This window comes from Homalodisca vitripennis, chromosome 2 (genome assembly GCF_021130785.1).
Source record: "Homalodisca vitripennis isolate AUS2020 chromosome 2, UT_GWSS_2.1, whole genome shotgun sequence".
NCBI classification, from domain to species: domain Eukaryota; kingdom Metazoa; phylum Arthropoda; class Insecta; order Hemiptera; family Cicadellidae; genus Homalodisca; species Homalodisca vitripennis.
This window is the reverse complement of record NC_060208.1, coordinates 109,381,204-109,624,996: the sequence shown is the minus strand read 5'-3', so window position 1 is coordinate 109,624,996 and position 243,793 is coordinate 109,381,204. Positions and strand designations below refer to the sequence as shown.

At 33.2% G+C, this 243,793-nt stretch overlaps 3 protein-coding genes across 4 annotated transcripts; 1 reads left to right on the top strand and 2 right to left on the bottom strand.

Annotated features, from left to right (window-relative positions):
• Positions 1 to 1,825: 1,825 nt before the first annotated feature.
• On the bottom strand, positions 1,826 to 11,520 carry LOC124354570 (peptide chain release factor 1). The gene is made up of 7 exons (XM_046805125.1): positions 10,946 to 11,520; positions 8,378 to 8,460; positions 6,944 to 7,130; positions 4,836 to 4,999; positions 3,809 to 3,926; positions 2,637 to 2,773; positions 1,826 to 2,064 (listed from the first exon to the last, which is right to left on the bottom strand). The coding sequence occupies exons 1-7, from the start codon at positions 11,328 to 11,330 to the stop codon at positions 1,861 to 1,863; spliced, it is 1,278 nt and encodes a 425-aa protein (XP_046661081.1). The 5' UTR covers positions 11,331 to 11,520; the 3' UTR covers positions 1,826 to 1,860.
• A 1,302-nt stretch (positions 11,521 to 12,822) lies between these two features.
• Positions 12,823 to 156,408, top strand: LOC124354569 (vacuolar protein sorting-associated protein 13B). 2 transcript variants are annotated; one of them, XM_046805123.1, is made up of 60 exons: positions 12,823 to 12,909; positions 18,224 to 18,322; positions 19,954 to 20,131; positions 24,256 to 24,313; positions 25,577 to 25,776; positions 25,870 to 25,973; positions 29,683 to 29,941; positions 31,512 to 31,687; positions 35,695 to 35,883; positions 36,548 to 36,674; positions 36,761 to 36,863; positions 39,014 to 39,174; positions 39,283 to 39,455; positions 40,990 to 41,190; positions 41,988 to 42,135; positions 51,600 to 51,752; positions 52,608 to 52,805; positions 58,925 to 59,093; positions 59,889 to 60,054; positions 61,234 to 61,522; positions 64,641 to 64,852; positions 65,848 to 66,004; positions 69,561 to 69,774; positions 72,507 to 72,711; positions 74,590 to 74,880; positions 77,493 to 77,661; positions 79,344 to 79,561; positions 80,550 to 80,781; positions 81,202 to 81,325; positions 85,518 to 85,683; positions 88,764 to 88,949; positions 89,914 to 90,026; positions 90,206 to 90,354; positions 93,330 to 93,451; positions 101,685 to 101,931; positions 103,443 to 103,654; positions 104,401 to 104,697; positions 107,610 to 107,757; positions 108,868 to 109,150; positions 109,306 to 109,422; positions 112,048 to 112,174; positions 115,267 to 115,519; positions 116,770 to 116,852; positions 117,235 to 117,413; positions 119,306 to 119,519; positions 122,899 to 123,063; positions 123,945 to 124,097; positions 124,317 to 124,519; positions 126,858 to 127,171; positions 129,632 to 129,793; positions 130,539 to 130,730; positions 132,523 to 132,633; positions 135,249 to 135,397; positions 138,524 to 138,767; positions 143,339 to 144,052; positions 145,079 to 145,255; positions 146,561 to 146,731; positions 148,529 to 148,719; positions 150,173 to 150,454; positions 155,379 to 156,408. In XM_046805123.1, exons 2-60 carry the CDS (start codon positions 18,236 to 18,238, stop codon positions 155,604 to 155,606), a joined length of 11,313 nt encoding a protein of 3,770 aa, XP_046661079.1. In that variant the 5' UTR covers positions 12,823 to 12,909; positions 18,224 to 18,235; the 3' UTR covers positions 155,607 to 156,408. The 2 variants fall into 2 exon arrangements, with proteins under 2 accessions (XP_046661079.1, XP_046661080.1); XM_046805124.1 differs by having other exon boundaries at positions 12,876 to 13,001.
• A 19,457-nt stretch (positions 156,409 to 175,865) lies between these two features.
• Positions 175,866 to 177,854, bottom strand: LOC124354568 (RING finger protein 37). The gene has a single exon (XM_046805122.1). It carries the CDS (start codon positions 177,713 to 177,715, stop codon positions 176,159 to 176,161), a length of 1,557 nt encoding a protein of 518 aa, XP_046661078.1. The 5' UTR covers positions 177,716 to 177,854; the 3' UTR covers positions 175,866 to 176,158.
• Between the last annotated feature and the right edge of the window lie 65,939 nt (positions 177,855 to 243,793).

Here is a 243,793-nt window from a genome sequence, read left to right as displayed (position 1 = left end):
GATGGCGACTTGAACTCTTATGTTACAGCTATGACATCATTTATAGGTTAGACGGAGAAAATGTTGCTGCTGACACCTTAACATGTGCCAAAATTTATACCGTAGTTCTATTAATGAAAAACTTAGAAATTTCCAAAATTTACTATGCCATCCAGGTGAAACTTGAATGTACCACTGGGTCAGGAGTAAGACTTTACCGTACCCCCGAGATGAAATCAGGAAATTAACATCTTCTTTGTAGAATTTGTGCAGAATACCTAGATTTTACAGAAATGAAGGAAAACTCATCAAATCACAACTTCATTTGAACAACTTAATGTTGATTTTAAAGGATCCTTGCCAACATCTTCAAGAAACCGCTACATTCTTGCTATTGTAGGCAAGAATTCAACATTCCCATTTGCTTTTCCTTACCCAGATCTTTGATCAGAAACTGTAATATCAAAATTAAAACAACTATTTACTATATTCGTCACACCTGCATTCATTCATTCTGATCAAGGAACCTCATTTATGTCGCAAGAAATAAAGGAGTACTTATTTAGCAAACGGGTTGCCACCAGTTGCACCACTACTTACAACCCTCAAGCCAATGGGCAGGTAGACCTATAAAGGGATTGTGTGGGAAACTGTACAGTTGGTATCTGACGTCTTGCCTATCTCTCAGATTATAACTTAAACTAAAAATGGGGAGAATGTTAGAGACCACATATTATTTTGTAATCGTATGTCTATTCTCTAAATGAACAGTTTTCTTTTTTTTAATACTTTTATGAAATTGTAACTATATGTTTGTTTTATATTAGGGCCTAGCTTAACTGTGTTTAATTATACCTAATATCAGACAACTATCAAAACGTCTCGGCTATGACGTCACTGCAGACCAGCCAACTTCATCATAAACTTTCATCTTTGTTACTGATTGATCCACATATTTAAAAGAAAGTATGTTTATTTTTATACATTTTCTTAAAAACGTCCGGTTATCTGGATGTTGGCACTGAAAGTGTTAAACACACATATCTTCAGAACTCTACCCCATTCTTAAAAAATCAAGTTCTCTGGTTCTATATAAAAATGACCAACATCCTTCAAACCTAAAGAATTATTTTCATTATAATGTTAATATGTACTTTTTATATACCTCCTATGAGCTGCATTAACTGCTAATACACTGACATCCAATTTCATCTCTGCTCTCTGAAATTGGAATTCTTAGTGCCGAAAACATGCGGATGTCACACGGCGATGGGCTGTAGGACTCATGTTTAAATGTTTCTAAATGAATGAGTCCAATTTTTATTGAGATTTGGCTTTGTTTAGTCAAGCGTTGACATGGAACATAAATGCTCTTTGCAAAGGCATATCTTGCCAGTTTTACAGATAGTCCAATTTTACGGCATTAAGCAGTTGGCAGTAATACGCTGCATATATTGTGCAGCGAAAATAGAGAAAATCATTAAGTAGTAGTACATATTACTTTGGTCTTGGCTCCGAGGTTGGTATGCTTGGCTCTTATTTTGCATTAACTCTCGGCTATTGAAAAATTGTTTATGCCAGTAACTTGGATCTCATGTACCTCTTGCTTAGGCATAATGTTACTAATAACCCATTGGGTCTGGTGAGTCGCACTACTCCCTTCTCTTGACATCCTCAACCAACATTGATAAAACGTAATACCACCATCTTCATCTATGGAGTCTTGATAAGAAAAGTATGTTTAATATTTTACTCACCCTTGTACATATTACTTAACATTTACCCAGCACAGTACTGTTCCACAAACTTCAGGATATCATAGAGTATAATTTTATAACAAATAAAATAACAAGAGATTCTAATATATTTATTAGAACATTACTATGGTGGTAAACTACTGATAAACTGTTGGATTCTAAGATTGTGCCTCCATGTCCTAAGTTCACAGAGAAGACCATCGAGAGCCTCTCCTCCCTGCAGAAACTGTCTCAGGTTGTGGAGATTAGTAGTAATTCTATGATCCGATATCCTATCGTCTCTGAAATTGTAGGTTCTTATCTTTTCTGATCTTGCACTAGTGCCGATCTGTAACACAGGTCATATTAATTTTTTTATCTAGTAACACTGACAAAATTTATTGTGAGCCTAAAAATAAATGTCAATAGTTAAATTTTATTTTTTTAAATTAGAATAGTGATATTATAACTGTGCAATAAAAAACTTGAATATTGTTTATGGTCTGATACACTTGTAAAAGAAGACAGTAATAATGGACCCAAACAACCAATGTTATCTTCATGTCCGTTACATAAGACATTCTAACCTTACCACAGATCGAGGAAATATATAAATATGCACCAGACCTACAAAACCCAACAATCACGAATAACACCAGAAACAATTTATTTTTAATTCCAACAAAAAATAAATTTCTTGATCTATATCCCTAACTTTTTTCGTTTACACTGCATAAAAAAATTGTTGACTCAATTATAATCTTCAGATATTTTTTTTGTCTCACAATGGAGAGCCATCTTCAATCAAGTTATTTTAAGCTGAAACAACTCTCACAGTGAGGCAAAAATATTATTACAATGGTAAGAATGTGATGCAATATGAAGTGGAAAACTTAAAAATAGATAAAACAGCAGCCTCACCTGTATTTTTCTTTTTTTACGAATATCTGAATCCATTTGATTGAGTTCTCTTTCATAGATTTTAGCCTGAAGCCGCTTTAGAGCTGTAGTTTTGTTCTGGATCTGGGACCGACACGACTGGCACTCAACTACAATCCCTGATGAATTCATTAACAAATCAGTAACGAGAGGTATAAAAACCTTAATCTTTATGTCTACTTCCATACACTCTGAAAATGTAAAATCAATCTTACCAAGAAAAATTTGTGAAAGTTTTAATGTTTAGCAAACAACTATTTAAATTACTTCCACAGAACCATATTTTGTAAAAATTATAATTATTTTAGAACTTTGTATTATTAAACTTAGAATTATTAAAAAAGTTTGTACATACATTTTTTAATAGTCACTATATAAGAAAGATACAGATTTTAAATTAGTTGCAAATTATAAAACAAAATTTAAATGGTTTTAAATAATTCAGTATTTTTATCTTATGAAAATAAAAAAATAAATTGTGTAAAATATTATAATACTTGTAATAATATAAATATGTAAAAGTAAAACTAAAATAACTATTAAAAATTTAGTGCTGAATTTTTTTTATTATTACAGAGTTATGTAATTATGTTCAAATACAGAAAAAAATCTTTGGAAATGATATGGGAACATCTATTTCCATTGTAAATCACACACATGAATACGTATGTATATAAACACTTTATAGGCCAAATTTTTCTATTAGTATCCAGAGATTTCCTCTTTTCTTAAATACTTTAGATAATTTCATCAGACAAATTTAACAATGGGAAGAGTGATTTGGAGGATTTACTTAGAAAACTTGAAAATTTTGGAAACTATTCATGTTGAAAAGCCTTTCTTGTAATATACTGTGGGTGTATCTATTAAGAATTATTTTATAATTTCATATAAAACTTTGAACATTGCCTCCGCACCACCCACAATACTAGGGACCCAATATGGCTTAGATTCAATGTCTGAGAATTCATTCCAATCATGTCAGTACTTCTGAATTGCTAGACAGGACGCAGAGCTGAATCTGATTAAACTAAACTAGATAGTTTTTCTTTCTCTAGTAATACTCAGGATATTACACATCAAATAATAAGATTGGAAAACCTGAATATATGAGATCGGATGTAAGTAAAGTTAGTGCATGTATTAACATTTACCTGTTGGTATGTGAGTAATTCGAACTGCACTGTCAGTTGTATTTACATGTTGCCCACCAGCTCCACTTGCTCGTTTGGTCTCAATTTTCAAATCAGTTTCTTTCAAATTCACTTCTATCTAAAGAAAATTTCAAAAAATAAATAACAGACAAATGTTTTCTTTTGGAATGTATTAGTTTAATTGAATTTTACAGACTGTATCCACAATTATATTTGGTTATATTATAATTATAAACAAATAACCAAAACATTCTAATACCGAAACACAATTGACTGACAACAATGAAAACAAAGCGTCTCAGCTTTGATGTCATTAACAATGGGCCAACTTGATTGTACACTTTCGTCATTGTTACTGATTGATCAGCTGTGTTTGTGAATGTAACATGCTTAACAGAAAGTAGGTTTATTTTTAATGCAAATTGATATGTAAAAATGTAATGTATTATATTTTTAATATATTTTCTTAAAAACGCCAGGCAAACTGAACGGTGGCAATTTATACATATTTTTAAAACTTCCGGTTACCCGGACGTTGACACTGAAAGGGTTAAAAAAGCTATTGTTTTATAAAATATTAAAAGCTGGATTTTTTCACAAGTTACTGCATCGTAAAACCACATAATGTAAATAATTTAAAGTACAGGAAATATTACTAATATGGAAAATTAAATTTTAAGAAATTATTAACTGGAAAATAACTAACCTTGAAGCCAGAAACAGAGAAAGTGATAAAGAAGTAAACAAGAAGACAACAGAGCTTACTGGCAAATACAGATTTGGGCCACAAATACATAGCTCATACGTTGGTTTTGCTTACGATGTTATTGTGTTTCAAATCCAATAGATTATCATTTTTCTTCAATATAACCATCACTTTTGAAAATTAAAAATTCTTATTTTAAGTTTTAATTATATTTCTTTACATAAAAGGTAAAACAGACATGTATTTTCTCGCATATTTTATGGATATTTGTGAAAGAGAATGTTGTTAATAAAGAGATTAAAGAACTGTATGCTGACTGACATCGGAGGGTTGTGGTAGCACTGCCACACTGACGGTGCTGGTGTGTACTCTGCCTCCGCGCTCTGTCACAGGAACTCTCTGTACTCTGTGTACACCCGCTTCATGCTGCAACACATTGTATGCTTCTGGCCCAGATACTAGCAGGCTGCAGTGTCTCACTCCTCCTACACAGGTGTGCCAAACTCTGTTAAATATCCAACAGATATAGAAAAGAATAGAAACAATTCTTTATTGAGGTGAAATTAGGACCAGATGATCCTTTCTTACATTTAACCTCTAAAAAAAATATAGTGACATAGGAAATGGAATAAGTTCTACACAATTAATGAATTTCAAAACAAGGTAGGAATATGTCATGTCATGTGTCATGTAACAGACTTTGCTAAGGCTACAAGAAACATTTCAAATCTATCTACACATGTTACTATATCATGTATTAAAATGTTGTATGATTGTAGTTAGTTTATCATTGTAAAAGTCTTCCATAATACCCATCCAAATCCCACAGAATGACATGCACTCTCATTGAACTCAATATTGCCAAAACTTGTTGCTTCATGCAAAATTTCAAGTCTAAAAGTAAGTTTTTCAAGGTATTGTGTACACATACAGACAGAAATTAAATTTTGCCAGCCCCTTGAGTGATAGATAGACTTTGCTGACACTCGGCCAACAAGAATAATGAATAATGATAAACAATATTAGTTTAATTAAGTATTACATCAAGCAATATTGAAATATACTTCTTTTAATAAATAGGGTTCTCTCCATTTCTGGCAGTGTGAACATTTGCTCTAGTACGCTTCTCGGTCTAGATCAGTCTTCTTTAATAGGATGACACCTTAGGGAAATTATGAAACACAATCCCGGTATTTCACACCATCTGTTATACACCATCTCGGTGAACACAGATTGATGGCGATCAGGATGTGGACTCAATTTATTAACTGCATTCTGACATGACAATCAGGAGATTCTGGCGCCAGTTTGGTAAATGAAGATCTTGCTTAAGTTGATCATAGTGGGCAAGAAATATGCTACATGTATGCTGACTATAGAGCAGCTCTGTGCGTGGTAAATAAACCTGGCAGTACCACGTGACAGCACCATTGAAAGCTCAGCATTTAAAGGGTTAAAATGATAGCGTCTTATTTCTTTCCTTTCATTGTGTTATGGACAACAGTTTATTCAATATTTGTGCTCTTCTTTAAGTAGAACATTGGAAAGATTCTTCTATGCACTTACAAAACTTGAAATACTAATTAAGAAAATTGTGAGGAATAAAAGTCACCAGATTCAGTTGGTGCACTTTATTTTGTTGGATCTGCGTTGGTACTGGTATATACCAAGTTTATTGGTATACATATCTATTTATATTGTGTTATTGTTTTTTACATTTCATCTAACATTTTGGTTTTAAGTGCTCCCATGTATAAACAATGTCACTGTTTATACTGAAGAAATATCCATTGTATAAGTACTTATTAAGTAGCTAACATTATTTGTGAATTTTGATCAATACAACATGATTATTGTCTTTATAATTGTTCTATATAATGTTTTCTAAATGCTTTAGTGGAACACTTATCTCATTTAGAAGAAAATTTGTAACAATATGTATATTTCTAAATTTGTTTTATATTTCGAACAACATTTATACCTCACCAATTAAAGCACATTTGTTTTACTTTGCCAGTTAAGGCCATCTTTCTAAATGCAAAATGGTAAGTAATTGGCTTTTTTACCTTATAGAGCATGTTTTTCTGAAAAAAAAAAAAAATTATATGCAATATACATAATAAGTGAATGCGTTCTTTCTATTTAAAACATAATTTCATAAAAAAAACCATATCATATGCTTTAAAATGGCCCAGCTCTTTTGACATGATATAGTTAACACATGGAGGGTTAATTCAATATGTGATTGGTATTGATCAAAATTCAATAAACAAGTCTAGATTTAATAAATTAAGCCAGCTGGTTGGGTGTGTTTAATCATTGATTGTTGAAACAAATTTAGCATTAAACTTTCATAAAAGATTATTGTGTATCTAATGTAAACACAAAATAGTTTATCTAAAGTAAATTTATAATTATTTTACAAGTACCTAGATCTGATTCATCATTCTCTGCTATGAAGTATTGCCATCCTTTGTAATCTAAGAAGCCACAGTACATGTCACGCAGCTCACTCGCAAACAGCATCGCTTCTGAGCCTCCGACCCCAGGTGATATTTCCATCACTATGTCATTGCAGTCTTCAAAGTTCTCTTTTGGCATGAGACAGTCAAGTATCTGTCAAACAAATAAAATATTCCAATTCTCAGGTGGCTGCAGAAAAAGTCAACAACTACTTATTTACACATAAACTATCATTATATTATTTCAGTTTGACATTGAAGAGAACATGTTGAGTAATTTTTGACATTCTAGATGTTTAAGACATTGAATTTTATAAACCATTTTTCCAATCCATTACAGCAATATCAAATACAAAGGCTTTCCAGAAAGTAGATTACGTTTCACTCTGAAGCCACTACGCAGAAATTGGGTAACCATACATTTTGTGCAAGATGGGTACGGTAAATCTTAATAAAAACCCATAAAAATCAGTGTATGACTGCTTCATTAACATTTTAGACACTTACGAAAAAGATGGTGACTCACTGCTCAATTGAATCATTACAGGAGACAAGACGAGTAAAACATGTGAATTCCCCAAAAAACCAGGAAAATGCATGCAAAAATTGTCAATATGAAAGATTATTGCAACTGTTTCTGGGACAGGAAAGGAGTTCTTCTTATTGATTTCTTAGAACGTGGCATAACCATAAATTCTGTGAAGTATTGTGAAACCTTACAAAAGTTAAGAAGAAAAATACAAAACAAGCGCAGAGGAAAGTTAAGATAGAAATTTTGTTTTTGCATGACAACGCTCTACCACACACGGTAAATCGGACTATAGAAGTCCAGGGTTCTTTAAAGTGGGAGGTGTTTCCACATCCGCCTTACAGACCGGACCTTGTACCTGTTTCCAGCTTTTGATGTAGCGCTTTAATGATGACATGGAACTGCAGGAGGGTATGATTACCTGGTTGAAGTCTTAGTGGCAGAATGTTATAATGCTGGCATTTCAAAACTGGTTCAAAGCTATGACAAGTACCTAAATTTGTAGTGTGACTATGTTGAAAAATAGTATTTTAGTGTCACTTTCAAATGTATATAATACAATTTTTTTCTTGTACATTGTTTTTTTTGTATATATCAAACTGTAATCTATTTTCTGGATAGCCCTCATATATTAGAACTTACAATCCTACTTTTTAAATAAACAGTTGCGTTACTAGAAACTACTTCAAATTCCTTAGTACTCAAGGAACCTGCCTTGAAAATTTGATAAAGATTGAGTGTCAAATGAAATGAAAAATTATTTTCTGTTCTGTCATGTTTTGTTTGGCGCTATCCAGAGTACGGGAGTTGAAAAACATAAAAGCTTTAAAGTGCCATAACTGGAAAACTGGAAAAAATAATATTCAACTTACTTGTTTGTAAACTTGGTTTAATTCATTTTTATATTGTATTAAATCGTCTTCAATTAAATCCAACATCTCCTTTTCATCTTTTCCTGAAAAGCATTTTAGTTATTGATACCAACTTCTTCCATGTAATCTTAGCAGTATTGTATAGATCTCTTATTTCTAAAAGATAATAAAGAACTTAAACTAAAAAAACTTCATTTACTCAAAAGTTTTGTTAATTGTATGATTTAATCACCAGAAATACTTCAATAATTCTTTTAGTTTATTTGGTGGATAAGAATGATCTACATTCAAAATTAAACACTGATAATACTAGATCTGACAGTAAACACAGGCCAATTATTCTAAAATTAAATGTTATGTAAAACTCATGTAAAGTTTAAAACAATGTTGTACACTTAATTGTACACCTGATAAGACAATGAGAATACCCAGTGAAGAACCCAGATTACACTATACTTTGTAGTCTGGGCGTCTCTGATGTCGAAGCGATGTTAAGCGTTAATTTTGAGCTTCTTCGTTGCCGAATTTTTAAGGATCTCTTCAGATAAACAAGACACAAGATTCCACGAGTAAAGTCAGTGACAGTCTGATTTCAGATACTGCATTACGAAGAAGGCAAACTGGAGCTAGCCTATACTCAACATTCACGTTGAATCAACTGTTCCCACTAGATTATTTGTAAGTTTATGAGTTTTAGTGGGTATAATCATCCAAAGCTTGTTAGTTTCAATTTTAAGTAAAGGATATGTCTGTATGCTGCTCGCTATGGAAATATTGTTCAAGGATTTATTGGGATGACACTTGGGAAGGGCTAAATTACTTAAAACAAAAATCAACTAAGAGCGTGTTATTTTTTATTGCGGGTAGGGTACGATAGGCGGACCCGGTTTTTTATATCGAAGAATGTAATCATCGATACCTAATATTCACATCTCAGATCCTAGACTATCAATTGGTATAAAAGTATCTATAGTTCTCAATTTAACAATCATATGTTTTCAATTAAAATATGAATTTAATATTTACAGTGATCTAACAAATTATTATAACCAAAATTAGGAAAACTGAAGACAACCATATTTGCTGCTCTCATAGTTACAGTTGTTTCTTTCAAAGCAATGTCGTGTAGTTCTCTAAAATTGACTGCAATTTTTCATAATCAAATGTTACTTATGTGTAATTGAAATATTACCTTACGTGTATTATTTGAAAGTGTTTCCAGCTGTTGATATAAATGATTTAAGTTAATTATTCAAAATAATTAATCAGTGTCAATTGATTATATTGATGGTTATGATTAAGTAATATCAATTGCCAATTTCGATATAAAAACCGGGTCCGCTTATCGTACCCTACCCTTTATTGCCATAAGGACATCTTCACAAGTACATAATTTGTAGGTAAATGTAAAATTAATGGCAGGAGTGGCAACATACAGGTCTCGGATTATTAGACTATTGCTATCATCCTCCTACACAAAACAATATAAGATTTCATGGGGTGCAAATAAAAAAATATTAAGATGTAGAATATTAAAAGTGAACTAATTTTTTCATGCAAAGCAATATTTCCATGCTGTAAATTTGTATGGGGCGAGACGTGATCTTGTAATTGTGAGTCAACCTCGTATTGGTTCACAATATCAGCCATTGTGCCATTTTTGGATATGTCGAATAACAATAATATTAATATCAGGTACATTTTTACTCAAACGACATTTTTATTAATTTAAACATTTTGAGAATAACAGTTAATATCATGCCTCCATCCATTAATTTGAGCTAGAAAACATAACTTGACAGAGCAAAGAAATATTGTATATTCACCTAGCCATAAATTCCTACTATCTTAGAAAATAGTACTTATCATACGTTAACAACACGGATCTTGTTACAGGTGTATACAAAAAAATGTAACCAAAACTTCTGCAAATGAATAAATAATGTAAAAAAACATGAATTTCATAATTGGCAAAACTAATACAACCATAATTATTTAGTTTGTATGTGTACAATCTAATTACAAAACAACCTTGTAACTTCTGGCTATCAGTTTCCTGAAATTTAATAACATGTTGACACAGCGAACATACACTTTCACTCTGAAAAAACACGATGACCAATTAAAAAATACTTTTAAAAAAAAATATATTTTAACTCTACACACAAATATGTGTTAAAACCAAATGACAGTATGTAAATGTAGTTAATGGTAGTTGGGTAATGGATGCCATGGTTATACAAAAGGCCGTGAAGGCTATTACATGGGACGGTTTTTTGTGCTCTACTAAACTGTTCTGGCCACAGAACACTGAAATAGGTTATTGGGTAGTGATAACGCTAATAAACATAGATAACAAGAGAAGCACAGTACATAAATATAACCACAAAATTACATTTTCATGTTTAATATTAAAAAGCATAGTTATTTGTGACTTCCATCCCCTAAAACCATATATATGTTTTTGTTCAGGAAGTCAAGCATAATAAATTGATAATATCAAAATTATGAATGATTGGCAACTCCAACCCTTAATTTCACAGATACCATTTTGTACTACAATATTACCTCCACTTTCCTTCATTGACTCAAGCTGTTTCAATGTATCTTCAAGTTTATCCTTTTCTGCCATTAAATTAAAAATCGATGAATTTTTATTAACACTAAATTTTGAATTTAAGACATCAGCATTTATGTTTTTTAGGAATTGGTAAAGTTTATCGTTATCCAAACGAGAAGCAGTTGATTGAAACCTTATTCTAAATGGACATTGACACAAACTTTTTGGTGTTTCTAAATAAAATTTATAATAGCTGTTTGTTCTGTCTGTTTTGGTGTTCATGGCATGAACATTTCTAACAAATCTAATGTTATATAAATCATAATTGTAAAGTTTTAATTCCTTAACACCAGCTAAAACCAATCCGCTGTAAATACGAATGGATTTAAACATTGTGATATTTTAATTATAAATTGATTCCTATAGCCAGTTCTCTATGCAGATTTATGGAAAAATTTCTTCAAGCACTTCACCATACTAATTACTTTTTAGAATAATAGTCCCACAGCCTGCACTAAGCCTATTACAGCCTATGTATGCCATCTGTGTTTACTGTTTATGTCAAACAGAGGTTATGTTTGATTTTTTCTAGTTTCTCACTATATATAGACTAGTAAGATTTCATATTCATTCAGCAGCTGATTAAACTAAAAAGCATCTGAAATACACTAAAAAAATAAATATGCTCAGCTAATTAAAGATTATATATGTTGATTATATATGGTGGAAAATGTAAAAAATTATTATAATAATCAACATAAGTTCTAATCCAATGTATTGGCATTAAAACTACAATTTAATTGTTTCGACATACAAAATATAGGTAGCAACATGTAGAATCGTTCTACTAAGAAGAATACATAAATAAATAAAATATAATATAACTACTATACATTCAAAAGTTAGTAAGTTTCTATTAAATGTTTAGACATGTCAAGCTGGTAACACAAGCATAACTAAGAAATGTTTTGTCAAGTGCATGCAATAATGGAATCTCTGTAGTGTTAACTTTTTATAATACTTAATTGGTAATAATACATTTCCTATTCTCACGATTACTTATTTAATCCACAAAGTGTAATGGTTAATGTCATAAAATTTAGCAACCTGGATTGGGAGGTGATTAGGGAGGTCAATCGTAGTGCTGTATGTTACATGAAACGATAGGGTAGAATAGTGGGTTGATATGTAGATCAGTTTTCCCGTCACCCTCTCATCAATATGGGTGTTCCAAAAGTTCATCAGTCTTTATTGTGTGTTCATTTAACGCATTCTACTTAACATGGTGGTTTTCAGACCCACTGCTGACCAATGGCAATTGTGATCGCCATTGCTTGAATCGTTATTTCTTTCGCGTGCTTAACAGATCTCTTTAATATGTTATGAGATTGCACATCTGACGTATAGGGTAGATATCAGTTCTCGATGTCAAAGACTCATGATATTTTGGCAATAGCTTGTGTTCGTAATGAAGACTTCCTTCGTAAATCCCTGTAACTTAATTGCACATTATTAATAATTAACTCCAGATAAGTGTTTGTGAAAATTGAGGGAGTACAACAATCCATAGTTACAAAAAATCAGCCTCAGGGTAGTCGCCTTTAGGTTGTTTGTGACCTGAAAAGATTGTTCTCTATATTTTTTTACCTTAAAACAGTTTATGTTTGAGATCAAATCATAATTTTAATTGTCTTGTAAATTCAATTGTATACTAATTAATTGGTGTTTTTTTTTAGTTCTAGATTTTTGGACTCCAATTATATATCACGACACTGCTCATTTATTTAAATATGCGTAAAAAATCTCATGTTTAAATATAAAGAAAATACAATTTGAATGTGTACTGTCTCTAGTTCATTGACTTAGTCATCGTGACATGTCATCTGCAATCATATGCTCTCTTCCGTCTGTTCATGAATGGAGTAGTGAATGTGTAAACGTAAACTCAAACTGCAAACGTCAAAATTACCGGGTGAGGTTATGTGTACATTAGCAACTAATAAAAATAAAAATAATTTCTTATCTTATTAATTAAGCTTGTGAATTACATCACATTTTATATAGGTAAGGGTACATTTACAATCTTATTTATTGCAGTTCTTACTGCACCAATTATATTTAACATACAACTGTTGCTATTGTTTGAAGTATATGGTCTTTTAAAGATTTTTGTATAAATACTTATTTTTGGAGTATCTCGTTTTTATTTACACCTATTTGCATTAATAATATCTTTTGTAGATTAATGTTATAAATTAACCTTAATTGTGATATCTTTCCTCTTCCAATAATTGACTTTTTTGAACTGCAACTATGAAACTGCTTTATGACCTTGGATGTGTGGCTGCAGTATAATAAGCGGCCACCAACACATTCGGATTATGATTATCAAATGATTTGAATAATCAATATTCATGACCATCCAAAAGACTGAAAGCAAAATGTCAGAACAAATAACGTACCCGTAATAGATATTTCAAAGAACAATATGGTTTTGCTAGTTTTCAATCTTAGAAATTAATGTATAAATATTAATACAATTTACAAATTATAATATAATATAATATATAACTACAACAAAATATAACATTTACTTACTTTATGTATTTTCAAGGATAAACGTGACTGCTTGTGAAACAAAGAAGACACGTACATCATTGTTCTTGCCGCCATTAGTCAATAACTAAACAAATGATTTTAATTTTTAATTTATTTCCAAACACAATTTTACTTTGAACTAATTTTGAGTGATAATGTCGAACTGAATTAAGTTTTAGGCTTTACAATCGTATTATAGTGAAGCTATACTTTTATATGTACAATAAATGTATATTCCATGTTAGCCTTTTATCTAGGACTTCTCATAGATATCTGACTACATTGCAATGTTTTATTCTAATACCTTCCAGAATATGTTGTGCAAGCTGGAATTTTCTTTTTCTGGTAAAGTTCATCATACTTGTTTTTAATGGGTTAACCTGTAGACTTTCCCCATCTTCTCAAGTGAGTCAAGTGTGTGTTTATTTTTTTCCCCTTGACTTTGAGCACTAATCAACATAGCATTATAGACTTATTCGCCTTCTGTTTTGATTAAGAGGTCGTCAACCGATATCGTCCACAAAAGGGGAGACAGAACCCCTCCCTGGGGTTATCCATTCCGCGCCGTGATTTTAGCCGATTCATCTGCACATTTTGCTGTTACTCGTCTGCTTTTAGGAGGCCTACTATCCACGACAGTGTCTGGAGGAACATCAAACCAGTGCTCCAGTGCTGCCTCCGTGGATTGATATGCTACTCAATCAAAAGACTATGTGCTCTTGGTGATTTAAGAAGCTTGAAGGATGTTATTGCCCATTTCATCCTTTCTGCTGTAAAGATTCTTTTTGATTGTTGTTTGGATTTTTAAACCTCACAACTGGATCTTATTTCCCGCTAAAGAATAGAAATCCTCATTTGAAAACGAGAGTCCGCCTGGAAAATGTGTCTGCAACAACAGTTCTAAAGTGTGTTCTATGGTCTTGTGACCAAAGACAAGTACTACCAAAAGCCTAACTTGGTGGACTATGATGCAAGCTTTGAACAATTTCTACAAGATTTCAAATAAAAAAATCTCAAATATCTCATTTGCTCACCAATGGGTTGTGTGCAGGACAATGTCCCAATTGAACATTTTGTTAAAAGACTTGTAGATTTTGAACACCGTACTGGAGCAACATTTAAGGTCATATCTGTTGACGAAGAAGTATCAAGAGATTTAAGAAATCGTATACTATATCCTGAGTTTTTAAAACAGTTAGAACTGTCAATCTCTCTACAATATCGGAATCTGCAAGGGTCATTAGAAAGCCAGGTTAAGGGCTCATCCACACGGGGGACACCAGTGAGGGCACTGACTGACCTTTCCTCACAGTCTCCATTAACATTGACACCTATGCCAGGAACAAGTTTTCCACCTCAAAATGGAAACGAAAATGACAGGATGGCTGAAAATATAAGAGCTGGTTTGTCTTGCACAGTTCTTGATGAGGTTGGTGGTGGTGTACGAGTAGTTCATGATAAAGTGAGTGCAGGCTGCTGTGAATTACATTAACATTAGTAAAGCTGATTCATGTCTGACTCTTGGTCCAACACAGGAATGTATTGGACCAATGTATTGTGAATTGTTTCAATATACAGATGTGTCAGGCTCTGTAAACCAATTGTACGATAGCTTTAATGTGATGTTTTTGAATATTCAGGGGCTAAAAAATAAGGTTTTTGTTTTGAAAAGTTTCCTGGCAAATTTAAATCTGTCAGTGGTCTGCCTAACTGAACATTGTTTTTGGGAGATGAGATCAGTTGTTCATATCCCAATGGGTTTTACTGTGCTGCTGATTTTTCTAAAGTGAACCGAATAAGAGGTGGAACCTGTATATTCATTAACAATAAATAAAAATCTAGAGATTGCGATATATCAAAACTTTACAAAGAAATGAACTTTGAAGCAGCAACTATAATTTCGGATGAATGTAGAACTGTTGTGGTTTCATTTTATCATTCTCCTAATGGTAATCCACAGCAATTTTTGTGTGTGCTGGAAAACTTTTTGGCATTCATTATGAATTGGAAATTTCACAATATTATCATTGGGGGGAATTTTAATAGTAAATTTGATATTACAAAGAATATTAAAACAGCAAAAGATTTTTTAAATATTTTAAGAGAGTTAATATTTTCCCCTGAACAAAAATGCAACTAGAGGTAAAAATGGTTTGGATAATGTGTATATTTTGAATCATTGTTTGAATGTTTCTTTGGTAACAACTTTCCCCTACTCGGATCATGATGGGACGTTGGTCAAGACATTCTTAAAAAGTACCTGTGTTGACTTCAAGATATGAGTCTTGGTGTAATTAGAACAAACTGATATTGCCTAAAAAAATTTTTTAACCTCTTTCCTTATTGTTGGCTTCGTACGATTGGTCATCCTTGTTAAGCGAGTGTAGCAATAAAAGTTCTGTAACACTGTTTGCTAAGATTTTTATGTCATATTAAATAGTTTAAATCATTTCAAGGTTGTTGCAAATTAAAATAAAAAAAAAGAGCAGGAAATAAAAACAGATGCAACCAGAATTAGTATACTGCGGAACTAGCCATGAAGAAAGAAAGACAGCTGTTCTTGGATGGAGTAATTAAATGTACAAGTAGTAAAAATAATACAGATTTAAAAATTATGTTTAGTACATTGAAATGTGAATACAAAAATGCTGTAACTCAGGCTAAATGTGCTAAAAAATATGATTATATAAAAAATAGTAAAAATAAATGTAAAGCTGCCTGGGATTTGATAAAACATAACGTATCAAATAACAAACAAGAGATTTGTAGTATTGAACCTGATATATTTAAAACATGTTTTCTCGAATCTGTCAAAGATATAAAAAAAGAAGGTTGATAATCCCAGCTCAGGTTTGAATTTTCTTGACTTTATGGATAAAACTACTATTATTAATGCAGTTAATTTTAAATGGACAATAGTAACACCAAATGATATTATAAATGCTGTCAAGGGAATAAGTAATTCTGATAGTCTTGATGTATATAGTATGTCCAACAATTTACTGAAAAGTATTATTGTTGGTGTGGCTGAACCTTTGGCAGTGTCCATAAATTATCTGCTTCAGGATTGTATTTTACTCGAACAACTAAACATTTCAAGGGTATGTCCAATTTTTAAAAGTGGTCCTAAGGACCAACCTCAAAGTTACAGGCCAGTTTCTGTAATTCCTGTTTTAGGTAAACTAATTGAAATATTGGTTTACAAACAAATTACATCTTTTTTGGAAAATTTTAACCTTTTAAATCCCTTACATATGGTTTTAGAAAGGACAAATGAACTTTTAATGCTTTAGATCAGCTTGTTAGACAGGTACACTCATCTTTTGAAGCTACATTCTGTGACTTGAGCAAGGCCTTTGAGTGTGTCGATGGTAAAATTGTCATCACTAAATTAAAATTTTATGGATTTTCTGGGTCGAATCAAAATTGTTTTGAATTATATCTCATTAATCGTAGACAATTGGTAAATGTCAATTGGTAAGTGGTCAGAGGAAACTACCGTGCAGTGAAGTTTTCCACAAGGCTCCATTTTAGGTCCCCCACTTTTCTTAATCTATATAAGTGATTTGCCTTTGTCTGTTAATTCGAAAACCATTTTATATGCACATGACACAACCTTCTTTAACGTCAGTAAAAATTTTAATGATCTTGGATTGTTGACAAATGATACATTAAAAAATGCCTCAATACTGTGAATATCGTTCACCATGATAAAACCTTCATTAAGCTGTGAACTATTTATTGGTGTAAGCCATTGATAAATAAATAATCATGTGTACGAGTTCTTTTGCAATGTTTGATGTTTCCTGTTCTTCTGCTATTCCTCATCTGAGAGAGTCGGTGTGATCTGTTGACTTGTGATATTGACAATATCTGAATACATCTGTAGTTAAAAACTAATGAACATAATATTTAGTTTTGAAAAATGTAATTTAAAAATCTGGAAACGATGAACCACGAGTTAGAAGGTATTTGACGGATATCAAACATTTCAAAAAAGATTTTGTGCTCTCTTAGTTCCTAATTGAAGACATTGTCTATGTGGTCTGCTAACTTGTGGATGAAATACAACAAAAATATTTATGTATGTAAAGCTACCCCAGGGTAATATCGTCTGTATTATTACAAAGAAAAACAAGCCTACATAATAAATGATATACTACAATATATTTTGTAAGCCAGAAAAAAAAACACAATGTTAAAGTTTTCATAAAATCCATTGATGATGTAATCAAATCGGAGTGGTAGTTCAATGTTTACCTTTATTTGTCATCTAGGATATGTTTACCTTTATAAACTTTGGAGATCACATTAAAACATACTTATTGTCCTCAGGTTGCATTTATTTATTTTTAGTTGTTTTGTACCTTTTTTACTATAAAACAATTACATATTTTAAATCATTAATAAAACAAGAGCGACAAACTCTTGTCAATTTCATATTCTTAGAAAATACTTCATAGTTGACAGTCCTAAAGGACTAAAAAGGTTATTAAGAACTCTTCTCTCCAAAAGGGAGGTTCCACGGGCTTTGACATAGCATTTATGCAAGGGTAAAGGAATATTCTCCTAACATTAAAAAAAGTCTTAGTTCTATGAAATGTTTAGAACTCCACAGCTTAGAGTCACCATGTGTTTTATTGATAATACTGAGATTACAAAACACGTACTAAATTCAAATGTTTTAGGTGTGATGAAGAATGTTTAGAATTGAATCTTACATCACTTCGATAATCCTGAGCTATGCTGATCGATATATCAAGAATTTTAGGCAGCAAGATGCACAGGTTAGTAGAATATACATACATACAGCCCAATAACAATATACATACAGGACTATCCTACTTTTACCAAGATGAAATCAATAAATTTAGGTGGTAGTCTTTCATAATCTGTGCCTTTAACTATATTGACTTTAGCAATTAATTGATAATGTATAACACTTTATTATCGTAGCTCAAACTAGGATGTAATCTGTACATACTGTATAGAAATTTATAGTTTTTAACTAAATTTTGAATCTTAATTAATGAGGCTTAGACAGCTGGCATTGTAATTAATGTCTTAAGTTTCTCGTTTCACACTGCATCAAAAAATTGCTACTAATTTAAATTAAATTCTGGAAATATTTAGCTTTAGTTTTTTTAGTCTACAGATTTTAAACTGAGAGTTTCACCAAATTTTAAAAATATACTGTGTTTAGTAAAAGTTTAATTGATGTTAGCAAACACAAAATAGTTACATTCTTTGGATGTTAAACAATACATATTTTATTTCATCATAACATAATAGTGTGTTGCTCATTTCTTGATTAAATATTGGACTGCATTAAACATTTTTTTTAACTCGATTTATTTGTGTTGCTTCTATCAATTATTAGAATTGACCCAGTTTTGTATATTCTGGTGTACATAACATACTTAGGCCTGACATCCAATAGTCTACACACCTGCATGAATGACCACTGGCAGATTGTAACAAACAAATACAAAAATTAACCTGTCGTCCAACGCTTACCCAATCACAGTGCCACCACTTCCTTCAATAACTGTTCCACAAGTAACATAATAATAACAAATCAATAAAAGTAATATTGTTTCACAGTAATAAAAGCCCTTCCAAATAAAACAAATCAATCACATCTGAGGAGACGGGAGAAGGTAACAAAATGTAAAGTCATGTAACCTAATATAATAAAATTTATATTTTTAATATGTTCACTGTGGCAGACACCTTACAGGTCAGAGGCAGAGTAAGTATACCTAAGGTCACTTGCTGGTAAGAGTTGCATTAAAGATATTAACCCCTCCTTCCCTTGCAGGTGTACTAAGGAATTGGTAACATGGATTATGTAGATTGTTAAGATATAGGCCTTGTACTTTTATTACTGAACTTTATTGTAAAAACTCGCTAAGTTTGATACTTCTATAAAATAGTATAAATTCCAGTTCTAAATAAATATGGTGAAACACCAATGTTTTGTAATGGTTACACATGATTTCCTATAGAAATTGTGAACAAATGTAAATTATGTTTCCTGTGAAATAACTTCTTTTTAGATAACATAACATTTAATGAATTTACTGTTAGGTATTTAAATATTAATGTATGAATATAATATACATGTAATTTATTTCCTGGTTGATGTATAGGTAATTCAAATGAGAGATGTTACACTCTGCATGTAAATAAAATAGACCACTGCGTTTGTACTATTAATTTCTTGGACTTACAGTACAATTTGAAAACGAACAAATTCTAAATAATCTTTCTAAATAACTGCAGAACATTGATACAGGAGAGAATTAGAGGAAGATAGAAATCTCCCACTAAACTTTGAGTCCACTAGAAACCTGCATGAACTGTGAGATGGAGCAAACTCATTTGCAGTGATTTGTTCTGTTTGTGTTGTTTCTAGGTTTCCCTGTGGGAAGGGGATGGCTCGTTTCAAAACCTAAACTTGGATCTGGATGTGTTGGAACAAGAACTGAACCTTCCATTTAGTTTTGTCTCTGGACACATCCACGAACTGCTGATCCACGTGCCATGGACTCGTCTCACCTCCGAACCTGTCCAGATCACCATCAACACTATAGGTACATGTGGGTCTGTTCAAGACGCTTTCATTATTACCTCAAGACATTAAAACAGAACATTAAAAAGAGACAAAATGAGGTGTTGTATCCATTGTTCATTTTTGGGTAGTAAACATTTCAGTTAAGACTTTTTTTAAATCATGAGTCCTATTCAAACAATTGGAAAAGGGTGAATTATGAGTAAAATCTATTGATCATTATAAGTACTTTAAGTTAATGTAGGATTAAGTGCCATTAAAAATATTTAATTCTCTTAAAAAATCATTGCTTATACCTCTTTTAGAATTAATTGACAATTCATTAGGTCTCCAAAAACAAACGGTGAGGTATTGTCATTTTTTACATGTTTTGCAAATAACACTCCCTCAGAATGGCTTTGTTTTTATAGTTAAAATAATGTAAAACGCAACAAACAATCAAACTCTCAGTTCACAAAGTTGCATTAAATCTTTTTAGGCCTACATCTGCACAGCACAACAGTAAAACGTGACATAAATAGTTGGACGCTAAACGACAGCTTACGTAATTCTCACCCATGCACCCTATTTAGCGTTATCAGTGGTGACAATAAGAACAGTTGAGCCAGATTTATTTTGGCTGAGGATGGCATTAAAAATTTTATTTTGGAATGGAAGATTAACTTTTCCTTTAAAATTATGTCACCTTTCCTATAGTGTACTACTGTCTTAGTGAATGAGTGTTTATTGTGTTGGATTTGTTATGTGATTTTAACTTAAAAAAGAAGCTATTTGGCAAATTCAATTTTGTGCTGTAGTCTGTTGATGTAGTATTATCTACAAAATATGTAACTTGTGACAACACCTCACTGGTAGTTTTGTAGATTTGACAGAAGTAAGGATACCTAATTAATTGTCCCTTAACCCTTTGAGTGCCACGGGGTTTTGCTATATGGTATGCATAAAATGCCTAATGAATATGCCTGATTTTGCAAGGGCCTGGTTAAAAATTCATAAAAAATTATTTATTGGTATAATGTCCTAGGTTTTGTTTTTTTTTTTTGTAGATAAATATATTTTCTTTATAAATATAATACATTGATTACTTATTTAACGTTTTTATACCAATAAAAAAATTAACAAAAACTTTATGAGCAAAAACATTTTGATTTTTATTTTGACACAACTTAGTGTTATTGAAATATTTTATTTTTTCACTTTTAGTGATTCTATCTTATACTCCATTTAATTCTTTACAAAAAGACTTATACAAACTTTTTTTATACTTATAAATAAAGTTTGGAAAATAGATATGAAAATATGAACCGCTACAAAACTAGAAATGTTCCAACGTAACCTAACACTCTGTGTATTGTCTACACTGCTAATGCTTATATCAAATGCCTGCAATACTAGGTCTTCATTGTAAGTAATGTTTTTACGACTCATTGCTTATAAATATCACTGAACAAACACAAAAAACATAAAAACTATACAAATATATTTAGTAAAGTACATCGTAGCTGTTTACGATCACTGTAACTCACGATCAAGTCATTGTTCTACTTACACACAGACTAGAACAACATACACAAACGAAATAATATAAAGATACTAACACTACAAACCCATTTACACTTAAAAACTTTCAATATTTACAATCATTTGTGAAATAAACACTAGCGCAAACAAAACATGTGATGGCTCGTCCGTGTAGCTGTCCATTTTAAACTCCACTAACACGCTTTCTTTACAACTGCCATAAAAATCAGAATCTAACCAGATGAAACAAAACCTTCATCAAAAGTTAAGTTGAGCGATGCTCCGGCACTCAAAGGGTTAAGAAATATTACAATTTTTAGTGCCAAAGTGGCTCTTAGACTGTAGGCAAAACTGGATGGTATCAAGTTGTTGCCTTTATTAGGTTTAAAAATAATAATAATTTTATTCTGTTTTTCTTACTATAACAATTTTATGACTTGGATTTTTAGATCTTCCATGCTACAAAACCATCTAAGTTTTTATCAAAATTGTTATAGTTTATGAGAAAAGTTGTATCTTCTAAACTAATTAAAATATTCTTTGCTTCAAAAAGTTATTTTTTTGTTTACATTAATTTTGAAAATATTAAAAACATTAACAGTTTGTGTTTGAAAGCAAAACATATTAGTTACTAAAATATTTGCAAGGTATTTGAACAACTTAAAAAATTCACTGAAATGTTATGGAATAATATCAATGATAAAAATCAGATATTGCAAATTGACAGCAAATTGTCAAATAATCATAGATTTTATTTATTATGATTGACTTATATTATTAATTTGCCTTTGTTCAAATTTCTTTTAGAAATTTGGAATCATGTAAATATACTAAAAAAATATAACTTAAACTGAATTTACTGTGTTCGAATATACATAATTTCGGACAACTGACTCTCTTGTCTCACTTGCGACAAACAGCCTTACTAACTGTCAAATCTCAGTGTTTATGTAACTTACATGTGTAGCTTTTCCAACTGTCTTCATCTAGAAAAAAATAAAACAAGGTATAATATTAAGAAATTGAAAAACCTTACATTTTTATTTTTGTTACAAACTCTTGATATTTATTGAGTAACTTTATATTGAATGAAAATCATTTTAGCACCAGTCAAGCTGTGCTAAAACCAAAGAATTGTTTGAAATATTCCAAAGTAAGCTGACCTAACAATATCATTGTGTAATTTCTCCACACAGGTCACAGGCATTTAAAAATATTAGTTCTCTTAGATAGCTTTCTAAAAATTCTATTTCCATTTGCTATTCTATTTCAAATTCTTTTTTGCCACAATTTACATAGTATACATTCTTCTAATCCAGCATAGCTCGGAGAACACGTGACATTGTCAAGGTATAAAATAGAAAGTAATATTAGAGTTAGTTATGAAACATCATCAAAGTAAAATGTATGCATTAAATATGTTAAATTATATTATTATGTTATTAAATTATTAAAAATGTCATAAAAATAAAGTACTTATGCATTTATATTAGTAATGTTATTAAATTATTTTATCACATAGATATTTTTCAGTAGAGTAGTAATTTTTTCTTTTAACATAACTGAAACTTTGGTTTTAAATTCACCGTCTTTCTGGAGTGATTTAAATCTAGTAGGCAACTTATGGTACACTTTTCTTCCAAGATGCTGTGGTGAATGTCAAACAAACAAAGTCTATGAATTGGAGAATTGGATAATGCAACATACTATCTCTATTTCTTGTATTATAATCATGGCTATAGCAATTTGCAATGAAGAGCTCGAGATTCTGCCTTATAAACAATAAACATATCAGCTGTCTTCTGTTATTTAAATAAGATCAATTATTTTCATAGAATCATCTTGAATTCCATAAAATTCTAATGTCTTAAATAAAATATCAAACGGAATATTAATATTTATAAACAAATTAATTTTTATCATTTAAATTCCTTATAGATTTTTCTAGACAGAATAGCCCTGCTATATTCTTTGAATGTTAATGGAAATTACAATTTTTGTCTCATTTGTAGTTAGTCTTGCATAATACTTTTGTAGTAAAATAAACGCACATTTGTCCAATAATTTAAAAATTAATCTACCTCAAAGATGCCATTGTCTGGTATGCATAAAACCATTTCGCTTCAAAGAAATGATAATAATATTGTCCACATTGTTGCTATTTTTATATAATTAACTAAATTAACAAGGTTAAAAGCATGCCAGACTTAGGATCAGTGTGGGAGGTTTTGCGTTCGTCCCTAGGACAACATCGTGGCACTGAGAGGGAATCCCAATGAATTGATATTTACCATTTTCAGTTTGGATTTAGAGATAGTAGAGGTGGAGTTTGACAGTGCCCCAAACGGCAAAAAGTGAGCTGATATTTACAGTGTGTAGTGTTAACTAGTATTACTGATGAAAAAATTTGAAATTATGAATTTTAATAGATATAAACAATATAGATATTATAATAAAAATTAATTCAGACTTTTATACATGTTTTTAAAAATAATACTGCACTATATCTTAAAATATTCAAAATTCAAACTCTAAAAAACGTTTTAAATCCTCATCACTTTTGTAGATCAGTTTTTGTAATTTTCAATTGACTTTTGGGAAGTTGAGATTATTTGTTTGTTTCAGAATGTGTTATGAAACTGAAACCTGCTGGGAGTCACCAGACCACAGCAAAATCTACAAGGTTAGATATTTGAAATACTGGTTTAAATATTGAAGAGTATTGCATCGTTGAAGCTTATATTGTTTACTTACTTATTGTATTGTACACCACTAAATTGAAATCACTTAAATTAATATTTATACAATACCAGTAGTTGCCAGCGGCTTCGCACGCAATTTCTTGTTGAAAAACAGTACACTATATTCATGTATTTTTTTTCTATCACATTCAAAACATTCCTGAGATAATTAATAGCCGTTCCTTCGTGAGCCTTTTGGGCACATTATAAAAGTATATACCATATTTCCTGCCTCTATCTTTTGTTGTTTTTGCTTGGTGTTGATAAGTGATTCAGTACAATTAATGTATATGGATGAATCTCAATAAACTAATTAGATTATAAAGAATCAAATTCGGTCTGTTAAAATCAATTTTTTGTTTATTATTGTGGAGTTTGCCTTGTGCTCCGATCAAGAAAATGTATCAACGAAAACCAATTTCGATCATAAAGCATCTTCTTTTGGCTCTTTTCATTTACCTTCGATCTAACCAAATTTGATTACCTTATGTGCAAACATTCACGGCTTTGTACAATGAGATGGTTTTTATAACAGCGTTTAATAGTATTAATAGTATTTTCATTGCATTAGATAGTTTATTGATCATTCGTGCAATCTAAATTTAAAATTAGGCAATAACTTCTTCTATGCAATCTGCATTACACTACTAATCAAGCACTTAACAATAACAATTTTTCAAATTTTAAATGTAAGCAAATGCTGCCTCTTTGATGAACTTCAGCTGAAAGTATTAACTGCTGTTAAGTATCAGTTCACTTTGCATTACGTGTCATAGCAAAGTCTGCCGGATCAAAGGTAAAACATTCCAAAATAAAAAAAAAATTTAAAAATAAAACATTAATTAAATAAACAATTTAAATTGGACAGAGTTGTAAATCTAAACCATTCTCGAATCCCCTTCAACACACATAAAAAAATTCGTCAAAATCGGTCCACTCGTTTAGGAAGAATTCAGTGACATACACATGCACACAAAATATATTTATATATCAAGATTTTATTTTTAAGGCTTATTTACATCAGGACTGATTAATGAAAACAGGCCTTACAAAATTAAAAAGTTCACTATGTAGTTTTTGTGACATTTTAAATGTTTCAATGTACTGTTTTACTCTTCAAGTTTGTTCATTTAGTTGTCTGTTTTGGTACCTTACATCAATGAGGTAAAAAATTTTATTTTTATAGCTCATATTTTATTTTCTAGGAAAAGTCCCCGAGCCTTGGACGACCCCCAGAGTCAGTCCTCACTTATGTCTTCACTAGTCAACAAGATCATCTGTAACTTGTCTGTCACTTGTAACAATCTTATACTCAAATACGTTGAGGAAGATATTGTCCTATCAATGAACATCAAGACCCTCAGTTTCGGCACAGTCAACCATAACTGGAATCCTGCATTCATAGGTAATTTTATTCAAAGTAAATTGTAATTTGGTTAATATTCATAAAGTTTGTGGTTGTGTTAGAGATTTATATGGAATTTATTTTGTTCTGCAGAACTTAGCCCAACACAGTTGGAGCTGCGGAAATTGATCTCACTCTCAGATGTAACGATTTGTCTTGACAAAAGGAATGCTTCAGGACGGATTGAATCATATTTGGTAATGTATTTTTGTAACTTATATGATTACAACTTAAATGTAGTACAAATTTTATGATATTTTAATACGTCGCTTACTGCTCAGGCTTGTTTATTTTTTATTTATTTTTTTTATTTTTATTTTTATTATTTCAATGGCATAACCATTTCAACAAGTAAGTTTCAATTTTATCTACATGCATAACAATTGACCAAATAAACTAATTAGTAGACAAAAACAAAAACAATAGAATATGCAACCAGTAAACAAAACAATAGATACATAATGAAACAAATAGATATGAATTGTAAGATGCATAACAAGAAAGTATAAATAGATTACAAGTAATGTGTAACAATAAATAGATAAATATATAACAATAACAAAGAAAGATGCTTAACAAGAACGATGCAAAACAAGAAATGAACTATGACGTAGGTAACAGTTTTGACAAACAAGTTAACTGTGATAATAAAATAAAAGACTGAGACACAACACAGGCAGGGTAGGTGTAGAGACGAGCCAATAATAATAATAGCTACAGTGATGCAAGCCGGCTTTTGATTGCAGATTTGGATGCGATAAAGATGTCGAGGGTGGATGGAATGTTGTTCCCTAGCCGCTGAATCCTCAGCATTGGGCCATTTGCTGCATAAGAGGAGGAAGCTGCGACCTTGGTGAAAGAATTCATGGCTCTGGTTCCAAACGATGCCTTGAAGTTGATTTTTTCTAGAAGGTCAGGGCAGTCCAACTCAGCATTGATTAAACGGTAGAGAAACATCACATCCTGAATACAGCGTCTAGAACTGAGTGATGGTATGTTCAGAAAAGTAGCAATATCTTGTATGGGGACCTCTGTGTATCTATAACCAAGACGAACCCTAACAAGTTGCAAGAAACGTCTCTGTATCTTCTCAATATCATCCACAAGGTAGTGCTGGTGCGGTGACCAAACGACGCTGCAGTACTTGAGATGGGGTCTGACATGTGCATAGTACAAAATCTTTAATGAGTGAATGTCGTTAAAGGGCTTGGTGAGTCTCAGTATCAAGCCCAAGTTGCGAGCAGCCTTATTGCATATATTCCTGATGTGAAGTTCCCAAGATAGATTAGATGATAAAGTCACACCAAGATCCTTGACAGATAAGCTTCTATGAAGTGCATGACCTCTGATTGAGTAGGTGTGGAAGACTGGAGACTTATTGCGGTTGAAAGTGATGCAGCTGGACTTGTCAAGGTTGAGAGTCATTGAGTTAGCTTGAGACCATATATCTACTTGTGTGAGACCGTTCTGAAGGAGTACTTGTTTGTGGAACACTCTCCTAATGACAGGAGTATTAGAAAGGTTAGGGACTTGCTACTATGGGACCTTGGGGGTGATGTATGTGGTGTGCATGTTGTCAAGCAATGTGTTAGAGTGGTTGATTGTTTTTTTCTTTATGCATTATTGACATACTATTAAATAAGTATATATTGCATACAGTAACAAATCTATAAAAAGATCAGTTCATAAATGTTTGACATCAACCTGCTTATCAAGAACTCATTTATTTCATAAAATAGATTTTAACTGGCCAATCATATATTTCAATGTTAAAATTCCTGAAACTAATTAGTCTAGCACCCTCTGGCAGTTTGTAAAAAAATTATCGAAGCACCGACTATAATATACTAATGGCTTTGGAAGAAAACAATCATTCCCGTTCATCTCCAAGCTACTCTCGCACGTTATTAACTCATCATTGATTCAGGATTTCCCTGGTGTGTAATTTAAAAACAGGCTAAGGTAATTCCTCCTTATAAAAAAGAAATAAAAATGGCCCTTCAAGCTTCAGACTATTATCTGTATTCTCAAATATGTTTGAAAAGTAGTGTATAATAATGACTACTAGTAAATAATAATTAATCATTTGTTTGGTAACAAATCAGTTACTTGATAGCAAAATGGCTTTCAAACATGCACATCCACTGTTGCAGCATGTGTAAAATTTATTGAATTGATAATAGACTCAATCGACAGAAATGAAAGAGGTATTGAAAGTTTAGTAGACCTTATCAAACCATTTGACGGCATGTCACATAATGGGTTGGTTGGTGAGCTAATTGGTTAGAATATAAAGGTGTGACAGGTCAAATTACGACATTTGAATATTCACGAGGAATTGGCAGACTGTGACGTCAGTGAATCGGCAGACTGTGACGTCAGTGAATCGGCAGACTGTGACGTCAGTGAATCACATGTTGTCGGAATTGAGATTTATTTAATTAATAACGGAGAAATATATTAAACTTTATACGGGAACAAATTTAATTAATTAAAATGAGTTATACATAACCAAAATTCGTGTTTTACAAAAGTACTAAATAAAATTACGCAGAAAAGCCAATTGTGGGATAAAATGACTTGCTTATTGATGACGTCAGAAAGCACATGTTGCTAAAAATTTAAATAAAAAAGCTTTAGAAAAATAATAAAAGAAAATAGAAAGACTTAAATTGATCAATTATAGTGACCGTGATAAATTTCGACAATTATAAGAAAAGAATCAAATTATATTTAATCATGAAGACGCTGATTTGAACGGGAGAGGGGATGAACATTGTGTGAACCGGTATGCGTAGTTTTTATACGGAGAATCCTTCTTCTTTGTCTGGACTTGAAGCAGTAAGGACGTCTACTCGTATAGATGAAATTTGAAACTGTACATTAGTGCATTGAAGTTGTAATTAGGGATGGGATGTTGTGTTAGTGAACAAAAATCAAAGCAAAGTGAGTAGAATTAGACAGTATAATATAAAATAAATTGACGTCAAAGTAATTTGCTTTGTCTTTCATTGAGTATCCCATCTACAAAGAAATGTGGTAAGTAAGATAATAAGCTTTAAATTAAAGAATATTACTTTCAAAACTTATTTGATTCAAAGTGATTGGTAAGAACAGTGAATATTTTGTGAACTTTATTATGATATAAACAATCATATTGATCAGAACTTTCAAAAGAGTAGTATTAAGTTTGAACCATTATTCAACCTACTTAAAAAACCTGAGATAATATAGACCCAGTGCTAGTGATATATAACGTGTAGCCTACTTTCATTAATACAAACTACACCTTCAACAACACCACAGACATTGAAGTTTGATCGTTATTTAAATATCAACTTGGAACAATATGAGTTAGCCAACACGAAGCAAGTCGCACAACCAATGAGGGGCAGCACACTTTGAATACCGGTTGTGAGAAAATTGGGACAACAAACGGGGGCCTGGAACGTAGCAAAATCGTACAGCCAATGGCACACAAACGTGGGGACCGTAGCAAAGGGAAAGGAATGCAAGTGGTTTATGTCATGCTTGAAGAATAATAGAAAATAGTGTACTCCAATTCATGATACTATATATTATATACTATATACAATACAATATATTATTCAGGAAGTAAATATAATTATCAAAGACTTTTTATCAACATCCGTCTTTCATTGTTAGTCGTTTTTAGCAAAGACTTCTCAACTCCTACCTATTCTAATATATCACCTTCAGATAGTTTTTTTCTCTTTTCGATATACTTTTACTATAAGTATTCTAGGGTTTCTTCTCCTTCCTCCCATTCTCGTCACTGGCATCCTATGGTCTTTCACCTTCTAACTTCTTATTATATCCTTCGTTTCCTGCTGTTACTCCCAACACAGAGGTAGTTTGGGAATATTGAAGCCTTTCCTTTTCTAGGAGCCACTGCTATACCGGTGCTTCATGACTGTCCGGCTGTGGCAGCGCTATCCTGCAGTGAGTGCAAAGCGGGCAGCCTCCACTCGTATGGACATTCTCTGCGAGCGCATGGCCTTTACTGTGAGTGAGCCTCAGGTACCAATGTTGCTACGCTTGATGGCGCTGTGTCTGGCACTACATAGGAAGGAACTGTCCCAGACCAATCTTCCGATTTCTTCTGATGATTCATCTACTGAAAAGAGTGAGGAAGATATCGTAGGTCAGTTTAAGTATATTTGTATACCTCTTTTTGTCCTAGATTTATGTTATATGGTGAAAGTGATTGGTTTGGCAACAGTTTTATTGTGAATTTCTATTTTATTTGTTTTTCATGATTATCTAGCTAAGGAATCCAATAAAATGATTTTGTTGTCTTTGATAATAGAAGTGCTTTTTATGATGCATCTGAAAATTAATGTGTTTGTAACATTAACAGAGGTTTACAATAACTTATGAGGTAAAGTATAAAAGGTTCCAGAATTGACAGCTACATTTTAGCAATGGTTTGTGAAGGAATAATTCTTCTTCCTAGAGTGGAGATGAGACATCACCTGAAAAGTTCACTGCTTATTGTAGTAGTCCCTCCTAAATCCTAGTAAAGGACAGGCAGAGGTAGCACAGACCTCTGCCTAAAATATAGTGCAGTGACGGCCATGACGTTCGATATGTCAGTCCCTGGACTGACTACACCCAAATCTGAATTGTCATTCATGACAGAGCCATGAGTGTACCAAACCAGTTGATGGCGCTTATCTTTTGTATTTATTCCACACAGTTCACTAAGTATTTATTAAAATATTAATTAATTAATTTTATCTTATCACATATTCTACTAACGATATGTTAGAATTACATGTTGGGATATACTAACACACTAATTGTTTAACACACTTGTTTTTATTTTCACTATTTGTCTGTATCGTTCAGTAACACTTAATAATTTAGTAATGTTTTAATGTTTTACTCATACATACCTCCATCCTACAACGTACTTCACTACATGTGTGTTGTCAGTTTAATAAAGATAAAAATTGGAATCATCTAATAAAATAAAACGCCTCTCTTCAATCAGTGACCGGGCTTGAGTGTTCTAAAGAGAAATTTTGCATACAAAAGTACCTTTGCTGCATGTATGGACATGTGGACAGTAAAATACAGTGTAAAACTTCAGCTCTTTCTAAAATGTACTGTTGTCACCACATTAATAAAAGTTATTTCTGTTCAATTTCAATTGGACTAATCACAAAACCACAAAAAGCTAGAGAGAGCTAGAGAGATATATATATTTTTCCCCTTGTCTCTGAAAACTTCTATGGTGCCAGTTCCCATGAGAAACTACCACTTAGTCTTTGCATATATGGAGGCGATTGTGTCATGATGACTCACTTGTGTACGCAAAATGTTGAAAAGATCATTCAATTATGAGCAACAGGGTGTTGCCACCCCATTTCCTTACTGCGTTTTATTGTATAGGCAGTTCTGATTTTACAATATAATACTGCTTTCAAAATCATTTCTTTTTTATAAATTTAATTTATTTTTACTAACTTAAGATTTGACACATAACTAATTGCTTTTTAAATGTAGGTAACGGTTTCAAAATCTTTTTGAGTATATGTTGTATATTACACATCACAGGTTAAAAACTAAAAGAAAAATGTATTACGTTCATTATTGAATGGCATTGTTGAGCAATAAATATTTTATAAAATGTAAATTGTAAATTGTAAATTTTCATCAAAATGTATTCTCATGTTAAAAAGATTTTTATTTTATTTCATGAATTTCAGCTGGCCAAGCTGGAGACCCCAACGAGTCCTGGTCTAGCTGGGCTTTCAGTTGGATGCCAACTTTGATTCCGCTGACTGAAGATCCAGACTACGATATGTATCTGAACCCACCATCAATGTCCAATACCATCATCAATCTAGGATTCTACATTGACACATTTACTCTGGCTCTCAAAGTATGTTTGCTAATCTTCCAGGAAGATTTTGCTTTATGGTGTGATTCTCATGCTTATTAGTTGACCAATCTTTCATTTATTCTAAAGCATTTTCACTGGTAATACAGCGATGTAATCACATTATTAGTGTTAATACTTATACTAGACTACAATGTCAAATGATGTCCTAGTAAACACTCAAACTTTATCCTACTTATGTCCTACTTATCAATATCCATGTTGACAATATAAGGCTCAATAGCTTACTCAGAGAATAACATATTTTCACAAACATTTTAATGAATGCTGTGCATCAATGAGTAATTTTATTAAGACAAGAAATGAGTTGATGTACTGTTTATATTACTAATTACAACAATTTTACTGTATTACATGTTGTGTTACGTTATTATACTATTTATTTTGGGTTAGAAAATATTTTACTGTATTATGCATTTCATTTACCCTTTAATGAGTTGTGGTGTACCCAATATCCACAACTTTCTGCTTTGTGTGCATTTTTAAGTACTCAGTAATTTTCATAACAATCAATAGCAACAAGTACATTTTCTAAGTAATTTGAATCTTATACAAATTATTCCAGCTTGTAGATGGCTATGTTGTTGCTTTTGAGTCAGCTGGCCCGGTTATTGAATTATGCCGGTTGTGTTTGCAGTATCATTGCATTGATTTTAGTTTATTTTGAACACTTTAAGTTATTACAATTGTAATTATTTCAGTTACATGGCAATTATCATTAAATTATATGGTAATTATTTTTAGATGTCTAATGCAGAGTTTGGAGTGTGTGTACAGAATTCAGTGTGTTTACACAGGCATTCAAATTATGTTTGTTTGTTTATTGTTTCTCTGAAATAAGCTAAACATAATTATTGTACTTTGTTCCACAATTATGGCTGGAACAAGTAATATTAGAGGCAGTAAAGTTGACAGGATTACAGACTATAACAGTTCAGAAGACTCAGACATTGAATTTGAAATAGACTTTGCACAAAAAGAGTTCCAAAATCTAGGCTATAGGTTTTTAGTTACAGTATAGATGAAATTGTTTATAAAATTGAAGGTGATGTTCCTGTAGTAAGAAGTTGGGATTCAATGAATATAATGATGATCTTGTTCCAGAGATTATTTTGTAGAAATTTTATTCAAATTGTACTTACTTTGACAAAGAAAAATGTAACATGTGTATATTTTTTATGTATGTCAGTGTTTGGCACTGGCCTGAAGCTGATTAAACTACTTGTAATACTATCAGATTTATACCCCTGGGTTTATAAACTGTATATTGTATGAACTGGAAGGAATCAATCATTTATATATTATGTGTTTATTTATGGTGTTGAGATAAAAGCATATTTATTGTATGACACTTTTTTACTCTTTGCAAATCAGTTAAAATGAGCTTGACAATTATACAATACACAAAATCTCTTAAAAATATGGGAATTAAATTTTTCTTAAAGAATCTTTACTTAAAGAATCACCAAATTTGTCTTCTTTAAGTTTATCTCCCTTACTTATGCCAGTGCTTTTTCCAATCTTTAAAGTACGAGGGTCGTCCGTAAAGTAACCGCCGTTTGGGCGTGGCGCGATAAGTAGTGGGGGTAGCGCCGCCATTCACACATCTGCGTGTGCAGCAGTTCAGTACGCTTCTAGCTGTTGAAGGGAGAGCATCGTGCGATCGCGCGTTCTTTTGTTACGACGTAAAAACATGAGCGCCGTGATAGAAAATCCCGCCAAATGTGAAGTTCGTGGTGTAATAAGATTTCTGTGGTTGAAAAGTTACACAGCAGCTGAAATTCATCGTGAATTGAGTGAGGTGTATGACCCAAACATTATGAGCGAAGGTGTAGTCGTCAATGGGTTCGTTTTTAAAAAATGGAAGAACGAACGTTCACGATGAAGACCAGAGTGGTAGGCCATCTCTCGTCAGTGATGACTTGGTGAAAAGGCATTGGTGCTAAGGGCATCTTGCTCGTTGAATTTATGGAGCGTGGTACGACCATTACAGCTGCAGCTTACTGTGAAACCTTAAAACGGCTACGACGAGCGATTCAAAACAAGCGTCGTGGTCTTCTGACATCTGGTGTTGTGTTTGTCCATGACAACGCCCGTCCTCATACAGCTCAAAGAACAACAGAACTTTTGGAAAAGTTCAAATGGGACGTTTTTGACCACCCCCCCCCCTACAGCCCGGACTTGGCTCCCAGTGATTTCCATCTTTTCCCGTACATGAAGCGGTGCTTGCATCTCAGAGGTTTGCGAGTGATGAAGAGCTTCAAAACGCTGTGACAGGTTGGCTACGTTCTCAGGCGGCAGATTTTTTTAAAGATGGAATTTCAAAAACTGTTAAAAGATATGATAAGTGCTCGAATTTGTATGGTGAATATGTAAAAAAGTAGAGAAAAGCTGTAGTTTTAACATTTATATAATAAACTTTTTGTATCTCAACTGGTTTACTATTAATTTAAAAAACGGAGGTTACTTTGTGGACGACCCTCGTATTTCTGGAATTCAATTTCCAATATAGCTTTCCGAACCTTCAGTATTTCTGATTTTATCTCATCATTAATGGCAAAGCATCTTATTATGGCTCTTCAGCTTTAGAAATATAAAGAATTATCAGGAGACCATAACCAACACACATGGTGGCTGAGTAACATAACAGTGTTGTTGGTTGCACAAAAGTTACAATCAAGCAATAAAGAGTGGTTGAAAGTATTATTGTGATGTAATCTGTACAGATGGATTAGTCACAATTCTGGTTGTTTTCATTAGATTGCTTCATGAAAATGGTACATAAATTCCTGTAGTTTTCCTTATTGATTGTTTAAGCATATTGCAGAAATTCATGATGAAAGAAATACATGCTAGAAAAGTCAGAAGAACCTTAATATCTGCTTAATTATAAATTGGTTTATCCTTGCTCATCAGGCAGCTTTCATTTTCATGATTGGTGCTTAGTTTTCATGTCATTCCCATATAATCATGTTTTGCTATCTATCATGACCTTTTAATATTTCTGTATCACTGCTGATCTTATTCAGCAATTCCTGGACAATATCTATGCTATGTTATTCTCTCTTGAAATTCAATTGTTTGGAATGAACATTGCTGTTGCCCAAAGCATCTGAATAAATAATTTGCATAATCAACCAAACTCTTTGAAAGTAACAATTAACCAAGCACACCAAAACAAGTGTAGTATTTTTAACTGTAACCAAAGAAGTAATATTCAAAACTGCTGCAAATCTTAACATATATCAGAAACATGTGTACCAACAAGGTAAAGAATTACATTGGATTGACAAAACCCACAAAATTTAACACGTTCACAACAACAGCTTATTTCCAAATTTTTGATTTGCAATTGAATTTTTCAATAATAATGTCAAAAAAGTTAATCTGTTTTACATTAAACATCCAATTGTAATGAGAAAAGTATGTTGGCTTCACAATTTTGCACAAAAAAATATTTCAATGAGTTTTTCTTCAATGTTTCTCTGTGTACTCCAAGAATACCTAACTAATTTTGTCAATTTTACAAATTTTACAATTTTTTTTACCTAAAAGGTTTATTTACCATATATATTTAGCAGTTGTGCGGCCGACGAAGTACACAATAGGCTGAGGTATTTTATTTAACTGCGGCATCAAATTTAACAAACCACCAAGACAGGCTGCAATAAGGAAATATATAGCAATGTGTATCCCAACAGGCGTACAATGCGTTTTACAAAAGTCTGGTATGTACCTGATCGGGTACATGATGGCAGTTGTGAAAGATCACGTGTACCTAAGAGACCGAGTGTGAGTCATTGTCTTGGCTATACCAGAGTGGGTTTATTTTTTAAAACAATATTGTGCTGGTTTAACAGTAACTCTGCTCTATTATGAGGAGAGCCTCTCATTCAGTTTTATTCTACTAAAAATAATGAAAACATTAATTGTAAATCTATGGAAGCCTGTTGAATAGTTCAACAAAGTGAGGAGTGTATTCTGTCCAGCTATGTGAGCCTGACGGCAGTGGAGGAGTCAAGACCCAGCCCGAAGCATTCCTGCAAGTCCTGTTGAAGGGCTGCAGAATGGATCTTCTCTCTCACAACTCCATCTGGACCAACGTGCAGATGGGCATTAGCCAGGCCTCTGTCAAACCAGACGGAGACTGTTGTTGTGGTCTCTCTGAACCCACTCAGGTAATGATAACAGGCTCTCTGTGTGATATTGTAATCCGAGTCTTCTCTCCTTTAAAATATACTACTAAAATTCATACTATTTTTAGTGTATATTAACTCTTTATCAAGTCCAGGACAGCTCACATCAGGCTGGTTTATTACCTTACAGTTGAATCTACACTGGGTACAGCACAAAACTAATGTGTCACGTACATCTGGAGAATCCTATAGATGCCAGGAGTGGCACACCACCAACCACAAATGTTGAGATATTGGGGTGTAATGGTATTCCATAGGTCTAGTCTACCGCAGAGGATGTCTGTTGAATTTGGTGGGGTTCCATAAGTGTTAAAGGCAGTTGCTAGTCTAGGCATAAGGGCATGCTACTCTTGCCTGCTATGACTGGAGAGATTGATACAGAGCTTGGCATGCTCTTTGTAAGGATTAAAGCTTTTTTATGTTTAGTACAGTAGTTGATAATGTTATACACATGTTGTATCAAACAACTATTATAAAGTTTAGTTATAGTTGATTTAGCCAATCGACTTAGAAAAAGTATAGACTGAATTGAAAAATACAAGAATGCTGGTGCCTTGTTAAATCTACTCAGTTGCCAGTATGAGAGGAAAAAAGACTGTAATCATCTTTTGTTATACATTCCTGCAGTTCCTGTTTAATGTTCCAGTTGGTGTACCTGTCGAGTGGTTCAATGCAAGAGGAGTTTCTATCTGGTTCACTTTTTGACACAGTTCCTTCCCAATTGGAAGATCGTATTGGACACTCATGGAAATACCATCTTGAAGCAGTTTCAGGTAAATAAAAATAGAGCGATCAATACTTAGTTTTTAAAATTCGTAAACATATATTTCGCATATTTCACTATTTTATTTGTTTTTAGAGACAATAATGTTGGAGAGGACTCCAGCACTTGCTGTGGACTACTTGTCTTGTGTCCAAGACAAAATGGATGAAGAAGATTCTGATGATGAAGATAATGAAAGGTTAAAATTTCTATTAGTTCTTAGTTTTCCCCCATATGTAGTACAGTATAGGAAAAAGTATTGTGATGTATAAAAAAGTTGTTTTTTTGAGTATTGCACATCTGCATGTGTACAAGGTCTGTTCAAAAAATTATCGTAACTTTTGTTTTTTGTTTTTTTTTCCAAAAATGATTGATTTATTCATCAATCTCAATTATTGTGTCCCCTTCAAAGTAATCCATATTAGATATTATATATTTGTGCCAATGATTCTTCCAATCCTCGAAGCACTTCAAAAAGTCGTTTTTATTGTGATCTTGTTCCTTCTATGCCGTCTTTAGTCCGTCAGTTGCAGTGTAACGTCATCCTTTATGGGCCTTTTCAGTTTAAGGAACAAGAAAAAGTTACAGCGGACCAGATCTTGGGAATACAGTGGCTGCGGTATCATTAGTGTGTTTGTTTTGACCAAAAAATAGCGCACAAGTAACAATGTGTGAGCAGCAGTATTATCATGGTGCAATAACCAATTTTTGTTCTTCCATAAATCTGTGCATTTCTGGTTGATTGCTCCACACAAACTGCGCATAACTTTCAGATAATATTCTTTACTGACAGTTCTACCCTTTGGCAAGAATTTTTTTCTTTACTTCATCAATGTTTTTGTCTGTTCTTGATGTGCTCAGGCATCTGGCGCGCTGTTCGACGTTTCCATCTTCTCGGCACTCTGAGAACGTTATGTAACACTGATAAACATTGCTTCAGTACAAGGTAGCTTCTTCATAAGCCACAGTCAACATTCGGATTGGGTCTGCGCATTTAATTTAGTGTTTAACACAAAATTTGATACAGATTCTTTGATCCATTTTTTAGAATAGGCACAAATCGTAGATGAACCACTACACGTGCAAGCAAATCACCTGTCAACATTTAACTGAACATTCAAAATAACCAAGATTGTTGGCATACGCCAGACATATGTACAACATAACGCTACACCCGTGGAAACAGATCTTGTATATTAGAATCAGCTGTGGTCAAAGGAATAGACCAATTTGGCATACTGGTTTAGTTGTTCAATATTCAGATATCTTTTTGCATTTTGAAATCTAATCTCAGTTTTTGTTTTTTAATAAAAAACATGTTTAGGTAAAAATACTAAAATTGTTTTAAAAAAAGGTGATAACTACTAATACTTACAGCTTATTAACCAATTGGCCTACTAGTTTATATAGCCTCTGAACTGCACAGTAAATCCAATAAATTAGTATTAGCTGTTAAAAAATGCCTATCGGAGTGGGCATTCTCATTGACTGATCCTTTATCACTAAATTCTAAATCACAGTCACATTCAAACTCTTCCTTGACATCATTAAAACCCTCAAATGCAGTGTTGCTTGTCTATAAAATAAAATTATTCCATTTCCCTTATTCTATAGAACACAGAAACGAAATTAAGATTGATTATCTTGTGAGAAAACGGCGAACTACTTGGTGATGAGATGGTCTCATCAAAGTATTTCATAGTGTATAATGCTAACAGCGAGATGGTCTTGTCAAGTTAGGCCAATGGGTTGATTAATGCTTAACAGAATATGGTATAAACTATAGTCCTGTGAATATCATTCAAAACTTATGAACGTTAAAATTTTAATTCTGGGTAAAATTCAGTGGAAACTGTGGTAAAGTAACATGAATGATCTGATTTTTAAGAAAATGCCTATTATGTAAGGATAATTAATTTAACAATATTAAAATAATTATCAAGCTCTTTTTATTTTTGAAATTGTCAAAATCTAATAAATCATTATTTTTTGTTTAGAAGTAGAAGTTATGCTTTTGGTTGGAAATTCATTATTTTTAAATATGCTCTTATTATTATAAAAAATATATTCTCCATTTATAGATAATTAAATTGTAAAAATGTTATATAGTACATCTAGTTATAAAAATCACCTAAAATATTTAATTTTGACTTTGCAGAAAAGTATAATTTAAACCATGGACTCCAGACAATTTCCCATAGTTAGTGTTTCTAGACTCTCCAATAATGGAAAATTGAGAAAATGCGATGTCTAGCTAGGTAGTTTATTCCACGTATTTAATTAATTTTTTTGAATTTATAACAATAAACTTGTTGATGTTGGTTTAAAAAGTTCTGTTGATTGTTCCAGATTGCCAGCCAAAGAAAAAGTGGTAATAAGGTATGTTGCTGGGCCTGTAGTGATAAGGGTCTGCTCAGGACTTATCCACAGGATACAGATGATGATGAAAGCGTGTTCTAGCTACGATTACGTCCCATACAGTTCTAACATTATTTCGCCTGTTGTTCAAGGTAGGGCTCAAAAGTCGTCAACATTATATTTAAGTTTGTATTATATTAGCAGGATATAAATTAAATTTATAAGACATACATGTATCAATTATTATGTTTGTCAAACAGATAACCAAGTTCTTGATCTGGTTCACCGGCTGTCAGAGAAAAGTATAGAAATGAATGAAGATCTGTACAGCCGCTACTTGCCAGTACACACAGCACAGTTTACTGCATTCAACACTGTCGTCGAGCTCTACCCAGCTAATCATATGCCCGTTCACTTTTCTAGCCTAGGCAGAGTGAGTCAATGATAATTTATTGAAGAGCACATTTTGGTTATATCAATTTTGTTTGACCTTATAGCTGTTATTTGTAGGTAGTTAAAACTTCCAAGACCCGTTTTGATTAAGATTATTTAATTTGTTTAGTATGAAGAATCTCAAGCATAATATTCAGGTGCACAATAATTTAAAGTAAATGTTATACACATGCTTAAGACATTTGAAGTAGTTTTGTTCTTAACCAATTATATTTTACTATCTTATTTTAATAACATTAATTTAGGTTAATAATTATAATTTTTGGTAGAGTTAATTGTATGCTTATAAAACGTAGAGAATATGATTAAAAATATTAAGGGTAATGGTACTGATTCACTTTACACATTTAGAATATAGGTCTGTTTATTGTTAAATTGATATGTCAAACAAAATTTCAAGGTTTATGTCCAAAACTATTAACTTAAGGTGTAAAGTGCAGTCATATAAGAACCTGGAAAACATTGAAACGTTCTACTACTATTGGAATTAGCACTGAGGGTTAAAGTTGAGCAAATTAGGTCAGGATATTTGACATTTTCGTTATATGTATATATATATATATATATACATATAACGTGTATAATCTGTGGTGTAATGGTAGCACATTCACCCGGCAAGTGAGAGATCCGGGTTCGACTCCCGGCGGAGCAAGTACTTTTTGTGATTCAATGTTTATTGAAATTAAATAAGGCTATTGCCATTTATACAATTTAACGTAAATAAAAGTCGTTTGACAGGTGTTTGGTCTTCCGATCATATGTTAGTTTGCTTATTTAAACGCATATGTGACAGATACGGCGAAATACAAAATAATTGAATCGGAAAAAGTAAGCGCTCTGTGGTGTAATGGTAGCACATTCACCCGGCAAGTGAGAGATCCGGGTTCGACTCCCGGCGGAGCAAGTACTTTTTGTGATTCAATGTTTATTGAAATTATATATATATATATATATATATATATATATATATATATTATTTATTTAATGAATGACATAAATCCTACTATCCTCTATCCATTATCAATAACAAATATCATGTGCTGAATACATTCACCCAGTGTATGAATGCAGTCCATGTAAACTTAGTAAGATGTTTAGAATCTATTCAAATTAGGCAAATATGAGATTTGTCTAGTAAATTTTGCAAAATTTAGTGTACATTGGTTATTTTACTTTCAAAGTACTTTTCATTTGTTGCAATGCACTTATTCCATCATCATTTCCACTGTATAAAGCACTCCAGCAAAAATCCTGTAGTCCTTCTATCAAGTCCTTTTTACTTGTAAACAATCCATTTTAAAATAAAATTATTGTACATGTCACATAGATTAATGGGATATAAAAATTAACAAAAACCTTTCTACTGATAAGATATACAGTTGGAACTGAAATTTCAATTTCTGAATGAGTATAACTATTATCTTTATTAAGGTTTTTTTCATAAAGTTATATTGTCAAAATTACTCCATATCTGTAACCTCCAGATAGTTATAATCTGTTTCCTGTTGTCACAGAAGCTGTCACGGACTCAGCGCAGGATCCTGGGGACTCCCGGATCACCACCTCCCTGTGTCACAGTAGAGTGGAAGTGTGTGTATGCAACTCTCACACGACCCCTTTACCCTGACAAGATACTGCTCATGGCATCAAAGTTCCACCGGGACAAATTGCCACTGGAGATCATCAACACTTCACTTACCAGGCTAGCATTCAAGGTACATTGAGTAATAATTTCTAAATACTGTCATAAAAATAAATACTTTAACATGAAATGTTTATTCTTAGGCTTAAATCTTTTAGTGCTGATGTGTAGAATTAGAAATATAACTTAGATGGCTCAGTGTTTTTGTACTTACTGGGTTCAAGGAAAGTATTTTTATGCTTTATCATAGATCCGAAGTTGTTTTAAAGAATAGTTTGGGTAAATTCTATTAAATTATTTTATGCTCATCATTTGTAACTATAAAATACTAATTTATATTTTAAATTGTTTATGCATCATAAATGTTTTAGAAACATTTCCTAAAATTTGCTTTTAGTTTGAAATAAACATATAAACATTCCATCTTAGTTTTGAATTTACTAAAAAAATTTAAAGATTTGTTACTTTGAAACCCCTAATATTTACATATTCAATGTTCTTATATTTTTGTATGGTTTCAAAACGTTGTAGATAATTTTCTGTACGAAATCATATAAAATGGTTTTTGTGATGTATTCAAATTTATGGATTAATCAAAAATAAGCTGAAATTATAACAAAAATACAATGCATATAGAAATAAGTATAATACTGGTTGTAGAGTTTACAGTTTAACTAAAAAATAAATTGTTGTATGAGTGTGTCAGAAATACCATCAAGTAAAAGGTTTGTTTAGAAATTTCAAAATTAAACACTCATGTAGGTGAGTATCAGTGATGTATGAAAAAATCTAAAGTATTGGAGAATCTTTATTTGTTTTCCAATGGAAATTCTGATAATTGTATCAGTACATTTGATGGTGAATCTCTAGGCTGTTGGTGTGTCAAGCAGTGTGAGGCTACCGTTTCTCCAGGCCATGAAGGTGGTGGAGATGTCAAGTGTATCTAGTGAGCAAACATGGCATGCTCTCCTCACACCCTTAGAGGACAGTGTGAGCTCGGACATCACTGTGAACATTGGCAAGTAAAAGTCCACAATGTACTGTTGTAGGCTAGTAGAGTGAGTGTTCAGTGTTAACTCTTTTAGTACCAGTGGTGAAAAAAATCCATGTTGAAAAATGCTGATTTATTTTTTGTGTGACTATGCGAAAAATGCCAGAGGGTTTTGGACAAAAACGCAGGGTTTTAGAAAAAAATTTACTTGAATTTTATTTTAAATTTCTTAGATAAATGAACTATAAAAAACTATGTCACATTCAGATTTTTATATAATTTTTAAATAAAAAAACTTACTTCAGACAGCATCATTTCCACAGAAACAAAATAAAAATCCAGTTTGAGGACAAAACGCAAGGTTTTAGTAAAAAATGTACCTAAAATTTATTTTTGATTTATTTTAAAGGTAAATGAATGATATATAAGAAATATATAAAATTCAGGTTTGTATATAATTTAAAAATAAAAAACACTTCAGACAGCAACATTTCCACCTAAATAAAATAAAAATACAGTTTGAGGTGAAATGACTATTATAAAAAAATTTATTTTGAAATGTCAATACTTTCATAATAAAGAGCATTTAAAAGCAATCTAAAATCATGTTTAATAACCTAATATTTAACAACAAACTAAATTTTAAAAGAGTTAAAATTAAATTGTTAGTTAAATTAAAGTGTAGTTAAATTGCTAGAGATTATTTTTACTGAAACAAATTTTGGAAAGAAATTAACTTAAGTTTTTTTTTTTTAACAATAACAAGCTCCTTTTTAATTCTTTTGAAAAATAAGTGAATTGTGCATAACAAAATAAGTAACAATCAGTAACAACACCTTTGACATAAAAAAACCTTGAAGCACAACTTTGATTTTCAGTAGGCTTTTCATTGATTTTTTCTAGGTTAATCTTTTGCTTTCCACTCCTTGCTTTACGATTTTAGTTCAATGTCATACTCGCAAAACCACGATTCGTCACTAGTGAGAAATCAAGCATCATTTACAGCTGAATTTTTCCAGTCGGTAACACATTCAACTCTTTTCAACTCTTGATCTGGGATCAACAGCTTGGGCAGATTTTGTCACACATTTATTTTTAACAAAAATGTTCAGTTAAAATAGTGTGCACTGTTGATTTTTTTTAGATTCATTTCATCAAGTATTATTCGGACAGATTTTCGACGATCAGTAAGGTCAAGTGACTGCACATGATCAATGTTGTCTTCAATACAGGTGGTTGAAGGTTGTTCTGGCATTGCATCATCCCTGACGTCTTGTTTATCATCTTTAAAATGCTTAATCCACTTGAAAATGAATGTTTTGTTCAGAGCATTATTACCGTAAACAGCTGTCAACATTTCAATAACTTCTTGATAACTTTTACTGAACTTCATCAAAAACTTAATATTCATTGCTCTGTGATTTCATCAAATTCCATTTTTGACAAACTGTAGTAACCAGGACAATATAAACTAACATAACTAACACAATATGCACAGTTCGATGATCCGTCAAGCATTGATGGCTCATTGGGCCACAGGCAACTAGCGCCGCCAGTGGGCAGAACTATAGTCGGCGTCATGGTCGCTAGCTTGCACAAGTTATTAGGCAAACCTCATACAGTGATTTAATGGAAATGCATCTTGTGATGTTTAGTAGCTGATTGGAATACAGAGAGCTTGCAAGCCCTGAGGATAAAATGTGAATTCAGTATTACACGCCTGTAGCTAAAGAAATGTTAATAGTAAAAAAAAGATTGAGTTGGTTGAGAATAGTGTGCAAAAAAGTCAAAACTGATATGGAGAAGGTTATAGAGAGTGCTTTTAGGAGTATTCAACTGTGTAAATAAGTCCCATCTTTGTACCAATATTCTTTAATTGATTGGATAGGGTAAAATAGTAACAGTTCTTGTCTTACACTGTATGCTATGTATGCTTTATTGTTGAATTAATAATGCAATATTAAAAAAAAAATGTTCACAACTGGTCCAGAATCTTGTATTTTCCATTACAAAAATGTACCAGCTCATTTTTCTGTAAATTCATGGCCACAGTATTGATCGCAGCAGAGTTCTAACTGGATTCACATTTCCTATACTCCACAGAGTTTGCTACCTTGTATTAATGTAATAATTTGACCCCACTTCTCCAATATAGCAATTTAGTCGATCAGTAAGAGATTTTGTCCAAAAGTTATTGAAATTGTAGAAGCCTATTTCGTGAGCTTTAATAAATGTCATTGCTTCATACAGGGTGTCCAGCAGCCTTGAAAATCGGGAAGAGCGGGAATTATGCTTGAATTTTACCTGCCTTGAAAAGGGCGGGAATTATGCTTGAATTTGTAGAAAATCGGGAGTTTTGATTTTTTTTATACCGCTGCCGTTTCTAATGCAAGACGCCCACTATGACCGTCCCGGCCTTTTTGTCAAAATACACGCAATCAAATGGACACCAGCCCACTGCGGGCGGCCCGGCCTTTTTGTGAAGTCGAAATACACGCAATTTTTACAGATTACACCCACGCCTCAGCCTACAGGGTATTACAATAATGTCTCTAAACTTAGTGTCTCACATTTAAACTAAAGGTTAACGACAAAGAAGCGATATCTGCTTGTAAAATATGACGTTGATACAAATTTAGGCAACTGTATATAGTAGTAAAGGTGATGATAACTCCATATGTCAGACTGCTACTTCCAACAATTTGACTGATGATATACAAATCATCCATCTCAATGCTCAAAGTGTTAATAAACAAAGTTGACATCATTAATGTATTTTTAAACCAACATCAACCTGATTTCTTTTGCATATCTGAAAACTTGGCAAAATGAACTCAATAGTCATTGTGTTTATTTTAATGGCTATTCTCAATCATCTGCAAACTACTCGGAAGTCCCATATACATGGTGGTGTTGCGATATTTTCTAAGAATTTTTACGACACAAAAACACTACAAAAATAAATGAGCTCTCATCTGAAATGGACATTGAGTGTACAGGAATCTCCATTTCGAAAATTAAAAATGAATTTAATAGTAATTTACAGGCCACCTAATGGAAATTTTTTGATGTCTTCTTAACCATTCTAAATGATATTTTTTCTTTCGCTCATAAGGGACATCGTACCACACCACAATATGTGGGGACTTCAATATAAATTTTTTAGATAAGACTTGTAACAAAAGACAAAACTTAGTTGACTTACTAGATTTAAACTATTATAACACTGTTTATAAAGGAAACCCACTAGAATAACTTCTCATAGTGCTACACTAATTGACAATTATAATTACCGACTTGCCAGTACAAAATATTATTAAGTCACATGTTATAAGGACAGTTTTTTCTGACCATGATGCTCAAGTTATACATTTTTGTTTAACTCCAGTAAAAAATTAGTACCCGAAACCGCAACAATAAGTAAGCGATATTTTTCTGACAACAACTGGAAATATTTTGAAACACTTTTAAACTCAGAAACTTGGAATGATGTATATTAACTGTAGTTTAACGAACGAAAAAATTTGAAATGTTTACTAATACATTTAATTATTTCTATAACTTAGCCTTTCCAGTGGTTAGTAAAAAGGTTAATCTTAGGAAAAAACTAGCTTGAACTGGATAACTAGAGAAGTAAGAGAGGCTAATCTTAATCTTAACTATCTTAAGTCACTTCCTAGGAATTTAGTACCTGAGAATGTTGTTTGAGGATGCTAGGAGTAAGTATAATGGTCTTGTAAAGAATTACAAAAGCTAAGTTTTACGATGAACAAATTATGACCTCAGACAAACAAGTCTAAAAGCTATGTGGAATGTTGTTAATGACACAGTACCTATGAGATGTAAAGCAAAAAATAAATTTAAATATGAACTTTTTGTAAATGGATCGAAAATAATTGATGGCAGCTTGTTAGCGAGCACTTTTAATAGTTATTTTTCAGTAGTAAGCCGCGGGACATGGTGACCAGCATTCCACACCCATCCGAGCCTGCGGTGCTTTGTACCCCCAGCCCGGTTGGCAGGCATGTTCATCAGTGAGGTGTCAGTCTCTGAGGTGTGGGATGTTGTGAGGCGGCTGAGGAGCACGCGTTCAACTGGGATGGATGGTATCCGTGTTGGTATTATAAAAAGGTGTTTTCCGTTCATTTCTATTGTTTTCACTCATTTGGTAAACTCCAGCTTAACCCATGGCATTTTTTCCATCTGTATATAAAATAAGCAAACTCATACCGATATTTAAATCAGGCTCTAAATATCAGATAGAAAATTACAGACCAATCAGTATCCTATCGGCATTTTCAAAAATCATTGAAAACTATTATGTGTAATAAACTTATCCAATTCTTTCAGCAACAAAATATGTTTAGTCCGCACCAACACGGTTTCCTCAAAGGTAAATCTACGTCTTCTGCAATTTTTAATTTCATTAATTCCATTACAACTTCTCTTGACCACAAGCTGTACTCGATAGGCATCTTCTGCGATCTCAGCAGGGCGTTTGACTGTGTCAGGCATGACGTTCTGCTGAGTAAACTTGAGGCATATGGCATTCGAGGTGTTGCGCTTCAATTATTTGCACTCCTATTTAAAAGACAGAAAACAAGTCGTAGAAATATCCACAAATACAGGTATTCACCATTCAAATGAGGGAGTCATTAAGTGCGGCGTACCACAGGGCTCTATTTTGGGACCAATACTGTTTGTCATCTACATAAATGATCTTCCCAAAAAACATCAACCATAGTAAGATTATCATGTACGCCGACGACTGCACTTTACAAACATCAGAGTCTACTGCGTCAGCAGCAGTTGATGCTGCCAACAATAGCCTCGCTCAAGCTTCTGAATGGTTTTTCAAAAAATGGGCTTGTTCTCAATCCAATCAAGACAGGCTTTATACGTTTCACAATACTTAAAGCACCCAATAGTCACATATTCCCAGGCAGTGGACTCACCTACAACAACAACTCATTGCAACATTTTTTTCTGTCACAAAATTTCTTGGGTTGCATTTGGACGCCCATCTCAACTGGGAATCTCATGTAGATGCCATCTGCAAAAGGCTCCGCCCAGTCTGCTATGCTCTCGGCCGCCTTGCTCAGGTATGCAGCATCCGAGTCCTTCTCGCTGTATATTTCTCCTATGTTGAATCTATTTTTAAGGTATGGAATTATTTTTTGGGGTATGTCAAGTAACAAAAATTTTCAAAGAGTTTTCAAAATTCAAAAATGGTGTATAAGAGCAATGTTGAAAATGACCAGAAGGGAGTCTTGTCAGTTGGTGTTTAGAGAATTAAACATAATGACGTTGGCTGGTCTGGTGGGGTATGAGTGCTGCATGTTTGTTAGAAATAATCCCACTCTGTTTACTGCTGGCACGGCTTGCACTACTCGTATTCAACGAGGGGCGCAGCAGCGACTGACAGTGCGGCAACATTCGACTGCATTTTTCAAAAAAGGGCCACAGTACATATGTACTGTAGTATATAACAGGCTGCCATCAAACATAAAAAAAGAAACAGGTGCTTATACTTTTAAAAGACTTTTAAGAGAGTACTTTGTAACAAAAGGCTTTTATAAGAAGGACTTTATACAAGACATGTAAACTGTATTTTCCTTGTTATATATTTATTCTTACTTTGATGTGTTCAATTGTATTGCAATTTGAACGAATAAAACATTATTATTATTATTATTATTATTATTATTAATCAAATGGACACGCGCCAACTGCGGGGCGCCCGGCCCGACCTTTTTTGTGAAGTTGAAATACACGCAATCGAATGGACACCCGCCCAACTGCGGGCGGCCCGGCCCGGCCTTTTTGTGAAGTCGGAATACACGCAATCAAATGGACACCCGCCCACTGCGGCCGGCCCGGCACAGCCCGGGAAAGACGGCCCACACGGCACCCGAAGAGCCAACCGAGGCTGGATAGGCCGGGCCAGTCGCAGTGGGCGGTGCTAGGCTGGAGTGAACCCGGCCCGGCCTTTTTGTGAAGTCGAAATACACGCAATCAAATGGACACCCACCAACTGCAACCGGCCCGGCACAGCCCGGAAAGACTCGGCCCACACGGCACCCGAAGAGCAAAACCGAGGCTGGATAGGCCGAGCCGGCCGCAGTGGGCGGTGCTAGGCTGGAGGTGAAACCCGGCCCGGCCTTTTTGTGAAGTCGAAATACACGCAATGAAATGGACATCCGCACACTGCGGGCGGCCCGGCCCGACCTTTTTGTGAAGTCGAAATACACGCAATCAAATGGACACCCGCCCAACTGCGGGCGGCCCGGCCCGGCCTTTTTGTGAAGTCGAAATACACGCAATCAAATGGACACCGCCCACTGCGGCCGGCCGGCACAGCCCGGAAAGACTCGGCCCAAAACGGCACCCGAAGAGCCAACCGAGGCTGGATAGGCCGGGCCAGTCGCAGTTGGTGGGTGTCCATTTGATTGCGTGTATTTCGACTTCACAAAAAGGCCGGGCCGGCCGCAGTGGGGCGGTGCTAGGCTGGAGTGAACGCGGCCCGGCCTTTTTGTGAAGTCGAAATACACGCAATGAAATGGGACACCCGCACACTGCGGGCGGGGCCCGGCCCGACATTTTTGTGAAGTAGAAATACACGCAATCAAATGGACACCCGCCCACTGCGGCCGGCCCGGCACAGCCCGGAAAGACTCGGCCCACACGGCACCCGAAGAGCCAACCGAGGCTGGATAGGCCGGGCCAGTCGCAGTTGGTGGGTTGTCCATTTGATTGCGTGTATTTCGACTTCACAAAAAGGCCGGGCCGGCCGCAGTGGGCGGTACTAGGTGGAGTGAACGCGGGCCCGGCCTTTTTGTGAAGTCGAAATACACGCAATCAAATGGACACCTGCACACTGCGGGCGGCCCGGCCCGACATTTTTGTGAAGTAGAAATACACGCAATCAAATGGACACCCGCCCAACTGCGGGCGGCCCGGCCCGACCTTTTTGTGAAATCGAAATACACGCAATCAAATGGACAGCCGCCCAACTGCGGGCGGCCCGGCCCGGCCTTTTTGTGAAAGTCGGAATACACGCAATCAAATGGACACCCGCACACTGCGGGCGGCCCGGCCCGGCCTTTTTGTGAAGTTCGAAAATACACGCAATCAAATGGACACCCACCAACTGCGACCGGCCCGGCACAGCCCGGAAAGACTCGGCCCACACGGCACCCGAAGAGCCAACCGAGGCTGCATAGGCCGAGCCGGCCGCAGTGGGTGCGGTGCTAGGCTGGAATGAACCCGGCCCGGCCTTTTTGTGAAGTCGAAATACACGCAATCAAATGGACACCCACCACCTGCGACCGGCCCGGTCCAGCCCAGCCCGGACCGGTCGCAGTGGGCGGGTTTTCATTTGATCGTATGCATTTTGACAGAGTATAAAAGTCCGGGCTGGGCTGGACCGGGCCGGTCGCAGTGGACGCCGTGCTCAACACAAAATGAAGATATTGAAGCAACAGTTTCATTATGTTCACATCGATGTGAAAATTGACAGGATACAAAGGAAATTTGGAAGTAACTCGCTCTCGTTGCAGTCGCCAAAAATGGTGTTGTAGTAGGTTTGACGAGAGATGGCATTTATATATGCTTGATGTTAAAGTAATTTGAAGAGTGGCTAAATAACCTACGCGACTATACATTGTATTTATAATATTCGCATGTTGAAGAGGTTACCAATTCTTTGAAACATAGTGATGAATATTAAATGTTTCAATTTAAGGTAATCGAAAAAAACGTGATCATGTGATCAATTATGGTGTACAATTGGGATGCCTATAGGATTTATTTTAAATTTATTTTGAGGATATATAATTAATACAAACACTTTTTTAGTAATCTAGGTGTTTATTTACCTTTGCTGTACTATTAATGGTTGTTATCATTTAACTTATTGTCAATAGCCTTATTTGTTTAAATTAATTTGTGCAATGAGTAAAGGTGCAATTACATCATTAGTAATTCAATTGTTTAAAAAAGTTTTATAACTTTCACACATGTTTTTCTAAAGAGAGTAACACTTTTTCTGTGACAAATTTATTTTTTAACACAAAATAAATTGTAAAAAGGGTTCAACATTTTAATAACCCATGTTTTGGACTTTTTGAGTTTAATCCTTTTTTACAAAATGAATATTAATATATTTTTATGTATTTTAACAGTTATTTTCTTTTTATGAAACTAAATTCACCTAAAACTAACCTAACCCTCACTGGTTTAGAATAGTATTGGGTTTGATGTTGAAAGTGTAAGTAAAACTTCTTTAACTTAAAAGTAAAACTGTTTCTTTACTATCCTGTGTTTTTGAGGGTTTGTTTTCAGATTTCAAATAAAAAAATCGAAATCATTTACCTATTTGGATATTAAAATGTATTTGTAACAAACTGTTACAATATAAACATTAAATTAGGCTTTGGTACTTTATCATAATTTTGTATAGGCCTATAACGTTTTTTTACTATTTTTTGTAATAGTAACATTACACTGAAATTCATTTTAAACTAAATTAAATGCCACATTAAGCATAGTATTGTTTAAATAATTAAATTTTTAACATATTTTATAGGTACGATTACAGTTCAAAGTTTTTGAACACAAGGAAGTTCAATTATGAGTTATAGGTTCTGAAAAAAACCTCATTTAATGTAAATTTTTCAACAACAATTATAAAATGTTGTTAATAATGTATAAGGACATTAGTAATTTAAACAGAGGCCTTAAAATATTTGAGAAATCTTTATTGTTACATGGAAAGTAAAACACTATTTCGTGACTTGATTTTGGCTTGTAAAATTGTTAGTTACCGATAAAGAGCCAAAAGTAAACCGCGACTATAGCCTTGAATTTTATAATTTTGAGCCTTGAAAACCTTGAAATGTGCTTGAATTTTTAGATTTGGTCATTACTGGACACCCTGTTCATAGGGGTAACAAAATGGAAGTAGCATTGAATTAAGCATGTAGGAAAGAAGCAACTATATTGAAAAATAAATACAGTTTATTTGAAATATTAAGTACTTTTTATTCTTCCATCCCCTTTTTAGACTACCGTTGCACATGGTTGTCTCATCTGCTCTACAGAAGGTGAGAGATTAGTGATGTAATGTGTGTGTTGATCTTACAGAGTCATTAATGATCTGTTTAGATGATATTTTCTGATTTCATATCCTAGATCTGTAAGTTGTTTTCAAATTGAATTTGAAATTTGTTTCAACTGTTATGGTTTATTTTGTTTTACCTAAATATTGCTTGTATCTATTTAAGTGGTATAAATATTACATGTCAATAATATAGGCCATTATTACATTAGGTTAGTACATTTCATCAAAATAAAATGAAATTTATGTATATTTTGTAATATACCATTTTAAAACTAATTTATGAAAACATGTATTGAATGCTTACAGGTAAAGCAATCAAACATTGGTAATAGTTTATATCATGAGTAACATAATGTATGTTTCTGTCCAGAGAATGTAACGATAACTTCTTCCAAGGCCAAACTGGTGCTGCTATACGAGATTTTGGGTTCACTGATTGCAACTAACAATCGACAGAGGTACATGGCGGCTCACAAGACTATCTACAACACCTCTCTCCTTCATGACGCAGCTTCCACCACTGGTAATTAATGTTATACTTTGTACTTTCAGTAATTACTTCAATTTAATTTAATATTTGAATTATTCTTAGTTTTATTTACTGTTTCATGCAATTAAATTAAACTAATTATTTAAACTGGAGTATGTAATTTAAACTAATACATTGAAATTCAATAGTAATTAATCAAGCCACTTCTGTAAATGGACTTAAAATAATTTAGCCAAACCACATCAACTTTAACCAGCTGTATTTTTTATAATTTGTCTCGATTTCGTGAATAATTTTTTTTCAATAGTGTTAACAGCCTTTAAAGTGCAGCATACTTATAATGTCGATACTGTAATCATTGTATGTAGAATGTGAGTGCTATTCCAAAAAAATATGATTTTGTTTATTATTTATTTTTTCAAGAAATATTAAATAAATCAAACTGACAAAAACAATGTTTTAAAATCTCTAAATCCAGCCCAAATTTTCTTCAGTGATTTTAAGGATAAATATTTTATGTAATGTGAATTACAACATTAAATAGTATTGTAAGTTATGTAATTATTTTTAGTCAAATCCAGGAATAATCTGAAAAAATTAATTGAAGATTAAAGTTTTACCTTCAATGAAATGCAGAATTAGTTAATAAACAAAATATTCAAATTTAACCAAAAAATGTCTATTTTGTATATTCCTGTGACTCTACTATACGATGTTGTAATTGCGTAATTGAACAATTTTGTAGGCTTTGGATGCCTGAAGCTCTGAGAGAAGGCACTTGGAAACTCATGTTGATGGTCTTACTCTCCAGGTTGAGGTAGAAGACTTCACAGTTCTTGCTAACATATCATAGAGAACAATATTCTTACTTAACTATAACTGTGACAGATACTATATACCTAAAGCTGAGCGTGGAACAGCTGGCAGCACGACGTGTGCTGACAGGTGTGAGTGAGACAACAAATGTGAGTGTGTCAGCATGTCAGCTGTTCGTGGTACGGCTGCTGGACAGAGGGGATGAGTGTGAGACTATGATAGTAGCAGCTCCTGACACTGACACACCTCTAGACTCTCCACTCCTAGAAGGTAATGTATTGTTTGGAATTTCCTGTCAATTTGGAATAGTTTTACTTTGGAGTTAGTTCCGTAATTCAAAGTGTTAAAATAGTTTGTTATTTATACTGAGGTAGTGGCATACCCAGGACTTGAGTTGGAAGTAAAAATTCAAAATATATTATTAATATATAAGAAATTATTTATATTAATATTATTTATATATATAGAAATATATATATAAATTCATATTTCTAGGAAGCCTGTAGAACAATTTAATATTTGAAAAGTGTGGACTAAAATCTCAAGACATGGGTAATAGGATTTGATTAATCAGAAACTGTATTAAACAAAACAGATTATCTACCATCATATGTCCTCATCATCTACTTAATAAAGTGTTTGTTTCTATATACTTAACTGCCATGTCACAGTATGTAATATGAACTGGAAAAACTTATTCACTTTCTCTAGACGATACACAAATCAAATCAAACACATTTATTCTCCATTGAAATTTACATTATGAATTACACAATGACTTAAGGAATTACTCACTGCATAAACCTGTGTACGTACAGACAGGAGTTCATATACAAAATTATTTTAGCTAACTTATTTTAAGCTTCGCTGAAGTATTGTTTTTTTATAATTAAAAATATATCATTAGATGAAATGATATTATATACAGATAAACTGTAAACTAACTATTAAATATTGGTTAACAACTGCAAAAGAAGTTAACACTATGAGCAAATCAATGTTAACAGTTTTGTTAAAAAATTACAAACAAAAAAATAATAATAATAAACATGTTAATTAGTTGGAATGGATAAACTATAAAGGTGTACAGCTATACAGGTGTAACCTTTATATAAATATAAGGTTTGTATTTATATAAAGATATAAATTGTTTAACCCAAAAAACAAAAGAAAAAAAAACAGAAAAATTATAATAAAAGAAAAAAATTTATTGAGAAATGTTTAAAAAATAAATAAAAAATTTAATATTGATTGTATAGATTGTGTTAGCATCTCTGCAGCAGCAGCACAGATACACAACATCCACTCACGGACCCTCTGTCTGTACATAGCAACGCTGTCATTCACCACTTCAATTATTGCTACAGGCAATCTGTGGTACACCTGATGCGTAATGTAAAATGAACTTAAGCTTTCTAAATTGCAACTTAGTCTAGGTAAATGAATATTAAAATGTTCTCTGGCTCGCATGTGATATTGATGAGGAATATTAGAGAATATGAAATGAAATGAAAATGATGAAATGAAAATATCGAAATGAAATGAAATGAAAATATCTTTATTCCTTCTGCAATATTACACTTCATGCATCTTATAATGGTAGGAATATACTCAACCATCCTACACAGTTTTGATGGCCGGCAATCAAACAATATACACTATTATCAGTTACTACTTTTATGACACTGAGAATTGGCATTCGGCCTCTGTAGTGTTATCACTGTATTTGTTTACAAACTAATGTGGACAATCTTAAACCTTACCTATAATATAAAATTAAGCAACCAAAACATAATTACTGGAACAATTATACACACCTATCAAATTACTGCTACTTTCGTAGTTTATTTATTTTATTTTAACCCATGAAATCTAAATTTTCCCTATACTCCATATACAACCTTTTCAGCACTCGCATATACATTCAGAAATGTTTTATTCAATTATATCTGTTAATTGTTTGGTTTCCTCAGAGTTCATCAGCCATTTTTTTAGGTGAACTTTAAATGTTTTATTAGATTTACACTTCTTTATATCAATTGGTAACATATTAAAACAGTTTGGGCCTAAAAAAACAAACGATTTAAAAAAAAAAAGATTTTTTAACTTTTGGTCTTAAAACTGCTTTGCTTTTTACGTTCCGCGTCATGTACATATGCTTATATAAATGTTCTGTTCTATTGTTTCCGCTTCTTTTGAAAAAAATGTGTAATACTTTATAAATAAATAAATGTTGGAGTGGTAAAATATTCAGCCTTTGATAAAGAGGAAAAGATGATTCTCTCTTGTTTTTATATAAAATTATACACAAAGAATGGTTTTGGGTTGCTCTAAGTTTTCCTATTGAATTTTTAAAAGCTCCTCCCCAGCAGTGAATACCATATTGCAACCTAGAATGTATAAGAGCAAAATACAAAGTCCGTAATAGATCTGCGTTACATTTATTCCTTATATAATAAAATTTCCTAATTTCACGCTTTAAAGAATTTTGTATATATTCAATATGTTTTTCCCATAACAATTTACTATCTAGAAATACTCCTAGATATATAAAATGCTTAACTATCTCAATTTTCTCGCATTTACATATGTTTGTTTGCTTACAATCAAATTCATGAAAAGTTATATCATTAATAAACTTAAAATCTCTTAAATTAAAATTAACTACTTTAGTTTTAGATACATTTACAATCATTTTATTTTGAACACACCACAACTTCAAAATGTTTAAGTCTTGTATTATACATTGCCATATCTCCTCTTCACTTTCATTAACATATAATAGAACCAAATCATCGGCAAACGCATAAATTTGCCCTTTGAATGTTTTTTTCAGCAAATCATTAATATAAATCAAGAATAATGTACTCGAGAGCACAGAGCCCTGGCACACCTTTTTCAACTATTTCTGGATTACTATAACAGTCTTTAAATTTTACAATTTGTTCTCTGTTTGAAAGGTATGTATTAAACCAGCTGAGCGCCACTCCTCTTATTCCTGCATGTTCTAATTTAGAAAGTAAAATAGTTTGGTCCACCAGGTCAAATGCCTTTTTATAATCGATAAATAATGCAGATGCCTTTTTGCCAAAATTGATGTTATTATATAAACATTCAACGAAAACTGAAAGTGCATCTTCCGTTGATTTTCCCTTCGTGAACCCAAACTGATTTTCGCTAAAAAAGTGTTTACTGTTTAGGAAGCTAAGAAGCCGTTTTTTCATAATTTTCTCTATTATTTTAAAAGTTATCGGTAGAAGACTAATAGGTCTCAAGTTGTCTAATTTTATTGAATTAGGTTTCTTCAGTAAAGGAACCACAATACTCTTTTTAAAATAAGTTGGAAAATGGCCTGACTTAAAACTTAAATTAAAAATATGCTCAAGTGCCTGTGCAATACTATGACTGATTTGCTTTAGTATATCAACAGAAATGTTATCCACACCTCGTGATTTTTTGTTTTTAAAATGTTTAATTATATCCAGGATTTCTTCCTGGTCAGTTCTATAGATAAAAGAAGATTCAAGAGTTGAGGTTGTATCGCTGCTGTCCCAAGCGCCGGCACTGGGAAGGTTAGCTGTCAGCTGATTAGCCGTACTGGCGAAATATTTGTTTACTTCTATACTGATAAGAGTTGGATTATCAATTACAATGTTCTCTCTAGTTCTATTTGACTCAACTCGCCTTTACTCCTATTTCCTGTAATTTGATTTATAATTTTCCATTGCTCTTTACTATTACCACTGTATTTATTTAACAAGTTAGTATAATACGAATTCTTAGTTAAATCTATTTTTTGTTTTAATCTTTCAAGGTAATTTTCATAATATATCTTAAGATTAATATCATAAGGCCTATTCAATGTGGCTTTATATAAAGTATTCCTTTACTTAACTGGATCTAAAATGTGTTTGTTTATCCACAGACTTTTCACTTTGGCTCTAGCTAAATTATTCGGTACTTCCATTACATACGTGTTATTTTCTATACATGTCTTTAAAATCACATAAAAACTTTCAACACTTAAATCAACATTAATACTATTATATACATCCGCCCAGTTACTCCTAAGTATATCATTACATATGTTGTTATAATTAACAAAAGTTTTATTTATTAGTACATCCCTATTTACGTGTGACGTATTTTTACCATATTCGAAACTTAGAGCTAATAAAAAATGATCTGATATTCCTAACTGAAAAATAGCTATATCAAATATATTTACAGATTTGTGTCTAATAAATATGTGATCAAGACATGACTGCGAGTTATGTCCTATTCTCGTAATTTGTTTTATCATGGGTACAAAACAGTTGTTGCTCATAATAGATATGTATTTTTGCACGTCTGGCTTATCTGATAATATATTTATATTAAAATCTCCTATTACTACCGAGTTTGCTTTTAAGAGTTTTAATTTATCTTCTAATTCAACTAAAAAATCTTTTTGTGTGTATTCGTGCAGTCGATAAATAGCGGCTATTGAAAATGGAATGTTACTTATTTTAACGTCCACAATGACACAGTCAGCAGTGGTCATATTGCAGTCAATAAACTTAGCACTTAACTTATTATCTATGTAAACGATCACACCTCCTGCCGCACACTCGTCATTACATTTACTATACATTTTATAGCCTGGTAGGTGATAAAAAGGAGTCTCTTCACTCTTTATCCAAACTTCGGTAAATATAATACTGTTAATTTCTTTTTTAATTTTGCCTCTAACATATTAAATTTATTCCTAATACTTCTTACATTCCAATGAATTAAGCTAAAGCTTTTTTTATCATTAGGTGCAAAAAATGGGCATTCAAAATCGTGATATATTGGCCATGTTTTACCTGGTTCAAAAGCTGGTAACATAAACTAACGTAAAAATATATTTTGAAATAATTCAATAATCGGCTTATTACATGTCACGCAACATTGATCACTCATTTATTTACATTGAAACAATATGTATACTCGTTCACACCCTTTAAACGATTTTGGCCAAATCGTCTTCATCAACAATTCTGATGCAACTATTACCATTAGCCTTTCTTACCAAAATTTTCCCTTCTTTACACCATGTGTACTTATAGTTTACATTTTTCCTTTGCTTTTTACAGCAACATTTTATTTTCTGGGGTTAAATGCTCATTTATGTATAGGTTAGTACTAGGAAATATATTGTTTACATGTTTTGCGGTAAGTCCATTGTTGTTCTTCCTCGCTGCCCTGTATTTCTCCAACCACGTAGTCTTCAGCACCCTTGAATGGAACTGCACCACAATCTGCGGGGGCCGCTCCTTCCTGAAGGATGGGACGCGGTGAACCGCCGCGATGTCTCCACGCTTCACCTCCACGTCGATTGCCTTGCCCACGTCCTCTACTACTGACTGGATATTTTCTCCTGGAGTCTGTGGGATCCCAGATATTTCAATGTTCGATTTTCTGGAATATTGTTCCATATTTCTCATTCTTATTTGGAGGTCCTTTACTTGTTTTGTCAGAATACCATTCGTTTCCTGAAGTTTCTCATTTTCTTTTTTTATTTCCACGTATATGAAGTGGCGTATATGAAATATTTCATGACTGTTGCCACAAATAAAAATTAAGAGGCTTTGGATGTACTGTTGGCGAATATTCATGACTGGAAATTCTGAAAAGAGTAAATATGTAGGGTATCTGTTGTCCCTTTTTAATATGGCTTTAATTATACTTCTTTGCGCAACACATAGTGGCTCTAATACATTTGCAGAGGCTCCACCCCAGGCAAGGATCCCATACTGCAGCAAGGACTGCACGTATGCGAAGTACACAATCTTAAAATGATTCACAGTCAGCACCCGACTGAGCTGTGAAAAAGTATATATAAGTTTTCTTAAGTGATATTTAATGTATTGAACATATGTATGGAACCCATGTAAATTTTTTATCGATAACAACACCTAAATATTTATACTGGTCCACGCACTCAACAATGGCACAGTAAAATGGGCAAACAACACAGTTTCTTTATTTACTAAATCTTGGAGATTGGTAATGCATCATATTGTAATAATATGATTTTATATGAGGGGCATTCATCTCTGAGAAGAACTATGAATCGAGCTTTAATGAAAATTTCTAAGCTGAACACAAGAAAGGTAAATTAACAAAGTGGTAAACGCATGTTCCTTGATTTTCCAGTGTATGATCGGAATAGGAATGAAAAATTTAGAGCCATACTCATTGAATGAGACCTCTCCCACCTTACTACAAAACTCCACAGTCTGAATTGTTTACATTTCCAAAAAGAAAGTTAAATTGCCACACACTTTATATAATTGAATACATTATAAGAATAATATATCCATGTGTTTGTATTTTATATGTTTAGTACTTTTCTATTTTTGCAGTTCTTTACCAACAGCCCATCTCACCGAATGTGTTCCCTCCACTGCTGATATTCAGAGTGCGAGAGATCCGGTTCAGCGCAGACCCGTTGCTGTACTCCTGGCTACTCTACACTCCCACTTCTGCCTTCCCCTCTCACCCCACTGTGCTCATGTCCCACAAGTCTACAGAGTAAGTTACAGCATTCTTTTATGTAATACAATTCAACAATTTTTGTCTAGAATTATACAAGTAGAGTGTATGCTAGTTGAATATTTCCAGAAATAAGTTCCTACCTCTTGCAAAAATTGATGAATTCAAAGTTATTCTCGTGCTACCAAAAAGTCACACATGAATTTTGACTTCACTTTTAATTTTTATTACAATGAAAATTTGTCCAGGAAAATGTTAAAAGATAGAATTATCAAGACATAACAATTTATTAGGCCTATTAGATTGTTTTTGTCAAAAAATCTATACTAAAAATAAGGCTGATCATAATAAGTAATGACATACTTAGTTATTTAAATATTTATTATTTAAATTGTATGGTATCTATAGCATATCTTTTAGTATTTAGGAAGTGTTGAAGATGGCACTTATATTGGCTATTCTTAATTCTGTCACTAAATTGATAAACACGCTGACCAATACTGAAAAATTTTATTTTTTGAGGCCTTTCAACAGCTATAGAAAATTATTAGTTATTGAAAGGACTCATAGAATAAAAAGTTATCAGTATTGGTTGGTGAGCTTTTCAATTTAGTGACTAATTTCAAGATGTGTGTTAAATTAGTTTAAACATCTTTAGATTAATTTATCTGAGATGTAACATTTCATAAAAATGCTTCTTTTCTTAAAACATTTGCTAAATACTTTTCACTTTTAATATTTGTTCATATCTCATAAGATATTGATATAAGAGGTGCGTCTGAACCTCACAACCAATGAAAGTGACACAATAATCAATCACACATGATGTTCCAGCTCCCTGAAGTCTCGCAAGGTATCGGAGAGCAGCCTTAGCAGTTACGTGCGCCTGAACCCCACAACCCATGAGAGTGGCCACAGCTCGTCTGAGAGGGAGACCACCCCCTCAGGCCATCCCTCCTCTCAGCCTCTGCTTGATGGTGTGCAGACTGTGCCTGTTGTGGTGAGCATCTGGGCGTTGAATTGTTAATGAAGGAATGTAATATAATGTCATTGCTTTTTTTCCAGAAGAAAATACAAATACAGAGATTAATCTATTCTATTCTATTCCAAATTTTTGTTCCAAAAAACCAATATTTTGGTCCTTCAAAATGTATTACTCTTTATTGACAACCCAATAGTGATTTATCAGTTTTTAAATTCTTGATTCTCAGTTTCATCACTTTTTTTGGATAAAAGGACTTGGAAAATGTTGGTACTATTAAGTTGGCAATTGTCAAAGGGAGGTTGTGTTATTAAGAGTCAGTTGTTTGTTTAATATCAAATCTAACCTACAATAGTTTTTATCTGCCAATTGTTGGTCTATATACTGTGATTGATTGTGGTATATCAATTGGAGAACCTTGTAAACTTGGTCTATATTGTGTGATCGTTTATGCCGTATCAAGTTATTAATAAATTGTGTGGCAAAGCAAAATCCTAGAATGTGTCTATGACAGCTCAATATAAATGTGTTTTGTGCCACAATTTATGTATCTCAACATACTGGAAAACTTCTGTTGATTCATTGGTTTTATAAATATGAACAACAAAGTGTGTCTTTCTAATATCAGAAAGATGACACACCACCACAACACCACAGTTACATGGCCATCTCGCCTCTGACCTGGTACCTATGAATTACTTCCATTGAGGTTTCATTAACACTGAAGTGAATGTTCCACTTCTACCAAACACGCAGGACCTTAGAATAGAATCTATGCTGCCATTGAAGAAATTACTTCTGATTTGCTAAGATGAATGCAGTGAAAAAGTGACTTCTGAGATATTTCTTATCGCCTCACCAATGGCAGTTCCACTGAACCAAAATTTTAAGTGTTTTACTACAAAACCTTTAATTCTTTAAATTTTATAAATAATTTGTGTATGCTTTCAAAGCTGTTAAAGTCATGTACAAATATAAATTGACACTATGTGTATTATGCACAATTTATGAACTGCTCTACTGTATTATATACATGAGAAATTTTACTTTAACTTTACATGGAAAGGTTCCTGCTGAAAATGTGTATATATCAAATGTTTACATTTTGGTTTTTTTTTACTTCCCTCAGCAGTTTGGGAGGCTCTGTTCATTACTGTTAGTAGTAAGGTATCTTATTCAATGTTCTGTGGTTGGCAGCCCTTGGCAGACCGGGTTGCCAATTACTATCCTGTTTGGCGCACTATGATTGTATGGGGTGAAGTGAATCAAGTGGCAGTTTATCTGCCGCACAGTAGCCTGGCAGCCTCTACTCCACATAGCATGGAGGAAGGGCTTCGGGCAGGACTACGCCAATTGTCACCCCCTCTTCAGGTGGCTGTGGTCCGTCTGCCTTCTGTCATCCTCAGGTGTGATAACCACAAGCAGGCTGGTCAATTATTTAATGAACCATTGCCAATCCGACTGCCTCCTGCCATGTGGAACACAGGTCAGTACCTCTGTTTCTCTCACAATTTCTCAAGAGATCCTAATGATTAGGGTGTATCACTTGTAATATCCTACTACTATTATTACTTTATATAAATGGTTAAACTTAATTTGTATTCTGATGATTATAGTTAGAAATAACAAATAACTCAGTATGATATAAATGTGAACTTCAATGATGATAAATTAATTGACATACAAGTTTGAATTTTGAAACAAGATGGAGGATACAATAATGGTAAATTTTTAAATACAGTTCTTAAATTTTAGGGCAGGGTGGTCGTGCTGGCTTAATGAAATAGAAATATTGGGGTTTTTTTTTTAATAGAAGATATTGTAATTTTGAAAAATAATTGTTGTTAAATTTTAATCATATTAATTTTGAATTATTAGCCAAATCGAATGTTCTTGGGTTTTATGTTCTTCCAATGAATCACTATTAAACTTAAAAGGAATTTTCTCACCCAATGTCTGTCTTCTGCTTCTTTGTACTTCAGTGATAATAAGAATTTAATAAAGTAACCTTTCAAATACTGCTGAATAAATGTAACCAGTTTCTTTATAATAATAATCTATTTTCACTTCTTCCAGATCCCTCTCTCCTCTCCACCTTTCAAATTTCTGCTCTCTTCACTCTTCAACAATCATCCCTGCACACTGTATCACTGACTTTAGTTCACTTTATAACTTTTGAATTTTACATGTAATAAGGTGAATTTTGATTAATTTTGATATATTTAATTTTGTATTTATTATTGTTTGTATTAAAATTTGAGACAATTTATAAATAATTATTCCTTAATTATTATTACTAACAAATTTCCAAATTAAATTAGGCCTAAGTATTGAAATGAATGTGAGATGGGCGTATGAAATGAGTCATTACACACTTGTGAATGATTATGAGTAAATAATGTATGAAACGAGTGAAAATGTCCTGTGTGTCGAATTGTTTCTTCAGTAACTGACACACTGAACCCTAGTCACGTATACAAGTGCTGCTTGTATAGTGATTTTTGTTGTACCTGGATGTCACCAAATTGGAAATAAACCATGTTAATATAGCATATAGAAAAAACTGGAAAAAATTTGAAAATTTTATTGTAGAACCAGGAAAGTTACAAACATAATTATAAAGGGAAGAAGAACTAACTTAACAAGAAAATAATTTGAATAGCTGTTTGAATCAGGAACTGATCAACCTAATCCCATTGTAATTTTCAACCTGTGTTCCTTTAAACTTAAAATGAAGATCAGTGACATTTGGATGATGTCATCATTGAATTGTTAACTGACTGCATCAGTAATGCATGATTACAGCTATGTATTTGGTGCTATGAATGCTTTTCAAGTTGTTTCTGATACCGGTTAGTCTAAGGTTGACTAGTGAATATTGAAGTTGATCACTGGTATGTCACTTTATGTCACATGACATCATGGTGTTTCAGACTGACTACAAACTTTCAAACAATTTGTGACCTGAATCACATCATTCCTCATGTTTATTTACTTTGTAGTCATATAATGTAATATTTTTTGCAATGTACCATCTGAAGGGAACATTTGAAATGAAATCAAATAAAGGCCCAAATTACACAATGCAAATGTATAACATAAAATTACAATATCGCAAAAAAGTTTCTTCTCAGTCCTTGCATAGTACATTATTTTTTTTTAATTGTGCCACAAAATAAATTGCAATACTATAAAAAACTATTATGAAATTTCAGAAATAGGTTTGCTTGACCATCAAACAATCATACGTGGTGATTGTTACGAACAGACATTTTTAGAAAAAAAGTAAATCATTGTTTCCCAATGTGTTATTGCAAAAATTGTTCATTTTGCTAATGGTTGAATATCTTTTTAATTTGTCAGATTCCAATTTGATATATTCAAAGAATTAAAAAGGTCTACTTGAACAATAACGTTTACAGTCAAACCAACAGCACACTTTGTAAATTTATGGCAAATCACACATTTACCATTTTTAACCCCTCACACTGATATGATACTGTGTCTATTGGATATTAAGATTACTTGGCACACTAAGTATTCTTTACCGGTAGTTTATATACAAGACTTTTGAATTTGTTTAATGTATCAAATTAATCTTGAATATCTATAAAACTAAAAATGGTGGTAGATGCTGCTCCCATAAGATATTTTCATGCAAAAAATTAGCTTCAATGATCTAGATATATATTTGTGGTCTCCATTTTTTATCTGTTAAGTTTGTGTAGAAGGCATTGCAGCAGAGTGGGTAGAATGTAACACAGATTAGTTAATGAAACCTTTAAAAACAGATTACGAGAGTTCTGAAATTCCATGTTGTTTGTGATTTTATCTACATTGGGGAAAAGAATATTTAATATCTACACAATTTAGTGAGCATACTATGCACATGAAATATCGGTTATATTGGAACACAGTTACCAAACTAAACATGAAATAAAATTCAACAAAACAAAAGTACTTGCAAAAATGCTCTATTGTAATACAAATATAATATGAGAAACCTTAGAGACAATAAAGATAGAAACTTACTTCAACAAATAAGTTATAGTGTGAACTGTGTAAGTAATGTTTAGATGCAATGTGAACTTGAACACAGATGTTAACTATAAATATTTTCAAGTTTTGTTATGTAAAATGATGTGAATGTTTAATCACATTTCAAATTTGGAAATATAAAACACAAATTAGGTATTTTAATTGCTAAATATTATGATTTACTTTTTTTACCTAAGTTCTCCAGAACCTACTCTTTTTCTAGTACAAAAGTACTCCCAGGTTTGTTTAAATTAAGATGTAAATTTAAAGAATATATATTAGTTTATTGTTGGAAATTAACTTTTGCTCAAAAATTTAATTACACACAAGGTTATTTGTACATATTTGCATATTTATCTAATTAGAAAAATGACTAGTTTTTTTTTAAATTTAAAAATATCAGCTTGTGTGATAGAACATTATGATTTATGATTTAAATGTAGATATTCAACTGAAAACAACTACTAGTTTGAATTGTAATCTATTGAGAGTTTATACAATAACAATATTTCCAAGGTTTTTTTTGTAAACATTATTTTCTGTTATAATTTACTTTATATTTTCAGAAAAAGACAATTTCCCATGGACTCTGACAGTGTCAGACCTCCATTGCTACACTCTGCACGGTTCAAATCGGTTGCCTCTCCTGAAACCAGTTTCATTCAACTGCACTATGGGTACAGCACCCAAGATGTCTGACCGTCAGGTTTTGTCTTCGTTGGCTCTTTGTGTGCACTTGGATACAACACCTGTCAGTATCAAAATATCTGGCGATCAGGTACAACCATTTCTATTTATAAAGATGTATTTTACATTAAATAATACAAGGTTGCCTTCATGATGCTCAGCATTTGGTTTAGGAATATTGTCACTTTTTCACATGACATGTAAGCTATTTGTGTTTAAAAACAACATTCTTTCTTTTTAGTGAAATTGTTTTACAAGAATTTTCAGTTTTAACTATATCATACACAAGAGCTTAAATTAATATCAGCAACCACAAGAAATCTTCCGAGCACACCCTTGTGTACTACCCTTTTTTACTAACTTATGTATGCAAATGATGCTGTCATTACACTTTCCGGTGTTATCATGGAAGCTGCATGTTGGTTAATTGTACAGGACACTTTATTCTGGATTCTTTATCAAACATAGACTCAAGCAAATACATCTCAGATCCAAGACAAGTACAAGAAGTACATACTTTACATTAACTTAGATCTAATTAAAAATTTGATATCTTTTACAGACGGAAAAAGTTCATTCATGCAAAAAAGCTGTTACATGCCTCACAGGTACTAAGGAGTATGCTATACAGAAATTGTTACCATCATTCACACAGTCCATACTTAACAACCAAAATATGAAGAAATTCACTACCATAACACAAGATATTCTTCATAATTTGTCGTACAACCTAAACCACCTTAGCTGTACAGTAAAAAGCTAACTTCTGCTGGAGAAATATTGTTCAATCTGGCATCAGAATTGAACATTCCAGAACAACAGCTTTCCCTTCTTTTTAGTGAAAAAGTACATATTTAGAAGAAATACTAAAATTATATAAAGACTTTTTTAAAGAAATTCTTTGCTAAGTCCTGAATCAGGATCTGAAACTAAATACTCATATATAGACATATTTTACTCTACAGGATTTCAAATATGAGTGCTCAGACATCTTTTCACTATAACACTATTTCATAAATGGTTTTAACTGTCAAGTTATAACTCAAAGTGATATAATGAAATTCAAAACTTGTCTGCATTTTTAAGGTGTCCTTAATTGTAAACCTTCTGGTGGCTCAACTGAGAGTACTCAATGTGCTGATACCAGCTGCTGATGCCACCTCAAATGCTGATTCCTCATCTCTCAAGTTGCTCAGCAGTGACGAGTCATCCAACTTCTCACAATCCACTGACATTGCTAGAAGTATGTCATACTTTGTTATCTGTCTGGATAAGTTTAGGAATGTTAATTAATAGTGTATATAAGTGTGAACAAAGTCACAAGTATTGATGTAACCAGTAAGTTAATTGTGTGGAAGATTAAGTTTGAAAATACTCAATTAAATATGCAACAAAACTTGAATGAGTGTCAATAGAAGAATTATAGACTACAAATGCAGATAATAAAATTGTATATATACTTACTTTTTATTGGAACCAGTTTTTTCTTTTAACCCATTGACTACCAATCAAACTCAAAATATTTTTGCTCTCAGTACCATGTTAATTTTAAATTTTCAATGGAAATTGTTGTGGGTGCTTAGGGTTAATTAAAAGTATTAAACCACTATATAACATACTAAAATTGTATTTTACTACCTTATATTTTATGTTCACTCACACACTTTAATTTATTTACAATATGTGTATTTTGTTGACTATACATGTCAGTTAGTTGTTAGTTTTTGTGTGGTAAGATTAAAAAATAGTTCCAGATACAAAGGCACTTTCCATTTTTGCACTTCAAAACTGTCTGTGATATTTTTCCATTAGCTGTGCACACTTTGCAGCATTGGAAAGGCTTCTCTTTAGTTGCAGGAGGTATTTTATTAATAAAATGGCCCCAGTTTCTACTCTGTAGTCTCAGAGGAGCATCACTACAGCCTGATGGTCGACCTCTGCTTGATTTTTCTGGCAACACAACAGTTGTCAAAATTTTCTCTACAATATTCAATCTGAATTCTGTGTGTTGTTTGTTATTAGTGACTAGCTTGTAAACTATAATAGCGCCAAGTAAAGCAACACCAAAGAAATAAAAAAAAACCATTTTGTAGACCTCTTTATACTGCGCTGCATTACAGGTAAAGATGACAGTTTTTTCCTGTCTGTGTACACCTCCATTGAGTTATTTTACTGTATACAACATAAGGTTTCAATGTACTCTTTGGATTTTTCTTCTTTCTCTTTGTGAAACTATTTTTCAGAATCTGACCCTTCATGATAGGTTGAAAGCATTGATACATTTGTTCTATTTTTTCCATTTCACACAAAGAATTTTATACTAGACTAAAAGGTTAATTCAAATTTTTTCACCTTAGAAGATTTCAATTTGTCAGGGACATTTTTCCTGTTGATTCCTAGTGTACCGATGGCATAAGTTGTTCTATGTGTAAGCTCAAGAAAAAGTTTGGGAGAGCTATACCAATTATCCATGAACAAAATTCACCCCATCAACTTTCACACAAATTTAGTACTACCTGTTCACTTACTGAAAGCATATCTGTCTTAATTGTCTCTTTGCCAGTATAAATCTTGAATGTGTGACAATACCCAGTTGCTGAATCACAAACTTTATAAGCCTTGGCTCTGAATCCAGCTCTCTTGAAAGACTTGAATTTGATATAGGCTAGCCTACCTCTTAAAGCCATTAGGCTTTTTTAATGCATATGAACTGTCCTGGTGTAAATATTCATTTTAATGATTCCAAAAACGAACAATCTGATAGTTTCGGTTTTGGGTTTTGTGCCATCAATATTATAAGAGCAAATAACATTTTCATTTCATCCATAAAGACAAACAGCCAAGTCACATCATGGTTATCTCCAGCAGCTAGGTCTATGTCCAAACTATCATTAGCATAATTATTTGTTTCATTGGTAACTTGTGTCCAAAAAGTATTATCCAGAAATTAACACAGAACATGCAATTTTGTGGAATCAGTATTTAGCTGTCTAGCAACAAGTGGATTTATACCAGATCTACCACTATAAATAAAATTATTTGGATAACTTGCAAGTCCACTCTCAAGTTTGAAGGTCAGGTCTTGTCATATAATTTTCTTGAATTTTTTCTTGAATCATCAAAGCTATCATCACTCACTTTATTTTCACTTTTATTGAGTGTATTTTCCACAAAGTTTCTAAAATTCTCAGAAGACGGAATGTAACCTTGCTGCAATGCAAGTTCAAACAGCAACTGATGAAAACAAACAATCAACATATGAAACGGTAATCAACAATTTATTTCAAGAGAGTCGACCAGCTCCAAAACCAAACATGTTATGTTTTATCAGATTGACCATCGGTATGATAGTAAAGACGGATGCCAAAATAATCTAATTCATGAATATTTTAGACTACAAAATTATAAAATTACCGTGACGAGCAGCGCCTATTATTCGTATTACCATTGATAAATAACTGATGATGGGCAATATATGTCATAGGTAGGATATCTCAATGTTACAGCATTATCATAGGAATTACCTTGTTGTGAATGGGACCAAAACTAAGCAACTAATCTTAGGCTGTAAGGAAGCTAGCTTGCATTGAAGAAGCTATTGTTGCCAAATACCTGGACATAACAACTGAGAGAACCTCACTTGGACCACCCAACTCGATCTCCTCTGCAACAAGCTAAGTACCTGCCTATATGTAATTTGCAGGATTAAGAATCTCTATGACTTGGATACAGCCAGTATCACCTATTATAACCTGTTGGAGTCCCATTTATACCATGGCATTACAGTATAGGGGGGTAACTACAAATGTGATTTGAAACAAGTGCTTCTGTTCCAAAAAATTGCTGTAAGAATACTTGGAAATCTCCAATGAAGATAAACTTTCAGAAGCAAATAGAAAGACCTTAAAATCCTATGATTAATCTTTACGTCATGGAAGTTATCACATTTCTACATATGAAGTCATCAAGTACCATAAGAACCGCACAATGACAGAGAAAAATCCAGCTTTGCAGGTGCCATAATGTGGAATGTTCTTCCTTTGGATTTTAAGATGGCAAGCATGCAAAGGTTTCATCATATGCTAAAGAACTGGCTTCTTGATAACTCATTTTACTTCTTAACTTTAAGTTTTATTGATGAAGACAATTATAAGAATTTTAAAATTTTAGAAGAGACATTGTTTACCAGTTTATTACAGTTGTTGTTAACAGCATAAATTGTTTTGTCATTAATTAATTACCCAAATGCTGTACTTATTGTTCATGAATAAAACACGCTGACCTCTGACTTCTGGACATCAAGACAATGCTTTTTTTATGTAAAGGAGTAGTCCATTTTGAGTTTGTTCCACCAGGCCATGCCATTAATCATGCTTTTCATTCAAAAGTTCTATGAAGATTATGCTATGGTTTTTATTATAAAAAACCCCAATCTATGGTAGATAATAAACTAGTTATTTTTGTTTTTGGTAGTAAAAATATATTTCATAATATTGTTTAAAACCTTTCTGTATGCACACATTTTCTAACCGGTTTTTGGCAAAGAATGGCATGGTACCACCGCCTCACACACCTCACTCAATGACCTAGTTGTGTTTTGGAATTCTACTAAAATATTATTTGTTTGGATTCATATTACCTATTGAATTTTAATAATTTCATGTTATTTATGACATAAGAAAAGAACTCTAATTATAAAATGAAAATTGATAGTGTGATTGTCCATTTATATGTTAATATCTCTTATTACATATAATCCATGTAACATATTTGTATTCCTATGTTTAAAACTCGTCAAGGTGGTGGGCCAGTCAAGGTGAAGTTGACAGGCTGGCTGCAGTGGACCCTAGCTCGTACCACCCTCTCCATGTACAACCGGCCATCTCGAACCTCTCCAAACGAGCTCAAGCTAACCCTTGATGTGGAGGATGTAATCCTGTCCCTGGATGCTGAGAGGGTGTACCACAAAGTCAAGTTCAAAGTTGCCACTGCCTCAGTCTGCCATTACATCAGGTGGGTATTTTATAACTATCTGGCGTCCTTCTTGAAAATAAAAATGTAATGCGAGTGTTATGTTCATCACACATATTCTAAAAATAGTAGAGTGAGACCACTAAACAGTAAATCCTCTTGTCGGGATAAGGTTTCTATAAGTGACATTTACTGTCCAGTATCTATTCTAAAGTAGTTTTAAAATGTATGTAATGTATGTTTTGGATTAAAGATAAATAAGACTGAAGAGTCGTTACTTCAATTATGTTTTACCTAGAGCCTTGGATGTATCATAATTTTTGCTGGTATGTTTGTGATACATCCTACTTTATTACTTTGTTCATGGTAATTTGCTCAGTATAATTAAATGTGTTTTCTATAATTTTTATATTATATTAATTAAATATTATACATCATATAATATTATATTACAACTAATTAAATGTTATAAAATTCAGTAGGAAAATAAAATCTTTTTATTTTTATTTTTTAACCATTAGAAAACATACACAACTTAATATGGATTCCATATGCAACACTACAATACAACTATGCCTCCACTCATGCATGTTCCTTTTCTTAACAAATAATTGTGCTTTAAGTATCTTTTATACTTTTAATACTGTCTTTCATATACATGAAATAAATGGTAAGAGCACACAATGTTTTTTATCGTGAAAACTTGACTGCCAAGTCAGCAGTGCAGAGTCATCTGTGTTAAAAAAATTCTTCACTTTACACTTCAGTCCTTTACTTACATTATCCCTGTCACCATTTTCTTAATCAGATAAAACACATCTATGTGGATTTTTTTTTTCTCAGTGATAGTTTATAGTAACTGTTAAGGTATTAAAAGATGCATTATTTTGTCGATTACAGTTGATATTGCATACAAATTAGGCTGACAATTGATTAATTTGGCCAATACTTTTAAAGCTTATTGTCATAGTTATAGGCTTTTGCCTTCTAATAAGGTGATTGTGTTAAATCACTTTGTATCATTACAATTAATTAAAGCCTGGACTACAATATGTAAAATATGGTGTGCACTCTTGTTTACTGTAAAGTGTATAATCACTTGAAACATGACACTGGCCAAAATGTTCTGAACTGACACAAAAGTCAGACTGAACCTATGACTGAGAAAACATGAGCAAAGCTGACCTGGCCTAAAGTTTAGATTCCTTAGCTGCTGTGAATTGTTTGGCTTATATTACACAGTGTTTTCTATTGGTGGGGAAAGATATTGAAAGTGAGTGGGTTGGGCTTTCTAATTAATTCATATCCCATTCACAAATTTCAGGCAGTAATTTTAGGATATTAGGCTATTCAAGTTCTTAATTATTTGACTTTGAAATAGTTTTCAAAATCTTACTAAAATTAAAAATAGGAAACTCTGAACTACTGAACTCTGTTTAATTGCAATGCTCCACATAGTTCCGAAACAGAGTTTTTTTAATCTTAAAGTTAACATTTTTGTTAGGAACAGCAGTGACAATGTACAACAGTGCTTTCCATTGTAGTAGAATGAGAACTGGAATGGTAAAACAATTGTGACAATGACACATATGTCATAAAAAAGCTACCCCCACCTATGTTTCAGTTGCAACCAAGTGACAATAAGTTTCAAGATTCGTAATGAACACATGGTCATAAATTGACCATAGTATTACAATATTAAACATTAATACATTTATAACATTCCAATGTGTCTAGAACAACTTGTATACCTATAATTTAGTAAAATGGTCATAATTTTAAAAGTCCCATATAATAATTAACCTGTAATTATTCAAGGTTAGTAGTGAAACAACTTTGTGTTTTACCCAATACACTTTTGAAGTTAAACTTTGTGTTTTACAAAGTTTAACTTCAAACACTCTTACACGCTAGTCCCCATTATCTAGAAATAGGGAAATGTCTAATATATGGTTAATACATATCCAAATGCTTATCAATTTTGCCTATTAAATGTATTCTTTTGTATACTCAAATAATAAAGTACAAAAGGCTTAAGATTGTTTTTCTGAATAACTAATAAACATATAAACAAAAAATATGATTAGATGTGTATTAATTATACCTTAAAAATAAATCTCCCTCCCCATTTATTCTTCTTTTAAAAATTAAGCTGTTGTTGTGATTAATAAAGTTTAACATTGTTATTATGAAACTAAAATCAAGATCGCTGTCAGTATAGCCAGCTCTTATAGCACACAGAATTAATTATCTGTACTGTCTTTTTTTGTTTATTATGTACATTGTAATCCACGAAGTGCTGTGTATGTGTGGGAATTAGTAAATTTATTGATTTACGACCACCTAGAAGTAAACTGAAATGTGTGTCACACTGAAAATAAATCAATAACCAGTGCTATTCTCTGTCATTTCATCTGGTGATGCATGGTGTAGCATGCAGATATTGGCCACATAGTCAATCTATTATAATGTTCTTTGCCGTGCAGTTGAGTTTACTTTTCTTTTTCTCACTATTGACAAATTTCTTTTTTTCTTTGATTAAAATGGATTAGCTCTTTTGTTATTTAGTAAATTCTCTGAATACAATAGCATTCACTTCTTAAAAGAATATAAGTTGAAATTGCCTTGTTTGGAGGGTTTGTTTTAATCCTATGATAACTGATACCAGGTTTGGCTTTTTTATTTTTAGTATAGGTAAGATTTATTTTTTATATATATTTTTGGAGAAGCGAGCTACATCTTCTATAACTCAATTAGGATATGTTTTTTTGAAGGATGTCAGCCAAAGAGGAGTGGAAGAAAGGGGAATTTCAAGGATTGGTGATGCGTGGCTATGATCCTGATGGGTTTACGATGAAACATTCCGCTGAGGACAGTCAGGCCCCTGCTGGGTTCCTCATCGCCACAGTCACCAGGGCAAAATGCAACAACTACCATTCCAGGCTCGGTAGTCCATCCAAGCATTCCGCTCTGATCAAAGTAAGGATGGGTAGATAAGCCCAGATGACAGCCTCTCGAGCTGGTAGCAAAAAAAGCATTTCCAACAACGATGCAATACCAAAATTGTGGTCTCGATTCCAAATTAATTACAGATTCCTGTGTTATTTCTAACTTAAAATATAACACACTAAGTGGTTTCATTTTGTTATCACTAAAGCAAATCTGGCCTCTGATAGCGGCCAGCCATTCAAACCCGCCTTTAACCCTAGAGGTGGCATTGTAAATTCTCTGTAGTGGCACGGTGTTTTAGGCCAATTGTTCATGTATTTTTCTAATATATATTACTACGGGTACCTCAACTAATGCTCCAAACTTAACATATTATACACAATTTTTTTTTTATAAGAGAACACAGAAAAACATGTTCTACAGAAAAACAATTTTTTTTCTTGTCATAAATTTTTGTTGGGTAAAACAATTTAAAAAAGTAAAAAAAAATAAGTTTTATCCTTGGATTCTGTTTTGTACTTGACTTCAAGCATATAAAAAAAACAATTCTGATATATACATTTTATCTAGAATTTATTGGTGATATCAGAAATATATAGTTTATATGACTTTTAAAATCCATATTTACACTTTTTATGTTTTATTACGGAAATTTACTAACCCACTTATTTTTTATGCACAGGGGTAAGACATTAAGCCGATATATACATGTTGACATATAATGTATTCAATACCCTAAAACCATTTTTATAAATCATTTTGGTTATAAATCAACTAAAAAATAAATATAAACGCATTGATGTTATATACCTATATTTACAATATATACAAGTGTAGAATTCAGCTCCTCAAGCAGTTCAGAATAGCAGTTCTCTCAAGTCACTTAATCTATCTCTAAAGATTTCACTCATTTTATCACAAATTATTTTCAAAAACATGTATAATATACTATTATTTAGCTCATGAGTAATAACTAGCTGAAATAAACTCCAAACTATGGACTTGGAACAACACAAGAAAGTAAACAAATGTGCGAGCGGGCCAGATGTCTGTTGCACAACTGTTTATATATATATATATATATATCCATAGAGGATATTTATAAATAGTATAATAATAAAATATGTTATTATTGTAAAGTATAATTCTTCATCTTTCCAAATATATGATTTTTATCACAATCAGATTATATTTACTCCTTCAAAAATAACGTAATGAGACGCAATGTAATCGGGCCGGAATTCTGGAGCTGCCACTTAGATGACGGCCGACCGTGCCGTATATCCGGCGCCTGCCACTTCTAGGGTTAACCATGATATAAAAATTTTAAGATATGATATATTCTTATAGAGGGCGTATTTATGCAAGAAAGCAAATTATAAGGTAAAAAAAATTAGGAAAAATGTGTTTGTTTTCCGCTGAGTAATGGACGCTGTGTATCAAGCTAGAAAAAATTATAATTTGAGAAAAAATTGACATTTCATATTTTGAACCCTTTCAGTAACCTCCCATTTCGACCTCTATCTGACTTAGTGCGGTTGACGATAAGTTTCTATATTTAAAGAAATTCCTCTATAAATTTCAAGGAAAACCAGGTTGTGTGCTTATACAGTGCAAATCGGCTCTGAGCTTCGAGACTATAAGTTAGTTTTCTCATCTTTGTAAGTTACATTTCGTAAAATTGAACAAATGTTGTTAATAAATAATTATTGTTGATTAGTCACATCCATTTACTACAAGCAAGAAAAATTGAAAACACCTTTTGATATGTATAAATATTATTTCTTTATAATGAAATATATTCCATAACTCCTGGCTAAACATAATAATTTAAAATGGTTTAGGTTTTTTTGTTTTCTGAGTGTCTTTTCTCTATAGTCAGTTCTTAAATGAGTTATTGTGTTGCAGAAGGCACTGAAGAGCGACAAGTTCATAACAGAGGTGGAGGTGAAAATGCAGCCCTTAGACTTTGTATTGTCCCCGACAACACTTGTCATGTTTGTACAAGTCCTGGAGCCCCTGACGAGCCTGCGTCAGGTGGGGGTTGGTGGGGGAGTACAGAAGCATCCACCACCTCCCAGCCATGGGTACAGCGGTGTGCTACCCTTACTGTATCTGGACCTCATGACTATACGAGTGGTACTGCCCACCTCTCATAAAAAAGTGGGAGATCATCATCCTGATGTCCTCATCATTCAGGTAGCGTTGCACACTTGATTACACATTTATATTTTATTGTGAAACATCTTTGTTTTATATTATTAAATTATTTACTTTCAGCTAATATTTCAAAATATTGGATATTTGGTCCGTTATCATACAGAATGCTAATATAGAATTGACAGAAACTGTTCTGGTGGAAAACGAGAGAAATTTAAGTAGTAATGTGTCAGTTCCAGGTTCTTGACCATAACTTGTTTATCCATTTTAACATAATACGATTTGTCTAAAATGTGCGAGAAACCTAAGACAATAATATTATTTTGTTTTTAACCCTTTGAATGCCACAAGGCAAAAAATTTAGTACAAAAGAAATGCACTAGCAACTATATTGCAAGTCATATGCGAAAAATGCCAGGGAATAATAAGAAGTATTACCGGGCTTCCGGAAAAAACAATATATTTTTTTTATTTTTCATACTATTTTTATGAAACAGGTATTAAAATGTTTGTAGAAAATTGTATTACAATAAAATGTTACAAAACAAATGAAACAACATAAAATAATATTAGTTTTGGCATGTCAAAACCAAAAAATGTATAAAGCAATTTTTATTTTTTAGTTTTTATTTTTTTTTACAAATTAATAAGAAACAATTTTACTATGGGAAGAATTTTTTAAATATTCTTTATAACATTGTTAATGTGAAAAAAAATAATGGTTAACTTTTTTATATAATTACTATAGTTACATAACAATGCTTGAAATTATGTACATAATGAAAAAATCATTTTTCAGTACCGGTAACACAACACTAAAACAAAAATAATTAATGCATTACTTACATTTATCCTTTGGTTCTAAAGTATATCTAATATATGTTCTTCATATTTTCCCAAAAAATATGTACACACACACACACACACACACACAAGCGCGCGCACGCAATCACGCACACACGCACGCGCACGCAAGCACGCACGCACGGGAGATACCAATTTAACAAAATCATTTTAGAGATCCTAACCTCAAAACGATGTAAACACAACCATGTGACCGAACGTATTATTTTAGATATTACGCATACTATACGTAGCGAGTTGTTTACGCGCCAACGATGTTACGCGCCCGGTTGATCACCGCCAGCTGTTGTTGCTTCTATTATTCTGTGATTTTTTTTAACTTCACTAATATAAAGTACCATGTGAACTATTATTTATCTATTGCAGGATAGTTAACAAATAAAACAATATTGGTTGTGAAAAGAATTCATGAAAAATAAAGCGTTAAAAATTACGATAACAGACGGCGACGACGGATCGTCGCCTGGCACTTTTCGCACAGTAAGTCGGCGACGATCCATCGTCGCCGTGGCACTTTTCGCAAGGGTTTTTGGCGACGATGTATCGTCGCCGTGGCACGCAAAGGGTTAAAAACAATGTCTTTTACAAATAAAATTATTTAGAAAACTGTGATTTTAATTAATAAACATGCAATATAACATATTAATTTTTAATCTGTAACTCTAACACTAGTAATACATCCATATCAGTATCACTCTCAATGTTATCATTGTAGTATTAAATAGTGATATTTTCATTGAAATTGGTTTTTAAATATTTGTTATTGTAGTAATGTTATATAACATAAAGTAATAAAAGTATGTATTTTATTTGTAAAGAAATTTATTATTTATCATTGCATGTTCTACAGCCAACTTTTACTATCATATGCTATTTTGACCGCCCATATTTGTAAGCTAATTAAAGAAAATTAATTCTGCTAGGAGTATTAGTCCACAAAAAGTTATTTGTGGTTTTTTTCCTCTAAGACTACATTTGGTCCACTGTCAGGTTGGACTTAAAGTTGAATAAAGTACCATATTGTCCTAGATAAGTAAAGTTCATTAATCCATTTAGTTTTAGTTTTTTTCCCAGAGGTCAACCCCTGCTGAAGAACTGAAGAAGAAACGAGTTGTGATTTAGTAAAGATTATTATATGTGATGTAGCAAAGCCGTGTTCCAATGACAAATGTCAAATCACTACTGTATATAGTAGTTGTGTAAAATGAAAAAAAAAATCATTTATGCAATGTAATTAAAAGAATTATTGGTCATGGACGGTTTCCGATATCCGAAGGGTTCTGTGATCTCGTAGCAGAGATATGGATATTTGCGGAAATGTAGCAGAAGTTCATCCACAGTCAATTTGAAATTGTTATAGAGCATATTTTAAATTTTTTCAAGAATTTCCTCAGTCAAAATTGAAGGTATTATCATGCACAGACGTATGACCATTGTTAGACTGGTGATATTGCTTCAACACACTCGTACGATTGATAGCTTTATCACCATATGCAGTTTTCACCTTAATATAAACCTCAACCAAATCTTTTTCTCACAAAACTTATTGTAGCATTGACAATTCTCAATGAACTGACCTTGAACCGGTCTTATTGCGGAGAAGATGAATCAGGCTACACGGCAGTGTGGCCAGCATGTCAAAACAAAAATCTTCAGCTGTGAGAGCCTTAGTACAATTACTGAGTATACCTCATACATAAGCTTTCTAAGGTTCCATTAACATTTTATCATATTGTATAAAGTATATTTTTTCTTATTCAATGTTCTATTAGTAATATTTATTCTAGTTTGATGGAATGACAGCCAATCCTCATCCTGAGAACCCAATATGCCGTACTCCACTGAGGCCTGATATCTACCACAAAGGAGAGAAACAGAGGATCTTGAATGTTCCTGGATCTGAACTAGAGGATCGCCAGTACCAGTTTAATTTGAACAACTTGAAAGTTCAAACAGGTTATCATAAAATTTTGTTTGAATGTGTCATCATGTTTTAACTAACATAAGTCACATTTCTGATCATTTGCATTGCTGTAATGGGAAAAGTGGTTTTAGGGAGAAGTAGAATTTATTATGGGAAGGACATTGCTATCCTAGTGGTTCTACCTACTGGAGTCATTAAAAGTTCTTCTGATAATCCTAGTTATGACTGTCCTAAATCAGTAAATGATTATTCTGTTACAGCATTCTACTACACAAACTGAAAGCTTAAATTTTTTGAGAATACTTTTGTGCATAATTTTTGTTAAAACATCTGTCTTTAGGTGTTTTTGTCGAAATGACATTGTCCAAATATCATCCAATTTAGGTACTGATGAAAGACTTATATATGGAAATGTTCAAGGCAGATTATCTCTTTATGTTATCTCTTGGTGTTAGAAAGATGTAGCAGAGTGATCTGATAGCTGAATGGGTGGATGCAATCTAAGTGGTGCTGTGTTGCTACTGGCTGTGCAATAGTGAAGGATGCTATGCCATTACAAGCACTCTGTACTAGTGTTCAAAAGGACCACCACAATCAACTTTCCCACAATTGTGAAGTATGCAGTGTCATTTTATTTTTTTCCCCTAAGAAACTGCAACCAGTGGAAATTGATTGTAAATTGTGTTTAAGGTATGTAGAAATTAATTGTGTATCAAATGAACGAAACATATGTGGTGGAGATCTCTGTGGTTGTAGTAATAAATATTTAATATCCCAAAGTTTAATTGTGGTAAATAAATTTACAAACACCACTCCTAGATGTTAAATAAAAAAATATGACTTTGCCACGTTGCTGCCAAAATAGAGTAATAATGAACTAAATGAATTGGGAAAGTGTGGGGATGGGTCTAGTGGTTTGAACATTTTTTGTAATTTTGCATATGGACTTAATCATTTTAAAAAACTTTAAAATTTATGTTGACCCACATGCACAATGTCAGCATTTTGGCTTTACATTGGAGCTATAGTTGCAAAAAGGAAGATTAGAAGATTAATGTTCTATGATAAAAGAACATAAAGAGGTTAAAGTAGGACTCAAACTCGCCTAAAACAAAATTGCAATTTGATTAGCCATTTATCAAGACAACTTACATGTATGTGGTTTCATCAGAAGAATGATACCACAACTTATATCCATTTCAATGTGGAAAATAAAACTCATGAGAGATAATTTACTTGACTATTTACATATTTATTTTATATTACATTCAAAATAGATGTCTTGCATGAAAGCGCTAATTTATAATAGGAAAAATGTCAATTTTTGCAAACGAACAAGGTGCGTGAGATCATAACTAGTGAGTTGGTGATCGGCTACAAAGTTCAAGGGAGAAAAAATTACTACATGTGCCAATTGGATTATTATCCTACCAAGAATTTAGTTCCAAAAATATCAGAGTTAAATAATACTAACCAGTAATGAGTAAAAGGGTTGTGGAAATATGTTTATTTGCATTTTTTATGTACACCTTCGTAAACTTTTACTTTCATGTGCTCATTCATTACAAAGTAATCATTTATCTCATAATTTTGTCCACCATAATTTGATTCCAAGATTCAGTTCCTTGATTCTAATGATAATATTTCTGGTATAGTATTGTCTAAGAAAAGAAAGATGAAGTCTGTTGTAAGTAAAGAACAAAGATGTATACAGGCTTGTGGCATCAGCTGGAGGAGATATTCGTGCGAGAAGTAACAGTGTCATCACAACAGAACCCAGCCTTGGACTGGAACGAGGGGCGGAACCCCATGTTTCAAGTGCCGGCCCATCAACTGATGCACTCTCTAGTGAACGCTTTCAACCTCAGCATTGTCGTTGCACCAGCCATGTTCTACCTTAACAAAGATGTGGTCTGCGGTCATGCATGTGAGGTGGGATGTACATTATTAAATACTACTTTATGTACTCAGTTATAAGTACCCATAACATAAATTATAATGTTGAAGCAAGTTGCCTATATCAAAATTTACAATATACTGTAGCAATACCGAGGTTACAATAGCAAAATTGTTTATTTTATCAAAGAATTCCATTAAGCTTATTTACTTTAACAAATATTTACATAGCAATTGGAACAAATGCATATGGAACATAATGCTACCATGTAGTTTTTAATGCTACTTTCAATGACTATTAATTTTATGTGTAGCAGAAATATTGTCATTCGTTTGGAGTCTATAGAGATCAAAGGTAATTCAACTGTATAATATTTATTACATATCAGTTTTATACATGATTATTGTTTCTAGCATATGCTACATTTTCTGTCATTAGAACGCTGTCTTATATTTGCTACAATTAGCATTTTCTTTATGTATCTGTAAAATTTTTTTAAATTTTCTCTAACTTTATTTTTGTTATTGTGAAGGAATTGTTGTATTTAGAAATATGTAGATAATGTTAGTCACCAAATATTTTGAAACTCACTTTGATAATAATTCAGTGTTGCATTTGTAAATAATCGCATTTATGTATTGAATTAAAAAAAATAAGTTCAGCCTACTCACCTGGTACTCATGTGCTTAGTTTTTATTGTATTTAACTTATTGTGGAGAAGTATAGTATTATTGAAAGGTGTATTTTTGTTTCTTAGTTCTCTGGCCAACTGTACATGTTAAAATAATTAAATTCTCTATGTGGCCTCTGTAAAACACTCAAAAGTAATACTACATCATATTTTGTTACATCAATGATTCTATGACATAATATGTTGCTGAAAATAACATAGGTACTATTTTATTACATCTTAGAAATTTAGCTCCACATAGATAAGTGATATAGCAACATGGATTTGGTTTCAATCTGTTATAATTTCTCTACTAAATTACCAAGAGATACCAATGTAATCTGGTGCTACAGATAAACGCAGTGTCAGACTTAGTGGTGAGTGTGACCCTTGACCAGTTGACTTTGTGTGGGGTGTTGGCTGCGGAATTGCTGCGTGTGCTGCAGTCTACATCTCGCAGGCAGGGCTCTGGCTGTGGAAACGGCACTTCTCCCTCCCTCCTTCATCCCTTGCCCCCTCATACTCTGCTCGAGCATGACAGTGGCATCGAGTCTACAGACAGCGTGTCCTCACATGTCAAACAAGGTAGGAGAGTTCTTAGACTGATCTAGAATACTTTAAATGTTGTGTGAGGTATTATTGTGCTTTATTAATGCTAGTGCTGATAGTTAATTTACAATATTGAGTTACAAACAAATTAAATAAAAAGACAATCAAAATAACTGTTCAGAGTAGTCAAGTTAATGACTGATAAGACTGATTACATTTTTGATTTTTTAATGCCATTTATAACACTATCTGTAATACTTTTTTAACCATGAAAAATAGTCTTTCTGGCTCAGTTGGATGAAATAAGTATGTTTGGTGACAACTGACATATTATTAATTTACTTGTTATGGGATTGTTTACTTTATCTTTACTGATTTTTACCACTGTGAGTAGGGAATTTGAAACCAGTAGTGGTTGGAGATGTGTTAAATTAATATGTATTTTGTTTTTTCAAGTGGATCCCAACATTCCTGCAGTTCATGCTGTGTCTTCGTCTGGTTTCTCTCAGATCAGCGGGTTTGTCCACTCTTCCTTGCCCTCCACTATTTACCCCACACCTTTAGTTTGGCCCAGTAAAAGGTAAATGCATTATTACAGTAGTTGTGAAAAATACATAGTAAATACTGAGCAGGGAAGTGACTACTCTTGAGACTCTTGTAACAGACTGTGAGCTGTGTTACTGTAAGAAATAATAAATTAGTTAGGCCTAAACTGAATATTATTTTGTTAAGTAGTTAAAATTGCTTTTTAGTAGATTTGATTGACAGTAGTATCTCATTATTGTTATAATTCCCTTAAAAGTCTGGTTAAATAAGAAATGTTGTAGTAGGTATGAGATATATGTAAAACAAATCTAAAATCTGTTGTAATTTTCGGCTAACACATTATAGTTAAAAAAAGGATTTGATATAAAACACAAATAATTAAGCAAATCCGACAACAATTTAGCAAAAAAGTATAAATATGGACTAGATGGGAAAAAATACATAGGTGGAAAAGACCAGAGGGGGAAAATGTATTGGCTCAATTGCTTGTTAGGTAACAAATAGCACAATTAGAATGAAGCTATAATTTTATTTGGACACAAAAATGATTGAATTGTATTCGTATTCGAGTATGAAAAAAGTTTGAGTAATTTTGTAGGAAAACAAAGAATTTGTATTAAACAGGTCTTACTTTAAGTTTCCAGTGATTTACTATAGAACTGATCATAGTTCAGTCACTTTTGTAAGCTTTGCAACATTATTTCAAAAGAAACAACATCAATGAACATTGGAATGTTAAACAAAGGAATATACACATACTTAAAATATGTTGTACATAACAACTGTTAACAGTGTGGCACTTGTCACTCAGCAAAATTATTCCCGGTTCACTCTTGCTTATATGGCACTAATTCAACAATCAACAGCACCACTACAGTTTACTAGTTTATATATTTCTTGCATTTACAGTAGCTGAGCGAACTAAAATGAAATTGCTAGCTGAAAGTATATAGAAAATAAAACAACGGTGTAAAAATAATGCAGATTCTAGCAATAAATTGTGTTTCTAAAATCTATTCAGGCGTCATAGCGTGAGCAAACTCCATCAATATGTTGCTTCTTTGTTTGAAGTTTATATTTCAATCTGTTGCTAATGTGATATGATTATGTTGAAAACATCAACAATATTTTAAAATGTGACAAATATAATTTCATAGTTTTTCAGTGATTAAAATGTAGTATGGACACAGTGTTACAAATGAGCACATTAAATATTTTTCAGAATTTCAATAGACTTTATGATTATTTCTATTTCAAACTGACATGCCACCACATTATCCTCAAAGATAATGAAGGAAACAAGTCAGGTCGATACTCATTTAGTAATGCAAGCCAACCTGTTATCTTTATTACGTCACACATCACACATATCAACATACATCACAATTACTCAGTTGAGACAAGCGTGGAACTAGGCTGTACGTTGCTCTATTGGAGAAAAACAATCAGTATTCTTGTGTTACGTTTCAAGCAACTCCACTCTGACAAACAGAGCCTGAATGTTACCTGTAAAGTTCAAACTGGCCAAAAAGTTGAACCAGAGGAGAATGGAGTGGAGAGAGTTGCGATCTCTACTAAAACAACTGAATGTTTCTTTTTTCCCCTGTAACTGTAGTAATAAATTGCTCCATGTTTCATGACAAACAATTGTCTCATCATTTCATCAGCTGAAATAGTACAGTTTGGGTTTCTACTATCTTACTAATAATTTAGTGCTCATCGTTAGTACGTCAGGGTGTGTCGCATACAAGTATCAAGGCCTTATAAATATATACTAGCCACAATAACTTATGGCTTACATACGGTAGGTTAGCGGAGACTAATCAGTTTAAACAGTTTTAATTTCAATAAAAATGCAATGGATCAATACAATACCCCAATGTATATTTTGCAGAACTCACTAACAGTGTGAAAATATCCTAATAATATTATAAATGCGAAAGTGCCTTTTTAAGTGTGTTTTGCTTTCAACCGATTAGTAAACTACTCAACCGATTGTACTGAAATTTTATGTGGAAATTCATACAGTCCCTATAGGGCTTATTCTTATTTCGAATATCCCTCCAAGCTACGCCCCACTGGTCTTTAAAGTACGAAAAATCCCATCTTGGTGTCTAAAGTTATGACATTTAGCTTGTTCAATGTAATCAACTGTTCTGTGCAAACATTGTTTTATGACAGCAGAACTATTTGTTTAACACGTTCACAACAACAGCTTATTTCCACATCTTTTTATTTCCCGTCAAATTTTTTAATAATAATAGCAAAAACCGTAATAGATTTTTACATTAAATATTTAAGTATAATCAAAAAAGTATATAAACTTCATAATTTTGTACAAAAAGCATTATTTTAGTATTTTTTAATGTTTCTTCATGTATCCCAAGTGGTACCTAAAAAATTAATTTACCCTAAAAATGACTCAATCGGGCGCACAAAGCGTTTTTCAAAAATCTGGTATGTACCTGATTGGGTGCACAATGACAGTAGTTGTGAGAGATCGCATGTACCTGATGGAATACACGTCATCATGAACATGTTAATTAACTTAATCACTATTTATTTACATTTATAGTGTGTAAATTCTCTAAGGATTTACCATTACTTTTCATGCTGTTTTTAGATTTCATTTATTTTAGTTTGAAGTCTATTAGTAGGGGCAACAAGTGTATTCTTCTTAAATTTCGATTTGCTGGCATACGGTTTGCCATTGTCACTTGATAAAATACCGCTAATACCTTCAGTCTGGCTGCTCACAGCTGAGTTCAAATTCACAATGTTCCCCCGCAAAACACCTAATTGCTTACTTAGATCCTTATAGTTTTTTGACAAAGTAATTATTTGTTCAGTCAAAATTCTCATTTTTCCGAACAACTTAATTCATCACGATCGATTTCACTTCCAGTTTGAACAGCTACACTTATCATAACTGGTTTTGAGGTTACCCTGCACTTGTTGCACTTCAACAACGCTTGTCCTTCTAATTCACGGAAAAGATCGTAATGATCATTACTGATTCCCACACATATACTATGATGCCATAAATTACACTCTCTGTCACAGCGAAGAGCTGAACTATTTTTAGAAACATTCTTTCCGCATGTACCACACTTATGCATTTTACCACTAGCCACCATTTTCATTTTATCTCATCCCACTATCCACTCATTGAATAAGTAAGTATTCATCTACTTTATAGAATGTTTAGAGTTTGACTCTGAAGAGTCCCTTTGAAGCAGTCAGCAGTAACTATGCTGGATGAAAGTTAACTGGATTGTTCTTTTGAACTAAAGTACAAATTCCAACTCTAAATTATATAAAATAATAAAAATATTGTTCAGTTTATAAAGAAACAAACACAAATAGTGTCACTGTTAATGTAATTTTAACTGCACATATTTAGCAAATATGAATTATTAGGTATATAAATCTTAGTACTTCATATTTTTAGTAAAAGTTACTATCTAACTTTTACTAAAATATAAAAACTGTTATAAAACATATCTTAGTTGTCTTTTGACAAAAGTAGGCTTTTCTGATCTCGATATATATTTTCTTGATCGGGAAACAAGACACAATCAACTATGGAACAAAAAATACAAAGAATGAAGTAAATTACAATAGGGCCATATACATTTACTTTATGATGTATTTTCTTGATCGTAGCAAGAAGGCATCTCAACATTGGCATTGGAAATACAATTCACACAAACCAGCAGTGCTCATACATGTGCAATGCCTACTAAATTGCATGCAAAGCAGTGGGTAAGTGCTAGCAGAGCAGATATAAAACACAAAGTAGTCTTACTTTTACTATAAATTTAAAGACTCGTATGAATCATACCTTAGTTGTCTTTTGACAAAAGTAGGTTACTCAAAGCTGTATACATACATATTTATATACATGTGTGTGTGTGTGTGTTTTCTTGATCAGAAAAATGGCAAAATCAACTATGAAAAAAAAAATACCAAGACCCCAGAGTAAATTAGAATGGCCATAAATATACACTTTTTAACATATTTTCTTCATCATGACAAGAAGGTATACTCAACATTGGTGTCGGAAATATAATTCACTCAAACCAGAAGTGCTTATACAGGTGCAAAATCTACAAAATTGTGTACAAAACTACAGATAAATGTTAGTTTACTATATAAAAGGAGGAAGTTAGCATCATTATGTTGTTAAATATTGTAGATATTGAAAACTATTCAAATATTTCTAGGTCTGTAGTTCCATATGAGTTGCTGATCACAGGCAGTGCTCTGTCGTTCTCAATATTTGGAGTGGAGTATGGGGAGCCGCCAACTTATGAGCCATTACTACACACTCATGTTTCCCAACCTCACGCCTTCCTCTGTCGTAACACTGACAACATCGTGTCTTGCCAGGTACTGTACTTTTGTTTATTTAAGTAACTATCATTCTCAGTATTTGTAATGGCTTATCCTACTAATTTTCAGCATATCACTATCTAATTTTATTCCAAAAAAGTCCTCAACAAATGGAATAGAATAAAATAACATTTAAATTCTAAAATTGTTAATAAAATAAAAGTGGAAATTCATTTTAATGATCTTGCAAATGCTATCATAGTATTAGAACTCAGTAGTTACATTTTGTTCGGAACATTTTTCACTGGTGCTACAGACAGCGTCGTCTAAATAAATATGATCTGACAAAACTTGTTTAAACTTTATAATGACGTATTGATTAAACATTTTTAACACTTGTAAGGGACATGTAATTTTTAGTATACAAAAATCATGACTCAAGAACAGATCATTATAGGAAAGGAAGTCTCGCATTACAAATTGAAACAAATATCCTCCAGATAGAAGTGGATATCCACATCTGCCCAGATACCGCTACTAAACAAACAGGAAATGCTCCCACATCGTTTTCAACAATTATACAGAAACCATTGACACAGACAGTAACGCCAGAAATAACAAGTTCAAAAAGTTCAAGGACAGGCAGCCATGGTGATGATGTCAAAAATATTGGTACTCACCAATTACCATCGAAAGATTTGGCAGGCGAGCTGGCGGAGGCTACATCGAAAGATCTTAGAGAACAAGGGTATTATCGGGATTCTTCTGGAAGATTCAATGGCGAAAGGAAGAAATCGGGAGTATGAGTGAGAGTGTTTAAATGCGGAATTAAATTATTTTAGGTGATATAGTGTCAAGTGAAAATAAAATGTAAGTTAAAAAATGTTGTATTTAGTTTTAGGAATATAACATTGGTATTAGAGTTCCATTAATTGTCTTAATATGTTTTATTTCATTTTCCAAGGTACCTGTCCGTAAAGTGATTAATTAAATGATCATATGTAGAGATCAAATTAATAGTTTGCTATTGAAATACGTATTTATTAATTTTGTATATTTTATGTAAATGTTCTTAATTTTGAGAAGTAATTCATTCATTTTACTTACGTAAAATTTATGTAAATGTTTAAATATTTTAAAAGAAAGATTTCCCCATGCCTTGCTCATTGTAATGACTCATTTCATACACCCATCTCACATTCATATGAATACTTAATTTAATTTAGAAATTTATTAGTAATAATAATTAAGGAATAATTATTTATAAATTGTCTCAAATTTTAATACAAACAATAATAAATACAAAATTAAATATATCAAAATTCACCTTATTACATATAAAACTCAAAAGTTATAAAGTAAACTAAAGTCAGTGATACAGTGTGCAGGGATGATTGTTGAAGAGTGAAGAGAGCAGAGGTTTAAAAGTTGAGAGGAGAGAGGGATATAGAAGAAGTGAAGCAAGATTATTATATTAAATAAATAAACTGGTTACATTTTATTCAGCAGTATTTGATTCAAAAGAAAGGTTAATTTATTAAATTCATATTATCACTGAAGTACAGAGAAGCAGAAGACAGACATTGGGTGAGAAAATTCCTTTTAAGTTTAACAGTGATCCATTGGAAGAACATAAAACCCAGGAACATTCGATTTGGCTAACAATTCAAAATTAATATAATTAAAATTTAACAAAATTATTTTTCAAATTACAATATCTTTTATTAAAAACAATACCTAATATTTCTATTTCATTAAGCCAGCACGACCACCCTGCCAGGAACTGTATTTAAAAGAAATTTACCATTATTGTATCCTCCATCTTGTTTCAAAATTCAAACTTGTATGTGAATTAATTTATCATCATTAAAGTTCACATTTGTATCATACTGAGTTATTTATTATTTCTAGCTATAATCATCAGAATACAAATTAAGTTTAACCATTTATTTAAAGTGTATAGTAGTAGTATATTACATCGTGAATGAAAATAAAGTGATGAAAATAATTTTGGGTGTGATGTTTAACTATAAAATTTGCTATTAAATCAACGAAATATAACTTGTAATATAGAATCAAATTTTATTCATGTTTAGTATTAAAAATGTTATGTGCTAAATCTGTATTACTGATCTTTGTTGTTATTTAAAATCAACTCAAAATAATTGGATTTTGCTAGAAATAAAATATGAGCTGGTTCATTTGAATGTGTTGTATTGTCGATCAAACCTACTATAATTAAATCCTCTCACAATGGCCCTAGCTTGAAATATATTTTAATTCACAGCCAAATCTTACTTGGTGAACCCCCAATCAAACTATGCATAGTAGAATCAAGCCACAACCTTACACCCTTTAGAAACCACCTACAAATTAGATATAATAGTAAAAAAACTGGGCTCATTTTAGGCATTTTTATTGGCATAGCTTTACTGATATGCTTTTAACTCCATATGCTTTTAGCTATAATTATAATCTTTTGTTTATTTATTCCTTATGACATCATCTTTCATGTCATGTAAGTACAAAATGTTTATAAAGTTTTCTACATTTTATTTTACTGTAGAAAAAACTATGAAAATTTATAAAAAATAAACAATTCTGACTGTTAGGAAAATATTAAGTTATAGTTAACTTCATTTGTTGTCTTGTTTTGTATCCTATAACTATTTTGCTGTATTATTTCCAAAGTTCAGTATATTTTAGTGAATTTTGACAGGTTTTAAAAACTGTTTTGAAACATTTATTTAGGAAGTAAAACCACAATCTAATGCTATAAAAAAACTATCTACTTTACCAAAATTATTATTTTTTCTTAATTATAGCTTGTTATTATGCTTTAAAATTTTGTTTTTGTTAAAAGATTGTATTACTTGTGGCTACAGAATATTTAGCCTCACATAGGAACACATTGTCAGCATTAAATCTAGATAACTAACATTTTAATTTACTTATTATTTATCAATATATTTTGTTTTCTGTAAAAACACCCATTCCAGTTTTTAACACTACAATAAAATACAACAAAATATTAAAATACCACCAATTCCAAATCCTTGCAATCATGTTAATAATTGTTATTGTTACCAAACAGTTTAGCATTGTCATGTTTTCATTCATGTGGTGTTGATTATCAGGTGTCTGTGTTTGATCTGGGAGTAAGCTGTGGCGTTCAGGGACACACGACTGCCAAGCAGGTGACTGTCAGGGGGTTCCCTCAACCTGTGGTGGAGACCAGGACTGGGGACCCTCACCCCACCACTGGCATACCTCCAGCAGTATTCACTGCCAAGGCAGTCTGGGATAACGACAAGCCTCCCAAGGTGACACAACATTCGAAAACTGGATTTGGTATAAATACTTTTCCAGGATATGAGAACATTTTGATGTTTATTTATTGAGTGACCACACGCACAATGAACAATTTGAAACTTAGACCCCTGCATTAGTTTAGAAAAACGTGTCTTTTTATACATTAATATAATTGTATTGTAATTGTAATATTACTAAAATAATAGACTTTATATGGAATTTTAAAAGATACAATATTATTTTATTGTTGTATACAACTCACTTGTATGTTAAAATGTTGTCCGATAAAAAATATAACCTGAACATATAAATGTTAAAAATATTTAACATTTTTGCATATGCGGTGCAGCAATAAAATAAAAAAAATATTTAGTTTGTTGAAAACTTGTTTGTTAAAGATAGTTGCTAGCCTAGACTTAAGGACATGCCACACTGCCTGCTTTGACTGGAGAGGTTGGTACAGAGCTAGCCCCACCTTCTTCCAAGGAAACATGACTGAGATTATTGCCCAAAATACTTCTTCGTGGATCTAGACAGGAGGCGAACTCTACCCCCAACCCTAACCTCCAGAATATTCTGTCAGTCCAGAAGCAGTGCAAAGGTCCTTTTAGGACTAAGTGTAATTTCTCAGCTTCCTGTCCAAAGAGAACAGAAAAAAACAAGAGTTATATGTAATATGAAAGAAGTGAGTACTTGCAGAATTTTTTGTCACTGGTTCAATCATAATTTTTTGTTTCGAGATTGAAGTGGTGATGGTCTAACGGTCTAAGACATCAGACATTGAAACTGAGCTAGAAATACCAGTTGTCCATGAGGATGGACAGAATCAGGCTTAAAAGATTATAGACCTCTCCTTTTTTAAAAGAAGAAAAAAGTCAATATGGGTTGACCAAGAAGGGTTATTTGTAATGTAAGAGAAATTGAGTAATTGTAAAATTTGTGGTTACTGTTTTAATCATAATTCTTCGTTTCCAGATTGATATAGACATGGGTCGACCAATAAGGATTATTTGTAATCTAGAAGAAGTTCAGTACTTGCAGAGGTTGCGATCACTGGTTTATTCATCATTCTTTGTTCCGTTTAACAGGTAAAATGAGTTGTAAATATAAAACTTTATTGTATAATAATATAATTTTTTTGGAAAGTAGATACTTTCATTGTAAATTTGAAAAGTTACAGTTCTCCATCCATCATTTTCATGTTCTTATGTTTGTGAGAGTAAAGTTTATACTAAATATGAACATTCAATATACATTTTCATTGCAGACATTCAGAAGAGAAGTTTGTAAAGGTGAAAGAATCTTCTTTGGATGAAGAAGAAAAAGATCATCATTTGCGCAAGATGCTGAAAAAATTCAGTAAATTTACACTGAGCACTCAACAGTTGGTCCTGGTAGTCAGTGCATCTGTTCAGAGTAAGTTCTTGTTCATTGTAATATGTTCTTAACATTACATTTTTTTATATTGAATGGCACAAAGAGAATTCTTTTGAGCAAGCATTTTCATACAGATGAAATGAAATAAAAAATATGCTTATTAAAGCAGTAAAGTTAAAAAAGGTTTAAATGTCTTCTCTGCCATTTACCTCTTAACAGGGACATAAGTCTAAGCAGTATTGGCAAGCCTGAGGAAGACACCTAAGACTGTTAACATTTTTCATTTCACTTAAAACATTAAAAAAAATTTATTTTGCTAATCTGAAATTGTTCGTGAATGAAGCACATGTCATGGCTACAATACGCAGGACATGGCAGGAGACAGTGTTTATAAGTAGATGTGTATAAGGAGGAAATAATTGTAGTAAAATATATGTATAAAAGATGGATTACCTTTGCAAACAAGTTGTAAATCCTAATCCTAAGTGCATTACAGCATTTATTGTCACTTTTTATTTGTTATATTGTTATCTATTTATTGTTATTCATTTACTATTTAATTTATATTGTTTATAATGTTTTAGATATGTTATATAAATTTAACTAAATGCTGCTAACACTATACAGGGTGTCAATTAAGTCTGGAACCTCTTTTTTAATTTTTAAACCACAATATAAAAAAATACCAAAGTTCACACGTGCTTACTGGTGATAGTAACGCATACATCTGCCCAATTACCAACCGGATAATCCCTTTGGGGGACGGTCCACAAGGAGTCAGACAAAATTCTTAAATAGCAGCATAGGTCAAGTTTGGTATCAAATTAAAGGTCTTACTTAGCAGAGTACAATGCTGCAAATCGGACTTCAAAAGGTGGATTCATTCAGTAGTTATAGCTATTTGAATTTTAAAACAATTGAACAATGTAAATTATTAAGTATTACAAGTAAACACCAATTTTTAAGTACCTGTGATCAAAGTAAGTGTTTAAAATGTTCGCCTCCCATCGTCTGGCAATGTCCTAGGCGGTTGTAAAAGCCATCCACTGCATTTTGAAGGTAGTCACGAGGAATATCTTGAGCTTCTTGGACTATGAGATTTCTTAGGTGCGCCAAATCTCGAGGCTTAGTACGATAAACTTTATCTTTAAGGTATCCCCAAAGAAAAAAAAATCCAGCGGAGATAAATCAGGGGAACGAGCAGGCCACTCTACTGCACCATGCCTTCCAATCCATCTGTGACGAAATATTGTAGACAAGTATTCTCTAACAAGGAGAGCAAAGTGTGGTGGCGCGTCATCTTGTTGGAAATAAATTCTTTGAAACTGTCGACCAAGAGCAGCTTGTAGTGTAGGAATTATCTCATTTTGAAGCATTGCTAGATACGAGTCACCATTTATATTACCATTGATAAATAATGGGCCCATAATTTGATTTCCTGTAATACCTGCCCAAACGTTAAGTTTCTGTGGATACTGTGTATGACTCTATCTGCCACTTTCACATTCTAACAGTAGTTGTGTTATTGGTAATAATTATTGATTCCTGGCTTCAATTACTACATTGTCCGATGATGGGAGGGGAACATTTTGAACACTTACTTTGATCACAGGTACTTAAAAATTGGTGTTTACTTGTAATACTTAATAATTTACATTGTTCAATTGTTTTAAAATTCAAATAGCTATAACTACTGAATGAATCCACCTTTTGAAGTCCGGTTTGCGGCATTGTACTCTGCTAAGTAAGACTTTTGATACCAAACTTGACCTATGCTGCTATTTAAGAATTTTGTCTGACTCCTTGTGGACCGTCCCCCAAAGGGATTATCCGGTCGGTAATTGGGCAGATGTGTGCGTTACTATCACCAGTAAGCATGTGTAAACTTTGGTATTTCTTTCTATTGTGGTTCAAAAATTAAAAAAGAGGTTCCAGACTTAATTGACACCCTGTATTTACTTTTTAATGAGCAAATTGTGGCATTATTCACATTTACCATGTATATATACAATTTACTTTTACTTATTTGGTATATTTCTAATCATTACACTGATAGGAGTAGGCCATTTAGTTAAAAGAAAAAGTAACGTTGTCCATTGCATTGTCGTAAGTGCTTAAAGACAATAAAAATTTCTTGATTAGTCAATAAGTGAATCAGATTAACATAGAGGTAGAAAAAGTAGTAAACAGAGGTTTGATTAACTCTGTTCCAATACCACATCTGCTATATAACTTTTCAAAAGTATTCTGAGATCTATTGTCACCCATATCACTTTCCAAAAATGAATTATTACATTTATTTTAGTGCTACTATAGTTTTTATTTCATTCTAAGAAAGAAAATAAGATATATGATATATATTCATGTAGAATTATATTAGTAAAACTATCAAACCAAATTCATACAAATTCACACTATTTTAATTATTTATGTTTGTAATCTATTTTGTTTTGTAACTTTGGTACAAATTCATGTATATATATATATATATATATATATATATATATATATATATATATATATATATATGAAGTATTTTCCTAAAACTAGTTCACCCTAAATGGCTATATCACATTTATATTTCACAATAACTTTATTTCAAAACATGATGGAATTATAAACAAATTTTTAATAATACAATATATATATAATGGGAGTGCCAATGGCCAAGTGTTGATCTATTATGGCCGAATTTGGATCTGAGTTAGAGAAAGCACATAACTCTGTTTTACCAGTACTAATAGGTAATAAGAATGAACATATTCATAAAACTAAAGTTAATGCTTATGTATATGTACAGAATTTTCAAAGAAATACTTTTATCATGAGGGGACACTGACCTATATTATCACTAAAATAAAATTCACTTTTTTAAATCACTACAGTACTTTCTCATGCATGCTGCATGTCTGAAGGAAAAAGTAAAATTAATCAGAAAAGAATGTTGGACCAAGAACTGGGACCAACCTTTTATTGTAACTGGCTACTTGTGTTTAAGTGAAGCTATGCTTCAGGTGATGCTGAGCTATGCTTGAGTATTGGCAGTTGTACTGGTCAAGTTTCCAGTACTCTCTCCTTGCAGCAAGCTTTCACTGGGGTTCTCACTCTGGACACAATAACTGTCTCCACACGCAAGGTACCTTTGTAGTCATGGTTCTCAATTAGCTAATAGAGATTAGCATCCTGTGTATAATTCGATATGATAACTAATGACTTAACCTTTCCAGCGTTATTGACGCGGATCCACGGTGGGCCACTACAAGCTCAAAACGTTATTGCCGTGGATCCGCGTTTTTGCATTCTTTATTTTCTTACTGCTATGTTAGTTGAATATTTTGCTGCTAGATGGTTCTAGTAGTCATGCGACATACAGACGGGTTGCCCTGCCTCGAATTCTATTACAATGGGAGTGGCAGTGGCTTCTAATTGGCCAAACACTGTCTAGCGGGCGTGGCCCGCGCCTTTCACAAAGTCATTGACAGGAGCTCCCGTCAAGGCAAATAGCCAGTTAGTTAGTGAGAAGCGTCGGTACACGCACATGTATTTCGGTTATCGCTAATTTTCTGTTGTGTCCTATTCTTTTTAAAGTAAATTATTCATATTATATACAGCAGTGTCCAGTGTTCATTTAATGTTTTTTTTACCATTATTCGTGTGAATGGCGAGTCCAGACGATTCGGAATTTGAAGATTTGGTAATTCTGAGCAATTACTTGGTCAACCCCAAACTTTTTCATATTTTACTATGGTCATAAGGATGTTATCAGAAAGCAAGAAACATAATTCAAGCCCCGCAAGGCCGTCCTACAGGTTGCCGAGCGATAAGAAGGTTCAAAGTCCACGCGATAACAGTGGCTTGCGGGAGACGCGCGGAATGCCAGTTGTGACAGCCCGCCACCAAATAAACACTCTTTGTCTACTTTTGTATTTTTCTAATTTTATTAGTTTGTAATATAGTATATGTTTATCTGTAAAACTGTGTTTCATTCCCCTATTTACTGAATAAATGATAAAAAAATTAGTGACAACTACAATGCTATTCTATGATATTCTCAAAAGTTAAAAATTAGCCTAGGAAATCCAAAAAGGGCTAAACAAATTTTATTTACCGTTAAATAACTCTATTTTGACATACAGAAACGAAAATAAATTTAACTTTACACATTGGAAATTTAAAAAAATTGTAACTTAATCAAGGATCAGGTCCAATTTTTCAAGACGCTTAAAGGGTTAATATTTAATTTATTTGAGTAAAAATTTATAAATTTTACAATACTGTGTGTTACATTGCACAACATTTTGCTTTTTAATGTTTTATTCATAAATATTACATTAGAATAAATAATCATGGTCAGTAGTATCAGGATTGATTCAGAGACAGAATAGGAAACTTGCTCCTATTTTACAAAACAATTGGTAAATTTAGTCTGTGATGAAACATGTTTTTTAGATTTTACTCTTCCTTATTTTTGTAGAAGATAATTCAAACTTTGAAAAGTTGTAAGTAATGTTACATAAGGATATAATTCACCATGTTCAGTTGTTCGTAGAGGTAAGTAATAATTCAATCTTAGATGCAGAACAATATGGATTTAGAATAAACAAATCAGCAGTCAATGCAGTCTCAATCCTAGTGGAACTTGTGGTCGATGGGTTGGATAAGAGAGAACACGTGCTTAGCATATTTCGTGACCTCTCTAAAGCCTTTGACTGCGTGCCCAGCAACATTATTGCACCAGTTAGAGAAATTTAACATTTGCGGTCTGTTGCACAAATGAATCTCTTCATGTCTTAAAAACAGGGTTCAGTGTGTACAAATCGAGAATGTCTTGTCTGGCAAAATATATGTATCCCAAGGTGTCCCCCAGGGATAGATTCTTGGCTCAACGGACTGTAGTTATCTATCCAGCATGGTAAAGTAATTCATTACGCTGATGACATGACTATTTGTGTAAAGAACAAATCAGCAAACTGAATTAGAAATCAAATCATTTGTTGATTTAAATGAATGCATCCAACATTTCAATACAACAAGGTTGCAAGCAAACAATTCAAAATCAGACTTAATCAAATTTTACCTTCTGCAATGTAATGAACAAAAAAAGTAAATGTGATTATGGGTGATAAACTCATAGAGGAAAAAAATTTCACAAAGTTTCTTGGAATACACCTCGATGGAGGGTTGTCTTGGAACGATCACATTGACAGCGTTTGCTCTAGAGTTTAACTCAGGCATTTATGCTTTGCGTAACCAAGCACAATTATTCTGCTCCATGGAAGTCTTAAAAATAGCCTATTTTGTCTAGGTTTATACTCATCTGGAGTTTGGCATAAGACTTTGAGGTAGCTGTTCTAAATACAAGCTGGAAAGGGTATTTAGACTTAAAAAAAGAACTGTCTGAACTATATTGAAATTGAAATTGAAAATCGTGTAGAAAAACATTCAGGGAGCTTATGTTATTGGCTTTACCTTGCTTCTATATTTTTGAGGTTGCTCTGTACTGCAGGTCAAAGTGTGCTTTGACTCAAGGCAGGGATGTTCAGTCTTATGAAATTAGAGGCAGGGACAACTATAGAACTCAACATAGAAGTGCAGTCTTCAAAAGACTCCCTTTACAAGTTAGTGTCAAAGTAATGAATTGTCCTCCCGGATTGCATAAAAAACTAAAATTAGAACCTTTTCAAAACTTGTTTAGCCCTACAGCTGGCATGAAGAGAATTTTTGTTGCCAAAGGTCCGTCTGAATTAGCAACGATGAATATTCGTCACCAAAGTAGACATGTACAGTTATTTAAATTTTATTTATTAAAGGTCATATAAATGATTTTTATTTTATATGTTCTGGCAGAGCATTAACTATGTAAGCTTTTAAGTAAGTATAGTAAAGATTTATTGTCCTTATTTCAATTATTGTACAACATTGGAAATCCTTCTCAACGAATGTTGTTGCACCATCTATTTTTTTGTTTTAAAACTGTAAAGTACCGGATTTTGTGTTTGGAGTTACGGATCCAGTAGTATTTGTGGAAAAATATATTTTATAGTGTTTTAGTTTTGTTATTTCTATCGTTTAGCTTTCTTAGGTTATGGTTTCAGTTGTTTTGTTATGGGTGAAAGCTTCAGAGACCAATCATGTGATCTTAGAGAGCTTGTTTTGGATCATCCTACTTCTAGTGATGACAAAGTTTATTCTGACATTGAGGTAAACCTAACAGATTGTGTAGCAGATGAGATATCCTAGTAAGTGTTCTCTCACAGTTGCGTGTTCTGCTCATGAACTCGTGAAACTCCCCAACTCAAACTGACGCTTGTGTGCCGTATGTGAGGAAAATGTCGAAAGAGAAAACCAATTTCTTTTGCCTTGGATGTAATTGTGGAGTTCACCGTAAGTCCTACCATCAGCTCAAACAATATGCCAGGCCAGTTTCTTAGGGAGGCCACAAACGCAGAGTGGAATTCAGTAACTCTTAGTGAAAGATGAAACTTTATGTATATTGTACATATGTAAATATGGTAGGATTCAAATTTAGTATTTCATTTTATTTTTATCTTAACTAACATACTTATATAAGTATAAATGCATTCATTTGATTATGTTTATCCATGAAAGATATTATTTTGTTAGAGATCAACCAAAAAAAAATATTTAAAAAACCAGTAACTGCGTATGCTTTTTCATACAAAGCCATATAAAAAAAGTTTTGAGGTAAAAGTTAGGATAACTATATTTTTTGGAATTGGCACAAAATTTAGAATAAGTTATACATTTACAGTTTTAATGTAAAACTTATTGTTAAGCAATTACACAAAGGAATATTTACAACAATAATTGTAACAAAATATTTTTTGAACAACTTTGTTAAAAAATTATTTACAGGGAAACTAACAAGAATTTATACAAATAAATTGATATATATTTTTACATTTTGACTGACAGTTTTGAAATGGGATTATTATACATTATAAAAAACCTCTGTGTGGCTGTTCAAATAGAGCCACCAGTACAGAGTGACACCATTGCCAGTTGTAGAGTTAAAACACCTTTTGTTGTCAAGTGTATTTTACACAGTTAGAGGAGTTTTTCCAATGCTGCTGGGATAATCAGTAACTAACCCCCACCCCCATAGAATAGAATAATGTTTATTGTCATTTTACAAAATGCATTGACAAAGTCATAAATACACCTAAGTGGCATAGTCAAAAGAGATATTACTCTAATATATAAAAATACTGTACATATATTTTAGGTTTGATGTTAAATAAAACATAATTCCAGTATACAGATGAAAGCTTTAAACCACTAGATTAACAAATTGGAATATGCAATTGGACAATCTAGAAATATATATCATTAATACTAAAAAACTCTGAAAGTTCATAAAATGGGTTCTGTATTAACCATTTATATGCTTAGTTTTAGAAATATTTACAGAATACTTATTAACTAGACCTATTAATTTGTTGTAAATCTTTTGGGAAATTAAAATATGACTTTGTTGGGTTTTGCTTAGCCTACAATGTTGCATTACAATATTATTTTTATTTCTGGTATTATGGCTATGTAGATCTCTGCTAAAAGTTTGAGATTGAATATATTCCATAATGTATAATACTGAGTCAAATATAATATATAGGTTAATAACAGTTTGCAATTCTAGTTTTATGAAAAGTGGTTTGCAATGGTCCAATGGTTGTGCTTGTGCTATTACCCTAACTGCCTAACTGGAGTTTGTCTTAAGGTGAATAAAATATTTTGGGTTTTTAATTCATTTAATAAAAAGCCATTTGACCTGAATCACAATGAAGCTTCTTCGACTGTTTCATTCACAAGGTCTTTTAATGCTGCAAAGTCTGTATGACTATTTAAGAAGGTTGTGTCATCTGCATATAACAGAGATTTGGCCTTAACAGCAGTAGGAAGATCATTTATGTGTAGTAGGAATAAAAGGGGGCCCAAGACTGAACCCTGGGGCACTCCACTCTCAACCACTAACTCATTGGACCAGCTTCCATTAATAAGAACTTTTTGTCTCTGATTTGTTAAGTATTCTTGAAAAAACTTAGCAGAAATACCAGTAATGCCATAATAGTTAAGTTTCAATATTAGTTCATTATGTTCAACACAGTCAAATGCCTTGCTCAAGTCACAGAGAGTGACTTGAGCAAAGGATCCATCCTCAAAAACATCAAGGACTTCTCTAATTAATGTGTCAACAACATCAATGGTACATTAATTTCTCCTAAAGCCAAACTGTGATGAATTAAGATAGTTATTATTTTCTAGATAGGCAACAAGTTGATCATGTACTAAGATTTCTATAATTTTTGACGGTACCGGTACAATTGATATAGGGCGATAGCTTTCAGGTAGATCTCTAGGCCCTTTCTTAAAAATTGGACACAATCTTGACAGTTTCAATTCCTTAGGGAACATCAGTTTCAATCCCTTCATTCAAACATTTATTAATACATACAGTTAAAGGCTTCAAAAATGTATGACAAATTTTCTTAAACAAATTATTAGACAAATTAAAAATATCTTTGCTTTCTGAGTTTTTAAGTCTTTTGACAGCTTTAGTGACATCTTCAGTTGAGACTTCTGTAAAAGTAAAATCTTTTCTTTCAATATGGTGATTTATAATAAAGCTCATACTATCAATATTAGGCCTTTCAGTACTATCCTTTATTTGCTTAACTGAACTAATAAAAAAGTTGTTGAACTGATCTGGGGTGATATTTATGTCTGGTTGAGATGGAGAGTTGTTTGTATTTTTTTTTTATTAAGTTCCAAGCAGTCTTACATTTGTTTTTACTATTTTCTATTTTCGCTGCATTATGTGCCAATTTTGCATCCTCTATTGACTTTTTATAAATTCCTTTGAGATCAGCGTAGTGTGTGTGAAGCCTATCACAGGCAGAATTTTTTACTAATTTGTGCAGGTACAAAAGCCTCTCTTTCATTTGCGCCAGTTCCTTTGTATACCATTCATTATTATTTTTTTCATCTTGGTCTCCAAGAAATTTTGTTTCTTTAATTTGGAAAAAAATTCCATTTTATTAATTATGACTGAAAAAAACACTTGAAAAAAGGTTTGTGCGCACAATACTTTTTTATTATAAAGTAAGATACTCCAATCGTGTGACAATAGGCTATTGATCAGTTCATCAGTAGATGACTGTGGGAAACTGATTATGAAAGGCATTATTTGTTGGTTGTTTTCATTTAAATTTCAGAAAGTTTTTGAGGGTGTATAATTTTGTATGTTTAAAATAAGGCCATTATGGTCTGAGAAAGGAAAATTAAAGATGTTACATGAGATAAATTTGTCTGGACAACTTAAAAAAATATTATCAAGACAATGATTTCCCCGTGTAGGTTTGTCATTGACACAGAAATAATTATGTTGCCTTAAAATATTTAAAAATTCGCTTGACGTTTTCCTGCACGTTGTTATGTCAAAGTTGGCATTCATGTCACCCCCAATTACGACTGAATATCCACGGTAAGAGGAAATGAAAGTTAATATATCATCTAGGGCTTCCAAGAAGTTCTTAGGGTCACCTGCAGGGGAGTGATAAATTGAAACTGCTATAACTTTAAGACTATCCACAACCGCCACAGATGCTTCAAAGTTTACTTCTGAACAAAAACGAGACATATCAATTTTTTTGGAGTTTATTTTTTTGTTAATGAGAACAGAGGTTCCACTTCTAATAGTATCTTTCCTGCAGAAATCTGCTGCACAATAGAAATTTTTTGGGCATGCTGCATTAGTCAAGCCTTCCTTGAGCCAATGTTCAGATAAGCAAATAAATGAAATTTCATTACTTTTATCATTACTGTCATTGATAAAACTGTCCAGGACTTGTATTTTGTTATTCAAACCTTGCACATTTAAATATAAGAATTTTATATGGCACTCAGATTGTTTTAAGGTGGGAGAAATATTCTTAACTTTTACACCTGCTTTTTTAACTGATTTGTCTTGGACAAAAAATTAGAACTAATACTACAAGCACCATTAATATTTGTCTCTGGTGATAGTGTTGACTCTAAAGTTGAGGATGATGTTTCCAGTTCGGCCAAGATGGTAGTTCTAGAAGAAAGCTCAGAGGCAGTTTCAATGGTGTTCCTGTTGTTGTTGGAGTTTGAAGAAACTGGGGGAACTTGTTGACTGGCAGTTACTTCTTCTGCCACTTGTTTGTAGATTTCATTTGGAATGAGCATAGTTGTCGGTTTTACTCCACTATGTAATGTTGAGGTTGATATTTGAATTTCAGCTTCACATTCGACGACTTTCTTCATGGCAAGATTCTTTATGCTTAATTTCAGCAACCCGGTTTTTACCTCTTCGGTTCATGTGTTAGTGTTCATATTCTGGTGTTAGGAGTGTGAATGGTGGTATGGAATGGGACTGTTAACAAAATGAATGCCTGAATGTGTTTAAGTGTATTTGTGGATGGTTTGGTTATAAACATATAACAATGATGCTTGTAACACAATTTGTAATTGTATTAATGCAGAAATGTTATAATTAATATTTTAAATATTAATTTAAGTGCTTTTTGTTGTTTTGTTTTTGTATTTGAGGCATTCTTTACATTTTTAAAGTAGGTATTCCAAACTCTTTGTTGAAAAAAGTAAGACCCTTATGAATGAAAGGACAATGTTATACCACGTTAAAAGTAAAAAATAGTTATCACAAAATACGATTTCTGGTGCTTCAGGTTATAAATAGAAAGTGTCATCACTATCTTTTTTACCACTGGGTTATTGTAGACAAGTATGACGTTATTTTAATTTATGATCTGTGTTGGCCCACAAGTGGACATCTGCTGGTTTGAGACAATCAAAGCCAATTACCTCACCTTGTACAATGTTAACTGTGTTTTTACTCATTGTTATACTATTATGAATGCAATAAGCAGCCACACAGTTTTAACTCTTCAACGCATTGTTTTTAAATTATCCATTCACATCTCTTTAACAACAGTAATTATTATCCCCAGATGGGTTCACCTCTGGCTTATATATCATAAATCGTTATAAAGTGTTATACATTCCAGCTACACAATTGTAAAATTTAGTTTTTAAAATTAAAAGATTAAATATAAAATGACTTATAATTCACCTATACTCTTTTGTGTTCTGAGCTCTTAAGTTCTATGCAGAAATGTATGCATAGAACCTGTGTGAACCAGAAAATTTGGAAGATTTGGAATAGCCATGTTCTGGGCAGAACAATAGTACTATAGCACCAGTTGGAAATATAAGATTTTGATCAAAGTAGCATGAATATTTTAATATAGAATAATGAAGTCCATCATTATTATATTTACAATATCAGTAATTAACATGTGTCTTGACAGGTGACATCGCCACGAGCACGACTTCTCCTGAACCCCTGGCAACTGACAGTACAGACCAGTCTGAGTTGGGACAGCTGGCTCTCTACTGCGGACCCTCCACTGGTTAACATATCTGTAGACTCTGACATCCTGTCAATACAACTGTCCCCGGAACAGCTACATTGTCTGGGTGCTGTTTGGCGAGATTACTCCAGCTACCTTCAGCCTGCCACCCACTCACCTGACAAACCTGCACTGTCCAGAGAGAGTGAGTCTAGCTAAGTTTGGGTTTTCAATCAATTGCATATTCTTTAGTAACAATAATAATGGTGTCTGAACAAAATAAGATTACAAGGATAATGTATTCTAACTAGAATTACTTATTGAAATCATCTATAGCTTTATAAGTCATATGATCCTTTTATATTGTATATGGGTCGATCAAACAACCGTCTGTGTTTTTTTCCATCAGTTTCCCTTTTTGATTTTCAAAATCTGCTGCTGATAATTGTGTAGGATGCTGTAGGGTTGCCTTCAATTTCGAGTGAGTTGCTCTATGATGAAGTAAGATACATTTAGTCGTATGTCAAGTATATATGTATTTTAATACTGCTATTACAATATTAGTATTATTAACAGTTACCTGCTGCTTCACATGCAATTTCCCAGGTTTTACACCTGTATGAGCACTTCTGGTTCGAGTAAATTATATTTCCAACGCCAATGTTAAGTTTGCCCTCTTCCCATGATCAAGAAAATGTGTTAAAATATATATTTATGGTCATTTTAATTACTCCAGTATTAGTAATTTGTCATGAGCAGTTTAGATAGGTTTCATAACTGATTTATAGTAAAAGTTAAACATGTTCTCTCTTATATAAGCACTGCTAGTAGTTACTTGCTGCTTTGCATGCAATTTAGTAGGCGTTGCTTTCACAATCTAGGTTTTCACATACTTCCTTTTTGGTATGTTTTGTTCCATTGTTTATTTTATTTATTTTCCAATCAAGAAAATATATAACACAGAGAAGAGAAGCCTACTTCTGTTAAACGAAAACTAAGACAGGTTTTATTTATATCAGTCTTTATATTGATAGTAAACTTTTAAATATTTTAGAAATTTTAGAACTGGAATTGGTACATTAGTTCAAAAGAACAGTCCAGTGAATTTTCATCTAGCACAGTTCTTGGCAACTGCTTCGATGGGAGTCTTTGCAGTTAAATTCTGACCTTTTATGTTTTAGGGCATATTCTAAGGTAGATTAGTACTTACTTAATCGCTGAAATCTAAAATGCTAATCATCGAGTTAAACAGTTCATCAACGTCTTGTCAATCTATATAATCCTTCATTTCAAGACTCCTTAAGGAAAAGAAATAACTTAAGACATGTTGAAATAAAAATAATGTAGTCATAATTTACTATTTACATTCAACTTAAAATTTATAATACTTGCACATTACTACTGTCAAGGAATATAAGTTGTATAATGTCATTGTGTCATATCAAAAAGCTGTTAACATGCATAATTTAAACTCAAAATCTTTTGAAAACCATATCACTTTAGTGAATACATATCCAATTTGTGATCTTATATTAGATGCAGCCCTACATTTCTGTGCTCTTCTTTCACTCTTTTCGAAAAACCTGTTTGTTCTAATGTGTGTTTAATTTAACTATATCTAGTGTTAACTGAATAACCTCTTAACTTGATCTTTATTTTGTTAAACTGATCTGCCCACAATGGAAAAGATCAATGAAAGATTCATTAATTCCACAGGCAGTTCAGGAGACTCCAGCACAGAGGAGCAGCAGTACCATGATGATCTCCAGGCCGGAGTATTCCAGTTGGTAGAGTCTGGCGGGAGTAAAGATGATCCTCCTCTCACCTACCAGGTGGTCTTCTGGTCCTCCCCTACTCCTGCCATGGCCTGGCGTTACCCCCAGCCTCGTGCACTCACCAAGTTCTGTGTGCTCCCAATACCATTCAGGGTATGTGGTATTCCATACTTTCAGCTAAGTGTTTCTGTGGTAAATAAAACCTACTATACATCTAAGTGTGTTATAGATTAAACATAATATTAAAAATGTTATCCTTACATTGAGATTATTGTGAAATCAAAACTTTATATTAATGCGATATTGATAATGAAAGTTTTGAATTTCTTATAGTCTACATGTTTATTAGCAATAACAAATCTATCTTGAAAATTAAAGAGGAATCAAAACAACAAATTAAGATTTAGATCAGTGTAAAATTTTAATTGAAAGTTTTATATTGTGAGTATTAAAGCAATTTGGAACAGTATTTAAATTTAGTAAAGTATACTTTGACTCAATTCTAAAAAAATTATGCTGTATCTTAATAAACAGGATTAAAAATTGCAGATGAATTAACAATGATCTTTATGTCTCAAAGTTTTGAACAAAATCAGTAACAGACAGAGTGCAAAGCCTTGTACGACCTAAATTAGAGGTTTTAAAAAATGACTTTCTGTAAACTAAAAATATGGTATTATAAAAATTAATCTTAAATAAAAAAAAAATAGAAAATCTTTAAAATTGACAACAATTTTGTGTGGATTTCAAATTATTATTTTTGTTAGCATCTAGAATTAAGAAAATATAGTGATTTTAAAATATTGAATAAGTTATAGCAATGTAAAGTTAATTTATTATTGGATAGTCTTTAGGTAATCAAATAGTACATAATACTAGTGTCTTTCTTGACCACACAGGAGTTGGAGGATGAGCCACAGGCTGAGCTGGTGTGCACGCTGCAGTACTACAGTGATAGTCAGGCCGGATATCAGGATTATGCACAATTCTCACTATCCGAGAATGAGACTCAGATGGTGGAATTGCCTGGAGGTCCCCCACGAGTTGTAGCAACCACCTGGCGGGTGGTACTCAGCTCTGCTGCAGCCCTTGCCACCCCTGTCAAGGCACTAGCTGCCGCCTGCCGGGTTGACTCGTTCTTCTCTCCTGCACTCATCCCCTCCCTCCAGCTGGCCGTAGGGCTCACTGCTGTTCAGGTCAGTCAAGTGTTGGTTAACACAGAGCATGTGTTTGTTCTTTGCTGTATTGGTGCTAATCTACATACTAGCATATTCATCTTTTCTGTTTGTAATAGGTTTGAAACAATTAATTTTCTTATACCTATTAAATCTATTTAACCCATTGCGGATCGTATTGTTTTGGTGTGCGGGCACCAGCGGGCGTGAATTAATTCACGGTCAGCAGCCGCACGAACAGCAATGGTGCGACACATCGTATCGCTCGCTATTGTATACTAGAAAATTCAGCTGCGAAGGTATTCGTTCAGATGGAACATGGGCCTGCTGGGGTTTCCGTGATGTAGGAACGATAACACGCGAGCAAGGTTACGGCGTGGCAGGGATGATGTCTGAATCATAGTCTAAATAAAGCAGATCGGGCGAATCGATTGCAACATCCGGGCCATTGTCTATACTAAACCCACCAACATGTACGTCTGCGTCGTTTAGTTGTGTTACTAACCTCAAAAGTATTATAATAACAAATGAGAAAAACACCCAATCAGAAGCGCTAAAAAGCAGAGAGTAAACTCATATGAATGATTTTTCAACTTCGACATACAATTGCGATCTGTAGGATATTTATAAAACTTTTGAAAATTCTAATCCTAGACCGTTGTTAAACACTCTTAGTAGACAAGTGAAGACGATCGCCCGATCTATCAGACATTAACAGAACTATTTGGAGGGAAATTTAAAAGCAGACCGCTTTTGCGACCTCAGCTCGTCACCGTGCCGTTAGGCGCGGCCGCTGCGTGACGAGCCCAGCTCGTCAGTGATCCGCAATGGGTTAAACTTCAAAACTCTATAATTTTATGTTTTCTCACATTGTATTTTACATGAAATTAGCAATATTCAATGTTTTTATTGATTTATTTATCAAATTTATTATTTTTACCTCATAATTCAAAACTAATGTCATCCATCATTCCACGTAAGAACCAAGTTATAAATCTCTTCCAAAGATGAAACATCTGAACACCTTTTTTGTATAGGAGAACCAAGCCACAAACCTCTGCTGAACCTGGTTCATATCACACCATATGTTCCACCTGAAAACCCAAGTCATCAATTTCTGCTAAAGCAGATCCATCTCATGTCCCCTGTTCTACCTGAAAACCACCACATGGGTGTCACTCCTGTCATTAACCCTTTGCACGCCAGCCTATTTTCCAAAAGTACTACCCAGAAACGCCAAGGGCATTTTCAGCAGTTTTGCAAGCTCTCACAAAATGTATCATAACTTTTTTATTTTTTAACAGATATTGATGATTTTTTTACCATTATTTTGCTTATGAAATTCCCTTGTTCAGTTGGTAAATTGTAGTTGCATAAATGTAATTTAAACTTGTAAAAAAATTAAAAATTAAGAAAAAAAAATTAAAATTTTCAAAAAATGTAAAATGTAAAAATGTATGCTGATTTCCTGTTATATCCTAGTAAACTATATCTACCCCTTAACCTAATTACAAAATTTCAAAAGCCTACCTTATATAGAAGTCCAGTTGTGATTTTTTTCACTAAATGTGACATGGGCACAGTTTTTGTAAGTTGCATGGACGTTGTATGTAATGTTACACTATATTCACAAATCGATATTTGACACTATGCTAAAATAAATCTTACAGAAACACAAAACAAAATAATTCATTACAAGAATCTGAATCAATATTGGAGTCATCTGATTGTGAAATATTGTCGATAAAATCGTCACTTAGTTCATCATCCAATACGTGCACTCCTGTGTCATGTAATGCACCTAACAGTGTATTTTCACTCACTGGTGACTGCTCTCTCTTTCTCTTATTCATTTTACTAAATTTTCAGTACACATAAATAATAAAAATGCCCTAACAACAAAAGTAATGAGAGAAATACAAACGTAAAGAACGCACAGCAACACGAACGTAACCTCACTCTCGACCAAACAATCCAACAGTTGCGAAGCTCAAATACGACCAAACAAACAGTCCATAGAGTAATAAACTACTTTGTGGTCTCAAAGCAACTAATCGACTATCGATTAGTCAAAATTTCACTGCAATCAGATGAACTATAAGAAAATTACAGGCGAAAAACATGATGTCCCTATATTACGGCCGTTGGCAATTTTCAGTTGAGTAGCCAACGGCCGTAATATAGGTACGTTGGCATGCAAAGGGTTAAGAAACCCTGCTCGAAAACAAGCTCTATTTATTAACTAGCTTCTAAATTCACCATTCCCACATATCTCTTGAATACAATATACATGGTAATCATAACTTTGACTCCAGCATTTAATTTTTAAATTACAGTGGAAACTTTACCATGTTAAATACATAAGCCTAACTTTTGAACCCTCCATAAAAGTAAACAACATAACCAAAGTATGACAACGGTTTTACCTCAAAAATGGTTGGTTCATTTCCTCCCTTAGGCAAAAAACTCCACCTGATCCAGTTCTCCCTCCTTCCAGCTTGCATTCTCATAATTAGTTAACATTTTCACAAACAACATATTTTTTTACATTTGCAACAGTTAGTATCAACTACTTGTGTAACATTTGAACAGGATATAATTTATTGAGTATATATTCATTGATAATACTAAATTATGACATATTATGTGTAATATTTCCAGTTCTCAATTCATGTTAATCTTGATGGTATCTCATCAGTGTTTTTAGCCACATTCTGCCTCTCGCACTGCCTGTGATCATGTCAAATACAGTAAGATGGAGAGGTAATAGAGAATGAGGTAGAATGTTTAGTACAAAAGTGCTCTGATCACAGTTAGAATATTAACCTGTAATCTCCATCCAAGACTGATGCTTATACCTTATACTTATTTAAAATTTTACCTACTCTTAAATATTTACATATGTATTGTATATATGATATCATAATGTTCAGGTGACCCTGTGGACTTACGCAGATAACCATCTGCCTCTTCCAGAACCACTGGATCGTTACTCCTTGGACAGGAGGTTTCCCGAAGAGCACGACTTCTTTTCTGCTGTCCTCGAGCAGGCAAATGTAGTGTTTTCAATGTGGCCTAGAGGTATTTTAATATTTTCTAAATTAAATATAAATAAAAAGAGTTATCTCTTCCCATAATGAGCATATTTTTATTGTCAAAAATGTTGATCCTATTCTATTCGCTCAGTCTGATGTGGCTTTATAAAGTTGTGGAACAGGGGTCCATCAGCATTCTGGATGCGAAACAGTGGCTGTAGCAAACACATTGCACAAGAACTATGACAGTAATATCTAATGAAGGAATATATGGTAAGAAGAACATGTGACTTGTTTCAGTTTCATTGACATCGAGATATGTTATAGAGTTCCTGCATTCAGTGGTTTGCATGCAATAAGAGTCATTCTGATATCAGGACAAGAACACATTCTGTATCTCAAAAGTGCAATATTTAGTCTAATTGGATTATCATTAATTGGTATTCCACAGTCACTTGATATGGAATATGGTTATATCATCTCAGTCACCTGGGCTACCAGGGTCAGTACTGTTAATACAGCAACCTTCTCATTATTTTTCTCTCCAATTTCCATCCTATTTCTCTGTATATTTCTGTTCAAGTAGTACAGCTAATAATGTAGTAAGGTGTGCGAGGTCCACTCAAAAAATTTCGTGATTTGTGTTATTAAAAAAGAAGGATTTTATATTTATAGGTTGTATCCCCAAAAGCATTTTTGGTCACCAGTAATGATAGTTTAAAAAAAGGTTTCATTTTCAGAGCAGTGAATGAGATTTTGAGAAGCCGAACACGGAACTTCTTTTTACTGAGGTGAAAGCAATTTCAGAAAAAACTGTAGATAAATACATGTTTAAACCACCCATAAACTTGCATACCACTCTTACAGTCATCACTATTATAATACAGATATATTGATTGATTTTTTTCCTTTTCAAAATGTGATGAAGACTTCAGTACACCTGTTAACAAACTGTTACTGTTATGGAACTAATAAACACCGCCACCAAACCTTGTAAGTAAGTGAGGTAGACTGAAAAATTCAATGCTGTCAAGTTTCATTGTCCCTTCAATGCTTATAAGAGCAGATAAGATTGGGATAATTTTTTAATGGACATAGTAATAGACAATATTTAATGTTTTTTCACTGAACCATTGATTAGTCTCGCTATGTGCAGTGAGCAGGCAGCTTACTGTGAAGGGACGACTGCGGGCAGATGTACTTAACTACAATACGCTGAGCTATCAGAGCTGCGTGCCTCCAGTGCCTCTTGTGACCACCGGGTACACTACAAGTGATTGTCAACAGTGGAGTCTGGTTACCGGACATGTTCACGCCCGTCTTGGTCCTGCACTCAGCCACACCCTTGCTTCATCCCTAGCCTCCTGGGGATCGCAGCCCACTCACTACGTAGTCCTCACACCATATGTCGTGTGCAACAACACCTGTCTGCCCATCAGGTACTGTCATCACCATCTTTTTGTTTCTTTTCTAACACGTATAATGCAGATTTACTCGTACAATAAGTAATCAAGAATAAACTTTATGTAATTTTTATTAAATTTTAAATTTAGAATATTTGAATCTATTTTAAAGATTTGTTGCGTGTGTAAAGGTTCAGACAATCCGGTTCTGATGAATACATCGCCCTTCAATGCTTCCAGTGCCACCTCTACTCATGGAGAACCACAAAACGGCCACTAGAATTGGAGTTTGGCCTCTTGGAACCAGAGTAAGTATCAGAGTAGCCAGATGGATTGGTTTTACATATGGACACTTAGACAATCAGGTTATAATGACTGACTTGCCTTTTAGTGCTACCTTTACTCCTGGAGAACTACAAAACGGTGACTAGAACTGGAGTTTGCCCTCTTGGAACCAGAATAAGTATTAGAGTAGCCAGAAGAATTGATTGCACATGTGAACATTCAGACAATCCGGTTCTGATTAGTACATCACCCTTCAGTGCTTCTAATACCACTTCTACACTTCGATAACTACATGTTACCACTAGAGCTGAAAATTTTCCACCGAGAACCAGAATAAGTTCTCAGCTATGGAATAAGAATTGGTGTTTGGACAAGATTTAATTATTAATGAGTTTGGCATTTGTACTCAATCTCAAACTTTAGACTTACAAACTAACGTTGTAATGTAATGTAATCCAGTGAGAATTGAGCTTACCTACAGACAAGGAAAGATCAGGCTGTCTAGCCATCTCTTTAGTAATAACATTAGTATTGAATTTGCCAAATGTGTCAATTAAATCATATTAAGTTAAATTTTTTTAAAATTTTTTATTGTTTTTAATTACAAATTATTGGAAATAAAATACTACAACCTTAAATTTGTTTGTGTGGTAATAAACAAAAACTGTAGATTGACTGTACAATAATTTAATTAAGATCATGGCATCAAAATCTGCAGTTGGTGAAGTTTTACATGAAGTTTTGAAAGTAAATTTTCTTTCTGGATTTCTGACCATTACAGACCTGTCCGATCACTGGTTTCTTCACTCAAATGCAGCCATCGATATTTGATATCTTGAATAGTCTAAACCAATATTTTATCTGAGTGTCACCCATACACTCATCAAAAGAAGTTTTGTGTATCATAGAGATTATATTTGAAGCAGAATGGCCATGTTTCTACAAACTCTGCTCAAGACTGTCATGGTGAAATGCGATGCAAGTACATGTAATATCACAAAATATAAGTGCTTTGATTTCTGACTGACATAGCGAATTCCTGGTGGTGTATCTGAAGTGTACCCCCTCCATCTTCATATCTTGTCCTAGTCGGTTGCATAGTAATCAACAAGCAAATGGAGGTTGGATGCTTTTCTAACACACCTCATAGTATCTTATTTCCTATTTACCAGTTGTTCAATAACAGTTGAGCTTACTTTTCCAACTGCACTTTGTGTAACAACTCTTTTAGATTTTCTTTTTGCTCATGCATGCTGATGTTTGTGTTGTAATGGCGAGTTACTTTACATCTCATGTCTCATACCCATTCAGACTTTTCCGTTTTTTTTTTATCAATATTGGTTAGAGACTTCTTAATGCATATGTTTTGGCCTGGGATGTTCTGCATTGTAGATAATTCTTATTTTTTGTCTGAGACTGTTCTATATAAATTTTGGTTATATTACAAATACAAACTTGCTCTAAAAGTGTAACAGAATTATGGACATTTGTGTATTATCTGGTATAATAAAAAGACAGTGTTTTTAGAACACTAATTTGATCACAAATCAAAAATCACAAATTCACAAATCTTAAAACAAGTTCGAGCAAGGAAAAGAGTAAACAATTAGGTAATGAACACAGAAAAGTCAAATTTAACAAAAAAAGTTGTTATTCTAAACCTTAAACATATATCTGACATTCTGCTTCAAATCAGGAGAAGTACAGATGTGGCATGTGGCATAGCGAGAAACTTGAGACTAAACAGGAAAAACCCTATAATATTACCTGTATTTCCCTATAGAAGACTAAAGCCAGGCTAAGGGTTCTATAGTATCCCAAAGCCAAAGGGCCTGGACCTAAAAGGACAGGATGGCAAGTGTCAGGAGGAGATGATTAATTTTCTATTAATTTGTTTATTTACTTATCATATGGATGCACTGTTTAACGACCTCATTATGGTTCTATGGTTTTATCTTGTGTTTGTATTTTTGTTTCATTCTGGATGTTTTATTTTGATAAATATTGTCAAAATTCATTAGGATTCTGTCAGCTGATTGCAGTTATGGTAAGTAAACAAAATGTTGATATTGTCCTACTGCGGCACATTTGTGGATTATTTACATTAGTAAAAATAATTTTTATTTAAATAAATGTTTGGCATTATGATATGTTATCTTAAAGCTTGTTAAGATGTAAAAATTTCAGGTCAGTGAAATGGATTACTGGATGGACACTAAAATTGGTATTACATTTTAATATTTAGTAAAAATATAGTACATAGTAATTATTAATTTTTTAATAATAAACTTAAAAATCAAACCAATTAAGCTTAAAAATTAATTGGTCTACACATAAGCTTTAACTCACAGTAGAATTGATAATTTAACATAGAACAAACCAAGCTAAGTATTTGCAAGATATTTACAGAGGTTCTGTCATAATACTAAATGAAAATAAAATTATCCTAATAATCACACTGAGTTTTACTAAAATCTTCATTACTAATGAACACTTTGTGGAAGTAACAAGAAAAATTAGCCACTAAATTAAATGTTGAAATGTAATAGTTTACTAAGTTTTTACTATTTCATTTACTCTTTCTAAGCTTGATGTTTATGAATCTAGATATTCTTATTCTTATTGGTGACTGTTCTTTGTCTGAACAGAGATAATGAATGGAGCAAGGGACTAGTGCTGCAAGCAGGCACCAACACTGTGGTCAAGCTAATGACTGCGGGACGACAATATGCTCTCATTGTGTCTGTCAAACGTCTCTCATCCACAGTCAATCAGGTATTTAACACTGTGTCAACAAAATGATCAGAGTATCACTTTTATGCCGTGGAAGTACGCTGAGAAATCTTCCAGCAAAGTCCATAAATTATTTCCTGAAAGTGTTGGAATTGAGAAGGAAGCATAAAAATCAATTTCTCAGGTACATCTCTATAGCTCATTAGAGGCTTTACGTTTGTGGGACAGAAGCCTTAGCCATTGGTTTCAGTGAGGAAGAGTTGTGGCCATATAAAAGTGCTTTAATCCTCCATGCCAGGTTTCCAGTCCTAAACCACTTTCTTCTTCATTGGTGGGCTTCTATGATTAAGGAGAGATGCTATAATTTCACAGGTTGTAAAATTCTAATTTGCAATCAAAAATTTAATGTTATGAACTTGTAACTTTAAAATTTAACAATTTTGTGCAATTATTTACTTCAATAAAAGAAACTTCTAAAATTATTCTCAAAAGTAAATTTGGCTATACAAAACTATCCATTCTAGAAGAATAAAGCTAATGTTAGATTCATATGGATGTGTATAAAAAGGTGAATATATTTTGCATCTTTGGTAGCTGTATTAATTTTCTAACTGGGTTGTATATTTTCATTGTGTGAGTACAAACTGTACAATAATGTTATTATATAAAAAATATACTATAAATGTAATGTTGCTTTTTTTATTTTCATATAAAAGCCATTGTCTCCTGGAGCTAAGGAGCTTGAAATAAGTGATAGTAATAAATTGTCACAGAATTTATCGCATATCACTAGCGACAAATTTCTAGAGCACCAAAGCTTTGTATTATTTCTTGCAAATACAGCTTGTGACAATAAACCGTCACCGTTGAACTCGGCATAAGGGTTAAATACAGTATTACAGTTGTTTATTTGGTTTGAAAATATACTAGAGAATCGGAAATTTTCGTCTGAGAAAACCTGGAAAAAACCAGGAATTTGAAAAGAGGTTTTGAGTGGCCACCCTGATAGTACACAGTAGTTCACTTTCAGTTTAGATAAAGGTGAAAGTGTGACAAAATTGGCCACAGAGTTTAATGTTAGCAAAGCTAAAATTTGTGATTGGAGGAAAACCTGTGCAAAACTTGAACAATAATGTGCTATTTATTCTGGCCACACTCTTGAAAATAAACAAACAGCTAAGCAAGCCCAGTATGATAAAGTAAATGAACCACTTTTTGTTTGGTTTTCACAGGAATTAGAGAGAAGAACTCCTTTAAGTGGGCTTATTGTTCAAGAAAAGGTGATTCAATCTGAACAAATCAATGAACAGCGGTGAATTTTTTCATGCTAGTATTAGGTGGCTAGTTCGATAGAAGAAGCACCATGGGATACGACAGTTGACAATTATACGAGAACAACTTTCTTCTAACCACGATGCAGCAAGGGAATAGGTAAATACATTTGAAACTTTGATATTGGAAGGAAATTATTCTCCACAGCCTTGAACAAAACTATGACCTACCCTTGTGGTTCAAAGACAACCAAGCAGAAAATGACAGAGACAATCTGTTACTGCTAGTTCAAGCAGTTCCTGTTTGCAAGAAAGTAGTTGAAACAGATATCAATGAATGGGCAGCAGATTGTGCGAGCTCCAAATTCCTAACATATCACAACATAGTTTTAGCAGTCACTCAAGAATCGATGGAGCGTGAGGAGGAAGTAATGATGAAAATAATTTGTGTGATAAAGAGAGTTGGTGCCACAATCAGACTGTGCAGCAGCGCTTGACCTCGCACTACGATACATAAAGCAAAGGCTACTGCTACACCTGCCGATGTCATGTTTATGACAATACGGTGAAACTATGTGTCATCCATACTTTCTTCACTGTGATAAAAGACAATTAATTACTGAATTCGTGTCTTTTAACAGTTAATATTGTACTTAACAATAATATCAGTACTGTATGTCCAGTTTTTTTTTTTTTATTTCACTTCTTAATTTAACTCATACTTAACCTATAAGCTTCAATGTTACTTAGCCAACAGTACTGTTAATGATACAAATTGTGACATCTCTGCTGCCATTATTGTTTGTGTTACTTCTTTTGTCATCATTTGAAATACCTCACTTACTTTGTGATGCAACAGCCAGTTTTTATCTTTTCACAAACCAGACCTTTTTCAATGCACATTTTCACTAAAATGTTTCAAAACATCACAATAAAACTCAAAGTTCACTGTAACACCAGCTGGCACGAACTCACAATGGGCAATGCCTTTAATGTAAAAAAGAGCATTGTTTTTTTGTATTTCTTAATTGACTTGCTTTTTTTGGTCTTGGTGATTGTGGACTTTTCCACACTGATGACTGCTGTTTTGTTTGATCATAACCATAAACCAACTTTCATCACCAGTTATAATCCTGAATGTAAATGTAGGGTTACTTTCAGATGTCTCTTTGAGTTACTGCATACATAAACACCTTGCTGTTTCTGATTGACAGGCAAAAGCCGAGGTAAAAATTTTCTAGCAACTTAATCCATGCCTAGATTTTCGGTTAAAATTTCTTGACAGCTTCCACTACATTAAGTCATTTATTGTTTTGCTCGTGGAAGGCCGTCCTGAACAATGATTATCTTCAATTTAAGTTCTGCCAGCCTTGAAACGAGCGTATCACTCAAAAACCTGTATTCTGCTCAGTGGATTCTCTTCAACAGCTTCTTGACGTATTACTAAAGTTTCCGTTGGTGGTTTCTTAAGTTTAAAGCAAAACTTGATGCAAGCCTGATGTTCGAATTTATCAGCCATCACAAAAATCGCTACGTAATGATAACACACAACAACAAAGCACAACTTGTAGACATAATCTAACCACTCACAACAATGAAACTCAGCACAATGACTCAGCAGCTATTGCGGCAAAGGCAACTGGTGCGCCGACTTGTACTTTCGCATCCAAAGAAATGGTGAATACAGTACAGGAACTTTCAGATACCACCTCGTACAATTTCTCTGAGTTTCTTGATTAATAATTTTTCAATTATCGCTAGCCATATTTTGTCTTAGTTTCTGGTATTACTAATGGTAATATCTGGTAATATCTAATGTCAGAACAGATTTATTATTTTTTTTATCTAATCATGTTATCACAGGTGGTGGTGAATGGCCAGCTGGCATTACACAACAGCTTGGCTGTACCTCTGGAAATACGGATTGTGCCGGATAGCGGGGACCAGTGTAGTTTGGTGGTACAGAATGGCAACTCTCCCCCCACGATAGCCCTGGACCCTCGCTACCCTGTTTCGCTCAAGCTGCGGCTCAGCTCGCTCTCTCCGCTGTGGTCCGGCGAGATTCCACTCAGGTGTGCGAGCACCAGCAGATTCACCAAACAGTGGGAAGTGAAGCGTACGTGTGGTCTGTCAGTTCTAAGCATGCTTCAGAATAGTTTGCATCTTTGTTCAAAGAGATGAACAAATATATTTTTGTATATTTAATATATTTTATTCTATTGTCAACTTTTTTATGATAAAATAAAACAGTTGATGAACCAATACATTATTCTACTTTGTAGTTAAATGGGTAATTAATAAAGTTATTGTCAGTAAAATGTAAAAGGTATGTTGTACTGTTATGATAAAAATTCATTTAATCAAACATATATTCACTTTCTGTGTACTTTATTTACACTGTTTTGTTAACAATAAAATTTTCTATAAGTTTGTATTAAACATTTTGATCGGTTTCTTGGTGAAATATCAAAGTTATTGGTGCCCAACGATGAAAAAATGTGTTTTTTCACTCCAATTTTTGCATTTGACACTGATTTTCTCAAAAAACTAGTTGATTTCCCTGGTTCAATTTATCAGGTCAAAATCCTAAGAATTCGCTAATCCCCCCCAAAACTGGATAGAATTTTGAAAGGGAATCAGAAACGTTGGATTGTTTAGAAAACTCCTGATATAGATACAATAGATTTCAATTGGGATAAGTGTCATTAAATAATTTCTTTAATTCATTGTAAGATCTCACCCTTCATAGCTTTGCATCATCAGCATCATAATACGCTCTTGTTCACTTAAACACTCCATTTCAATGTAAAGTATCACGAAACATCTCTTAACATTGTTAATTCCAACCAGAAATTGAATGTGATACTGAATTTTCTCAAAACTGATAAGATAAGGGAAGCCTGCCCTGCAGCAGGTAATAAATGTAAAACAGGTTTGAGTTTATAAGGTAAGGTGTTTGTCTATTGAAGTTATTTTACCTTCTAAATGTGGATGTTCATGTTTTGCGTCAATAAATTTTTAATTAATTTCAATGAGCTGCTATTTTGTACTGGGTTGAAATAGAAAGCTCACTGTTCTTCTTTTATCAAGTCCTTTCCAATGAGGGTCTTGATAACCCACTTAACGGGTCTTTAAATTAAAAAATTTTAAGCCTCCGCCCAAAATCCCATTTTGGGTAAATGGGCAAAGTTGTAACAGTGACTAAAAAGTTCACTTCTGTTTCCTAGAAAAGTGTTCCGAGTTCCATCCCTCCATCTTTATCCATCATAAACTAAACAGTGTGTATCCATACTTATCATATTTTTTTTAACTCACACTGTAACTAAAAAAAAAAAACTAAGAAACTCATTATGTTTTATTTTACAGTTCCTTTGAAAGACCGAGGACAGTTTCGCAGCGTTTGGTGTCACGTTGTGTGGGAAACAGTAGACAATATTCATCAGATGGTGGTAGGTTTCTGTTTGGTTAAGTTTAAACTGATTTCCTATCATGTTTGGTGTAAAGTACAGATAAGGAGATTAAATTGTTTAGCACTTTCCATTCCATTTATTCAATGTGTATTTACTTAATTTCTTAATCCAATGAAATTAAATTTCCTGTTGAAACAGGAATAATTAAAATTACATATGAATACTAATATCAAATCAGAGTAGTCCTTCAGACTCCTATTTTGGTTCTTCACGGTTATAATTTGAGTAAAATAATGCCTCTGCTTCAGATCAACCAGTCTACATATTTGCACTAAGTTTGTACATTTATTACATGTTTACTGGTCATAATCAAATAAAAGGTATGAAATTAGTTCATAATGCAGCCCTTTTTCGTTTGCAGGTGGTAATAAGTCCGTTATACTCCATAAAGTCAATGCTCCCCTGCAAGGCCAATGTGCTAGTGGAGACCCCCACTCTCTCCTCTAGCCAGATAATACCTATCAGTGGTCGAGGAGCAGTACAACACTTGGACACTCCCGGGCTGAGTGACGAGACTCACAATCTCACCTTCCAGCTTGAGTAAGCACTTGGATCCCTGATTATTAGCTAACAGTCTGATTATTTTTGATTTTACTACTAAAGTGTAAATATACTGAATGAATACTTTCATTTTGCATATTAGCATTTTAGTAAACGCCTAAGGTTTGGGAGATATAACTTGCATTCAGTTCAGGCACCAAATTTACTTTTTCGTTTGTGGTCAATATAACACAGACGACTGTCTTTATCCAGATGAGGGGGTTTATCTCAACTGTTGTTATCCTAATAATATTATAAATGTGAAAGTGCCTTTGTTTGTCTGTTTTGTTTTCACATGTAAACTACTCAACCGATTATACTGAAATCTTAGATGAACTTTCTTATGGTTCCTAGGATGAATATAGGTGTATCCTTATTTTTTTTATTTCGTTCTAGACTACGCACTTTTGGTCTTTAAAGTAGTGTAAAATCCTATCTTGGTCTCTAAAGTTGTGTAATATTAATTTAATGAGCCTATTAATAATCAACTGTTCTCTGTAAACATTGTTTATTATTTTCAGTTTTTTTATATTTATAGTGAGTAAATTGTTTAAAGAGTAGTCATACATTTCGACACAGTGTTAGATTTCAGCTATTATGTAAGTACCAATCTACCTTAGAAAAGGTATTAGAACATTTGATGGTCAGAATTTCACTCTGAAAACTCCCTTTGAAGCACTAGACAAGAAATATGCTAGATAATATTTCACTGGACTTTTCTTTTGAACTAATGTACCAATTCTAGATATAAATGTGTCACAATATTACAAAACTTTTACTATAAATTTAAAGACTGAGATAAAACCGATCTTAGTTCTTTTTTGACAGAAGTAGGCTTCTCTGATGTATATTTTCTTGATTAGGAAACAAAACAAAATCAGTTATGGAACATAACATACTATGAATTATAATGGTAAATTATAATGGCTATAATTATAAACTTTTGTCATATTTTCTTGATTGTGGCAACAAGGCAAACTCAACATTGGTGTCAGAAATACAATTCACTCGAACCAGCAGTAGTCATACACTTGTAACGTCTACTAAATTGCATGCAAAGTGGCGGGTAACTTCTAGTAGTGCAGATATAAGAATGTAGTCCCACTGTGTGTGTGTGTTTTATTATTATTTAGTCTAACTATTAATATACATTTAAATACACATTACACCTAACAATATACATTAAACCTACCTAAGTTGTCTTTTGCCAAAAGTAGGCGTCTCAAACAGTGTATGTCTATATATTTTCTTGATGGAGAGAGATGCAACATCAGCTTTGAAACAAAAAATATTAAGACCGGACTAAATTAAATTGACCATAAATATAACTGATGTTACTACTCCCATCTGGGCAACCCAGTCTATGTATAGCATTTCGTTAAGCACGAATTTTGAGATACTGCGGTGTAGGCTAACTGTGATCAATAGGTTTAGTTCACTGTGGAGGATGATGATTATAATAGTTGAGTTAAAATTAAAAATTGTAGTAAACATATTCAGTACTTTAACATTTGAGCAAATATTAAGTATTCAGAAACAAGGCAAAATCAACTATGGTACAAACAAATACTAAGACCGGAGTAAATTACAATGGACATAATATAGAATTTTGACAGATTTTCTTGTGGCAACAAGGCCAACTCAACATTGACGCTTCGATTGATAGAGGCTTAAACAATGCTTTGCTCATCTTTTTTCCATGATTAGTGGATGATATCAAACACAATCCCCATGTGTTCTCTTTTCTGTAGGATTTCATCAGGGGGCATGTTTATGTCCTATTAGCCATCATGAGCTTCCATGTTTAGGTGCGAGGAATGTTCCATCTTCTTGTCCGACAGAACAACAACATTCCAGAGTATATAAACCTCAACCAAGTTCCTTGGTTTCAGTGGTAAGGTCCCAGCCTCCAGCCCTCCAGTGTCTCTTCACTACCACATCATGGATGGCAGCCCGGCCCCTGAGCCTGTGGAGGCAGATGTGGACACTCTGGTGAACTGCCTACAGCAGCAGCCCCCAATGGATGAGTGGCCTTACCTGGGTCCTGACTGGGCCACTGTGGACTGGATTGTCACCACCCAGCCTGACACAGTTACACATGTCAAGGTACAATTAATGTAACCCTTACAGGAAACCTCGGTATGGTGTGTTGTCTTTAGTCTTTAGAGATGCAATATTATACAGGCAGATGTGAGTTAATTAAACATACTGTTGGTAAATAATTAAAATAGAGTGATCCGCTTGAAGTAAAAATATAAGTAGTTCCATTGTTTTATAGCTAAATAAATTTCAAATTAAAAACTCCAGATTAAACCACACCTTATACAGCAGACGTGTTATTCTGTTTAGGAAGTACTTGCACTTATTTAAGGAGTGTACAAGATATATTGATATGAATACCTAAAATTGTTTTCAAGATTTAAAAAAATGTTTCCCTTCTTTTATAAATTATTGATATTATTGATGAAAATCTAAATAATATTGACAACTCTTACGTTTATTGCAATGAAGCTGAAAGTCAAAGATGAATTTGAGAATAAAACTAATTTAAATTAAAAATATTATTAAACCATTTCAGAATGTGTGGGTAAATTGATGTTTGAACACCATGTAAAATGTAAACATCTAGCATGTAAAAATGTAGTATTTTAATGCATATTTTATATAAATTCACACTAAAAATACATATTCTTTCTTTTAGACCTGGTTTATAATGGACCAATTAGTAGCAGTGACAACAATTGAAAATCAATTTGGCTGGATGTCAAGTGTTTAACCCTTTGAGGTCTCAATAAAAATTGCTTCGACTGTCCTCACGTCGTATTTAATTTCTGTTAGTTTACAGTTCTTTGACAATACACAAATGCAAGTTTTAAATCCCTTTTTTTGCAACTTTTTTATTTTTTTCTCTTTATATATCAATGTAAATAACCTAAAAAGAATGTTTACATTATTTTATAGTATTTTTTTATAACTTTAAGTAACATTTAAAAAAATATAAAAAAGAAGCATAAAAATATAAAAACATAATTTTTATTTTTTTATACATATGTAATAAACCAAAATTACATGAATACAGGTGAAAAGGCACTAGGATCTCTTCAGATACATGTTATTCATTATATAATATTATATATAATACATTATATATATATATATATATATATATATATATATATATATATTATAATTTTGCCTTAGTCCAGCCCTAGGCCTACTTTGGGTAACATGTCTAGCTCTTCCTCTTAGTCTACTAGTTTGTAGCCTAGGCCTAACTCTATTATTTGCATATCCTTGTCCTACTTCTATCACATTATCCACGAATTGATCAAATTCTTCCCCATCATTACCTAAAGTTTCCAATCTAAACACATCACTTTCGTCGTCTAGGTTACCGGCGACTAGGTTACCGTCATTTACCACAATGTTTTCAGAAGAATTTTCACTATGATTCAACTAACAATCACTATCACGGTCTTCTTTAATAATCTGTTTTTCATTTTGGATACTAATTTCACTGAAAATACTATCACAATCATCTAATTCATCTAATATTTCGTCATCGTCAGTAAAACTTGTACTTGGACCAGCCATATTTGTAAACACGGCGCAAGTGCAGACGTCAGTTGTATTGGTCTTCTATTTTCACTTCCAATGCCTCCTATATCGTGAATAAAGATCGACGTAGCATTCACGTTACCAAAATAGAAGTCCAAAGTACCGAATAACTCAAATACCGAACAGCAATAGGTTAGAAATGGACAAACAAGCAGTGACATTATCCGGTCGACCTATTGTCGACATGCGAGCGTTCAGCGAAACTGCCGCGGTCGACCTATAGTCGACGACCGACCGCAAAGGGTTAAAACCAATATTGGTATGACAGTTATTATTTTTGGAAATAATTTGATAAAAATTGGAAGATTTATTAAAAAAAAGTTTTTTTGTTTAGTGTGGCTGAAGTGATCTGGATAAATCAGAAGTGCAGTAAAAACGCAATAGTTCATAAATAATATTGATTTAATACAAATATAACAATAAAAAAGAGTCAATATATTATTTAATTATAGGGTAAACAAATAAAGTAATTAAAAAAATACATTTATTGTTTCATAAACAACTCATTTACTCTCTTTTGTGTTCTTATTGTTTCTGGTAAGTACAAATCATGCAGACATTTCAAGGTCATAATATACTCTGACAAAGTGTCATACTGTCACTCCAAATAAACCATCAGCATGTCTGCGCTTTGGTATCAGAATGGGTTAACATTTTCTGGCTCCTCATTATCAGAGTCATTTTCACTGTCCTGTGTTATCGTTGAGGAACAAGCTACGGTGAAAATTTCTGTGTTGGTCATCGCATCAATGTTATTGTTGTTCTGAAGTCACTAATTTCCATCTTCCAAATTTACAATACGCATACTACAATATTGATAATTTCTTATTATATTATATTATATGCACTATTCTGAATGCCTTACATGGATTTATGGAAATACAAATAACACGGGAAATTCAACAGAAATAGTTTGTTCTTAATAAATTGCACGCTTTTTACTCTGTAAAACCGATACAGATAACCCGGGATCTGGATAAATGAGGTTCCAATTTACTTATTTGAGCATTGGTCCTGGAACTTTCTAAACAAGAAATCAAGGTAATATTTTGGTTTTATTGATTATTTTATTTATTTCACTTTACTTCATTCACTTTAATCCTCTGCAAGCAATCACTGTATATAAGATGATGCTTTGTCGTTTCTTTTTCCTTGATTCTGGAAATATACCACTTTAGATTTTATTACTTTTAATTATTCGTTTGGACTGACATTAGTACAATAGTTAATGAATTTTGTGTGTGTGTGTGTGTGTGTGTGTGTGTGTGTGTGTGTGTGTGTGTGGTGCACACATGTTCGCATTATTTTATATTTAATAATGACAACCACAAATTACAATCCGTCCACAATTTCATGGAAGCAACTCGAGCCTATGCACAGGCTTTCTGCCCAAATAACCATATTCCCTAGGTCACTAATAATTTTTATTAATACTTAATTAGTTCAGTTTTTAAAATAATTTATCTGCAAATATTAATGAATGTACAACTAGTCATATAAATTGATTCCATAATTGTATGTTATTATCTAAACTTATAATTACTACTTAACTTGGATTGTTGTTACATTTATTTTATTTTTAAGGAGTTTGAATTTTAGTTTTTGCACTGTTTTCATGTACCATATTTGGAAATAAATTATGATTCAATTCAATTCAATACTAAAACCTACATTTGAATTAAAACCCCTGACTTGTCAGAAACCAGAGAATATTAGATTATATCTTAGTTGGAGTGTAAGATTATATCATAAGTTGGGACAGAAAACAAAACTCCTTGCACCACTTATGTTAAAACCAAAGTAAAGAATTAATCTTTGTATTTAATATCTACTGATAAATGTTATGCTATTCTCTGTTTGGTCCCAGGTACGGTTCTCAGACAATTGTGTGGCTTCCAACACACTGTTGGTGGAGGTACAACCCTGGGCTCTCTTGGTCAACACCCTGGGCTCCCACGTCTACCTGCAAGGGAGGGAGAGGACATTGTGCTCTCTGCCACACCGAGCTGTCATCTCTCCTCCTCCTCTTGAGGTTAGTACCTCCTCTCAGTTGCAAATGTTACCTTTGTACGTATAATGTGTAATATCATCCCATTTTCACAGGATAAGAACAACACATATTAAAAGTTAAAAATTAGTTGGCATTTTAAGATTTCGAATGTTGATTACTTTAAGAGCCACCTTATTTCATACTTATACCTCATGGAAAACAAATATTAACCAAAGAAAATAAATATATCTATGTTTACATTAACAATTCAAGTTGATCTGTCTTCATTACTGCAAAATAACTATCAGTAACATAACATAAATAACATAATTTGTGTTAAAGAAATAAACATGAAACACAAAACTTGTTCTCATGTTATCAAGTCTTATTTAACTTTGGATTACATTTTTCACCTTTTCATAATAAATTAGAGTTTGTACATTAACCCTATAACTGGCTACAGTGTGTTTTCTGTGTACCAGCAGGTCTACTCTAGCAATTTAGCTAAGTTCCCCTTAAACTATTATAGTTTGTAGTTACAGTAAAAGTGCAATAATTAAACATTTTATTTTTGACCTGGAATTAAAAATTTGATATAGTTTTTAGTATTTTCTTAAAAAATATTAATTGATATAATTAATACCAGCCCTATTTAATTGTATTTCTCTATTCTTGGTCTACTCCAGGTTGATCTTCTCATTTCTTCCTGATTGAACCTTAGAACATATGTAACTGTATAATACCCCACTTAAGTATGTTTCAAAATAAGTTTTAAAAATGTATCATAATTCTTTTTTTAGTGCTAGTTATCGTAATTTTTAACATGTTTTGTAGCTAATGATACATTTAAATTCCACCATCCAGTTGAAGTGAGACCAGACTTTGAATGTGTTATTAGTAACTGTAAACCCATGCTGTTCCAGAGCACATTTCAGATTGGTATAGAACTCGAGAATTCGGTTGAATTGTCAGATCCTATCCAACTGAAGCGAGGACCAGGCTTCGAGATGCCTCATATTCCGGGGTTACTTCCACCTTCAGGATTTATCAACACAGTTATTAGAGGAAATAATTCGGTAAACAATTTCTTTGGTTTTTTACTAAATTTTTGATTTTATCATTACATGTTTTTAACTATGTAAATTATAATAGATTCATCAATAAAGACTGAACAGCAAAAAAACAATTTTTATTTTTTGCTTCCATACTATTTTTAATATGCAAATCAAATATTTTAAATACTTAATAATTTTTCTTTTCTGTTAACGCAGCTCTCACCTAATTGTGTGTTACAGGTCTGTTTCATGAATGTTACATCATCTGAGGTGAGTTGCATGCGTCTGATCCACATTCGATCATCTGTCGTAGTGGCCAGCCTGAGTCGGCGAGACCTGTCTGTCGTGGCGTTAGCAGTAAGAGCCTCACAATCTCAGTACATCCTGCCTGATGATGTCCTGCGACAGCCCCTGGTGCTGCGGACTCAGTCCTCCAAGTTCAGGTGAAGAATTACATTATGAATCAGTACATGTTATATAATACACTGTAATGGCTGAACAATAAATGTCTGGATAGTCTACTTTAGGCTTAACAATTACGTGGAAATAACAATATACAGAACAGCTCAAACTTTTCCGAGCCTAGCCTGACACCTTTTATTAGATTGGGTTCAAATTTTGCTTGTACATATTACAGTTTTGTTTTGAAAAGTTAATAGTTCATATTATTTTATGTTTGTTTATAAAAGATTAATAAATAACTAAAGGAGTTTATACCACTTATGTACACACACACAGGAATCCATACAAGAAGAAGAACATACACCCATACAATTTTGATAACTTACAATAAACATATATAAGTCAATAGATTTTAAAATTAACCCTTTAAGCACTAATTTAAATTACTGTCAAATGCTAAGACATAAAAAAATATTTTTTTTAAATTTCCCAATGCTAATTTTTGTTTCATATTCCTTGGTATTACCTTTATAAGAAAAAATAATAAACATGTAATATTACATATTTTTGAGAATTTTATACGCACGAAAACATTTGAAATTTGGAATAAATTGCATTGCAGGATAATGTACATAGGAACACTATTTGACAGATTACATTACATTTATACAGGTTATTTATAATGAGTACATTGTAACTGAAGTTTCTGTATAATTAGTACATAAAAATATATAAGTTCAGTGTAAGATTTTGAAATGTAATAGTATGAAATTCAACACAAACTTATTTATACGATAGCCTACAAGGGAAATGAAACAAATATTGTACTTATAAACCTTATTTATTTAGAATAAATAAACTGGACTTGTATGGTGAAACTTGTATAAAATACAAAACAAATAATTGAAAAAAAATATTACACATAATATACCAAAAATGCACTCAAACTACGTTGTTCTTGTAAAATGATAAAAGTTGGAAAATCAGTTCACGTAAAATGAATGAATTCAAACTTTTCTTATTACACAATCAATACATGAAAGAAAAAAGAAAAATCACATATGACCAACACACACGTAGTTAAACAGCTGAATGAAACGAACGCGTCTGTAAGCGTATGCAGCGTCACAGGCCATACAAAAAATGGCGGCGATTGCTTTCAGCCCGAGTAGATATTGTTACAACGTCCACCAACGTGACAAAGCGATTTGCCTAGTCCCGACAGTCAAAAGGAACATCGACCTGCTCTCTTACAGAAGTTTTAACAACTAATTCTTCGCCATTTCAAAAGTAAAGCTTTTGCGTTTGTAGACGTTATCCGCGTTTAAAGCATCGACAGTTCCGTGTCTATAGGCGTTAGCCGCGTTGGAAGGGTTAAGATAAACTAGCAACCTATTTTAGAGTTAAAATTAACATAAAACAAATTATTATCATACATATAAGATAGAAATACATAATCTATTGTAAAATTGAATCATCAGATAAAATTAATTAATTTCTTTAGACCAAATACCACAGAATACATTAAATCTTAATATCAAGGAGATTGTTAAGCAAAGTAAGCTTACAACACCTGGAGTTATAAAGTGAATTTAGATCACCTGGTGACTTTACAATAATGGAATTTTATTTTTTTTAAATCATGACTGAATATGAGAAGAAGAACCTTTTTTTGTAAAGAAATATATTTAAAAAAAAACACAAAGTTAATGAACATTTGAGTTATTAAATACAGTCGTACTTTTTATTTTTTGTATTAAATTATTGGTAAAAAATTGGTAAATCTCGATTTTTTAATTCAAGAACAGAAAAGACATTTACTAGATGATGAACACATGAATATTGGATGGCAACCAGAACTCTTAGATCTGCAAGGATTACTACTACCAGTATTAAATCTACACTAAACCAACATGGATGATTGGAAGATGAATAAGTGTCAATGGAACATACAAAGTAAAACTGGATTTGAACTCAAGTAAGATCTACCCAATTTAAGATTCCAAATCTTTCAGAATTCGAACGTATTTTTATATAAATTCAAATTTAACATGCACCACAACTTTTATATGTTGGATATAATTTATTTTGATGTGCCCATGGCAGTATAATTCACGAAACCCTGTATCATACATGTGACAAATAAACTCAATAATAATTGTAAATCAAACATTTATTTATTTATATCAATAGCTAGTTAGGCAAGGGCAAAGAACGGGTTAATAAATAAATAAAGCAAAAGACAAAATTAATAGACAGAAGCATTTTGTTGTTGGTACTATCCAACTCATACTGTAGACTTTCACTCTACATGATGTTTTATGAGCAGATATATAGCCTATAGGGAGTGTGCAGGCCTAACTGATAGTTTACTTGCAGGTGTCAGCCACTGACAGAGTGGAAGGTGCTGGGAGAAGGAGAGGAGGAGTTAATCCCCTACCTGGTGGTAGTGGTGGGAGGGGTGGCCAGTTGTCCTGTAAGGCTGCCACAGTCTCAGACTGAGGAGAGATATAGTACCACAGTGGGGTTCCCAGCGGCGGCAGAGAAGAAGGTGCAGGAACCACTGGTACTGACTTTGCAGCACACAGACGGACAGATGCATGTGTTACTGTGGGACCAGCCCTGTCCTCAACTCACTGTTCACAACAACACAAACAATACTGTACTCTTTGCCAAGGCCAGGACAGACGGTGGTAAGTCTATGAAGCAGAGTTTACATAAGTATGGGGTACCTTTACACTTACGACGATTATAATCAGAAATACCATGGACAAACAAAAAAAAACTTTATACAAGATGTTATTCGTACATAAGATTTGATAGAGGCTACATATCTGCAGTTGCTAACCAACTGTAACTATCCTAACCCGCAATGAAAATGTGGGGCTGAGAGTGTTAAAATTACATATTTATAACTGTTATGCAAGATAAATTAATATACCTTTTGTATTTATTTTTTTGAATTGTTAAAAACACAAAATAATAAGTTTAGAGTATTGGTTTTTGTGGTAGTTTTATTTGTATTAATTATTATTATTATTTATTAAACATTGACTTTATTGTTTAACTTGTGAAGTGTGTTTTAAACTTACAAAACTAGTTTGCAAAAATAATATGAACATAACATTTTGATAGCGATTTTGATTGATTAAAATTATTATTAAATTATATTTTGCCATCTAAAAATAATTCCAATACAACATATTTTTTTGTTCAAAGTATTACAATAATTTTTAGAAGTGGTAACTTGGGGGAACGTAACCTGTAGTATAAAACTAGCAACACTCAGCACAATATATTTACAATTCCAAAAGTAAATAAGTCTATTTTTAGAGAATATTTTTAATACGTTGTACCAAAATACATTAATCATTTGTCAAATGAAATTAAATTGTATAATAAACTAAGAGGTTTTTTTTCATACCTTAAATAACCACATTTTTCAAAATAATATTGTTGAATTTTTGAACTCAGTATTAACCTAGACTCATGGTTTATATTTAAAATTAAATATTCTATTTGTTTGTTATTGTTGTTACAATACCTATTATTATATTGAAAACTAAAATTTACTTGTGATTTATTAATTTTTTATGTAAAATATCATTAATTTGTATAAATTAATTTTTGACACCATGGAATACTGACATCATCAATATTTATTACGTGAAGCTGGAGTTTGAAAACTGTTCTACTTTATTGGTACAAAATTACAAAATTTATTCATGCCAGATGAACCAAATAGTATATAACATTTATTTAACCCTCTTAGTGATAGAAGCCGCTCTAGCGACGTTCATTTGTTTAATATGAATGATAGAGGTCGATGCGTCGACGTTCAAACATGCCATCGAATTCGTCATCGCTGCTCGGCTATCTTCGGTTAAATTCGGCCGTTACTTACTGCATTGTGTACAGAAACGTCTCCTATTTCCTCTAGATCTGTCTCCAGATGAATTGTTAAGAGAATTAACAAATAGCTGGTATTTGTTACGACGTTGTGTTTTACTCGCGGCCGCTAACCGCCGCGCCGCTAACCTATGAGTTGTGTCGGCGTTTTTTATCGGTGTTATTTCGTTTATTCCGATCGTAATACTTTCGAAATGGCGGATGATTTACGTTCACAAGATATTAGAAATGTTTTAGAAGAACAAATGAGTGATGTGAGTGACAGTGATATCAGTGCAGACAATTTTCCCGATGATTATAATTCAAATCCTGGTGCAGGCCATTCCCTCCAACGCTTACCAGGAAGACAAGAGCGGCTATGTATTGTATGTGGCCACACAAAAAAAGGGGAAGATCACGATTCTAGTGTCCAGGATGCAATTCTGGTGTTCATAGAGAGTGTTTCCATAAATTGGATCATTTTTGGAGACCAAAGTATCAAGGGAGGAAGAGAAAGCATGATAGTAGTAGTGCCTAAGAGTGAATGGAATGGTTTCTTCCATGTACATACTGTATATATTTCCATCATAACAGTTTTTTCAAGTAAAATATTGTACAAAAACTGTATATATTATTTATCTTCATGAAATTTAGAAAAAATTGGCTATCTTCAAATCTTTGTCTAGTAAGTTTTATACTATGTGGTTTTTGTAGTAAAAAAATTTTTTTTTCCAAAAAACTGTTTTTTTATATTTTTTAGCAAGATTTAAGGGTATGTACAAAGGTAAGTAGTTTTATTTATTTTAAAATCGTTCTTTATGTTTTTATGAATATTTTGGTATATAATATGTTGTATTTTCAATAAAATTAATAATTTTTATTAATTTTTAAGAAACCCCCAGCGAAACACTCCAAATGCACCTATCATTCATAATAAACATATTCATCACTAGGAGGGTTAATGCTTCTATTTACTTTTTATCATATTTTATAATTTTAATATGTAATAAATCTATTGGCAAATTAAAAAAATATTTAATTAAGTTAAAGTATGCAGTAACCAGCTAACTTTCTAGTTGGTCTTAGAATCTGTGTGCTTTTATCAGTACTGTTAAAACTGTCCGTTTCTTATTGTCCTAACTCTATTTTATGAAATACTTACTGGTGAGAGTAGACGGTCAATGTATTAAACTAGCTCCTAATTTTTATATAAAAAATAAACCATTAAAACTTACACTGAATATAACAGCCTTTCATTGTTCTAGCTGGAGGGCATATACCTGATTGTGAGCACCTCAGGTGGCAGCTGGAGATGGCTCCTGGAACTGTTGCTTACTACAGTTTCCCTGTGGGAACTCTAGCCCCAGACCCCGGTCTGCCAAACACTCTGCCTCCGGCCGCCATCGCAGTGTTGTCCCCACTTACTGGTAAACATTAGTACAGTGCAACCTTATTACGAGAGTTGGACTTCTTTATGTTGGATCTCCGGGTAACCCGGATCAGATCAAGAAAATTTTAAATTAGCTTCTTGTCATTGGCCCAAACTGCCGAACATGGGACGAATGTTTTTTTATCAGTATACTTGTTGTATAAATCAATAATTAAATGTATTGTGATTTTTTATGATAGTGATGCCGATAACAGGGAGGATACTGACAAAGACAACACTAAAAGTATCACAGTTATAAGCCTTGCAGAAGCAGCATCTCATTTGGGAGAGTAATGGTTTATTTCAAGCAACAAGAAGATACAACACCGGCAGAGCTTCTCATATTGAAAAGGATGCGTGCCCGCACGGCACGGAAACGGCATTCAAAGCTGACCCAACTGAAATTAACAAAATTCTTTCAGAAAAATTAAACTGTATATACTGTATTATACTTTATCGTAATGTGTACTTTAAGTTTTATTAGTAATAAAAAAATTGTATTGTTTGTACATGTCGAATTAATGAGGTTCCACCGTACTTACTGATTTCACATATACATGTTTCAAAATTGTATTTTTATTTCTATAGACTACAAAACAAATTTCTGTTAAAGAAGAGTAACTAACCTTGTGGATTGATGAAAAGGGATTTTTTGTCTTAATGTGAATTGATTAAGGTAATTTTGAGCACTCACATTGGAATGTTATCTTAATAATTTTTCCTGATTAATACTTGGATTATAGCAGGACCAAAGTGGTCTGATGCCATCAGTCTGACGCACTGCACTGGTCGCCTGCTCACATTGCTGGGACTGCCTGACTTGAGCCTCTCCGTCTGCAAGAGAGGATTCACTACTCATGTCACTCTCATGCAAGCCAGCCACACAGAGATACTTGCAGTCGACATTAGAGGTCAACTCACAAGGCAATTACTCAGTAAGTCTTCATCTCGTCTGATACTTGGACTTTCTGAACTATTCATACCTAAAGTTGTCCTATAAACTCAGAACACTTTGTTTCCAATTGAGTTGAATGTCTCCATACTATACGATAATTTTAAAAATTCCCCTTCCTTTGTTTTTAAAATGATAGAATCATTTGCTCTCCTTATATTTGAAACACATTTTTATCTCTATTACCTCCTCTTCATTTTGAATTGTAAAAACTCTCATATTTTACAATAATAAAAAGTTTTAAATATTTTTATGTTGCCAAAGCATTTTTTATTTTGTTGAACATTTGTTTGATGAGACAAAATTAGAATTGCTGAATACTCTCTTCTCCTCAATCTGAAGCTGTGGGATCTTATGAGAACTATTTAGTTTAGCAAGAGTAAACTCATTTATTAGAAATTAAATTTCAACAATCATAATTTAGAATAAAACCTGGAAGCTTATAAAGATGAAGATCACACATTACTGCAAGGCTGCTAAATTTAAACTTTCTCTTATTCATAGCTATGAATATTCTGATTTCTGAGACTAATTTCTTATTTTCTCCATTGAGATAGCTTTTCAGTAACTCTTGAAGGTCTTTGTGATGAACACAACAACCTTTATTAAGTCTGTCCTTTAATATATTGCTTAGTTGCTTAAATGTTACTAATCTTTCTAAACAAGTTTTTTTTTAATTTTCTAAACTTATTCGGTATTGGATTCTAATATTTAAAAAAACACACAAGACAGGTCAACAGGTTTGTAATTTTTCTAACTATAAATACCTTTTTAGGAATCAAAAACAACCTAAAAACTGTTTTCAAAACATTAGTGTGATTCTTGGAGTTCCTAAATTCCTCCCACATTGTCTTTTTAGACACTTCAATTTCCTTTATAAGATTTTTTCTCAATACAGAACAATGTTTTTTGACTCTTGGAATTGTAATGTATTTAATATTACAACACAATAAACCTTCTATTCTTAATACTTCCAACAATTCTGTCATCCTATATTGTTAATTTTATATTCTAACCATAAATGTTATATACCAGGTGTACTTCAGTAAATTGTAGAAGCATCTTCTAACACTATTCTTGATCTCTTTGTTTTCCTGAATTTGGCATATTCAGTCATATTGGAAACACTCAAATTTTGTCATAGTTTGGAAACTTTTGTTCTTAATTTTACCTTGTCTGCTTTATGATTATTTTTAGAGATTAGCTATTGTTCAGTGATAAAAAATGCACATCACTGATTTGCCGCAATCTTGTATCTGCCATGACTATCGTCAGTGGTTGGCTTTTGCTCGTAGACCTATTACAGCTAGCCGTATTAAGTTTTTAATAATTTATTAGTGTTCGATTTATTAAGTGCATTTCTTAACGATAGTTTCTTAGAATAGAGTTGACACACAACATGCATGTTGTGATGCGTATAACAATGCTAAGGTATGATTTGTTTATTTTAGCCTAGATTTTAGTTATGTGGTTGACTAGTTATCCATCAAAACAAGAGATGCGAAACCTTGAAACATAATGTTCCTGATTTCTTGTATCTATGGCAAACCTGTTACTATGGAACTTATGTTACCTTCACTATCCTTCTGTCAAAAACAAACTAAAAAAAAAAAACTACATTATTATGTTTAATTTTGTGTGTATTTATTTAAATAACCTATTATTTTCCTTAATGTCAGAAATCAGACATCAGTTTTCTAACATTCCCTCTTATGGTGTCTTTTTGCCATCTTCCTAGTTATTCAAAACTCTAAAAGACAATTTTGTACTTATAGATGAAAGGAGGATCAGCAACACAAGTCACCATTCAGTCGAAGAAGTAGAGTCGTCTATGGATAATGAACCTTCGCCCCCACCATCATTTCCTCCCTCAGAGAGTGGAGCAGGTATTTTGTTGATTTTGAAAAAATAAAGGGAAGAATTTAAGTGAATTCAGACTGGTGGGATAGCCATAATATAGATGACATTTTAATTAATTTATATGTTTTGTTTAATTCTTTCTTTAACTTTTACTGTGTTATACCATGAATAAGGTCATTCCAATGTGATTCTTAGCATATCTTCCTTTAGACGTATTGCACCTACTAGCTTTGTTATGATTTGAATTAAATTGTTGTTTAGTATCACTGAAAGGTTTTTAAGAAAATATAAATAAACCACCAGTTCTCCAATTAGAAATCTCAATAAAATCATTGAACAATCAACATGATGTCACTTGTAAAAGGCACAATGAGTCTGGATAAGTAAAAAAGAGTGAGGTTAGAATGTTAAATTGAAAATTCCATTTTTCTCAATATTGAATTTTAGAGAGAATTCATATTTTTAAAAGTTAATTAAATGTCAGGAAATGACTGATTCGAAGTACATTATCAAAGGATAATGTATTATGTTTCATATTATACAATTTGGTAATATTTAAATCAGATATATTAAATATAAAGGACAGTTTTAATGTATGCTAGATGTGATAACAATGTTTTGTATTCTGTTTCGTTAATAATGACTCAAAACACAGGTGATCAAATATCATAACAATAACATTGCTGTTGATACGGAAACACAGCTGATCGTAATTACTTGAACTTGTATTGTAAGAGAGAGGATGTAAATTTGCAAAGGAATCTAACCTTGCTTTCAATGATACTTGTCATTTTATTATTCTTATGTTTTGATATTACAATATTAAGGGGACATGGTACATCCTATACCGACAATGCTAATTTTGCTATTTTTATGCCCATTTTTTTCAGAGGCCATTGGAGATAGACCTATGAAATTTTCACAGTTTGTACTACCTCTTTTGATTTACAAACAGACCTATTTTCACATAAATATCTCAACTTTAAACCTTTCAAAAAAAATTTTTTTAAGTACCATTTTAAAGATTTATTTTTTAACATGTTTAATTAATATATTTCCAATAAAAACAGATACCAAGATAATAATAGGTATATTTGTACAAATATGCATTATAATTATGTGACAAAAATTTGAAGCTTCTATCTTGAACGGTTTCTGAGAAAACCGGGCATAAGTGTGCGAAAATGAAATTTTCGGTAAACGCAGTTTAAAGTAAGTGATTATACTAGATTTAAAATTTTTGAAACTTACCAGCATTAAAACACTCCTGATTCATAGTCTTTGAACTTATCTTTCTCATCAATCTTCCTTTTAGGCCATCCTCCTTTGTTTCCTTTTCCTCTTTTGTGAATCCTGAACTTTCTTTTCAGCTTCATACACTCTTTTTCTATCAATTTTCTGAAGGCGCAGATTGCAATTATCACTGTATTTTAGTTTAAGAGCTTGTAAAACATCTAGTTTCCCTAAAGCACCTTTGTTAAAAACTAATAACTGCATCATGTACTCCTATTTTTAAGGTTATCATTACCTACAAATACAGTTTTTGGCAGGCGCTTCCCTATAACTCTATTCAATGACTCGTTTGGATTTTGGGTACGACCTAAAGTGCATCGACTTACTAGAAGAGTGTTGTTTGATAAGTCATTGAAGACAGGTTTGATGGCATTTAAAAGTACTTCAGGAAGAGAGTGCTTGTGGGAATATGGCTCTTTAGCTATTTTTGCTCGGTTGAAAACCGCACCATGAAAGTTCTCCTTCGGGGCATAAAGTATGCTTAGGGTTAGCATCTGTTGACATTTTATGGTAGAAAATTGCCCATATGGCCTTTTTCATTTCAAGTAAGTCATCCCTGTTGTTTTTTATGGACTTACCATAGTAGGACTGAGTGGTATCTATTTCAGGGCCAGTAAGCCTACCTTTTCCACCAAGTGCTTTACCATCACTCAATGTTCCCGTTGTCTTACACAGCTTTCGAAGTCGCGACCCCATCCTTTTGGAAACATGTCCTATACACTCAGCCTTTTCTATATTTATATCTCCATAAGGCTTTGATTCATTGACAGCTGCATGACCCTTAGAGTCACCGTCCCCTAAGTAAGTCAGATATCTTACACCTCTTGTCATCACGGATCGGTTTGAATATTGCAAGGGACAAGATATTTTGTTTAATTTTTCTATAAGGGTTATAGTTGTCATAGAAAATGTGGGAGTGGTATCATTTTTTTTTGTAACAAATCAAACTATAATAATTTGCAAAAAAATAAAAACCTAAAAAAAAAATCAAAATATTGAGTTCCGTGTCCCCTTAATAGTGTTTTGTACTTTCAGTCCATTTGTTTAATGGTTTTAAATGGAAATTCAGTGAAATACGTTTACAGAAAAAGGGTAAGAATGCATCGGTTTTGGTGTTTTTAATAAGATCATGAAGGGAATAGATACATTCAATTTACTGTAACGTTATAAGGAGAGGATTTCTTTTGTTGAGGAATATTACCATTTTTATCCAAAGAGGGGGATTTCCGGATTAAAATATGATGGCAACAAGTAGGAAGAATTGACAATGATGGATGATGGAATTATAAACTGTAATGTAATTGCAACCAAAATCAGACAAAAAAACCAAAAAAAATATGATGTACAGTTGAGGTGCAAGGCCTGGACATCAGCTGCTACGTTCATGGACTGACGGGTACACTACTATGTGAGAGCCAACAAGGCTGCGAGAGTCATGAAGTGGCTGCACTGACTATGGACTGTGTTGCGGTCACTCTTCACCCACATCCCCACCAGGTAGGTCTGCTGTCATACATTCACTAGTGTGTGAAAACCATAAAGGTTTCAAGAGTCATGCAGTGGCTGCACTGACCATGGACAGTGTGGCGGTCACTCTTCACCCACATCCGCACCAGTTATAGTAGGTCTACTGTCATACATTCACTAGTGTGTGAAAGCCATAAAGGTTTCAAGAGTCATGCAGTGGCTGCACTGACCATGGACAGTGTGACGGTCACTCTTCACCCATATCCGCACCAGTTATAGTAGGTCTGCTGTCATACATTTACTAATGTGTGAAAGCCATAAAGGTTTCAAGAGTCATGCAGTGGCTGCACTGACCATGGACAGTGTGACGGTCACTCTTCATCCTCATCCTCACTAGGTATATCTGCTATCGTACTATATTTAGAATATGTTGATACTATACAAAATATGAAGGCTGAAAAAGCCTACATTTGTGTAAAAAAGTATTTCTCTCAAATTCACCCAAAAGATAGTCATATGATTATTTTATACTAACACTATAATTTTTATGAAAGACATGTACCAACTTTCTTTCTATAATATTTTCCGTCTTGTATTGACAAACCAGAGTTGTATAAGAAAGTATAATACAATTTTTATATTGGATATAAAATTTACAATTTTATATCATTCTAATACAAACATGATGCAGAAATATGTCAGATTTACAACGTTTATGTCCTGAAGCCTTGAAATATAGCATACTTTACCTTAAGAGATATTAAAAAACTACTAATTATTTATACTTTCTGTTCCTTATGATATTTTTCCTACCTTTTTAATAAATATTAACAAAAGTTTAAATTTTAAATAAGTTAAAATTTCTTAAGATTTGGTATTTCTATTAGATGTAGGCTATTGTTAATTTTATATTATGTTAATGTTAATACACATACAAAGTGAAAAATGTGTGAAAGTATTTTTAGGAGAAATAAATTATTAAATATTACACAAACCACATTTGTATTAAATTTTATAATACAACATCAATCCACAAATATTGAAATATTTTTATAGTTTATTGGAATTATGAAATACTCTGATTCAAAAATAAGTGGAACATAGGCTTTTTGAAAGAAGCTAAGTGGAATTTTCAATCCAATATTATAAACCAACACTATTATGTGGAGATGATTTTGCCTGGTGTAGGGCAATACAGCATCAGTGACGATGCATGCACTACTATTTGCCGGACCCCAACTATCTTCTATGCTGCTCTTGGGTGTAGTCACAACCAAATTCTAGAGTACCTACAGGGTGTCTATAAAAGAACTCCGGGGTTTAAAAAATTAATATTTTTAAAACTATAAAAGATAGCAACATTTGATCAATTCCTTTGAAACAAGCAGCTCAAAGAGTTTTACTCATACCAATTGGGAATGTTTCTCTCAACAGTTGGCAGCACTGCGGAGCGTTGACCTTGAAATGACGTAGCGGCTGCGGCAGGCAGTCAGTGTCATCTGGACTGCTGCGCTATGGCGACCCCTCAACAAAAGGCTCAGTGTGTTATTTGGCTCATAGAAACTAATTCTGTTGTTACTGTACAAAGAAACTTTCGACGTAGCTATGGTGTTGACCCGCCTACAGACAAAACAATTCGTCAGTGGTTAAGTGCGTTCAAGGAAACAGGAAGTGTTTTGAAGCAAAAGTCGCCGGCTAGGCCGCGTGTGTCTCAAGAGAATGTAGACAGAATCCGAGCTTCATGCACTCGAAGCCCTAAGAAATCGGTAACAAGACGCAGTCTGGAATTGGGGTTACCAAGATCAACAGTCCATAAGGTAATTCATAAAAGACTTCGTTTAACTGCCTATAAGATTCAACTTTTACACCATATCAAACCGGCAGACAAGGTTAAGAGATTCGACTTTTCTGTTTCCATGCTGGCTAAAATTGATGAAGATAATGATTTTTTTTAAAGTGTGGTTTTTAGTGATGAAGCTACTTTTTATGTGAACGGAACTGTAAACAGGCATAATTGCAGAATTTGGGGTTCACAGCCGCCCCATGAGTTTATTGAGTACGAACGTGACACGCCCAAAGTGAATGTTTGGTGTGCTCTTATGCATGACAGAGTCATAGGTCCCTTCATTTTTGCCGAAAGGAATATCAATGGTGATGTCTATTGTGACATGTTAGAGGAGTATGTTTATCCTCAGTTGGATGACATTGAGGCGGAGAAAGGTTTAGTTTACTTCCAACAAGATGGGGCGCCGCCACACTTCAGTTTGCGTGTGCGTAAGTCACTGGACGCTCGTTTCGGTAACAGGTGGATTGGAAGGGAAGGACCTATTCCATGGCCACCAAGGAGCCCTGATATGACTCCGTTGGACTTTTTCTTCTGGGGGCATATCAAGAATCTTGTTTATGCGGAGAAAATTCGAAATGTTCGCCATCTCAGGGAACGAATAGTGAATTGCGTGGCGTCCGTTCCCCCAGACATGCTTGCCAGGACATGGGAAGAGGTAGAATACCGTTTCGACGTGTGCCGTGCCACTAACGGAGCTCACATTGAACTTTACTAAGTTGTTAAAAAATCTTGAAAATGTAAGCTTTCTAATCATGTATAAAACATGTATGTACGTTTTTTACTTTATTAAAATATTTTGTCTTAAAACCCCGGAGTTCTTTTATAGACACCCCGTATTATGCTGTTTAGGTGCATATGCTGTAGATTCTGGGTAGCGTGAGACCTGTTCGCTTATGTCACATTACTTGTGAAACGTGCTTAATTTAGGATAAGTTAAACGTTTTAGTTTACTTGATCATTTTATTCACCCCATATAATTTTGCTCCATTACTGATATAAATGTCTAATTTATTTCTAATCTGTCTCATGTTTTATTCATTATTTCTTGTGGTAAGATGTGCAGTCCTTTTTCTGATTTATTAACTAATTATTAATAACCAAACAGGTTTTTAGAGCTGAAACCCCTGTATTAATGTACACAAAAAACGTTTTTTTTTTTCAATGTGAAAATAAGTGTGGTCAATTCAATAACAATATTTGTTGTCAATGGATTTAATTTGAACAATGTACTTTTCGTCATTCCCTCATTAAAACTAATAGTTTTTCATATTTTAACAAGCTGTCTGTATTCAGTCTGTAATGTTCCACAGGATTCCAGTGTTCGGGAGATGAAGGTACATGTGACTGTTGGTGATATGCAACTGGACAACCAGGAGTTCTCACTGGGAGGCTATGATTTCCCTGTTGTGATGGTGATGCAGAGGGCGGTTTTGCGCAAGCCCTTTAACCTTGGTCTCAGCCACCATGCCCGCACTCTTGTGGAGAAAACTCGAACTGGAGGCTGTGCCGCAGATCTCACTGTTGTCTTTGATGTCAACAGCCACTCTAGTATTGGTCAGTTTTACGAGGATGCATGCCGTTAAAAATTGCAATCCTGCTCCCAAAGTGTCAATCATAGCAACTTATTATAATTTGACTTGTTATTTTAACTGATACATTAGCATTTTTAGTGCTATAAATTCCTGTGTGAAAAGTGTCTGCCATTATATTGAAAAATGTAGAGTTTTAAGAAAAGTGTCATTGCATCTGCGTTGTTTAAAATATCTTTTTCCAATTTTCACCATGGTGTAAAAAATAAACTGGGCCTTAAAAATATGTACGTAAAGTATGTTTATTTTTAAAATATCTGGAAAATTTAATGAAAAAATTTAAAAAACCAAAAGTTGTGACTTTTGGCTGTAGGTAATGTACCTACAAATACTTTTTCAGTAAGTTTACTAATATAAAAAAAAAAAAACAAATCTTAAAAAATATTTTAATTTAATTACTTTTTTGCTGAAAAAGTTCATTCCAGAAGAAAAAACAAAACGTTACATTTTATTTCTTGGTAGCAATGATACATAAGTGATAATTTTATACATGTTTCAAATCGTTTTGCCTTTAAGTTAGAAATGATTTACCCCTATTCTCTAAAATTACTCATATATTATAATAAAATTAGTATCTACTTGAAAATAATAAAGAAATATTTATTGCACAATTAATTCTCAAACTGTAATAATCAGGTGCAGATTTGGCGAGATCCTGGATTGGAAATTGTATCCAATCAAATGTTACAAAATCTGTGATTGAAAAAACTATGTGTATCAGCTAGTGGCGAAACAAAGGAATAAAAACACAACATGCATTTGAGTTCTTATAGAGTGCTAAAAAATAAAGAGAGAACTGTAATAAACATATAATGTTGATGTCAGCGACTCTGTCACATTTTGCATCATTAGGAATTGTCGCTCACATCTATCCTCGGCACTAAAGGGTTAATACAAAGTATTTATCTTGCTCACCAGAAACATTCTATTTGGTTTAATACAAATTTAAGATTGAGAAAGTGTCCAGCTAAAATTAATATACTACAAAGTATTATTAGTATAGTGTAAAATATCTTCGTACAAAGTTAATGTCTTTTGTACATTTATAATTGAGTTTTTCCTGAAGGGGATATGCCTTGTAGCCCATATCATTGTGATGCAGGGTTATTTATGCTTCCTTGACTATTAGTTTCCATTAAGTTGTGGATTATGCACACATCTTGTAACTTTCTAGGGTCTTGTATCTAAAGGCTTAGAAAGATCTTTTCAATACACTTTTGATGATAGGAGGTGGATTGTCTGTAAATATATCAATAAAAAGTCTCAATTTTTCTTATGGTAGGCTCAAAACCATATTACATTGTCTTTCCCAAAACGGTATGTGAGCAGTTTTACTTGTGAGTCCATGTTTTTCCACAATGAAATATTAACTTTCCTTTCCTGTCTTTTAACAATTTACTTTTTAAAACTAGGGGTAAGGTATGGGACAACCAAACCAAAGTTCCGGACTTATCAATCGAAACCTGTTGAATCTTTCCCAAGACCTTAGTGTATCTTGTACCTAACCCTAACCCAAAGACATTCAGGCCTGAATCTCTTTGAAAAATACAAGCTAGTGGTCTGATATGTCCCTGATTTTTACCAGCCAATATATTTTAGATTGAATAGAGACCCTATATATTTCTTAAAAATTTAAGAATATTAAATTTTAAAATATTTGTTTTTAAATCCAAGAGAGAAAATGTTTAAACCTTATATCTCTTTGAATATGAACATACAGTGTATCCATAAAGTATGGAATATATGAAAAGTCCTAATAGTCAATTAACACTCTCACTTCCAAGTGGCTCAATGTCTAGTTATGGACTGGTCAGAGGTTTAATTGCGTGTTTAATTAATTTTTAATGCGTGTCTATTAAATCAGAGTTTTGAATTTTGACACTTGACTACTTGAATCCACGCCATGTTGGATATGGGTGTATTTTAAAATATTAATAAACACGTGATATATAATTTTTAATTGGTTTAGATTCTATTACGAGTTCAATGGTACAAATAATAATCTGGTATTTTATCTTTCACTCTATGTTAGTTGCCCATGGTCTCGGAGGCCGGGCCTAAATACAGTTGGAGGAATTTAGCTGTGCTTGTGCAGTCCTAATACTACCCTTTCAAAAAACTAACGCTATCTGTGTGGCAGGTTGTGTTTACGTGCTAGCCGCTGAGATGAAGGCGCAAGAATCTCTTAACGACTTTAAACTCACGATTTCGATTTGCCGATTATTATTCACACATACGTTATTTTCAAAAACACGTTAAACAACAATATAACAACTGAAAAACAAGGATAAGTCCTATTATTGTTATTATTTAGTATTCTATTATTATTTAATTTACAATCACTTCAATAATATTTAATTAATTTAAATGCTAGAATATAATTTTCTAATAACAAATGTTATTTACAATGATTGTTTTTTCATTGGAGTTCTTCAATTCCACTCAAGTTGTCCTCCTCTTCTGGGTCACTGTCACTGCTATCGGTATCCGAACCAACTGATATAGTAAGGGATTCTATAATATTGTCAATCTGGGGTTCTGCGGCTGCATAGTCCCTTTCGATTTTCTCTACGTGCTTGCACTTTACTGACCACTCTTCTGCGCCCATACATGATATCTTGTCTTCGCATAGAGCTTTAGCTTGATACATAGTGAAAGATGTATTTCTCATAACCACATGATGTTGACTTCGGCCCAAATTAACTCAATGGGATTGAGGTCTGGGTGGTAGGGCGGAAGTCGCAAGATGTCATGACCCTGTAGTTGAACAGTTTCGTCCAAGGCGTACCGGACATGCCTTGGTTTATATAGCTGCACAAGTTTGTAGAGTTCAGAATAAAAGGATATCGTCGCAGAATGGTATTCCATTTTTTTAAAGCCACAACTTCATATCTTGCTTCCTACTTTTTGAAGTAGGAGCTTTATCAATTTGTATGTTATGGCAGGGCACGTTATCGAATACTAGTACTGAATTTGGTTCGAAATTCGGTAACACTTTTTCCTTTATCCACTTCATGGATAATTATTAGTCTCTCGTCCTTGGAAATCGGCATGTGTAACCCTTCATTTGAGCTATTTGACCAAGTTTGGTTAGATACTTGAGACGATAGTATATAAGATTCGTCTAAATAAATTGTGGGGCGTCCTTGCTCCCTGTAATTTTTCAACGCTCTCAAGTATGTTATCCTCTTCTCTCGGATTTCTGGCTTTTCAATTAATAATTTCCTATTGTTTGCCGTCCTTCTCCAAGTAAATTCCAGGTTCTTTAATACCCACCTGACTATGAATAGGCTTTTGACTTTAACTCAACAGACAGTATCGGTAAAAGCGAAGCACAAGCTACACTCAGCACTGTCACAAAACAGACTGATTGTGGCGAGTGCGATGAGTTACATGGGCCAATACGATTCCTGAAAGGAGGGTTTTAACCATGAGTCAAAGGAAATGTTTTCGGGACGCAGCGCATAATGCTACCCCGCCACCCCTCCCGCCCATCACCACACACTCCAGGTCACGCGCACAGCTAAAGTCCTCGAACTGTAATTCCTGGAAGGAGGAAAAAATAATTTTTACACATAAAATCTGAATAAGTTTAATTCCACAATATTTTTAAGTAATGATGTTATTTTCTTAACAATGTCTTAAGAGTTTTAACAATGTCAAAACAATGTTTCTATTACTTAAGATTTAACAAGTTTTTTCAAATATAGTGTTATTTAATGTAGGAACACATGTTAGGAATATAAAATATATTAATGATTGAAATTTCCTATTATTATTAAGTCCACATGGTAATGTAATGTAATGATAATTCAAAATATTGGTTTTTGAATGGTATTGTTTCAATTTATTAATTTTTATGAATTGGATATTGAAACATACTGTTTGTTACAAGTTTATATTCTTGTGATATATTATTGTCTTCATAAATAAAATAATATATGATAATATTAATCTGTTGTGTTTTGATATGTTAAAATAACAATGTACACGTATATATGTGTTGTATAAATTAATGTAAAGCATTATAATATTAATTTATATTATATTGCTTTATAATTATAATTTATATTATTAATTTACATTATTGTCTTAACAAACAAACTACAATAAATTAAAAGTATCAGTTGTTATTTCATATTTATGAAGACAATAAGACTTTATTCCTCATCAGATTATGTCTTTGGAAAGGTGGTCTTTAATTTCCCCATTAGGTATCACTGATTTCTTATTGTTTTAATTTGTAATGAGGGCTTTGTATTTCCTGAGTACATCTAAAAATATATTTAACCATCTGGTTATCAGTTTTGAGTTTTATGGACAAATTTATAGTTAAATAATATTTAAATTACAATTGTTAGCACCTTTATGAATTAGCATGTGCAAAAGTATTATATGAAGCAATTAAATTACATTTTGAGACATGTTTAATTTGTATTAAATATTGTTAGTAGTAAAAATAAAACTAGTATTCGAAATAAACACATTCATTAATCACATAATGATTAATCTCATTGTGAATTTGAATTTTTTCAGCGGTCCAAGATGTCAGTGTAAAACTTCTTCCAATGCAAATTTACATTGAAGACAAGTACATTCTGCATTTGAAGGAATGTTTGATGAACACGGTGCCTATGTCACTGTTCGGTGAAGTCTCCTCTAAATCCTCTCCAGCCAAGCCGAGCTACTCCACTCCTCCCAAGAGTGATTCAGAGACAAAGCCAAGAACAAAAGATGTGCAAAAAACTGTTGAAAGCGAGGTTGGAAACGGTCTGACCAAAAGCAGCTCCAAGAAAGAACTCAGTGAAGGTGCAGAAGAGGAAGATTTGTTCAACGTGTCAGAACCTGATGTTGAGAATCAGTCTCCAGAAGAAGTGGCTACAAATAATGCAGATGTCTCAGTGAGACTTGCTACACCGGCTTATGAACCGGAGTCATTGTGGACTGTACATACTTCAGCTGTACCACAGCAAGAATCACAGGAAGATTCAGAGTGTTTAGGTTTTCCAGTACCCAACGAAGTTCTAAGTGCTTCCAGAGATCTGGCTCGTCCTTTGCGACTTCGTTCTCTCAGCATTTCTGAGTTGGATTTGCTTGTGAGCATCCACACCTCAACAAGGTTCTACATAGCTCTAGACCACTCACCACTGCAGTTGGCCGCATTCAAGCGATCATCACTCTTTACCACTGCCTACCGGCTAGGGCATTCTCTCACACTTCATTACTTCTTTGGTGCTATTTATGGAACAGGTAAATTTTACTCTAGCTTACATTGTTTATTTTCTTTACAAAATTAACATTTTATTTACGTTGTAAATATTTGCTGTGTTTATCTATAGAGATATGACATGAGATTAAGGTATATTTTTCTATTTGTGCAAAATTATAAAATAGATTTAAGTATTTTAAACGTACATTATGAGTTATTCATAAAATTTGAATTTATCTTTATGTTTATAAAAATGTACTCGTATATTAACTTAAAATTTCATTCGTAGTTTTGTTAGTTAAGATACTTCCTTTTTCTATAGTATTGGTTACATATGAAGATATGTATAAAAATACTCAGGATGTAATGTTAATATTTGTTAAAGCTACTACATTGTAGTGCTTGTGACAAGATAGGTAAGCCCAGTACCACAATAGAAGGAATTATTATAGATGTTTTATTTTTTTTTATTATATGTTTAATAAAACACCCAATTCATGAGTGTTTTATTTTTGGGTCATCACATTCTAAGTCAGCTCACTATATTGTGTTGCTAATTTTTTTATTTGTTTTCTCTACATGCCGTAATTCAGCTATTTGGCGCTGGAATTTGGTAGTTTTAAGACTTCAGAGATTTGGTGATTATTTAAAGAACTGTCAATGAGGTTCTTCAGTTGTTGAAGGTTATATGCAGGTTTTATACTGGATGAATTTGGTCGTCACAGGCTAGAAACAGCTGGCTTCTGCTTCTTTTCATAGCCAGCTTCTAAAATCTCTACAACATTTTGCATTTCTGTGCACTCTCTTTTAATTCATTATAAATGCAAAATCATAATTATACAGTTTTGCTTCTTTAATTATTATTACTACATCTATCTCATACTGAAATTAAAAAATGAAGGGACAAAAAAATGTTGTTAATAAAGATATTAAAATATGGATTTCCAGAATACAACTAGTTTCACACAGATGAGAATATAATGTTTTAGAATAGCAATTATACTATTTAGTAGAAAACACATGTACTTGTAAAAGGATTAAAACTATGCTTTTTACTATTTTTCTAGGATGGGCTCTTGGTTCTCTGGAGTTATTGGGTGCTCCAGGAGGCCTAGCTCGCAGTCTAGGACTAGGTCTCCGAGACTTCATCAGCCTTCCTCTTCAGGGCATTTTGGTGGGGCCTCGAGCATTTTTCATCGGTATTGGTCATGGTTCGGCCTCACTAATGCAACATTTTGCAGCAGGTATTCATTAGTTTTTCTTGTTCAATCCATTTTTTTTTTGCAGTTTGTGATATACTTGTAAAAAAGTACTCTTAGATATTGTAATGAAATATCAACATAGATTCTACAGGAGACATTGCTAATAACTTCAATAAAAATTAGTCAGATTGTGTAGTAGTGTGCCTACCACCATATATTTCAGACTACATCAGTCCATTTTACGCAAATGCCAATTCTTAAAATCTTTAAATTATAATTATTTATATTCTAAATTGATTAATATTTGTAATTAATCTGTTCTCCTCTTCAGCAATATTATGTATTCAAAAACTTAATTTGTAAAAAAAGTGTCTCAAATAATTCTTTAAATTTATAAACTGGGTTGTTTTTTATGTGTATATGCTTAAAAGATTACGAATATGAGGTCTTCACAAACCTTTGTATGATGAAAGCTTTTTATTCATTAACATGTTTTATTTAACAAGCTGAATCCTTCAACATAATCTCCTTGGCTCTCCATACACTTAGTCCAGTGCTCTTGCCACTTTGGAACTCTGCAGGCCTAAAAGATTTTATCACAATGAATTTTGGTTGAGCCATGTATTGTGTATATTGTTATTACTGATCTTCAGTCGAGATAATTAAGCACTATTTTGATGCATAGGAATACCCATTGCCCTATCAGATTGATTAATTATCAGGTGAGCCTGAATATAATCTAATGATTCTTTTTTGAAGTATTATCCTAATGTTAAGTCTTTATTCAAAATAGAATTAAACAAACCAGAATTCCTGTCTCTATAGCTAATTCAGTGATAAGTAAATCTCAATCTCTAAAACATCAACTTCATTGACAGCTTCATCATTTCAATCATTGCTGTTTTACCGGAGTGTAAATTTACTGTCCATTAAAGACAGTCATTTTTAACATTTCTATACCATTTCTTTGCCTGTTAACATTCGTAGTTTCATATTAAAGGGGTATTAAATGTCCTGAACTTGAAAATCACAAGATTTGTGGCAAAATCTGATACAATATCATTGTTCAACACAATGTACAGTACACAAACATGACACACATTTAGTACAATAGTTAATAATCAGCTTTCTTCAGCCTAGGACATCTTATACTTGCCACCTTATCTGTGTATGTGTGCATGCTCCAATTGACTACTTTAGTGCCAAAGTGTATTATATTCTGAACACATTTTGAGAACTAAGGACCAACTAATCATACATAACAAATTAAATTTAGTTTGATAAAGTTGAGGAGTAAATTAAATTGTATTGGTGTGTATAAAGTCAGAGGTAATGTTGTGATATCAGGTACAATAACGTCAGTGACACGGTTGGCAGCAAGTTGGGCAAGGACACTGGACCGCCTGACATTGGACTATCGAGATTTGGAACGCTCGGAGCAGCTGCGGAGACTGAGGCCCCAAACTCTCACTCAGGGAGTGGTGCAAGGGCTTACAGAGTTTGGGATTAGTCTTATTGGTCAGTATTTAATGTGTATTATTTTTGTCTAATTTAGTTAAAAATCTAAATTTCTTTATTCAAATGTTCACACACACACACACACATATATATGTTCATATGTACATGAAATGTTCTATGCAAATGTTTTGTACAGTTAATACTTTTTGAGATATTGGTGTCTAAAGGTGGTAGTTTTTAGCCCAAAAATGCACGTTTTTTAGCAACTGTTTGCAAATATCTTAAAAGTAACAGTTTTCTAGAAAAACTTGGTAAGAAGTAATTATAAATATTACTAAATAACAAAGAGGTTGCTTTTTGTTTTATTTTTGTAGATGTTATTTATACCAAATTATAGATCTTTAAATTTGAAGGCGATTTTCAAGATAGCTAAATTGAAACTTTCAATGATATTTAGCAAAAATATGAAAGCTTTTTCTTAAAAAAACTTATGTTATATTTTTGAAGTACTTGAATAAACCTTTAAACTGAGCACAGGTAAAAGTCGTTAGCTTAAAAATTAATGAATTTTCAATCAAAATAAAATTGTTTTCTTGATTATTGAGAAGAATCGGTATTAAATTATTATTACGTAGCAGCAAACATTAAAATTAAGTATAATTCATCGCCAGTTTACTTTATTTATATGTCAACAATAAGTTTTGAAAGTATGAGCGGATTTAGAACCTTAAATTTGAATAAATGTTTGATCAATGTTAACAGGTTAAGGGCAGCACACACCCCTCTCACCGCCCATGTTAGCTTAGGTACACTTTTCTCTGGAACCACTGCAGATAGAGATCTGAAATTTCTAACACTTAGTAATATATTTATTTGTAAGACTTTGTCCCATGGGACTCAGTCTTTCTTCATCAGAGAAGAAATTATAATTGTTTTCGAATATGTTCTGAAACGCTTACAAAATCATACACAAAAGATCATAAAACAAAAGGAAATAAAGTATTTTTTTAAACCAACTAGAGTGATTGTTCATTACTATTTCCTACAGATTTTTAAAATATCAAGGTTCTAGCTCAAGTAGTTTTTGAGAAAAGTATACCTACATGTAAAAAAACTATGTTTTTCAGAAAACATGAAACAAACAAAATTGCTTAGGTTAGATTAATAAAATCACAACTGAATATTTTAATAATGTCCAGTAGCATAAGAAGGATTGTCTGGATCTTCATCTTCTTGAAATTGATTCTTCTTTTCAAAGTATTTGCTTAATGGCACTTTTTTATGGCGAGTAGAGGTTTTTCAGCTCTTGAGAGTCATCGATCATCCAGGGACTTCATGGCAATGGCATGTTCAAACCAGGGAAAAAGTCTAAGAGTTTGAAGATCAGATATTTATTCAAATTTTCCTGATTATACCACAAAATTGCATCATAAACTACCAACTTGAGTGTATGAGATGATCCTTTTTTAGAGTGTGATTCCACATTACACAATTGAGAGATTCACTGACATTCTGTGTTCTCCATGACTTTTGAAAAGTCACAATTTATTATGTATACCAGTAAAACATTACAAGCCTTTGATAACACACTAAACTCTAAATATTTGTAGTGGAACATTTATGGATTTAAGCCGAGTTCCTATTTATAACTCAGTTTTAAACTTAATCCTCATGTTAAAAGCAGAGACTCAGGAGTTAACTAGCCCTCTTGAGCTTATTTCTCCTTGCACTAATGAGTGTTATTCTCTGTGGAGTCTCCAGTACCGCTTTGTACATAATAATCATTTTCAGGAATCAGTCAACTTTTGACAGCATTACATTTATGCTCATGTGATAACATAAATGTCTGTCTTGTAGGTGCCATCAGCAGCATTGCCCACCACCCACTGCAGTATGTAATGTCGGACCAGCCCGACCGCAGCTTGGTGAACAGTATCGGACTGGGGCTAGTAGGGGTCATCACTCGGCCACTCAGTGGAGTGGCAGAGCTCGTAGCGCTCACTGGCGAAGGGCTACTCAGCGGTGTAGGATGGACTAACACACCTCAGGTAACTAAATTTTGTGTACCCTTATGCTGCACTTATTTTATTTTATCCTTCATAATTAGAATAGTAAAAGGTATTGTGTTGGCAAAAAATCAAATTTTTAATATTAACGTATACTTTTTTCAAACGGTTCAAATTCTAGTTTATAAACACTACTTATCAACTTTAAAAGTCATCTTATGTAGGTTCTATACAATTTTCAAGTATTTGGCTGATTAAATGACTTGCCAATTAAGTCCTTGATGTCATCTGGGAGGTTGTTGTGTAGCTTTGCTCAAATTTAAGGAAGGTGCCTTTTCTGTCAGAGTAAATCTGTGGATGCAGTGTGTAGTTTGAGCCCTGCCATGTATGTATTGTAATTGTGCCAATAAGTGAATTACGATAAGTGATATATAGGCTTAAATAGAATTCTGGAAAGTAAGGAGGACTCGAAGGAAGATTAGACGCAGTTAGATTAGATCACAGTCTTTATTTTATAATTCCCATAGGGCCCACTTCTTAATTCCACTGCTTTGAGCCGAACAATAGCCCTAATTGCTTTATTTCATTGTTAGGCCTCTTATTCAAGTTTGTGGTGGATGTCTCTTACAAAAGTTTAAATTTTAATAGTTTTTAGGAAACTTCAAGGAATAGTAATACATTAGTAAGTGGTATTTATACATTTGTAAGCATTTTTCCTAATACCTAACTTATATGTGCCCATAGTTCCAATATTGTGGCAGCAAGAAACTCCATAAAGTTGCCAATGGTTTCTTAAGTCCTCTAGCTCTTGGTTTCACATACGATAGCTGTTTAAAATTATTAACACATAATTAATTCTTCTGAAAGAAAAGGATGTTATCTCATTGCCTGACATTGCCCTTTTTAATTATGTTCTTTAATATAACATTGAAATAGAGTCACAGTAACTCTAATATAGTAATAGTGTATCTGTTATATTTCAATATCAATACCATATATCCTGTTTTTCCATTAGATAGTTAGAATTTGTTTTATGTCTGTATTATTTGTGACAACTAATATTTCTGATTCTAGGACATAATACAGAAAACCTTTGGGTTTCCTTTAGTACATGTTTAGAATATGGAACTCTATTGAAAGTACTTTGTTACATCATGGAAAATCAAGTTTATTTTTACACACAATCAGTATTTATTACTTAATGTTCTCTTTTTCTTCTTTCAAGCAGCAATGGTTGAGACAGAGAGTAACTTACTATGGCTATTTGGAAAGTAACCTAAATTTTCCATTTCCAGAGGAGTGGTGAAATTACCACTATAATATTAATGTCAGAGCATTCAGTGACATAGTATGCATCAATATGTGGTAGTTCTTACTTTTATTCGGTGTAATGTAATCATTTAAATTGTTCGATTTAATTCAAATCCTGCAAGTTGAAAAGTAGGGTCTGTAACAATACAAAATTAACTACAAACAAAAGATTTGTTGTGTACAGGTACGACAGGAAGCGGTGTCACAGCCAGTACAGGGCACTGATTCACGACTTAAATACAAGTGGAAGCTGCTGTTCCCCTCAGACCACCTGTTGCTAGTAACCGAGGCGACCACTGACTGCTTTGAAGCTGTCACCCTCCTGATCACCAACAACTCCCTGTATGTCGTCAATTCTGAACTTGACATTGTGGTGCGGGCAGTCAAACTTAACGAACTGCAGGCTGACTGCAATAGCAGTGACCCCACTCTTGTTGCCTTTCGGATACAACCCGCCAAGGAAAAGGTAACCATTACTTATTATCTACAAAAGTGTTATCTCTGAAGAATTAATCCTTAGACCTCAGTGTTTCCCAGATTGTACCTTGAGTATAAGGGGCGGTCATGATTTTTTTATCTCTGTCAGATCAGAGGATTATTATCACATCCGATTTCTCTCATTGAAAATCCACTCTGAGTGGCTCTGGTAATTTTTCAATAAAGCTCTTCAGGCCACTGCATGTGTCCTATTGTATTACACAGTTACAACATTTGATATATTTATAGTTTTAACCAGGTGTGGGTGGAAAGGACTCTTATCTCTCAGCCAAATAAGGAATAAAATTGATATTTCACTATTTGCAGCACATACCATAGTAAACATTGTTTGCAGTCTTTTTTATATTAATGTCACTATAGCTACTATAGTGTATGCTATAATTTTTTTTATGCATTTGGTAGGTTTACATATGAATGTGTCTGTATTCTGATGATATCCGTCACCTAGTTGAAGCTACTTGTATTTTTGTTTTGCAAACAATATTTATATTTAAGTAGGCAAAAACCATAATCTAAATTACATATCCCATGGTACTTATACAAAAAATAATAGATTACCAATTGAGAAAAAAATATAAACCTAACCTAACCTAGTAAACACTGTAAGTATGTGTTCAACGATTGTATTTAAATCCCAGTGATTTCCAAGGGTTGGGGTTAAGATATTGCTAATTTAAATCCAATTCAGAGTGATGCAAATGGTTACGGAATCACTATAGTAGCTACATTGAATTTGGTGTGAATCCTTCAGAACTGTTTAGAAATGGGTTCACGCTGAACATGAGAGAAGTAGAGGCTGCATCTGGGTCTGAGAATGAGCAAAATGGTTCTACAGTCACCTTTCCCTAAGATGACGTTTGACCTTCTCTCACTAAGTATATCAGTGTCATCTTGGGTTATGGGCTTGATTACGGGACTGGTCAACTGAGGAAGCATCTTCATAGAGTTGGTATCTTTGGGAGAATCCACTTTGTAGAGTGTGTGACAAGCAGGAAGGAACTGATGAACACCTGCTTTTTGACTGTTCTGCAATAACAAGGGAGCGGTACACCATCTTTGGTCATCTGGACAATGATGGTGAATTCTCCCAGGAGAACCTGATCGGCTGTTTTCGGCGGTTTGTAGAAGTGCTGAAACCGTAGACAGGTCTGCCTCATGGTGTAATTCCGGGGTGTGCAAAAGGCCCTTGAGGCTTAAATGCATGGCAATAGGTCATCCCATAGAAGAAGAATTTAAAAAAAAGCTATATTGAGATTCTGATATAAAAACAACTATAAACAATGTTTGCTATATTATTATATTCTGAAATAGTGAAATACAATTTATTTCTTTTTTTTTGCCTAGAGATACAGCACTTTCCAGCAACACCTGGTAAATATAAGGTATTTAGAAATTGTGTAGTATATTGGGCATAGTGGTGGACACTCAGTCGAGCCTGCTGATGTGATGGACACAAGATAATCCTCCACTCTGACATAAAGAACTGCTATGGCCACCTGTAAGGGTCTGCCGAGCTGAGGGAATAATCATATGGGTTAGAAACTGAGCTCCAGGGGTTAAAACAAAAAAGGCTGCTAAAGAGTTAGCTTATTCTGGATTACTATGAGGTAACATCTATAACTCTGCCTATTGCAGTCTCATATCTCAGCTTAAGAAAAACTTAAGTTATATGCATCCTTTGTAACTGTAAAAAAATAGTTCACATTTACCCTCGTACCTTTGATAATGTGGACTACACACGGTTTTACCCAAATATTCAGAAAACGCACTATTCAAGACAGCAATTATACATTTTTAGTAGAGTCCTTTCTGTATCCGTATTAGCGTAAAAGAGATTGAGCGTTTAAATCACGATGATGTATCTAGAACCTAGAACTCAATATCAATATTAAAACACAGCTCTTTACCATTTCAGGTGCTTGGTCTTATTTATTACATACTAAGTTCTTCACTTGCTCATCTTTATTCCTAGTGAAATTTAGCTGTAAAATTTGTTTACTTTCCTTATCTTGATCAGGATGCTGTTGATGGGAAAATGTTCTGTAAAGCCTGGCAAACCCATACATTCAAATAGTACATTGGTTTCTTGATTTTGGTCTCAACTTCATGAGCATAGTAACAACATATGATTTTGCAGGATTTGCATGTTGCTCCCACAAGATCTTGAGCTGTGCTTACCCTGTCCAGCATTCTAACTTGACTTTTGTAAATCATAAAGCATTTCTTCATTTAGTTTCCTTTTGCTGCAACCCATGAAAGATGAACTTGTGGACACCTGAAAGTTCACTAAGCCCCATTCAAGCTATAAACTGATAGTGATACTGAAGTTATTAGTACCAGTGTTCACTTGAAAAATAGTCATCACTTATTCTTTAATCTAACATATTGTGTGCCAAATGCCTTTGTTGTATCTGAGATTTTCTGGGTAATCCTGGGCCATTGCAAAGGAAATGCTACTCTTGTTAATTATGGCAAGTCCTATTCTTGTTACTATCTTAAGAATGTATTCTTTTCTGACATATGCGCGAATCAAGCCCCGCCTTTTATTCTTAAGGTATATGTTGATGGCAGCATTTCTGTGGTCATTTTGAAACCATCCTTGATTTCTTGTCTCAGTACTGTTTGTTTAAGATTATAATGTACATGTTTGTTTCTACCTTATATGTTCCAAAACAGCATTGACTACTTGGTTACTGTGGAGATTTGCTAAGAAAATGTGCAGCATGCACTTGTATATTTTTTTCATGTTTAACCCTTTAAGCGTCATGAAAAATTAGACCTGATCTTTGATAAAGTTACAATTTTTTTAAATTTCCAATGTGTAAAGTTAAATTTATTTTCGTTTCTGTATGTCAAAATAGAGTTATTTAACGGTAAATAAAATTCGTTTAGCCTTTTTTGGATTACCTAGGATAATTTTTAACTTTTGAGAATATCGTAGAATAGCAGTGTAGTTGTCACTAATATTTTTATAATTTATTCAGTAAGTATGGGAATGAAACACAGTTTTATAGATAAACGTATACTATATTACAAACCAATAAAATTAGAAAAATACAAAAGTAGACAAAGAGTGTTTATTTAGTGGCGGGCTGTCACAACTGACATTCCACGCGTCTCCCGCAAGCCACTGTTATCGCGTGGACTTTGAACCTTCTTATCGCTCGGCAACGTGTAGGACAGCCTTGCAGGGCTTGAATTATGTTTCTTGCTTTGTGATAACATCCTTATGACCGTAGTAAAATATTAAAAAGTTTGGGGTTGACCAAGTAATTGCTCAGAATTACCAAATCTTCAAATTCCGAATCGTCTGGATAGACCATTCACACGAATAATGGTAAAAAACACTAAATAAATACTGGAAACTGCTGTATTTAATATGAATAATTTACTTTAAAAAGAATAAGACACAACAGAAAATTAGCGATAACCGAAATACATATGCGTGTACCGGACGCTTCTCACTAACAACTGGCTAGATGCCTTGACGGGAGCTCCCGTCAATGACTTTGTGAAAGGCGCGGGGCCACGCCCGCTAGACAGTGTTTGGCCAATTAGAAGCAACTGCCACTCCCATTGTAACAGAATTCGAGGCAGGGCAACCCGTCTGTATGTCGCATGACGACTAGAACCATCTAACAGCAAAATATTCAACTAACATAGCAGTAAGAAAATAAAGAATGCAAAAACGCGGATCCACGGCAATAACGTTTTGAGCTTGTAGTGGCCCTCCGCGGATCCGCGTCAATAACGCTGGAAAGGTTAAGAACCTTTTTTTTTAAACGGCAAAGTTTGTTCTAGATGATGTTTGAGTTTATATCCCATTATTCTCCACACAGAGAAAACACGCAAGTCTGCAGTACAGGTTTCCTTTCTTCCATGCTAAACTGAAGACCCACACCTCTTTCCTTAAGTCAAAAGACCCTTGCAAGTCACTTTGTAGTGACATACTCCAAAACACTTTAAAAAACATTTGTAGGATCACATATAAACTAATCCTTATCCAGCCAATGTCCATAAGACAGTAATGCTCACCAAGTTTGATTATAGTAAACCATTTCCCCAGCAAGTTTTTCGGTCTAGTGAAACTTGGCAACTTCAGTTATGCCAAATTATGCTCCTCAATTGCCTTAGTTTTTTTTAAATAGAACAATAAATAAGTTTCTCCAACTTATAAAACAGGCATTGAAATTACTCTTAATGGTCTTCAGCTAAATTAAAGGAAATGAATGGTGTTGTAAGAAATATGGAATTATCCAGTCAAATTAACATTTCAGTCACAGCCTGACATAGAGTGAATATATACAAGTCTCCCACTGTTAAATCTGTGGGCATAGAAATTGAGGTGGACATTGAAAAAATAAGTTGTTTAGGATTGGTTAATCACTGAGTCTGTTGCTAAAAATGTATTGTTACATTCTGAAATTATTTTTTATTGTCTTGTTATTGTTTTATACTGCTACTGGTGTTATTATTCTTGTTAATCTATTGTTTATGTCTTAATTATTGCTGTTATTTGTATTATATTATTGTAATATTATCTATTATCAATATATTCACATGTTACAAAAACTTATAATTACGTTACTGTTGTATTATTGTCTTATATTTGAATTTTTTTCTATTCTTGTATTATTTATTTTTGATATTATTGAATACTTTTTATTATTTTTTTTTTCAACATTACAACATAGTTTTTGTGTTAGCTTGTTGTGACCGTGTCTGTCTAAATTGTTATTATTGTTTTGATTTCTTTATTTTTACTTTTATAATTGTAGGTACTATCTTGAGATCGTTTCTTCCTTTTTCAGAACAAATTAATGTGAAAAGGAGTGATTCATTGGAAATAAATAAACTAATTCAATGGATTCACACAAACATTTTGTTCCCAGGCCCAACTGCTGTCACAGAGCAGGATAGTGGAATATGTGCGAGAGAGTCAGCGCATTCTGGTCGGGGAGCTCTCAAATCTTATAGCGCCTGCCTCTCCTCTCCTAGAGACTCCTGACGAGCCCCACCTACAGTTCTTTGTCAATCCTCAGCTCCGTAGTCACTTCTTGGCAGTCCTTGCGTTCGCCACCAGCCACACAGTTGGTCGCGGCTTTCCTGTTATTAGCTGATAGTTCTGTATCACTGCCAACCATCACCACTGACTTGCGCACAATAAACAGTTGCAATCAGTCTTCATTTGCATTTCATCATTCGTGTAAAAACATTAAATGAATGCTGCAACATTCCAATTGATATATCAGCTATTCAAGTCAAATTGTTGATTAGTATTCTATACCCATGTAGTAATATTGTGTAAAAATGTACATAAAACGTTCTTATATAGATTTCAGCGTTTTTTTTTTTCTAGGACGGTAAAATTTGAACTCGAATCATATAAATTTCATTTTTCTACTTGTATATACATTATCTCTTTAAAATTTGTCTTATGGAATTTTTTTAACCATTCTTAGTTGCTGCACTACTAATAATTTAATTCATAATTCTTTTTAAAATTGATATTTTTCACTTTATAGCAATCATTCCGATAGTATTAGTATTAAGTTAAAAAAAACTTTTATACCCACTTTTAAGTTGAAATTTTATATTATTGATTGTTATGCTTCTGCTTAGGAACACACTTAAGATTATTATTGAAATCTTACTAAGGACTGACAGAATTTACACAAATTCAAATAATAATTTATTTAAAATATTTTATTGTTATTACAAAAAGATTATTTTCTATGTTTTTGTTGTGTCTTTTTGGTATTATCATTGCCTGAAATTTTAATATTTTAGTTTATCCTTGTTTCTGTTTTTTCCATTCCAAAACACAGAATAAAGCAATACAATTTTGAATGCTTTAGTTTTGTTGTATTTTTTTGGTTTGTGTATGTAATGTTGTGAATAAAATTAAGTTATGAACTGTTACTTATATCTAATTCTTGTGTGAATTTCCTCTCACTTAAATTGTGACATTATCAGTGCTGGTTGATAAAAATAAATTTGGGAATGAATTATTTTCCCTATTACCTACACAATTTAAAATGATTTGTTATTAATGAAATCACCTAGTAATGGTATTCTGCATAGATATGATGATTATTTGTTTCACTTAATCCAACCATGCACGTAAAACGTAAATTAGTTGGAGACTCTAAATCTATTGATGTTCAGCAAATGATGTAATTTTATGTTTAGTAGTAATTTTTTATAAAGTACATATTTGTTTCACCCTGCACTGAATAATATCATCACACACACACACACACACAATATAACAATAATCTTTAAATAACACCTTGGTTTTAAGTGCGACATGTAAATACAAAACTTTCTCAAATCATTCATGTTACATCAGGGTTCATTAAAAGAATTCCTCTTCCGCTTGTTGATAGAATAGAATAGAAATTTGCAATTTTACATTATACAAAAAGGCGGATCAAATAAAGAAAAGGCAATAATATATTTTCAAATGTTAAAATCAATCAAAATTCTTAAACAACAGTAACTAAGTCAATAAAAAGACAATAATACATTTTCAAATGATAAAATCAAACAAAATTCTTAAACAATAGTAACTAGTCAATAAATCTAAATTCCTTCATAGACCTTCATGTTCCTCTGACCACCCCAGCAAGGTCCGAGACCTAGGACGCACCAGCCGTGATCATACACTCCATAAAATACTGTTTTAATGACGCCACAAACCAGGGAGTGGCTGGATATTGAGGTGATCTGATACATAACAGTTTTATGGTGGGGAATATGCAGGACTGAGGATCCAGATCTTGACCCACTTGCTCTCTCTCCTTAGTGTTACAAACAAAATCGTCAGAGAAATATTTTGGCAATTTCATGTGGATAAAAGAATGAGTATAAGAAAGAATTTTTATAGATATTTGATCGGATATAGTTATGTGGTCATCTCTTTGTACGTCAAAAGCCTTTACAGTCTTTCACCAAGTGATACAATCATGTCATTTAAAACAGAGTTGCAGTAAGTGAAGTAAGGGAATATTAGTAATTTCACCAGACTTAGTTTGACCTCGGCTGGTAAAAAGTTTTAGTCTTTTCACCGAGTACATGCCTGCAAGAGTCTTATGTTGATAGTTACCCCAGGACTCTTTACTTTGGTACAGTACAGAAAAACTTGTCCATTTACATTTATATTTTGAATGTTTTCAAAATTATTGAATTGTAGCCGGAAATGAGTAATAATGATTGGTTTAGTCTTACTACTATTTAAATTTACCATTATTTTTTGTCCATTCCATTATATTTGAGATGTCTGAATTAATGATTTGAATGCATTGGTTTATTGTACTTGGCTTAAAGTGAATGTATATTTGAAGATCATCGGCATACATGTGATTTACAATTAACAATACTTTATGTTGTCATTCACTTAAAGTATAAACAAAAGAGGTTCTAGTATTGAGCCTTAGGGTACACTACAAGTAACTGATTCCCTATCTGATGTTTCGTCACCAACTTGCACACACTGCAGCGGACCAGATAGATATGACCTATAGAGGTTACTCTGTCACGTATGCTGCCACCTCATCCATCCTATCATTCCTTAAAAGAATGTATCCTGATAAAGACACATCTCTTGACATAATACTTGGTGTAAGCCAAGATTCTGAAACAATGATGGTAGTACTGAAAAAGTTCTAGTTATTCCACTTCCTTCTAATAACGTTGAAAAAACCTGCAGATTATTCGTGAAAAATATAGTATTAAAATTAATGCTTGATAGATCCAAATTAATAATGTTCATAATAACATAAAATAGAGAAAACATTTATAGAACTGGAGATTAAATGAAAGTTAGATAAAAGTTATTAAACCATTGTTTCAGACTAAACAAGCAAATAAAATCTCAAGTGATTGTAAGTAGGACTGGGATAGAAAGAAAGGCTGGAATAAAAAAACAGCCTCACTGGTCTTGTTGCTAAAAATAATGTCACGGTTGTCTCCAAATTTATTTACAAAAAATGTTGTTTTAACATACTTTTATGAATAAATGTTGTTTGGAAACAGTTATTTTACCTCTTTTAAAACTTAAAATTAAATTAATTTACTTTACTTTTACTTTAATTTAGTTTGTCATGAATAAATCCCACACTAAAAATAAAGATAACTGTAATCTGTACACTTCTTTCTTTGTTTTCAAATTTATTGTGATTGCTTACTAGGTTTGCAATGAATTTCTAAGAAACAATACAGTCAGTTCAATGCAGAGGGAAACAAAGACTACTATGTTTTGAAAGATACTTTTCTTATAGGGTACATTTTTTAGTTTTAATACTAAATATTAGTAGAAGAACATGAATTTTAGTAAAAAATGTGTACAGCCAGAGTAATGGCTGTCACATACGGTCTTTCTTTGTGATACATGATAAGAGAAAAATCTGCTCATGTTTTAAAGTGCTCCTCATACACCAGTTTCATCAAGTCAAGCATCAAACTCAGAACCTTTATATCCAAGTGATAACTTTTCAGAGGAACTGGATCATGTATGTGACCTGTCATTTGAAAAAGTGACCTAGGTAATCTTGCTTCTGGCTCATGTAGACCTATTTGGCACAGTTCCCAATGACAGATTTTATTTATGCAAAGCATGGTTAGAATATTGTGTAAATGAAGAACCTCTCTTTTGCTTTTCATCTAGAATGTTTTCGATTACCTAAAAAAAATAACTTTTACTAAAAATGAATAAGAATTTGCTCTAATTAACATTTTATTATATTTATCCCATCAAGAGTTTGCTTTGAGAGGCCATGACGAATCTGTAAACATGAAACTGTTTAGAACCTTGTGGTTTATTTTGTAAATATAAAAAATTTCTTTCAAGGCTATATATAAAAAAATACTTCAAATATTGAAATAGTTCATGTTATTTTTGAATAAGTACTAAGATAAATTATACAAAAATAAATTATACTTAGTTTTACACTCTTTCAGTTGATGGGGTAAAACTGCTTAAACCTCAACAGCTTTGTGTCTGGATATATTTTTACTAAATCAGATCAAAGCCAGATTAGTTGCCATCAAAGATGTTTTGCTCTGACAAGATTCTGACAGTTTATCAACAACTATTCTCGGTTCTTTGGAAAATATGGGAATTTTGGCTACGTTGGTTGTCTGTCACCACACCTGTTGGTCACAATATTACTGTCACTGTTAGACGCCATGATGATGTAGAGAAAGGGCAACAGCTAAGGCTACAATCTGGAGGTGTTTTATAACCCAGTTCTTGTCATTTTGTTAGCAGAAATGAAAAAAAAGATTTTCCTAAATTAGCTTGAAACTACCAACTTTTTGTGGACAGTTTTTGTGCCTGAATGTTGAAAATAGTGTGTTCCTTACTAAACAGTTATCCTGAACCAAAATGTCGGTGTGAAATGTCTGAAAGTGGAGACACTCATCTAAAAAGAAATTGACATTTAGAATGTTCTGAGTAATATTGGATCTTGCTCTTTGAAAGAAATTGTACCTTCTTTGATTCAACACATTACTGAGAAATCAAATACTAATTTGTTCAAGATGATTTGCATAGGTTTCACATTGACTTCCAACAGCACTGTGAAAGAACCTTTTCATCTATGTGAAGAATAAATAACCGGCTGTATTTGATAATGAACCAAGAAAGACCTTAGCATAATAGTAATATTTTTAGGAAGTGGCATTGTGAAGATTATGAACTATGACATACAGACATATATCTTACAAAAGATGGATGAAAATAATGTGGCATATTAAAGAAAGACTTTCTATATAAAATTTAAATAATCGAAAATTCGTTTTGTGTAAATTGTTTCTTTATATGGATTAATCAAAGTTTGTAGTTCTAGTACATATTTTACTTGACCAGTTTTTGTTATTATTTCTTCATTTTTAACAATGTTCACAAATACTGTGTTCATAAGCACATAATCTGATATAAGCATAAAATGTTTTTTCCAAAGTGATAATATTCAGAATTAATTGTGTTAGTAACTAACTATAATAACGAGCACATGTGATACTTAACAACTGTCTTGTTGCAGGCTGTGTATGATAAGAATTACAAACAATGGAGTTTTAATTTTGATTTTAATTATTTGGGATTTTCCTCTTTTGACACTTTCCTGGAGCTTATTGTCCAGCATAAGACCATTGAGAGAGAATGCGTTCAAATGCAGAGATCTTATGCTGTCAGTCACGAAAATTGTCCTCAACCCTAGTGTTATGTCCATGGATATCTCTCCTCGAGGTTATTCCACATCTGAAGTGGCTATAAACAACTACCTCGAGTAAAAACTGGACAAAAGTAGGAAACCAAGTTCCCTTAAAGCATTCTTATAAGAATTTTGGATTTGAAATTTCAAAAGGATTCTGGTGGCCATCTTTTGGCACTGCTAGGGGACTCATCTAGGCTTATCTTTACATCCTTAATGGAATCTATAAAATAATTGAAAGTTTGTGAAAGAATGGAGATTACATTATTATAGCATTTATATGATATTTGTTTTTATCAAAGACCATGCTGTCTTGTTCATTATTTAATTGTTCAATTACAAGTGCCTTTTAATTGTGTTTGGCGTATTGTAGTTGCTTTTTTATAACTTAACTTCAGACTAGATAACAAACTTTTAACATATAAAGAGCCTGTTTTCAATATATCATGACAGATCATTATTTTATTTTTTTTAGTGAGTACAGTTTATTGTTATATTAGTTGCTTTTAATTTTGAAATTTCTAGTTTATTTATATTTAAAGCTAATATTAACAAATCATTAAAGATACTTTCCATATTTGTACAATGTTCAAACAGCAATTTCTAATCGGAAAGAGAAAAAAAATGGCAGTCAAAACAGTATTAAAGAAAAGTTTCTTGTATAATGCTATTTTGGCTGCTGCTTATGATATAGTGTAACGGAACAGAGGGCAGCACTATGGCCAGAACATAGAAATTCAACAATCTCTGAGTCAATGTTCCCTCTTTCAAGAGTTTTGAAAATGGTTTCAAGACAGACATTAGCACATGTTAATTCAGAAATACAATATTACCTCATTCTGGCTTAGAGGGTTTATAAGGTCAGTAACTTTTCTTTTTTTAGTGACAACAAACTCTGCATTAAAATCACCCCATATGCTATCTTGGCAAATTCAACAATTGAAGGGTCCAGGGAAAAAGGGGGAGAGTCCAAAAAACTTTTTTTATGTTTTAATGCCATAGTCAAGTATAAAGTAGAAGGATTTTGGTCATACCATTTACAGGGTAAAAACGGGGATATTCCAGTAGATATTAATGATTTAAAATATCCTATACAGGGGAAAAAGGAGGAGAGTCCATGCTTGACAAGGAAAGAAGGGAGAGAGTCACATGTTCATATTGCACCGGACTCAGCTGATCCAATTGTTTTAGTTAACTTCTCAGCTTTGCTCACTTGTTTTGAGGTTATGTTTGTGTGTTTGCACATTTGTTGTGTTAGTAGTTAGTGAAATAAAATGGAAGAAAACCTAGTTGCAGGTGATGGTGAGGCTAAGATTTACTTAAAATCTTCAAATAAACGAAAAGTGTTGGGTAGAATGTGATGTTCGGAAGAAACTTCTCGAATCATCCCATGAAATAGGACCAGACTGCAAGTGTGCACGTTTTAAGTGTTTTGAAGCAATACCTGCATGTGACAGGAAGTATGTTATTGAACAATTTAATACAATGACAGTTAATGAACAAAACAGTTATCTCGCTGGTTTAGTTGTACCGATTGTATTAAATAATAATTCTGGGGTAACTGGATTACCGGTGGAAGGAGTAGGCCCAGATGAATGATAAGGACTGGACTGTACAAAAGAGGCTGCTATCGGCGAGGCGCACATCGCAGATGGCAGTGTTTGATAACGAAATTGAGAGGTGGGGTGAGGTACCTCCCGTCTCAGTTCATCGGAAGTTATTGCAATGAGTAGAGTTTGGAAAGTGCTTAGAGTAAATCTTTTTACTAATCGTCATCGAACCTGCGGATAAGTGAACTTTTAACTGGAGTCCAGTCAATATTCATTCTAAGTTCTTTTGAATAATTTTTGGAAAGAAATATTGTAAAAATTAAATTTAATGGGAATTTAGGAACTTGTCCTTTTGATCTGTGCAATATAAAACTTGTTGGTGCAGTGAGCACATGTATATACAATTGTATGTAAAAATATTAAAAGAGTTTTGTGGTTGTTACAGATGCTTTCAGCAATTTTTTGATTTATTAAATCTCTAACACTGAAGAAATTTTAAGTGTCTAACACTGAAGAATAATTTTTTAAAGTAAAGTAAAAAAAATTAGTAACAAAATAAAATTTGAATTTTGAAGATAAATTAAAGTGAAGAATTGCCAGATCAGATTAGAGTGTGAATGTTTGAATTTTGAAAATTGAATAAAAGACAAGCTGTAAGAACTTTGTACATTTTGGAAGTGAAGAATATATTACAAGTTTGAATTTAAAAGTCATCAAGAAGTTTTTATTTTAATTTTAATTCCAGTTATTATTTTTAAGAAGAAGTTTTATTTTAGTTTAACTTTATTTATTTCAGAAGATTTACTTTATTTTTAAACCTTCACAAAAATTTATTTTAAATTTCAAAGCTAACCCCTCATGTGCCAGTAAAACGGTACATAGTAGTTGTAGTGCCTGTTGCACGCCATAGGCTAAGGCAGGCTGAGGAGTTTGCTGTTATAAACCAATGTTCATATTCATACCATGTACGTGTAAAGAAAGGAGATACCATTGAAGAGGTCCCTGTTTGTTTCAAGGCATTTGTCTCTTTGCATGGCATAACAAAAAAAAAAAGTTGAAATCATTCAAAAATACCTAAAAAATGGTGGTTCCACAAATTATCTCCGCGGTAAGCATAACAATAGAAATCACAAGAAGTCTGAAGAGGTAATTGATTTGATTGTTAAACATATAGCCACCTTCAAAGATAAAGGAGAATACAGCCATTACAGTCTTAAGGATTCACAAAAGACACCTATCTCCTGAACTAAATATTAATAAATTGTACAGCCTATACAAGGAAAAGTTTCCAAATCATGTGGTATCGTATGAAAAGTACAGCACAATATTTACAATATTTAATGATGAAAAACGTAATATTACTTTTGGATACCCTCGAAAGGACACTTGTAGCACATGTGCCCTTCACACCTCTGAAGTCCGAGCAGTGGAAAGTAGCCTAAAAATGTTTCCTGATGGCAGCCAACAGAAGTTAGAGGAAAGGAACAGAAACTCAAGAAACTCTCCAATGAAAGCAAAATTTATCTACTAAAGGTTAATACGTTCTATGTGCGTGTAACGTGTCTATAGTAAGGTTATCTTCTATAAACAAATCACAACTATTTTTGTTTTAGTATAAGAGCGATTAATTGTGTTCTGAACTAATAACCCTTTATTTTAAGAATGCACAAGTTCCAATGGAATTCAATAATTAAACTCAGTATAAAATAATAGTAATTTTAATAAAATTTAAAATCAATAATACAGCAACGCCAAGCTATCTTTTTTACTTAGAATTTATTCTCAATTATTTCATGTTTTTAACCCATCAAAAGTTCACAAGTCCAGTCTTAAAACTAACAATCAATCAATCATTCAATAATTGTGTCCTTCAAGTTCTCAGTGCTAATGTTTCAACACAAACTCAAAATAAAAATCTTCATTAAACTTCAAAATAAAATAATCTTCTTATAATATAAAATACAACAAATAATAAAATACGACTTCTTCTCAAAATAAAAATCAAACAAATTAAGATAATATTAATATTTAATTTATGAACAAAGACAATGTCCAACCAGTTAAAGTCAAAATTGTATCAATTTCAAACTACTTATTTTCTGTAAATTTCCAATTTACAAATTATTGAATTATCTAGAATTATCCGCTTGGCTTTGAATGTTAAATTTAGGAACTTGTTAAAATATATATAGAATCTCAGAAGATTAAATAAATTTTCTTTTGCAGTAGATTATTCCTGATTAAACCAAATTGAACAGGAAAAGATCATCAAGTAATTTTCTATTTCAATATTAAATTCTAACTTTCACAGTACCTCGCACATCTGCTGAAGACTTCTCCAAGTAACTAAAATGACTATTATAGATTAATTAATTCAAACTTGAGACTTTAAATTTTGAAAATAAATTTTAATCTTACAACTCAACAAACTCAACCTTCTTCCCGAAAAATCAAAACGGCAAGAGTAGGCTAAACCTTAATACGTCTACACTCTCTGAGCACACAGCAAAGAATCTCCTGAAAACGTGGTTGAAGCCACCGGAAGGATCTAGAAGTCCCTCCCACCATCTAATCAAGCTAACATTGGCCAATCAAAATTGAGCAACACAATGTCTGTGTTGAATGGTACCTATCCAACCCAGACATGTAACCTGTGCTCAATACCTACATACAAAAGGAAGCTTCTAGCATTCCTTGAACCCGAATTGACAAGAAATTCAGCACTGCTGGAAGGCTCACAATCTTACAATTCAACTATTATATAAGTTTACAATTCTCTTAATAAAAATATAAAGATTCCTATAAATGATTAAATAATATAGGAAGCATCCTATAGTGCGTAAACGTAGCTCAAGGTTAGCTAGTCAGAAAAAAAGAGTGTAAGTCAATTACGATGGATTTTCAGAAAAACCTTCCAATGCCCAATATAACCACGAATGATGTTCATTATAAACGCCAACTAACAGTCATCATGTTTAACATCCATGTGCATTCCTCGGGTGATTCCTATTTTTATGGATACAATGAAACCGTAGCCGGAAAAGGAGCAGATGAAGTGGCTTCCTTTTTATTTGATTTCGTAATGTGCAAACTTGAACCTGCAGTGACAGAATTGGATATTTTTTGAGACTCGTGTGCAGTCAGAATAAAAACTGGATAATCCTCCGTATGGCACATTACTTGGTACATCATGTCAAAAGACTCGTCAAAGTCAATATGGTCTTTCCTATTAGAAGACACTCATACCTCGAGTGTGATTGAAACATGGCAAATGTTAACCAAAATAAGTGGATTGAACTTCCAAGCGACTGGTTTATCAGCTCAAGAGCAAAACCATCACCCTTTATTGTCATTGATGTTGACAAGAGTTTAGTACGTAAGTGAACTGAGCACTTTGAGCAGCTTTATTCAAAGAAATGCCCTTTCAAATCAAGGCCAATCAAAGAATTCGTCGTAGAAAGAAAACATCCTTGTCTGATGCAGCATCAATCATGGACACTGGCATGGCGATGTCGTGAATAAATCAGGATCAGTACCTCGAAAGAAGACTTGCTACCTCAGGGAGGATTTTTACTGCCAGATCCTGTTTGCCAAGGTAATGAACATTAAATAACTATTTTTTGTATTAAACTACGTTAATACATTACTGTACTCTGCCAAATTTTAGGAAATAATAAAAATCAATAAAAAATTTTCTTTTTAGGGCCGTTACCAGTAACCTATGAGAGGTACTGTGGCCTTCAAGGTCTAAAAAGGTTTTCTGGTGAAGAAGCCAATGTTTTCTACAGCAATATCCCTAAAATGGCACCAGGAGAAACAAAAAAGAGCCAGAAAAAGAAAACAGAAAAAAGGCTCCAAAACATGGAAACAAGAAATGAACTTAACAACCAATTTTACTGTATTTTATACTATTTCATATTTTAAGTAAGGCTAAATAAAGTTTAATTGGAATTTTTACTAAACAATGCAGTTTCATTAAAATGAGTATCCTGTGACCCTCCCCCTTCTTTCCTTGTAAAACTGGACCCTCCCCCTTCTTTCCTTGTAAAACTGGACCCTTCCCCTTCTTTCCTTATAAAACTGGAACTGAGCCGTAACTTTACAGCCTAATTTTGAAATGACATTATTTTTCAACATTATTTTGTATTGGACATGTACTATATATTTTATAGAATCTTATAATATTAGTAAAACTAAATTCGTAGATGTATGGTAAATCATATAATATATTTTAAGCTAAAACAGGTGTTCCTGAAAAATTTGCAAATATGGACTATCCCCCTTTTCCCGTGGTCCTTCAATTAAGTATTTATTCGTTCAAAAGAGTGTAAAAATACATTTGTTTTACCATTAGGAGACCGATATATGCAAATGACCAATAGTTTTTTGCTTTTGAATGCCACAACAGTGCACTCAAAATCTAATTCAGAACAGAAGTGACCTAAATTACCCCCCTCCCCAATTAGATTATTGAATAAAAATATTGCAGTAACTTCATGTATATGCTCAGATTTACTGTAATATGAGACCAGAATATAGCCATCAACAAAAATTGATCAACATCTACATCTTTTATACAGTGCTCTTAAAGGCACAGTTACAAGGATAATCATTACACCAAGTTTCCATACAACGAAAACTTAAAATTTAGGGGAAAAAGTTGTATCTGCATGACCACATATATTTTAGATGAATATTTGTTCTTTACTAAATCAAGAGTTACATAGCTTAGTTAGGAGGGAGTTTGTAGTTTTTATGACCTTTCTATAAATTAATTTGTAATCTCAGAAAACATTATATCTTTAATTTTATTATTTATTTGATCTTACATTTACTATTATATAATAATAATAAGTATACAGATATTATTAAATGTTATCAGGGCATTACTTAATTTGTTATTGTCATGTTAATATTTTACAACCATTGACAAAGTAATTATGATTAATTAATAAAATTATGTTTATTATCTAGGGAATAAACTATTTCTAATTTTAAATCAATTAAAATTTTATAGAGAAAATATGTTAACATATATTTATTTTTGTATGTGAGTACAACTAAAGAAAATGATAATAAAAATAAAAAACCATGTTACTAAACAAATTTTATTTCAGTTGTGGTACGCAAAATGTCTACCAATTGATGCAGTATACACTTTATCCAAACAAGCAAAAAAAATGAAACAACATGACCACACTTTAGAGCACGATACAATATCTAATAAAACAACAAGTATCACAATAGGAGTATATCACAGGTATAACAGATAGCTTTTCAATTACAATAATAGTATTTATAATGTTCATGGATAAAATACAATTTATTAACCATTTAACAATTTCATAGCAAAAAAAAAAAAAAAAACAAAAAAAACCCAATATCTGATTAGACATTTTGAAAATCTGTTATATTTCTATAACCAAGCAATTGTAACTATAGACACAGCGCACACCCAGAAACAAGAACATAAATTGTATAGTATATACTAAAACCTAATTTTCTGATGAAATTTACTATAAAACCACTTTTTATCAAACGATTTAACAAAATTGTATACATTTTAGAACTTACTAAAATATAAAGTGAATACTACAATGTTTTGAGCTCAAAATATAAAGAATAAAGACTACATACTATTTAATAAAATAAAACAAGCATACAGTATTAGTGGTCTATGTTGACTAGTTTGCATTCTGTTAGTGAGGCAATGTATTAAGAAAACTAAGATGGCGTAAGCTTAGCGCCCACATCAACATTTACATGTCAATAATTACTTAGCATCAGATCTGGTCATCTGTAAATACTGAATTCTTGGTGAATTTGAAGCTGAAATTTCAGTTGATGAGGGGAATTACAATTTGTCTTTGGGGCAGCCTTGTAAACTTTAGTATGTGGAATAAGACACATACAAATGTGGTTTTATATTTACATAGTTTCTTCATATTGTTTCTGTCATCAAGAAACTAAATATTGTACAAAGGTATATTGCCATTCATTTAAATAAATACATAAGACAGCCTCTAGATCTGTTGATTGAAGTAGTCTGTTCCTACTAATCAAAGTCAAGTGAATTAAAAATGGGTTTGTATTGTTGGTACCAATGCCCACACTATATTTTTTTTCCTTGACCATTTACATGTTCTTTTCCATTGTTTCTGTTTATGGAATTGGCATTAAAAACAAACAAGAAAACCTGTGACAAAAAGTTTACTTATCTTTATAAATATAGCAAAGTTGGGTTACTTACACCATTTAAAACTCAAGAATGGCTGTACCGATTAGAATGGTCTCTTGATTTGTTGGGTTCGTCTCTACCCTAACTAGCAGAATAACTATCAAAATATCATAAAGTGCATGGAAAAACTCAGGTAAATATAAAACTAAAAAAAAATTTATATAATGGTGTAGATTGATAGTCTGTTAAATGTAATAAAATGTATGCAAACATTGTTTTATGACAGCAAAACCATACATTTAATTAATTTATGCTTTCAATTTCTCTACAGGGCCATTCCACGCCAAATCATCCAGCCAAAAGTAGAATTGACACCCAAGGTTCTCTGATTTCAATAAAAGTTTACATAGATAATATATACATATAAATAAGAAGAAATCCAAAATTGTAGCTTATTCTAACAAAGGGTTTCAGAGAATACGGCCATTTGAAGTTTTATGCTAATTCAGTTTCCAAGGCCCATTTTGCCGCCAAGTGAGCGTACACGTATTCTCGTCTTTCCATGTAGAATGGACAATTATGAAGCTAGAGGCTTCAAATTTTACTCATATGTTCAAAACTTAATTGCAGAATCATATAATACTATTAAAATGGGATTTATTATCTTCTATCACCATAAAAATAATTCATAAACACAAATAATTTGATTTTTCTGAAATCGGAACATTAAGTTACAAAAAGTGTTGTAGCAAAAATCTCTCTCCACCTACCCTTATAAAAGTATATATCACTGGAAAGAGGATAGAATCATCTTTCAAATGGTATAATAATATGAGTGGGGTTTTTGAGTATTAACATTTTTATCATATATCAAAGTCAAAAATTAAATTTTAAGACACTAAAATGTGATTGTATACAAAATATTTATGTGATGAAGAAAAAATAAATTCTAAGGTGTAAAAATGTATTATATTTTGTTTGAAAATATATGAAAAATATATGAAGGTGAAAATAAAATATTGTGTTCTAATTTTTTAAGTGTGTATAAATAAAAAAGAAAATTAAGTTTCTTTAAAAAATTTAGTAAGTCAATGAATTAAAGTATTATTTTACACAAATAATTATTGGCCTAACTAAATTGGCCTACAATACTTTTACCTAAAACATGGCTAATTATAACTTTACAAGCATTAGAATAATACTTATACAACATTTAAAAGTTTAACATTCTGAATAAAAAAAAAACAACACTTTATTAACTATTAAAGGTCAAACATCAATATTACATTATATGCTAATTACTAATATTTTATAAAACACAAACCACAATGGGTGACATCTAGACCAGTTCAAACCAGTGTTTGAAATTACTCTTGTGGAGACATGAAACATTCATTCAAGTCTCAACATGAAAGAAACTTAGCCTACTCTTGTGGAGACATGAAACACACAAGTCTCAACATGACTCAGTAAGTCACACTGCAAGCTAATGTCAGTATGTGAGGATCTGTTGGTTCAGTTAACATTGGTGCTGTGTACTACATATTTTTGTGAATTGTCTATTTTAAATGAATGAATTTATTTATTTATTATAAATATGTAATTAATTGTGAAGTGTTTATTTTTATCATGGAAGAAATTGCTGGACCAAGTCAAGTCAGACCAAATTTAATTTGTACAGTAGGTAAACTTTCAGACTCTTCTTGTGAAAACTTTACTCTGACAAAAGATAAAAGTGTACATTTAATTTTTCAAAAGCTTTCAAGTGAAGAAGTAGAAACATTGAGTTGGCGGACAAATAATCAGTATCGTGAAAATGACACAATTTGTTCTCATCATTTTTGTTACTTTTTTTAAATATTTTGAAAAAAGCCAAAAATCATGTTGTGACCCTTTTTAAAAACATGCTGTACCTTTGACAAAGAAAAAAGATTTAAGAGTAATTACCTTAGAAAAGAAGGCGAAAGATGTTAGAGAACATAAAGACATAATTTTAGTCCCAGGAAAGCTTTTGTGCAGTAATTGTAGAAAGTTATTGAATGTAGAAAACATAGGTTTAAATAATGATGAAACTGCATTTCATGAGAGTGATGAAGATATTGGCAAAGATCTTACGGACTGCCAAAAGAGTAGTGGAAAAAGAAGTTCTAAATGAGTCTCTGTTAGGTTTAGATGTGACACCTCTGAAACTCCAGTCCTTATCTACTCATTCAAAAAAAAAAAATATGCCAGGAAAAAAGTTAAAGCAGGCAAAATTAACAAGTCAAGAAGAAACTATCTTTTGTCCTACAAGTAAATGATGATTCTTTAAATGAGTTTTCGAGTGATGGCGAAGAAAAATTATCATGATGAGGAAAAGAAAAAATCTGAAGATCTTGATTATTTAATGGATGCTATTAAGCAAAAGCTGAGGACCAATATAACCAGAAGGGAAAAAATACAATTACTAACAATTGCTCCTAAGTCATGGTCCCCCGCAGAAAAGTAGCTGAAAAACTGAATGTTTCAGAATACTTAGTACGAAAAAGCTAGGACTGTTTTGTAATGAAAAGGGCAATTTTGGCGATGCCAGAACCAAAAGAAGGTAGAAAACTACCTGAAGAGACAATTGAAGCAGTAAAACAGTCTATGAAGATGATGAATTTTCTTATATGTTTCCAGGAGCGAAAGACAGAGTTAGTGTACAAAAAAATACCTACATGCAAAAAAGACTACTTTTATGTAATTTAGAAGAACTGTTTATTGCATTCAAAGAAAAACATCCAAATTTAAAAATAGGATTTTCAAAATTTTGCTCTCTGAGGCCAAAATGGTGTGTACTGGCTGGTTCTCCAGGCACGCATTGCGTTTGTGTAAGCCTATACCATCAAAATGTCGAGCTTTTTGGCTAATGCCATAAATCAGCATGATAAAGAAGCCATACATATTATGATGGAAAAATTAGTCTGCAACAGACAGTCCAGAAATTGTATGCTGAAACGTTGTGATGAATGTCCAAAAACAAACGAGCCATTAAGACAATACTTGGAGGATATTTTAGAAGATTTTGATGATGAGGAAGAAATCAAATTCTCACAGTGGATAAGTGATGGTCACATGAAGCTGCAGGACAATGCTTCTTCCACGCCAAGAGTTTATTGGCTTTGTAATTGATAAAATTGAATCACTCATTCCACATTCTTTCATAACTAAATCACAAAACACCTAAATGAGGGAAAGGAAAGAGAATTTACAATATGATGTAGCCTTAGGTCCTAATGGACTTCGCTGAAAATTACAATTTTTGTCCTACAAAATGAAGTGCAATCCTATCATTGGAGTCATTTAAGTTGTTCAATTCATCCTGTTGTTGTTTACTCAAGAAGCGAGGGTGAAACAACAAAAGAATCCTCTTTGTGGTTTATTTCCGATGATTTGAAACATGATGTACCATTCGTCTATTCCGTTCAAGAAAAAAAACCGTTGAGTACATTAAGTCCAAACTTTCCTAACGTAACCAAAATTGAATACCTAACAGATGGTTGCAGTGCCCAATATAAAAATTACAAGTCAATGGTAAAATTTGTGTTACCATAAAGAAGATTTTGGGCTAGAAGCAAGTTGGTCATTCCATGCAACAAGTCACGGAAAACTGTTTGTGATGGGATCGGAGGAACAGTTAAGAGGACTGTAACAAAGAAAAACTTACAAAGTGCCAGAGATTTAGACCAAATCATAAATGCTGAAGAAATGTACTTATTTTGTGTGCAAATCAGTTCTCGAAAATTAGTTTTTTTCTTTTTGAAAGAGAACGATATTGAAAACAAAAGAAAGTCTCTTGAAACCCGTTTTGAATGTTTGTGAAACTATTAAGGGAACAAGAAGTTTTCACTTCTTTCAGCCAGCAACTAGTGAAGTAATTACAGCGAAGCGACTAAGCTCAGACACTGATGTCTGTTTAAAACAAAACATATTCAAGAAACACTTTGCCAAATTCTAGAGCCTAATATTCATTCTTTTGTAGCATGTGTCTATGAAAATAATTGGTGGATAGGAATGATCCAGTGTTTCAATGAAGTTGAAGGAGATTAAGATGTAAAAATTTATGCACCCTCATGGACCTAGTGAAACTTTTTTGGCCCCAAAAAGAAGATCAGTGCCCTGTTCCAGCAGCTCATCTGTTATGCATTGTTAATCCACCTGAAACAACCTCTCTTGGACGTTCGTACAAAATTTGATTCTGTATCTCGGAAAGAAATAGACAAAGCGTGGAATAATTTTCAGTTTGTAATTAGAGTGCAATGTGTGTGTGTGAGAAAGAAAAAATGTAGTTTTGATGGACCAACATAATCAATTCAGTATAAATGATTTTTTATTTTTTTTAACATGAAAATGTACATACCTGTTGAAATATTATCAAGTAAGTACTGAATATAAGTTGTTGTACTCATTATAAGTGACTTAAATTGTTTTAAAACTTAACTGTGACTTATTCTGCAACAACATTTGATTTAACATAATTTAATTTTATGTAAAATGGCCTCTTTCAAAACAATTTTCATAGGTATTTTTAATATTTGGCTATATTTTGTGTTTTAATAGAGTAAAATTTTATTTTTTACTTTGACGTGTAATAAAAATGGTAATACACAAAACCCCACTCATATTATTATACCATTTGAAAGATAATTTTATCCTCTTTCCAGTGATATATACTTTTATAGGGGTAGGTGGAGAGAGATTTTTTGCTACAAAACTTTTTGTAACTTGATGTTCCGATTTCAGAAAAATCAAATGATTTGTGTTTCGGAATTATTTTTATGGTGATAGTAGATAAACAAATCTTATTTTAATAGTATATTAATGATTCTGCATTAAGTTTTGAACATATGAGTAAAATTTGAAGCCTGTAGCTTAAAAATTGTCCATTCCACATAGAAATAGGAGAATACGTGTACGCTCACTTGGCGGCAAAATGGGTCTCGGGAACTGAAATTAGCTAATAAATTTAAAAATTCATATGTCTGGAACCATTTGTCAGAACCAACTGAAATTTTGGATTTTATCCTATCTAAATGCTTACATTATGTGTACAAAATTTCATTAAAATCTGTGACGGGTGGGTGTCGACCCCTGGATGACTTGGTGTGGAATGGCCCTACATTTATAGTCTATAAAGCATAAATTTTGATAGCAACAGCACTTCTTATGTTAACCATTTCTACAACCACTGTTGAGCACAGAGGAGTTATTCAAATAAAAAATTAAGTTTTAGTACAAATAAACATTTAACTGTACAATTTAGCAAATATAAGGTATGCAGTAATTGATCAGTGCTGTAATGCAGATGTCTAAGACAAAGTTACTATCTACCATTTAATATAAATTTAAACTGTTTATAAACTAAATTATTTTATTTAACAAAAGACTGTGTAATACGATGAACATATAATTAAATGAATATTCAAATCATTGAAGAGTAATTACTAATCACCAACATACTTCATTTTCATTTAACATCAGGCGATATGATTATTGTTATTAAAGTTTTTAATAAATTTGAGGACGAATAACACTCTAAAAAAATGCTGCTAAAAAAAACTTTCCTTTAAAAAAATACTGTGTTTTATGAACAAACTGGCTGTTTCCCGCAGCTTCGCACGCTTTGCCCGTGTATGTGCACTTCTGGTTCAAGTGAATTATATTTCCAACGACAATGTAGAGTTTGTATTGTTGCCACGATCAAGAAAATCTGTCAAAAGTGTATGTTTATAGCCATTGTCTACGTACATGTACTTTATTATAAAGTGGTCTAACACTCAAGCTTTAAGTTCAAGGAGAAATGTATTTTGAAGACAAATATACATCAAAGCTTAGCGCCTTTAAATAGTTTTTCGCTATTTAATATACTTAACTGTCTCGTAATCGCAGTTTATAGTGTACAGGAGCTTTAAAAACTTTTAACTTTTGCAGTGCCGCCTGGTGGCGAGATACATCAATAGGCATAGGATATAAACCTTCTCCGTTGAAAAATACATATACATACAAATTTTTATAATGATCGATCAAATAGTTTACAATTCTATAAAGGACATACATACAAACTTTCATTTATATATATATATATATATATATATATATATATATATATATATATATAGATTTACATATAAAATAGGTCAAGGTATTTTTAAGATTTGAAGAGCTTCAATATTGATTAAAAAAAAAAAAAAAAAAAAAAAAAAAAAAAAAAAAAAAAAAAAAACAGCTGATTTATAGCTGAGCATTCAGAATTGTTACCATCCAAAAAGTTCAATCAAACAAATAAACAGGCTTTAACATATTCCCTGTAGCACAAGATTTGTACAGACTATTATAGGACACCTGGAAAAGTAGTATGCACCCACCATAAGTCAACATGTTATAATAAATTATAGGCTTATCATCTTAAAAGAATACAGTATACTTGCATGAATGCTTAGCAACTGTAATTTGAAAATATTATGGGATTGAACAATACAAATTAAATGCATTATGAAAAAGTCTTGTTTAATTTTAATCGTCAAACTGGTGTGCAAACATACTATAGTGGCCCAGTATTTTAGGATACGGTGTCCATATATTTTTTAAAATTGGTAACATATTATACCTACTTTTACTTACAAAAGAACACCAGACACTTATTTGTTAGAATTTATTCTTACTTTTAACTTTTAAAACATCACACTCAATTTCCATTTTATATTTAATTTAAAGTGTAAATACTCATTTTCAATTTTATGATAATTTCAGAAATATATTGTTTGTATGTTTCAAAAATGTATTTAAAAATATTTGGATGTAAAACTATGTTTAACATTTAAACAATTTTAATCTCCGACTTCCCTGTCATACTTTACTTCTAATGCATTTAAAGAGAAAAATCTAATACACCAATTATAAGAAAAAAATATATTATCAATATTTTATATGAATTCATGATTTACTGTTATTCTAGTCAGTGCCTTTATTTTAGGGTTTTAAATGATTGTTATTACACAGTTAATATGATGTAAGTTTTTATAACCTGATAAATTATACCTAATTAGCTAACTGGTAATTTACTGTAACAATCCTGAATTAATCACTTCAGAAAAGAAATGAAAACAAACATTGCACCATAAATACAATGATCTCTTTAACAGCTTTTGTAGCCACACCTGACAAGACTACAGAGGACAGTAAAAAAAGAAAACCTAACAAACTCCAATATTAATGAGATGATTGATTCTTTCTATTTGTAACCCTAAACATTTAAACACAACCATACAAGATTTTGATTCTTAAAAAATTACAAAATCTATTCAAATATAAGGGGTGATGGTACTTGAACAGCCTAATTCGCTACATAAGCTATGAGGTAAATGTCACTTTCCCACAAAAATATTTAATTAACAGAAGGCAAAGAAAACTGGATTATAAATTTGTAAACTAATCTTTTTCAACACCAAGGGTAAGGAAAATGACAAAGTGTTATACTTTTAATAGTAATAAACATTAAGATTGTCACTTAAATTAGACATTAATGTTATATCAGACTCATTTCTCAAAAATATATAGGGTTGCAAGTTATATAGAAAAATTATAGCTTGTAATGGTTTCAACATTACACTGATAACGTTAAAATCATAAATGCACTTTTCACCTAAAAATACACTTTAAACTACACTTCACTTGGCCAGTCATTTAATACAAAATTGTAAAACGTACTATAAGTGTACTTTTTGCACATCACTTGATTTAAAGGTTAAGCAGCATTTTGAACAAATAAATTCCTGTTGTTTGAGGCTAATCAAACAGTGTCTGCATACAAAGTGACTGCATGGTATGCTGAAGAGATTATCACAATTATTACAGTTGTAGCACATTACAATTTTGTTTTTTTCTGGGTTTCGTTTGTCTGCAGTTAGTTTTGGAAGTCTTGAAAGAGTTGATTTTAAAGCTAATTCTAGACTTTGATCCATTCTTTCTTGATAATTATTTACTTTCTTTGGTTTATCAGTTATTTTATTTTTAACAGAGATCGGTTGCACTTTTCCGGGTGAAGGATCTATACCTGAGACAGTGTGTGTGCCGTCTTCTTTCAGTGATTGAGTACACAAATCAATCTCCAGTTTTCTACGTTTGGGTTCAGATTTGTTCTCACAAAGGTTATCAGCTTGAGTATAATTAATAGGATCATACGAGGATTGTCCACCGATTAGCTTACTCACATTGGCTCGCACCTTGTGATTAGATATTAATGAGGAATTTCTTCCAACTGTTCTAGGAATATTATGTAATTCTATGTGATTGCTATTATCTGATAAAAATTTATCTATTCTGGCTTTTAAATCTGATGCTACTATTGGTTTTCTAAATTCATTAAAAGGCACACCAGTGAAGGGATCATTGGGTCCTCTACCCCATCTTTCTTCAGCTTTTTGATATGTTTCTAAAGTTGAATTGTCAATTATTTTCCCACTAGGCATAATCAGAGGTTGGGGCATGATTTCACATGTTATGGGATCTACAAAGTCTTCAGGAATAGATATAGGTTGAGAACTAATGTATGATCCTGATATTGAATTGTTTGATGTCCGTTGTGCCCGTAATGATTTATTAATGTCTCTGAACCAGCTTGGTTTCGAATTAACAGATAAAGAAGTATGAGGAATTGAATTGTCTTTATTAAGAAGGTTTTGTGTGTTGGATCCAGAGCTTGTTTCATTTTTAGCCAAAACTTCGTTAGAGTTTATTGGTATAGGTTTATTTGGTATACCCCATATTTCAACTTTACCAAGAGCAGGTACAGATGTCCCACTAGTTCGGAAAATTTTTATTTTTACACTTTGGGAAACAGACAAATGTCTTGTTGATTTAAATGTACGATACAAATACTTTTCTCCAAAATTATTTAGGCCTATTATATTTGCATCATGCCTGTGAAAAACAAAACCATCCTTGCTATCTGACAAAACTCCAGATCCTATTGTTTCATATTCACCTTTATTTGAGCTTGACAACAATTCAATACCTGAAGTTTTTTGAGCTCCAACCTTGCAAAATATTGCAATATGATGAATTCGTAGGTTACAATTAAAATCAAATGTAATAAAAATAGGAGGCCTTACAAACTGTTCGGCTAAAAATCCGTTATTCTTTTTAGTGGCATTGTTTTTTATTAGATTTCCAACTTCGTACCCATCATAACTAGGCTTATCACATTTTACACAAGTCACTAGATTATCACAAGAAATAATATCTACTATTCTTGATTTTTGCATATTTCCCAAACAAGTTTTTTAAAGAAATTATATTATTTTACACTTTGCAGAAAAATAACATACATAAAAATAAAAATAACCGTATATACAAACATAACCTCTCAATAAACATCACCTGTCACCACACCACAGAGCACACGTCGCGCATGCGTCATATAGTTATGATCAGTCAGCCGTTCACTACAAGATTAACCACTTACGGAAATAAAACATTTACTCAGATGACCATGTCGTTACTATAACAAAATTAAAATAGTTAAAAAAATATTATCTGCAATAGAAAAATCAGCGTATTAAGTAGCTGAAAATATTATTGGACCTATCAAAGGTTAACGCAAAATTACTGTTATAAACCTAGTTAGGACATAACATTTTATTACACGCATTCTGGAAGGAGTCGAAGTATTACGTTAACGTCGTTGTAGTCATTATTCAATATGTTATATGTGGTCTGTTTTGAATAAAAGTGTACAATTTACAGAAACACAACAATTTTAAACAATAGACCGAGATAATAATGAGCACACTGCCTATTACTTCAAAAACTAAGTTTCGAGAGAAAACAGCGCTGCGAGACTCTGGGGTTCTCTCCTATTGGGGAGAGAAACACGAGAATATACACATGGGTTTGGTGAATATCTAGAATTTTGGCGTGTCAAGTTCACAATCAGTTACTTATAAACAATAAGTCAAAGGGCGGCTATTCTTGCCTTGCTCTTGTTCCTAAAAATGAGTAACCCAGATATTATTAAATAGGTTGACGTTTTTCAGTGGCTTATTACAAACACTCTCACAAGTCATATCAGTGATGAAACGTTTACTAAAGGCATACAAGATCAAAAGGTTGGGTTGATGCTAACAGTAGTGCTTAACATCCAGCGGCCCGTCACACGAAATGACAGTGGTGGGGGAGTCAATTGCTCTCAATGTTTGGTGAGTCTTGTACCCATCGGTATTGCCTAGTAACCATGTAATTCTTGTTTGGAGGCTTCAAACGATCAAATTTAATATTCTAAAGATCCAATACCTCCTAATTGCCATATCACGGGATATCCCAGGTGCTAGAAGGTTCTAGAGGTTTGGAGATGGTTAAAGAGACTGGAGGACTTCCAAATAATCTGACAGAAGTAGCAGAACTTACACTGAACTAACACTGAATCTTACAGTCAAACAGCAATCGATTTCAAGCAGGGAACTGGAATTTCGACATTTTTAAATTAGGAAAATTCAGAATACTTGCTGCGATTGAAAATACTGGTTTACACATTCGACTTTCTTAAATTATATGCCTTTAACATAATTAAACAACTTACAACTAGGATTTTCTGACTACTATGGGATTTTACCTATACATATAGCAAAGCTAACGATGTCAAGGCTCGGCTTACAACAAAAATAAACAATAAAAAAGAGCAACGTTGTTTTAGTAATATGACGTATTACTTGAGGCTTGTATGGAATGTATTCCCTGAAGCAGCAGTTTAGGACAGGATGCTGTTATTAGAGTTTGACCAATAATCATGATTTCAGTTTGAAAACTAAGAATCACTGGTGTTCATATATAGGATTTTTAGCAGACAATTCTCTTAGTGGCGTTTTTCAGCATGAAATTGAGAAGTCTGAACAGAAGTTCGTATTCTATTCCATTGCAAAATTTTGCTTCGATGAAAACTGTCTTGATCATGTTAGAGCTCCACGTGACATCGCTGTTGGAAGCCATGTGAAAGCATTTCTTCAGCAACACAATGAATGAATCTCACGAAGCTGGTCCCTAATCATATATGCAAAAGTGTGGAGAGGAGGACTGTCCAATAACTGTGAAATACTCCGTTGACATTGCTGATCGTAATTATTTCGTACAGCTTACAATCTTCAAATTATACTGTTATCACATGCCTGTGCAAATTAGAGCCAGCTAATGCGAGTTTAATTATGTGGTGAAACTTCCTGTATACGTGTCTTGTAATATAAAATTAAATATATATCTGAACGATCTCCCAGAATGTATAGTCTTACTCATCAATACATGTAGGACGTTCAAAATGTGAATCATATTCAGCACTGACAAGACAGCACTGATCTTCTAGAAAGTATAGTTTTACTTATTACTGATTAGACGAATTCGTATACTTTGTATTCCAACCCATAAACAAAACTGTGCGGTCTACCGTTGGTGTAAAACTGTTAGTACTAATGCTAATATGTTAGTACTAATATTCTCACTAGTACGGGTTAATGGGGAAAAAATAATTATAATTTGTTCTAAATCTCAAGTTCTGTTATTGTACATTCATTTGGAGTGTCACATATTTATTTGGTGCATTTTAATTATGTTATACAGTAAGAATACAATACAACACAAGTTATTTCTTAATCTTACGTTTCAAAATATGGCGACCAATGCAAATCTCTACCACCAGTAATAGTAAAGAGAAGCCTGCAGCTACCGCGTACATGATCACAAGGGCCTTTACATTCCCCCATGTAACTTCAGAATATCGTTGTACTCGATACTGAGGTCGGTTCTTGTAGAGAAAACGAGTCTCCAGCAACTGCAGCACTCCGGTGTCCATCAACTTCAATATTCTAGAAAATATATTATTAGATTCTTTCGGTCTACACCAAATTAATATTAGTATAAAACCTGGTTTTAATTTACTTCGAAGTTCCCCTAAGACCATATTTTACTTCAAAAGCGCTTAGAGTAATCAAAAAACCCCATATTAAAAAAACGCAACAATTCCAACGTGTATTAACAATAGAAGAAATGGATGTGATTCTTGTAAAAAAACCACCATGCGTAACTTATTATGCAAAATTATGAATTCTTTAAGAGAATTCACTAGCAGCAATACCCGAATAATGTATCCTACAATTGGCAACATCTGCTGCAATGGTACATAATGTAATCTACTTATAGCAAACGTGCAATCATATTTTCCGTGCAAAAATAACGTAGCCCGGCTTGTAAATATTGTACAATACTTACAAGTGGCTGATATTATACTCACCCACGCCTGAGATGGTGTGTAAACTCGAAATGTTTCCTGATGAGGATGCTGATTTGTGAGATTATACGAGTTGTGCGTAGACGTTCAGTATTACATTCACGATCCTTGGCGAGCAAACGTGCCATAATATTATCAGACTCGAAGATGACGCTGCGCCGCTTGCAGATATTGGACGCGACGTCGACCGTGTTCTTTGGACTTGGATGGCACGGGCCCCTGTTTACCAAATTCTTCCACTCGTCGGCTACTTCCTCCGATGAATCATTTGTCTGTAGAACAAAAGCATAAACCCTTTCATGTTAGTTTGTGTGCATTTAAATGTTGGTCTTTTATATTTTTAAGGAATAATTCAAAGCGTAAAAAAGCCAAAGGCATGAGAACTAAAAATGTTATGCATTAGTCAAATCAAATAATATAGCATCAGCACCAATTGGCTGAGCTTCAGCGAAGCCTATCACTGGAGAGGCTGGAGTCATTAATTTCCGTTTGTATGTCTGTATACTTGTCTGTCTATCCTCACGGTATCTCCAACACTATTTGACTTGAATTTTTGCATTATTATTAATTTCTATATAGGAAATACTAAGTTAGATTATGTTGCATGCCACTCTATAGGATTTGGCTGAGCGCGTTAGCAAATATTTTTACATTGGTCTTACAGGTAAACATTATGGCAACGAGAAAATAGCAGAATTCACGAATTCTCAAAAACAGAGTAAAATAATATGAAATTTTAACATGTGAGATTTTTATTTGTAGAGTAAAAAAGGCTGGTGACAAGATTTGATTTCATCGCATTCATGTGTTTTAGTAGTCTCCCTAGCTCACCGGAACTTTTGTTATTTGAACACTGCTATGAAACCTAATTTAATGAGCAAAAACGTGAATATATAATGTGGCAAGATATCTCGAGAAAGATTTCATCAGTAGACTTTTTGAAGTTTTAGCATACAATTTAATTTTTAAATAGACAAGAATGAGTTATTATACGTTTTTTTGTCTCACCAGGGATATAACATTTCTTCTCTGTATAATTGTCCTTGTGTTTACCTGTCCGCAGTACATCTCAAGAATGAAATGCACTACACATTTGAAATGTTAAACCCCAGCATAATCTATGCTACGCGTGGTGTGGTGTACTCATATCTTGGTCTAAATTAAAGAATATTAATTATCAGCGATTTTCACCTTAACCCTACGAAGTATCATATACAGTGGTTTACAAAGTTATACAAAATTATCAAGGTCCTATTTTGCAGAAAGTTATTTTCTTATATCCAATATATTTAAATGCTATACGTTAGATATCAAACTACTGCTGAAAATTTAGTGAACAGTGTAATTTGTACACTACAACTTCTAAACTTGTGTTAGTACACCCTGCGCACTCTGCCAGAATCTTCATGAACTGATGGAACATGTCTCATTCTGACATTAGTTCTAAGATTTAGCAGTAAATAGAAATGTATAACTGGCCCATGGGAACATCCAAAATATCTTGTATTTGAGATAAACGTAAGTTAATGTACACTTTTTAATGTAAATAAATATATCGTTTTATTTCTTACCTAAATAAAATAATAAAGGTATTTTTACCTACTTTGTATACACAAATCAGGACAGTTTGAACAAAAACTGCAGTCATCTATACAATATTTAGTTGTATTTAAACAGTTTATAGTACACAACTATAAACAATAATCCGTTTACAAAAATAAATAGTAAGCCAAAGAAAAAATACTTGATAAAACAAATTCCAAAAGATAAATAGATTTTTTGATATTTCGCTGAGGTTGCGTGCAAAAGTTCAAGCCTATAGCTCATTTCATTCTCAAGATGTCCTGTGTTCATATAAAGAGATTTATATCATACACAGAAATATTTATATCTCCCCGACAGACAAAAAAAATTATGTCAGCCTATCAAGCGATATGTTACAGTTATGCTTAATAAAATTCCCTAGTTGGGCATATCACAGAATGTATTCTCCTTATGCAGAAATACAATTTCATGCAAAATTTAAAGTATGCATATGAAATATTTCTTAACATATCTTGCCACATGATGCATTTCGATTTTTTCCGTAAATTGGGTTCTTATAAGTGTCTAAATAATACAACTCTACACGTCAAGTTACTAAACATTATGTTGTATGTGATGCATCTCTAGAACGTATTGAGCTATAGATTTGAAATGTTACATGCAACCTCAGCGAAATATGCTACTACATAGTGTGGCGTGCATCTACCTTGTAATAATGAATATTGCAACAAATTGTTAAATTCCTCACCTGAAACATGGGGTATACGGCACTGTTGATTCGGACACATACGAACAATGGATTTGAGGTTAGAATGGTCTCAAGGCTGATATACTTGTAGCTATTTTGTGTCACAGTTAGGCGACTAACGATGGTCGAGGTGTACGAAGTTGTCAGGAGGGTGTTGAAGATGAGAAGAACAAACAGTAACACGCGTAGAGAACCAGCTTCCGATTGGAACCGCATATCTGCATGAAAGGAGTAATCTAGTTATTGTCTGAGCGTTAGTGAAATCTATCACTCAGCAACGATAGATTTCATTCATTGGGCTAGCAACGTTTTACTTCTGTCTGTCTGCTTGCACAATACCTTAAGAATAGACTTGAGGTTTTGTATGAAGCTTTGTTTCTGTTTGATTTTCAAAAGTTCATTCATTTGAATTAAAATTGGTATAATTTTAAAGCTACGGTAGAAGAGGAACTTACGAAACTTCATGACAGCTTACGAAGGCTTATGAAAATTCGTGTATTAAGGATAATGTGTTAATATTTAAAGTGTACTTAAAATGAATTAATCTATAAAAATACATAAAGATTTTAATAATTTTATAAAATATACATAGCGTTTATTATACTAACAAACATTTATTAATACAATAAAGTTTTTCAGTGCATCTCAGTTCAATGACATTCATGTTTCTTATAAAAATATGTTACAATCTAATAAACACCAGCAGGATAGTGGTTATAATCGTTCGACATCCGAGTGACAAAATACTAATCAGACTAATATGTGCACCTACAGAATGGAGGCGTTAGGCTCAGTGTTCTGAATATAATTTATGTATTAATCATCAATATTATTTACACACTGTTATAAAAGGTGTAAAAAAGGTGTTATGATAGGTGTAAAAAGGATTTACACCTATCATATAACTAGATTTCCCAATAAAAGTTCTAAATATTCATACCAGATATTATATTCGATTATTGTTCACAGAAATCAATCGTAACACTGTAAGAGTGGGTGATGGGACTTGCACGTTCGTTAGTATGCAGAGACGGTTGACACTTCAGACTTTTGAGGGCGAAAGTTTGTTTGGGACTCATTATTCTGTAATCACAAATACACTATCTACATTACTATACGAAAATTATAGGACAAGAACAACTCGAGACTACACAACAAAGAGCACGATGCACACACCACATTGTTAGAGGAAACTGCGAAGGAAATTCCTTCATGAATCGGAGCTGCTGACCCTGTGACACGGTTAGAGAGGTAAGGTAGAAGAACGCCGTCGGCTCTACCTTCCAGACCTATTTTTGTAATGGATTCCAAGCCGTTCATGTGTTTGTTAGTCCAAATTTTATTTCATATGTTTTCTTCAACTTTTTAAACTTGATTAAGATTTTTCCTTCTCTTCCTTGGTTTTGTATCGGTGGCCTATTAGTCTAATTTCAACAACAGTTCGATTCAGTTATTGAATGTCTGCTAGTTTAATGTCTGGAACATCAGTTAGTTTTCGTTTGATAAATGGCTTCATACACTTAATGTGATGACTAGATAATTTAGATCAATATTAAATCTTTTTAACAAGTATTTAAGACGCCATCTTATTTCTACAAGTTCCTTGTTTCCCCATTAATGGGACTATGAACGCATGTGATCTACGGAAAGTATTATTTATTGAACAAATAAAATAAATAACGTGATAAATTTTCAAGCATAGAATTCATTGCACACGTAATGAACACAAGTTGTACGAATGTGTGCTATTGACTGAATATGACCAGTCCATGGTCAGAGTATCGAAAGTGTGGAACTTTGGACCATGAAGATGGGTAGATCAAGTCGAAAAATATAACACGACAAAGTGATACTTGTATTTTAATGTATGGGAACCATGAAACGTTGTTCATTTCAAGTAACAGTTCCACTAGATAATGGTTATTTTGCATTCCTAAGCGACTAGTTTACCCAGGAAATCAATATAATAAGAACTTATGCATATTGGTTAAAAAATCAATACTCAATACGAAATGGTAACAAATATACCTTGCTGAGTGGCTGCCCCTAACACCATATAGAGGCAGTCTGCCAGTGACAGATAATCCGTTTCTTGTTTTGTTTTATTTGCATATTTTCCATCCAATCCATCTTTCTGAAGGATTCTTTCATCCAGACCAAATTTTTTCCTAAAACACGACATCTATCAGGAATTAATAAACAGATTTTGTACGAAAGACACTTATGAATGCTTTTAAGCGTTTGATGCATTCGATCATAGAAAACATGCAAGGCCACCTTAAACCTGAGATTGCCCAGAGCAGGAGTGCGCACAAAATGAGGACAGAAACGAAGGAGAGCCACAAATTTCTGCTCCAAGTACCAAGGTAGAAGGCGGAAGTGCCTCGTCCAGAGAAGGGCCTCATGTACAGTGAGTACCTAAGTGACACACAACCCCAATGTAAAAAATAGTAATCTGCACAAAGCAGATATTTTATGCTATTGCTTAAATAATTAACACTCTTAGGCCTACGTTAAGATTCATTATAATGATGATAAGTTTTATTCATTGATTAAAACACTTAAATTTATTTTATCATTATTAATAAAGCCAGTTAGTAAAAAAATAATAACCTATATACTCGTATACACTAACACGTCTATGTTTGTATTTTATGCACATTACACTATTCATCTGATCGCCACGGAACTTTGGATAGTAGTTGAGTACACTTCTGTAAAGGATTCTAGCATAGAACATAATGTCTTACGATAGGTTACACGCACATGTTCAATTTTTGTTTTAATTTTTATTCTATATAAACACGTTTAATTGAATTTAAACAGTAACACTTCAGTTTTAAGTGATATAAGTCTATAGTCACGAAGAAATAAATAGGATTAAAGCAACACTTATTATAAGTATTTATCTGAATGAAATGAAAAATATGAAATACTAACGCAATGTAAATTAGATTTTTGTTATAACCAGTTGCTTTGAATATTATGTTTAATATGATCGCAGTAACGCGCAATTGGTAAGCTAGTTAGACGTAAAGTGCAAAGTTTTATTGTTAACAAAAATATAATGCGCAGATTTTATTTCTATAGGGATGTTTTTGTGGTTTCCGTTCAAATTGTATTTTTATGATCACTAATTAATTATTTATTACTATCGAATACAAATAAAAGTACCGTAGAAAGAGTCAAATTACTAAATCTATGCCGTTTGCGAAATACTTATTATAATTATGTAAAAAGTTATTTTTTAAATAGTATAAATAAATCATAAATTTTGGGTGATATTTATGGGAACTATTAACTATATTTGGGTTACTATTTTTTAAAACTAAATAGAACTGCTTTATTAATAACTATTTGATAAAAAAACAGTCAAAACACTTGGGCATGTCAGTTTCAAAACTCAAACATGTTTGTATTTTAAGTCATTATTGTCGAAACTAATGCATTATGCTCTTTCATTTTAAAATCAAGGTTTAAAAGTCTGTTAAAACATGTAAACAAATTAATTAACCTCACAAAGCTGTCAAAATCTGTGAACTTTCTCATAATTTCGGAATGTTAAACCCAGCTGCTGTATGGTAGTTTTATTGTTAAATATACAATAAAACTGTATACGCTGTTTATAGTTCCATTGTTAAATTCATGACGCCAATGTGATTGCTTTTGTCTAATTATTTTTAGTTCTGTCTAGTTTCGATTTGTCATACATTGTTCACTTACGTTCCACTACATTATTGTTATGTTATAGATTGGATGATTTACTTGTGTACCAGCTGCAATGATATCAGGTTTTACCTTAGTACGCTTTATTTCATGAATAACCTGTTTTTATATCAGATATATCATTTTAAGTTTTTAAATAATTTACTTTCCGCATGACTGTGTGATACGCAAAAAGGATTGCAAAAGGAGGGTTTACTATATTGTAAGTGTGTACTCGAGGGGTTGCGTTTGTTCTTCAGACCAAAAAGAGAGCTGATGTGGTTCCTTAAATATGCGAATGTAGGCCTAATATTTTTTAATTTTAGTTAGAATCAAATATGTACGCATGTTCTAAAAGAGGCAGAATAGAGGATAAAGTAATATTTTTAGTGAAATCAGAAGAAAACCAAGTACAAGCAATAATTGATAGGAAATGGATGTAAGATATAATTGGATTACAGTGACATGAGAGTGGAAGGAAGGGTACCAAGAGGAAGATATCGGGACAGTTTGTTAAAAGTGTTAAGAATAGTTTGGCGAAAAGAGAAGAGGATTGGCTGAGGGTATTGCAAGTAATGAGTTGAAGGATTGTTATGATAAATATTCAATAATGTTAGAGATAACAATAAATGTTCAAAGGAACCATAACAATGTTTACTGTACTGAAAAATTATAACTCATAATATTCTATAAGAAGTTTCTCATGCTCACAACGAGGTAGCGATGGGGATGGTTATATCGAAATCATCAAGGTTTTTAGAGTCAACAACGACAGGTGATAACATGATGTCCGCGTTCCTTGCTTTCAGGATATCTCTGCCTTCCTCGAAGGAGACTGCGTGGTATTCACTCCTGTAAAAGTGCATCAAACGGAGAGTGAAATAAACTTTTAAATTTAATTACAATAGTAACTAATGTTAAGTTCGCATTTCCATGCCCCACTCAGTATTATGGTGAATGTTCTGAACATCGTGATGTAGTCCGTCTGTCTAACAATCTGTGTGTCCGTCCGTGCGACAACTCTTGATAGGAAGGTCCAGGAGTCTTGAAATGTTAGATTGGTAGTATAATTTACCATGTTGAAAACGAGAGAATCAGAGAGTTACCAAACTTGTAAACTAACTGTTTCATGTTGTAAAACATGTGATAACGTTAATTTTAGTTGCAGTAATAGTAAAATTAAGAAAATGCATTTTGAATATGACAACATGGTTGCTTTATTGGCTTCTATCGAGGGGACTCGAGGTCTTCCTTAAATGTAATAAATAGCCATCTCATTTTAGATTAACAAACCGGAATTTTGCAGTTGCTGCATTTGATGGAGCTGAATATGCTCTATTGCATTTTCATTTCTTTTGATAAAAAAATATCCTTTGGCACAGTGTTAATTCGGAAATTACTAACATTTATGATCTATTGTTACAACACAATCCACTTTGAAATACTTTTACCATTAGCTCGATGTTTTAAACTAGCCTATATTTTAGATTTTGGAATTGAATTAAAAATGGCGGCTTCCCGTACTTGGATGTCTCTGTTGATACGTTGATGAATAAGATATTCAAAGAAGAATGTTCGGTTCTTTTATGATTATTGATGTATTTAACTAAATGGATAAACATACAAAAACCAACAAATAAATTTGACTCAATACGTTTGGAAATACATTGTCTTTCAATAAATATGAATATACTGTCTTTCATGCTTTTTCAAATAATTATAATGTAGTTTTCAATTTAGGATACTATAGTCCAGTAAAACTTTCCATTTAAAACTGCACACACCTGAATTGAAGATCGGTTTCTAAAATCTTCCACATTTCAGCTATAAATCCAGTCAGACGATGTGTGGAGTTATTTTCCAGTACGTACAAATTGTAAGGGGTCATCTAGAACAGACCAGATAGGCGTAAGTTATTGGTGAACAACAAATGATGTATGATGTAGTTGAACATTGTGGCCGTTAACATTATTGCTACTTATAGGTACACCATTATATTTTTGTAATATTGCTACCGATTTAAGCAGAGATTACAGTGAATATGTAAATAGTAAATTATAGGAATGCTAAATGGGTGCTAGTTCTCACAATATTGACTTTTACTTGTTTAGACCACTTCATGTAGGCCTACAATGGAACTGTAGAGAAGCCTAGTATGCTGACCTTCCCGGCTTCTTTGGATATTTGACATTTGGGTAGTTCTAGATTTTTAGAACCTTGTTTTTTGTATGCATTGCCTTTGGAAGAAATTAACCTTTAGAAGTTGCGAGTTGCGGGATATCAGTAAATTCCGAACGTTGGGAACTCCCTGGAAGCACAATAAATGTAGAAGTCTCCATCATATGCGAGTTTCTGACCTCCAGAATTATCGGCATATCGACAGATCTTTGATTCTCAGTTGAGAGGAGCTCTCAACCTCTCGTAACTTTAGGTCTCTTGTAGCTCCGGTTCCTGAAAAGTCTGTATATTAGTTTCCGGCCATTAGGAACTCCTTGCTCGAGAAAAATCCCAGCCTACCTTCAGCCAATGGGAACACCTAGTTTATGTTTTCAGCTAGATTTTGTTTTTGAATCTGTTTTTTGGTAGCCCCAGCCTCTCTCACCTCTAATTTGCTCTGTTAGAATTCCTGACCAATAGAAATCCCGACCTTTTAAAGTCCCACTCTTCGGGAGCTTCCGGGCTACGGCTGATTACAATTAACGACTAGTTAACTCAGTTTGAAAACGTTTCTATCTCAGGCAGGTCATGTTTTTAAAAAGTAACACAATTTTAAAATATCTAAAACGTAATTACTTAGTGACACCAGTATTATTATTCGTGACATAGCGATGGATTAACGAAGTAACAATAAAACAAACCTCGTGCACAAGAACTCGCAATGTTGTATTTTTTGGAAATACTTTTTCAATCTTTTCTTGAGCTAGATAGAGACTTGAGAAATTTTTGAGATCCTCTTGCATTTGTTTCACAGTAGTCTGCACGTTCGACAGTGACGCCCTAGCTGAAGCATCTTGGACGTTACCATTCCCCCAAAGACAAATCTGAGAACAGAATTAAAAGCTGCATAAAGATTTATAAAAATGTATCACTTAATACGGAAAAAAGGTAGCAAATATTTCCGATAACCTTTAATAAAATCAAAACAAAATGAAAATTTCACTCACCACAAAAAAGAATACGAACATCACAAGAAGTTAATTCCTAGTTAAATTAACAGGATATTGTTAGGCTTTCTTAAGCAAGTCGATGGGATTACAGGTGTGGAAGGCGGTGATATTGTACCGTCTCTGAATTCGGACATCAGTTAATTGACTCAAATCCGAGGGTGTTAAAAGGAGAAAGAAAAAAAAGCTTCTTCGGCCAGTTAATGGCCAATCAGGTGTGAATCCCTTGTCACGATCGGTTTGTGGACGTGACGTCTTATCGGCTTACAGGCTATGATTGACGCAGTCTAATCCGACTTATCTTCGGGGCAGTTGTCAGCTTACCTGCATTAAAAGTGAAGAGTTTGCGATCAGATAAGATACACGATTTTCGTGATCAACAGTTTTTTAATAAAAATGCCGTATTGCATGGTCTACTCGTAGGCCTACTTTAAGTGATAGTAGAATTAACAAACAAAGAGGTTTTGATTCTTTATATTTTTACAGTTAAACTCAACATTACTTTTGATTGCCAATGAAGAACTCAATCCAGCAATGTGAATTCAAAATTCATTTTAATACATTTTTAATATAGATTTAATGTATCTAACAGGCTAAAAGGAATAGAATGTTCAATCTGTCATCACATCAATTTCGAATTCCATTTTTATTTCAAGTAAGCTGTCTTCATTTGAAGCAGTAGGTTTTTCACTTACCGTCCTAGCTTTGTTCATAAACTACATTATACTCACTTGATAGTCGTGTTGACAGTAATGTCTGTCATGCATTACCTCACCATTTAATCTTGGAACATTTTCGAGGGATCTTTGAAATGTGTATATATATCATATTATAATATATGTGTCATATATATATATATAAAACACATTTTGGATTACGGTTAAACTAAGACACGGTTCTGCAAAGCGTAGTGAGGCTTATGACATCTTGAATGCCATTCTGTTGTATTTGGAATGCCAGTTTTGTATAGTACAATTATAAAACAATATACACTATGTGTATATATTCTGTATGTACATATACCAAAAACAATCTGATAACTTAACTTGTTATAACTTTGGGCTAAATTGTGTCAACTTTACTTTAAGAATTAACTGTTCATTATGAACGTTATCCTTTTGCAATCCTGTCAAACGACGCGTACTGTAACATAATGGCAATCGTTTTTTCTCGCAGGAAGATGACTCGAGGGAGTTTCACAAGCTCATCAATTCCCGCCCACGTCCCATGTTGCCAGTCATCAGGGGCGATTTTCTGATGATTTATCTGCGATCAGTAAGTGGCCGATAGCCTGTCGGCCAATTATGATCCGGCAGCCATCAGCCGAGGGTCTGACACCAGTTCCATCACGGTCGGACACCTGTGCCCTACTCTTCTCATACATATTCATTAAGTGGTCATCCCACCACCCTCCCCTCTCCTGACCACGACCACAACCTCAGCACGCGATCTACAGTCTGCTCCTGCTCTATGCGGGTAACAAGTGGATCGATTTATAAACCCAAAGCCGGGAACGTCGAGATGTAATTTATTTTTTCAAGTTCTCCGCTGGAACATCGTAAATCACTCTGCGGTGTTCCGAGGAGAACGTTTCCGGAGATTGGGAACAGAACCATCTGGAATTACAGGTTGTGTGGAAATTAAAATGGGTTTGCCAGAACCGGACGAATATATCTTCATTTTATGTAGTGCAACACCTGGACAGTTGCTTTTTATGAAAAATAAGATTGTATTGTTCTCGATGTTTTTTTGTGTAGTTTTCGTTTTTAAATGTTTGGGCCAACATGTAAATTACGATAGAACGGGCGTTTCCCACCTCACACACATGAAACGTATTAATGAAAAATTGCTAAATATGCTAAATGAAATCAAAATTTAATTCTATTACAAATCTCTTAGAAGCGAAAGTCTATGTTATTTTTTGAACATGAGTTTGAAGAAATATTGGTTTTATGCTATGTTGTTATTTTTACAACTGAGTGGAGAAATGTAAATCAAACATTTATAGTATCTTTTGTACAATTTTGAAACGTATAACAAACATATTTTAATCAACACATTATTTTGAAGATTAAATATTTTTAATATAGTCTATCATAAAAAATACTATGTAAGCATCGTGTTTGCAAATCCCAAACCACTGTGTTTGCCTATACAGTTGCACATTAGTTAATTTCACTGAAAAAGATTGTCTATTCAACGTTTTTTGTTTTAAACCCATTTTACCCCAAATAAAAACGTTCAGAAGTTTTCAGCCTGAATTTTCAATATGGTTTCATCAAAGTTACGAATTCTCCGAGTTTCCCGACCCAGTTAGCAGAGGTCTATGACACCGTTGTACCCGTTTGTACGTCTAGTTTCAAGACTTGAACTTTCTTTTAAATAAATAAAACCATTAGTTGAATAGTGCTCAGCTCTACACGAATTCCATAACCACCATTACAATTTAACACTGAGTCTGAGTTGTAGAATGCTATCGTAGTTTTTAAGACTCTTGAGATAAGTAACTTTTGTATTTCGTGTTAAGTTTAAGTTTGACGTGTGTTAACTTTTTACGCAGATGCATAATATATTTCTCTAACAGCACAAGCCAAAATTGCCCTCATATTATTTTATCATAGACTACTAGAAACAGATACGTGTCATACGTATCACACTAAGACACGTCACGGGGCGGCGGTAATGTTTACAGGCTGACCTCCAAGGTACCCCGCAGTGCCTCAGCAGTCAGCACGGCGTCTCACCGCTCTAAACAAGGACTCCTTCAAATTTACGAATTCATAAAATGCCTCCGATTGCGATCCCGTGTCTCGGAGAAGTGTAGAAAAGACTAAAAAGGAGATAAAAAGCTGAGTTAGTCGAGCGGCCTTTCTAGGAATACATGGAGAGGGGCAGCGGCGACCAAGGACGGCGGGTTATTACTCGACCGGGAAAATAAAGACATCAGTGGTCGACAGGTGACGGCGGTGGGTCGGGTACGCGGGATAAAGCACTGTAGGAACTTGCCCTCTGATTATCTCTCGTGGACGTCGTGAGGACAGGACCGGATGATGTGTTCATCACGCCGAGATTATACAGGACGCTCTGCCATTACTGCGTTTTGTTTTTGGGGAACCGCGTGACAAAATGTGAGGCATTACTAGATGAAGATATTACGTCTAATAGTAGTATCGGTGGTGACGCCAGGTTATGGGACTGCCGAACGTGATATTACCTACATCCGACACCGGTGTACGACTCTGCCCTGGCCGCAACCCTGGCTAAGCTTGAAGATCTAATAATGTTTCATTAGATTTCATAAAATACTAAAAGTTGTCATTGTATCTAACTTTTGCGTACTCCAATCTAATTCTTCATAACCTTAATTGACGGAATAGTGTGATAATAAGTCCATAAGTTACGATTACTTACTTACTGATGTGGTCAGCTTATTAGAATTATTATCAACTCTACCTCTAAGGTGTGTTTCTCAAATAGGGAAATGTTTCAGATTGTCTTGTTTGATTCTGATTGCTTGTGTTGTGATTGTTTTATTTTTAAAATTTTATTGTAAAGGCCATGCAAAGCCTTTAAGGCCTAGTTTAGTTTTATCTGTTTGAGAAAAGTATGTCAAATACTTAGCACAATAAATTTAATATGATTGTGTTAAAAGTTATGGTATTTTATTGAAAGCAGAGAATAAAGACAACCCCGATGAGAATTTTTATGATGCTGGATAGAAACGTATCAATGCCAGGACAAAGTAAACTTGTTTAAGGAAAAGTTGATTTTTTTCTTTTATGTAATCACAAATTAAATAATGTTTAAATAAAATGTGAAACGAACTCAACCAATAAAACTTGTAGACTGTTTCCAACTTCATAACATCTGACTCAGTCTGAAAATCTAACCTAAAATGTCTTCAACCGTCGCCGTCGTCGGACAGAAGATATTCTGAGTGGTAAATGTATAAACGAATGAAGGAAGTACTCGTATAATGGCATACGAGAATATTTTATGCTGGCAGTTGTTTCCTGATGCAAAAAGATATTACTTTTCCTAAAGTTATTGCTGGAATCAAATCACGAGAGAACGCTTCCTCCACTCCACTATAAAGAGATTCAACTGTGAGATGCAGTTTAACATCAACAATTCTCAAGAAAACTACGCTCAATCGAAATGTGTCGACTAAACATTGCTATGTTAACTATTGCCCTACATACATATCGGTATTACAAACTTGCACGGAGGGTTTGGTTTATTGGTTTGGAAAATATGTCTACTGACCAGACATTGGAAGTAAACAATCCACTGATATAACCTTCAATTCAATTTAAGACAGCTCATTAAACTAAGGACTTCAGGCTGGAGTTATTTTTTTTAGCAGGCTTTGTTATATTAGATGTCTTTATAATTATAATTCCCTTGAATGGCTGGTAAATGCTCTGAGACTGAATTTGTGGGAGTTAATTATTATTGGCTTCAGATTTAACGGAAAAGTCGCAAGATTTTTCAGAAAGGCCAGAGACTGGTTTCGTACTGCAGACTTATATCTCATCATTCCTAGAACTGACGCGTTCATGACACCACTTTTTATATAGTTAAATTTTTAGAGGATTCATACTTCAATTTTGTGAACCTAAGACTTTATGTATACGATTTTCTCAAGAACTGCAAACATCTTTTTTTCCCTCACAGATGGCACTGGGTTTGTGATCAAATGGTCCAAGGTTACAAATGTATGACCAAATAGAATAAGAAGCACAAAATTAGAAAATTGTCAATATTTAAAATAAAACCGAAAGTAAACTTGAGTCATAAATTTAAAGTAAATTATTATAATTCGTTCTAGTGCAGAAATACGAAAAGTGTAGATATTGTTATTTTGTATTCAATGTTTGTGCTACTGGCAAGGATATACAACTCATGTTTATTCATTTGAGCAAAAAGGCTAGTACGTTAATGTTAAATAATTTATTCTGGTTTAAACTGGTTGTAATTACCTTTTTTCAAACATATGGAAGGAAAGAATTTATAATTGCTCCAATACAAAAACCTAAGAGGACTCATTATTAGTGAAATTTTACAGGTCTATTATGATATCCCCTGATTTAGGAACATATCAGAACCATGAATGAAAGAGGCTGCAGTGGTGCTTGGAGAAATTTAAACCATTCCTTTCAGTACAATACAGATTCCTGACAGGAAGTGGTTAATTATATAATTATTACATTTGCTGAGTATATCGTACTACTAATACTTCTGGGATTAAAGATGCGTAGAAAAATTAGAACCTGAAGATTATATCTCAATGGTTGTTATCTATATCGATCCACCAAAATGTTGTATATTACGTTACCAATAATTTAAACAGAGAGCGGTTGAATTAAAATGTAATTGACCAATACAACAACGAAGGACCTGACAGGACCTAATGAAAGTATCATCACACCGACTTGTCAGAGAGGTGCGCACTGAGCTTTTTTGGCTTTTTTGCTCATAAAAAAAAAAACAATAGCGTTGAAAGGGTTTCAAAGGTTCTTTTTCTATTTTAACTATATCTCAGTGCGTAGTAATCACTGTGTTCGTTCATCTTCGTAGGTGTTTGGAGCCGGAGAGACCTGGTTCTGAATCTTGATTTTCTGATTGCGCTAACCCACAAAGTTGAGGATTGTACTGTTAAGGTACATAAGCTTGGCTAAAGTATTCTGTTTTTCCACAGTCTGTACCACATAAGCAGTGTTCCGTCAGAGTAAACTTGCAAGTTGCCAAAAGGATGTTGATGTTCCATATGCTGTTGAAGTCTTCAACAGTCCTTCAGCCACTTACAAGCATATTGCAGAGCAAGACAATAACTGTTTCAGTAGTAGTCTATGGCGTCCCGAAGGAAGAACAAGTCTCGCAACAAATACCGCTGCGACATATTTGTCAAGTCTGTGGCGAAAGTCTGATAGCCGATGTCTCATCCCTCCCACTAGCCGAGGGATGAGCCAAACATTATTGGTATCGGTGCTACGTTCAGATACACCAGTGCCTAGGCAACATGGGCATACTCTCAGAGCAACATGGGCAGTGGGAGCGCATTGCAATAGACTGCCTCATCCCTACTGCAACCCAAGATTCAGCAACTGCGGATAAAATTTTGAACCTAATATTCTGCAAGTGCAGTGGCGACTACATTACTGTACACTACAGGTGACGGGATGGGTTTTTTTTGTATGCAGCAACTACAGTGGTACCTCCACCAACGAATTCTTCAAGCAATGTTATCACGCATGTTTCACTTTACTTTATCATCACACACATTTTTTGTTACTTATTATTAAACATTGGTTCTCTATTTTTAATCGAATTAAAAACCAGTTTGTAGGCTAGTAAGAAATATTTTTGGTCTAAAATTATCCTTTATATCCATTTTTCTTTATTATTCTCAAAGCCTCTCCCCCCCCCTCTCTTTCTCTCTCTCTCTCTCTCTCTCTCTCTCTCTCTCTCTCTCTCTCTCTCTCTCTCTCTCTCGATATATATATATATATATATATATATATATATATATATACATATATATAAACAAAAAACAAAAAAGGGATTTGAACCCCTCCCACTCTTCGGCCCTAGGGTTGAGGGGTTATACTACCAGGTACTTCAAACAACGCCCTATTTGTTTTATTGATGAGAAAAATTAAACATATTATTATCAATCATAGTAAAAATGGTTTTCATATTTAATATGATGCATTTTAGAAACAGATCTTCTGGTATGGATAGTAATGAAAAGCTCACTTGGCCACAATAAGTCATAAACTTGAATACAAATCACTTTCATTCTGTTTTATTGTAGTAATATTTTAAAGACGCAAAAATAAATAATGGCAAGACGAATAGGAATTTTAAGTTGAAGGCCAACAGACTTGTGCACCTATGAGTAGCATTGCAACTCTTGCGCATTAGCAAGTTTCTCTAAATTGAAACTACTTTACAAAGGATGCTTATATTTTGAAAGTAATCGGGTCTCGACTCTACGAGATGAACTTTGTCCTTCAAGAAACATGAAAAATACACCCGTTCGAAGAGATCTTCTATGATATAGACTAAGTTTAATCATGGTATCCGCGTAGGAAATTGATGGTGTTTTATTTTAGTTTTGTATTTACACCAACCAAACTTAGTTTATAACGGTGACAAGAGAGCGTCACTCTCTGGTAACGTTCAGATTAACTAACCTTGGCGGGGTTTTAACTTAACTCATTTAGCCTAAATGTCTTATTTCAATTTGTAACGCCAATCTGAAAATGTTTCCGTTGAATGCTTATAACGCCATTAAAACCTGGTTTTAAATTGGCAATTATGTGGGGCTACAACAAATGTAACGCTGAACTGAAGAAATCCTCGGGCTATTAAACGAGGAGGTGAACCAAAGGACAACCAAAATTGGTTGGCGTCAGGTCGAGCGAGAGAGCGGGTTTGATCGTGCCGCTTTGTCGGCTTGTCGGACATCGTCTTCCGCCAAGCGTGAACCCCGGACTGCTGGCACAGAGAGGCAATCTACGAGCATGACTCAACTGACTGCAGAGCAATCTTGCATACAGGGGCGTAGCTAGGAGGGAGATACAGTGGCTTCCAGAAAAGTATTTTTTATATCAAAATTAGTTTTAAAAGTGAATAAATAAAATTAAAATATGTATTTACTGTCCCTCTGCTATGCGTTGCTCTTCTACAAGAGGTAGTACCCTCATTCTTGCATTTAATATACAGTAGTGCGAAATGTTAACGAATAGATATAATCTAGGTACTATGGAATGAAATATTCATATTGTGATAAACACAAGGTTTTATAAGCCACAAACACTGCTCGCAGGTCATGTGGTTCTCAAATATTTTAATACTGGCTCATTCGTTTTAAAGTTTGTTAATCACGAACAAATGTCATTATGTCATATTCTGTATTGTGGCTTTCTAAACATTCGAATTCAAGTTTAAAATAAATATTAATAAAACATGGCATGACATAGTAAATATGTAACTATCGTATTTAGCAATCCCTGCACAAAAAATACCGGTTAGTGTTCCAAAAGTCTCACCCCTTCCATATTCACTTTTGAACTTGTCGATTATTTGCAAATCTTAGGATAAACATTACATAAGGACGTTTTTGGTAGATTTCAAAATTACTTCTTTTTTAATAATGAAAGGTAACTCTAAGGTTTTAAATGGTCAATTCATTAAGTATGAACTAATATTAAAAGTCATACTTACCTAACAAAATAAAAAGTTATAACAAAATCAACAAAACCTATAAATAAAATTTTAATTTCTCTGTCCAAAACGAGTAGGTACCCATTCAAAATGATTGCGTTGCCCCTATCCCCCATTTTGGGGCAGAGGGGGTAGTTTTGAATTCCATTAAAACTTCCTCAGGTAATGTTATTACATATTCCTAAAGGAAATTTGACAACCGCTAACTGTTCTATAGTTAAGATTGGATGTGATACTTTTGGAAAGCCGTTTATACGGTTTTAGAGATTTCTCAGTAATCTATATTGGTTGGTTGTATAATTCTGAAAACTCGAATGATAGTTTTAAACAAAATAAAATCTTCTTAAATATTCATTGTTATTTTAAAATGTCATTATGTTCGTTTATATAGTAAATTTAATCAAATATTTGTAAAATATCAACTGTGGTATCCAGAATAGTTCCCTAAATTAACATACAGCGTTTAATAACTTTAGAACAAGAAAGTTTAGAAACATAAAAGGCATATTATTAAACATTTATTTCGTTACATACTATTAAAACTTAATTCAAATAATAATTATTATGACTAACGCATTTTGAGAAACCTGGTATTGGTATCGAAACTCGGTGTTAAATGTATTGGATTCTAAGAAAGTTTTAAGATAATAAATAAATATTAGTTTTAACATTTAATGTTTGGTAAATAAAAAGCCAAACACTAATGCTCTCCTATTTTACACAGTGAATATACTTTTGAATTCCACTTTGAATTCTCACTTTTGAATGGATAAAATATACCTATTATTTTTTTAATTGATACAAGTTCTAATGTTTTGCTTTTATTAGTTTTCCCAGAGCACACAATTTTACTTTACTAAAACGTAAGACAGATTCAACTATTAAATTTATACAGTGCAAAACAGAAAATCGTCATCTGTACAAAAGTAATCACCGATTATAAACACCCGCCATTGGCTATTGCGGGGTCGTAGATAATCGTTTCCTTCCCGGACAATTGTCAGGGTTGACCGGCTGGAACCTTCCGCCCCTTCCGCCAGTGCTTTTTCTTGTCCATCATCGTGAAAACAACATATAATGACCGGGAATTACATGATATATGAAAGAATTTAAATTAAAAATCGAATATATGTAAACACTGCTATACTATGAAACAAGAGTCCAAAATATAGTTTCCCACATATCAGTGGAATAAGATGTGTACTATGTTATTGTCACAAGAAGTAAGAGTCAGCAAATGTAAATTGGTGCAAAACATCATAAATGTAATAAATGTAGCAATTTGAGAGGTAAAATAAGAAAATTAAAATATAAAGTCGTCACGTTGTTTCACGAGATTAATAAACAAACAAAATTAAAAATGGTTACGTTGTTATTAGGCGTTACCAAACAAGATGATGCTGATAAAACGTAATTGCATCCAATTGTTGCATCAATAAATTAACAAAAGAGTTGTTGGTTCCAAGGGAACATTCAACAAGGTTGAAATGAAATGAATGGTTAATAAACAAGAAATGGAGATAAAACTTGGATACACTGTTGCAAAACATTCATAAATAAGAAGATGACATAATATGGCTCTTGAGCTACAAGTCCGAACACCAGTATGTCTGTATGTCTGTCTGTGCAATAACACTTGATTGTAAGATCCTAGAGACTTGATATATAGGTTCCTCGTGGTCCAAGGAAAAACAAATTTATTAATATTGGGCTAAACTTTCTATCAAGATGGCGGACCTGTCGCGTCCGAAACAAAAGTAACATGGAGATAATCAATTTACCGAATATCAGCGTGTTTTCATTTGGTACTATTATAACTTTGTGTGTATAAAGTGTAACCAAAAATGCAATATTATCCTTATAATAATTCCAAAAAAAACAATAAGTAATATAGGAGCAGCTAAATTTGAAACGTTCAACATAAATAAAGTTGACTGTGACATAAATAAACCGATACAACTGTGTGTCAAAGGGTAACGTAACGAAGTTTAAATGTTTCATCTTTTATGAAACCTACCAGTCCAACAAAGAAGGTCATTTATGTTTGTAACTTACTCAAAGTGTCATATGAGTCTTAGTATAATAAGTTTGATTAGAAATTTGATTATTCTGCGTTTTGCTCGTTGCCATCATAATAATACCAATGTGTATAAGGTCAATGTAAAAATGTTGTGAATTATCATTAATTTTGACCTTTTTATTCCAAAATCAATGACGCTCTCCCTTTTACCAACATAAATACACAAAGGTTAAGGTCTCTGTGACCTCTGTATCGCACAGGCAGATGGATGGACATACGATGACACACAATGAAGAACCTGTCGGGGCCTTAATAATGATGTACAAATACTCGAGGTGTACAATAGTGTTATATTTATGATGCGAAGCAAAGATCCATTGTCGATTGAGCTATCTTGAATCATACTATTTACAATCTGTTTACAAAATTTTATGTAAAACACAAGCATGGATTCAGAGCCAGTTTCTGAAAAATTGTCGTCATAATTTAGATTTTACAATCCTCAAACTGAAAAATGTAAATTAAACAAAATAAATGTTAAAAAGAATCAAGAGATATAAAGTGCACACTTTGAGGAGATATGCCATTAGTGTACTGTACCATTTAAGCAATACTGTTCAACAAAAATTCATTTTTGTTCATAATCTCTGTCGACTGTGCCTAGAGGAATAAGAACAGAAAATAAAATCTAATTTTAATTCTAAGCTTCTATCGTACCTAACTAAGGCCAAAGCATAAACCAATACTTATAGCAATGTAATTATTACTGGGGAGGTCTATAATCAAAAGCGTCTGAACGACCACTCCAGTTTTTATCATCAGTCAGCGTATAATACATAAATTCGCGGGTAAAATATCTAAAGGCATGCAACTGTCCTTTGTAGAGAGAGATTATACTTGTTTCTAAACATCTACACTTCTACTAAATGTTTTATTAATTTCCAAAGGACAAAATTAATAAGTTTTTAATTCTTCTTTAAGATGTTTTTTACTATCTTATCTTTGGTCGGTGAACATATACACATTTAAACTAATTTTGCTGATTAGGTTCCTTCCATTTAATAACGCGAAGTTTAGTCGTTTCTGTTAGGCAAACTACAGACTGAATTGGGAAGGCGTTCTTTAAACATTCTCTCTGGAGTTTGATTTTGGCCTTGAGACATAATGGCTGGCACACAATAAGTTATATTTTAAGGCTGAATAATGTTTATAAATGATATTAGTGTAGTTATATTTTGTGTAGTGTTCCTTTATAGTACTGTTGTGCGCGCGAGAAACATGACGAAACGTTTATCTTAAACAAGACTGCTAAATTAGGTGGATTGGATTAAAAACTGAGGAATGGAACATTTTAAGTTGTACCGATACTATCCGATGAAATATAATTTTCAAACTCGCAAAATATTATATATCGACCGCAATGAATATGCACTTATTCGACGATAAAACATGTACTGACCTTAAACATATCCTTAGGATAACCACGATACGTTCAAAAGTCAAACTCGTGCCAATAACACTGCATTTTAAGTGAGTGAACATTTTGAAATTCTTCTACACCATGGCTGAGCATTATAGGATGACTGAGGTGATGTTTAATTTTAATTATTTACACAGGATATTATTTTATGTACTATTACACATGATATTTATTTTCAGATATCATAACATAATTATTTAGCAAGACATTTTCTAGGACGGGAAGAAATCAATTTTGTTTTCAAAACCTTGTATTTAAGAATCGTGTAGTTTAACTGAAAGTGGTTATAAAGAAAATATAGCCTGTGTCCTGTGTCTCAGTGTCGCAAGATACTGACTTAGACTAAGGTAAGAAGTAATAACTGAATACAGCTTTTGTATGTTCTTTGTTATATGTAATACAAATTCCATTATTCCAAATTCTATTATTAATTGTAATTACTCTGCATTTTAAGAGAGGGTCATTAATACCGCGGCTGTACATGAAGGGAAGTGTTCACCACGCGATATAACTACAGCAGTCTAACTTTTCCGACACTGAATTTATGCAGTAAATCCAGAATGTTAGGATCCAAATTTCGAATATCAAATAATACAAGAGGAGAAAGGTACATGAGTTCTTGGCCTTAGGCTTTTTTTGTTTATACTGGATGCTTATTAATTTAGCTGATGATTGCATCAGAACTTTATTGTACTTAACTTCAAAAAGTGTGGTTAGACCTACATATAATTTCATCGGAAGGCACTTCCTATCATATTTTATTTAATAAATTGCTGTGCAAACTAATGAAATTAAATATATTCTTGTAATATTCTCATCTGTTATAAGTGGGAACGTAAAGTCCATGTAGTTAGTAGCAGTGCCTCAGTTACAATGGACAATGGACTTGCTAAGTTATTATACTGTAAAATTGTTACATCTCAAGTTGAGTATTGCGGTGAGAAGGTTTCAAAACTGACTGAGGGAGTCAACTGAGAAAATCTAAAGACATATTTTATAGCTAGTCATCCCTTGATTTCTGCTATACAGAAGTTCCTTTTTTACTTGAGTTTCTTAGAAGGGCAAACTTCGGGTTACCTCGGATTGGCCTCAGATACTTCCTCTGTTGTGTAAATTTTTTCATCAATAGCATACGTCTCCATCAAATTAAGTGATGTCTCCGTCAGCATAAGTTACATCCGATGCGTCTGGCAACCCATGGGTGTAAAGGAGCGACACATCACATGTCAAGATATTTGCGTACAAAACGTTGGACGACAGGTCTGGTGTACTCTGGAGGATGACTGTTGGATGGAATGGGTGGATGTTCCTTTATGTTTGTTTAACTCAGTACAAGAGCTGAGAAAACCTCTAATTGCACTTAGTACTGAAAGGACCTTTGAGCTTGCTTCCGGAGTGGCAAGGTTTTCACGATCAGTAAGGTCTATCCTAAAAGGAGGATATATCTCTACCATGTCACCTTTCAAGAATGCAAGACTAGTTCTGTTCCCGCCTCCTACAATCAAAGCCGGCAGGGAGTAGAACTCTCATGTTAAGGCTAGCAACATCCCGGTTGGTTAACCGTTTTACCCCGATATCTAGAAAATGGGTTGCCCAGATGTAAGTAACCCTTCTGTTTTTGCTACATCCAGTGTAAGTTCAAACCAGCTACAAATGAATCATCCTGGGAGCTCCATTAATGTTAAAGGCATTTTCCAAGGCTAAACTTGAGGAAGTAGTCCAGTTCCTCTGCCTGATTTTACAAGAAGAGACTGGAATAGAGCTAGCCTCCCGTTCTCTCACAGGAGGCTTCCCCTCCCCCAAACCTTACCCATCCTAAATAACTTGTCACTCCAAAAGCAGCGTAAATGTCTTTTTAACGTGAGTTTCTTTCGCAATTGGCTAAAGACTTATCATATTATGTATTGCAACAATATTAAAAAAATTATAATCGAAAGATAAAAGTTTACACTTTGGTTTTATGAATTGTAAGTTCTTACTAATTTATTGTACTAACGTAAATATCAGTAATCAATATAACATCGGTTTACCATCCGTAGCAGACACTTTGTGCAGAGAGAGATAAGGGTGTTGTGCATACGTGTTGTAATTTACAATAACAATTAGTATAGGCACAATTTATATTTGCCATTCACAATTTCGTGGGAAGTAGCATGAATTCCTTCAGGCACCTAAGCTGTGGATGCCCTTGATTTGATGTAAATTTGTATGAAGTGTACTAACTATTATATTAGATTATTTTATATTATTACTATATTATACTAAAAATTTTGTTAGTAGGTTTTATAACAGCCCTTTTGAGTTCTGGACACTATTAATACCTATACTCGAATGACAAGGCAACGTTTTTTTTTTCCTTTTAAGAACTCCAGCTAAAGTTGATTTGAATTACAGTTAAGTATGCAAAAGGTGTAGAAATTTAAAGCGTACATTATAATTGTTTTAAAGAAGAGGAGAAATTTATTCGACTGATAAACAAAACCAGACAAGTTGTCGAAAAGACTGGTTAGCACCTCTGGTATTTCTGGAAACAAGAAAAAACATGTACACACTTAACGAGGAATGCTTTTCAAGTTCCGCTCGGCGCGGGCTCCGTGGGAGTAGAGTGGGAATCGTTATATAATTAAGTTATAAAATAACGCACCAATAAAACCCGCGAGACATCAGCACGTAGGAGATAACAGTTTATTTTATGTGATGTCCGAATGGAACAGCCGTAAAAAAAGGTGGAACTAGAATCGTTTATCACCGAAGCGACCGAACTGTGGAGTGTTAGGCCGGGGAGGGGAAGGGAGGGGATGTAAGTTGTAAATTAGAAAAAAATTGAACAGCAGTAGTTAGATTGTGCGGTTGTCTCAAAGATGGCGGGTGTCGGCGTCCCCAATTATCCCGCTCTAAGGTAGAGAAGGGATAGTGGAGGGGGGAGTGGTGGGGCTGATGAATGATAGCGCAGACGCCGTGTGGGCTCCACTGCTGGATAAAGCCGAAGCGAGGTGTTAAAACCAAGATGTATGTTATTGTAGGCCGATCACACGAGAGCGCGCAGCACCTACATTACGTGTTTCCTGAGACAATGGACCATACATCTGGCAGCTACAGTCGACCGGTGCGACGCGTCCTCACGCGACATCGCTATCGGTCGCTAGATTATGCAAATAATCGCTCCTCGGATCTATTCAGAATAAGGTGAAGAAATGTCTGAGTCAACTGCGATTCTGTGTGAGAACCACACACTGTGATTCTGTTATCTCCTGTTATATTACACAGAGACACGCAAGTAAATGATGTAAATAGGAAAGGAAAGGTAGGAAGTACACTAGCACCCATGATATTACTAAACTCCTACAAGGGCGCGGGCGTGGGTTAGGTACACGATTCTCGCAACCCCAACTGTACAGAATTCTCGTACTACAACTGTATAGAATTCAGTCAAGTCACAAGTGTTTATTTGGCTGTCTGTGAAACCTCTAACCACCGAGGACTTCACCCTTTAAGACAAAGATCCCACAACGATGACGGTGTGTAACGACAAGACTACGAAACTTCACAACGTTGTTATTGTGAGATAGAGCCATCCGTAATGATTGGTGATCGCAATAGTGCTTCTTCGCAGCGTTTTTCTGTTCACTCAGAATAACAAGCTGATGTACCTTTCACTGCAATTCAATCCCATAATTACTTCTGCGCACCAGAGTGTCAGAGTATTCAGGATGTGTAGTGTTCGGTCGGGGATTAGGGCTATTTTCTATCCAGACTCTAGGGTACTCTATCTCTCTTTCATAAGACCTAGGAAGAAGGAAGGCTTTTTCTGTTTTAACCTCTACCAGTCAAAACAGGCAGTGAAGGTCGGCGATGGAACTGTCTTTCACTTAGGCTTGCAAAACATACGAAAATTCAACTATTATCCACCGAAGTGAAATAGACGTATCGACCTAGAATCCCTTTGCCCCATTATCTCACAATTTGCGAATAGCGACGTGGAGTCCTGGTCATCCATTAGTTTACCTAGATGTAACTGAAATTAGTTTTGGTAAGCTCTTTGGGTAGGTATCAACCATCCAGAAGTTAACTTTTTCTGGAGTGGTGTTAGCACTCAAACCACTTCAGACTCCACTCGTCACCTGAGTGTCAACGACTTCTCTAAGGTACGTACACCGAATGTTGGCAACTAGCTATGCTGAGCATTGAAATTGATAGCAAAACCAATGTGTTTGTTCTTGTTGATACATTTTGGTTTAATAACGACAAGGTTGGAGGGATCGTGACAACCTTAGAGTGTGGAGACATCCAGCACTTGTGTTGCTTTAGTAAAAAACAGATCACAAAGGTTTGGCCAGGACTTTATCTAGGTTAGAACACACTACAAAGGCATTTTACTGACTAATTTAATTAGATGTGAACACTGATCCTTTATCAAAAACGTTTTCGAATAAAAAATCGCAAAATAAATCAATACCTAGTCGAGCTTTAATTTAAATTTTGTATCAAACAATGTTCTTACTGAAATCTCAACCTTTGATCCTTTTTATGTTGTTTTATATAAGTTATTATATTATTAACTAAAGGTCAGGACTTTCACAAGCAAAATAACAAACGCAGCACAGCGTACTTCTAACGAAAACCTCAGAAGAGTAAAACACATTTATATACTAACAAAATAAATTAGGTGTCATAAAACAAATGGATACTAACGGTGTTAATATGCAAAAGTTTTATGAACAGATAACTAGGAAACGACAGGAATAACAATCTTAGCAACTAAACAAGATATTCAGAAAGAAAACAAAATAATTTTAGAACAGCTCAAAATTGTAAAAATATACATATTTTTATTGCCTATAGCCCAGTCAACATTACAAAATGGACTTTATCAGTAGGTCGAGATCCTTAAATTTCAGGATAAACACGGGGTGGGTCCAGTCTATAATAAATACAGTATAATAAAATACCTTCAACGTCTTTGTGTAGCGAGTGTTGGATGGAGTTTCAAAGATACATTTTCAGTTTTTTACAAATATTACGAAAACAGAGTGTCCCCCAGAAACGTATAAGAAATTATACTAAATACAATAAAAATCGATATCAAATAAATGTCCTGTAAAATATTCCGTTCAGATTACTTTACATCTATGATAGTTTTCAAGGTACCGGTATCTGAAAACATTGTTTAGCATTAACATTTTCTTTATATTGCGTTTATGTTTTGAAATAAATAAATTTTGAGATAATCTCGTAATATTACTTAAGGACTACTTATTAGTTTCTTTTCATATTCAAATGCAATCAACTACTGCAAATCGTATTTTTGGTTTGTATACGTATTCGTGTATCTATTTCATATCTGTGTACACACGAAATATTTATTGTGGAATTAGTTTATTTGGAATATCAAAATAAAATATACGACTAGTTACCGAAAATTTATTTAGTGCTTAACAAACTCATCAATGTCGTTTTTTAACGACCTGATACGATGAAATCAATACCGTAATTTATATTCAAGAGTACAAGCGGTGTTTGCAATTTAAGCGGTATCCACTAAACATTCATGTAGCACGCACATACATTTAAAGGTGATCTTGTCAGTACCAGTTATTTTGCTAAAGGAGGTTATCTAGAATCATGCATAGAAATTAATAGTCAAAATCTAAGCAAATATGATTAAAACTGAGATTAAAAACATTTTCAGGAATAAAAACGTCAGATAATGAGCAACGGGCAATAATTAATGTACAATACGTCCTAATACAATTAAAGAAAAAAAAAATTAACCAACTTCCAAACAATAAAATGAATTCAAGGAACCAAAAAAATAACAAATAGTTTTTATTGAAGGAAACTAAAGAAACTCAAAGCCGACACCACACAATTTTAGAAGGTGGAGCCAATTTTCAAGAAACACGTGTATTATACAATTAGTTTCTTATTGCAGCCTTTCTAAATATAATGTTACATAAACAAAAAAGAAAGCATTCACTAAGTTTACTACTTTACATCACATCAATATCGAGTTCTATATTTGAATATCGATAAGTATACTGCAGTAAGTTACATTAGCATAATAACGGTGTATATTTAATTACATCCAATTTATTTTGCATCGGATTATTATTTTAGTCTATTTACAATTCTAATAGGTTATTTGTAAATGTAGTTGGGTTAACCGAAAAATTTGTTATCAGAAAGGGCGGCCCTCCCCTTTATTTCAGTTAACTGGGACTTTACTTTTAAGATATCGAAACTCAAAAACATGTCTGTATTAGAAAAGTATATTAAGAAGAGATTTTACGCAAAGTTATCAAAAAATGCTGTTACACAAATTTTTATTTCAACTTTAAATTCTTTACGAGTACTTTCAGTTTAAAAGTGTTTACATGTAAACATAAATTTTCCATAAATTTTGAAAATAGCGATGAAAAATACAGATTAAAGTATTAATTATTGGTTAACGCTAGACTATTGCTTTCGCAAATGCCCTTATATTTAATGTTTTAATATTATAAGGTTACATATATAAAATATTATGAATAATGTTGGTTAAATAATGTCTTTTGCTAGGAAACCGTTGTTATTAGGTCGTAATACCCGTCCAACTATCGTCTCAAGTTTTTCATTGTGTTGGTTACCTTATGTAGGTTTAAAAACATCCCTTAATGTTATTGCCTTTTTAAATCCGTCTATGTTTTACCTACATTATCATATAAATACTTCCGACGTTCCTCGGTTTAATCTCACCGTTACTCAACAAGACAAGGCTAAATTATGGTAATTTGAAATGAGTTCTGAACGTTTCTGGAATTGTATCTTTTTCATTGACTGCCATAAAATAAAACGCGGCATGTATTAATTTTGTACGTTGTATCCGATTTCTTGATTGTTCAAAAGTCTCAAGTTGTAAAGATACTTTCTAAACATCAATATGGATTTTGGAAATTAAGTCAATGGTACATTTATGAAATGTTTAAACTTTTTAAAGAAGATCTAATTGTGACAAGCGGTGGTTGAAGACCCACGGACGAGTAGATACAATGAAAAGTGCGTGAAAAAACCAATTTACTGTACACGAAATTACTCATGGATGAATAACAGGATTGTAGAAGTCTTGTCATCATGAAATGTTACAATAAAAGAAATAAGATTTTTGTAAGATTGGAATCTACTCCCTTCTTCTGGTGTCAAATAATTAAACATGAGTTTCAATAATGGCGATTAACTTGTTTCCAAGTATCCAAAAACAAAGTTAACGTAAATGTCAGGAGAAACCTAAATGAAAAGTCACTACACAACACAGATGTACGCAGACACATGACATGAGTATGCGCACTTACTTTGTCCAAGCTAAAGTGTAAGGACACAACTGGTTTTATTTTAGATCGATGCAGTAATTCTTCCTAAGAGAGAAATTAATCATCAGCTGTGCTAATTTTGGTGGAGGTCTAAATCGAGGGTATCATCAAAAGGGTTAAAACCTGAAACGATAATTTTGTTTAGATTATATTTTCCTAGCACGATACACTTAAAACCTACCGTCAGACACTTACATTACACGCATTGTTATACCTCGTAGTTGTACCATCGTCAGAGAACGTAGATAACTAGACAGAAATTCGTCACTTTGAAGGCACTCCAAACAGCATTTAGACTCTATATTAATCAAGGATACATTACACAAGTGATATAAACAAGGATTATGTAATTTGTAATTATACTTTTTCGTTTTGTAAATGAGAGTTTTACATATATTTGTAATATATGTAAATATGATTTTTAAAACATTACTTTAAATATTTTTAGGTTTTATTTTATGTTTTTTTATTCTTTGACACATTATTGCTGTGTTAGAAACTAGATATAAGTGTAATGAGCATGTAATAAAAGTGTTATTAATCTTTTTCAAATGGCTTTAAATATATGTGTCCCAATGAATTCGAAAATCGAATTTTCTATAATTAGGTTAAGTGTAATTCAATAAAAAATATTGATATGTATCTTTTATTAATGTCCCTGCACTATGTGTGGGATTCTTTGGATGTTATGTTACGTCATACATGTCCTCTAGATTTCTTTTGAGTAATTTTCTACTTCAGCCTTATGTTTTTTTGAAGATCAGTAACAGCTGTTTAGCTCATACGTCAGTTTCCGTTCAAGGAACTCCATAGCTTTACCCTCGTTTTCCCAACTTATAATAATGACACATGGGATAATATGACACATGGGACTTTGTCCCATGTGTCATATTATCTTCATTTAAGTATGTAACGATTATTGAAAGAGAGAACTACTTATGAAACTGATACAGCAAACTACAGTGTTGGTGCTAAAAAGTGTTCTTATTAAAGTTTATGCCAAATCAAATTATTGATTAGGATTTTGGGATTTTCCTTTAAGACAGTTTTAGCATTCCCGGAATGGATATTTCCTATGAAATGGTTTTCAAAAGCACCATGATGGTCTCTGGTATATATAAGTGCTTGTTTTGGGCATATATTTCATTACAACCCAAAGTATTAAAGTAGTTTAATCGGAAATCCTCCAAAACGTGTGTAACACATATGTTTAATAGTTTTTCAACCACGAAAATGTTCCACCCCTGGTACTATATATATATAATTGTAAAGAGGAAATTGGAGAGAACAATAATCAATCAAAAACTGAAATGAATTAAATTTTTTACAGTTTGGAGTGCCTTTTTATGATATATCTTTGGTTATCTGACGATTTAAAATGTATCTTAATATATTGCGGCTGGTTTAAGTGGGTCAAGCTAAGATACATATGATCTAAGTAAAAACCATTATTTCATACTTTTAACCCTTTAGATACCCTACTATTTCTACATACAACAAAACTAGCGTGATTGACGATCGATGTCATTCTTAGGGCAAACATTTTTATTGACTTCATGAAAACACAGGTTGCGTGAGTATGCAATGCCAATTGTCTCTGGATTATATTTTATTATTTGACACCTGTAAAAGTGTATACATTCCTGTCTTCAAATAGACCTAGTACTGTTATACCTTCAAAGCATCCATATTCAAAAATTAACTTTAAATAGACAAAGGTCAAAAGACAGGAACTGGTAACTGTATCAAAATATCACTTCAGCACATCTGTTGTGTTAGCTATCGAGATTTCACAATTCGTAAAATCCTTCTACTAATTTGTTATCTCTTCATAAAGCCAAAACTTTCACTGGAAATATAGAGCCATCATGAAGATGCAAAGGTTTACATTTTCTAAAACCTGCTCGAGCGATGAGAACTATACGGCGCTGGACGGTTTTCTAAAGTAAAATTAATTTGTTTATAATTATAGTTATAAGATTTATTATACACTTCTTTCATAAAAAAACTGAACGCCACATCTCGTCAATGGATCTTAGTATTCGCTTTACACTTTCCATTGGTGATCGCTCGCAATGAGTGAATGAATGACGTTACAATAGTACTTCAACTAGTGGCTGACAAGGACCACGAGAGTCCTCGGCCCCTCAGCTCCACTATTAAATATTACAGACTCAATTATACCCGGTCATTTACATACTGCGAGGCCAGGGCGCAGCAGACCGCAGATGAGATCTGATCGTCTGTATGGGTGGCTAATGTTTCAGGCGTGCTCAAATTTCGATGATCGTTCTAGTGGAGGATTATATCATAGAGCAGATCGTAGCAGATAGGGACTTCTATGTCACAACCACGAACAAATGTAGTTGTAAGTTCTTGGTACAGTTACAAAGTTATTTGGAAATTAAAACTAAACTCAAGTTAATGACTGAACTACTTACAAATTTTAATTAGTGCAAGTCCTATTCATATCGTATCATAGAATCATTAATTGAAAAGAGTGATTTCCATACTATAAATGTCCGAACAAAGAAGACAATCTTGCTCTCAAGTCTTGTAAGGTTGTAGAGCATGAGCTGCTGTTCAAAATCTTAAGCAATTAATACTTTTGTCTGTACAAAACGCATTTTTCGTAAAATTTAGAGATCGATAGGCAAAATTCTCAAAACACGGAATTCGCTCACATTTTTCACCGCCATTTGTTTTCATTATATTTATGTTTCCTCAAAACTGTTTAAGGTATAGTAACACTTTAATGTGCAACTTGAGAGGGGCAAATTTGGTTCGTGACTGCAGATCGTGTGATTATCAGGGATTTTAGCCAGTCTAAAATTACGGTTCCAAGGATCATGCTAACTATTAGTAAAATCACTTTTAATTTTCTTATTTTCCTCGCGTTTACGAACGTTTTGTCAATAGTTGTGCAACAAATTTGGATGATAAAATTATGTGTTATTGTTAAAACAAAACTATTTAGCAAAGTATATAAACAGGTTATTAAGATTACTATGTATTATGTACTACATGTAAGCTTCGGATACACATCCAAATATTATTTACGCGTCATAAGAATGTGTATTTCTAAATTACATTCCAAGCACCCCTGAGATAAGTGATGATCACTGGAAGATATCCCTATCTCCAAATCCACTTAAAAAATATGGATACAGGACAGTTTACAGAACAATGTGTCGAGCTCTAAGTCGAAGAGCGAAACGGTACCCATAACCAACATCACGATTATTCGAAAGTCCAGTTGCTTTTGTTTTAATACCTTTTATGAACTCACAAGTTGCCATGCAGAGCTTGAGTCCATACAATCTTATTGCAATGAACGTATATGACGTAATATGATATAGTTATATTTTGAAATGTAAGGTAAACTATGTTTATACAAAATTTCAACTCAATTTAATAAACAATATAGTGTACATTTGTATACGGTAAGTTGTGTGTAATAAAACACAAATGTCCAAATTTAAGACACCCCTACCATTTTCGCGGAGCCATTCCGGCTTGTTGCGACCTTTACAACTTCGTATTTCGTTATGGAAAGTATATTTAAGCCCTTTGTAATATATTTAAGACCTGTTTTCTCTGTAATCAATCCATGAATTAGTACATTGGGGATCAGTATGATATCCCTCAACCATGAACATGGCCTCGCTGCACTCAATGGTTTCCTTCACCATTGAAAAATTAAATTATTTGTGTCTTTATACTATTTTATAGGCAATGTGCAACTTTCGTTAGCCGAAATGTAGTTCCAGAGAATGGTTCTTTACAGTGATTTTAGTGACTTCCGCCTGACAATCAAGTTCCTCATTTCTTTTACTTCAATCTCTATAGACATGGCGTGATACAATACCAATGAAGCCAATGTCGAGTAACTTACATACATGAATTTTACAGTTTTGTCGGTTAAGTTGGTATAATAATAGTACAATAATATCTCTTTAATACATTACATATTTTGAATTTGTCACTGGCGCAGTAAAACAATCGGTAATATGTTTATAATTCCTACTTGCAGTACAGTCCTGGTTAAACACTGCATAGAACTCTTTCTGCATTTCAACTGTATCTCAAATGAAATCACCAGTTTTCTCTGTGCACAGTATTAATTACTACAAAAACTCAGGGATGAAAACAGGTCGTACATAGTTTATTTCATAAGAAATTCCGGCAATTAAAACCTCCCCAAGCCCTGAAATTGAGATTATGTTATTACTAGAAATTAGTACTTTTGGCTCAGCAGATCTGACAAAGGAGTGGATCTCTCGAACATCTAGGATACATTTGTTGTTGCCCGTAATCTAGAAGGTGGTATAACACAAACATTAGAAGCAGAAATAGCAGAAGAAGTAATCTTACGAAAGAGACACAAAGTATCCGTACTAATTAAATACAATCCTTGTACACAAGTAGTGTTAAATCACTGACTGCTCTTTAGTGTTGCCGCCACACGGTCACGTCGCCTCTGACACCAACTAATACAAGGCACGAAAATTCGAACGTCTCATTTTAGTCCTAATTAACGTTTATTGTGTGGTGGAGGACCATATGTTGTCGGAGATAACGCGGGAAGTCGTACATCAGGCTCGGAATTGTCTTTATTGAGTCATAACTCACGCATCGACAGCGCGAGCTGGCCGCGCTCTCAGGCACGCCCACACACTCACACCGTGTCCGCGTCCGTGGACTGTTCATACAAACGTGGTCGAAGCTGCCATATTTACATGTCATTCTTTCCATGATTTTCGGAATATATTTCTCTAAATTGAAATAAAATAACATAAGTGTTAAATTAACGGCTACGGCGTAAAGGTAAGCTGGATACTTGTAAGGAATGAGGACGAGAATATCTCATAAAGGAAGAAAAGTGAAAAGTGAAGAAATAAGGCCTGTTCAAAGTTTAAAATAGTACGTTCTAAGGGCCAACGGATTAGGCTCCTTAGTCCTTCGTGTCTTTGGATAGTGAAGGTGAACGGGCTTCGATAAAAATGAAGAGGTGGGAGAAGGACGAAGAACATATTGCTCAGAAGAATATTTAGGTGTGATAGAATCTGACTGGAAGTGAACTCCCTAAGGGACCATTACATTTTGTAAACGCAAATGGGTAAAGGGAATAGCTGTGGAACCCGTACTTCTAATAGGAAGTTTTATAACATATAGCGTTAGATTTTTATGGTCATCTTTACCATTTATAAATACAACACTCACCTTCAAATTACATGAAATGTTACTTTCAATAACGCTATTCTAGAATATCGTTAAATATCTGTAAGTAATTTGTAGTTCTTTAACAACATTGGCATTTTAAGCTTGTTAAAGTAATGTTCATCTTGTGAGATACCGGTTCAGATCCATGAACAAATTTCTTCTACCTTGCCTTAGAATTGAACCCGCTATAAGTGGGCTGGATTATTGGAGTTTTACCTCTAGACAAAGAGTGGTGAGCGAGTAACACTAATTTGAAGAATTCGAGATAAGCTAAAACATATTTTGATACTAGAATCTTTATAAATACATAAGGACACACTAAATGAATATCTATTTTCTCTGCAATATTTAGCATCTACACTGGCAGAAGGAAAGGACTATCACAGCCGAAAACAAAAATGAGGACTGTTTAAGTGATCATATTTCTTGCAAATATTTTTCCTCAAGATATGTAATGAATGCAGAATATGTTTATAAATTTAACCTGTTTTGGACATAAAGTATTTCTAGCGTTGAACAGTACTTAGTTATCCGTGACCGTACTCGGGCGCGCACACACGCACGCGCTCTCTCCTCCTCCCCCTCCGACCGCGGTATAAATTGTATCTCTCGTTATGCACCGCTCCCCGTTCCGCCTCTGCTTTGATCTTGCCGCCTTACGTCTTAATCTCGCGCGGCATTGTGTCGGCGCAACACTTGCCACTGATTAGCTCCCCCCTCCCCCGGGGCGCCGCCAACCGGCGAACTCTCACGGACTTTTTGCCAGGAGAAACCTTCCTGCGCCGTTCAACAGAAAGCGGAGAACAGAAAAGGTTGAATAGCGGTAGGATACATCCGGCCGAGGAAACTAGAAGAAATCCTATCGCGCGTAATAAAACTATAATTATTGCCTTCATAAAAGACTTTCAACGCTTCAAATGTTTTGTTTGGCTTTAATCTTTCTTAGTAAGTTTCTAGTTAACTCTGCACAGTGATTTGGTCAGTTAAGATGATTCTCTATAATTACCAATGTTGATTCAATTTCTACATTTTTAATCCAAATTCTTGAAAGATGCCCAACGACTCCTTAATGAACTAAACCGCTCCCTAACGATTTCTTGCTCTGTTTCCGAACAGTTTGTTTTCCGAACATAGTCTTTATCGCAATTGTAGGTGTTCCAGGGGAAAGTGGCTTTTTAATATCTTTAATCACAACATGCTGTCATGCTGAAATATATAACCATCTTACATCTCTTGTGTTGCTGACGAATGCCAAGCGAGTTTTATGAATGTGTTAGGTTCTGACTCTGGCGATTTCCCCAAAAATGATATCAATAATATCAGCACGGTCTTATCTTGTTTAACTGTCTTCATAAACCTAAAAAAATGGTGCTGTTTCTTCCAAAAGATACTACTAACCGAAAGTTATCTCGATACTAGTAAATTAATAATGCCAATGTTACCTTCCTCCTTATAATTATGTTAGGACGTTGATTTTAGGTATTAATTCAACGCCGACTAATACATATATAATTATCGAGAAACAAAACAATAAAATCACTTCCGGTCGGAAAATACCGAGGAAAAGCTCTACTGATAAGAAGTTCCGACTACTTTGGATTTCACTGATTGAGCTATTATTTAAATTTTCCTCAGTATATTCCAATCGGAAGTGATTATTTTTGGTTTTTTTTCTCGATAATTATATATTTATTAGTTGGCGTTTCACTCAACCAGTGAAATCCAAAATCGTCAAAACTTGAATCTGTAGAGAGCTTTTCTTCGGTATTTACCGACCGGAAGTGATTTTTGTCTCGATAATTAAATAGGTAGTCAAGTACAGTTTAATGATAACAAAAAATCGTCGACCTAACTCAATCAAAAATACCACGTTTACCTCAATAACTGAAGTCCGAAGTAGTTGAAGTTCTAATCATTAGAGTTTTTTCCGGTGCATTTTCCGACCGTTAGTTTGATCTTTACCCGAGCAACGCTCGAAATTTGCCCTCCTTTTCTAAAGGGTTTTCGGCCGTCAGTGGCTCAATGTCCCCGATGGGGTATTTCATTTTCTCCACAGAATATAGTTGTGTTAATTATACGCTTGAGTGAAGAGCTCTGTTTTGTTCTTTTTCTTTCTTATCCAGTGAATCCGACATCACTTTGGTGCCTTCTACTCGGCCAGAATCAAACTTCGTAGAGTTTCTGTAGCTATACAAGAAAATTTGTGGTACAAGAGTTGCTGTGAGAGTTGAATTTGCCTATTACATCTTTCCACTTTCTATAAGGCGTAGTTACTAAAGCCCATATTTTTGGTATTTACCTTTTACCAGTGAGCTCATTGGCAAATAACACACAAAACGTCCCCCGGATCCCCCGGTGTCGGACCCCCCCCGAACGAAATTTCTGGCTACGCTACTGCTGGTTATAGCCTTTTTGCCAAATAAAGTCTTACTTTAAGAAACATGAAATATACTACCACCTTAGTTAATTTAAACGGATGAGAGAATTTTTACCATATTGTTCCACAATCGTGATTTATAAAATTCTTGCCTGCTAATGTATTGCATACCCTTAATACAATCATATTTATATATATCTTAGTATTTGAAAATTAAGTGATATATCCGTCAAATTGTTATCTCAAAACTACCACAACAACAAGCACGCTTTTGTTTATTTTTATAGATTACCTCAGTTAACGATTTTAATTAAATCTAGAGTTCATTTTAGCATTAAAGTAATAATTGATCAAAAGCTGAAAAAACTAGGACAAGTTATTGTTATGAACTTGTAAAATGTTTTCTTAATAGTCATTACCACCAACACGGCAGGGCGTGGACGGAGATCCAGCGGCGAGACCTCAGTCCAGAGGCATTCGATAACCGATTCAGTCCGCTGCTGTGTTCTGTACCTGACCGATACAACAGTACAATTGACAAAAGCTTGAAATAAGATACTAAAATATATACTTTTATTTAAATCTATCCCGCAGAATATTTTTCCTGGCCACAAAATAAAGATATAGGCACAAACAAATTTTACTATACTATGGAATGTATTAAAACATTCTTGAATGAAAATGATGGTATACAATTATTATACCAGACAGATAAGACATGTCGTTCTTTTGTCGAGTACTGCAGGCCAGGAAAGTTTTAAGGTTCTTCTTCCCACCCTAATCATCGGGATCCGGTTAGTTTTCAGAGTTTTTTTTAAACATCGCGTAGCGCAATAATTTTATAATTCATCCAAGGTATAAATCGAATGGTCAATATCGGCGGACGTTTTATCTTCGTATAAGATTTAACTCCCCCGTAGCACCATACAAAAAGCAGCCCAAAGCTAATTCACGGGGCATTAGTTGTACGTCGCATTGATTGTATTGTATTGCTATTCTTCTGGTAAATTGTTATTCTTCAAATATGGTTTTCATAATTTTGGTATTTTGGTTAAGATAACAATTTTCATTATAAAATATTACTAAAATGAGTATATATAATAGGAAATCTATATTAAGCAGCAAATCATAATTAATTGTATTTAGATGGGCCATCAATCATGTAACCATATTTTTATTCAGTTAATAGTTCACTCTTTTGACTTATTGCAAAATAATGGAATTGAATGAATACTAATTTAGTACCTGATATTTTATGTAACACATTCCGTGTAACTTACAACTGGATTTGTTACTGTCAGCTGCTAGTTTTTCTCGTATTTAATGAATTATTATTATGTTATTTACTGTATTTGTTTATTTTTGCCAGTTTAGCGAGATTCAAATTTTTCCGGGGCGAGAGCACGTCCTTGGATGGTCTCCGAGTGTATGTAGACCACTGCAATCTCGTATCCATCGCACTGCGAAGCAAGTATCACTCAACGCCTCGTAAACGCCAAGACGTCGACAAGGATATCGTTAACGAACAAGACAGGCGATAAAACAGCCGTATGTCTGTGCAACCATAAAAAACGCAGTAACTGGGTGAAATAAAGAGATGTTTTAATTGATATTGAAATGACGCCGCGAAGATACGGGCCGTAAAGATATTCTGGGCTCGATGGGTGGCCGGAGATGTGTTTATTTGATGAAGTCGCATGATCAGATCAGCATCTGGTATTTGATAATTGAGAGTTGGGCCGGCTGCCTGCACCACAAATGAAAGCAAGGATCGTGGAGTGACGGGAACGGGGGAACGCAAGGAACGCACGACAGGGTGATTACGTCGTCACGGACAGCCACGATGGGGTCACTCGCCACGTGATACGATCTCTTTCAAAACGAAAAAGTACATTCGCGATTCAAACTCCTCTTATTATATTACATACTAGTTTATTACAAACTTGAAATATATAGTTTTACATTGGGGCTCAGTGGTTAGAGTAGATTTATAACCAGAAAAAAGTACGACAAATGGTAAAAAAGATTTAAATAGTCTAATTTTAAAATATGATCAGTATTTTTAGTGAAGCTCTCTGTTGACCATACGCCTCAGTAGTCCTTCCACTGACCAATGCCGCCGAACCAGTAAGAAAACCAATTTTCACATGTCTGACACAAAAAACTTACAAACTTGATACCCTAACTAAATACAATTGACTGCGACATGCCTTGCATTTATATATATATATATATATATATATATATATATATATATATATATATATATATATATATAAACAATAAAAGAAAAAGACTTCACATAATCCTTTAATATTTCGACTCACATTTGTCGTTTTTAAAAGGATACAAAAAGTGTATATAAGCATATACATATATATATATATATATTATATATATTATATATATATATATATATTATATATATATATTTCAAAATTATAGGATATATTATGTAAAAACAAGTATACTAAAGTACACCAAAGTAGAACTAGATGAGAATGCAACAAGTCGTAGTTGCTAGGTCTGCCGGTGCTCGAACCATTTCAGGAAATTTCTAGCTTGCATGAAAGATATTTTCGCTGCAGAGCTTCGATACATCTGTATAATCTCAGCTCAGTCTCTATCCAAAAAACGGCTGAGAAAAGAACCATTTGGTGTCTATAAGAAAACTAAGATCATGTTTTCTCTTATTGCTGCTCCACCTCTTCTCATGATAAAAATAAGGATTAGATTACGAATGAAGATAAGATTGCATCATGAGGTTTTTTCAAGGTGATTGCAAATATCATTAAGTTTACTAACAAGTTAGTAATATTGCAGAATTAACTTGTTCTAACATCCAAATGGGTGTGTATATTAGCTTTAAACATAGTTTAACGCCTTCATTGCGACATGAGCTATGTACCAACTATAAGACACACAGAATAGTAGTAATGTGCGTCCATAGCAGTCAATGTGTTAAACTATGATACCTCTGTAGCTATATTATATGTTGTTAACGCCTTCATTGCGATATGAGCCATGTACCGACTTTTGACACACAGAATAGTAGTAATGTGCGTCCATAGCAGTCAATGTTAAACTATGATACCTCTGTAGCTATATTATATGTTGTTAACGCCTTCATTGCGATATGAGCCATGTACCGACTTTTGACACACAGAATAGTAGTAATGTGCGTCCATAGCAGTCAATGTGTTAAACTATGATACCTCTGTAGCTATATTATATGTTGTTAACGCCTTCATTGCGATATGAGCCATGTACCGACTTTTGACACACAGAATAGTAGTAATGTGCGTCCATAGCAGTCAATGTGTTAAACTATGATACCTCTGTAGCTATATTATATGTTGTTAACGCCTTCATTGCGATATGAGCCATGTACCGACTTTTGACACACAGAATAGTAGTAATGTGCGTCCATAGCAGTCAATGTTAAACTATGATACACCTCTGTAGCTATAGCTATATGATTATGTAGTAGTTCCATAGCAGTCAATGTCTATGATGTTTCGCCTTCATGATGAGCCATGTACCGACTTTTGACACACAGAATAGTAGTAATGTGCGTCCATAGCAGTCAATGTGTTAAACTATGATACCTCTGTAACTATATTATATGTTGTTAACGCCTTCATTGCGATATGAGCCATGTACCGACTTTTGACACACAGAATAGTAGTAATGTGCGTCCATAGCAGTCAATGTGTTAAACTATGATACCTCTGTAGCTATATTATATTATGTTGTTAACGCCTTCATTGCGATATGAGCCAATGTACCGACTTTTGACACACAGAATAGTAGTAATGTGTGTCCATAGCAGTCAATGCGTTAAACAAATAATGTGTAACATTTAGCACAATTTGAACTCGGGTTTTTCTTTTTCAAACCATTAATTTATTAACGATTTGCCAATTAAATCAGTGCCATGTTTCTCATAACGGTGTCGTGACTAAGTGAAATTTAAAATGAACTACTGTTGTATGGGTAAAATTGTAGCTACACGAATGTACGATTAATTCCTCATTTATAAACAAATTAGTGACACTTTTATCTAAGCCCTAGTTTGCAAGCAGGCTATCTGATCTGACAAAATATCCTGGACCAAGTAACCCTTGACGCTTCACTGAACCAGATAATCCTGTCAATTGTTTCGTTGCCAGGTAACGACATCGTTGACCTCTCTGGGGTCTATGGACCTTACTCATAGCAGAGCTGAAGGAAGATGGCAGAACTGTCCAGGACAGATATCATAGATAGGTTAGATAGCTTTGTGTTGAAGGAAAGTTAATGTGAATCATTTAGCTGTCCGATTAAGATTTTTTATTTTAATATTTTTGTTACATATCACGAAGAATGACTAAACATACACTAACAATACATCCCTTTAAAGTTATCAGTGATGCCTGGGGCAGATATAATATTTCTCTAATACTGAAACTCTGTTGCTCTATAACCCTGTAATCCAGTTACTTGAAACGTGTATGTTTAGAATAGTTTGAGCCTAGAAATCAATTTCTTGAAGATATCACCTACATCATTACAGATGGCATGAACCTTGTAAAGTCACTTTTGGAAAAATTAAATATGCAATATTTCATTGGAAATTGGGTTTAAATGGCAATAATATACTAAAACAGAATCTTCTAATTTTTTTATTACACTCGTACTTTTAAACTATAGAATTCCTTGGTTGCCACTGACGCTGTCAAATTAGTAAATACGTCTGTCACATCCCAGGATCCATGTGAGTCGGAGTACGCATAAAATTATTAGAAAATATGATTACTGGTTCGAATCATAAGAATGGTGAACATACAAGAGGAACATACGACGATGGGTGGAGATATGGCGGAGTACGCCGCAAGGCAAAATGTCGATATCTCGGTAACTGTGCTGAAAGATTCCAGCCGAGATAAGACTTCATGGCGTCTTACAAAGATCTTGTCTTCGCCTCGTTATCGAAGTCGAAGCTGACATGGCCGTTGTATAAAAGACAGGGTATACAATACCTACGAACTACGTATGTCTTGTGTGTACTGCTTAGTTTACTTAACTGAAACACTACACTCTGGTCACAAATGGACAAGGCAATAATATAAGAAACTCACTTTAAGGATATTCGTATCTGAGTAGTGGAATTATATATAATCAAACAATAAACAACAGAGGCTCCCAATCCGTGGTCCGCTGGCCTATGGTAGGTCGACGATAGGTTAAATACAAAACTTAGATTTAAAGTGTTTTTCTAACAAATAAAGAAACAGTTCAACACATTTAATGAGCCACGTGTGACGACACTACAAAAATTACTATACGCTGAATGTACAATTGATATATTTATACATTCTATAATAGCGAATATTTCATGTTCTGCGTCACATATTCAGGGGTTCAAGATGACCCCAAATCTCAATGTGTCAATTGTTTTAAATACTTCCTAAAAAGTACAGGAATCCTGAAAAAGTTTGTCGAAATCTGTAAAAAATATATGGATGGTAAAATATTCTTTTATATACAAAAGTAAAGTACAATTTAATAAGTTAACAGGATAATGATGGAAACTGGGTTCGTGTGAATCCACTCAACTCGTAGCAAGGTCTAGAAAATCTTTCAAAATTGCTGAAGAAATTATACTATCAGCATGTGTAATATTACCCAAGGAAATGAAAGATGTAGTTGCCTCATGATGAAACTTTCGGATTTGAAATGCCTTGTCCAAAAAATTACTAATAATGGAAAAGTGTTGTTTTACTAACTACTAATTACATAAAGTCTTACTCTTTTCATGTAAATTACTTGACTCAACAGCCCATACAATTTTTACAGAACTTGACGAATCTTTAAATAAACATGTAAATAAATATACTTGGATAGAATGTGTAATCATCTGTACACATGGAACAATCATAATGTCGGTTGGAAACCAGGTATTCAGGTTCATATAAAAGCCGTACCTCCAAATACTAAGTTGATATATTTGTACTCATCGTGAAACTGACAGATATATATAGTTAACAAAATCATTGCAAATTGCATTCAACAGTCATAAAAGTGGCCAATTACATCTACACGCGGCCACTGAAATTACTGCAACAACACGGGTTGTTTTCTGTGTTCTGGAAGAAATAAGTTGTAACTGTAACCGACTACTTTATCATACTGAAGTCTCTTGGCTTTCACGTGGAAGAGTATTTTCCAGATTTATTTGAGATTTGAGACGAGGTGCATGTCTTCCTTAGTGGCAGAAACTATGAACACGTTATAACTGACCTTTCTCATCTGTGGGCAATAGTTTTTTTTGGCTTTTGTGTTTGATAATTTGAATATATACACATTTAAGTTTACAAAGAAACCATGTAGATATATTTCAAGTCAATGATAAATTAAATCTTTGGTGAAGAGATGTCTAACCTGCTAGAACAAAATCAAGAAATTAAATAAATGTATAAACAATGAAAAGTATCTTCAATGATGATGATTTCATTTAATTTTAGTTAACAGCTTTAGATGATATCCAGGAGAGCTACAAAGCTCTTAAAATACCCCTACCATTTGTGACCACGTATATATGAACGAACATTTGCTTTATGAAAAACAATTATCATTGTGTCTTCAATCACTAACATCCTTCTTTTTGCAGATGCCATTGAGAATTGTTTACCAAATTCCAAATCGATTACTCTAGTAATCTAAAGAATGTATATAAATTGGTTACCAATGAAAAGTAGTGAAACCTAAACAGAATGTAATTAAACGTATAGGATTACTGAAGACATAAACAATATATGATTTTAATTTTTAAAATTGAATTATTGATGTTCAATGGATTTTATTTGGTGGTTAAGTTGTTACACGAAAAAGTTACTAGAATAACTAATTGTTGATCACAAGCTAGATCTTACGGCAAATAAAATTTAAACACTGTTTGATGAAGCAGTGTATTTTTGAAAGTGAGTCATATATTTATTTATAAACGGATACATCATTTGTAAAGAATTTACGATTGATTTTATAAAGATAGCCGAGTAGTATAAAATTAAGTATATACACTTCACGAACAAGCAAACAACACTAACCAATGACATGAATTTATATAAGGAACCTATGCTAATAAAAAATAAAAAGGAGATAGAATAATTAAAATAACAATAACAGACTTAAATAAAGAATATATTAATCACATCAAGTAAATAATATGAATAATATAATATGATAACAATAACGACAACAAGGTTACAGTATAAAATAAAATATACCTAACAAACCTTACAACCGCCCAGCTATCACTACTGTAGCAGCAACACAAGTACATCAACCAAATCATTATAATAAAAGTATAACAAACCTTAACAAAATAACAATAAATGAACAAAATATCATATAAGCTCACTTATTAATATCTACTTCGAACCTATTCGTTATGCTTCGTATCTGTTACTAGGTATTTATGTCCTAGTCCTATTTACGATGTTAAATTATTATTAATTATTCTTTACATTTATTAAATTGTTGTATAAAATTATAATAATTTATTGTTCTTGTTAATATTACTGTTTCGGTTAGTGTAGTTACAGTCATGTAATAGCTACTTTTATATATGTTATACCATGATATTACACGAGATATGGTATAATATCATATGCATAATATAATATAATATAATATTAATTTATACTATATTTATCAGTAACTAATATTATTCTCATAACTACATCTTATGTAAATATGGGCTCATTGCAGTTGGCAATGATGAAATAAATAACTAAAATGATAATAATCTCAAATCCTACAAAACATGTTATACTTTAAAACAACGAATGAATATGAAAGACAAACAATTAATTAAATATCCACTAGTAAGGCGCTGTAAACTGGTGAAAAAGTAATTAATAAATATTCTATAAATATCTATTTGGCCCCTCCATATTGAAAATGTTTGGTTAAAAAATATATATCGTGTTGATTTTTGTGTGACAAATTAATCACATTCGCTTAGTGATCCCTAACAGCAATAAGTTACAAATATATCAGGACCTGTATAATCTTCTAAAATTATACTGATTTTTGTTTAGAAGAATGTGTTGTAATGGTCCCTGAAACCCGATCCCAAGGATTCTACTGTATAAAATGTGCGGTCTTGAACTTTGACGAGTGTAACGTCGGCTGCCACCAAACAAAACACTCAATTTCGGAACATTTTAGCTAAAACATGTAGGTGCCATTAATGAGAACTCAAATTATTTATTTTTCAATATTATAATTTATTTATTTTTAAGGATTTTTAAGTTTCAGATTTATTTACTTAGCCTAAACCAAAATTTGTTTAAAATCCATTTCCCAACTTTGCCGTTTTAAGTAATATATAAATTTTTCTATTCACACCAGTTGCATACAATTAAATTCTTGGAGAACTTTGAACCTGCTGTGTAGAACCATATCCAGTCAACAGACGATAAATCAAAACTATCAGGACTTGTAAAGCGCATTCACAGTAAATGGAGGGGCTGAAAAATGTAAATTTGTGATTGACTGAAGCCTCACGAGGTTCGAGCACGAGGCCGTAGTATGTTACTGACGACACACAGTAGCCTACTAGTGTCGCTAACCACTCAAAGCGGTTTTGCCAATAAGGTTAGGTTTGATTCTTCCTCTGTGACTGAAGCCTCACGAGGTTCGAGCACGAGGCCGTAGTTACTGACGACACACAGTAGCCTACTAGTGTCGCTAAGCACTCAAAGCGGTTTTGCCAATAAGGTTAGGTTTGATTCTTCCTCTGTGACTGAAGCCTCACGAGGTTCGAGCACGAGGCCGTAGTTACTGACGACACACAGTAGCCTACTAGTGTCGCTAAGCACTCAAAGCGGTTTTTGCCAATAAGGTTAGGTTTGATTCTTCCTCTGTGACTGAAGCCTCACGAGGTTCGAGCACGAGGCCGTAGTTACTGACGACACACAGTAGCCTACTAGTGTCGCTAAGCACTCAAAGCGGTTTTGCCAATAAGGTTAGGTTTGATTCTTCCTCTGTGACTGAAGCCTCACGAGGTTCGAGCACGAGGCCGTAGTATGTTACTGACGACACACAGTAGCCTACTAGTGTCGCTAAGCACTCAAAGCGGTTTTGCCAATAAGGTTAGGTTTGATTCTTCCTCTGTGACTGAAGCCTCACGAGGTTCGAGCACGAGGCCGTAGTTACTGACGACACACAGTAGCCTACTAGTGTCGCTAAGCACTCAAAGCGGTTTTGCCAATAAGGTTAGGTTTGATTCTTCCTCTGTGACTGAAACGCGAAAAATCATCGATTAATCTGACCAATCAGCAATTAATATGTTTGAAAAGCTTAGACGTGGTTTGGTCCAGAAAACTTTACTGTTAGACTGTTATTCATAATACTAGTCACGTTTCACTAAAAAATAATACACGGCGAAGTAATGTACATTTCACTGTTTAGAGAGATTTCTTGTGGTACGTATTTCAAAGATACTTATGAAGAGACGTATGATGACTTTCACTATGAATTTTAAGATGTTCTGGCAATAACACACTGATTTAATTGTAGTTTTATATCCTGTTTATATCGCCATAAAATTGCAAAAACAGAATTTTGTGCAATTAGTGTTTAAAATTTATAAAATATTCCATTTTAATTTTGGATTAAACGTAAATGAAACCTTGACTGAGACCTTATTAATAGTGATATAGAATTTAATTTACTATAAATGTTATTTTATTTTTGTACAAACATAAATAGAAATATAAGGTGGATAGAAGTATGCTTAATTATTACGATTTAATGTAAAGATAAGAGCACGGTGACGATTATTTATATGTAAATAACAGTAATATGAACTGAAAAAATCATGTAACGTAACAAACTACAATGGAGATTACAAAGTAGTATAACATTATATAATACTATACAAATACTACAACTCGTAAATATATGTATGAAACAATAATATAATATATGAAAGTAAACAAAGAATCAGTGTAAGAAACAACAATAAAGCACTATTAAAAAAAATAAGAAAACAACAACATGAACGCGGCATCTATCATAAGTAAATTAAAAGAAACGTTTTTTATCCAGCAATAATTTTTGTATAGGTATTAAATTTTTATACTAAAACCTATACAATGTTCTATTAAATTGTTACAATTTGCAAATATTGAATGAGAACTACCAGATAATGTGTACAATATTTTAAAAAACGGTTAGATCGTCACTAGATAGGACCATCAGACGTAGGAGGTTGGTAGACGAATGCAGACGTATTGTGACCTGTATTCTGTAGTTCAGTTTTAATAATTAGTGTTGTGTTTAGTTTTTTATTAAGTGTATGTCTTATAGTTAGTAAAGTTGACACACAACATGGTGGTTTTGATTCCTGACATAGGCGTGTCACAACACTCTGGTATGATTTGTTTATTTTAACCTAGTCTGTAATATTATGTGTAAGGTTAGTTATATACCTGAAGAAGAGATCAGATTGCAGATCTCGAAACGTAGTGTTACTGATTTTTTTGTTTCACTGAACAATGGAAAATGTCCGGAAAAATCCTGTTTCCTTCACAATCCTTCCATCGTCAAAAATAAACTTCAAACAAATAAGTGTAAATAAAACAATCTGGTGGCGTGGAAACAATAGTTAACTAAAAAAGTGGTACAATATTATTTCAGTATACATTTTCTCTACATAATCCAACTATTAATTAATTAATAATTCAGTTGCATAATAATTAACATATCGTTCGTAGAGCGAGCCATGTAATATTAGCAACTTAAATTGTATACAGTACTGTAGGAACATTCAGTTAAATAAGGGAGGAGAGTTCAGTCGTGGAGATTACAGCGGCTTTATCGGCCCTTCGTTTCGTTCTCCTCCAGAGCCGGGTCGCGCAGCAGAAGTCGCCGCACAGGACCCACCTCCCACAAAGACGCTGTTAGTATGCAAATGTCTCTTATGAGTGGAGACTTGTCACAGCGTAATGGCATGGGAGAGCACTGCCAGAGTATTGCGCCGGTCTAGTTTATGGGGCACCATACAGTCTTAATGATGCCATCTCATAACTCGCCTGCTAACGTGTAGTGCGCACGTGATCATGTCGGGCCAGCGCCAAGAATGGTCAAGTGGGTTTTGAAATGACTCGTTTTACGGATTATAAACACCACTACATGCTCTGTGGAAAACACTACAGGGCATTGTATAAACAATGTGATTTACAAAAATGTCAACCCAGTGATTCCACGTAACCTTCAATGAATCTTAAAACAACTTTACATGACATCGATTAGCAAATACAGATACCATATTGAGGAAGTTGGGAGAACTAATATTCCCTGTGCAACATGAGGCGTTGTTGCTCTTTGTTGATACATTTTTTACATAATACATTTGTTTTGGTATAGGAGACTAACAAACCATTGTTTATAGATCATATGAGAAAACAGGTACAGAAGTTGTTTTATGTGATCAGAGAGGTTGTCTAAACATAACCAGAGAGGTAACAACAAATCGATCACCAGTGTACTGGCTTTCTTGAAGTTAGTACATAACATGTATGGACCTTTACAGTAGTCTTCTTTTCTCTTCAAGTAAGTGGAGGATAATCGCACCATATTGGAGTACTTTGTGATAGAACACGAAAAACTAAACTGGGAGTAGCAATATGCCATCAGAAACAGAGCATACGAGTTCTGATAGACCTAGAACTAGATTAACAAAACACTCCAAGTGAGGCCTTCTACAGACAAGAGTTAAGTATTAAGCGACACCGAAGATTGCTACTAGCTAGGCTCAGAAATAAAAGGCGACTATGGAAAGAGAACAGAATACTGAAAACAAAAGGTTACATGTGCTAGAATTTAGTTTGGCAGGTTGTACTAGGCTGGATGCTTCAAGAAACCGTATGATTCCAGTTATATGCAAGCATCATATTCCTGGGACTCCTCTGGAACTAGTCATCCCACAAACTAGAAAATCTTAAGTTCAGTGTTTGCTATGGAAACCAGTTAATCATAAAGGTCAGAACTCATACTTCACTTAATCTAGATAATTTATAAAGATTAAAACTAGAAACTAAAAGTTTCCTTTAGCCGTTTAATAGTTTAAGCCACTTACCATTTCTGGAGTTAGGAGTAACAAAATAGTTTTGAGAGTTTGCGATAAGCGAAGTTAGACAATCACAAGCGATATGAACGGTTCTATTTTATGAGCAGTGCCACTGACGAATATAAATTTTAAGTATAGGTAAGCTGTATTAAAACCACCGTAAAAATCAAACTTTGTCAATCTTTTGGCTTAGAGTTATCGAAGCTTAAAACTTGAGGGGATGAAATGTTTTATTTATACCTGTATTCCACACGATATCTCGGTACAAACTGACCAATAGACATGGAACTTACATGAGTCTTCATTTCTATACAGGAAACATTCAGTTTGATGATGGTAGATGTCACTTCATGAGAGAGTACAAACTGACCAATAGACTTGGAACTTTACATGAGTCTTCATTTCTATACAGGAAACATTCAGTTTGATGATGGTGGATGTCACTTCATGGGATTGGCCGGGCGCAATGAACATTTTTGCATTGCTCTTACGGATTCCCATTATGGCAAAGAAAAAATCTCAGAATAAATAAACTTGTGAATAAACTGACTACGATTATTTGGCATTTGAACTTATGACATTGTAACATTTGTAGCTATAGGCCTCAAAATTGCTCTTGGCTCCTAGATTCTTAGCATAGTCCTGTTTGCTAGGGGATATTCCTCTATTGATCTTACTATTCATACGTTCTGTGATTATAAAATTCAAATTTGCCCTCGGCTCCTAGATTCTTAGCATAGTCCTGTTTGCTAGGGGATATTCCTCTATTTATCTTACTATTCAGACTTCTATGATTATAAAATTCAAATTTGCCCTCGGCTCCTAGATTCTTAGCGTAGTCCTGTTTGCTAGGGGAGATTCCTCTATTGATCTTACTATTCATACGTTCTGTGATTATAAAATTCAAATTTGCTCCCGGCTCCTAGATTCTTAGCATAGTCCTGTTTGCTAGGGGAGATTCCTCTATTGATCTCACTATTCTTACGTTGTGTGATTATAAAACTCAAATTTGCCCTCTGTTCATAAGCTGTCAGCATATTCTTGTTTGTAAGGGAGAGGGGTATTTATTTTATTTTAACTTAAAATTTACACATTATTATTTTGTTGTTAGAGATATAATCCGGTCACAAGTCAATTGATATTTTACGATTACTGTAGTAAACAAAGTCTTTCTCAGAACATTTCGTATTCCATCTAAATTGAGAGCTGCATTCCAAGCAAGAGAGAAATGAGAGCAACATGTTATGTGAAGCAAGACTGAAAGTAAGTAAACATAATTAATGATGTAAGGTCCAGTCTTCTCAATTTTCCTTATTATAGAAAAGGAAATTCCGTTCGAAACCACGTTTTCAACATTAAGCTTAAAACACGCGGAAGGCAGTACACAGTGATAACATCACCATAAATATGAGGATGTCAGGAGATACTATCGGTGTATAGTTTACGGGCCAGTCCACAACTGTAGTGCCGCTGTCGCTACGACAGATGGCGCGCAGGTCGTGGGTCGCGTGATATACAGGCGTAACGTCGACACCTCACAAGCCATACTAGAATGGCTAGAGCGAGAGAGAGAGAGAGAGAGAGAGAGAGAGAGAGAGAGAGAGAGAGAGAGAGAGAGAGTGCGACATTCTGAGAACTATATTCTCTGAGTGTAGGAAACAACTAAAACCTATGATAATACAAAATGTAGATCATTCATTCTCGTTAACAAACTCTTTGGAATACCCCCAACATACTTTTGTACAGCATCCATATTGATTTAACACTCAGACATAGATATCTATGTAGCTCTACAGTATACGATCTGCATTTGGAGCAGAGTATTACGAGGGTCAGTCAAATATAAACAGGACTTTTATTACTATACCCAATGTCCAGGTTGTAGCAGGTAGCCATGTTTCAGTAGTGGTAGGGGGCAGCCTGGGTGAGGGGGAAAGCTGCAACAATGCGTTCTCAGTGCTGTTTTGTTTGTCATTGTAGCCATGTCTGAACAAGAGGTTGTACCTGCACTTGCGCAACGAATTATTATTAAGTTCTTGACAAACGAAGGTGTTAAACCAAGTGAAATTTTTGTTAGACTGACAATTCAGTTTGGGGATTAGAATTTATCACGTTCTCAAGTGTACGATTGGGTTAAAAAGTTCAAAGGCGGACGTGAAACAGTTGAAAATGAAAGTCACAATAGGCGTCCAAGGACCAGTTTGACTAATGAGAACATTTGTGCTGTTCGTGAACTTCTTGAAAATGATCGACGCTTAACGATAGATGAAATTGCCAGTGAAGTGGAAATTAGTCATGGTAGTGTGCATTCCATCGTCACAGAGCATCTGGGTTTTCGGAAAATTTGTGCAAGATGGGTCCCTCGGCTTCTGACTCTCGACCAAAAACAAACCCGGAGAGACATTTGCCAAAGGCTTTTGAATCGGCTTGAGAGAGAGGGGAATGGTTTTTTAAATCGCATAATAACCTGTGATGAAACGTGGGTCCATCACTACACTCCTGAATCCAAAATGGCGTCAATGGAGTGGCGAAGGAAAGACGAAACTCGCCCTGTGAAAGCCAAAACACGGTTGTCTGCTGGGAAAGTTCTTGCCACCATCTTTTTTGACTACAAAGGCGTTTTGCTTATTGACTTTTTACACGAACGTCGTACTGTGAACGCTGCTTATTACTGTCAACTTCTTGAGCAAGCAAAAGCAGCCTTTCGGAACAAAAGGCGTAATCAGCCAATCAGAGATGTCATTTTGCTTCATGACAATGCTAGGCCTCACACAGCTGCCTTGACCCAAGAGAAATTACGCCAAATTCATTGGGAAACATTGGAACATCCTCCCTACAGCCCAGATTTGTCTCCATGTGACTTTCACCTCTTTGGTCCTCTCAAAGAAGCACTTGGTGGAAACAGTTTTGAAAGTGATGAGGAAGTACAGGAATTTGTATGCAATTGGTTCAAGACACAACCTCAAATCTTTTATGAATAAGGGATCCATAAGCTATCCTTACGCTGGGAAAAGTGTGTGAGAGTTGAGGGAGACTATGTAGAAAAGCAGTAACATGTAATCATTGTATTGTTTAGCTTTAATAAACGTATACGTTAAAAGTTTTGTTTATATTTGACTGACCCTCGTAACAATAGGTACTTTAGCTAGTCCAATACTGCTATATTACATACAATCTGGGGTCTTCTGCAGTAAGTGTAAACGTAATTACCACGAATCTTCATGTGCAACTAAAAGTGTTAACATTGGGTACTTTAGTTAGTTCAATATTGCTAAATAACATTTTCAGCTCCAGAGCTTCTGCAGTAAGTGTAAACTGAATTACCACGAATCTTAACGTGCAACTAAGAATGTTAATATTGGGTACTTTAGTTAGTCCAATATTGCTAAATAACATTTTCAGCTCCAGAGCTTCTGCAGTAAGTGTAAACTGAATTACCACGAATCTTAACGTGCAACTAAGAATGTTAATATTGGGTACTTTAGCTAGTCCAATACTGCTATATTACATACAATCTGGGGTCTTCTGCAGTAAGTGTAAACGTAATTACCACGAATCTTCATGTGCAACTAAAAGTGTTAACATTGGGTACTTTAGTTAGTTCAATATTGCTAAATAACATTTTCAGCTCCAGGGCTTCTGAATTAAGTGTAAACTTAATTACCACGAATCTTCACGTGCAACTAAAAGTATTAATATTGGGTACAGATAGTTCAATATTGCTAAATAACATTTTCAGCTCCAGGGCATTTGAATTAAGTGTAAACTTAATTACCACGAATCTTCACGTGCAACTAAAAGTGTTAATATTGGGTACTTTAGTTAGTCCAATATTACTATATAACATTTTCAGCTCCAGGGCATCTGAATTAAGTGTAAACTTAATTAGCACGAATCTTTACGTCGAGCTGAGATTATTAATTATACAGTGTTAATTAAACGTATTCTACCAATACAATAAAGAAAGTACGTGGATGTAGTTAACACCATAAAGCAAAGAATGCAGTATCAGTCATTAGGCATGATTTTTTTACCAGGATGAAACACAGAAAATTGATTTGGACTTAATAATTAATTTGTTTGTAAATACATTAAAAACAGTGCAAGAGTATTTATGATTATAAACCCTTTAACACTTTCAAAATTATTGCACTTTACGTAAATTAGTACGATGTCTAGCCACATATGCTTTAACACATATGTTATAAATGAAAGAGGAAAATGTTTGACCAGTAATACGGTTTTAAAGTTACAATAAAATTTGTGGTTTCTAGAAAATATTAAAAATGTTGAGTTTATGTACATTTGTAAGTGAACTTATTAATATATTTTAAATGGTTATACTCAGAAAAATTCTAATTTAGTTTTTGTATTTAACACTTTTATACGTTTATTATTCAAACGCATTCAACATATTGCAAAACAAAAAACGAGTACGTCGTTCTGTTTGAAGTACTCTAACAATACAGAACTTAATACGAGTACACTGGCAGCTCGTGGAGAGCTATCTTTGGTGGAAAACTTGCATCTTACAATTGCTAGGTCTCAACAACTTTTAAATAGTATATATTGAGTGCCAAAACGAAAAAGATTTGGAAAAAAAATAATTACAAAATACCCTAAACACGAATTTGAATGGTTTGAACACATTTTTAGCATAAATTAAAAAAAAAGGGAAAATTAAAATACAGCTCCCAGGTGTCTTCTATTACAATCGTGCTGTGCAACAGATATGTGTTTCATTGTATTTATTCTGTACTCTTGGATGTTAGCACTCTCTCCACACTCATAAGATTGGCGAGATTTAAGCCGTTCTGTCTGCATCTTCCGACATTGCGTTGCGGAAAATAATGTACATGGTGCAGTCAGCACCGCTACTGTGCGAGTCGTTTTTTTGCGTTTTCAGGTCAGCATTTTGGTTCATATTTTCCGTGTTTCAGTTCAGGGGGCTCGTAATCGCCGCCCAGAGGCCCTTGTGACATCTTTTTGCGGTTTCCACTGGAGTTTGGGGGATCGCCGCGTGGCATCTTCGTTCTCCGAGACTGCAGGCATCAAATTTGTTTTATCTAACAACATACACATAGTAAATAAAGCATTTTATAATTAATAAGGATTGCCAAACGGTTAGAAAAAAAGAAATGCCTCCTTATCGTTCCCATAGACTATGAATCTAATGGTGGTAGACTTATGGTGAATATTATTGTAATAATTGGATTAGGTAGGAAATACTAGATAAGATTCAAATGATCAACTTGTTGGGGGAAACTCTGGTATTTTCACATAATGGTATGCTAATTTCAACTCGAGATCTCAAACATTATTGACATAATTATAAGTATTATTTGGTATTTTAAAATTATCGCATTCCTTATATTTTCTGCCTAATCTTAAAAACAAACGCTACAAATCGTAACAACTGTAAACCCCACCGACGGACACAACACCCATATCAGTGCAGCGGATCCCGTTCCGGCCTCTCGGTGTAGGGGATCCTGCGCTAATGCGGGGGAAACGTGGTGAAAAATGCTCGCTACGGAATTAGACTTAATGCTAACAAAATGTCACCTGTCACCGGGGATTAAGAGAACAAAAAGTGACGTAATCCCCTGAACGACCGGCAGGTGTGCAGGCTTCGTGATCGGCATCAGTTCGGCGCTGGGCTGAGCGGACTCTCCATCTGGCTCAAGTCTCGATATCACTAGAGTAGAGAGTTGGGTGCAACATTTACAGACTCACTGATATCAAACAGTGCAGCTTAACCTATCAACATTCACCATTTGATTTTTCAGGTCAAAATAAGTAAGAGATGACACATAGCTAATTATAGTGCTATTTAGCTTAGGTTACTGTCTGTCTGTCTGTTTGTATTTTTTAGGATATTTTAAAACTGAATAATTGTCGACTTTCAATAAACTAACGCTGTATTGACGCTGCATTTTTTAAATCTTGTTTCTCAACCTGCAATGTTTTGTACTGTAAATGTTTTGTAACTATTTACTTCACTGAGAAAAACATTTTTAAATGTTTTGTTTTCACGAAGAGCGTTCAGTTAATAACCAGATATTGCATTTTTGTCTTATCTCTCGTATGTGTTGTTTTAATTATACATTAATTTTTTAAACTTTGTGTTTGTTTCTTATTAGCCTATTCTCAGATACATCATTCTCCTCAGATTGATATCATCTATAAGTTTTGGTTATAAAATTTGCGTGTTTATTACCCATTTAATGAAGTTATTACCCATGTACATGAAATCTAAATAAAGCATGTTTTTCAAGACTAAATTTTGCATATTTTGTCAGATATCTCAGATATGGGTGGTGTTACAGGTCTGGGACGTATTTTATTCAATTTTTCAGTTCATTTTATATTAAATGAAGTAAATTTAACAACTATCATTACACTATAAAGACATCTGTTTCGCTTTATTTCCGCCCTTCAGGTGGAAAATCAGGCGAAAACTTTCTCTAGCCTTATCTCGGTAGCAAGCGTTTCCGGACACATGTTTATATAAACTTTTTTCATTATTTTGATGAGAGGAAATCACCTGAGAAGTTTTTAGGGTTACTCGTTGGACATCCTGTATAGGAATGGGGTGAATTAAACAGAGGCCAGTATTGTGAGTACCGACGTCTATACTATAATTCCTATCCCTTCCTTCTTATATAATTTCTTACCCCTTCTTTCATTTCCAGTTAGGTGCTGACAGTTGAAAAACTTATTTTCGTTTTGCTTCCACATAATTACACTCAATTATAACTGCAAGTATGAATGATAATTTTCTGTTTAGCATTTTGTGCTATTGTAAGTTTTAGACAGCAGATAGTGTTTCAGCACGAACTAACTGAAATTACCACCCATACATACATGAGACTCTGTTGACAATTTTTAATCGATCACCGGTTCTAAATTTATAATATATATTTGACCTCTAAATACCCACAAAATTATGTTAACCACGGAAGTTACACCCCCTGCTGTACTAAATCTATGAGTGAAATAAAATTTTACTTCAATCACAGAGTAATAAAGTATATACCTTATTACTCTGTGCTTCAATGCTGGGATGGTTTCTGAAACAAACAAAAACTGTTTGTAGGGTTTGAAATTATTTCTGTTTTGATCTGATTCTAAAACGTGCATGTGTTTTTATCTGTTGACTGAAGATCAATCTCCCCAGTTAGACCGAACTATTTCAAGAGTTTAATTGAGTTGTGTATGATTTTACAGGTTGGCAACCGGAAAACCTAGGAGATAATTACGTTCCCAAGACGTTACATGCGAAAATGACAGGTCCGTTTCCGACAGCTGAACTTTGCACAGACAAGGAACGGTCTGAGATGCAGCTCCCGCTGGGGGATAGTGTTTCGGTAAAAACATCCCTGGCCAGCATCTGGTTTTTGTGTGGGTCTGGCCCGCATAGCACCTGCGGCGATACCCGAGTAGAGAGCCTCGCCCCGCCAGCTGCTGCAACCCCGGCGCCCGACACTTGTCAGCCCATCAGGTGCATCGCTTCAAGGAACCGGACAGGTTATGCGGCTGCAATTTCCTGCCAATTGCCCTAGTTATTATAGAAATATGATGTTTAAAATTCGAGGTGAAATAAATGTTTCCGATACCGGGTTATGTATTTGCATCAACCAGACAAGCAAATACGCGTTTCTTTAAGGATGCATTTTTAACAATAGAACTCCTCAAATAAGATAGTAACATGAAAAGGGAAACTAATATTTTTGTTTATCTCCAAACTACATAAAGATTTAAACGTTAAATATATTTATTGCAATTATTTAGATTTCAGTATTGTAATCTGATTTGTACATCTTAATTCTTAACTGCTAATTAAATGAATCATTTTCTATATTCAAAAGGCGAGCATTACAGCAGCATATAAAAGTTTTGCATCAGGTTTATTTTCTTAATATTTTACCTTCACTTATTAAACAAAATTTTACATTTAGGAAATATAAATAAACTCGTTTATTAATATATATATATATATATATATATATATATATATATATATATATATATATATATATATAAACCTATTATTAAATTTGTTATCAGTCTGTCCAGGCGTAACACAGATTGACTAGTAGACTTGGGCCGAAGTTACAGATTAAGCCATCCATCGCGAATGGGCTAGCGCATGCGCATGAGTCTCCCTTCCTCTCCAGTCAACACGAAAGCACGTGGTACAGTCCACGCAAAAGTTAGTGCTTTAACTGTCAATGTATTGTAACCGACGACTTTGTATTATAGCGAAACTAGCCCGAGCTGTACTGGTCGACTCTTGTATCATGGACAAGAACCTAAGCATTTGAAGCTAAGAAAACAACGTATAACATGCTGTATCCATATAAAGAAATTGGTATATATTATCATTTAGGTTCGCCAGTAAAATAACAAAAAAGAAGGTTGCATCATCGGTAATTTAATTAATTAATTAATTGTATTTAAAATACATTTGTAGACAAACACAATTATTAAATATTCCATTACAATAGGATAGTAACCATATGGTGGGAAAGGTTGATTGAATGTGAATATTCAATTTAGCTTCATTTCACGTTACGCTCAGTGCAGCGTCTGGTATCTGACACTTGACTTCTAAAATCTAGAGTCCACGTCCGTCTGGAGAGATTCTGGAAAGTAGAATTTAACGTTGAACATGACGTTTTGAACATCTTTGATGCCAACTTTTTTGGATTCTAAGAGTAAGTCCGTAAAGTGTGAGATTTTATCTATGCACTGATTCAGAATGTGAAATGGAGCTAAACTCTATATTCGCATTGACTAGTACACTTCAGTAGTATCCTGGATAAAATAATCCCAATATAGTTACTTATAAAACGTGATTAGACTACAGACTACAGTATTTTAGTTTGTTGCGCTAGTGTGTATAGTCTTATGCCAATTACAGTTTGTTACTTATCTTTATTGTTTTTTTTACGTTGTTATTATTTATTTTTATATGCAACGTAGTCTTTCTAAATTTAATTATACGCTACTGTTAACTATTTATTTACATTGTATTATTTGACATCTAATTTTCACATTATCGTAAAATGGTCTGTACCGTTGGAATAAATAAATTAGTTAAAAGCTATACAAAAAAGTACTAATCTTATTTTTATGAGTACTAACAAATAAAAGTATTATGAAAACTGCTATAACCATAACAGTTCCGTACTGCACTCAAGTAGTTGCTACTAACTATAAAATACTTTGTTTTTTTATATGATATTAATTATTAGTATATGATATTAGAGTTATAATATCATATACTCAACCAGAAAGACCGCTATGATTAGCAACATTCAATACTACAATACAACAATACTATATAAAACTGCTCAAAGAACTATTATGGCTAATAGTTTATGTTAACTACTTGGATAAGTTAATCGAAAGACAAAGGCAATGATAATTTCCTAGTAACGTAATTATATTCTCTTAAGTATATAAAATGCTTATGTTGCAAATATAGTACTATACATTGTCAAAGGTGTCCACAAAATGTTTCGGAACAAAAGATCCACCAACAGCTGGTTAAAGAGTACTCTATGTGGGGCTATCGAAAGTAAAAATTTAATTGAAATAACATCTACACACACAAGCAAAATAAATAAGGATTTATGTATAATGTTAATATGTGTATACGCGAGTAAATGTGTTTTTATATTGGAGTTCGTTAATAATTGTATTGCAAGCGTCAATAATGAGGTAAATATAAATACAATAAATTATAAAATAAAATTATTGCTATAATATTACCATTCGTTTCCCATGCATTCCACAGGTTTTTAGACACATAACCTACGATGCCCTCAACCCGATATTATAATTTTCAGCAACAAAGTTAGAGTTCAATTCACTGTTCCCATGAATCATCAACAGAATACAAGCCTCTCGACCCTAGAAGATCTCTTTAACGAACCTTTATATGATTCTTAATTGTCAATCCTTTACTGTTCTCCGGAAGTACGTAACAATATCATCGCCTAATATACTAAGTTCTGTGTAGGGCTCGCATCACACATTGTTTTACTTGAATTATCGTTTGCATCTCAAAGGTCGAAGAATAGCATTTGACAAACAATAAAAACATTTCATCATTTTGTAATAATTTTTTCGGGGGTTCAGGTAAAAATATAGAAGTACTAACGCGATCTCTTTCAAACAGAAATTTTAAAAATCGGTAAAGAATTTCACAGTTTACAGTTAAAAAATCTTTATTTGTACAATATATTATAGCAAATATAATTGTCAAGTGCAGTAAGCACGTGTGACAAAGCTTTACACATATCACATAAAATTGTAATATAATTTGGTCGGCTGCACATTACATTAACAAACTAAATCCTACTACTACCATCATCATACTGTTTTTATGGTATATAACTTATACTATATTAAACTAATATAACTTATACTATATTAAACTAATGAAATGCCAACAGCAGACTCCCAGCTCATACCAGATCCAAGTTTCATATATGACAACCATAATAACAAGTCTACATACTCACACATACATTCATAAGCTAATAATAAGAACATATTAAACTATTAATACAAATAACAACAATATACATCTATATATTATAATAACAACAATAAATAAACAAGTCAAGCAAAATAAAAATTCATATGAATAACAATAAATAAACAGGTAACATTATAAAATCTCTAATTAAAAATACAAATAACATTTAAATAGATATATAACAAATAACAAACTGTAATAAATATAATAACAAATTTGATTAATTTTAAGTCAACAGAAAATACATCAATATCGTGAAATATAACAAATGTCAAGAATTATTCATTGAAAGAAGTGTTTTAGACTTGGTCAGATTCACATAATATTGTTATGAACATATTCTTTGACTTTCATTTTGAATTTGGGCTTACCTTGAAAAAAAAAAAAAAAAAAAAAAAAAAAAACAGATCATTACCACATTCCTTCAAAAATTTATTATACATTTTAATACCGTTATAACAAAACTGGTGCCTGGAGATTTCTTTCGTAAAATTAGGAAGTATTAATGATATTTGACTAGATGATCTAAGTTTTAGTATACTTTGCTTAACACTCTAATTAAAGATATGTTGTTGAATATAAATTAAAGTACGTGACACATACGATTGTTTAATGTTCGGTATACGTTGTTCTATAAACAAATATGAGACAGGTTCAAATTTCTTTATATTGTTAATGTTTCTAACTGCAAATCTCTGATTAGTTATAATTGGTTTTAGAATACTCTCATAGAATTACAAACAAACATTTGTAAACTACCGTGGGGGTATCATTTTGATCTCAAATTAGTTTACATAGGTTTGTTATGTATACAATATTATATGTTACACGCAATTTCTGCTAAAACACACACGGTTATACTTTTTAATGGTATTCCAAGTACTCTTGAGATGTGTGATAGTCATTGGAAGATATTCCTATCACCTGATCAAGTTTAGAATAAGTGGGTTTTAAAATTAAAGAAAAGTGGCTCTGAAGTCAGAGAGTGAACCAGTTTTTATGAGCACTAATGAAATAACTGGAATGTATATACAACATTTCATGATATTTTATTAAATAGCAAATACATAACTCATTCTTGTCTATGTAGATATGCAGTTTCCTAAAAACAGTAAAGCCTGCAGATGATCTTTCCCGATATGTTTTATCACATGATACATTCACATTTACCTTCAAGTTAGGTTTCATAATAGAGCGTTTAACCCGTAAATGTTCCGTTGAGCTAGGGTCAGTACTGCAACACAGGAGAGCGCTGAAATCAAATCTTGTCACTTACTCTAAGTTGGGTTTTCACTCTATTATTTTTCCTTTGAATAAAAATGTTGCATGTTAAATGTCATACGATTGTTCTCAGTTTGATATAAATTGATTTATTCTGTTATTTACTAATCATGGTTACCATAGGACTAATATACAATTATTCTCAAGCGTTTAGTCAAATCCCATGAATCATCGAACTCAGTGTTACAAAATTTCAATAGTATAGGTCAGCTCGTTTATCGTGCAGAAAAACAAGCATGTAGGTATACAGAAATAAAAATTTTAGTATTTCTGTAAATCTAATGTAATTTTAGTATAGCTTATGCTCAGCCAAGTATAAAATATCTTGATGGACGTAATGTAATTATTTGCACAGACTAGCAGATGATCAGCCACTAAGACGCAGAACATATCTCATTTGACGTACAGTTTTATATGTTGTTGGTTTTGTAATTTTATTCATTAACTGGATCAGATAATATATGAAAGTTTTGGCCACTTGAAGACTTACATTAAGTCCGTACAATGATTTATAGTATGCTTGGAGATGATATTAAAGAGGTCTTCTGATGTGCGAATATTTTGCCCAGCAGTTGCATGCAGGATGCCAAGCTGAGACGAGAATGTGGCAACGTGGTAATCCGAGGATTACAGAGCGTATTACCAAGATAAATGTAATTCATTCGGACATTTACACCACGGTATAAAAATTCCTACAGTCTCCTCTATTAATGTGTTGTGATAGCTAAATAATCTCGATCTGTAATCTACATTGAAATATTCGTTATATACACAGACTAATAAATAATAGAATGAAATATTTTGCTTTTTTCAATGTTTCATCCGTATTAGCATCGAACTACATAATAATATAATAAATAAACTCGCTTTTTCTCCTTGGAGAGCAATGTGGCTTTATGATCGTTCATAGAATCTCATATCTTAGCCCACATTCCTATAGGGAACATATGGTATTTATTAAACATTGGTTATTTGGTCTGTTCTCTCCTATTAACATATTCACGGTTCATCCATAAATTATGATATTTTTAAAGTAATTTAAAAATCAATAATTTGTTACGTGTATAGCATGCACTATAACATTTTCCAAATCTGTTGAAAAATACCACGTGTGAAAATAAATATATGTTCAACAGGTGTACTACTTAGTTACAATAAATAAAAATCTCGTTTGTTTACATGTTCTGCCCATGTTATTTATATGAGGAGCTCAAATTTTCCTTACATATCAGGGAATTCTAATTGGAAATTTTAAGATTTCTCCTAGTGTGGGCAAAGGTTCAGTTGTTCCTTATTTTTTCAGTATTTTGTGGTTTCAAATTGCCTATTGTAATAGATTAATTTATTGTCAATTTTGTTATAGAATTTCATATTTAACTTGATCGGTTAACTAAGTCCAATCTATTATATGATTTTCTTGAATAAAGAAAAACATAAAAACCTATAAAAAGGTTATATATGAAAATATAATGTTTAAAATCAAATTTGTAAAAACTTTTGAAACCAGAAAAATTGAGTCAATCCTCTGAAATAGAGGTCTGATGTCATATCATTCTGGTTGTAAAGCACAGAGGAATCTGGAAATGTCAGGGGCAGGTAATCTTGAAGGTTTCCTATATCCTGAATGGTTTGTTTTTAAGTTGTAACATTAAAGGAGACGTTATTCTAAAACTACGTTTTTTGATAAGGCTCATTAATTATTGATTTTACTTCGTCAAATACCCCAAGGAAATTAAATAATCAAAACTTGAGTCTATCATTAACTATTTGACAACCGAGCACTACAGAGTCTAATGTTGAGAAACACACCTTACACTGCAACTTATGGCCTTTAGTAGTAAAGTGTAGGCTAATAAACCAAATATGTCCCTGTAGACACACTGCGCCAAATATTGTTACTAAGTTACGGCCCCCTCAAGTTCTGAAATTGATTCTGTTTCAGTGGTAAAGAGGTCTACGACTTTGCTCAGTTTTACCTCAGCTCGGAAGATTAGGTCATTCCAGTTTTTGCAGGTATGTTGTAATAGTCGGACATTACATGCTAAAAACTTGGTGGTAATGGCGGAAACAGGATATGAAAAACCGACCAGCCAGTCTGCAAGGTCTAATCGTCGAGAGGATAGCAACGAGATGTTTTTTATGGGCTGTAAAGCGAGAGAAGCCATCAAAGAACAACACCTCTCCAGGGCACTGGCGGCGCTGATGACTTAATTATGAGTACGAGTAGAACCAGGGTCATCAGCTTATAGCGTGCCATGGAGCTGGCTTGTAGCCGCTTGTAGTCAACGTTTTCTTCGCTGGTATCCTTATTATCTTGTACACGGTTTTAGTGACGCCTTGTAACCACTTTTGGGTCATAACAAATTGAACTCAAACTTCTTATCAGAGCTGATCGTGACAAACCAATAGGCTTGTAAAAATAGAGCAGCATACGGACAGTTTTGTGAAGCCTTCGACACCAATTTATGTGAGATCTTCTAGCGTCCACTTTTAGACTACAGATTGTAGTAAACCATCTTACCTGAACTTGAAGTGAAAGTTACCTACTCAAGTCTTGCAACGTAGATTCCAACAATCGTTTGGAAGATGCAATCATTTTCAAAGTTGATTACCGTACCCCTAAAGATCACTAGATAATCACTCATCCCAATATCTTATAGCAGGGAAATACTATGGTAGTTTTACTCTCGACAACAATGTATGTATATGATAAAGGTAGAAAGAAAAGTAAAGGAATCTTCTTGGAAGGCTAGCTTCCAAATATTTGGTAGACCTACTTATAAGGGCACCATAAATAAATTTCAAATTGACGCGATACTTCCACCTACATTGAAGATCTTATTTCATCTTCGTTAATAAAAACATATTCAACCAACAATTCATCATTCATAATCGTATTCATTGTAATAAAGAATCGCAATAACTGTTATCATTAACTTATCGATCACACTTTTTAAAAAGATCCACTTCCTCAAATTGGTGTGCTTCTTTGACTAGATAGAGCTTCAGAGTTCAGAGTTTGAGAACTTTTCCCTGAGCTCATTCTTGACGTGGAAAATACATGTACTCTGTTGTCACTTCTAGTTAGAATGGGCTGAGGTATTAATATAATCGTGATTCAGAACATTTCGTAGTATTTTGCGATATTTTATGAAAATATGTCTGAGAATTAAATATTCAATAATTATGCTTGCAGCACTATCACAAAGAACTGAATTACATGTATAAGGCCTCTACAAGGTTTTACACGCGTTGAAATGGGAACAAATACATATT

What these genes read in the sequence shown, in the direction of transcription:
- LOC124354570 (XM_046805125.1), bottom strand. Translation starts at nt 11,330, where the DNA reads ATGTTTAAATCCATTCGTATTTACAGCGGATTGGTTTTAGCTGGTGTT. An exon ending in GTCAATGAAGGAAAGTGGAG is followed by an intron (nt 8,461 to 10,945) that starts GTAATATTGTAG and finishes AATGCTTTTCAG; the next exon opens with GAAAAGATGAAAAGGAGATG. An exon ending in TGCTACCACAACCCTCCGAT is followed by an intron (nt 3,927 to 4,835) that starts GTCAGTCAGCAT and finishes AATTTTCTTTAG; the next exon opens with ATAGAAGTGAATTTGAAAGA.
- LOC124354568 (XM_046805122.1), bottom strand. Translation starts at nt 177,715, where the DNA reads ATGCAAAAATCAAGAATAGTAGATATTATTTCTTGTGATAATCTAGTG.
- LOC124354569 (XM_046805123.1), top strand. Translation starts at nt 18,236, where the DNA reads ATGTTTAGAATTGAATCTTACATCACTTCGATAATCCTGAGCTATGCT. An exon ending in TCTCATCCACAGTCAATCAG is followed by an intron (nt 112,175 to 115,266) that starts GTATTTAACACT and finishes ATGTTATCACAG; the next exon opens with GTGGTGGTGAATGGCCAGCT. An exon ending in CAAGGCCAGGACAGACGGTG is followed by an intron (nt 127,172 to 129,631) that starts GTAAGTCTATGA and finishes TCATTGTTCTAG; the next exon opens with CTGGAGGGCATATACCTGAT.